At 33.3% G+C, this 282,490-nt stretch overlaps 31 protein-coding genes and 3 long non-coding RNA genes across 86 annotated transcripts; 12 read left to right on the plus strand and 22 right to left on the minus strand.

Moving 5' to 3' along the window:
* Positions 1 to 3,237: 3,237 nt before the first annotated feature.
* On the minus strand, positions 3,238 to 5,790 carry LOC107907375 (phospholipase A2-alpha). The gene is made up of 4 exons (XM_016834738.2): positions 4,518 to 5,790; positions 4,408 to 4,450; positions 4,165 to 4,290; positions 3,238 to 3,628 (listed from the first exon to the last, which is right to left on the minus strand). The coding sequence occupies exons 1-4, from the start codon at positions 4,626 to 4,628 to the stop codon at positions 3,453 to 3,455; spliced, it is 456 nt and encodes a 151-aa protein (XP_016690227.1). The 5' UTR covers positions 4,629 to 5,790; the 3' UTR covers positions 3,238 to 3,452.
* A 124-nt stretch (positions 5,791 to 5,914) lies between these two features.
* On the minus strand, positions 5,915 to 17,068 carry LOC107907374 (galacturonokinase). The gene is made up of 14 exons (XM_016834737.2): positions 16,834 to 17,068; positions 16,198 to 16,311; positions 16,027 to 16,098; positions 14,672 to 14,715; positions 13,795 to 13,948; positions 13,256 to 13,321; positions 11,280 to 11,359; positions 9,207 to 9,306; positions 8,711 to 8,886; positions 8,186 to 8,226; positions 8,059 to 8,087; positions 7,399 to 7,468; positions 7,190 to 7,279; positions 5,915 to 6,294 (listed from the first exon to the last, which is right to left on the minus strand). Exons 1-14 carry the CDS (start codon positions 16,864 to 16,866, stop codon positions 6,050 to 6,052), a joined length of 1,314 nt encoding a protein of 437 aa, XP_016690226.2. The 5' UTR covers positions 16,867 to 17,068; the 3' UTR covers positions 5,915 to 6,049.
* Positions 17,069 to 17,856: 788 nt separating this feature from the next.
* On the minus strand, positions 17,857 to 20,723 carry LOC107903307 (uncharacterized). 2 transcript variants are annotated; one of them, XR_001685756.1, is made up of 4 exons: positions 20,605 to 20,723; positions 20,096 to 20,170; positions 18,633 to 18,733; positions 17,857 to 18,176 (listed from the first exon to the last, which is right to left on the minus strand). It is a non-coding gene; the product is annotated as an uncharacterized lncRNA (long non-coding RNA). The 2 variants fall into 2 exon arrangements; XR_001685755.1 differs by having other exon boundaries at positions 17,857 to 18,236.
* A 3,351-nt stretch (positions 20,724 to 24,074) lies between these two features.
* LOC107907372 (pre-mRNA-processing factor 17) lies at positions 24,075 to 29,488 on the plus strand. 9 transcript variants are annotated; one of them, XM_016834730.2, is made up of 5 exons: positions 24,099 to 24,269; positions 24,570 to 24,716; positions 24,809 to 24,860; positions 26,088 to 27,820; positions 29,060 to 29,488. In XM_016834730.2, exons 4-5 carry the CDS (start codon positions 26,106 to 26,108, stop codon positions 29,064 to 29,066), a joined length of 1,722 nt encoding a protein of 573 aa, XP_016690219.1. In that variant the 5' UTR covers positions 24,099 to 24,269; positions 24,570 to 24,716; positions 24,809 to 24,860; positions 26,088 to 26,105; the 3' UTR covers positions 29,067 to 29,488. The 9 variants fall into 9 exon arrangements, with proteins under 9 accessions (XP_016690220.1, XP_016690218.1, XP_040948879.1 ...); XM_016834732.2 differs by having other exon boundaries at positions 24,112 to 24,269; positions 24,590 to 24,716; XM_016834733.2 differs by having other exon boundaries at positions 24,112 to 24,269; positions 24,599 to 24,716.
* Positions 29,489 to 30,089: 601 nt separating this feature from the next.
* On the plus strand, positions 30,090 to 31,474 carry LOC107907370 (transcription factor bHLH35). Of its 4 annotated transcripts, none has more exons than XM_016834723.2 (5): positions 30,090 to 30,380; positions 30,470 to 30,641; positions 30,721 to 30,912; positions 30,995 to 31,165; positions 31,246 to 31,474. In XM_016834723.2, the coding sequence occupies exons 1-5, from the start codon at positions 30,289 to 30,291 to the stop codon at positions 31,336 to 31,338; spliced, it is 720 nt and encodes a 239-aa protein (XP_016690212.1). In that variant the 5' UTR covers positions 30,090 to 30,288; the 3' UTR covers positions 31,339 to 31,474. The 4 variants fall into 4 exon arrangements, with proteins under 4 accessions (XP_016690212.1, XP_016690214.1, XP_016690215.1 ...); XM_016834725.2 differs by having other exon boundaries at positions 30,093 to 30,384; XM_016834726.2 differs by having other exon boundaries at positions 30,093 to 30,384; positions 30,473 to 30,641.
* A 322-nt stretch (positions 31,475 to 31,796) lies between these two features.
* On the plus strand, positions 31,797 to 36,865 carry LOC107907369 (RNA-binding KH domain-containing protein PEPPER). Of its 2 annotated transcripts, none has more exons than XM_016834721.2 (6): positions 31,797 to 32,375; positions 32,690 to 32,939; positions 34,905 to 35,056; positions 35,155 to 35,391; positions 36,007 to 36,201; positions 36,359 to 36,865. In XM_016834721.2, the coding sequence occupies exons 1-6, from the start codon at positions 32,106 to 32,108 to the stop codon at positions 36,527 to 36,529; spliced, it is 1,275 nt and encodes a 424-aa protein (XP_016690210.2). In that variant the 5' UTR covers positions 31,797 to 32,105; the 3' UTR covers positions 36,530 to 36,865. The 2 variants fall into 2 exon arrangements, with proteins under 2 accessions (XP_016690210.2, XP_016690211.2); XM_016834722.2 differs by having other exon boundaries at positions 31,802 to 32,375; positions 34,908 to 35,056.
* A 1,994-nt stretch (positions 36,866 to 38,859) lies between these two features.
* On the plus strand, positions 38,860 to 41,643 carry LOC107907368 (protein CHLOROPLAST IMPORT APPARATUS 2). Of its 3 annotated transcripts, none has more exons than XM_016834719.2 (4): positions 38,860 to 38,983; positions 39,673 to 40,693; positions 41,013 to 41,195; positions 41,277 to 41,643. In XM_016834719.2, exons 2-4 carry the CDS (start codon positions 39,716 to 39,718, stop codon positions 41,325 to 41,327), a joined length of 1,212 nt encoding a protein of 403 aa, XP_016690208.2. In that variant the 5' UTR covers positions 38,860 to 38,983; positions 39,673 to 39,715; the 3' UTR covers positions 41,328 to 41,643. The 3 variants fall into 3 exon arrangements, with proteins under 3 accessions (XP_016690208.2, XP_040948880.1, XP_016690206.2); XM_041092946.1 differs by having other exon boundaries at positions 38,897 to 38,943; XM_016834717.2 differs by lacking the exon at positions 38,860 to 38,983 and adding an exon at positions 39,302 to 39,608.
* A 349-nt stretch (positions 41,644 to 41,992) lies between these two features.
* Positions 41,993 to 47,529, minus strand: LOC107907366 (pathogenesis-related homeodomain protein). 2 transcript variants are annotated; one of them, XM_041092947.1, is made up of 11 exons: positions 47,159 to 47,529; positions 46,264 to 46,811; positions 45,809 to 45,974; positions 45,598 to 45,721; positions 45,406 to 45,518; positions 44,952 to 45,293; positions 44,276 to 44,509; positions 44,044 to 44,133; positions 43,546 to 43,596; positions 43,012 to 43,260; positions 41,993 to 42,727 (listed from the first exon to the last, which is right to left on the minus strand). In XM_041092947.1, exons 2-11 carry the CDS (start codon positions 46,803 to 46,805, stop codon positions 42,437 to 42,439), a joined length of 2,202 nt encoding a protein of 733 aa, XP_040948881.1. In that variant the 5' UTR covers positions 46,806 to 46,811; positions 47,159 to 47,529; the 3' UTR covers positions 41,993 to 42,436. The 2 variants fall into 2 exon arrangements, with proteins under 2 accessions (XP_040948881.1, XP_016690205.1); XM_016834716.2 differs by having other exon boundaries at positions 46,264 to 46,827; positions 47,159 to 47,435.
* Positions 47,530 to 48,471: 942 nt separating this feature from the next.
* LOC107907511 (putative clathrin assembly protein At5g57200) lies at positions 48,472 to 51,542 on the plus strand. Its single transcript, XM_016834920.2, has 15 exons — positions 48,472 to 48,684; positions 48,769 to 48,838; positions 48,920 to 49,017; positions 49,101 to 49,239; positions 49,320 to 49,453; positions 49,539 to 49,637; positions 49,705 to 49,755; positions 49,840 to 49,905; positions 49,980 to 50,045; positions 50,116 to 50,196; positions 50,270 to 50,347; positions 50,428 to 50,610; positions 50,694 to 50,769; positions 50,863 to 50,975; positions 51,047 to 51,542. Exons 1-15 carry the CDS (start codon positions 48,595 to 48,597, stop codon positions 51,395 to 51,397), a joined length of 1,695 nt encoding a protein of 564 aa, XP_016690409.2. The 5' UTR covers positions 48,472 to 48,594; the 3' UTR covers positions 51,398 to 51,542.
* Positions 51,543 to 52,512: 970 nt separating this feature from the next.
* Positions 52,513 to 54,597, minus strand: LOC107907510 (pentatricopeptide repeat-containing protein At1g11290, chloroplastic). Its single transcript, XM_016834919.2, has one exon. It carries the CDS (start codon positions 54,299 to 54,301, stop codon positions 52,532 to 52,534), a length of 1,770 nt encoding a protein of 589 aa, XP_016690408.2. The 5' UTR covers positions 54,302 to 54,597; the 3' UTR covers positions 52,513 to 52,531.
* A 1,221-nt stretch (positions 54,598 to 55,818) lies between these two features.
* On the minus strand, positions 55,819 to 56,713 carry LOC107907513 (uncharacterized). Its single transcript, XM_016834922.2, has one exon. It carries the CDS (start codon positions 56,460 to 56,462, stop codon positions 55,944 to 55,946), a length of 519 nt encoding a protein of 172 aa, XP_016690411.1. The 5' UTR covers positions 56,463 to 56,713; the 3' UTR covers positions 55,819 to 55,943.
* Positions 56,714 to 57,426: 713 nt separating this feature from the next.
* LOC107907512 (glycosyltransferase BC10) lies at positions 57,427 to 61,377 on the minus strand. The gene is made up of 10 exons (XM_016834921.2): positions 60,882 to 61,377; positions 59,420 to 59,518; positions 59,060 to 59,160; positions 58,894 to 58,965; positions 58,685 to 58,775; positions 58,411 to 58,491; positions 58,199 to 58,258; positions 57,995 to 58,117; positions 57,853 to 57,891; positions 57,427 to 57,778 (listed from the first exon to the last, which is right to left on the minus strand). The coding sequence occupies exons 1-10, from the start codon at positions 61,236 to 61,238 to the stop codon at positions 57,662 to 57,664; spliced, it is 1,140 nt and encodes a 379-aa protein (XP_016690410.1). The 5' UTR covers positions 61,239 to 61,377; the 3' UTR covers positions 57,427 to 57,661.
* Positions 61,378 to 64,490: 3,113 nt separating this feature from the next.
* LOC107907509 (putative inactive cadmium/zinc-transporting ATPase HMA3) lies at positions 64,491 to 70,958 on the minus strand. The gene is made up of 9 exons (XM_016834918.2): positions 70,512 to 70,958; positions 70,024 to 70,281; positions 67,473 to 67,570; positions 67,128 to 67,383; positions 66,912 to 67,049; positions 66,507 to 66,834; positions 66,180 to 66,379; positions 65,852 to 66,054; positions 64,491 to 65,770 (listed from the first exon to the last, which is right to left on the minus strand). Exons 1-9 carry the CDS (start codon positions 70,699 to 70,701, stop codon positions 64,640 to 64,642), a joined length of 2,802 nt encoding a protein of 933 aa, XP_016690407.2. The 5' UTR covers positions 70,702 to 70,958; the 3' UTR covers positions 64,491 to 64,639.
* A 5,736-nt stretch (positions 70,959 to 76,694) lies between these two features.
* LOC107907508 (U3 small nucleolar ribonucleoprotein protein IMP3) lies at positions 76,695 to 78,474 on the minus strand. The gene is made up of 4 exons (XM_041092948.1): positions 78,143 to 78,474; positions 77,934 to 78,041; positions 77,374 to 77,448; positions 76,695 to 77,225 (listed from the first exon to the last, which is right to left on the minus strand). The coding sequence occupies exons 1-4, from the start codon at positions 78,274 to 78,276 to the stop codon at positions 76,994 to 76,996; spliced, it is 549 nt and encodes a 182-aa protein (XP_040948882.1). The 5' UTR covers positions 78,277 to 78,474; the 3' UTR covers positions 76,695 to 76,993.
* A 2,434-nt stretch (positions 78,475 to 80,908) lies between these two features.
* On the minus strand, positions 80,909 to 90,785 carry LOC107907505 (pentatricopeptide repeat-containing protein At2g34400). 24 transcript variants are annotated; one of them, XM_041092953.1, is made up of 9 exons: positions 89,691 to 90,769; positions 88,104 to 89,134; positions 87,938 to 88,023; positions 87,778 to 87,833; positions 87,162 to 87,338; positions 86,046 to 86,074; positions 85,586 to 85,692; positions 83,857 to 83,910; positions 83,089 to 83,380 (listed from the first exon to the last, which is right to left on the minus strand). In XM_041092953.1, exons 1-2 carry the CDS (start codon positions 90,584 to 90,586, stop codon positions 88,189 to 88,191), a joined length of 1,842 nt encoding a protein of 613 aa, XP_040948887.1. In that variant the 5' UTR covers positions 90,587 to 90,769; the 3' UTR covers positions 83,089 to 83,380; positions 83,857 to 83,910; positions 85,586 to 85,692; positions 86,046 to 86,074; positions 87,162 to 87,338; positions 87,778 to 87,833; positions 87,938 to 88,023; positions 88,104 to 88,188. The 24 variants fall into 24 exon arrangements, with proteins under 24 accessions (XP_040948901.1, XP_040948887.1, XP_040948894.1 ...); XM_041092965.1 differs by lacking the exon at positions 83,089 to 83,380 and adding an exon at positions 83,397 to 83,619; XM_016834914.2 differs by lacking the exon at positions 83,089 to 83,380 and adding an exon at positions 85,869 to 85,960 and having other exon boundaries at positions 83,397 to 83,910.
* A 15-nt stretch (positions 90,786 to 90,800) lies between these two features.
* LOC107907507 (peptidyl-prolyl cis-trans isomerase CYP59) lies at positions 90,801 to 99,413 on the minus strand. Of its 2 annotated transcripts, XM_041092968.1 has the most exons (15): positions 99,150 to 99,413; positions 98,956 to 99,060; positions 98,679 to 98,796; positions 98,465 to 98,515; positions 97,827 to 97,918; positions 97,588 to 97,687; positions 95,542 to 95,664; positions 95,375 to 95,452; positions 95,010 to 95,056; positions 94,873 to 94,928; positions 94,231 to 94,271; positions 92,941 to 93,050; positions 92,251 to 92,258; positions 91,825 to 91,954; positions 90,886 to 91,736 (listed from the first exon to the last, which is right to left on the minus strand). In XM_041092968.1, the coding sequence occupies exons 1-15, from the start codon at positions 99,245 to 99,247 to the stop codon at positions 91,052 to 91,054; spliced, it is 1,842 nt and encodes a 613-aa protein (XP_040948902.1). In that variant the 5' UTR covers positions 99,248 to 99,413; the 3' UTR covers positions 90,886 to 91,051. The 2 variants fall into 2 exon arrangements, with proteins under 2 accessions (XP_016690405.2, XP_040948902.1); XM_016834916.2 differs by lacking the exon at positions 92,251 to 92,258 and having other exon boundaries at positions 90,801 to 91,736; positions 91,825 to 91,960; positions 92,946 to 93,050.
* A 1,802-nt stretch (positions 99,414 to 101,215) lies between these two features.
* Positions 101,216 to 103,477, minus strand: LOC107907504 (60S acidic ribosomal protein P3). The gene is made up of 2 exons (XM_041092969.1): positions 101,756 to 103,477; positions 101,216 to 101,548 (listed from the first exon to the last, which is right to left on the minus strand). Exons 1-2 carry the CDS (start codon positions 101,951 to 101,953, stop codon positions 101,384 to 101,386), a joined length of 363 nt encoding a protein of 120 aa, XP_040948903.1. The 5' UTR covers positions 101,954 to 103,477; the 3' UTR covers positions 101,216 to 101,383.
* Positions 103,478 to 104,286: 809 nt separating this feature from the next.
* Positions 104,287 to 114,827, minus strand: LOC107907503 (digestive organ expansion factor homolog). The gene is made up of 22 exons (XM_016834905.2): positions 114,649 to 114,827; positions 114,120 to 114,214; positions 113,470 to 113,614; positions 112,651 to 112,774; positions 111,844 to 111,944; positions 111,611 to 111,742; positions 110,445 to 110,525; positions 109,472 to 109,653; positions 109,231 to 109,303; positions 108,845 to 108,898; positions 108,675 to 108,713; positions 108,466 to 108,554; positions 108,301 to 108,365; positions 107,766 to 107,812; positions 107,084 to 107,143; positions 106,528 to 106,599; positions 105,882 to 105,911; positions 105,693 to 105,787; positions 105,467 to 105,572; positions 105,273 to 105,335; positions 105,108 to 105,179; positions 104,287 to 104,699 (listed from the first exon to the last, which is right to left on the minus strand). The coding sequence occupies exons 1-22, from the start codon at positions 114,748 to 114,750 to the stop codon at positions 104,625 to 104,627; spliced, it is 1,902 nt and encodes a 633-aa protein (XP_016690394.1). The 5' UTR covers positions 114,751 to 114,827; the 3' UTR covers positions 104,287 to 104,624.
* Positions 114,828 to 116,081: 1,254 nt separating this feature from the next.
* Positions 116,082 to 118,215, minus strand: LOC107907502 (GDSL esterase/lipase At1g29660). The gene is made up of 4 exons (XM_016834902.2): positions 117,325 to 118,215; positions 117,097 to 117,221; positions 116,773 to 117,015; positions 116,082 to 116,689 (listed from the first exon to the last, which is right to left on the minus strand). Exons 1-4 carry the CDS (start codon positions 117,584 to 117,586, stop codon positions 116,168 to 116,170), a joined length of 1,152 nt encoding a protein of 383 aa, XP_016690391.1. The 5' UTR covers positions 117,587 to 118,215; the 3' UTR covers positions 116,082 to 116,167.
* Positions 118,216 to 134,807: 16,592 nt separating this feature from the next.
* On the plus strand, positions 134,808 to 136,077 carry LOC121217404 (uncharacterized). The gene is made up of 2 exons (XR_005913511.1): positions 134,808 to 135,658; positions 135,738 to 136,077. It is a non-coding gene; the product is annotated as an uncharacterized lncRNA (long non-coding RNA).
* A 586-nt stretch (positions 136,078 to 136,663) lies between these two features.
* On the minus strand, positions 136,664 to 144,669 carry LOC121217402 (uncharacterized). 3 transcript variants are annotated; one of them, XR_005913510.1, is made up of 4 exons: positions 144,430 to 144,669; positions 143,397 to 144,320; positions 143,208 to 143,308; positions 136,664 to 137,256 (listed from the first exon to the last, which is right to left on the minus strand). It is a non-coding gene; the product is annotated as an uncharacterized lncRNA (long non-coding RNA). The 3 variants fall into 3 exon arrangements; XR_005913508.1 differs by having other exon boundaries at positions 143,197 to 143,308; XR_005913509.1 differs by having other exon boundaries at positions 136,664 to 143,308.
* A 6,295-nt stretch (positions 144,670 to 150,964) lies between these two features.
* Positions 150,965 to 152,421, minus strand: LOC107907501 (uncharacterized). 3 transcript variants are annotated; one of them, XM_016834901.2, is made up of 3 exons: positions 151,985 to 152,302; positions 151,682 to 151,884; positions 150,965 to 151,587 (listed from the first exon to the last, which is right to left on the minus strand). In XM_016834901.2, exons 2-3 carry the CDS (start codon positions 151,733 to 151,735, stop codon positions 151,126 to 151,128), a joined length of 516 nt encoding a protein of 171 aa, XP_016690390.1. In that variant the 5' UTR covers positions 151,736 to 151,884; positions 151,985 to 152,302; the 3' UTR covers positions 150,965 to 151,125. The 3 variants fall into 3 exon arrangements, with proteins under 3 accessions (XP_016690390.1, XP_016690389.1, XP_016690388.1); XM_016834900.2 differs by having other exon boundaries at positions 151,682 to 151,907; XM_016834899.2 differs by having other exon boundaries at positions 151,682 to 152,421.
* A 20,154-nt stretch (positions 152,422 to 172,575) lies between these two features.
* On the plus strand, positions 172,576 to 174,840 carry LOC107907354 (nifU-like protein 3, chloroplastic). The gene is made up of 4 exons (XM_041092970.1): positions 172,576 to 172,914; positions 173,014 to 173,131; positions 173,898 to 174,196; positions 174,527 to 174,840. Exons 1-4 carry the CDS (start codon positions 172,798 to 172,800, stop codon positions 174,716 to 174,718), a joined length of 726 nt encoding a protein of 241 aa, XP_040948904.1. The 5' UTR covers positions 172,576 to 172,797; the 3' UTR covers positions 174,719 to 174,840.
* On the minus strand, positions 174,657 to 175,808 carry LOC107907355 (uncharacterized; the record flags this gene model as incomplete). Its single annotated transcript, XM_041094802.1, has 3 exons — positions 174,657 to 175,221; positions 175,382 to 175,552; positions 175,666 to 175,808. Coding segments are annotated over 3 exons (552 nt in total), but the record flags the coding sequence as incomplete, so codon positions are not given.
* Positions 175,809 to 176,842: 1,034 nt separating this feature from the next.
* Positions 176,843 to 180,406, plus strand: LOC107907353 (DNA polymerase epsilon subunit B). Its single transcript, XM_016834700.2, has 13 exons — positions 176,843 to 177,125; positions 177,209 to 177,380; positions 177,470 to 177,623; positions 177,711 to 177,842; positions 178,003 to 178,080; positions 178,254 to 178,358; positions 178,485 to 178,565; positions 178,653 to 178,783; positions 178,884 to 178,978; positions 179,066 to 179,165; positions 179,381 to 179,495; positions 179,593 to 179,703; positions 179,928 to 180,406. Exons 1-13 carry the CDS (start codon positions 176,963 to 176,965, stop codon positions 180,066 to 180,068), a joined length of 1,578 nt encoding a protein of 525 aa, XP_016690189.2. The 5' UTR covers positions 176,843 to 176,962; the 3' UTR covers positions 180,069 to 180,406.
* Positions 180,407 to 181,015: 609 nt separating this feature from the next.
* On the minus strand, positions 181,016 to 187,555 carry LOC107907352 (plasma membrane ATPase 4). The gene is made up of 14 exons (XM_041092971.1): positions 187,208 to 187,555; positions 184,995 to 185,114; positions 184,671 to 184,907; positions 183,704 to 184,588; positions 183,511 to 183,615; positions 183,277 to 183,421; positions 182,788 to 183,191; positions 182,667 to 182,699; positions 182,503 to 182,584; positions 182,254 to 182,414; positions 181,984 to 182,157; positions 181,711 to 181,893; positions 181,451 to 181,632; positions 181,016 to 181,366 (listed from the first exon to the last, which is right to left on the minus strand). Exons 1-14 carry the CDS (start codon positions 187,253 to 187,255, stop codon positions 181,270 to 181,272), a joined length of 2,856 nt encoding a protein of 951 aa, XP_040948905.1. The 5' UTR covers positions 187,256 to 187,555; the 3' UTR covers positions 181,016 to 181,269.
* Positions 187,556 to 208,517: 20,962 nt separating this feature from the next.
* LOC107907496 (pentatricopeptide repeat-containing protein At2g18940, chloroplastic) lies at positions 208,518 to 211,395 on the plus strand. Its single transcript, XM_016834895.2, has one exon. It carries the CDS (start codon positions 208,731 to 208,733, stop codon positions 211,284 to 211,286), a length of 2,556 nt encoding a protein of 851 aa, XP_016690384.2. The 5' UTR covers positions 208,518 to 208,730; the 3' UTR covers positions 211,287 to 211,395.
* Positions 211,396 to 225,712: 14,317 nt separating this feature from the next.
* Positions 225,713 to 230,251, plus strand: LOC107907495 (adagio protein 1). The gene is made up of 2 exons (XM_016834894.2): positions 225,713 to 226,204; positions 228,122 to 230,251. The coding sequence occupies exons 1-2, from the start codon at positions 225,981 to 225,983 to the stop codon at positions 229,728 to 229,730; spliced, it is 1,833 nt and encodes a 610-aa protein (XP_016690383.2). The 5' UTR covers positions 225,713 to 225,980; the 3' UTR covers positions 229,731 to 230,251.
* A 3,748-nt stretch (positions 230,252 to 233,999) lies between these two features.
* LOC107907494 (rust resistance kinase Lr10) lies at positions 234,000 to 235,901 on the plus strand. The gene is made up of 2 exons (XM_041092972.1): positions 234,000 to 234,267; positions 234,355 to 235,901. Exons 1-2 carry the CDS (start codon positions 234,147 to 234,149, stop codon positions 235,548 to 235,550), a joined length of 1,317 nt encoding a protein of 438 aa, XP_040948906.1. The 5' UTR covers positions 234,000 to 234,146; the 3' UTR covers positions 235,551 to 235,901.
* Positions 235,902 to 237,915: 2,014 nt separating this feature from the next.
* Positions 237,916 to 239,376, minus strand: LOC121217406 (rust resistance kinase Lr10). Its single transcript, XM_041092973.1, has one exon. The coding sequence runs from the start codon at positions 239,333 to 239,335 to the stop codon at positions 238,169 to 238,171; it is 1,167 nt and encodes a 388-aa protein (XP_040948907.1). The 5' UTR covers positions 239,336 to 239,376; the 3' UTR covers positions 237,916 to 238,168.
* Positions 239,377 to 240,355: 979 nt separating this feature from the next.
* On the minus strand, positions 240,356 to 241,998 carry LOC121217407 (putative serine/threonine-protein kinase). The gene is made up of 2 exons (XM_041092974.1): positions 241,781 to 241,998; positions 240,356 to 241,688 (listed from the first exon to the last, which is right to left on the minus strand). The coding sequence occupies exons 1-2, from the start codon at positions 241,845 to 241,847 to the stop codon at positions 240,568 to 240,570; spliced, it is 1,188 nt and encodes a 395-aa protein (XP_040948908.1). The 5' UTR covers positions 241,848 to 241,998; the 3' UTR covers positions 240,356 to 240,567.
* A 1,738-nt stretch (positions 241,999 to 243,736) lies between these two features.
* LOC107907492 (WD repeat-containing protein 75) lies at positions 243,737 to 251,974 on the plus strand. The gene is made up of 16 exons (XM_016834892.2): positions 243,737 to 243,989; positions 244,078 to 244,263; positions 244,726 to 244,905; positions 245,334 to 245,742; positions 246,122 to 246,240; positions 246,328 to 246,405; positions 246,729 to 246,869; positions 247,064 to 247,108; positions 247,197 to 247,363; positions 248,236 to 248,314; positions 248,397 to 248,482; positions 248,633 to 248,762; positions 249,260 to 249,392; positions 249,938 to 250,089; positions 250,937 to 251,135; positions 251,411 to 251,974. Exons 1-16 carry the CDS (start codon positions 243,870 to 243,872, stop codon positions 251,623 to 251,625), a joined length of 2,439 nt encoding a protein of 812 aa, XP_016690381.2. The 5' UTR covers positions 243,737 to 243,869; the 3' UTR covers positions 251,626 to 251,974.
* A 1,910-nt stretch (positions 251,975 to 253,884) lies between these two features.
* On the minus strand, positions 253,885 to 258,342 carry LOC107907491 (VIN3-like protein 2). Of its 9 annotated transcripts, none has more exons than XM_041092978.1 (5): positions 258,172 to 258,342; positions 257,589 to 257,683; positions 255,945 to 256,623; positions 255,389 to 255,693; positions 253,885 to 255,277 (listed from the first exon to the last, which is right to left on the minus strand). In XM_041092978.1, the coding sequence occupies exons 2-5, from the start codon at positions 257,605 to 257,607 to the stop codon at positions 254,130 to 254,132; spliced, it is 2,151 nt and encodes a 716-aa protein (XP_040948912.1). In that variant the 5' UTR covers positions 257,608 to 257,683; positions 258,172 to 258,342; the 3' UTR covers positions 253,885 to 254,129. The 9 variants fall into 9 exon arrangements, with proteins under 9 accessions (XP_040948912.1, XP_040948913.1, XP_016690378.2 ...); XM_041092979.1 differs by having other exon boundaries at positions 258,014 to 258,342; XM_016834889.2 differs by having other exon boundaries at positions 253,885 to 255,280; positions 258,172 to 258,294.
* Positions 258,343 to 270,974: 12,632 nt separating this feature from the next.
* Positions 270,975 to 275,491, minus strand: LOC107902878 (replication protein A 32 kDa subunit B). The gene is made up of 10 exons (XM_041092980.1): positions 275,278 to 275,491; positions 274,810 to 274,914; positions 274,617 to 274,714; positions 274,465 to 274,506; positions 274,065 to 274,142; positions 272,854 to 272,932; positions 272,614 to 272,724; positions 272,450 to 272,535; positions 271,542 to 271,610; positions 270,975 to 271,448 (listed from the first exon to the last, which is right to left on the minus strand). The coding sequence occupies exons 1-10, from the start codon at positions 275,380 to 275,382 to the stop codon at positions 271,361 to 271,363; spliced, it is 861 nt and encodes a 286-aa protein (XP_040948914.1). The 5' UTR covers positions 275,383 to 275,491; the 3' UTR covers positions 270,975 to 271,360.
* Positions 275,492 to 282,490: the final 6,999 nt, after the last annotated feature.

The raw sequence follows: 282,490 nt of genomic DNA on the forward strand, positions 1-282,490 counted from the left end.
TAAAAAATTTTATAAATTTTACTTCAATAGTACGCTTCTTATTGGGCATAACAAAATATATATATTTTTTGTGATCGTTTAAGCAAACAGTTTTTAAGTTGGGAAAACATATTGTTGTTACGACCGGTTAAAGTTGTCCTCAAAATGATTGCACAAGCATTTTCGATATTTTGCATGCGTATTTTCTTACTACCATTAAAATTATGTGACGAGTTATAATGTATAATAAATACTTTTTGGTGGGGCTTAGGTAATATGATGCGATGGAAGATTCATTAGACATTATGGGAAAATCTTTGCATTTCAAAGATGTATGGGAGTATGGCTTTTTGAAGTTTGCATTTCTTCAATATGGCTACGTAGGGGAAACAAGTTTGGAACTTCATTTTTCCTTTGGAGTCTTTGGTGACTAGGGTGTTCAAAGCAAAATACTTTTCTCGGTGCGAGTTTCTAGAGTTATAGGAAGGGAATAATCCTTCATTTGGAGTAGAGGTGATTGTGGGTCGGGTTAGGCCCAGACAAAATTTTATACTCGTTTTTTAGGTTTGGATCCGGTCTGACCTGAAATATGAACCTAAAAATTTGTCTAAGCTCGGCTCGAAAGAAAGTTGTTAAGTTCGAGTCAGGTCCAACCCATATTAAATTTTACAACACCAAAAGGGCTTAGGGATTTTGAAGCTTGATTTTGGAATTGGGAAAAAATGGAGGGCACGATCTGATGATGAAAGTGAAACATAAAAGTTAAAAAGTATATTTGATTAAAAATAAAAAATATATATATTTAATATATAATTCGGGCCGGGACAAAAAAGTTTTACTCAAGGCCCAACTCGTTTTTTAAACGGGCCTCGTTTTTTTGCCCAAACCTATATTTCGAGCTTATATTTTTTACTCAAATCCTTTTATTTTTTAGACGGGCCATCGGGCCGGGCCGAATAGCCCAACCCATGATCACCTCTAATTTGGAGAACTTGTATGCTGCCAAACAATTGCTTTTAAAGGGCACTCGTTGGCGCTTTGGTAAAGGCAAAGATGTGTTTCACGACCTATGACTCATGAATATGATCGAGATTTTTATGTTGTGTCCTTTCTATTGTTGTACGTGACTAACATGAGAGTGAATGACTTGTTACAAAGGGTTCAGATGAGTTAGATAAATATTTAATTGAAGGTATTCTAATCCCGTTGGATGTAACTCAAATAATAACAATTCCCATTAGTCTTCATTTGCCAAATGATAAGTTTGCATGACATTTTATTAAACAAGAAGCTATACAGTCGAGTCTTGATACAGGGGTGGAGTTAGGGTTGCATGAAAAAAATTTTATTTAGACATTTTTTTAATTTATAAAATTTTAAATATAACAAAAAATTATATAATTTAATTCTGCTTACCCTAAAAAAATCCTTCGCCCCTGTCTTAATAAGTGCTTGCTACGAATTCATTTATGAATATTGGATAGGACTCTGTTGTTGGCAGCTGGTCGAGTATTTGGAATGCCCATCTCCCTCCTAAAGTGAAAGATTTTGTGTGGCGTTGTTTAAAGAATTTTATCCCGTGTAAAGGTCGCTTGTAGGAGAAGGGGTGTAACGTTGATCTGTGCTGCTTAAACAGCGGTGTGGAGGAAAGGTGGACCATCTCTTTCTTGAATGTAGCAAGGGTATTGAGGTATGGTAAACTGCTAATATCTCCATATAACATAATACTACTATTGAATTTATTCTTATCTACTTAGCCCATTCTATCGATGCTCTAATGGAAAGAGCACTCACGGTGATGTCAAGTATTTGGTTTTTGTCGAAATCTGCTCAGCTGGAAAACTTAGCAGTTTACTGCTGCACAAGTAGTCGCTTTTGCTGACAAATATTTCGCAGATAGGAGAAGTGCTCAGGGGACCTTGGATTGTGTAGCTTCTTGTGTGCCGCCTCGTGTTATTGCTGGGCAGCGATGGTTGAGAGCAGCAGCTGGCTAGTTAAAGTGTAACACCGACGCTGTCATTCTTCATGAGTCCTGGTCTATCGGTTTGGCGACACTTTTGCATGATGAGTATGTTGCATTTGTGTACGGGCTAAATTGTCAGGTTCAGTGTTCGGTCAAGTCCCATGTTGCAGAAGCTATGTCTATACGGAAAGCTTTGTCTTGACTTAAATCATTGCATAAATATTATATAATTCTAGAGTTTAATTGCTTGGAAGTCATTAATGCACTGAATTTGCTTGCATCTTATTCTTCCAAGTTTGGTTTCATATTATTGGATTGTCCAATGTCAATTTCATCATTTGGTGTTTCAATGGACTCGACAGGACGACAATTAAGGCGACTTATAGTTTTATTAGATCTAATTATGAGCCAAGTCAGACCAATGCAAAACTTTAGGTCCGTTTTTTAAGCTTGATCTGAAAAATAGACTTAAAAATTTGTTTAAGCCCAACCCAAATTAAAAATGCTAAACTCAATTTGCCAGTATTAATTTTTTTAGATTTTTTATATAAAAATATATTTAAAAAATATAATACATCAAATATATTAAAAATTAAAATAAATCTTTCCTAACAAATTAAAAATACATTTAAAAAATATTTAAATAACACTAAAATAGTTACAATTTTGTAAACAAATGCCTCTAAAATAGTAATAAAATTATCAATAAAACAAGATAGACAATAAAAATAATAACAAAATAATAGCAAAACAGCAACGAAACAAACAAAACAAAAAACAACTTATTCGGGTCGAGCTGTCGGTTTACCCTCACATTCAATTATAGGGGGCTGTTTTTGTTATAGTAGGGCATAACGCATTTGATGTTGCAGTAGCAATGGAGACTTAGGGTGAGTTTGAATGGGCGGTGCGTTTACTTGCGGTTAGTATAAAAACAACGGTAGCAGTGAGATTAGATACTGGCGATACTATAGCGTGAGACAAAAAGTAAACTAAACGCACTACACCGCACCTAATCGCCCATCCAAACTCACCCTTACTGGTCGTCGGCTGCCGACCAACAGTTATATCTTAAACAATGACATGACCTGGGACAGGAAAGCAAGCGAGTTGTTCCAACTAACATGCATCATGAACCATAAATATATTTGTGAACAGCTTAATTGAATGCTTTAGAATCCTTGGCTTTCATTCTCGCTTTAACATATACATATATGCATCCATTTACCAAGCATGCATGCATGCATGTTTTGTTGTCAGTCAGTAGTAATTTCCAAGAATTTATGCACAAGGTATTATTGAAACGGAATGCACTCTAGCTTAAATTTCTGTTTGTTATAGAAAAACAAATAGTTCCAACTCCAAATGCGAAATTAAGGAAAAAGAAAACAGTAGTTAAAGGATGGTTGAAGATGAATGATTTAATTGAGGGATGCCATGCCATCATCAATCTTAGGATTGCAGAAGCAGAAGAATGTCGTGTCTGACAGTGTTGGGTTGGGTAAATAGACTAAGGTTTATGAAGCACTCCTCCAGCAATCAGGGCAGCCTTCATGACAACAGAGATGACATCAATGACTTGATCCACTTGGCATTTGTTACCCTTGAAACTCCTTTCTCCTCCTTTCTGGAAATCCTTTATGCACTTTATGAAGCTTTGGCTGCACTTTTGACTCAGATAGTCATCTGCACTCCGTTTTACATTTCCATTTTATTTATTCTTACCATCAAACAACAGTTGTTCATAATTAAAATCATATCACCCTAAACTTATCTATTTTAAACATACAAACCTCACTTTCTACATCTTTACTTGTATAATTCTATGAAAAAAATTAACCATATATCCTTTACCTTAGCTTCATGGTTATTGAGCACATATAGTATATATTTTATTGGTCAGGAATTTGTCCTTATTTGAGCATGTCAAAACAAGTTTAATCTTAAAGATTTGACCTCTAAGTGAGCAAATCCGAGAGCATATTTTTGGTACGGTGGGAGCTATACGGGAGGTTAAGGCAAAGCCAAGATACCTAATAGGTTCAACCTCTATTCTATTGGTATGGAAAGAGGAAAAGGTAGCGTAAAAATAAATATTACATATAGCTATGGTTGGATAAAGATAAAAGAAAATAATAAATAATGATTGAGATTGAAGGCAATGGGTGTTAGTGCAATAGGTATACTAAGAAAGAAAGAGAAGGGGAAGGGGGGGAGCATACTGTTCATAGCTTGAACGCAGTCATCGTGCTTCATACAGCAAGCATCAAGTCCATCGCAAGGTTTCTCTCCAGGGCATCCACTGTACAATAGGCCGCAATACTTGCCATACCTCAAAAATGGAGGCACTGTGTTGTTGTTTCATTTATAATTATCTCAGCCCACCCACCTATTTCATTTCATTTCAAAATAACCAAAACCAAGAGCATATGTATGGATGGATGGATGGATGGATGGATGGATACCTGAACAGAACTCTGACTCACATGTCCTACTGCATTCTTTGCTCTGCAAATTAAGATTATTTATTTAGGAAGAAGAAGAAAGAAAGAAGAAGAAGAAGAAGTGAACTGACCACAGAGATGGCGGTATCAGCGGCCTGGATTCCAACATTAAGGGCTTCAACAGAAACAGAGATGAAGGTGAAGAAGAGAGCTAAAGTGAAAAGGTGATGAGGCGTCCTCATTCTTGGCAAATCCAAAGCGCTGAAATCTGAAGAAGCTTGGTTTGGTTTTGTAGGGAAGCAAACAAAGGAAGAGGCAGGTGGATGGATGAAATTGTTGAAATAAATAAAAAAGAAGATGAGGTGTGAGGGGGTTGTCTTGTAATGGCTCGTGATCCGGTTTTGGACGGATGCTTCTTCAACTTTTTCAGAGAAATGCAAGCAAGTATAGTATATTAAGGGAAGGTATACATTATTACTCCTTCCCTTCACCTAAATGATTGGGATTTCAAGCCATCCCTCCCAAGTCATATCCAATCTGTGTCGGTGATTCATTTCAGGCAGTGTTACTTCCAAGTTTTAAATAAATTACGCATGAAAGGTAGCATGTGCCTATTGAGAGCGACTACCTCTAGGTTTTATTTCTGTAATCACCCCCAAATTTTGGATTTACATTTTCCCATTGTTGAAAATAGTTTATATGAATACCACATCATTATTTTTAAACCGTAAAATTAACATGTGATTATATAAAAAAAATGTCTTCAAAGTTTATATGAAGACCCTAATACAGAAATTACAACCAAAGAAAAGCTTAATAGAGTTCTTTCTGTTTTTTTTTAATATTCTTAAATTTTGATGGGGTCGCACTCCAAAGGAGTGACACAAGATTTATAAAAACAAAACATTTACATCAAAAAAATGCACTCTCAAAATGAATCGATGTTCAAGTGTAAATGTTATTTTTTTTATTTTTATAATTTCAATCTTTTTTTTGTATCCTAGTTTTAAAAATAATTTTAAAAAAATCTCAGCTTTTCATAGAATATTTTAGGATTTTTATAATTTTTTAAAGATTTTATATATTTTTTAAATTTCCAATAATTTGTTGTGTTTTTTTTACTGTTTTTATAATTTTTTGGAATTTCCTATTAATATTTACAAATTTTTATATACATTTTTAGATTTTTAATTTTTTTTAAAAAAAAATCTGTACCACATCATCACTTCTTAACACCGTAAAAGAACAAAAAAAAAAACCAACCTGCTTGATAAAATTAAGCTCGAGGACTAGCATAGACAAAAAAAATTCAAAAACCAAATTTCAAAACTAAATATTATTTTATCTCTAATACACAGACAGTTTATAAGTGAATTAACTGTGTGTGTATATATATATATACATACTAGGAGAGGTTTATTTATATTAGTATAAAATTAAAATAATGATACAAAACATTTTATAGAATTTATATACTATATACTACTATTCCCAATGGAGAAAAAATATTGCAGAGAGACTGATAGTATTGTTGTTGATAATGGTGAACAATAATAATGATAATAATATGTTTCTGAAATTCAGTTTATAGATGCTGCAAACACAAAGTCAGAGTAGAAAGGAAGAAATGAATCAAATTAGAAAAGAAGGAAAGTTAAAAAAATCAGAAAATACGGGCGCAGTCACCAGCTTCACAAATCAAAACAGCAGTGCCATGGCTCAATTGGCTAGCGAACACTGGCTGAAGCTTTGGATATTCTACCCTCACAAATTTTGCTGCTTCCGTTGCACGAGCTGCATCTACCAATGCAACACAGCAGCCTCTGAATCCAGCTCCACTGAACCGAGCTCCAAAGACGCCTGGTGCCCTCAATAGGACCTCGTATAGTTGAAATAGTGGCTCACACCCTTCACATCACATTTCACTCATTTTATCAGAATCTTTAAACCAAATCAATTATTCATAATGCAGTCTAGCAGTCACTAACTCAAACTTTTTTACGTGGTAGTCCTGGAAAAGGAATCTTGTTCAAGAAAAGAGGAAGCATGGCTTTAGAAGCTTATACTGATCTAGATCTTCTAGATCGTTAGTTGACAAAAGGTCAACTTTAGGCTATTGTACATTCTGAGGTGGAAATCTAGAGACTTGGAGGGGTAAAAAGTAAAATGTAACGGCAAGGTCAAGGTCAAGGTCAAGTCCAGAGTCAGAATTCAGGTCAATGGCACTTAGAATATGTGAATTACTTCGGTTGAAAATAATTTTTGGTGATTTGATGATAAGACGGGAAGGTCCAATGCAGCTGGTGAACTGTATATAAGATGATAGTGTATATATCCGATAGGAATCTTAATTTTTTAGAATGCTAGTATATAAGATGATAGTGTAGATAAGTTTCCCTAGTTTGATAAGGTAAAAATTGTGTATAAATAGGAGACTGTAGAAGCAGTATTTACATGACATAATTAATTCCAGTAGATCAATTCTCTACACATGACGATCATCAAAGTTAGAAATTTGTTATGTCCTCTAGAACCAGTACCATACTAAGCTTAGCAAGTATTAGAACACCAAGATATTAAACTGATGGGTGCATATAATCACCATCAAGCACATTATGAATAAAATCAAAACAAAGAGAATGAGAGAATAAAAGTTATTCAAGGTATTACAATTACTACAACCCCTAAAATAAGCTCCAATTGGAAATTAGAGTATCAAAATTTATGGTTTTTGTTGCGTCTTGGTCTTTTTGGAATTAGAGGCATAGCAGTGCAACTAAGAAACAGAAAGTGTAGGACGTACCACATTCATAGTTTTTAATAGAACTTAGACCAGAAGCTGTCATTAGCTCTCCAAAGGCTCTCAAATCTCCTGAAACCCAAGCCTCTAATCCTGGAATAACCATTATACAGCTCCCCTATTAGTTGATAAGCCATTGAACAACATGGTTATCTACATAAGATCATTATGTTGGCCAGATAAATTTATGGAATTGTAATAACACAGTTTACCTTTTCTAACCCGCATATTCTCTGAAAAGTAATGCTCTGCTCTTTTGGCTAGATTTGGTTCCAGTTTGAACTGCAAAATAGAAGGCGATCTGATAAAGAAATAAACTTATGAGAAAAACTTAGAATGTTAAGTTGACAACAAGTTGCACAGGTTATATGCATCAAACAATATTATCTACTGCGTTCTTTGCTTAGCTTAGGTGGAATGGTGTTGGGTTTGGTAGAGATCTTACATCTGAGACATGGAAGATTGCTGTTTCTTTTCCTTTGTTATGTAATCCAAAGAGTTTTAAGGCATAAGGGCAAGTATGTTATATGGAGTTGTTTAAGCTAGGTTTATTATTTCATAGGTACAGAACCATTAGGTTCATTTTGCTTGCAATCAAAGTTAATAAGCTTCTACTTTATGTAATTTTCATATTCAAGGAGTTTTTGCTAGTAGCATACTCATGAATGCATGCAAGCTACACCTCTAACTTTTTAATAGTGATAATTTATAAATCTTATTTAGCAAACTGAATTATTTAACTTAAATGTTTACTCTTCTAGTAGGACAGGTAATCATATAAAATTCATACAAAACATAACGGTTTAACTGATAAGAAGAAATGCTGCAAAACTCTCAGCTTCTAAAATCAGAGTCTGTATTGATGTTTATACCTTGTGCGCTTCGTAAACTTCTGGTTTAACTGTTAAGAAAGAGGGTAGAAAAGGAATTAAATGCAATTACAAAAATAAATTGAAAAGGAAGTTCAAATTCATTGAGATAATTAGCTCAAGTACTAGCCATTGCAGAGGAAGGGCTCCACTTCTTTATTTCCAGAAGCACTACAAAACAGAAATAGAGAATTCAGTTTACTGAAAATATAACAGAAAAAGAAAAAGGTGAATCACAGATTCACAATAAACCAAGACAAACTTCTAACAAACAGTAAAAAACATGACAAAGTGTTGCAGTTTAATTGAAGTGTTATAAAGAGTTCACAGTATCTCATTGCAAGGTATATGCGAAATCAGAACAATACAACAAAAGATGTTGATTCATATAGTAAGAAAACGGAGGATAATGCCATGCATTGAACATCTGTACACACTCTATTCATGACAAGTTGGACTTTTGAAAGGCATATAGAATATATGTAAGCTTTTAACTCCCCTAATCAGCATAATCAAAAAGCGGATGTATTGCATTAACATGAATATATAATGGTCCCGCAGTATAAGAGGATCAGTGATGATATCTGCAATCAGAAAATCAAAATAACAAGTGACAATTGTCCAGTGTTCTCAATTAACAGGAACAAGATCATACTTCAGAAGAACTTTGGCAGCTTCTTGACATTCAGCAACTCGAGAATTGTATCCAGGATTGTTGGTCAAAGCTTGCCTAAGTCCTGAAAATGCCAGTAATATTTTGTAGCCTTTCTGTGGTTCAGCTTCTTGATCCTCCAGAAACATTGGAGGGCGTATAAGCTTGTGCTCAGTAGTCTACATGAAACGAGAGGCCATATAACTCAAAGAAGTTCAAATAAATTGAGATTTTGTTTTACAAAATAATTAAAAGGAAAATTTTTCATAATTGGATCAACATTACATTTAAGGAAAAGGGATTACATAAATCAATAAAAATAGAAAACAATCATAAATGCGTCAGTAGAAAACAATCATAAATCTGCCTGATAACCAAATTATAGCAATTGTATGAAGACTAAATTAAGCATAAGCAGTGCCAAGCTAACAAAAATAGAACACTTCAAAACAAAGAAGGATATGTTATTCCTGAAATTACTACAAAAAGTTTGACTTACTTTGCAGTTCATGTAAGTTAGACAACCCTGGCTTGAAAGCAGTATGGCTGATTGATCCAGTATGCCATTTCTCAGACCTAAATACTCATTTTCAATCACCCTACATGTGCCATCATGTCAGATGTAGAAAAGGCTTAACATGTAATGATAAAAAGGCAATCATATATCACTAAGAAGAATGTGCATTCTCTGAGCAATGAAGTAGGTTTGAGATAAAAGAGTAATTAACATTCCAATATAAATAAAGCAAACTTTATGGTCAACCAAAGACAACCAAGAAAGGAAGTTGCATATTTCCAAAAAAAAAACGAAAAAAAAGAAAAAAAGAATGGAAGTTGAAAGCAATAATCCATATTATCTATTCATCTATCTTATTTCATTATTATCGATGCATTTTTTGCATATTCAAAAACTGTAGCTAAAAGTATATGGATATTTAATATTAACTTTTGTTGTATTAAATACCACAACTTTTTAGGGCAAACAAGGTAAGTTACTGAGAAAGTCAAATAAACTTGCAATTCATTTTTCCCCTGCAAATCCAAACAACTTAATAAAAATGCTAATGACTCCTTATCGCCATGCATTAGAGCTATTAAAACAAGATACATTCTATATTAGAATTACATAAGAAAATTGTTTACAGTATCAATTGAAGGCTGATCCAGAAAATATCCCTTAACTAATAAAATCTTATTTGATAAGGGCAGATAAAGACAAGAAAGCTATTCATTAATGAAAGCAAAAAGTATAACTGTCCTCCATAAGTTATGTGACTGCATTTAGTATAGTTCCTTAATCTTAAAGATATTTCAAAAGACAACAATTTCGCAACAAAGGGTACAATATTTAATATAAGTGCAACAACAAGCACAGTATTTATCATTATTCTCCAAGCTCTATACATCCTCTCAAGGGCATCCACCAAGAAATTAGTAACCTTCTCCAGAACATCTTACATCTATGTTTCCCAAAACCTCCTTGATTTAAACAAACCCACATCTCATCTTCCACCCTCAAACCAGTTCCAGTTCCAATTCCAAAACCAACAGCCAACTCTAATTAGTAACGCCCCTCCCCCTACCTTTAAAACATTTCCGCTCTCTTCTTCGTTCAAAACAATTTTAGATTTGAGTCTAGGGATTATGGGTGAGCTGTGTCAACCAGTGGACAAAAGAATGAAAATTCTTTAAGATAACCTCTTTCATGTTTTCAGTAGCAGTCCATTTCCAATGTAAACCTAATATTATAGGATCATTTTCGGTGCTCTCCTATCTCATGCAAGACACAATCCACATTATCATATCCCTTGATTTTCCTTCTATACTGCAAATTAATGCTAGATTTCACGCAAAAGTAGGATAGAAAACAAAATGATGCGACAGCAAATTAGTTGTTTGCAATTAAAATTTCAATTCTTATTCTGCTAAACTTAACAGTTTAAACTTTTTTCTTTTATAGAATTAGGATTTTAGGTTATCTATGCTATTTTATTTCAATTATTAATTTGCTTATTTTCCAAGTATTAGGGCATTAGGGCTATATTTACCATTTCTTGTTTCCATTAGTTTATAGGTACCAATGTTAGTTCTGTTTCTGGTAGCTTTTGAATGATGAACCATTAATAGTTTTGAGGGTTTTTTTAGATCTCCGAGGAAAGTGATTCAAACCCAAGTCTGAGCAAGGTGCTAAGTGCACCACCTACCATCAAACCATATGCTCATGTGCATATTTAAAGATATGGGGTCCCCTTCTGTTTCTCTCTGATCTTCTACTCCTAGTACCTGTATTCCTATCCATTTTATCTGTTTCTCCCTAACTTCTCTTATCTATCCCTAGTTTTTCTCTTTCAATTCTATTCTCTATCTCTTTGCCCTATTTATTCTACATAATTATTTTTTATAAATTAGGTCCTGCAGCATACTCAATGGCACTGAACGCTTAATTTGCCTTAAAAGATAACTTACTAAGATTAAGATCTGGACAAAAACCCAGTTTTGATTAATTTTGATGGTGTTACTACTAAATAAGAATGCAGAAAGATTTAAAGTAATCCAACAGAGATGAAAATACCTGTCATATTCAATATTTTCTCTGGGAGATACAGTTAAACCATTTGCAGTTTCCAAAGCCAGCAGGTAAGCTATGCCAACCTGTCAAAAGATAACTTCATTACATCTTTAACATGGAATGCAGAAAAGAAATTTACTAATAAGATACCTCAAATTGGTCTTTAAAACAAGATAATTACTGACAAAATTGCAATTCATTTTAATCCCCAAGGTATCAAGAAAAATGCGTGCTTAACTATATCTATAAATAGTCCAGATCAATTCCAAAGAAACATTTAAGAAGACACTTCCTCAGCCTATTTAGTGTCTAGGTTTTCTTCTTAAACATCTCTAAATGAAAGTAATTTCTTTGTAAGAAAACAGAAAAAGTGAATGCCTAAATCAGATCAACTCTTTCTGCCTGAGGATAACTATTTTCTAATGAAATGTTGATTTACATCTTCCCAACATTGAGGCCATACAGCTTCACTCAATTTCCCCCTTATTAGAACATTCTATCCTTCACTGCTAATTTTGGATCTCCTCCGCTCCATCTTCACTAATGCTTCACAAGATAGAGACATCTATTGGAACACTGATTTTTCTCTATAATTAATATATCAGCAATTTTTTTAACTTTGAAATGGCAGAAAGAAATGACGACCTGTATCTATTTCTATTTTCAGAATGGTAAATGTGATCATTTCTGGGTGATTCACGTGTTCCCTCCTTTTATCTTTTTGAGTTTTCTCCATCTTGCTACCGTTACATGGTTGCCCAAGCATGACAGTCTCAAAGTAATCTCTGGAATATGTTCTACATGAATGGAAGAATTTTTTCAGAGTTAAAGTTCCTCAGTATAACTTTCTGTTCCTCAAGGAATGGTTCCTATAATATATAATATATATAATCTTTATACTAAGGCATCTCTTTATTAAATTATGCCTCATTGCTCTGCAAAAACCAAAGCCAATTTCACTTATTTATTTTGGAGGGTGAAGAGTAGGATTTTCACAGTGGGGGAAGATATTATGAGAGAAATAGGATCTTAGTGTAAGTGATCACCAAGTAAGAACTTATTAATTCTTTTGTAAAATTTGTTTGACTTTAAATTCAGAACATCTCTGAAATTTTAAACTCATATTTTCTTAAACCCCGTTTATGCAGTCTCCTAAGACCTGCTTTAACGTACTTTACAGTGCTATCTAATGCTTCATCTTTATTGGCCCAATAGACTACTTACACCTTCACTCAGCTCTACTAAGTTGCATTATCTGCATAAAATAATGTTCTACTTAAATTGCCTTAAATAAAATAAGCCAAATCAACTTACCCATCTAACTTTGACTTCATAAACATCAGTTCCATGTTCTCAATGAAGAAAGAAGAGAGAAGGCAGAAATGACGAGAAGATAGATGTGGTACTTATTCAACCTAACAGTGACTAAATCTATGGATTTAAGTACAAATGCTTCAAACTAGCGAAGTTCTACAAAACATAGGTTAGTTTTTGAGGTTTAATTCTGTCTGTGTCAATAAGGATTATTTATTTTCAGGTCAAAAAAAGGATTGATTATTCCAGCCATTGAAGGTGAGAGAATTTCTGTTTAGCTTCTAATTACTCAAACAAGCCAAGAATTGGGATTTTATTGAGTAAAGTCCATTTTCTAGTATAGAGAGGGCACTTTTAGCTTTCTGTTTCCTTATTCTAGGACGCAATGAACTTAGTTGTTGCTCTTTATTCACTAGTACTAACGGAACATAATTTTTATCGTTACCTATTGTTCCAATTTGTTCCACAAAGTGCTCCATTATTTCCTAATGATGCATAAAAAAGCATGTTATGAGAAATTTTACTCTAGGATGGATTTGGTTAGAGCACTGAGCTGATTTATCTCAAAAGTGATTGCATGAGCTTTTCTTTCCTTTCCTCTACCACTGAGTATCACCCTAACTGTATATATGTTGTAACAAACAGAACCAAAAACATAAACGTACAGCAGCTGAAGAGCTAAGGCCTGAACTGTCCAGACCCTCAGATCCGCAGATGTAGCCAATGATTCCCTGCAAATATGAGTATTTAAAAGTTAGTATTTTCAAAAAGAAAAAGAGAACGTGAAAACAAACTAATGGAAAATTTGTGCTTTCACAGTTAGTAATATGTCAATGTCATTCTCAGCAACTCGACAAACATAGCCATCAAATCAGGAATATGATACTGGAGGTTAATACTCGGTTCAAATAATAACTTTTTTTTTTATCAATCTCACAGGAGGCATAAACTTGAAAAGGGAGGTTGTTTATAAAGAAAGATATTAGACACTTGGCTGTAATTATCTTTTATTAACAGATTTTGCATATTTTTCTAGGCTGTAAAACAGGTTTCCTGTCATTATCTTCATTACAGGGTTTAGAAAGTGTCTTACAGCTTATTTTAGACCAATGATTTCAAGTTTTTTTTTCTCTGAGGATATAAACAGTTTACATCTTTTTTTTTCATTTTTTTTTCTATGGAAGTATGGGAAAATAACTCTTACCTGAGCAAGATGGTTCCCTCTACTTTGTAATGCATACAAGGCTCCTCTAGCATAAATACCCCATTCAAATTCATCTGGTGACGGAGAAGATTTATCTGCGTTAATCTCTTCACCCTTGCTAATGGTCTGTCTTGGTTTATGGTTTTCATTAACTCTATAATACCATGAGGCCAAAAAATTCAAGTTAAAAATGGCATACTAGAATGTAAAATCATGTAGAAAAAAAAAGTGATTTATGACGGCAATTAATCCTCTCTGAAGCAGACAGATAAGCAAAGTATAAGCAAATGCTCTTGGACTAAGAGGGTTGTACAAGTATATATAGCAAACTAACTGGATTACACAAAGTATAGATTCATCTTTAACAGCAGCCACAGAATTTCCAATGTACTTGGTTATCCTTTCTATAATAATTGAAGAAACCCTACCACTAATGGACATTTCAGGGTAGTTGATTGCTGTAACAATAGGTAAGTGGAGGTTGAGAGGGGGACGTAGAAAGAAAGTAAACTCAATGATTTGTGATACTTTTAAGCAACTCATATTGGAATGTATTTGGCTATGACACATGTTATATCTAATCATAAATACAGTTCATGCCCATTTTGGAAAATCTAATAAAATGGTCTATTTCATAATTAATCCTCGTTAAGAAAAGCTAGCAACACAGCTGTATAAACAAGTACAATTTCCTGCACTATCAATAATTACAATTCTATGGCTGCATAAACAAGAAAACATAAAATGCTGAACATAAATGAAAATAACCGAAAAATCCTTATCAGAATTGGAAATATAAAAGACTAACTTAAAAATTTTAAGAAAAAAAGACTAAAGGACTTTATGGAAGACCAGTCCACAAAAGGAGTTCTCGTACCTGAACCTAACTTCTCCTTTAAATTGACCTGAGCGTAATGCAACCTACATCAAGGATTCCGAAGTTCATTAGGTCAAAGATAAAACGATAGAAATGCAATAGCAGAATAAGAAAAAGATTTTTTTCACGTTCTGTTGTGATTTTTGAATTGCAATCCTTGGTTTTCTTTTATACCCTTCAAACCTTAAGAAACAAGCCGATAGGCTGGCATACATGTGTATGCATGTGTGTGTGATTGAGAGAATGAGTGAGAGTCTCTTTCTGAAAAGTAGATAGTTATGGTACTGGAGTCAGGCACTAGAAATTCAAAATTAGCCTTTCCTTGCGGAAATTCTTGAAGCTTGGATTCCCACTTTAAATTGATCAGTCAAATTCATAACCTTTTGCACTCTAGAGTGGTCTTTAACTTCATTTGTGACACAACAGAAAAATGATGCAGTTAACCCTAAGTAGTTACCCCTATCTCATAGGACGATATCATGTTTATTTATCAAGAGAGGGAAAAAAAGAAAAGAAAGAAATGGAGACATAAACAGAGAAACAACATCTTGCTCGTATGATATGAAGTAGACACCATGCAGCAGTCAGTCTGGCTACAACATGAAGGATAAAGCCAGTAGCCTAGCCACATTCCGGTTACTAGGTTATGAAGCCCTTTGCACAAGCTAAATGGTATCATAAAACTGCCGAAGAGAAAAAAAGTAGATGAAGACTCTAGTCAAAAGCAACCTATTAGTTCTTTTTCATGAAATGCCCTGACAGGTCAATATCTCCTTCAGAAGAAAAAGATACTTGGCAACAGCTCAGGAAATCTGCTTCTTTTAGAACTTGCACCTAGTTTGCAAGGTAAACTGGTTCATTCCACCCCCTACCCTTCAAAGAACTATTGGAGGGTGGAAGTACACCACATTTTAAGATGGGAAATCCTTTAAGGTTTTAAAGCTCAAGGTAGGTCCAAGCAATTGAGTTTCATATTTATAAAGATAGAAGCTTGGAAGAGTAAACCTCAAAGCATAATAAAGTTCACAGGGTAACTATGATGGAGTCAAAAATCAAGTTCACTGCCTTTTATAAACTTCTTCAATGAAGAGAAAGAAAAGGAAGAGCGATAAACTTGCATGGTGTTTCATGTACACAAAATTTTATTTATTTCACATACTTTCTTCGCAAGAATTAGTAAGAACTCTAAAAGGTGAATACCAAATAACAGCACGAACTCATATTAATTATAGCATCTTCCATGAGGAACTTTTGTTAAAAAGTTAAGATCCAAGGCACAAGGGAACGCAAAACTTCCAGAAACCAGCTCCTCATACTACAAAACCTATAAGGTGAAAATACCATCTTAAGCTCACCTCAGTGCTACCAGAAGGAACAAATCCCAATAGTATTCCCTTATTAATTGTCATAGCAGAAACAATTCCACCCTGCAAGCATTAGAAACCAAGAGTGGTTTAAAAAAAAAGAAGAAGAGAGAAATGAAAATGTAGATGAGATCAATGCAAATACAGGTGCAACATAGTAACCTGATGATCGACATGAGCTCCCAATGGACAAATCCTGTAAGGAGATACAACAACTCGAACGTCTTCTGTACCTTTTCCTGCCATTTCAGACACTATCTTTCTGATTTCATGTAACTGCAATCAGGGGCGCAGCCAGGAAATTTTGTTAAGGGGCCAAAATTAAATTGTATATTTTTATGAGAGTAAAAATGTAATTTTACCATTTTAATAGTTTATATCTTCATAATTTTTAAAGGATTACATCAATTTTTTATTATTTTTGGGGGATAAGTGCAATTTTACCTTTATTATTTTATAAATTTTGAAGGGGCGTAAATGGAAAATTTTCCATTTTAGGTGGCCGGGGCGCCTGCCACCCCCTGGCCACGCGCTGACTGCAATCCAGTCCCAATCCCAATCCACAATAAATATAAGTACGAAAAAAGGGAGGGAAAAAGAGCAGATTCACTTATAAAAGTGCAGAGGCAACCAAATCTACTACTTATCGTTTCCTTTGGAAAGCAAGAAAATTACAAGGTACTGATAAATTCTCATTAATGTGAATGAACCACAAGTTAACAATCAAACCCAGATTGCTAACCCAAAGAAAGAGAAAATACACTGAAAGTGATGTATGGATCAAAAAAGAATTGTTACCTCGTCCTGAGTAGGCCAAGACATTGCACCCATCCTCCCAATTTTTGCCTCTGAGCTTTCGTCCTCAATTTGAGGATTGTGTTTATAAACAGAAAAGAGTAGTAAGAACAAAGGAACTGCGAATGGGGGCGGCCGGTGAACCGAGAAATCTGTTAAAACGTCATTTTATTAGATATGTTACTACCATCATCTAATCGTGCTAATGGTTACTTCACAACTTTTACTTTATTGCTTAATCTTAAAGAGAAATTATCTCGTCAGTATCGATGGACTTCAATGTTTGACAATATGACGTGTTCTTAAATTTTATTAATTATTTTTCTTCAAATATAATTATTAATTAAAATATGTGGTTTAAGTTGGATTTATAAATCAGTTACTTTTATGTTAAATTATTTTGTATTAATTTTCCTATTTTTGAAAAATGTCGGTTGAGAAATAACCTATAAGAAAATAATAGTATATTCAAAATAATAATAATGGTTAAGACCTAATTATTTTACTTTTTTTACCGGTTGAATAATCAATACGAAAAAAAAATGGCCTGCAAAAGCCAAAAATACAACACAAAAGTCCAAATGCTTACAGTGGGCCAAAGTTCCACTATAACAAAGTCGAAGGAAACCTTAGCTACGAAGTTGAATTGTTTAAACTTATTTATTTATTAATGATATTTTCTTATAAAAATTTTATTAGTATGTACTAATAAAATTATCTTAAAATTAGTTTATTGTTTCATTAGTATATATTAATAAAATTACATTGGTTTGTATTTTTTTCATTTATAATATAATTATTAATATTTATATTTGACTATTTTATATCTAAACAATATATGTGTATGTATTTATTTTTTCTTTGTTTGTTTATTATTTATTAACATTGTTCGTGAACATGTTTAATTATATATTCGTGAACATGATCGTTTAATGTTTGTGAACATGTTTGATTAAGTTAAATGAATATGTTCGTGTCAAGTTTAATTCATTTACGGCCCTAATCATCGTCGATAAAGAAGATTACTTGAGAAGGCTTGAAGTTGTTACTAAATACAAATACACCAATGGCATGTAATGCCTCAAAAGGGATGTCATGCCACAATAAGCCATAAAAGGAGCTCTGTAAATCACCATGGTGCTATAAGAGCCGACGCCCAAAGAATGATTACACTATCGATAAACGACTATAGCCACCAATCGCAAGATTTGGTGCGATGAGAATCGTGCTGTAGCAAGGTCCATGGTGAAGGCGGCGCAAGAAGATAGAGAATGAGGCAACCAGAGAGGTTGGGGAACACCGGGCTTGGAGGCTCCAAGTTGGAGCCACATGTGGGAAGGGAAACTCTGCAAGACAATCGGCAAAAGGCTCTCAAATCGCCGGCAAAAGGCTCCAAGCTTGTAAACCTATATTTTATGAATGGTTTTTTTAAAAAACAGGGCTAATTAATTGGGTAAAGTGTACAATTGATCATCAAACTTCCATAACTTTTCATTTTGGACATCAAGAAATAAAAAAATTCATTTCAGGCACTGCTATTAAAAACCATTTCATTTTAAGCATAACCGCTAAAAACTATTTTCATTTTGTTCACTCGTTTTCCTTTTTAAAATTAATTTTATTTTTTTAAAGAAAAAAATTGAGTTTTTATACAAAATTGAGTTACTCAACTGCGGATGTAACACCCCCAACCCGTATCCGTCGCCGGAATTGGGTTACGGAGCATTACCGGACATATCGGATAACTTATCACTAGTTCACAAATAAATAACATACATAGCATACTTTAATTAATACATTACCTAAATACATGCCACAATATCAAAAGAAAGGCACATCACTAAAATTTATCTGAGGTCAGGATTACTCTGGATGCTGGACCGGACACTGGCTTTCTACTAACCTGCGCACGGAGACAATCGTACGCTGAGTATAGGAATACTCAGTGGTATTACCATAATTCAAATTAATAACATTAATCGATAAATTATAGACATTTAAATTTATGTCTACAATTATTCATTAATTATCTCGTACTTTAAATCAACTTGATAATTAATAACGATAAGCAATATTTCAATCTTATATTTAATTGTATTCATACCTTATTTCACTATCTAAATTTTTATTGGATTTTTCAACAACAATTATAATAACTAATTTTATAAAATTGTATTCAAATTAACTCATACACTATTTCTTAATTCAATTTATACCATTAATCTTTCAATAAACATTTAATACATTAAATCAACTTGTTTCAACAACAACAACAACAATAATAATAATCTTTTAATTCGATTCGTTCATTTATAATCAATTTACACTTATAATATTTTAACACTCAATTTATTCATTAAATCCATAAATAAATTTCAATAAATTGTATTCAATTAAATTCTCATATTATTTCACTATTTCAAATCATTTTATTTTCACTTCTCATTTCTCATCAATAGCTATTTTAATTTGCTTTTCTTCACTTAGATTTTTACATTATCTCATACTACCAAAACCACTTCATGAACTATATCATTATCTATTTCAATTTAACATCTCTTTTTGATTCATATTCAAGATCATTTAATAAAAATTATATTATCAAAATTATTCATTTACCCCTATTAACTTGACTCGGACTCAGACAGATACGCGGATTCCACCTAAACACACCGGAATATCCAACCAAAACACACCCGAAATAAATATAAATCCTCCATAACACACCAATATATCATATCCTCCCAAACACACCAATAAGGCATTAAATGCCTCTTCGGATAAACCGAAGCATATAATAACATAATCATCTTCTCGGCTGAGCTACAAATATCCTCATCACATCACAAATCCTATGGCATGCCATTTGTATCCAATCTAGTCCGATAAGTTAATAGGGTATTCGAATCACATTTCAATTCAATCACTTTCTCATACTTTCAATTCCAATTTAATCACAGTTTAATTCAATACATTTTTCACCTTCCAATCAGTATACCATCAAATGTTCATACATATTCATACTTCATTTTAATTTCATTCAATTCACATACGATTCAATATCTTTTAATTCAATATCGATATTCACCTTATTTTTATTTACTAAACATATTATTCAAAATTCAACAATTGCTATTAATAAATTCAATATCAATACGTATTTATCATTCAATTCAATCATGATACTTACTTTAATTTGCTTATCATGTATATTAATTTAAATTTTAACAATTAATAATTAAATTCGAATTATGGTAATACTAACCGTAAATTTTCTCGAGTCACTCCTTGTTCACCTTCTCATTTCCTTTATCGGACAATGACTCTTGCACGACATTAGCTACGTAATTAAACAATTAAAAATCATTAATACACAATTTTATCAAAATATTTCTATTTATACCACAACTTTACCTAAATTCTAATTTAATCCCTTATCAATACTAATTTTATTTTCCCAATCTAACTCCATATTCTCTTAATTCTTACTATAAACTCATTTTAACTTTTAATTTTCACCATAAATTCCTAATTTCGAAATTCTCTCAATTTATCCCTATTAATTCAAAGCCTATAATTTATTTTACAAATCAACCTTTTACTAACTTCTAACTTGAAATTTAATCAATTTAACCCCTAATTCTTTCATTTATTCAACATAATCAATGTCTAGAAATATAATAACTTCTCAAATTTCAACATAAATCCAATAATACTTTGTTCTAGAATACCAAAAACTCAAAAATTATAAGAAAATAACTTAATTTGACTTACCTATTCAGCTTGAAATCTTGAAATCCCAAATTTTCTTCCTTCCCTTCCCTTTTTTTTTCTTTTTCTTTCCTTTCCTTCTTTCCTTCTCTGTTTCGTTTGCCTATTCTGTTTCTATTCCCTTTTTCTATCTTTTATTTCTTTTATTTAATTAGTTTAATATAATAACAATAAAATAATAATATAATATTACTTACTTAAATAATAAGTAAATATGTAATCATTACTAATATATATGTATTTCATTTTTCCACATTTCATCATATACACCATGCATTTGTCAAAAATTTTGTTTATTTGAAATATAATAATATAATATAATTAATATAATTTACAATATAATAAAATAATAATATACTTAAAAAAAATCTAAGATTTTTATCATGCATATGTCAACTCAACTTTAGAAAAAGAATAATTACCTATTTGGCCCTTTTAACTTTTTTTAATCTATTATTCAACTTTTACCCTACTTCAATTTAGTCATTTTTTTACAATAAATCCTAATTAAGTCAAATTCACCTAATTAACTACACAACTAACTTCTTAAATATTTATAATAAATATTTACAAGTCTAATTTATCAGAACGGAGTCCCAGAAATCTATTTTTTAATTAGATCATTTCTAATCAATTAACCATCGAAACATTAAAATTTCTTAACGAAACTTTAATACTACCCTAATAACACTCCGTAAATATTTATAAAAATATTTACGACTTAGTTTATAATATCAAGGTCTCGATACCTCATTTTTTACCCAATTTACCTAATAATTTATTTTAAATCACAAAATTCACTCATTTTAGAAATATTTCTAAAATCACGCTTAACTTATAATTATTAATTAATAAATTTTCTAACTTTTTCATCGGATTTAATGATCTCAAATCACTGTTCTGACACTACTGAAAATTGGGCTATTACAGCGGAGATGAAACCCAAATAAAAATGATTTTTAACTCCGATTCCCAAAATTAAAATTTTATTTTTTCGATGTCTCAAATGAAAATTTATGAAAGTTGGGTCACCAATTATGTAGTTTACCCTAATTAATTTAATATATAATAATCAAATATCATTGTCTAAAAAAAAAAATATAAATATAAAAACTATATATTAATACTGTAAATTTTCAGTATTAGTTAAAAAATTAGGATTTGTTGTATAGTTTAAATATTTTAGTATTATTATTTTATTAATATAAGCTAGGGTAAATTATACGATTTGTCATTCGGCTATTAGTGTGTTTTTGATTTGGTCACGGAACTAAAAAATTATCATTTTTGTCACCAATGTCATCATTTGTTTTTGTTTTGGTCATTATTCGTTAAATCATTAATGAAAAATATGACATTATTATTATTTAATTAGTATAACACATTTAGTCCTCTTCACCTACACATTTTATAAATTTAATCCTAATTCTAAATAACTGAACAAATTTAACTATCTACATTTACCGTTTCTATCAAATTGGTCCTATTCTCTCCATACCAATCGCTATTAGTTAATTTCGTTTATTCTCTCTATTTTTGTGGGTTGTGTAATTATTGGAGAGAAGATTGTGTGAATGATGATAAATCCAAAGGCTTGTTCACCTAACCTGTCAAAAGGGTGGAGATTATTTACCTGACATTTTGAATTTTATTTTTTAATAATCAAAATGATAAACAATTATTACAAAAATACAATAAATAATCAGATATTATTTCAAGATTTAAAAAAGATTTTAAATATTAATAAAAACTAAATATTTAACTTCTGTTATAATGGTATGATCTTATATCAATTCCTCGATTTATATTATGTTTAGTTTAATTGTAAAACATTAGTGAGTGATATTAAACTTGTTTTTTAAGAAAAAGCATGGAGTATGCCAAAATAACTGAGCGTTTTATTTGTGCTTTAATAATTTTCAACGCGTTATGCACTTTATTTTCTTTTCTAATTTGTAAGCAGGGTAATTGCTATTTTGAGTAGCTCCTACCAATATTATAATATTTGGGTGAAAGCTCTCAAGCGGCTATTACCAATGTTTTTTGAGATTATCATCCACATTATCCTAATCTAATTCCATAAATTAGACAGGTAATAAATCAAATTAAAAATTCTTATCAACCCAAAACCTATATATAATAAATAATAAAATGTATGGTTTGAAACCAATTATGAATATATACACAGCATTAAAATATAAAAAAATTAAATTTAAACATGCAAATACATATTTAAAATATTAAATGCACTACAAATTTTTTATCACGATGTTATAATCAATCTTGAGATATTGGTGAGTTAATTTGTGACTCCAACTCAGTTAATTACATTATCAATCTAATATATACAATTGATGAAAATAATAAATTATGCATAATATAATTAAAACATAAATATATATTAAAATAATGTTTTTGTTTAGTGATAAAGTTAATATTTTTAATGTAAAAATGTGGGTATTGGGCTTTTTAAAAAATAAAAACATTGAAATACTTTTTAATAATATAATCTATTTTAATCACGGAATAGTATTTCCGTAATTTCTCTAATCGAGTTTGTGCTCGATTAGCTCGTGACACCAAATCAATCAGGAGCTTAAATAATAGTATAAATTAACTAATAGTAGAAGGTACGGAAAGAATAAGATCAAAGATAGAAATTATAAATATAAAAATTAAATTTATTAAATTATTTAAAATCAAGACTAAATTAATAAAATGTATAAATTACACCCATTCAAAAGAATTTATAATCTATAACTATATTAAAAGTAGTGTACAAACTATGCCTCTTTTTTAAACAAACAAAGCTCTCCTTTTTTGCTATTTTAAAATAATGATATAATTTCAGTTTTAGTCTTTAAAATATGCTAAAAATTTAAATTTATTTATTTATAAACCTTATGCTGACATGTGGCACATCCATTATGCTTTTTTCTTTTTCATTTTGTAACATTATTTGGTCATTTTAACATACTTAAAATTGAGATTTAATCATTTTTCACTTTAAATTTTAATACAATTTGATTTTTATATTTTTATAATGTTATTGTTTAATTTAAATAGTTAACTTTTCAATTAAAATGATATGTGATTAAATATAATTTAAAAATAAATTTTTAAATCCAAAAAATAGAGAGATAAAATTTTTAAAAACAAAAGTAAGATGTTTAAATTTTAAATGTACAAAGTGTAGAGATTTAGAGCCATGAATGTTTCAACTGAACCAAATTGACCGGGATGTCAATTTAAAGAGGGGCATCGGATTAATTAAACTGTGAATTGGTACAAATCAATTCAACTAGGCTAAAAATATATTCAACTAAGTTTTTTTTTATAATTTATTTAATGAAATAATATAAACCAACGAGACAATCAATCAAAGAATATTTTTAATTTTTAAAATTTAACTTTATAATTAATAAAAAATAATTAATTAATTCAAAGCTAAATATCGGTCAATCATATTAGTTTGGTGATCAAAATAGAAGCAGGTTTAGTAATAGTATAGTTTACCCTAAACTAATTAATGCGTAGGACTTTGGGGGGAAGCCGTAGTATTACCTTGGCGGGCGGGTTCTCGATCCTCTTTCAATTTTCCAATCGATACCATTTGCATCCTCCTGCCTTTTTGCTTCTCAAAATTGAAGCTTTGGAAAACCACGCAGGTCAGCTTCTGGTGCTACCCTTCCTTTTCTTGGTTAATACCTTACTCATATTTATATAATAAAAGATATGGCGATTTTACGGTTTCCCTTTGCTTGTTTTCCTGCTTCTGTCGCCTGGCTTTTATGTTTCCAGTAAACCGGTTTCTTTTTCGATTTAGTTATGTTTATTGTAAATTGGGTTCTTTTGAATTTATGATAGTTTTTGGGTTGTTTCATTATTCAGAATCATGCCCTTCTTAAATTTGAATTCAAAATATGTTGGAACCTGCTGTTGCAGTTTAATTATTTGCGTTGTTTCAGAAATTTGGCTCTATGTTTAGTAATTTCAGAGCTTTAATTGGGATTAGAAAGCATCCAATCTCGAATGAGGGAGAAGAAACCCGGATTCGCGGTCCACACTAATAGAGCTCCCGACTTGAAATTTGATGGTTTTTTACTTGGTTTAAGGTAAGGTTTAGAGGGATTTGATTTAGGCTGAAATAGTGCTGGAAGTGAAGAATTGGAACAAAGAATTTGTTTTCACAGTTCAATTTCCTCAGGCTTCACTTCTGGGTTCCAATGTCATGAAGGATTCGCACCTGCTTTAACCTTGTATGGTTCATTCTACCGCTTCAAATAAACGATAATTTCTCATTAACTTGTTTAAAAAATTAAGTCCTAAATAAGACTGACTTCTATTCCAAATAAAATAGATCTTTTGTTTCCCAATGCTCCTGCCAGATCGTGCTCTTATTTTGAGAGTTATTTTTATGCATAGGTGTAATGTCATTGCATTGATGTAGTTTTATTCTTCACTTTTTTCCCCTCAAATTCGTTTTTTTTGGTAATTTGACATATCGTTTTTGTTTATTGATTTTCTTTCTTTAAAATCTGGTAATGGTAACTCTTGCAGTCTTAGTCATCTCTTATTTAAAAACTTTTTTTTCTTTACTTTTTTTTTTAATGACTAATCAATATTTTCTTTGTATATTCTTTGTCTTGGTTGCTTTCAGGAGTGACGATTTCTGTGTAATTGATATTTTATTCTATTTGTTGTCTATTTGTCAGTGTAGGTTAAAAGGAAAAAAAAAATCAAAACGTGTTATTGATTCTTTTTCATTTTATCATGACCGAAAAAGACCCAAGCCACTTCATGAGATTTTCTTCTATTCCTTAGTGTTAACCTATATTACTCGGTGTTGAGTGTGAGTATCAGATATAGGTTAGATTTTCTAAATTTTTTCCTGTATTTGGAGGATCTTTGGAGTCATAAACTCATATGTATGACAGTATGTGTGTGTCAAACAGGTGTGCGTCAAGAAAAATGTAGAGTCCGAGCAATATAGCTGTTAAGAACATCTTGCTTTCCTTGTCAGCAGTGATTTTTTTTTATTCCTGCTTTTCTTTTGAATTTTGTGTGTTAATCTCATTGATCTCATATCCAAGGAATGTCCAGTTTAATTTTGTTGTTCCCTTCTTTGGATGAACTTGTTCTTTTCCAATGATCTAGAATTATATTAAAACCCCCCCTCTAAACATCTCCATTTCTTTGAAAAAGCTTTGAAAAAAACAATCTTGAAATATGTAATGGTCAAGCTAGTCATATGATTCTTCCTTTCTTTTCTTGTATTACCCTTTGGTAACTAGTATCCCTACAGTTAATGTCAGTGGTAGTGTTATTTCTGCTTCCTTTTCCCATTAATTTTTGGTATTGATCCTATCTCCAGGTCACTTTTCAAATAAAAAATGGGATAATTTCCTAGTTTTGCTTTTCTGATAATCTAGAAATACATCTTAATGACAAATACCCTAACTAATATTTCTGTTTATATGTATCAGGCTTTCAAGAAGCCATCCATGGATAGTCTCCAAATATACGCAGATAATAGTGATGAGGAAGACCTAAGTCACCAGCCATCTACTCTGTCTGCAGACTCTTCACCTCCACGGCTCATCCCCTCCAAATCTGCAGCACCAAAGGTTGATGACACAATGCTTGCCCTAACTGCAGCAGAAGCACGCCAAGCCCAATCAAGGCCCATTGATCCAACCCAGCATGTTGTTGCCTTCAATCCAACCTATGACCAACTCTGGGCTCCTACCTATGGCCCAGCTCATCCATATGCTAAGGATGGCATTGCCCAGGGCATGCGCAACCACAAGCTGGGATTTGTTGAGGATGCCTCCATCGACTCTTTTGTTTTTGATGAGCAATACAACACCTTCCACAAATATGGTTATGCGGCCGACCCTTCAGGAAGCAACTATATTGGTGATTTGGATGCTTTACAGAAGAATGATGCCATTTCAGTCTATAACATCCCACAACATGAGCAAAAGAAGCGAAAAATTGAGAGGGAGAAGGATGAGGATGAGGTTGATCCAACGGAGATCGATAATCCAGCTACTGATGTTTGGTTGATGAAGAATAAAAGGAGTCCTTGGGCAGGTAAAAAAGAGGGGGTGCAAACAGAGTTGACAGAGGAGCAAAAGAAGTATGCAGAGGAGTATGCAAAGAAGAAAGAAGAGAAAGGCCATAAAGGTGAGAAAGGCGAGCACGTGGTGGATAAGACTACCTTTCATGGCAAAGAGGAGCGAGACTACCAAGGAAGGTCTTGGATTGCACCTCCTAAGGATGCAAAAGCAACGAATGATCATTGTTATATACCAAAGAGATTAGTACACACTTGGAGTGGGCACACAAAAGGTGTTTCAGCTATTCGGTTCTTCCCCAAATATGGGCACTTAATTCTCTCTGCAGGGATGGATACTAAAGTGAAGATATGGGATGTGTTTAATTCAGGAAAGTGTATGAGGACATACATGGGTCATTCTAAGGCAGTAAGAGATATTTCATTTTGTAATGATGGCACTAAATTTTTGACTGCTGGATATGACAAGAACATCAAGTACTGGGATACTGAAACCGGGCAGGTTATTTCTACTTTCTCAACTGGGAAGGTTCCGTATGTAGTTAAGCTTAACCCTGATGAAGATAAGCAGAATATTCTTTTAGCGGGTATGAGTGATAAGAAGATTGTTCAGTGGGATATTAATACCGGACAAATTACACAAGAGTATGATCAGCATTTGGGGGCAGTGAATACCATTACATTTGTGGATAACAACCGGAGATTCGTTACATCAAGTGATGACAAATCACTTCGAGTGTGGGAATTCGGAATTCCTGTTGTTATCAAGTATATAAGTGAGCCTCACATGCATTCTATGCCATCTATTTCGCTTCACCCCAACACAAATTGGCTTGCAGCTCAAAGTTTGGATAACCAAATTCTTATTTACAGTACCAGAGAAAGATTTCAGCTTAATAAGAAAAAAAGGTTTGCTGGGCACATTGTGGCCGGCTATGCTTGCCAAGTCAACTTTTCACCAGATGGACGCTTTGTTATGTCTGGAGATGGAGAGGGTAAGTGCTGGTTCTGGGACTGGAAGAGCTGCAAAGTTTTTAGGACTCTCAAGTGCCACGAGGGAGTTTGCATTGGGTGTGAGTGGCATCCTTTGGAGCAAAGTAAAGTTGCTACTTGTGGCTGGGATGGCTTGATTAAGTACTGGTGAGCAACCTTTTGTTTGATGGCTGTTTTAGTTGGATAGTTTTGTTGTTGTTCTATATATTTATGTTTGCGGCTGCCTCCTCTTTTTTCTTCTTTTTTTTTCCTTTCCTTTTTGGGAAATAGGATCATTCTTTAAAATATCATGAACCAGTTAGAAAATTTTCTACTGAAGAAACCCTTTATCAGGATTAGTCAATACAATCTAGACACATTATGAGGAGCATATCACCTCTAATTATTGTAGTTCAAATAATCAATTACAGTCCTGAACTGTGTAGAACCCATGAAGATATTATGTTGAACCTATTCTCTTAAGTGGTGCACCCCTACGTAATTCTGTCTTTAGATTAGATCATTGCAGGGGGGAATGCTTCCAACATTATGAGCCACATAGTTCTTAGTTCCACCAACATATTTACATGATAACTTTGTACGATATTGCATACTGCAAAGCAATTCCTCTTTGATAGGAAGAAGACACTAGTCTCTTGCTAATCTCTGCCCTTCCTAGACCAATAGCTTCTGCCAAGAGAGACTTGCTGCCATTATTTATACTAGTCATGCTTTAAGAAACAACACAGCATCTCCTGCATATCTATTCTACTACTCAAACAGCCCCATCAACCGTTATCCACCTAGAAAATTCCTTGGCTTGTTGGCAAAAGGGAGCTAAGGTCTCCCCTTCCTTATTTGCTAATTCCATCACAAATGATCTTATAATAAGTCCATGTGATGAATAGGACAAAGTGGTTCTAAATTTGGTTGATCATATAACCCATCTCTCTCTACATTTTTTTTAGCAAGAAGATCATTGATCACTAAGGGTCACACAAGCATTTCTAAATCCTTAGTATGAATGGTTAAAGTAGGGGCAGGGGGGACGGGGAAGAATTTTGAAGGCAGGACCTTCATTTCAGAGGAGATGTAGATACTAGATAACCATTAAGGCAATTCCTCAGAATGGAGGAAAGAAGCGATGTAGATTGGATAGAGTGAAGGCAATGCCTCAGCCACTTTGTAATTGCCAGAGTAGAGCAGATGGAAGCAGGAGAAGTGACATGGAAAGAGACTAGGGAATGTTATCCAAATCTTATTTGTTTGCATAGCTACCTATGTTATTGTAGTTGCATTTAATTGTTCACATGGGCGTTAGTTGCATTTAATTATAGTAGTTTATTCCATTTAGAACTCGATTAATGGCAGTAAGATGCAGCCTAACTTGTGCTACTTGTTTTGCAGGGACTAACTTTGTTTAGCAGACATTCATATGGTGGAGGCAGCCAAGTCATGAAGTTTAGAAGTGGGCATCTCAAGGGTTGAAGTTTGTTTGTAGAACATTATGTACACTTACTAGCCTGCCAACTTTTTTTTTTCCTATAAAAAAAACCCTTATATGTGCAACAGTAGGTGCATTAAGTCATAAAAAGTAATGAAACCATAATACTCTAATCACTATTTTGAATGTAGGGGGGAAGGTGCATATAAAAGATGTGTTGAAGTGATGGATGCATGCATTTTTCCCAAATATGGGAAATGCATGAGCCTTGGGATGGAAAGACCACCGACCAATGTCCATGTCCCAATATATATTTATATAATATTAGAATAGTCGTATGTCGTAATACATGTATTTTGGTCTAATTTAATTTATAGTCAAAAGTGGTGCTATTTGCATTCGTTCGTTCTTACCCCTAATCCCAATTCTTGTGTTTTTTGCTAAAGTAGTTCGCACTTTGAAAATTTTATCACGGCTAATTTTTATAGTTATAAATCTGTATTTTTAAATCAATTCAAACTAAATTAAAGAAAAATCGAGCATGAAATTAATATCCAGGACTAAACTTTAATGGTTTTTTTGGACATACTAGGACTGAACGTACGAATTCGCGTAATTAGGACGACCATTACCTTAAAAGTCAAAGCAATGATTCTATCCATTTATCTTTCATTTATATATATATCTAAATGAAATGAATTCATCAAAATAACCAATATAAAATTTCTTATATATAACTTCAAATTAATTCTTTTTCTTATATATAAAAGTTTTTTTTTATTATAATATTTTACCACAAATATAAAATAACTTTCAAAAGTGAAATTTTGGCAAATAAAAAAAAAGTATTTTAGGCAGAATGATTGAATGACTAAAAATAAAAAATAAAAAACTATTGTAAGAAGTTCTGGGAAACATCAAGGTCCCAATAGGAATAGGGATGTGAGACACGAGGGGAGCGCAGAGTGAGGTGAAGTTAAAACAAGGTAGGAAGGAGCAGTGGAAATGGAAATTATGGCTGATTCTTCTTCGTACGCGTCCGAAGCTTAATGGATTGGACCCACAAAAGAAACGTTAAACACGCCATCCCCCATTCATTCCTATAAATGTTTTAAGGTCGTTTCTTCTTCTTCTTCTTCTACTCTAAACTCTTCAACTCAAGCTAAACAAATCTCTTCTGTCAAGTATATACATGCTCTGGATGGAGAATATGGAGAATGTTAGTGAGGAGTACAACCAAAATATCTGGGAGCCAAACTATGTGTTTGAAAACGAAGAATATAGGTAGGTAGGTAATGTTGATGTTCAGTTGAATTTCGTTTTGGTTTATTAATCCTTACTTAGCAATTAGTATGTGTCGAATTGAAATGAAGCAGTTGGGCAATGGATGAATTGTATGATAATGATTGTTCAAGTTCTCCGGATGGAGCAACCGCTTCTGCCTCTCTCTCCAACTCTAACAACATCCTTTCCGAGCGAAACCGAAGAAAGAAGCTTAACCAACGCCTCTTTGCTCTCAGAGCTCTTGTTCCTAATATTACCAAGGTCATCCTCCTCCTCCTCTCTGCTCTTCCTTTTTCATCATTTTTTAATTACAAATATTGGGTTGATTGAAACTGGGCAGATGGACAAGGCTTCCATCATCAAAGATGCCATTGACTACATCCAGCAACTCCAAGAACAGGAGGCAACACTCCAGGCCGATATTATGGAGTTGGAGAATAACAACAATAATAATCCAAAGAACCACGACCTACCAATGCTTCTAACATCCAAGAACACCAGCGTTTTCGATTCCCCTATCCAACTTCTTCAAGTATACCTAACCCCTGTCTCTCACTTTCTTTCATAGATTGGATCTACTACTAGTATTCATTTCTTCTTCCAAAATGTTGCAGCTCAACGTGACGCCCATGGGAGACAACACACTACTGGTCAGCATTACATGCACGAAAAGGGCAGACACCGTGCTTAAACTCTGTCAACTTTTCGAATCATTGAACCTCAAGATTATTACAGCCAACCTCACTGTTGTCTCTGCCAATCTCTTTAACACGCTGTTTATTCGGGTATCATATATATCCTTCTCCTATAATATTCTTTGTTTTCACCTAGGTTAATTAATTTAGAAAATGATAAATGCATGCAGGCTGATGAAAAGGAGAAAGAAGAGTTAAAAATGCAGATCCAAACAGCCATTGCAGCTTTTAATGGTCCACAAACTCCTCCTATCACCATCTAATCAAAACAACATCTCCTCCCTCTTGGCTATCTGCTTTGATGTATTGTTTTCAGCTTCTGCTGGCACACGCCTTCACATCGATCCACTATGTTTGAGTTTTTAATTATTTAATTTTAAGAAACTTTATTTTCTGTTCTATCATTTTGGTTGGTTGACTTTGGAATGGTTTCAATATGACAAAGCCAAAAGAATTAAGAACAAATATAGACGCAACTTCTGATCTTTTAAGGTTATTGAAAAATAATTTATATTCGGTAAATAAATTTATTAATAATACCAACTCAATTAAAAAAAACATTTAAATTTTTTTTAAACAGTAATAAATATAAATACTATTTTATTTTTAATATAAAATGTTTAAATAACTAAAAATTATACCTTAAAATGAGTTGAGTAATTTCGAATTTGAAGAAAATAAATGTTTTGCCTAAAATAAATATATCAATTTTCTTTCCCTCGCAAATAGACAGCTTATTACACCGGTTGGAATCAAATTTTTAACCTTTTTAATGAAATGGGACGGAATCCGTTGGATTACTGGTCCGGTTAAAACAGCGAGTGAGGTAATCTAGTTTTTAATAGATGCTGTTAAGCTTAAATGGAAAAAAAATCATCACAAATTAGAAGTGGAGTAAAAGCAAATGATTTATTGGAAGTTTCCATGGGCAGAGGTAAGACGATATTTATGAGCGACATTTTTAGCTTTCTAGCGAACGATCGGAAAAAGTAATCTTTTAACGGAACACCTCTTGCCTGTAAATTTTCCCATGGAAATTGCAAACGCCACGGAGAACGGTTCGGCCAAGACTCAGCCTCCCACCACCACCGCCCAAAACCCTTCAGAAGCAGCTTCCCTTAATCCTGCAATAGAGAAGTGGCCCGGATGGCCAGGCCACTGCGTGTTTCGGCTGATTGTGCCAGTTTTGAAAGTGGGGAGCATAATTGGCCGCAAAGGGGAGCTCATTAAGAAGATGTGCGAGGAAACCCGCGCTCGCATCCGCGTCCTTGATGGTGCTCTTGGCACTGCTGATCGCATTGTAACGCTCTTCTTCCCTCCTTTTTTCTTTGGAATCAAATTTGCAAAAGATTTCACCACCGTCGATTTTTGGTTCTGAGCGAAGCAAAGTTAAAATTTTTTAGTTTTTAATGGTATCAAAGCAGTTACTTTTTCGTTTTGCCATTGAAGAAGCTAAAAGCAAGTAGTAATATGTAACAACTTTATAAAACCATAATGTCTTAGGCCAACTCTCTATACCTAAGGGTGTGTGGCAAAACAATTGGAGTCTTACCTAGGGAGTAATTTTGGATTTCACCTTGTGACACTTCTTTAAAGTATTGGCTTTCCTTGTAGGTGCTAGTATCAGGGAAGGAAGAACCAGAGGCACTTCTTTCCCCTGCGATGGATGCTGCTCTAAGAGTTTTCAAACGCATCTCTGGGTTACCTGATAACGAAAGGGATGCTAAAGCAGCTGGAGCTGCATTTTGTTCAATCCGTTTGCTGGTAGCATATACACAAGCAATTAATTTAATTGGAAAACAGGGCTCTGTAATTAAGTCATTACAAGAGAGCACAGGTGCATCTGTGAGGGTGTTGCCAGCAGGTTTGTTTTGGACGCTTGAAAACATCATTTTAATTCATAAGACTTCTTTGGGTTCGCTTTCTTGCTTGGTTAAGCTTTTAGGTGATAGGACTTTGAATAGATAGAATAAAATGGAATTGATCGGTGTAATTTGAATGCTCTCATCTTATTTTGTGCAACATTATTCATGTAGGTTTAGACATGAAATGTACCTCAAATTAATAAAGTCCTGGCTAAATTCTGCATGGTTTAGTGCATTACATGGTAAATGATTGAAATTCCAAGCTTCATTGTTTGCAATTTTATGTATGCATATATGAGCATGTATGTACATTCTTCATTTATCTATGTCTAGGGGAATTCATGTGCTTTGGTTGTGTATTTGTGTCGGGTAGAGGGCTTTGTTGGAAGGGGCTATTCTGTCCCTTGTGAATTTTAATAAAGATTTAGATAACTTAAGGGGGGCTCATTTTCTGATTGCATGTCTTCTTGTACCATCTTGCCTCGGCGGAGTTAGGGTTGTCCCTTTCAATTACAAAAGAAGGTTAAGTAATTATTAATTTTGAAGTCCATTTCCTTTCTTTCAAGTCATCTTCTAAGCTTGTGCCTTATTACTGAAAGGATTTCAGTTGCCTGGACAACTTCCACCATGTGAAGAATGTAAATGAACTTTTTGATTGGTGCTTCTTGAATCCTGTTAATTTGAGATTCTTACCTTGATGGTGCACATGGTTTTGTAGATATGCTTAGCTGAAAACCCATTTTTCCAGAACTTGGATAAGATATTGCTACCTTCCTGCATGATGTTAGTAATACTCTAAATGACTGGCTTATGCTAAACATTATCAGATTGAGGAATCAGCATGTCTCCATCTTAGGCTGCAAAGTCCAAAGTTCAGACTGTTGGTGCGGCTGTTTGCTTTACCTTTTTGATTCTTCGGTACCATTCATATTTGACTACTATTTAACTCAAATCAAAATGTGATGTCTGGTTCTGGAGGAGTCTACACTCCCCATCTATTAATAAAAAATGTTCAGCATGAACAGAAAGGGGATTTTGTCAGGGCTCACTTTATGAAGTTGTTTAAGATGTTGCAAACTGTTAAGAATGAATCCAAGGTTGCATAAGGTTTCCTATGAACTTATCACATACAATTATAGCGAACTGATGCAGGCGGAAGTGAGGAACATTTTCTAGTGCTTTGAAATTTAAAAGAGCTCTTCACCTAGGAGGAGCAAATAACATTGGTTCAAAATACAAATTATCATATTTTTGTGTCTACTTGGTTCTGTCGCGCTTGCATTTTGGGGGTATGTATTTAGCACATTGACAAACATGGTATCGTGCCCATATTGGCAACTAAGGGGGTTGGTGGTTAGACTGTGACTACCTACATTGTCGATATGTCTATTGTAGAGTCATGGTCATGTAAAAGTGGTCAGAAGAAGAGTAAAAAGAAAAGGATCAAAGTGAAAAGGAAAAATGGGTGATTTAATGCAGGCATGTGTTAGACATAATAGGTTGCCCTTTTGATCGGGTTATAAATTATTAATTGACTGAGATTGGTTTGGACCTTGGTTATTTTCTTTTATTAATAATGGGGATATGTTGGTAGCCCTTTGCCTTGGTCTAAGACATGAGCTTTAGAGTAGCAATTTGGGTTATTAACAAGAAATATTGTTTTTTGAGCTGCATGCAAGCAACTTGACCATGAGCCTGTTGTTGTATTCTATGTTGGAAAGCTAACCCTTAAATTTGAACTTTTGCTCTTCATCTCTTTGATGAATTTGTGATGCTTTTGAAGTAATATTATAAAAATAAGATAGATTTATATTTCGTCCTCCAATTATTTTAGACCACCTTAGTACTGTAAATTGTACAGTGAGTCCAAGCATTTGTATCTTAATTTTGGTTCAAGAAGTGTCCATAAATAATAGGCTTTCAGGTTGTGAAAAATTTACAATGACATGGTATTGTCATGATAGCAGATGAATTGCCATCTTATGCGGCAGCATATGAGAGGATTGTGGAGTTGCAGGGAGAAGCCCTGAAGGTTCTTAAAGCTCTTGAAGAAGTGGTGGGGCACCTGAGAAAATTTTTGGTTGATCACAGTGTTCTTCCTCTTTTTGAAAAAACGGTAAGTTTGATTTCTGTCAAACTGTTGTTATGTGCACTGCAATTGTTTCTTCTAAGTGGCATTGTCTTCCTTTGCGGAACAATGCAATCATCTCTCAGGATCTTCAAGCAGAGACTCGGGCTGAAAAGTTGTCTCTGCTTACGGCTTCTCAAAGTGGAATTGGTATCGATCTTCCTGTTACAGCAAGAGGGGATTCTTTGTTCCTTGAACATGAAACACAGTTGGAGTCACGAATTCCATCTTCTGGAATTTCTTTCTATACACAGGATCCCACGCTTTCGGCAATATATTCTTCTTCTGGACTTGTTCGATCTGTTGTTCCTATTGTCACACAGGTATGTTTTTGTGTGTATAATTCCTGTTTGCAAAGGGGCAAAGGTGAAATTAGAGATTTTGAGGTCAAACAAGGAAGAGAAAGAGAGTAAGTGGAGATCAGATGGAAAATTAGAGGCCAGATGAAATTGGACAGAACAGGAATAGGGTAATTAAGAGATAGAGAAACAGAGAGAACAAGGAGAGAGAACCAAGTTCAATACTCCAAACTCTCAGTAATTCTTAGCCTAAACCTGGTTGAAAGATAATCCATCAAAGTATCTATAGGCACAAGCCAGAAAATCTGAATAACATAAACTTAAATGTCAAATAAATCTATAAGCAGTAATAAATAACCCCAAGGTGATTCTCCATTATTTTAAATGTTATGTTAATAGAAAAAGATGAGAGCAATATTACTTTGAGCATCTTTTTGGTTTCATTCATGCCCTACTTGGTCTGAAGGCAATGTGATTTGAGTTGCAGGCTTGAATGTAGAAAATTTTCTCTGTTATGCATATTCATCATTATGTACTTTCAGGGTTATCTACACCTAGAGTTTAGTGTCTTCATTCGATCTATATGTACACATATTGCCTTATGTATTATCAGTTCGCTTGATGTATACTTGGTATCAGATTGCTCAAACAATGCAAATACCATTTTCTTATGCCGAGGACATCATTGGGATAGGAGGAGCTAATATTGCACATATTCGCCGCACTAGTGGAGCTGTCATAACTGTGCAAGAGAGTAGGGGCATGTCTGATGAAATAACTGTGGAAATTAAAGGTACCTCAACACAGGTTCAATTGGCTCAACAACTGATTCAGGTACGAGGCTTTTGAGATTGACTTATTAGTTTAGACCCAACAAAATTGAATTCTTTGGCCCGCTATGAGGGCTCTTTTCTTTTGGTAGTTCTCTTTAAAGGGTGTATGCATTAGAGAGGTACATATGAGGGGTGATTAAAGTTTTTGGTTCATGCAGGAATTTATGAGCAATCACAAAGATCCGGTAACAAGCGGCGACTATAGAGACTCAAGTTATAGGTCCTCGTACTCTCAGATGGGGAGCACATCTTCACTATCAACACAACCCTATGGCGGATATGGGGGATCTTCTTCAAATGTAGGTGGCTACCCTACTTTTAGGCTTTAAGGTCTTATTCTATCTGGGTGATTTCGGGATTGAGGTTGAGATAGAGAATGGTAGGCATAGGAGTGCAGGATCAGTCAGTTTGTGAGTGTTAGAATAGAATTTTTGTTGGGGGAGTATTATAAGTAAAATTACTAGAGTTATCACATATTCGTGCTTTCTTCTTCATTCGAAGTAACGGTGATACCATATGGGAGAAAGATTGAAGAAATAGAGTTTCAATTCAAGCAGTTTGAGGCTGCGTAGAAGATGATTGGTATAAACTAGTGGACACATGTTTCTTAGTATTAAGATTTTTAGCTGAAATTATTAAATACCACTCACTCAGTTAATCATTAATTAGTTTTTTCTTAACATATTTGACGAGTTACCATAAGCAACGCATGGATGGAATTTAATATAATATTATTTTTAGGGGAGAAATTTTATCCATTTTTGAAACAAACTAAGTGCATTCATCCAAAATTATTTTTGCATGGACCAGATTTCCTAGACACCTATCATGATATTTCCAGATGCGGTTCATTGGCATTTCAACAAGTTCAAATACCACCGCCTACAAAATCTATCATCAAACTTGTCTTCTCTGTCTGCAGCCCAATTCTCAAGTTTGCAACCTTTTTCTTCTTTACATAAATATAATATTTCAGAATTTTAACATGTCGTTTTAAAACCGACTTGATTTAAGAATTAAGATACTACAAAGAAATGGTTTTTTCTAAAAAAAATTATAAGGGAATTGCTAGAGTGCTATAAAATGAAAATTTTAATATTTTTTAACATGGAAAAGTAAAAAAATAAAAAAAACTTAAAACCGGACAGTGATTATCCAGAACTAAAGGCTATTCTTTGTACAGGATGACTATAATTCACCATGCCCTGCTTTCTACTTTGCCCATCCAATAAGACAAAACTTTCAAAAATAAGATATGAATCTATCTTTTTATGCAATATAAAATTAATAATTAATTCATTATACAAATAATGAGGTTCAAAAGCAAGCTCGCATTTTTGGAATTTAAATGGATAACACGAAGACACTTGTTGTTGAAGCAATAAAGAAAGAAGTAAAATTGATGTATGTAAAATATCTTGGAATGAAGGAAACGCCTCTGACCCTCATCAACTCAAAATATCCTATACCCATTTCTTTTAAGAAAAAAAGGATGACACTTTCTAGAGTCCCACCCATTCTTTTACTTTGGTAGGATAAAAAAAAAATTACTTTTCATCCCTCATGTACTCTTTCCTTTTTATGTTTTACTCTTCTATCCTACCTTTTTATTAAATTTTGTTATTTATATATAGTATTCTCTAAAGAAGTGTGCTTATCACCTCTTTCCATTAGGATCCAATACCATCTACACTTTGAAAAAGAGGAGTGGGTGGCAGATTAGGAAATTTGAAAAAGGGAATATCATAGAAAGAAAGAAAGAAAGGGGCAGAATTGCAAAGGTGTCAAAATTACATAATAGTTTGGTTGATATAAATAATCACAACGTTTGCTTAGCATCTGCCACACAAAAGACGGCAAAAGACACCAAAAAGCCTCTATCAATGATTGATTACTTCTTACATATACTATATCTGTACATGAAAGATGTCCAAAACCCTACCTCCTTACCTCGAGACACGTGAAAACGATTAAAGGGCATGCCACCTCAGCCCTAGAAAATCTAGAGTACCCAATCAGAGGATGCCAGTGCCATCTCAGCAGATAAGACCCTTTTCAAAGAATTTTGGACAACGTATGGGGTAGCATGCCACTTCCACCGTACCCTGCCCATCTTTACCATTACATTACTCAATTGCCCTTCATTTTCCCTTTTCAATTTCATTCTTCTTCTTTAAATCTATGCAACGCATCAACAAATCCAATCCAACCCAACCCTTATGTTTTCAAATTGATTAGTTGTCCAATAAATTTTTGTAGCAAGAGTTAGTTTATATTTTGTCTTATCTATTTAGAAAATAGATATATTGATTATTATATGTTAAATCATCAAATATTTTTATTTATTTATATCGTTAAAAATGGACATGATTGATTAATTTTTAAAAATAAAAAATAAAACTTTAGTAAATAAAATGTTTACTTTTTAATCTAATTAATTTACCCCTTGAGAAAATAAGGGTAATTTTATGGTTGAATAGATTTAAGAAGAAGAGGTCAGAATGGTAAAAGAGCAATATGAAATAATTGAACAGTGAAAGTAAAAGGAGAGAGAGAGAGGAAGAGAAGGGGGGAGTGGTCCAGCAAGTGGGAGTGTGTGTCTTTTCCGTTGTTCCGATGTGATGTCATGTGAGATAGGATGATTCTCATATCTCATAATCATCTAATCAATTTAATTAATTTGTGAATTTTGAAGGGGTAAACATAGAAGAGAAGAGTGGCCTGCCTGCCGCTGCCAGCCTGCGTATATCACTCACACCATTAAATTCAACTCCCCCCAAACGGTTCTTTCTCTCTCTTTTATCTCTTCCTTTTTTCCACCTCGTGACCTACTGACTCTACCCTGCACTCCCTTCTTGTGCTACCCAAAATCCCTTCTTCTTTTTATATATATATATTTAAATATCTCTTCTGTTCAGCTCAAATTTTAGTATTTTCGCAGGCATACCTTCCCTCTGTCTATTGACACTTTTCATTCCTTTTTTTCTCCATAAAGCTAGGGTGCCTCTGCATATCTGGGTTTTTGTGAATTTCATTTTGTTTGGTTGGTCAAAACCAATAGTATTTTTAAACTAGGTAAGCTACTATATAGCCTTGTTGCTAAAAGAATTCTTTTGTTTACTTTTAGGGTTGCCGTACCTGTTGGGTTCTTTTATATATATATATAATTCTTCTTTGTAATTGCAGTCTTTGTTATCAAATTTACAACAAAAAAGCCAAAGAATTGTTTTAATTAATTATGTATATATATATTGTTAGTAGGAGAGACTCTACCATTTTATTTCTTAAAATTGGTTTTGGCATTTTCCTGGGCTTCTATAATAATACTCCAACCAACCAGCAGGGTTTAGGGTTTTAATTTGCACTTGTTTTCCAAATGAGGAAACAGTTTGGGGGTCTGAAAGAAAGGTTATAGTTTGGGCTACTTTTTCTTTTCTTTATCTGATTTGCTAATACTAGAATTATGTTGCAGGTATGAAAGTAGAGTGAAAGTTGAGAAATCTCACTGGCGAGAGATGAGTTCGTCGTGTTTAGGCAGGACGTATGCTTTAGACCTTGAAATAATAAAATCACCACCCACATCAACCTCCTCCTCTTCTTCAACTCTCTCCGATGCCATCAATTCCCCACTCGCCATCTCCACCCGCAAACCCCGTTCCCCTCGTAAACGCCCCAACCAAACCTACTCTGAAGCTGCCGCCCTCCTTTCCACTGCCTATCCTTATATCTTCCCCGCCAAAACCTTCGCTAAACCCCCAAAATTCACCCTCCCTCCTCCTCCTTCCTCTTTATTCCCTGATTCTTCTTCTCAATTATTATTGTTCCCTTTCCGCCATCTCCACCATTCTGGTTTCTTGCTCCACCATCAATCACCCATTCGGGAAAAGCCCAGTTCCCTCATTGACTCCAAAGCCGACACCACCTCCTGGGCCTCCCAAACTAGTAGTGGAGAAGTCAATTCCCATGGAGGAGGAGATTCCATGGAAACTGACTACTTTAACACTGAATTCCAAGATGATTTCGATGCGGAATCCATTATTCTGGATGAAGAAACTGAGCAAGGTATCGATAGCATTATGGGGAACCTGAGTGTCAACCAGGACACATGGGATGATGAATCAAACGGCAGATGTCGGTTTACCCATTTAGGTTCAAGGTATACCAATCCCATCCCCATGGCCATGGGATTAAGGAAAGGAATAGGAGCATTGAGACATGTTGACCAAGGGAATTGCTGGAATTTCTCAACCGTAGATGTGCTTCAAATCTCACCCAAAACCAACCCCACAATAACCACCACCAGTAGAGCCGACAAAAAGAAAAGGAAAAACAAGGCGGAAAAACCAATTGCGGCGGCGGAAACTCCAAATCCGAAGCCTAACAACACTGGGTTGAAACTGAAATTAAAATTGAATTACGAGAACGTGGTGAATGCCTGGTCTGACGGTGCCTCTCCTTTCTCTGAGAAACCTCCTGCAGATGATGATGTCTATGTATGTTCTCTTCTCTTCTCTTCTCTTCTCCCTACAGGAATCACTGAAATTTTAATCAACTAAAATGTAAATTAATTATAATTAATTAAAAATAAATAAAATTTCTATTATGATTTAAAATTTTGAATTTAATTTAAAAGTAATAATAAAAAAGAAGCCCCCACTTTTTTCAGCCTCCGCCACAGCTTTATTGTTTAAAAAGGTTTTGGATTTTAGGTTATTTTAAAAATATAAAAATACCTTCCCATCCTTGCTTTATTATTATAATGATAATGGAATGATAGGTTTGAGATTATTATATTATATATGAATGGGGCAGGCCAGGCTAGCGCAGGTGGAATTATTGAGTGAGGGGGAGGCGGAGGCGGAGGCGGAGGCGGAAGGCGGAGGGAGGAAAGCAAGCGTGCTTCGCTACAAACAGAAGCGGCATACGCGCCTCCTCTCTACCAAAATCAGGTATCAAGTCCGAAAAGTCAACGCTGATCGACGCCCCAGAATCAAGGTTCCTTTCTCACTTCCCTTTCTTATATATAAATTGGATGGAATTGATGGTTTGTTGATGATAATAGTAATAATGTTGCAGGGACGATTTGTAAGAAGACCAAGTTCTTCTACCGCGAGTGAAGAAAGGTGAGAACATTGGACAGCCAAGCAAAATAAAGAGAGAGAAAAAAAGATTACACACATTCAAAGTCGAAAGAAGAGGAATATAAAGCCAACGAGGTTTTTTTTTTTTTTTTGTTCTTTGAAATGGTTACTATTATTACCATTTTGTGTTTCTCTTCGTTTTTTAGTATTTCTATCACCTTTTTTTCATCATATTATTGTTATTTTGTTCCAACGGAAAAAAGCAAGGTTTTGTTTCAATTCAATTGTAGCAAATAAAAAATGATAACCCTCAATTTTGATTGTTAGTTTCGGAGGTGTGCAATTAAAGATAATTAATTAAATGTTAATATTTTTTATTAATTGTACTTATTTTTAATTAAATAATAATAAATTTATTTCTTAAGGTTTATATATTTTTGTCAATTTACTGTTTCATATTAAAACTCTAATACTTATATCATTGATTGTAAAAGCAGTTGATTCATCTAAATCCAAATTTATTTATCTCCACATTTTCTAAACTCCTATGGTAGCTTTAATTTGATAATTTTTTTTGAATCAATACAAATTGATAAAATGCATAAAGATTGAGATTAAATTTATTGAATTTTCTAAAATCAAAATCTTTAAGAGTTAAATATATTAATATATCAATCAAATTGATATAGAACATTAATGCGATGACGAACATAGATTGAAATCTCTATAAATGATTGAAACACCCTAAATATGAATTTTTGTACAGAAGCATCAATGATGATCACTTAATTGTGCTGATAATATGAGAGCAAATTGAACAGATTTTTTTTTCATAATTGTTTGTTTGCCCTAATTAGTTGAATTACCGCATACATCAAAGCAACATATGTGATATTGGAGGGGTTCTTTGAATGCCGTCAAACAAACTCAACAACGAAGACTAACATCATTCATCAACTGTCATTACTTTTTTCTTTCTTGTGGTCAGCAACAACTATTCATGAGCTTTAAGTAATAATACAAGGGTAATTCACTCAATCACCCACTACCGAGCTATTTGGCAAATAACAACTATATTATATCATATACCAATTGTCATTGCATCTTTAGGAAACAAAATCCTGCACCGGTACTGGAGTTAATTTTTGCATACACTCAAACCACCTTCTCCTTTAGCTCGGCAATCGGAATATAAATAACCGATTCTTCATGTACCCGCTGCCACCTTTTATTCAACTTCCTCGCTTTCCTACTTTCTAGTCCTAATAATGTTTGCTTCATGTTCTCAAGCCTAACCTTAGCCCTACAAAGTCTTTCCATCTCCAACTCAAATGCTTCTAACCCACCACCCCCTCCAATAATCTTCACCCTCTTCTCCTTCCCCCACTTCTTTTTCACATTTAAAAGCTTCTTTAATATCACATCGTCACTCAACTCCTTACTCACCTGAATGCAAAAATGTTTAAAAAATGTCAGAATGGAACATGCAACTTCAAGTACGCATGAATATGCCTATTTAGCATTTTCCATGCCTAACACTCCATTAAGCCATTACATGCTTATAATTCAAACGCACTCGAATAAGAATTCTTATTCTAATGGCCATTAAAATTATTTTTTTCTTCTTCAGCTTGCTTCTAATTCTTTAATCACCACGATAAAACATGTGAAGAGAACAAAAGAGAAGGGGAAAGGGAGTCTAGGTTACAACCAAATCTTAGCCAAATTACCTTGTCGCTGTTTGTATGTGAAACAATTGAGAGTCCATTATGCGGACTTCTATCTACAGAGGTGCATACTGACTTTGAGTTTGGACTCTTTCTCAATTTTGTTTTCAATCTCTTTGGTGTCCGTACCAAAGCTGCTTCTGACATATCTTCCAATGCCATGATTTCAGTATCCTTCCTCTTTGGAGCTTCCACTTCAGGCTCCTTGGGGACTCTAGGAGAAGAGCTCTGAAGGTGATCTGATCTCTCTACCTGATCCACACAAAAAAAGTGAGAAAAGCCTTGACCTGCAAGAAAAAAAAAACTTGGCCAAAAATTACCAACTAAAATTCTTCTAGCTTTCACCAGTTCCAAAATAAATGCTATTGCATGGTAAAGGTGGGTAACTAATACCTTCTAAGAGAAAGCAAATTATATCATCTAAGAAACCAGCCAAAGTTTGAGCGGAACCAAAGACTTGTGAATGTATTTTTCTTTTGAGAAATCTAAAGGTTTACCATAAATCAAAAACTTGCTACATTTGAAAGAACAACATACCTTTCTGCTTTTTAGTGCCAAGTAGCGGGCATTCTTGAACCATTTATTTACCTGGACCATGAAACTCATCAATAAGAACTGGAAGGTGTGAGGATCAAACACTTAACAACTTATAAAATGCAACGTCTGGGAAGGATAGAACATTATTCCTCTAATTCTCTATTGCTATTTTGAACCACTATCAAATCCACGTGCCATAATGACCATTGCTTTATCTTGGTGACAACAGTGATACTAGCTCACATAGGTTAAATGCTAGTAGATATCATAGATATAGAATATTACCCTCTATTATACTGACATCAAGGTACACTCCAGTCAGTATCTCAGAAAGAATGCTCTCAGTAGGATGAATTAAGAATCATCGTGAAGCAATTGAAATGGTTAGTCACTCTGGTTTCCCAAGAAATATTTGTAAATATGGGCACCAAAATGCATTATCAATTTGTAGCCATCTGTCTTTGAAATTTCAATATTTTTGCAAAACTCAGTTGCTACCTTTTCAGGCTCAAGGCCTAATTCCTTTGAAAGGTTCTCCCTGACGACTCTAGATGGAAGTTCATTCTCAGCAAACACCTCTCGGAGTTTCTGTAAGGACATAGAAAATAAGGAGAGCAGCAAATAAGCATGATAAAAATTTTATTTACAGAGAGTTCAGAAGACAGCTTGGTGAATGAGACAAGTAGTCTCCAATGATATACTTCTATTGGAGAATTCAAGCGATTCCAACCTCTACTGCAGTGGGAGGAATTCTGAAAAATGGTCGCCTGCTCTTCAGGTCTGAAGGTAGCTGTCTTTTCATTTCTGTGGTTTCAATGTTAAGAAATTTTGTCTCACTTTCATACAGAGTCATAAGTGTGCTGGCAGCATCCGACTCTTTTTCTCTATGCTTTCTTTTACCAGGACCCCAATCTTCATCTTCACTGACTTGCTCATATGGAGGGGCATCCTTTCCAAACATTTCCTGCCCAGAAAGGAGAAACACACATTATGGAAAAACGGTCAAGCACTCTGCAAAAACATGCAAACCTCTGCGTTATTGCTTACCCTTATAAAAATCTTAGGAGTTAAAAGTGTTGTTTCTTAAGCAATACTATGATGGCAAACCATGAGCAAGTGTTCAGCAATTGTCTAACATTTGCTGATGTAACATACAGCCATACATGGTAAATTCTAGGTACAAAGCAATGACATATCACAAAAGCTTTCTTCTCTCAAACATTAGTACCAAGTTCAACTCCTATCCTTCACCCTAACCAATTCTAGAACTCCAAAAAGTGTCTTCCTTTTTCTTCTATTTCACTGTTACTAGCCCCTACCCATTTCTTTCCTTATCACTTAAAGATCAACTTGTTTTCCTTACTTCAAAGTTAAGAATAAGCAACAAAAATTCTTCAAATACTCACATCATATAGCTTCCTGTAATCAACTGCTCTTCGCCTCCTACGGCCACTAAGAATTTCCCCATCACTGGTTTCATAAGAATCTCCGCCACTGTCAAATTGATGGTTTTCATGCCTTCCGAATCCAGAAAGATCTTCACTATCCACAGACCAACTTAAACTGGTTGAATTGTCTGTTTCATCCGATTCATCACCATCAGTGGCTGTTCCACTGATCCTGCAGCTGTTCTCCCTCCTCTCTGGATCATAATCATCATCTTCAGAATCATCTGAAGGCCATTCATCCCCTGGATTTAGTGATGCATTCGCATCATCAGGGAAAGCAGCTTCATCTTTGAAAATATCCTAATCCATGAAGAACAGATTGTTGTTAATTTGATTGATAGAGCAATTAAATCCAATTCAAGTATAAAGGGCATCGGAAGGGATGAACACTTGATAAGATTGTGCTAATAACCTGCCAATGGCTGTCAACAGAGAAATGGGTGCCGATATGTGCATTCATTGCTTCTATAATTTCCATCTTACATTCACAAAATTTGCAAAACCAGCCCTGATCTCCCGGAGGTACTGTCCATTGATAATTGAACCCATCTTAATGTGAAGCTATCTAATTCAGAACAACTTTATTTACACAACTGGAACTTACTATGTTCAGTGTCCAGTGGAGGATCCAGGCACTTTTGGTGGAAGGCCCGGTTGCATGTTCCATCACAAAGTACTATATCATTATCTGGAAAAGCCTCACGTAACTCGCACTTTGCACAAAATATCTAAAGGAAATGATAACAGAAGATAAGAAAAATTATATATAAATCATGCAAATCATGACTTAGATATAAACAACAATGGAAATTTACATGTTCATGGTAAACAGAGCCATCTGGAGCAATAACAGAGCCTTCAATGCTCCCTACTGAACTAAGTGAATCCAACTGGCGAATTGCCTCGCGTATCCCAAGTTTGCACTTCAAGATTTGTTTCTTGGCTCTTTGCAGTTCCTTTTCTGGCTTAATCTTTTCTCGACTGTGATAAAACAAAATACTAGAAGTAAATGGATAATAGACAAAAAGAAAAAAAGAGCCACATCCAACAATAAGTAAATGAATATTTGTATAACTAGTAGTACTCTAATAATTAATTTCTGTTGAATGTTTGAACATGGTTAAGCTCAACTGATAGCCTGTCTTCCCCTAATTGCTATATAGGATTACTATGAGGGAAGTGTTAAGTTATGTTTTATCTTACAGTAGTTTGATTAGGCATTTGTTGTTTAGTTAAAAGATTGAGCCTGCAAGAAAGAAAAGCTCCATACCTTTGACCCTTCCAGCCTTCCCCAGAATAAGCATCAATAAGATTCTGTTCCAGCTTCATCTTAATCAGAAGGTACCTAGTTCTCCTCTGCAAGCGAGATGCTTCATCTAGCTCCACCTTATCCTTTTGCCCCTTCTTAGTCTTCCTGGTTAGTTTTTTAATTCTAACATCTGCATTATCCTTTTTACCATTCTCCTCCAAACTAGCACATATAGCATTTTTACCTTGAAGCTTCGACAAACCCAGCTTCTTAGATGACCCTTTCTTGTTTGCTTTGTGCAGGTTTGTCTTACAACCGACTTTTCTGGCGGAAGAGACATCATTTCCCGTCCCTTCGGTAACAGAAGCAGTAACTTTCCTCTTCAACAAGGTCGAACTAACTTTCTTAACATGATGTTTGGGCTTACGCACTCTGCCATGGGAAATTTTGCATCGGTTTTTAAATTTTTTTAGCGTTGCAATTAGCTTAGACCCAGCTTCTCTCTTAGAAGAAGAGGATTTGGCAGATCCGTGATCCGTTAATTTCTTTCCAGTACCACGCATACCGATCTATACAGTACAAAAACTGAAAACATTTAGGGTAATGCTAATAAGTAAGGGTTTCCCTATATAAACACCTAGAAATTTAGAATTGGATACAATAAGCATCCCCAAGATTTGTTAACTAAAGGAAGCAACCCAAAAGTAGTCAAGATCATATCACCTTTGTACTCGAGATTTGTTTAACTAACTATCAAAGAGACCTAATCGATCTACTCCAATAAATTGTTCCATCTCATAATTAATATTTCTTATTTACGAATGACAAGAAGAAAAAGAGGAAAGGAAACTGGCGATGGGAAACAAATTAAGAAAAAGCAAGCATGATCATAAAAAACAACCCATTGACAACTGACCTGCTCAAAGATGCTGAAACTGTTTCTTGGTCGGCATATAAAAGCAAACAAAGGGCTTAAAATGGAATTGGTTGATTTGGATACCAATAAAAGGAAATAACAGAGTTTGGCATCCGGTACTAACGATGACAAGGAATTGAAGAAATTGGATTCTTCCCCAAACCGCCGCCTCTCTCTTTATAGATATGTTGGAGGAAGAGTACTCTACTCTTCTTTTCTCCTTTTTCCCAGGTTTTCTAACTTCTGATCTCTACATTCACTCGCATCTTTCTTCCCTTTTATATATAGTCTCTGTCTGTTAAGTGTTAATACTCACGTCTATTAATTCCACTCATCAACTTTTCCTTTTTAATATATACACTTGAAATCCTACTCCAAACCATAAATTTAAAACATAAATATCCAATTAAAAATCACATTCAATAAATAATAAAAAACTTAACTTATGATTATTTATTCATTTTTATTAAAATTTTTATTTTAAATGGATTTTTATTTTTTAAAGAAATCTCATTTATATAATTTTAATTACTGTAAAATTTTTAAATTATAAATATGAACTTTAAAGTAAAGAAAAAAATTCATTAGATATATAATATAAATATATATCATAATTTTCTACACTTTGTATATTTTTACAACACATAGAAAAAATTGTTCTATGATATATAATTTCATTATTTTATTTTATTTTTCTTTTAACTTTAAATTGTTTTGATAATTAAGATAAAATGAAAGTTAATAAATTAATATAATTTTAAAACTTTAAATAAATAAAATATTAAATGTTTTAAATTTATTTAAAATTATTTCAAAATCATACAGGTTTCTTACATTTTGATTAAATAATAATTTATTATTTATTTCTATTTTCTTTTCCTTTTTATTATTAAGTTATATTTTAAATATTTTGTTAGACTTAAATTAGTATTTAATAATATTCATAATATCTTTTTATTATATTAAAAAAAGATAATGTTTCATTTTTATTTAAAATAACTAATTTTTTTATATATTAAATAAATAAAATTGGTCAGCATGGGTAATATATTGAATATAACAAAATCAAATTAACATAAAAATAGAATATTATTTATTTAAGGGTAGTAATGTATTTTTTAGGCTTACTACTTATTTCTTATCATCATGTTATCAACCATACAATATGATATTCATTCTATTCAATGAATCAAACCTAACATAAATGGTAAAAAGTACAAACAAAGAATAAATGATTAAAATATCCAAATTGGTTATTTCTCCTTATTCCACTCATTTTTGTTAGAAGAAACAATAATTTTGTTTTTTACTATATAGAACCAAAACATTGCTTGATCTTTGTTTCTTTTTCCTGGGAAGGATTGTAGAATAGCTTCGAAATGTTTTTTTCTTTTTCTATTTCTTTGTAAAAGAAATAAGAAGAAGAAAATACAGAAATGGGATCGTTTAAGAGTTTCAGACAAGCTTACGGGGCTCTCAAAGATTCAACCACGGTTGGTCTTGCAAAGGTCAATAGTGATTTCAAGGTATACTGTTTTCCAATGCTTGGGTTTATTTCATTTTTATTTTTAGTTTCTTAAAAATTTTAGTTATGAAATATTGGATTGAAGGATTTAGACATTGCGATTGTAAAAGCTACTAATCACGTTGAATGTCCTCCCAAAGAACGACATGTTCGAAGTACGTTTCCATTCCATTTATTAATCAAAACATTTTCAATTTATGGTATTATTATATCATTCTCATCTGCGTATATGGCAGAAATATTGGCAGCCACAGCTGTTGCCCGACCACGAGCAGATATAGCTTATTGCATTCATGCCTTGGCAAAGAGATTATCTAAGACGCGAAATTGGATTGTAACCATTTCTTCTTCTTTTTTCAAAACAATTTCTTATCTTATTATTGGAAGAACTATAACTTAATAATTATATTGATTTAGGTTGCTATAAAGGTTTTAATAGTTATTCATAGAACATTAAGGGAAGGCGATCCTACATTTAGAGAAGAGCTTATGAACTACTCACATAGAGGACGTATTCTTCAAATATCAAACTTTAAAGATGATTCAAGCCCTCTTGGTATGCATGCTTATCTAATCTTTCATACACAAATACTTCATAATCCAATAAAAATAAAAACAAGTGTGGTTGATATGCAGCATGGGATTGCTCAGCATGGGTTAGGACATATGCACTTTTCTTAGAGGAGAGGCTTGAATGCTTTAGAGTATTGAAATTTGATATTGAAACGGAACGGTTGCCAAAAACATCATCGCCAGCTGGCGCAAGCAAGGTTTTTTTTTTTTAAACCTTATAGTGGAAGTGAAGTTAGTATGAATGACACCATAATTTGAAATCATATGGTTTAATCGTTGCAGTCACGTAGCACTAGCAGAACAATACTTTCAGCTAGTGATGAACTAATAGAGCAACTACCTGTATTACAACAACTTCTTTATCGTCTTATAGGTTGTCAGGTATGTACAATTAAATTTCAGTTTTTACAATTCTGATGTCAAAATGAATCTATTTTGAATACCGCAGCCAGAAGGAGCAGCTTATAGCAATTACCTCGTTCAATATGCCTTAGCTTTGGTACGCACTACGTAGTTATCCATTTTCTTAATTTTCTATTTAAACCTAGTATTTTAGATTACTTATTTGCAATGTTTGATTCAGATACTAAAAGAGAGTTTCAAAATATATTGTGGTATCAACGATGGAATTATCAGCCTTGTAGATATGGTATGTCGTCTCTTCTACATTTAAATCAAAAATCATTTATGATCATTGAAATTTCCTTTTTCTTTTGTTTACAGTTCTTTGATATGTCAAAACATGATGCCGTCAAAGCTCTTAATATATACAAAAGAGCTGGTCAACAGGTGGATTTAATGGTAATTTTATCATCAATGTTCAGTAAAATTGTAAATTAATTTCATTTTTTTTATACAGGCAGAAAGTCTTGCTGAGTTTTATGAATACTGCAAAGGATTAGATCTTGCTAGGAACTTCCAGTTTCCAACATTAAGACAGGTTATTTTCCTTTAAGAAATTTATAATTTCAAATCAACAACTTTCTTCATTGATACTTAATTGCTTGGGGCAGCCACCACCATCATTTCTTGCAACTATGGAAGAATATATAAAAGAAGCTCCCCAAACAAGTTCCGTCCAAAACAGGCTGGTGAGTGACAACCTTGAAATATTATTATGTATTATGATTTTTATTTTTTATGAATTATAATAAAATTTGTGTTGTTAAAGGAATATGAGCAGAGAGAGGAGTCACCTCCACCAGCAGATGGAGTTGAAGAAAAACAAGTAGAGGAGGAGAATAATAAACCATTGCAAGAACCAGCAGCAGCAGCAGCAGAAGAGACACAAGCAAAGGAGGAAGTGAAGGAACCTCAACCACTTGTGTCACTTGCTAGTACAGATGATTTGTTGGTATGTTTTATAAATAAATTTCTCAACACCACAATACCTTATTCATCAAATTTTATTATACAAACTAATCATTGGTCCTTCAGGGTCTAAATGAAATCAACCCAAGAGCTTTGGAATTAGAGGAAAGCAATGCATTGGCTCTTGCAATTGTTCCATCAGGTAGGTTACCATGTTATGTTTTATTTCAATAATTAATTACTAAACTGCCCCCCCACAAAACAAACAAGTTGATGCTAATCCCTTTTAACCAAGGTAATGAATCAACAACAAATCGTGGGTTAAATGAAATCAGTGGCACGGGATGGGAACTAGCACTTGTTACAGCACCTAGCAATCATACAGCTCCGCCGGTAGAAAGCAAATTGGTTAGTTCCCTCTACTCACAACTTGTATGTTAAATAGACTTTCACCCCTTCTAAGTTTGAAAATTGGACAGGGGGGAGGATTTGACAAGTTATTACTAGATAGTTTGTATGAAGATGATGCTGCTAGAAGGCAGTTGCAACTAAAAAATGCAGGATATGGATATGGATATGGAAGTATGGATGTTCAACAAAACCCTTTCCACCAGTATCAACACAATGACCCATTCATAATGTCCAATGACATTGCACCCCCAACAAATGTACAAATGGCCTTACTTGCTCAACAACAACAAATGATGATGATGGTGCCTTATCAATACCCTCAACAACAGAACATTCCCCCTTCTAACCCATTTGGAGATCCATTTTTTAGTCTCCCACCAACTTCTACATCCCAACCAGGAAACCATACCCTACTTTAATTTTTTTTTAATGTAATTTACTTGTATATTTGTTCTTTTTTCTTTTCTTTTTGAAAAATTGTATATTTTGTACTTGTAACTCTTTGATGTAGAAAATGTGTAAAGTATTTCTTTGTTACAATATTAAATTTATGTTATGTTTTAAACTCTCAACTATAATTTACACACTTTAAAAGTTTTATATTAACTCCATCGTTTATTATTATGGAGTAAGGTGAAAGGTAGCAAATCCAAATTTCTAATAATAGATAAATTCTAGACCTTTTATCAATATTCCATCCTTATTCATGAGCTTTGAAATTTATATTCACCCTTTTATAACATTTGTCTATTTTAGTTCTATTATCCAAACTTGAAATGCAATTTACTTTATCATTCATTCTACTTAAAATTTTTTTGCCTGATATTAACTCAGCATATTACAAAATATTTTTTAGAAAATTATTATAAAAATATTTATTGTCTTTCAATTATAATTTTACCAATGAAACAAGCATGTCTTTACATTTAATATAATATTGAAATAAAATGGATTGCTTTAACAGTTATCTAAACTTAATTATCAAAATTTTATAAATCAATAAAAGTGCTATAATGATAGAATAAATTGAAATATCACTTTAAAAATTATGATTTAATGCCTTCAAAAATAGTTTTTTCATTGAATTTTTAAACTCTAAAGCATTAATATTAAGGGAAATATTTCATGTATCTCATATTTTTTTATATATTTATTTTATTAATATTTTATTATACTAAATACTAGCCCTTAATATTAATCATTTTATTATATTTTGAGTTTTGATGGTGAAACCTATAGACTTTTGAAAAAATTTCAAATTCAAATATAAAGGTTAAATGTTTATTTGGAATTTTCAAATAATATATATTTACTTAATTTATCAGTAAAAAATATAAATATACACATATACAATAAAATATTTGTCTTAATTTGTATGGGACGATAGTTGAAATATTTGGTCAGACACTACAAGTTCAAACTATGTCACCTCTTCCCTTACTTCAATAAAGCATATTTATTTTGAATTTGTAATATACGAATGAAAAGAAAAAGGAAAAGAAGTAGCGGAAGATTAGTGAACGAGGGTTTGTAATTGGCGTAAAACCTTTCACTTATAGAAAAACAGAGCTCGTAAGATGAAAAGAAAGTCGAGCTAAAGTTGTGAGGGTGTGTAACATCTCATCAATCCTTGTCTGAGAAAAATCCCCAACCGTAAATTTTTCAAAATTACCCTTTACTTGAACCAAACTATACCCGGCTTCCTTCTTCAGACCACTACCCTTCAACTTCTTTCTGGCCTCTGCTACACTACCCCATTTCTCATCTGAAGCATACAGGTTTGACAACAGAACGTAAGGTGATGTGCTCACTGCTTCACGTTTCATTAGCTCTTTAGCTATCCTTTCCCCCATCACTACATCTCCGTGCACTCTACATGCAGACAGCAGGCTCCCTAACACCACTGTATCTTCTCCATACGGATATTTCCTCATGTATGCTTCTGCCTCGTTTAATCTCCCCGCCCGTCCCAGCATATCGATCAGACACGAAACATGTTCTATTTCAGGAGCAATCCCATACCTTTCTTGCATAGAATCAAATACAACAAGGCCTTCATCCACCCTACCAGCATGATTGCATGCCATCAGAATCCCTACAAATGTGACGGAATCTGGCTCTAGTCTGACTGCCCTTAGCTGCTCGAAAAGCTCCAGGGCTCTGCTCCCAAGCCCATGGTTTCCGAATGCAGCAATGATGGTATTCCATGACACGAGATTGTGATGGGGCATACCGTTAAATACTTTATATGCATATGCAATGGAACCGCATTTTGCATACATGTTGGTGAGGGAATTACCAACTCCCACGTCTTGGTTCAGCCTTGTTCTTATCAGATGACCATGGATCTGCTTGCCGTAAAGTATTGAAGCAAGCGCAGCAGAGGCAGAAAGGGCACCAGCAAAAGTGAAATCATCTGGTCTCATGTGGTATACATTAAGCATCTCTCCGAAAGCTCTTAAACTTTTTTCATGATCTTCACAGTGAGAACAAGCAGCTATGAAAGTGTTCCAGGAAATGACATCCTTTTCCTGGATTAATTCGAAGACCTTCTCTACCTCTTTCATCAAACTAAAATTTGAGTACATTGTCATTATCACATTACCTATACAGGCGGTGGAGTCCAGCGCAAGTTTGATTGTCTGGCAATGCAATACCATTCCGCTGTGTAAAGCATTTGAGTCGGCGCAACTCCTGAGCAATCCAATAAAAGTAAAACGATCTGGCGCAAGGCCTTGTTGACGCATATGTTTAAAAACTTCAAAACCCTTTTCAGGTTGTTGGTTTTCTATGAATCCCGTAATTATAGCATTGTAAGATACAACATTTGGTTGTAAAGCACCAGAATAGACTGACAATGCATCCTTAGAATGACCACATTTCATGTACATTGAGATAAGGGCGTTAGAAACAAATGATACTGATGCGTATCCACCCTTGATTGATTGAGCATGAATTTGCCGTCCTTCACTTAACAGCATGAGATTGGAGCAAGCACTAATGGCACTGGAAAATATGTACTCGTTGGGTGCAAGGCGCATTTGGGAAAACAAATCAAGTGCTAATAAAGGTTCCCCAACCTGTTCATAACCAGAGACCATGGCGGACCAAGAAACAAGGTTTTTTTCAGACATTTCATCAAATACCTGACGAGCAAAGTTAATACTGCCACACTTTGCATACATGTTAAGGACATGGTTGGAGACAATGACATTGGCCTGTATACCAGTCTTCAAAACAGCAGCATGAAGAGAAAGACCAGAACGAAATGATTTGGTTTTGGAGCAGTGGTGCAAGAGTGAGCCAATAGTTTCAGGAACCATTTGATGTAGGCATGTAACATGAGGTTCCAAGAAGGAAATGGGAGCTTATTATGCAATCCAAGTTTTTAAAAGGCAAGTGGATAATAGGTAAGTGTGCCAAAGCATAACAAGAATGGCTCAAGTTTTTTAGCATCTTAAACCAACAAAACCCCATGACACTCTCATTATCAAGTTTTTATCAAACTTCAAAGTGCCCCAAAATGGTGTGCTTAATTTGCAAGGTAGTTAATGAAGCAGAACCCAAAGTATTTTCCAAGTGAGCGGAAAGTAAATAAATGTTAGGTCGTGTAAAATCCTGGGTATTTTGTATTAAAATTAAGATAAATATACTAACCTATCCATGTGCCGGGCTAAGAAAATTTTTTGGCCCGCCTCCTAGGCCTGGGCTCGGCCCGGCCCGGTCCAAAATATAGGCCTAAAATTTTGCCCAGTGCCGGCCTGGAAAAAATATCATAAGCCCGAGCCTGGCCCGGCCCGGCCCGGCCTATTTTTTAATAAATATTAAAAAATTATTTTAAAAATAAAAAAATAAAAATATTTTAAAATTTAAAAAATATATTTATTATATTCGGGTCGGGCCGGGCCGGGCCCGGGCCAAAAAAGTGGTGCTCGAGGCCCGGCCCGTTTTTTAAACAAGCCTTATTTTTTTGCCCAAGCCCATATTTCGGGCCTATATTTTTACCCGAACCCTCCCATATTTCGGGCGGGCCGTCGAGCCGGGCCGCCCGGCCCATGGACAGGTCTACTAACAATTATTCAACTTTAATTAAAATAATAAAAGTCATTAAATTTTAAAAAATTATAACTCAAGTCATTAATAATTATCTAAAAATGCATAAATAAAAAATTCTTAAATAATATTTAGAAATTAAATTTAACATTTACCATTTTCATTTGTTCCACCGATATGTGATGCTTATTAAGACAGTCAATTCTCCGGCCATTTAAAACAAAATTTTTAAAATTATTTAAAAAAAGGGAGTTAAGAGAAATTTAAGAGGAACTTGAGAGCAAATTGAGATTAAATATGGATTTGAGAGAAATTTGGAAAGAATTTGAGAACAAATTGAGAGGATTAGTTTGTGAAAAAAAAATGGGTGGGAGTATTTATAGTTTTTTTTTTACCGTGGGGGGCAACGGTCAAATTTTTTACCGTTACACTGTTCACACGTGGGGCAAGTCTAGGACGTGATTTGTTGCCACGTCAGCAAAGCGCGCTGACGTGGCCGCGACTTGCTGGCGCGTTTCCTGACATCAAGCGACGTGGACGAGATTTGCCGAAAAATGGCCCATTCCGGTAAATAATTAAATATCGAGCCCATTTCGGTAATTAAAAAAAAAGTCTTTTTTTGTGTAAATTGCCCACTATCCTTTACCCTAAAATTAATTTCCTATACAAAATTGAACGCGAAACTAGAAAGAGAGATTAAAATTTCCCCTAGTTTGGCTTTCATTTGTGTCCTCCATATGAATTCGCGTGTATTGGAGTTTGGAATGGTCATTTCTTGCTCAATGCATTCAAGCTCGTAAAAAGATCATCAAATACATTATATTAAAATATTCTATCTATGACTATCTACTTCTGGCTAAACAAACACCAAGGTCAAACACTAAAATGTTTTTACAACTGCAATGATTATAACTAAACATTTTGGACTAGGTTTCCTTCCTGCAAATCCGATTCGCTTCGGCGATTAAATGATTTTTCTCTGATGGTGTCCAAGACAGGTTTCCAAGGACGCATGCGGGACAACCTTTGTGCCCCACAAGACACAAGCCCTGAATCAGGCGAGGGCCAGAGCGAGATGGAGGCAGGCTGAGTGGAGGAGTTGGGCTTGGTGGACTTGGCTTTGGCAGTGAGCTTTCTGGCAATAGATGCCAAAGACACATGAGACACATCAGACTGCAGAGTGGTGTAAGGTAGAAGAAAATAAATATGGCCAGCTTGAAGAATAGTATCAGGTTGAAGACCCAACTGGGAGCAGTCGGAAAGGAGTTGAGCTGGAGTGCAAAGGAACTGCTTTGGTGGGCGATCGGTGCCAGTGACTTCACTCACCGAAACAGGGTGGTCAAAATCTTGTACCAACCCATTCAGGTGAACCACTCGGATCATATTCTTCACTCCACACGATGATGATCTACAAGACAAACTACAACCCATTTGATATCGATCTCTCCTGCCTTTGCCTTTGCCTATTCTTGTAGAAACTAAAAAGGAACAAAGGCTAATCTACCAATTGAGTAAGACGCTGTGCAACTACTTGGGATTTTTATATACCAACTATCCTCCTAATTTCAAAGTTATTACTGTTTTGGATAGTAACAAGTGGAAATTTCGGAATCAAAATCCTTTTTCTGTTTTTCGTCTTACATACAAGGAAACTCGTTGGTATTACTCAGATTTTGATTGGTTGAACAAGTGGGAGTAGTGGGCGTGGAGTTCGGGTAATTAAATTTAAAGTTGAGATGGACTTGGTCAAGATTCCAAACACTTGATAGGAACAGACTTCGTCCAGTCCAAACCCCCTAATTCAAGTTACCCCAACCATAGCTCACGTCAACTTTCCTCAAGTCTGGTCCCTTTGTTAATGTTTAACCAAACATTACTTTCACTTTTTCTTTTATTATTTCACACACAAATTTAGATTTTTTTTCCCTCTTCTTTTTTCATGAGAAGAGTATTTCTAACTCAAGTTAAACTTTGTCAATTCATATGAATTTCGAAATTAATTCCGGTCAAATCGGAAGCATTAACAAATGCATTGCACAAACTCAAATTCATCTTCTTATCCTTATAGAAATGAAGCCACTTTCACCTTAAACAACTTAATCAAATTCTACTATTAATTTTTATGTGTAAATTGCCTCAAATTCTACTATTAATTTTTATGTGTAAATTGCCTCTCTTCTTTAATTACGTCATTATGTAAACATAGCAAGTTAACATGCATTACACACCTAACAATTTAATCTCAACTCGATTGACGTCAATATTGTTGTCAGTGTAAAAAGATGTAGTTTCGAACTTGCTAAAACGCCTTCAATATTCAAGAAGTACAAAGATAAAAAAAACGACCAAATTACAATATAAAGACTCAATCTGAAACTTACATATGGTACGAGCATTAATGGTAAAATTTGACCTTTTCATATATCTAACCAAAGTTGCCTATAAGAACTTATAAAGAAAATAACAATGTTACAATAATTATTAGAAAAAGGGTGCAAGCAGTAGCTTTGTTTTTGAACTTCAAAATTATTACATCCCCAACAATTCTCTCTAAATCGGAAAAAAATCTACATGCAATTGACGTAAACCCAGCAAGTTGTTATTGTCACATCCAAACAAAAAATTTATATTCAAAAATTGTGAAGCTTCATCAGTTTATGTAGGGTTTCTGGATAGAATTTCCTAGCAAATAGGTAGCATGGTCGTCGGACACCGTTCCATAGGCAGGCCTGTACCTGCTCTTCTCTCTATGAATCCACAGCCAGAATTAATTTCAGAATCTAGTAATCTTTACCTATTCAGAAGCGTTTAAAATGCATACCTTTTCATCACTTGTTACATGCACACTCAACTCAATTGACTGCAAAATTATGATATAAAATTTGTCAAGTTCATTCCTACTATTACACTTTATCCATACATTAGGATCAAGTGGTTGAAAATAAAGAGATAAGCAGTATTACCGTAATATTCTTCAGTAGCTCGTATGTAACATCCCGAGCCCTATAGGATTTAGGGTGCCACTTTCTCTCAGACCAGTCAACATGTGTTACTGACCAGTTGGCAATACCACCAGGATCTATAATCTGTTGGCACAGATATTAAATACCTCATTAGGATAAGCACAAGTGAAAAATAAGAAATATGATTCGGACCGTGATTCTTACATGGAAAAAAGTTGGCAAGTAATGTTCATCAGCAATGCAATTTTTGCCATCAAAACCACGCTGTAATAATCAAGAGCATGAATTACAATTTACAACTAGTGAGTGGCATGAATCATAGGCATATTCATAGAGTGTCAATTCTCTAATCCATGAATCAAAGAGACTTCTCTTTGATTCAAACCAGTGCAACTACATTTTAAGATCAAATTCACCTTGCAGTAATCGCGGAACCTTGAGTAGTAAAGACTGTCAGCCATAACTACCAGAGCATGCTGCCGCCTGATTGAGAACCACTGCACAATTCACTCATTAGATTTGTCACAACAAGACATTTTCATAACAAAAGACTTTCTTTTCTACTACAGGTAACATATACTAAGCAGATTTAACTGTGGTAAAGTTCATCTCCACATCCGAGCTACAGATTTCCATTTAGATTGATCTATAGTATCGCATATTCATCTAAATAAATCGATTCAGACATACCTGCGCACCCTTTCTGAAGTCTTTCTTTTCTACTACAGGTAACATGTGCTTTGAGTACCTACCATGTCCATGTGGTCCAGGATCGAAAAAGCTGGCAAAAAAGCCAAGGAGGAGGTGATGAACAAGTCAAACAAGGGCAAATGGTGCAAGAACTCCATCAAATGTTCATGTAGATGAAAGTGTGTGCAATACTCTGAAGATTTCCTTACCAGTCAACGAAACTCATATTAGCATGCATCAGATAGTCATAGACATAGTCAAAACTATGCAAGGGAATACAACTGCAATGTCAAAATCTATGCTTCAGATTTTGATAACAGCTTAAGTCAAAAGCAAAAAAATCCTTGGGGGGTAAGCGAGACAAAGTATATTTACCTTTCAGAAAGTAACACAAACTGTTGGTTATCTGGATCTTTTAGAGCATGTGCCAACAACCTTCTCTCTGCATCAACCATAGAAATTTTCCCCCACCCAACCTACAAATTCAGTAAATCTGAGAATTAATACTTCACCAAATTGTGAAATACAGTAAATACTAATAAATATGATTAGCAGCTCATTAAATGACACGAGATGTTTCATGTCAATAATTACAGTAGTCAAATGACACGGTAAGTGCTAAGATCACATCTTTTCATTGTACTTTATATTCCAAGAGATTTTCCAAAATGCAAATAATGTTGGACAATAAATTATGACAGACCTCGTAAAGCAGAAACATGGAGAGAGACAGACCTTATCACTGTGAATTTCTCGGTTAAGAAAGTAACGGCTCACATGAACTGGTTGTTCTTTTGATGCGTGAACATAAACAGAAAACTTCCCCTCATGTCCCTGCCAGGAAAAACAAGGGAACTATTGATAAAGATACAAAGGGAAATAATATCTTAAAAAAGTAACTCAAAACCACAAATATAAGCTGAGCAGACACAATATCTGGAGGCATATAAAACAGGAAACCTGCCTTTTTCTGTTTCCACCTTAGCATTTCTATCCAATCATAATATGCCAGATTGATATCACTAAAACTTTCACCACACGCATTAAATCATATTAACATCCACAATCAACAAAGAAAATTCTTTTCACTAAAATGAAATACCTATGACTTATTTATATTATATAATGCCTTGACATTTAATCTGATTTAAACCAGTCATCCAGCCTTCCCTTTCTATTGACATGTAGCATAAAATAGCTTCAGTCCCTCGTCGAACTCAACCATTTTAGTTTTTCTACTTCTAAATCTAGTTCATGACCTGAAATGATTCTTAATTCCCATCTTGAGGTTACAAATAACAAATATTGACACCTTCAGATGATGATCTTAAATATACAGATCACACATGCAAACGTCATTCTGATGCAGCATAAAAACACCTACGGAAAATGTTTCTGAAAATACCCTGGAAAATATTATGAAAAACCCTTATCAATTTCCACATAGGGTCCAGTCATATGATGGTTCGTATCTGTCCTACTATCTGCGGCATCAATCTTTGAGAAACCTCCAGTAGTTAATATCATTACTGGCACTAACCAAGAAATTTCCAGTCAAAAAGAAAGGAAGAAAAGATCCTAAAGAATCCAAACTATATAGTTATCGTAAGTAAGCTGCTCCAAGACAACAATCTTCTCCTCCAATTAATGGTACAGATAAATGGCAGCTCTATAACCCAGAGTTCTTGTTTCACCACCTAACATTATGGTCCGGGCACTAAATCTCTACTAGGTTTTCCTAGCTGCCACAACTGAGATGTTATGGCTACGTATGTATAATATTTCTCCTGTAAGGCCTCGCCCTTCATCCAAGGTTTCTCAACTAAAAAAAATTGCCAATTTTGTATAAATACCAAAATCTATACATTAATGAATAAACAAATACAAATCACTTCGGGAGAAAGAAGAAAAAACTGATACTAAATAGGCAGGGCACTTAAGACCTGCTCACAAAAAGTGTTATTTCTTCCTTAGCAAACATCCTTTACATGGTAGATTTTGCATGCTACCCATCCAAACCTTTTATACAAGACCAGACCTTGAATGAATTTCTTCCCAATACATCAGTTCATGAAAGGGGAGTTCAAGGATAATAACCATGACACTAAATGGGATAAGAAAATATATACGAAGTACATGAAGAGTTCAGATTTTAGAGAAGAAAAACAAACTAGCAGCCGAAAAGGAAATAACTTACACAGAAGAACCTATCCCAAAGCTTCTCGAAAGGCAGTGAACTTGGAGTTAAGAACATGAATGCAATTTTAGAATATTTAGGCTGGATGCGAGGTATATGCAAAATATCCCTAAAAACCACCTTAGATGCAAACTCCTCATCAGTTAGTTCCCTTGCAGGAGAAGGTAGAGGCCGATCAGTAACGGCCTTGCAACCTTTAGAAGAAAATACGTAGCAAGCAGCATCGCCATGTGGTGGATAGATATAAGAACAAGCTAGAAAAAGGCTGACTAACGAAACCAAGAAAATAATCCATACGGGCCTCTTCAAAGCAGGGCGGTGGCTAGACCCTGGCAACATCTGCATATCACCACCCATGCTGCCTGGTCGCCACCCAGAGCTCCCTTTATCTAGTACAAACACCAAAGCTTTATATTCATGTGATTCTCTCTCAAAAAAAGAGAGTAAGCAAACAGCAACCAACCAGGGATTCTTCAATTGATCAATGGACTGTGATCTGGGAAAGCAAACCACAGGTAAAAAGCGTCAGTATTTGTGACAAAGTATCAAGTCCATGAGATCAAAATCAAAACTTGGGTCGTAAGTGGCGACTTGAATACCCAATGAAACAAACCCCATCAAATCCTTAACCTTAAAACTTGGGAAATGGAATTATAACTTTTTTTTAATAAGAAACTCCAAAATTGATCTTCGGTTTTACTTGGGAAATGAGTAAGGAATGCAAAACAGATATATGGCGTAAATAGACCAAACATAGCATCTTTCAACAGTTTCCAACAAAAATCAGGAGAAAAGCCAATACAAACCAATGACCTCGTTGGTCCAACCTACCGCTCACAGTACTCTCACCCCAAAAAGTGATAAAATATGAAACTAAATCATTTCCTTAAAAGAAACACACAAAATGAAGCAGCAACTGAAAGAATGAGAGAAGCAAGTACCTGAAGAATGGAGCTGATTGAAGAAATTGAAAGAGATCTTAAAACTCGCTAATTCCAAAGACGTTAAGATCTAGGGTAGACAGAGCATGAAACAAGAAAAAAGAGAAAGGAAAGATTTTGTGCTGGTGTGTGAGTATATAAGATTAGGCTCTGTAAAACGGGCTTTTTTTTGTTCTTGTTGTTGTTTCTTTAGAGGATTCGATTTTGTGCTTGTGTCTGGGTTCTTCCTTTGATTTTGTACTAGCTATATTATTTTGTACTTTATGAGTTTTGTAGTGTTGTTAGTGAGAAGAGAGGAAGAACAGGGTCGAAGAAGAAGCTTCCGGGGACTAAATGACTGCCAATTCACCCAACATAAGCAAGATTGTAGCTATAATCCGAATCCAGGACGGGAGTTTTTAAGGTGAAGGTGAGTGGCGCTGGATCAAGTGTTGTGTTTTTTTTATGTGCTTATCGAAGTTTAAAGCTGCTTGCTTTTTGGCTTTTGGCTTTTGGCTTTTAGGATCAACTGTCAATGCATTGCCGCTTTACAAGCGCGTGTAGTTTCCCGCCAACTCAACCAATAATGCAATCCCTCACAAATACACACTATTTTTACCAAAAAAATATATTTTCCTATTTTATAATTAATAAACTTTTTTATTTGTTTTTGTTTTTTTTAAGGTACTTCATTAGTATGTTTTATGATTTTCATGTGCACACATACATTCTATCATAAAATACATCATCTTAGTAAAAAGTTTTTAAGGAAAAAATAGCTAATTCTTGAATCATTTTTCCTTTTCTATTTACAGCCACTTTTCAAATCTCATATTGTACTAAAATCTTTCATAATTAATTTTGAAAAGAAAATTAAAATTAAATTATTTTAGAAAAGAAAAAAAAAGGAAATCAAACATCCTTACAAAAACAATGATTTTCATGAAGAATTGAAAAATGAAATGTTGCAACATAAAGAGATTAGAATTCAATGCTTTATTCAATCTGGTAAGTAATACTTAGGCGGCCCACAAAGAAATTAGGAAATCATCAATTAACCACAATCCATAATTTTGTACCCAGAAAATGAAAATTCCCAACGCAACACAGAGCCATAAATATTGGTTGGTATACATGAAAAAGTGTCTCTCTTGTTTATCCAACTTAAAAATAATAATAATATACGACAAAAATAATTAAACTTTACAAATTAATTAAGAGAGAAATAAATGATAAGACGTTTGGCATAAAGCAAGAGAGAGCAAAGGTGAATCAAGAACAACTTGCCGAAAGATTAAATGAAAGCCGACTAATCACCTATTACCTTTGACGTAAATCCGGCAAGTCATTCTTGACTCAAACCCCCACTCTCTCTCTCTCTCCATGCAACAATGCCCTTCATTGACGCTGCATGCCTATGCCTTCCATCATTGCTAGTATCACCTATTTATAGATAGAGATGGTTGACTATATAACACGGACCTCTCATCTTACTACCTTTTCAAGCATCAATTTTGTACTCCCTTCCTTATCTGTTTACTCCAACTTTGCTCATTTCTTTCTCACATTTCCTCTTTCCCTTTTTCATGTCATCCATTTAAATATAAAAAATATAGCAAAAAGTTAAAGATTTCTCATGAGCTTTTTTATTAGTTAAATTAACTGTTAAGTTAATTATTTAATTTAGCATTTATTAAATCGGAAGTGTCGTGAAATTTAAATGTATTTATCCTTCAATTTAAAAGTTATATAAAAAATATTAATAAATCTATTTAATATATAATACAAAAGCAAATTGATACTTAATTGCCATCCACTGGGATAAAATTGAGCATTGTGGGAATCGAACCATTGGAAAGATAGGGGCTGAAAAAGTGACATGTTCAAATGGGAATTTCTTCCTTTCTTTTTCAATATCTTCCCAACAAATCTCAAAATTCTCACTTACTATAAACATTCTACTCAATATTACTTGCATCACAATGATGATTACTTTATTAAACATTTGAATTATTGGATTAATTTTTAAAATTTAATTGAGATAGAAATAATGGGATAAAAGGAGGCAAAGTGTTTTTTAGTATCATGTTAAATTAGTGCAGAAGCATTTACTACACTTCTTTTAAACTCGAAAACTATATTACATGTCGGATTCCTTTTTCTACATCGGGGTGGAGTGACTGCATTGCACCAACAAATAGAATTTGTGAATTGATAATTCAACATTTTTGTCCCACTTGTGTTAATAATTGATTGGTTCCATTATTGTTGGACCACCAATAAACGTAAAACAATCGAGCACTAGGTCAATGCCCAAATACAAGCTTAAGGAGTTGCAGCCCGTATCTTAATGGAAGCCTTTGCATTTTTGTAATGGCAGCATGTAGCGTGTGATGGTAAATAAATAGCATAACTAATAAATGATTAAGTTTTGAACTAATATTTGATATATTGTTTGACTTTACAAATAAATTTAAAATTTTACAAGTATCCTTTAAGCTATACTAAATATTTTTAAAAATATTCATAACAATTTTTTAGAGTTATTTATGGGATAATAAACAAACACAAGTGTAAGGTTTTATTAATAATTTTAAATATTAACAACATTTTAGAATTCACTAATGTTGGCCAATGACTACCAGCGCAAGCAAGAGAGATAAGGCAATCACCATCAGTGGACAGAAAATCAAGCAAATGAGTCATGATTTACTGTTCTAGTATTTGAATATAAATTTCAACCTCACATATACTAACTTGTATACTTTATATATATATCATTACAATAAATGTTACAGACAAAACAACACATTCAAAGTACCTGAGACCAAACATTTTCTATTCAGTGACGATTTCTGTTAAACCAGATCTAAAATGTCCGTGCTTACCACAACATTCTTTCATATAGCTCTTGCAACAACCACCCATTTCTCTCTTCTCCACACTCATACAAGCTTGCGCTGTCTCATGGCTTGTGTTCATTGGAATGTCTATGGCAGTGTGAGGTGACTCCCAATAATCTGTAAAACACTTGTTTGAATAAGGATGAGCCTCTGGTTTCGGGCTCTCTAAACAACTATGCTCTACAAAGGTTCCTAAAGTTTGACGGTCAGTATGGTTTCCACCACAAGTGGAATGACAATGATCAGCTTTTGTCCCTTGCTGATTAGACGAATGATGGCAGTGCTTTTCCCCCAACTTGCCATGGCTTGAACAACATTTACTGGGCAAATTGTGGGCCTCAATCTTGTGATTGACTATGTTACAGCTTCCCTGGTCACAATGCTTCATTTCACGTGTCCCTGTTGACTCTGTGCATTTGTTGCTCCCACATGAATTTGAAGATGCATCTGAATTGGAAGGGTTAGATTGACATCTAGAGGCACAGCTACGGGAGGAACATTTTTGGGGCTCACATGCCTTTTGGACCTTTTTGTCTATACTAGAATGTTCATGGTTATGAGATGAATGGCAATGACTGGTGTTACATCCTTGCTTGTCTTTATGTGATGCAGCTGAAGATTTGCTACATTTTCCAGCATGCTTGTGTGTTCCGTGTAAAAGGAGCATGCTATTGAAGATCACCAACAAGCATGTGCCAACGTCGGCAAGAACAGCTGCCCATACAAGTGGATGACCAGCAAATGCCAGTGCAAGAATAGCCACCTTAGTACTGATTGACAAAATTACGTTCTGAATCACTTTCCTATGAGCTTTTCTCGCGAGTCGGATAGCTTTTGGTATCTTTCTAATGTCATTTGACATGAGAATTACATGACCTGTCTCTGTTGCAAGTGCTGAACCCGAAATGCCCATTGAGATGCCAATATCAGCTGTAGCAAGTGCAGGTGCATCATTGATGCCGTCTCCAAGCATTGCTGTTGGGCCCTCTTTCTTAAACTCTTCAACTATTCTTGCCTTGTCTTGGGGAAGAAGGTCTGCATGGATCACATCTAGACTATTCCCCAGCTGCAAGTTTCTGCCATGTTATTCTCTACTAACAAATGAAGGCAAAAAGTACAAGACATGAGTTGTAGATTGGAAGTGCACCTGTTCTTGTACATGTATGGCTGCTGCTTGATTGTCTCCTGTAAGCATAGCAGTCTTGATCCCCATTGACTTGAGCTCATTTACTGCTTCTGCAGCCCCAGTTCGGCAAGCATCCGAAAGACTGAAGATTCCAGCAGGGGTTGCCCCACAAAATACATATCCAATGGTCTTTCCTTCCATCATATTACCTTCTACATTCGGAGCTATATACATAACAATACTCGAATTAGAATATGAACTCAGAATTATAAAATGGATTATTGATCAATAATACTATGAACAGGGGTGGGTGTCCACTGATTAAATAAGGTGAAGCAATAGCTTTCACCTGTTCCATGGGCTCTCACTGATACTTTTCTGCTCCCAATGTAAATATCTCTTCCATCAATTCTCCCGTAAATACCTTCGCCAGGGAAATTTTGATAATCCTCCACAGTTTCAGGCTTTGGTTCAATTGAATGTGATCTTCCATATTCTATAAGTGCAGCTGCCATTGGATGACTTGACTTACTCTCTATGCTTGAAACCCTTCAAAAATAATGTAACATAATGATTGAAAATCTTAACTGAGCCACTTTTATTTTATTACATGTTGCTCTCTGTCTTAATCGTAAATTCACTACATTATTCATAGAAAATGTCTCAAAGCCCGTACCAGTAAAGCAATGAATTGAAGCTTATATCTTGGCAGAGAGATCGAAAATTGGTCACAACAAATTCACCCCTGGTAAGTGTACCAGTTTTATCAAAAGCTGTGATCTTGATGTTGGAAAGAATTTCGAGATAGTCACCCCCTTTAACCAAAAGCCCCGATGTTGCAGCTTTTGTAAGTGTACAAAAGCTGGCAACAGGAGTGGAAAGTATAAGCGCACATGGACATGCACTCACCAACACGACCAGTGCCAAGTGAAACCAGTGGCGAAGGTTATGCACTCTAAATGCAGCTGGAATCACAGCGATGGCGACTGATACAACTATAATTGCTGCAAATAAGTTGAGTAGTATTATTATGTTTGCATTTTAGAAAGATGGTAATTGATACAAAAAAAAAAAACCTAACCTGGGGTGTAGAACTGAGCACATTTGTCTATGAATCTTTGGGTGGTGGATTTGCTATTCTGAGCTTCTTCCACCAGCTTTGCCATTTTAGCTACTACACAGTCTTCTGCCACAGCAGTAGTTTTAACACTAATGTAACCTACATTATCATTATATATAGAAATTAGAAGCAGCCATTGAGCACCAAAAGAAGCATCAAGTGATGGAATGTAGGTACCATTTAAATTAATGGTGCCAGCCCAGACAGTTGAGTCCTTTTGTTTGGAAACAGGAAGCGATTCACCGGTGAGGGTTTTCTCATCCACTTCACAATTCCCATCTACAACGATTCCATCAATGGGTATGACTTCACCCGCCTTAACAGCGAGGACAGTGTTCAATTTGACTTCATCCACATCCACTTCTTCTCCACTCTCGGCAATGACCGCTTTTTGAGGACTCATACTCATCAATGACGACATAACAGCAGTTGCCTGAGACATCAGGCAATGCATGGTGTGAGATATGAGGTTGGAATTTGTGTAAGATGATAGGTACATTCACAGTGGTGAGAGAGGCAAACCTTATGGCTTGCTCTTGACTCAAGCCATTCCGCAATGGTGAAGAGGAAGACTATGGTGGCAGCTTCAGTGTAGTCTTTCATTGCAATGCTCCCTATCACTGACAAAACAAAAAACAGATACTGTTTAAGACCAAGTTATTACACATAATTCTTTGTTATCATATTTTTTTAAAACGAGTTTCTACGTATGTTCCTTAAAGAATACTGTTAAAATGTTTACTGAATGTTTCATGTAGTATAATTTTGGACTCATGCCTGTAACAATGGGCCAAGTCTGACTTCAAACTTATTATTATTTAAAATGGATTAATCAAATATCAATTTAAAATATATTTTTCAATAATTAAATAAATAATTTTTCACATTTTTAATGTTTATTTATATAAAAAAAGTATATCAAACATGTAGTAATTCGAATCAAAATGACCAATCCATAACGTATTATATTTAAAATTTCACATGGTATTAGGTGATTTTCAATGATTTAATTCAAGTAATGAATGAAATAAATTGGAAATTTCCTTAATGATACTGAAACATCTATTTTGGAATGAAGGCTACTTCCCAATTAACAAACAACAAAGTAGCCTAAGGTTGAAAGGAGCATTATGCCAAAGCAAGATAAAGATTACATTAAAGGGAAAAAGGACGAAAGAGTAACAACTAATGGCAATGGACTATCTCAAGGGACTCAAATTCTACAGTTTTCTTTTTCTTTTCTTTTCTTTTTTTATAGAAAGAAACTAAAATCTCTAGTAAATCTCTTCCTTGAAGAACTGGCAATTCATTATATGTAAATGGAATATACGTAGACTATGCCTATGACGGTGGCTTTGAAAATTGTTGTCTTCTTTTCAAAGGAAAACATATCTTTATATATTTTGGGGATATAAAGTATCTTTCTTTTTTCCCTTTTTTGATAAATTAATTGTCAAATTAAAGACCGCAACTAAAAAGGATAGAAAATAAAGGGAACAATAACTTAAAATTCAACCCGACTTCAAATTTTAATTAGAAAGAAAGAACAATCAAAACTCAAACTATACGTGCATTTGATATATATATATATATTCGATTTCCACCTTACATGTCATGTAAAAGTTGTTAAAGACAAGTCATAGGACAAGTTTTCATGGGAAACAAATTAAAGAACTTTTGGGCACGTGCATATCAATTCATATAATTTGAATGGGTTACAAAAAAAAAAAAAGGCAAGTCAAAAGAGGGGGGCAACATTAGCTTTACTTGCATTTGGACTCCACCTCAAAAAGTGCCTTATCTAATGTAATGCAGTACTATTACCACAATGAAGCAAAGCCACCACTAAGTTTTATGATTTTGTTGCATGCACTACTATTATACATATTTGATTTTAATTTTTTAAAAATATATTTGATAAGATCCTTTAGGGTTCTGTATTAGACAACTTCATTTAGACGAATCTCAAATGCATAAAATTCATAATTAAATTCATCATCATCCTAAAAGGGAGAAATTACTTCCACCCTTTTTTATTCTCATCTCTTTCTCCTTCCCCTTCCTGGGTTTGTTATTATTATTTTCTCTTTCTTCGTTTATTATTCTGATCACATAACATGAATCAGTTGTGTTAATTGATAACCAGATTTCTTGAATCAGCTCTCTTTTCTTCTTATTTCCTATAAATGTTTGAGTTTTTTTCTATACAACTGGAAACAATTAAAAGAATTGGGTTAAAGAGGAAGAAGATGTTTGTTTTGATGGGTAATAAACTAGTAGGAGCTTCTTAAAAAGATGAGAATAAAAAGGGTTGCTGTGTATAATAGGAAATGGCATAATAAAATTTTGGGTCAATAAAAAGTTGCCAACTAGCCTAAGATGCCACGTCAAATCTCGTGTAATTTCATGTGTGCGAATCGTTAATTCTAAATCCAAAATTCGGATTTTTGTTCTCTATAAGATTTACTTGTATATGGAATCAATACGTAGCTACCCCTCAAAATTATAAATTCTCATTATCTCTTTTATTAAAAAAATAAATTAGTTCTCATATATTAAATAAATATTAAATTAATTTTTTAAAAATTTTATTCATTTCTATTATTAAAATCTAAATAATTAAATAGTTACACATAACGTGTTAGATATAACTCGTGTTGACGTACATAAACTAATTTTTAACCATAAAAATAAATAAATTTTTAAAAAAATAATTAATTTATTATTTAATCTAACATGTAAAGATTAATTTATTTTTTTTAATAAAAAAATGCAACCTACTTCTCTCCCTTACTTTTTACTCCATAATAAATGCACATATCCAAACAAATAAATAAAGCATACACGTATTCTATCCTGCATATGCCCAAATAATGAATGACCCATCGCAGGAAAATAGACATTATGATTTGTATGATAAAAGAAGATGGCATCAAACTATAATAAGTAAATAAGGACTGACCCTTTACGCCATCTGTGGTTTTATCTCTCGGCCGGTTTCTGGCCTGTTGTTTGTCTATTTTTCAAAGAGAAAGTAGTTGTATTTTTTTGGTTAAAGAAAAAGAAATAATACCTGCTATTAGCATGAGAATGTTGATATCCAGCCTGAAATTGGTGATAGCAGCATAACCCTTCAAAAGAATGGGGCAGATACCAATAACCACCGCTCCCACCGCCACCCATTGTAAAGGACGGTAGACATACTTGAAAAACGATATCAAAAGTAGCAACCCACAAGCCATTGCAAAAGGACTTGGCCATTTCTTTTGGTACTTTATCTCCCCAGGTGCTCTCACATTTGCTTCCAGTCTTGCTTGATTTAGAGCCTTTACTGTTAAAAAAAATAACACCTAATTTCGTAACAAATTCTAAAAAAGAAACGCTTAGTGTGGTCCTCTTAGCATTCCATACTGGGGCCTGAGGGCACTCAACTCGCTACAATATCTTTCTTGACTCAACCTAACATACTCCTTTTTCCATTAAAAAAGGTTGGCCAATTATTACTTTTCAGAAATCAACTTGGTAAATATATTGTAATAAGAATACTTGTTGAGGGTTTACCAATTTGAAGCTGAGACACAAGGAGATTGTCGTGAACAACAATGACAGTTCTTGTAGGAACAATCACAGATACTTGTTTCACTCCTTCAAGGGGTTTCAATATGTTTTCTATCAGCGGAACCTCAGAGGAACAACATAGTCCCAACACGTCGAAGTAACTCTTCTGCAGTTTTTTCTTATTTGCAGCCATTTTTTATTCCTTCAAACCAAACAGCGAAAATTAAAATTAAGAGTTTGGAAATGGGTATTAGAAACAGAAAAGCGGATGGGTAGAAATGGTTGAGAGGTAGGAAGGTTTAAGTAGAGGCGGAGGAGGGGAAACTGCTCATTGAGAAGACACAATTCAGTAAAAAAGAGAGTATGTGGAAGGGAATAAATAGAGAAAAAGAAGTGTGTTTGATTTGGGATGTTGGGGTGGGGAATATAATGGGCTCATATCTCTAGTAGGACGAAGTCAGGGAAATAATGGAGAATGAAGGCTTTGCAAATTGCAATGCAATGGAATCCACATCTGAATCCACCTTTTTTCATACGATTTATAGTTCATTTATTAATAAAGTTACTGTCTCTCCCTTACTTTGAACCTCAGTTGGTATATCAAACGACAATAAGAAATTAATATATTATTCGGCTTGCAATTTAACTTTGTCCAGCAACACATGTTGGTTGTTTGTGTTCAGAAAAATATTTTAGATTAGCTGATAATTATCTTAGATTTGCATTATTTTTATTTATTATTAGATTATTTTTTTCTAGTTTTTTAAGTGAATATATGTGGACTGTTACACGTCAATATCATTAAAATTTTATAGTTCGATCAATTTTTCTATCTAAAAGAAAATAGTTTAACAAATTTTTAAAGTCGAGAGCTAAACTAATAAAAAAACTTTAAAGTGACAAAAAAATGTAAACATTAAAAGTTAAATTTATCATTATATCTAAACTTATCAAATAATATTTCACTAAATTTAAAATGGTATAAGTATCAAAAAAAATTTATTTCACTCCATTTAAAATGGTATAAGTATTTTTTTTTTGAAAAATTTTAAATTTCATGAGGATAAGAATTATTAAAAATATAATTGGGTAAGAACTAATTACTTAAAATTGTGATTTAAATATGAATTAATATTTTTTCTTCAAAGAAGTAATACATTAATATTTTATTGCTTTTGAGATAATTTTAAATTATGAATATCAACAATCTGTATTAATATATATTAGATTTTATCACACTACTCATAATGTGTGTGAAAGAAAATATCTTAGGTTTATAGATGGGGTGGTAATGGACTAGTAATTTAATGTATTACTATTGAACACATATTCTATCCTTAAATTTGTAATTGTTTTATTTAAAAATAGTGTAAAAGTATGAAAATATAAAAGTTCCATCATTATAATATTAATTATAAATTAAAATAAAGGTATATTTCTATAAATTTTAAGTTGGTGACCTAATTAAGGGTGATATCAACTTAATAAAATACTTAAATAATAATATAGATAACTATCAATTGATTATAAGATATTTCAAAATATTTATGGTAAAAAACTATTTGCAAGTAGATATTATTATATATCAAATAATAATAAAAGTATCAAACATCGAATATATATAATTTATATAAAAACATGAGTTTGGAGAAACTTTTGAACTAAATTAACTTTAAAAAATAATTATAATTTAATTTAAAATTATTAGTTAAAATTTGTGCTAATTTTAAAGTGTAGCTATTACTCGAATAGAATCCTAAACATAAAATATATATAAAAAAATTGTGATAATTATATTAATGCAAAATAGAGTATTATTTGAATAGAATTTTAGTAATCTTAATTAATACTAGAGTTATATGCCGATTAAAATTAAAATTTAGTTTTATAAATAACATTCAATAGTTAGACATATTCAATCAGTCAACATATAAGAAAAAATACCAATAAAAATAGAGAATTAAATCAATATTAGTTATTTGAAGAGCAATGTTGAATTATATTCGAATGACACTGACATATAAAATATGTTCAATAGATGATGAGGTAATATAGTATTATGATATTATTATTATTATTTAAATCTATAAGTTTATAATGTGTGAAGTAAACACTCTTAAAATACGTTTCTTTTTTTTTTTTATCTATACGTTGTTTGGTGCATGCGAAAATTGTTTTGTAGGTTTATTTTGAAAAGAAAATCAAATTTCAATAATTATTTTTAATCACTGTTGTTTAAATGTGTTTATTAATTTAATTTAAATATCTTTCATATTTTTCGTGACCTATTATTGTAATTGTTGTATGTTTATTTTTTTTTCAAATTAACATTACAATTTACTTTCTTATATAGTCCTAAACTTGTATAATATTTAAAAATTAAGATAAATTATTAATGATACGTAATAAAATTTAAAAATTAAACATGTAAAATTACATTTAATGCATGTAGTGATAAAAACTGAAAATATCAAATGATCATATGACTTAAATGTTTTTTTTTTTCAAAAATCATTACCTTATAATATTCCGCTTTTTTGTAAATATCATTAAACAGGTTTTGGTATTTACATTTGAATGGTCTGATTTGTTGGTTTGCTTATTGCACAAAGACATATATATGTAGTACGTTGAAACCAAAATAAGTAGAATTTAGCTTCTTCCTAAAATAAAATTTTAGTTTTCGCAAACCACAGATGATTGGGCTACCAAACATTTTTGCCATCTGGGCTGTTAACAAGATTTGTTTTATTAGAAACTAGCATTTATTCACAGAACATAAGGTTCTCTTTTTCTGCTATAGTTTGTCACTTGGTTCATTGCCTACGTCAAGAGTCAAGAGTCAAGATAAGGGATAATGATTTTTGAAGGGTCGATTATCATGGGATTTGGCAATGATGTTGAAGTAGTTCCAGCCATTTTCGCTTGCTTTTGAGAGCTCAAATTTTTGTTAATCTATGGTGGAATAGAGAATCAAACTGAAATTGAGATAATTAATAAATGTTAGGGGTTAATTTTTTTTAGAATAATCATCAAATTGATATAACGTGTAAATAATGATATATTTCAATTTTAAAATTATCACATCATCTCCTATCACAAATTTAACGGAACTTAATTGAATAACAAATGATAAAAAAAATTAATCATAATTAAGTACCTAAGTATAATTTACCCCTAAAAAGTACTATGGAACGATTGGAAACGTTAAAATTCAAGGTCTTATCTTCGTATTTTAGAATTTTTTTTTATGACAAAAGTTATAAGAATATTTTTTGGGTACTAAGTAATGCATCTTTTTAAAAATGTAATAGAATCCATAGCATATTAGCCATCGTTTAATATAATAGTATTATTTTGATTGATTTTAAATTTACTTTTCAATAAAAAAATTTAAATAAAAAGCGAAAAGTTAAAGGTTATCTTTCATTGAAAAAGAAAATTATCCTTCACAAAGAATATTTTAAGATTTGTACTTTTGGGTGGCACTTATGTTTCCATTTTCAACCTGTTAGCATTTAACTTACAATTTTATTTCAGATTGTATCTTTAGTCAGATGCACAATTTGTTTAACCATTTAATCACAAGCCATATTTTCTAAGAACAAGAATAAGAATAAAGGAGCAAATATTCTCAAAGGATAATCTTACTTCTCATTTACAATATAAATATATAAATTTCTATAATGATAAGTTAGAGTGGACACAACCTTTCGAGTGACATTTAGCATTTATACTAATAGATAGGTTCTCAATTTTCAATTTGGGTGGGCGGCACAAAAGTCAACCCCTTAATTTTCATATTCCCCTCTATACCCATACCAATCGTATTATTTAATTAAGGGTAAGTTATATTAGTACTTATTTAACTTGGGTTTTCTTTTTTTTTTAATCATCTAACTATGAAAAGTTACAAAATAACAACTTAACTATTTAATTGCCTTTTTGGGTGACAAAAAAAGAAGAAGATAATATTGGATGACAATTTTGTAACTTTTCATAGTTATGTGACAAAATAAATCATATATTTTAAGTGACTATTAATGTAGCTTACCCTTATTTATCATAACCAACCATTGGATAAAGTATTATATCACCTATGTGACCCCCCTAAAATGAAAATTTTGTCATTTTGATTCTTTAAAATTTTAAAAATTTTAAATTAATAAAGGTAAAATTACATCTTGCCCCCCCTAAAATGATAAAAATTTGATTTAATCTTTTAAAAATTATAAAAATATAGACAATTTAATTTCGACCTCCCTAACCCGTTTTAAATTATATTTTATTCTTTTTATTAAAAAATAGAAAATAGTAATAAGCAAAATGGCTACATTATTGTCACTATGTGCTGATGATTGCGGGCAGGGCATGAGTTTAATTTTAAAAGGAAGAAAAACCTCTATTTGAGGGTTCTCCAAGCAAGTTGAAAATAGGATCTCCAATCTTTGTAGGAAGTAATGCGTTGTTTATATAGGAAATTGAGAAGATAAATAATGAAAAAGGAATTTTGATATAATGGTGGTAGGGTTTGGTTGGGTAAAAAAAGCAAGTAGAGAAAATGAGAAAGGATATCCAAGAGATGCTAAATGCTAATGTTTTATATAACCTCTTTTTTCATTTAATTGTGTATGATGTGCAGTCAAATCTTATTTCTAAGTTTATTTTTTATGGTGCATGAGTTATTTTTTTTCTATTAATTATAGGCCCATAAACCATTTCCTGTAATTCCTTCGTTATAAATAAATAATGTTGTGGGGCTGCTAATTGCATAAAAATCATATTAATTAATTTTGCACGATTATACATTCAAACAATAAACTATAACTTGATATAAGGATAGATAATAAGCGAATGGCAACAATTGCATATGCATCTTCTTTTAACTCTACAATTATAAAATAAACAAAAGGAGCATATTGCGCTCTGCGTCATCAACTAAATTACTTGAGGATGCCCACTCATTTTGTCATATCGTTTCTGCCCAATATTATTCCACCACCTCAAGATATAATAATTATATATAAACCCTGTTTCAAGTCTTGGGACAAGCTAACTTATATTTGTTCCCTCACCTGTTGGCTTTTATACGACATAAACTGCAATTCTCAGTACTATTGCAAATCAACATGTTTCCTTTTTTTTGTTTTTTTTAATCCTTCTTCCACACGATTGGAAAAGCTTCCATTTATATCATTTCATATTGCACTTCAAAAACCTTAATTCATTTCGTCCTTAAATAATATATACATGCCAACACAACCTAACAAGGATATTTGACTTCTTTTTCCAGATATTTGAAATTTTATGGTTGTATTTTAATTCAAATAAAAAGAGAACAAAATAATAAGTTTGCATTGAAAATAGAAGAATCTTTTGGTTCAACAACAACATCATGGTAATGCTCAATGGGAAATAAGATGATATAAAAAAAAAGAAAAAGAAAAAAGGATGGTGGCCACTGAGATATCATTAAATTCCAAAAAACCATGATATGAGAGTAGAGGAGAAATCATCAAAGTCATCCCCATTTCCTAATCATTGAGTCGTATATCAATTATCGCCATGCAATAAGCAGAAGGATTGTATATATCTGGTACAATAATCTACACCTACACCTACACCTACTAGTGGGTTGCCCACTCCTTTCTTTCTTAATGGCCTAAGCTTGCTTTAAATATCAATCATGTTGGAATAAGTTGGTCCACAAGATCAATTTTGTGAAGCTAAAATTAAGTTTGTTTTGTTTTAGTAATAAATTCTTACGTATCATCAAATAATATAAAAATGCACAGTTTCTGTCGCAAAAGAAAAGAAAAGAACAAATAATGGTGCGTTCCATATATCAAGAATCATGAGGCAATGGGATATTGCTTGGCCAATACTATCTTTAATTTAGGCAAAGATACAAATGAAAGTGGGATATGATCCCTCTCCCAAACAGCAAAATAAAGTGGGTGGACAACGTGTCATTACATTGAGAAATAACGACAACCTCATAACAGTCCGCATCAAATTCCATTTGTCTGATGCGTATTTGTTGATAATCAAGAAAATGGGCCGAGTCGAGTCGTCCAAATCTATTCCATGCTTGTTTGAGACATGATAATTTATCTCAAGGCCTCATGAGTGCTAATAATTCTACTTCAAACTTATAATCCTATTCAAATTTATTATCAACCAATATAAAAACCAAGATTCAAACACTCTATCATCTAAAATTATAAATAAAACTTGTAACATAAAACATGCCAATAGAAATAAAACCCAACAAAAAGGTGCCTAAAATAACAAAGCAAACCCTCACTCCCCTCTAGAGACAAAACTGAGAATATAATAGTAAACAGAAACAGAATGAGACACCTATATCATTGGATGATCTAATGGGTCTCTCAATTCACAGCAACACAGAAGAATTATGTATCACCGTGACCCATGACTTGGAAGAGTTTTACGTACGGTGAAGAATGCTCCTGAAAAAGGTTTCAGTTCATTGCATCATAATCATCCAACTTCTCATTGTATTCCAACACCTTCCTCCGTATTTTCGATGTGTCTACCCATGTAATGAAGTCTTCCATGTTCCTTGTTACAAGGAATGCCGGGTCTGTCACTGTCTCTGGACCGACACGAATGTGTCCCTGCTCAACATACGTGACTGCTTCTTTCAAGTGTTCTGCAAACTTTAGGTGCACCAACACAGTTGAGAGCCTACGCCTGCAAGCAAAGAATATAATAACAGAGTAAACATACCAAAGAAGCAATGCACATGAAGCACTTCCATGTTTGCTTTAATTAGGCAAACAAAACAAAAACCATTCTATGCATTCACATCAGCCATGCATTTGAACAAATATTTGCTTACCTACAAAAAGATGACACTGATAACCGATCGCATAGAGCCAAGCTTTTCCTGGTCGGGATTACGCCCATATTGTATCTGACGATGATAGGAAAATGATATATAAATCAATGTCTTTTGTTTAAGATATAAAATTCATTCATTCGAGGAAAAACTCAACCCAACAATTATGGAATCTTTGCATCTTGATCTCATAACAAGCATGTATAAGTAATAATGTATCTATTAGCACAAAAGCATAGTCAGAAAGGCAGGGCAACATAGATTTTAAACCACCTTTTGGGCATTCTTATAGGATTAATCCTTAAAATAACTACAGTCACCATAATTCAAAAGTTTCGGGATGTTTGGAGATTGAAACCTTTCTCCATATTCACTCAGCAAAGTAAAAACAATGACAAACATAATTCTGAATGTTCTATTATATAGTTCTAGATCTTAACAACATGAAACATTGATTCAGAATATTACAACATAATTAAATATAAATTACACAAGTGAAGTAGCAAAACCTAGAAGTTTAAATGAAGTTAAACTATAACAAGTTATAAAGAAAAACCCACAGTTTCTCTAACAGTAAATCAGTCATCTCGATCCGAAAAGGGTCTCGAGGATCCATCTGCTTCAATATATTCACCAATTTCTGGACCATCCGGCACAAACTGGAATATCTGTTTCCAATTTCAACCCACCATAAATAATATATAAACCCAAAATCAATGTCAATCAATATCAATATCAAGAATGCACTGACTACAGAGAAATTACAGACTTCTTATAATCGTCACGACCAGTGACATGATAACGATGCAGAATGAGATTCTCCCGGTGACCACCTTCTCTTTTCCATTCCAAAAAATTTACTTTCTTCAACAGTTTTTTCTCATGAAACTTTAGCTTCCTCATCCTATGGCTACTTAAGAAAATTAAAAAAGAGAAAAAAAAAACCACGAGAGAAATCAGCGGCAGCTTTAAACTCGGAAGAGAAAGAGGGAAGGGTTGAGGCAGGGAGAGCAATTTTGCTTTAGGGTTTAGTTTGTATTTGATTCAAAGCCCATATAACTGTTTTCCAAAAGCATATTGCTTTAGGATTTAGGTTCTATTTGTTTATTTCAAAACCCGTATCTGAAGCCCATTTAAATCCTTTCCAAAATACTTTACTAATATCGACCTTAATTACTGATTATAGCTGAATAATTTTGAATTTTACTTTTAAAATCATTAAGGAGCGGGATAGAAATAAAGAACGCCACATATCTTCATTTTATTTACATTCCTTCAATCCATCCCTTTAACCATACCATACTTGTTCATCTTATAATTTAAAATTCTTTTGTAAAAATACATATTTGCGAAAACATATTTTATTATTAATTTTTAAAAAAAATTAAACAAAGTCAAAGGCAACGTTACTAAGGTTTCAAACTCCTCGAAAGTTGAATCGAATATAGCTGAAGTGGGTGGATTACTTTTCAAGCAAAACTCTAACACACAGAAAATTAGACAATGGATTGAACCCAAAACAGGACAATGTTTTGTCCAAATCTCACTCATCCATTTTTATTATTAAACTAAATAAAATGGAATAAACTTAGGGTGCGTTTGGTTCGCTGTATTGGATTAGAAGTGTATTGGGATTAGAGGTGTATTGGATTAGAGGTGTAATAGCTAATCCACTGTTTGGTTAAATGTAATGGAATAGAGGCGTAATAGTAATCTTGTGTTTGGTTGAATGGAATAGAGGTGTCATAGCATAATGGAAAAAACTAAAATGACTAGAATACCCTTAGCATAAAATTGTTTTGGTAAATGATTATTGTTATTGTTATTTAAATTTTAATAAGATTATTATTATCAGTAATAAATATTTTAATCATATTTAAACATAATTATAATTAAATATATTTTAATTAAAATATATAATTTAATAAAATTCTTATAATTAGCAGAAAATTGTTTTGGTAAATGATTATTGTTAATGTTATTTAAATTTTAATAAGATTATTATTATCAGTAATAAATATTTTAATCATATTTAAACATAATTATTATTAAATATATTTTAATTAAAATATATAATTTAATAAAATTCTTATAATTAGCAGAAATTTGTTATTGTTATTTAAATTTTAATAAGATTATTAATATCAATAATAAATAATTTAATCATATTTAAACATAATTATTATTAAATACATTATAATTTTGGTATATAATTTAATAAAATTCTTAATAATTCATATTCTTATATGAATTTACTCAAATCATAATATATGATACTAAATGAAAATATGAAATAATTAATATTAAATATATTTTAATTAAAATATATGATTTAATACAATTTAAAATAATTATTATTAAATATAATTTCATAAAATGTTCTTATGAATTTACTAAAATAAAAATATAACTTGAGAATTATTTTCTGCATAAACATAATTAACTTATACTAAGAAAAAGTTAGATGAAAATGAAATTGTACATCATAATCCATATGTTATATAGTTTTACAACATCAAAAAGTTTGAACATTGATATTTAATGGTGAGAAAGAAATCTTCTGACCCATTCCAATCGGGCAACAGAAGGTAAACTAAAGAAAACGATCATTTGATTTGGATGATCGGGAATTTTACTCAAAGCATCATACCGCTGATCGTCGGTTATACCTTCAATTGACCATAAGGCTGAATATAAATTTGAAGCTTTTTCTTCCATATTCTCTTCTGACTTGTGCTGAACTACCACCTCGGAGGCAATACTCCTACTGATTTTATCGCCAACGGCCTGGATTTTTTCCCCCAACAAGGTGGCAGCCTCCTCAAATGAAGAATACACATCATCACGAGCATCAGATTTCTTCTTTCTCTTGTTTGAATATGAGGAACCCCCTTGGTCTCTATCTCCTCGCGGATCCGTACCAGAAACATCCATGTCGTCTAAAGAGACGTCAGCTTCGCAGTCATAGAATGTGTTTCTCTTCATTCATATCTGTAGTACGTTCATCCTCAACATGTATTTCTTCAAGAACATCAGCAGCTGTTTGAGCGTTTTTCCCAGTCGCCCGATCTCTTGCGTATATGGCAGTAAGCTGGTTGTAGTAAGGGAAAGAACGATGTCTGAACTGAGAGGCTTCTTTGTGACTCTAAAAAAAACGAGGAAATCATATTAGTCCATGTGTTTTGTAAAAAAACAAATAAATACTTGAAATACATTTTACCTTAACATAGGATTCTCAAACAGCATCTTCAGCAACAACGAGCTGCCTATGCTCGTCCCAACCAAAACCGCTGTTGTTCTGACCATTAAGCATGTCGTAGACGACTGACCATTCCCTTTTTAGGCACCTAATCCGAGATTCAATATTTGGTCGCCTTCAACATTGCTCTTGGTAAAGCCTTTTCTAGCATTTTCTCTAGCTCGTTCAAATAACCGGCTTTGAACCCGGTATCAGCATTAAATGTTCCTACATTGTGCAAATCCACCATGCAAGAAACCAAGGCTGCATCCTCTTCTGGAACCCATTTTCTTTTGCTTCCTCGAGAAGCTTGAGAAGAAGCACCCGTTGGTGGAACACCTGACATATTGTTCTTAAGAAAAAAAAACAAATACACATTATTTACTATTTTGAATATCATGAATCAAAAGGTGAACAGTTTATATATATTATATCGGTAGTTCAATACTAAATTTAAATTTATAACACATGCTGAATGAAAAGATAATTAAATTATAATTCAACAAAGTTTAGTACAATACAGAATTGTAATCAAAGACCACCAAAGTTTAATAAACTAGATACATAAAATAACATCAACAAATCAATTCAAACTCAAATTGTCCCTAAACCTAACTAATTTCTAGATGCTTGCCATTCATCGAACATTTGATTGGCTAGTTCCATCCTCCAAGTAGCCTAAGCATCCGATGGATGAATATTTGTGATATTCGGTTCATCGTCATCCACCACATTAGTAGGTAATCCTTCTCCCACCTCCGCTTCAATGGGATCAATACTCATATGGGTTCGAATAAAATTATGGAGCAAACAACATGCAATAATAATTCTATTGTGCACCCTTACAGGATAAAACGATGGACTCCTAAGTATTCCCCATCTAAGTTTTAATAAGCCAAAGCATCTTTCAATGACATTACGTGCTGAGGCATGTTTCATATTAAAAAACTCTTGCGGAGAACTTGGCTGATAACCCTGATGCCACTCGTTCAGATGATATCGCTGTCCTCTAAATGGTGCAAGAAATCCCTCACAATTTGTGTATCCAGCATCAACTAGATAATAACAACCTATAAAATAAATTGGCTAAAAAATGATTAATTCAACAAACAAAGTTTGATCTTAATGAATAATTCAAATTCCTCTAACTATACACTGTACCATGAGGAACTTTTAGTCCATGTCTTCTACTAATGGCATCTCGAAGCACCCGTCCATCGGCAACTGAACCTTCCCAACCAGGAAGAACATAAACAAATTGCATCTCAGGTGTACAAACACCTAGCATATTTGTTGCTATGTCACCTTTTCGGGTGCGATATCTAGGTTTATCAACTGTTGGCACCCTAATCTTGATGTGGGTTCCATCAAGAGCACCTAAGCAATTCTATATCACATGATATAGAACATTGAGTTAGAACACTATGATTAATCATATTAGTCAACTAAATATTGTACGAGCTATATATAAAACTCAGTCTAATACCTTAAACCATTTCCACCTTGTGTCAGAAGAATCGGCTGTAACTGGGTCCGGCTTTTTAAATAAGACATCTTGTAAGTGTATGACAGCATTTAAAACATTATGAAATGCTCTGCTTACAGTTTCCCCGGACCTCCTAAAGTGATGCTTGATAACTCGATTTTTTAGGTGATGGGAGATGATATGTAAAAACATTGCTACTTGCTCATCAACAAGCATGAACCTTGACGACTTCAATCCCCCTATCGATTCTAACATCTCACATAGTTTAAAAAAGGCAGCTCTATTCATCCGTACTTGTTCAATACAAGTCTCGTCACTAGCATATACAAGCCTCTTCACATAATCCCGTTGTGCATAAAAATCTACGGTATAGGACCTAATCCTTGGTCTATAAGTATGTAGGCTAAGGCTGGCACCCATTCTAAATAAGAACCAAATCGCGATTCTACAGATTTCCAACCAAATTGTCAATGCAACACCGATTCTTTTACGCCTCACACTTTGTACAATTAAGGGCAGACGAGCCATTACTGCACCATATTAAAATTAGAACTCAGTATCAATCCCCTCACACTTTAGAGTAGCAAATTTTTTAAAATAAATATCGTATAAAATATCTTTTTCAATTAATAAAATAGATAATTCATTAAATTTTTGTTGAGATGTTGTTAATCTTCAGTAAGATTTTATCAATTTTAATTTTTAAAACATTTTCTCCGTTGATGCAACAAAAACATGAGTAATTAACATTAAGCGCATTTGAAAAAGAAACAAACTCTTTATGAATAATTATGTCAATTGAGAGTCATTTTATAATTTGATAATTTATTTAAAATAATATTATAATCAATTTGAATTAAATAAGGAATTTGAATATTATTAATTTAATAACAATTATATAAGCATCGAAATTGGAACTTGAGAGAATAACATTTATGTTCATATCTTTACGTATGACAACTAATATCCATATTACAACAAAAATTTAAAAAATTTAAAAAATTTAAAAATTTAGAAGAGTGGAGATGATGTTAGCATAATGGATGGGTGCAGAAGAAATTAAATAAGGGGAATGAATGGGTAATGTGAAGAAGATGTGACTTGAAGAGAGGAAAATAGAAGGAATCAAATTTCAAGAATGATTGAATTTGGTTGACAAACTTTTCTTACATTTCCAACATTTTTACATCACCACAAGATTTTGTCCCCAAATTTATGCTTTGCTTATCTCTCTTATTAATCTATGTTGGATTATATGTAAACACGTCCTTTTTCAATCAAATCTGCAATTTCAATTTCTTTAGTAAAACATCTATCCAATTTTATTATAAAAATTCAAATCAAAAAAATATCCTAAATGATGCATAAACTCGAACGACTTATTTCTAAAACGACATATTATACAAAAAAGAACATAAACAAATTTGGTGTCCTCCTAACTGTGATGCTTTTGAACCGAGAGGAGGTGGAAGCGACAAAATGAGTAAGCAACAGCCTAGCCGAAGCTACAACCCAATATTCCCTGGTCGCAAAATTTAGATAAATAACAACAAAAGTTGAAAACCACCTTCATTACCATAAAGTAAGCTGCATATTTAGGAAAAGGATCCATTCATCTGAAATCTTCTTATGTTTCACGCTAGTTTTATAGGCTACTCATGAACCACATGATAAAAGAACACTATGATTCACCAAAATCATGCAAATAATCTCAGTAACAGTATAAAAAATCAAATAATTTAATTGCAAAAAAACTTACAGTGACTCAGTGAATACAAGTGGCCGGAGGCGAAGCAAGCAAGGGAGGTTGGGACTGCACCATATTAAAATAAAAATACAATTTCAATAATAAAAATAGAAGAAGAAAAAGCGTAGAAATTGTAGCATGAATTACTTCTTCAACTATGTTTAGAAAAAATTATAAATAAGGACATACATTCTTAGTAAAAATACAATTTCGATATCCAGTTCAGCTAGCAATTATAAAGCATTCTCACAGCCGAAACAATGTCCAGAAATGCAAAAACAACACCATTGTAGATTTTTCATTTTTGATCGTGACAACAGATATACACGCCACTTTTGGGCATCTACTGCTCCTTACTCTGTAAATAAAATCTGGAGTGGCATTCAAAAGCAGGTTTTGAAGGGCCTTTCAAAGGTTTGCCAAAGCTTGTTCTTAGCACCAGGATTTAATTAAGTACATTTCTAAAATAAAAAGTGGTTAAAGAGTTTCAATAGTTGATAGTACACAAATGAGTCCTATCTATACATAATCTAACTTACAATAAAATTTAGCAGTGTTAGTTGTATTGCTTTTGTCTTTGAAAAGTCAGTGATTTATTGGCAGTTTGCTGAGAAAGATCAGTGTACCTTTCTTTCATTTATATATCAAGCCTTGCTATACTTTTAGGCCCTGCATTCAAGGCGTGTTTAGTGTTAGGTGTTAATAAGATAGATCTTTGTGTTGTAGGAGTGATAAGATTCCATTCGGATAAAATATTTTAGAGCTCCACATCTTCGAAGGCTTTTTCAGTGGTTGTGATTGCCATTATAATTTCATAATGAAATAACCATAGGAATCACATCCATGAAAACTACATGGGATTCAATTCTTATTTTCTTTCTCTTGCTTTGCAATCCAGTTCAGTAACCCGTCTTGTTGATTCCACACTTGGCAAAAGGCTCTCATTTATTTCTTTAAATCTTAGATCAAGCCTTTTTCAATCCATCACCAAGCCAGCATTACCTAACAATAGTATTTTAACCACAAAAACCCAATTGCATTAAATAAGATACTTTTCACAACCCTATCGACAGTTTCCGTAAGTAATTTTTCTTGACCAGCTAAGCAACCATATTCACACCAAAACTGTCGCATACTTTAAACTCACAAAACAATATTAACCATCCCCAAAGCCTCCAACAAAACATACCCCACTGCTGTTCTACCTCAATATTATTTCCAAATTTCTCAACCAAGATCTCTGTTTCAGTATCACTTTCTTCCACTATGATTCCCCCCTTTTCAATTCTCTCATCATCTATTCATCTCAGTTAACTACATAATAGCAGCAGACTGCCAAAGTTTGGTCTACTATAGCTACCCAATAAATATTACAATCATATTTAAAATACATTAGCCACCCCCTTTTTTTTTCTTCTTTCTCTCCTATGTGATGCATGTTATATAGTTTTATGTGTGTCGCATTCTGCAGTCAATTTCTAATCCTTTACCCTCGTCTGTGATCTAGCAGCTGCTTACCGAGCCTTCCCCCCCACCCTAGGGGAACTAACCCATTATCTTAAAAGTAATGAACCCCTTTTATTTTTTTCCTTTTAATTTTAGCCAAGCATTTCGGGATATTAATTGTTCTTATGTTCTTAGACACAATTTACTTATCCAGTTCAGCTAGCAATATACACATGACTAGAAAGCAAGAGGGCAAAGAAATTAAGTAAATTAACCTCAAAAAATGTACTCTTACAGGAATCGAAGCTTTTGAAGCTTGCCCAGAGTAGATGGAATGTGCCCGGTTAAAGTATTCCAAGATCCTCTAGGATTATACCAGATATGTTATTACTATAAAGCTCCCTGTCAAAAAAAAAATGGTAATCTTCAGCAAAAGAAGTTCAATAGAAGCACATAAACCATGCATGTATCTATGAAAATGCAACCAAATCCAATGGAAAGATGACAACAGATGCAAACCATTGTGTAATGACAAAAGCATAGAACATCATTGTTTACAACTATTTCTACAGGTATACCTGAATACCTCAGACATTCTGGTCAGTTTTGGTTACTAGGATGACAAAATCGTGCTGGTGTTTTGTTTTTCCTTTATGTATGTCTCAATATTCTAACAATGAGAGGTAGCATGTAAGAAATGAGTTATCTATTTTGGGGTCAACCAAAATTAGACTAGGCCTACACTATCGACTTACAAATTCTGCAAAGCCGGAAGCTGTCCAAGCTGTGGAACCAAATGACCAGACAGATGACAACAAAATCAGTCGCTCGCAAAATAAAACCAATCAAATGCATATAAAATAACTTCAATTAACACCAACTGCTTTCTTTTACACAACAAATCAATAAGAACAACAGAAGAACACATGCAACCCCAAATCCCCCTTAAAAACGCTTATTTTCCTTTGATTAATTAATGCTTTTAACAATTTAAACCCAAAATGAAACAACTTCCAATTCCCTGTTAGAACGAACCAACAAAGCCTATATACTTCAGTAAAATGAATGATGCAATATAAAACCAAAAGAGCTAAAAAACTCAGTAAATGAATGATATTAATTAGCATACAAGGAAAATGATCATAGTTTATATGAAGAAAAAATACCTGAAACTAGGTGCAAACTTCTGGGTCTGTTACCGAAAACAAAGAAAGAAAGGAGAAGAATTTGGGGCTTCTGGGTTAAAACTTCAGTATGTTACAGAAAACAAAGAAAGGAGATAAAGGCGAAGCAAGAAATTGGGGCTACTGGCCGAAGGCGAAGCAAGCAATGAAGGAGATAAAGGAGAGACAAACCCAGGAAACAGAGGGCAAATTAGGGCGTGAAACTAAAACGGATGTAAACTGAGGAGGAGCCAGGGATTAGAAAACAGAGATTTTCGGGGATTAGGGCCGTAACGTATTAGGGGTGTATTAGCCAATACATTGAACCAAACAACTGCTTAAGAGGGGCTTAAGTGGGGCCCACGGATTAGGGGTGTATTGGCTAATCCAATACACCCAACCAAACATAGTGTTAATGTTCTTTACATATCAAGCTGAGACAGCCTTTACCATATAACCTACCTCAACCTAAACCATAAACAAGTCTTACTGACAATAATACAATATCCTAATAGGAAAAAGATTGAAAGATCATTTGTAGCTATGCTATCAATTAAACATATATATATTTATGCATCCCAGGTGAATTTCTGTCTTCAACTGATGTCATCTGAAACAAAATTTAAAATCCTCACAAGGTAAAAGACGCTTTTTCTGAGAAATTAGTATGAAAATTTAAATGAATACCAGAAAGGATTAGAGTGCAACCTGTAAGTATCCTGTTCTTCTAGATCTACAAATAGCAGTTCCGCTTCAGAGCTCAACCATAAGCTAAACATTTGGTTGTTTCTTTTAAATGTACCATGTATACAATATCTTATACAATCACCAATTGTTGCTGCTGCTCAACACATCAGGAAACACCATTAACCCATGAAAACCAACCTGTCAAAAAGCAATGTAAGAGAAAGTTCATAAAAAGACAAAATACCATCAGCAAATGTAACACTCATACAGCGCCTAATTGCATATAAAGACATACCTTGTCAACAAGTACTGTGTATGAACATAAAAACTTATGATCCACTAGAACTACAACTGTTTGTTGGACAAATAGATATGCTTGTGGTGAAGAAGAAAGGGTGAATGATAAAATCATTTCCATAACATTTTAAACATATACACATTGCTCTTTTGGGGCCACAAACAAGATAGGTTTTACCTAGGTATGTTTGCATGTATAAAAGCACGCTAGGCGCAAGTGACTTGGCAGCTCATATCCGAGTTATTAAAACTCATTCATAAAAACATGTTAATGATACTATCAAACCAAGCAGTTAATTAGTGTTAGATTAACAAAGAAAAAAAGGATCTTACGACTTACCAGTTTGAAAGTTATAGAAACTCAAAAGGCTACAATAGAAGTTACTTCAAGTAAAACTACATCAAAAGAAAAAGAAAAAAGAGAGAAGTTACTTCAAGTATGTAATTTTCAACATGTAGTGATTGTTTTCAGAACCAAGAGAAAAGTATTTGTGACATACTAAATGCTTAATGCTGAAATTAAGCTATTGACATGCTTCTTCACACGTCACGCATCTTTGCAACAAATGCTTTTGTGGTGATAGGCCTTCCGTGAAAAATTTACAATCATAATCAGCATAGAAGGTTAAAATAAAATATTTAGAATATTTGCCCAAACTAACAAACCTGCCACAGAGGAACTCTGAGCGTGTTTCTTCAGCATTGAAACAATTACGAGGAAAGAATGTTTCTGAACTCTCACTTCTATTTGTTAATCAACCTTTGGAATATATCCTTCCCTCTTCATCTCCACATTCAACAACTCAAACACTTGATGAAGCTCACTTGAATGATATAGCAAGTCATCTCCGGCAAGAAATTCATGAAGTTGACCTTCAATGTCAAGCCAGCTACAACCAGGAGTTTTACTGACACCCCTATGTCTCATCAATGCCCTCATTTGTGCTGATTCATCCCACCTTCTTGATTTCGCATATATCTTTGATGAGATAACATAGTTTCCAGAATTTGAAGGCTCCATTTGAAGAAGAAGTAGCATCACCTTCTCGCTAAGATCAAGATTTTTGGACTTTTGACAGGCACCGAGTAGTGCTCCCAATACAATTGCATCTGGTTTTTCAGGCATCTTCTCAATGAAGTCCCAAGCCTCATAAAGTTTACCAGCACGTGACAAAAGATCAACCATGCAAGAGTAATGCTCAATTTTTGGTGTTAACCCATATGACAAGTTCATCAAGTTAAAATACCGCCAGCCTTCATCAACCAATCCTGCATGCACACATGCTGAAAGTACTCCCACAAATGTCACATCATTTGGACAGGCATCCGTACCCTCAGTTGACATGCGCTCAAATAGTGATAAAGCCTCCTGAGATCGCCCATGAAAAGCAAGAGCAGAGATCATTGCATTCCATGAAACCTCATTTTTAATAGGCATGTTTTCAAATACTCTTCGTGCATCATCCAAGCTCCCACACTTAGCATACATATCAACCAATGCAGTAGAAACAAAGATATCATGTTGTAAGCCTCTTTGCGATGCATATGCATCAATCCATTTGCCCAATTCAAGGGCCCCAATTGAGGCACATGCTGAAAGAACTCCGGCCAATGTTCTTTTGTCTGGGTTAACTCCTGCATCGTTCATGCCATGAAACAACTTGATTGCTTCATCTGACATTCCATTTTGTGCATACCTATTACGTATAGATAGCACAGCATCTAATCATAAAATTCGGCAAAGATAATCATTTGATATAAAAATCATTAAGTTTTAAATATTTTAAGAATTTATTGCTAGAAAAATGCTTTTCTAGTACACATTATATCTAACATAAGAACCGAGTTAATGTATCTCAAGGCTACTATTTAACCTCCACCATCTGAACTTCTAACTTTAATTAATTGTATAAAACTGTTAGCCCATATGACCGAACCAACGTAGCCTGTTCAAAACAATTTTATTTTGAGGGAGTTCAAAACAATTTATCCAATTATTACTGCTAGCGATTCATGCATTATACAAAGTTTAAAATTTTAACTTCTTGAAGTGTCATTTACGATTAAAATTTTGCCACCATTCTAGTAAAGAGGCTTTTTTACGTCAAGACACTATTTTAAATTGTCATCCCTAAAATTATTGCCTAACTAGTCCAACTTAAAAAGAAAACTTCTTATGCTATGGCACTTAAATAAATTAGATTAAAAAAAAGGGAAAAAGAAAACAATTGCACGGAATAGAATTTTACTTACCCAGTGCTCATGGCATTCCAGGTGACCACATCCTTCCCCAGCATTCCATCAAAGACCCTCCTTGCCGATACCAAATCCCCACACTTTCCATACATATCAACCAAAGCAGACCCAATATATGAACTCAATTGAATCTTATGTTTCACAACAAACCCCTCCACCCACATCCCTAGGCTTAAATCCCCCAAGTCCCCGCAAGCCCCCAAAACACTGACTAATGTCATCTCATCAGGTACAAATCCTTCTTCTCTCATCTTCCCAAACAATCCCACCGCCTCACTCGCCTGCCTCATTTTAGAATACCCCGAAATCATCGAGTTCCATGACACCAAATCCCTGTCGGTTATTTCATCAAACACCTTACGAGCACTACCCAATTCGCTACAACGGGCATACATGGTTATCAAAGAATGAGTAGTATGAGAATCAGCGTCCAAGCCAAGTTTAAACACGGAGGAATGAGCTAACTGGCCATGGGTCAGCTGTAAAAGATTAGCACACGCAATAAACAGAAAAGGGTAAGTGAATTTATTTGGTTTTAAACCCAAAAACTTCATTTGATAATAGAAATGAAGAGTTGCAGAGTAGTTTTTCCATGCGGTGGTAAGGCCACGGATCATGACATTGAAAGCATAATCGTTGGATTGCGGCATTTGGGAAAAGAGAAGAGAAGCGTAGGCGAAGTTCTTGAGGTCAATGATTTTGGAGAGAAGGAAGTTTGGTTTTTGAATGGCATTGACGAGCATTTGGGTGTGGAATTGTTGTAAGAGCTTGGTGGACGTGCATTTTTTTAACAGGGATAACAGCTTCTCTGCAGAAGATTGGTGAAAATGGGTTTCCGAAAGAATGGTGATTTGGCGGGAAACCAGGTTCGAAGAGCCTTTCGCTTTCTGCATTGTACGGCGACGGCTGGGTAGTTACCTACCTGCTCGGTGGCAGGGAGTGCGATTTTTCTTGTTTTTTCTAGAAGGCGTAGGGAAGAAAGTGATCGAGAGCGGATGAATCCTTTGGATCTTGGCCTTTTCTTTTGTTCTTAAATACTTGGTTATTACAGATATAAGTTAATTCGAAATATCATTCTTTTACTAATGCGTTCTCTCAAGATTAGAATTCATCGCACCCATAAGTTTTGTATTTATTTGATAAAACCGAAAGACTCACTGTAGTTTTAAAAACCAAAAGTAACTCATGGAGATACAATACAATACCTTGGCAAAGGTCGTAATTGATAATCAAGCTTAAGGTTTTAGTTTATTCATCTGAATATGGTAATTGACTGGTCGTTTTATCAAAAACAGATGCTAAGCCTACTTGATTTGCTGCATTTAATAGCGAAAATAAAGCATATATCATGCATCATTCTATCTCTTCCTATCACCTCGGCTTCTTTTATCCCTATCATGATCGTCATCACTTTCAGTTCTCCGGTGCCATCTTCTATCCCTATCATGATCATCATCACTTTCAGTTCTCCGGTGCCTATCTGTCCGTTCTTCCCTCCGATCTTTATGGACATGGTCATTTGCACCACTTCTTCTGTAACTCAACTCATTCCTCGAATCTCGTCTGTTACTTTCTGCATATTTCTTCAAATAATCACTTTCACCCTTCTTGTCAGTGTAGGCATCATCATCACGGCTTCTTTTTCTGTGATCATCTTGTCTTCTATTTGGAGGACTATTGTCGTCAGCATATCTCTTTCTGTTACCTGCATCACCTCTCCGGTCATCACCGCGAACATCTGAACTACTCTTTCTGTGACTTTGCTCATCTCTTCCTCTTTGTCTGTCTACATGCCTTTCTCCATCAAATTGATCTTTAAGATGTTTCTCATCTCTCCACCCACCAGATCGACTCATATCCGCTCTGTAATCTCTACTTCTGTTTCTCTGTTTATCCTTATCATTGAAGTCTTTCCCCTCCATAGTATGAGAACTATTCCTGTTTATTTTGTATCTGCGCTCATTGCCATCAAACTCATGGGACAGATCCATTTTTCCTTGCTGAGGAGTCTCAGGAGCATCCCCATCAAATACCATCTCATATCTATTACAACCATCACATTGTCAGAAGAAAAGAAAGAAGAAAAGAGGGCCTAGAAGGAATGCAGATATAAGCATCCAATGTCACGGACCTTGAGCTATTATCTCCACCATGCTGTGCATTTTCATCCTTTAAAATATATTTAGAATTTTGCAACTGGGTTGAGGGTCCCTCAGTACAATCCTTAGCAACGTGATCAATAGCACCACATTTAAAACAACCTCCTCCTACACCCAAAACATACAAACAAGTTTGATGTGCAAAGTTCAGCCACTGTGAAATTTATATGTATAAAGGAACGTGATATTCAGAGACAAACAGACATTCAGATGAAGGAATTAGAAAACATGTTTAGAAGCGAAGAACCGAACATCTAAGATAAGTGCATGCTTACAAATGTTTTTATTATCAAATATCAATAACCATTGACCAAATATTGGAGGCAATCTTTACTCCAATCTTTAGAGGATTTCTCAAAATAAAACAGATAGGATCAGACATGAGGCAGAAGAAGAACCATCACCGCTAATCTTTTACAAGGTCCCTGTCCTTGCATATTTCATTGCTAGGTTTTCACATTCAGTTCAAAGCCAAAAGGATTTCTTCTACAAGTTCAACTTGCAAGTGTCCAATTCAGAGCCCATATGACCCAATTCAATGTAATTCAAGTCCACTTACAGTTAACTTTCTTTTTTACCGATTACATTAACAAAGACTCAATGGATTCATCTCATAAAACACTGTGGGATCAATTGAACCAAATCAGAGTATAAAGGCTTAAATGCATATTCTACACAAAATTTAAGGATTTTTCTATTTGTTTTTAAGTCTTCCTGTTCCGAGTAATTAAGCACTTTGCAGATGGCTTCTTGTGCATTCAACTTTCCCATCATCTACGGATCAATAGAACCCATCACTTTAAGAACTTGATCATCTAAGATGCAGAATTTCCTTAAACCGACTCTAAACAACTTAAGAGGTCAGGTGTGTCCAATGCACTAGTCAATCTAACAGGTTCACTAACTGATTGAACAGAGAAAGGTTTAAGCAACTTGACTATTTCTATTTTTTCATAACAAATATATATCTATGCATCAAATTGCATAATAAGCGCCAAAGCATTGACGATGGGCAGGGTAGTTCAATAGGTAGGCCTAGGATCTCAAGTATGTAAACTTGGAACACTGCAATGTGGCAGTAAATTTACTTTACCTTTACCTTCTGTTGATCCTTGCGCCTGTATTGGGACCAAAGTTTTGCAACACTTTGACTAAAATCCACATGTATCCTTCTGTCATCAATCAACGCATTATCCATCTACAATGAAAAATTCAGTCAACAACAAAATCTCCATGCCCACATGAAAGAAAAGTTAAACTAAAAATAAATATTTGATCCACAAAAAGAGCCTGCTTTTTAACGGACCAGTGGCATCAATTTTATGTCCAAAAGAAAGATGTACAGCTTATTCCCAAGGACAAGAACCATGCCAAATGGAATGTTTAATTACGTAGGAATGTGTTTTATTTACACTGTAAATTTTATGAGCTAAATTTGAGATTTTATATATTTAGAGCATTTAAGTTATATCACATTAACTTTGCATGTTAAGTATGTACTAGCTCTAGAAAGTAGGCAAACACTTGCAAAGGACTATCTCGACAAGGCTTTTTCACCATCAATCAAAACTTGAAGAGTAAAGGCTGTGCCAAACGATAATTAAAAAAAACTGAACCTGTGCTAAAATAGTCCTAGTCTGAAATATATTATTTTCAAATGCAACCATTATGTTTGATAAATTAATAAAGTATATCTGAGTATTAAGGTAAATCTAGGCTTAGTTAGAGTAAGATTTAAGGCCAATTAGATTACACTTTTGGTCTAGCAGTCATTAGGGTCTCTAAATTTAACATAAAACAAGTTTTATTAGGAAAGTCTAATGTTCTTTTTTAAAGACATTGGTAACTTTCACCAGATGTAAATATTCTTCACACACGATTCTTGCTTGGGTCATTGAAATTTAACACATGCTAAGTTACATAACGAAGTAAATCCTGATGCTAAGTGTTAAGATTGTTAACAAAATGCTGACAAGATGGCCATATCAGCATCCACGTCAGTATTATTGATGAGCTACATGAAAGTAGGTAACCCCCTCCCACCCCCATTAAAATCCATCTATCCCAAGATTTTAAATTTAGATCCTCTGAGTTTTAGTCTCAAGTCCAACCAACAAGGTTTACCCTTGAGGATGACTTAAATCCACATTGACAAATAAGGTACTTGAAGCAAAGGAAAAATAGTTTTTCCAAATTAAATTCAAGAAACCTGAGATTTTAAATAAAAAACAACAGTAGTACTATAACTCCTTGAGAACCCATGCCTCAAGTAGAAACAAAATTGAACAACAAAGAATAAAACAGCTGTGTGATCAGTTCACGTAATCTTCAAATATCAAGTAAGAAACATGCAAGAAAGAACATTTATTGTGTTATACCTTGAAATATGCTTGTTCACACGCCTCATTGGTCTCAAATTCTGAATTGATAAAATACCGTTGACAGTATTATTAATCCAAGAGAACAAAACGCAAGTAATAAAGTGTTGACCAAAACAAAAAGGAAGAAATTTTAATGAAATAGCAATAATTATCTTTCCTTGATGTCATGAATATCCATAAAGATCTGGTGGATATTTAATCATGAACATTCACTGTGACACCAAAGTGTTTGACTCAAACACATTACTTTGTCTAAGTTAACATACAAGACTCAACAACTATTAATGAATTATCATGAGCCTAAATAATCAAAATCCAAACCACCAATTTGGATCAAGCTTACGGCACTCTATTTTGCTTATCATCTTATTCTATCTAGGTTCATCTTCAGTCTTCAAAATAGCATTTTCAATCAAAAAACAATAACCACCTTCCACTCAAATTTAGGACTAGAGCTAGAAAATAAGCTTCCAAAATCAGTCATAAGCATTTTCAACAATATTTCAAGTTTGAAGTTGCCCAGAATTGAAAAATACTGTAGAGAGAATATTTTATTGAAAACAAGACAAAGTCAAGCTTCTCATATAATAGGTTATAGATGCATTTGGATTAAGATGACAAAACAATCAAGATACTCACCAATGAAAGCATAGCATAAGCTGTCTCCAGTCTTATAATCACGGATTACCTCAGCCCTGACATTTAGTTGCAGTGAGAAACACATTGAAAAACACAAGAATCCCAATATTGCCAACTATTAAGAATATTATACTCACGATACAACGGTTCCAAAACGAGAAAATATAGTATGCAAGTCCTCATCCTGCAGTTAAATGAAAAAAAGGCAATGAAAATGTGCCTTGCATTAATCTGGTTTTAACTCTATCTGAAGGAAGGAAAAGTGTCAGGGTTGGATTAGATAAGAGGTATTTTCCTCTGATTAAGACAAAGGAACAAGTGAGACAGGAAGCAAATAGTAAAAATGCTGTAAAAATGAAAGCACCCGCATGTTCTCAGCCAACTTATCCTTGTCAGTCCTCTCTGATAAACTTCTCCAATCAAAGTCAAAATAAGTGAAACAAATCAATGAATACACGTACACACACTTATTGCCAACACTGAATACAAAATAAGCACTCACTTCAGTAACTGGATTCAATTTACAAACAAATAGAACATTCTCAGGAGGCTTAATTTCAGCATCAGGAATATCCCCAATCTGCAATGGAGAAAAAGACGGTAAAAAACTTTAACAGTGATCACATTCAAACAAAAAATGAAACAATCATCATGGACACGGTAACTTACACTTTCAAGTACAACTGCTCTCGAATGGGCATCCTTTGCACGGAGAACCTCCTCAAGCTCCGAAGCACCTAGTTGTTCATCCATGGGAACCCAATCATCTTCAAGCCGAACATCATCATCAACCTAGAGACAAGTATAAAGAAACTAGTAATTACTATTAATATTTAATAGAACATACTATCCAAAAGGGCACTTGACATAAAAAAAAAAATACAAGTATGATATGATATTTGACCCCTGATTATTCATTCTTAAGACACAACATCAGTTAGAGATCAGCATTAAACTAATGAGATCAGATGTCCCCATCCCTCAACAGTCAAAATCAGAACCCTCTTAAAGGTGCATGATAATGCAGCAGACAAAAAGGACCAATATCAACGTTCCATCTAAGTTTCTACTACTCTATAGGTTACATAAAAAAATCAAAATAGTAGTGGGAAAACAAGAGTTTGCTTGATAAAATAGAAGAAAAATAAAGTCTAATAACCAACTTCTTGCAAATCTTACTCGAGCAAGCATGCCAATTTAAAATATTTAATCATGTGTGAGTAAGCACAAGGATTTATTATTCAGACAAACACAGATTGAACCTAGACCAAGTCCCAGTCATTTTTAAGAAGAAAGGCATCACCAGCTTCAACACACAGCCAAATATAAACTACTTTCCTGACTTTTACGTTGCTCATTTACATTCTCAACCACTCACATTCCAAAACCATCATTTATCAAGCGGCATTATCCCACATCTATCTCATGTATTGGGTTTCCTACGGCCTAATATTCAAATGAGACCCTTCTACATATTACCAATTGGTTAGGTTGGACAATCAGCATTGTCTTAGAGCCAAAGTTGTGCTCTGTTCTTCCTGCCTGACCACAGACAAGGTTGATGACTCTTTGTAAGATTATCAAAGTGTAGATCCTTGTTGAGTCACATGTGAGGGACAGTGCTAAGAGGTGCTATTCCATGTTCATTAAGTTCTGAATTTCTTGTGGGATTATATTCAAGTTGAGTCCCACATAGCAAATTAGTTTTAGATTGGATGCATCACACCTTTCTTTCTATTCCTTTTTTTCCCTTCTTCCTTCTTAAATATATAGAAGGGTTGCTCAGAAGGTTGAAAGTGACCCATGAAGAGCTAGCCAGATATCATTTAAGTATCAGATAACTTATTCAACCAGTCATCTATTTTTAGATACAGACTTGAAGATACAAATTCTATGTTATAAAAGTAAAGAACTTTAATCCCACAACCATTTGAAGAAATAAAATATAAAGGTATGCAATAAAATCAATAAAGGACTACAAAGGCTAAATGCTCTAGAGATAAGCAAAACTATCAAAAATAATTGAAAATGCAAATTCTCTGCTATGAAAGCTTAATCCCACAACCATTCAAATATATATATAAAGGTATGTACTAAAATCAAGAAAGGACTATGAACAGGCTAAGTGCTCCAGGGACAAGCAAAACTCTTAAAATCCAATCTCCTATATAGTGCTTTTAGTTCTTCTCACACCCAGGTGTTCTTTTAATGATCCTTAAATGAGCTTTGAACTCTGAAAAAATTTGATGCCCCTAAAGCAACTTCCTGCTTAAATATTCACTATAAGGCTAGAAAATTCCTACAGTAAATGTATTCAGATGGAAATTATTAATAGCCAAAATGCATGTTAAAAAAATGTAAGAAAATAAACATCAGCAAGTTAAAAAAATAAAAATAAAAAATATATATAGAATTTCTTAGCCTTCAAAAGCACAGTCTAGGCAGTGTGAGACAGTTCCCTTTCAGATAATGACGCATCCCATATGCTTCTCATATTTTTCCATAACACATAAAATTAGACATTTTCTCTTTCCAAACGATTAAAGTTAAGGAAATGTCAAGTGACTCTGCATGTAACACAATTACAATAGAAAATTGGAAAGCATCTCGGTAAAAGAACTGGCAATTTCCAAAAGTGATATGCAGGTCACTTGTCACTTATTCAACTATGAGCATTTTAAAATACAAATAACTAACATCCGAAAGAGTCCTTACCTCATCCTTTGGTTTTCCTTCAGGAGAAGCACCAGGAATCAACTCAGACAACTGGGGAGGATCATCAAAAGGATCATCTAATATGTGTGTGTGTTTGATTCTGTTCGATTTTCAATAGACACAACTAATATATTATGTTACAGAATAAATTGAAATGAACTAACAACATAGAATAGGAAATATTGTCTGCAGCCCAGACTTCGCTAAAACAGCATATAAAGAATGGAACAAGGTTCTACCGGATATTTTTATATGGCCTGCTCTTCTCATCTACATAAGCTTCATTAATCCTGGTCAAAGTTTCCAATCCTTCAGCAACTTCTCCAAAGACCTGCAACAGTAGCTCTCATTTAGGAATAGAGGATATTATCATCAATAATAATAGCAAAAACAGCAACAAAAATACAATGTCTGATTAAGAAGCTCTACAAAATAAATGTCCAAATTGAGGTACTGGATATGTGTTTTAACATAAAAAGTAAACACCCCAAAATGAACCACCAGCAATTCAAAAAAAATAAAAAAGCAGCTCTCAAATGCCAAAAATATTTCAGCATAGCTCTTAGAATCACAAACACAGAGCATATGAAGGAATATCCCAGCTATAAACCATAGAATATTCTAGTTGCAAACTGCACAAGAACATAAATGTCATATTATTCTGGTTAACTCATAAGAAATGCCAGTAACAACACATTAATAATTCATACTAGGCAGTTGACAAAATTTGTTAAAAGCTTTGATCTAGACATTGAAGGAAACACTGTAAGCAGCAATTTCAAGAGTATTTTTTTAAAATTAGCATCGATTCACAATAAGTAACGTGGTTAAGAATGTGATAGGAAAAAAATAACAGTAGATGCATCAAGAAACTTACTGTGTGCTTCCCGTCAAGATAGTCTAAATCATCCCGAAGTGTGAAATAGAACTGGAAAGAGAGGAAAAAAATTAAAACAGAAGTGGTTTCCATAATGAGAAGAGCAAAAAAACAAAAAACTAGAATTAATGAAGACTTATTCTTCGTAGAAGACGAACAAAGCCGTTATCATAATAAACTGAGTTATCGTGAATCAAGCAAAAGAATCACATACCTGGGAAGCATTAAGATTCTCCCCAGCGCTAGCCATTGCAACAGTGCCGGTCTTGGAATGCTTTATATCATGATGAATCTCATCGCCGAAAAATCGAGCCTGATCACCATAAAGGAATCTGAAAAAAAAGGGAAAAAGGACTCAGTAATCTCAATGGTAAGCACTCAACCAACGAGCTAATTCAATATTATCACGAAACTGAACAGGAAATTGTGGCATATAGAAGCTAAAACTGGAAAAAGATGCCGAAGAGCACAATATTTTAGCAGATTCTTACTTATACACGGAGTCTCCACCTGAGCCAGTCCCAGTAGGGTCCCCTGTTTGGGCAGTAAAATCCTTCTGAACAGTGTGAAACAGACACCCATGATAATACTTAATCCTGCGCCCAAAAGAATTAAAGTTAAAAGGAAGAAGCCAGAAATAATTATGGTTGTATTGGAGAAATGAAATTTGGGGAAATGAAGTAACTTGCAAAGCTTCAAAAAGTTTTTGCAGGTTAAAGGACATTTGTCTGTGAACAAATCCACCACAATATCGCCTAAGCTCGTCACTATTAAAACAGACATAGATTCTTAACACAATGTTTACAAGGGATGAAGGGAAGAACAGAATAAACGGGAAGGAGAAAGAGATCTCTAGAGGGGCAGAGGGGCGAGGGAAAGAGACGGACCGACCTACTTTGAAGTGGAGATGTGGAGACCCAGGCCTACAGGCTCGGCCCGTCTTCGTTCGGGTCCGGTTTAATCTTTTAACCCAAGCAAACATATACTATGATCTGGCTAATTCTTTTATACAGTATCTATTTTCACGCATAATTCTTGAAAAACACCAATAGAAATTGGGTAAATTTTTATAAAGATGTGGTATATTTAGATTATATTTATTTTTTAATTTTAAATTAAAAATTATAATTATTGGGTATACTAGTAGTGAAACTTTTAACTTCACGAGGGACACCAAAAAGTTACTCATACTAATAATTGGTGAGTATTTAATATGTTGCTAGTGAAATTCCACTAGTAAAATTACAAATTTACCATACGTCTCATTCTTATATAATTTTTTGTTCTTATTTTTATTTTTTGCTATAACTTATGTATACTTATAATCATCCTAAATTTACTTGTGTAATTTTTAAATTTCAATTGCAGTGTATCGAATATTTCTCTTAAAAATATCATTAATCGATGAGATTTAAATCATAGCTTCAATAAACCTTGCAAATATAATTTCATTAATTAAAAATTATTTTCATTCAATGAAATTTGATTAAATGATTTTCATCTAAAATTTAAAAATTTTATTAAAATAATATATAAACTAAAATTTTTTTTTATTTCACTTATAAATAAAATTAATATAACTAAAATTTGAGACTACAAGTTATTATATAGAACTAATTTAGGAATTTAATAAAATGTGTACTGCATCCAATAGACATGTTCATGGAACAGGCTACTCATCCAAACTTGAAGTCTCGATTAAAATTTGAAAGGATTTAAATAAAAATACTATGCCCAAAAATTGATTGGACAAAAAAATTTAAACCCATTTAAAAATATATGTTGGGCTCAAGCTTAAACATTTAAGATACGAGCTTAGCAACAACAAACTACAATTACATCAAACAACACTTAAGCCCATGAAGGATTGTTACAATCAGGCATTAGCTAACAACTCCTGAATAGATAATGGTGGTTCATCAAATACACATAAACTTATAAAATCAAAATTATATAATCTGCAACTTTAAAATATGAATAACATGTACCTACCAATTCTTGCTTAAGAGACAATATAATATCTTAATTCCATATGTTTGCACCTTTAAATTTAAAATATTTGTAGTTTTTTGAAGAAAATACAATTACGAAATAGAATCCTCAAAACATGCCATAATTTTGCTTTAATCGTAGATGATACAATGATAGACTGTTTAATAGTTTAGAGTATTTAACCTTGCTACAATAATAATCATCTCGACAAACGAGTGATTTATTCTCAGAATGGAAACATTGTTTCACAAATATAAAAGCAGGAAGGCATTTATTATCAATGATTTTTTCAATTTTGAAAATTTCTTGCGTCTCAAATAAAGAGGATGAAAACCATCATTTGTAAGTTGCCTCTTCAAAAAAAGCGGTTTAAATTCTAGTCATTACTGGATTCACATTATCATCCCTGACTATCACAAAAATGTTGATGTGAACTCCATAGCCCTACATTAATGGAAAAACTCAACTATCAAGCAAGGTAACCTCAAAACATACCAACATCAAAGAAGCTTATGATTCTACATTTCTTAAAGGTTTTCTCTATCTAATCAATCCACTCAAAGTTCTAGCCAAGAACCTAAATTAGATCTTAGTTTAGTTCCATGATTTATGAGCAAATTGCGTAATCATGAACTAAAATCAAAAGCATATTTGGATCTTTTCCTCTCAATGGCTTTCCTTGTGCCCAAACAGAAGGTAAGTAACCACGAAATCAACGACACATCACAGAGAGTAAATCACTTGAAACAAAACCAACGATGCCAAAAAACATACTCATAATATTGTCAAATTTATCCTGAAAAATGGCTTCTCCTAACTAGGAAAAGTGCCCAATGTCACCCAAAATAGTCTAATTCACGCATAAATGAAAAATGAAAATGTAACAACTTGCTAAGATCTAAACAGGCAGTAAGGCAGTAAAGGAGCTTAATCAAAGAGAGAGAATCCCATATCGTCATCACTCTCCTCTTTCTCTTCCTTTTTCTCCTCAGCTGCAGGAGCTTCAGCGGCAGCGGCAGCGCCTCCAGCCGGAGCAGCAGCAGCACCTCCACCCCCGATGAAGGCTCCGCCTACAGCACCTCCAATAACCACCTGTTGGCATAAAATATCAGAAATATGAAACCGAACCAGAAATAAATGATATTCACCATCGGATCATCGCAAAAACAAGTATCCAATCAAATTAAACTTGTTCTTTTGATTACGGTTTCAGTATTTCGTTTTTTCCCAATAGATCTAATGACGAAATAATAAGATGATGTAAATAACGACAAAGGCAAGCACAAAAAAGGAGAAAACCTGGAAAACGGCAGAATTAGGGGTAACGACAGAGAAAGAGGAGGTGACACCACCAGAGGAGTCGCAGGCGGTGGCAGCCTGGACGAGTTTCCGCTGGAGCTCGTAAGTGGAAGCAGCAGAGCTTTCAATCTCTCCCTCCAACTGCTTGGCAGACCACTCACCGCCTTTGCTCCTGCACACAAATGTGAAAACACCCATCGTTTTTTTCCTTTTATTACCTCTTTCACACACGAACTAACAAACCGCAAATTCGCTCAGCCCAGAGATGAAGAGAGACGGCCATGCTACGTATAGAATCACTTATTTATAGTATCATCATACCCTGAAAAACCCTAAACTTCTAATTTTGCTAAATGTCTACTTTCTCCCTTCCTTATTTTCTTAATACCTGTTGCATCCTCCTCTCACCCAATGAATTTACCAAACAATTAATTTAATAAATGTAAGGGTAAAAAATTTAGTCAGTAAACCCGTTTTATTTTGATCACTCGAACAGAAAAAATTTTCATTTTAGTTTCCAGTGTTTGACTTACACATCACATCATTATTTTTTATCATTTTATTTTACCCTTTTCACTATTCATCATTTTTTACTCGGAAAATTTTTTTATTTAAATCTTTTAAAAATTTTAAATTAATAAAAATAAAATTATATTTTTTTTACTTTACCCTTTTCACTATTCATCATATAAAAAAGTTTTCTATTTAAATCTTTTAAAAATTTTAAATTGATAAAAATAAAATTATATTTTAATTTCACTAAAAATAATAAAAATTTAATTTAATACTTTAAAAATTATAAATACATAAACTAAAATTTACTCCTAAAAAAGTTTTCATGGTTGGCTAGTCTTCTTATTCTTTTTCCCTCCACACCAGATTATAGCTTTCAAATCCATTCTGCTAGTCCCTGCTCATCAAACCCATTAAAATCTTCGATTGTTTCTTCTTTTCTCACTTTATTTTTCTCAAATTATTTAGCATTTTCAAACTAAATTTACAGCAAAGAAAGATAAGTCTTCTTACTTACAGACTCTATTAGAAATATGGGAGTCCAAAATCAAGGCACAACCGAACCGACGACTAGAAGAAAAAAGCGATCGGCGAGGAAGTCTGCTGCGAAAACTTCATTGGGATGAACAGATGCTGCGGTGGAATTCACAGCTCTGAAAACGATGGGAACAAAGCAGCCCCATGAACGTGGCTTCTTAATAAATAAGAAACCATATAATATAGATATATATATACAACATACACCGACTTTTGCAATTATTTACTGCGAGAATTCTGCAACCCGAAAACAATCAAACAACACGTGAAAAACAAAGAATCAGAAAATGAACAAAGTTAACATTTCATACCCCAAACGAAACAAAACGAAATCGATTTCCATTTTGCTTGCATTCAATTTCAAACAGACACAACTAGCATCCATAGATAATCAAAACCTTAAATCAGCAGCACAAAATAGATTGAGCAAATATAATACTTAAGCCTTCTATTTTTCGAAAACCGAGTTTAGCAGCTTGAGAGATGAGATAAATAGCACAGTAGGAAGCACAAATCTAAAGAAAAAGCTAGAGATAGGAAAATGAAAATGAAAGATGAGAAAAGAAGTAAACATGGCAAGCAAAGTGTCGGTAGAGAGCTTTCGGCTGCAGGGGAATTTAGGTGGAGTTGGCAATGGTGTAGCCATGGAGTGTGGCCTTGGTAAGGAAGCTGATGGTGGTGGAAGGGTGGCGTGGAGGGGTAGAGAATAAGAAGAAGAATGAATGAATTTGATTGGTCGGAAAGTTTGACCTTGATCAAGAAAGAATTTTATAATAGGATTTAACTAACAGACGTTGTTAAGGATACAAGTATTTGATTTTAGATGATTGAAATGAAAATTTTCCAGTTTACAAAGAAATTATTACAACAATCATTGTTGTAGTTGAAATGCAATTACCTTCCAGTGTTATAAATAATATAAAACACCAATATTTAGTAAATAAGTAATTTTGAGTATTGAATATTAAATATAGGAAACATGAGTTGAAGATGTAAGAATATATTTATATAAAAATTAAATGAAAGTTCAAGTGAAAATATTCGAGATTCAAGTTTCATTACACAATAATTTATAGTGATTTTATATTTATATTTTAATTTGTTTAATTTTTTAGGTAATCAATGGTTTGTTTTGTTAACCAAATCAATTAGGTCGTATATTTAATAAAACTGACTCCAAACCAATGCCCAAACTTACATTAATTAATCCTTAAAAAAATTTTGATGTTAATAATTTGTTTCTTATTGATAAACAATTACTACAAAATAGGACACAAATATAACAAATCCCATTAATACATTCAATCCTTTTTTAATGAATTGAAAATAAACTCGGTCTACTATAACTATTGTTCACAAATAACAATCAAGTCTATTCCCCATCCAAATTTAAAGGTTTTAAAGATATCTTAATTGTACAATTCTATGACTAATAATACATAAATTATGTTGAATGCTGGCAAATTTGTAGTTGAAATGCATTAAGAACGTAGTATTTTACCATTATAATTATACAAGAGTGCGAAAATGAATATCTGTGATGCAGAAATGGTCAAGTTGTATGACATAACGTATATTTTATGAACATGAGCCACCCCCCCCCCCCCAAAACAAAAAAAAATCTATGATTATGAAGGATTTTCCTGCCAAAAATAGTAACCGAGGCAAGGGATTCTAATAAGCTTAAAAAGAGGTAATTTCTATTCTTTTTAGCAAGCCTCAATCATAAAAGCCTCATGACATCGGTCATTGCCTCCCACTAGGAAGTTTGCTTCCGATCAGTCTTCAATGGCCCGCTATGAATGAGCTCCTAAACATTTCAGCAAAATACGAAGACTCCCTTCTCAGATTTTATCATTCGTTTTGCCGTAGCAGTTCCAACAATTCTCTCGAGCTATCATGACAGAAGCCAGAAAGTAAATTTTAGAGTCAGCAAAAGGGATCACTAAGGAAAAAGAAACTTGGAATACTGTGGTTCAGAGAAGTTCATAGATTAGAATAAAGAAAATGGAAGAACAAAACTAAATAAATATGCATCTATTCATCCTTTAGCCTAATCCTTATTACTGCTTCAACATTTAACTTTTTTTAAGGATCTTGAGAGGTTTGCTGTTTCTACCACCACTAAGCAAACACACACACACACACGCACACACACACAAAAAAAAAAAAACTATTACAGCAAATACGTCTATTTTTCGAGTGAATGCCAAAAACCCCCTACGCAATTAAACTGTCACCCTCTGTTATCATCATTCACAATACTACAAAAACTGACCTATGTAAGATCACAGAACATTACCTGTAGCTTGTCATACTGAGAAAACAAGACTGTGCATGCCAAGTCATCCGACCCTTCAAGCATGTTGACAATCTGGAACAAAAGAAGCATGAAGTAATTTTGGTTCAGAATGAAAGCTGGGCCAAAAATGACAGGGTTATCAAATTTTATGGTAACCACACTCACCTCATAGTAGAACTCCTTCCTCTCTGGGAGAGAATAGATGATCAAATTTCGAATACCACGAATCTAGGCACCAGGAAATTGAGAGGCATTAAAAGCATGTATTGAAATTACAATTTAGAAAACATTAACAAAGGAAAAGGCAATCAAAATGTCTGAAATAAGTAAATGAATTCCAATAGAGAAGTTTAAAGAACCTTATATCTGCGATAAAAATGAATTCTTTCAGTATAGAGCATGATCTTTCTCTTCCCTTCAAAAAACCAAACTCGTGCACGGGATATATCTTTCTGATTGGTGTAACTATAGGTTAAAGAAAATATTATGACTAATCAGTCGTGGAACCAAGACAGAAGGTTACCAGCGTAAAGCAAAAAATGAACTGAACAAAAAAAAACACCCAATGAAAGAAGGGTATCTTACTCGCCAAGTAAACAGAAAGATGCATTCTGAGACTTCAAGAAATTTCGAAGTCGAACAAATTCAAAGTAAGAGCTGGCAAATAGCATAATCCCACCCTGAAAAGGAGATCAATTGAAGAAAAATTTAGTAAGACTTTAAAGGTAATATTACTCCTAAAACAATTTTCAAAGACTGCTTAAGCATACTTACCTGGTCAGAATCTTTTATCTTAGGAAACACCTGGATCAGGAAAATCATCAATACATGAGTTGATATAAGAAAAGATCAGATAAAAGCAAGTTGTATTAGTTGACATCAAGCCCGACCATTTTGTTGCCTTCTTATTGGGGTACATTGTTGTAAGTATTTAGGCACCTCCAAACAGAAAGAGAAAACCATAACAAGCTCGCAGGGTCTTATCCTATAGGGGGTATACAATATAATTGATACATCCATGCAAATTTCAGAACATAATGGATGCCACAACCCAGTATTAAGCTTATCCATAGGATAGAACCAAAAGCATATTATAGAACCATATTAGTATAAACTGCCATAACCTGCCAACATAGTTAAGATTTTTACTCCGAATTTTGGATGTCTTTTACTTGGGATGTTGGCATCAATGTGTTGCGAAGAAGAAACGAGAAAAATAAGATTTAATTGTTTAATTTTGATCATCAAAACAACCTTTACAGAACTCTAATTTGACCTCTATGTTGTAAAGTGCTACTTCACCTAAAGGAACTGCAAGAACCCCGTATGACTAGGCACCATTAGTGAGTGCAATCTAAAATTAGCAAGATTCGAAAAAGAAAACAAATTGAAGCAAAAAATGGGTTTTAAAAAAATAAACCTTCTTTTCAAAATATTCAAGACGAGCATCATCAACATCAGCTATTGAACTTGCATCAAATCTTTCATAGATCTGTCAAAATTGAAAAGCACAAACTGAATCAGTACAATGCAAAAATATCATGCCCAACTCTTAGAGAGATTAAAAGGAACATGGATGAGACGAATCCAAAATCAGGAGATTTAGAGATAGCAATTACAAACAACATATGCTCATCGGAGGTAAAATCAGACACAAATATATACCAAATGAATATAAATATACTAGAAAAAAATACAATTTCTTCTATTTTCAACCAATATAACATATACAGAAAATTCTGTTATCGATCTGGCATCCAGAATATGGTATTAAGCTGCTGCCAGCACCATATCAAACTCCATGCATCAGATGGGGAAAATAAATGTCTAGCATACTAAATTCTCAATTTACTTTTCACTTAGAAGCTCACCACTCATCCAGGAAATCCCTCAAGAAGGGTGTTAAGGGCATCTTAAGAAAGCAGAGAATCTAGCATTGTGCAATCTAGTAAAGAAGCAAATCTAGAGGGGATTACCTGCCGCACTTGGGATAAAACTTTAGGGAGAACACCTCTATGCTCACGCACTGACTTCACCTGTAGAGAGAACTAGTTAACTTATACTTCAAGGCATTTTTCTCTTTTTCTCTTTTATTTCCAGAATGTTTGTACTTCTCAATGTAGACAGGAAAACAGAAACCCAACTGCTGCCCCCACACCTTAATCTTCCACCCGCCAAAAGAAAACAAATAAAGAAGCAAAGGAACGAGAATTCTATTTCTAACAGAGTTTAAAATCTGCAATTCCTTCCAAGTTCTTTATCATTTTTCCCCCTTTTAAAGATTCTAGCAAACGGGGGGGGGGGGTGAAGAAGCTCATACAACACAGGCACACCTCAGGCACTGCACTCACGATCTAATCAGTTGGTCAACTAAAGGGTAAATGAACATATTGAAAGGAGGGTGTGCAGAATAGCTAGCTAAACCAACAAATGAACTTCTACACTCTAATTATCCCATAGATTTTCATTCTCCCTATCAAATGTAACAAATGTCTGCTTTGTCTTCCTCTTTGCTGCATAAACCTTTCAAATACAATCAATTATTCTTATTTCTTAAGGTTTGAACCAAGTATTAAATACGTGAAAAGAACAGAAAGCATTTCGCTATGTAATTTGAAAAATATAGAAAGGGAAAAAAATGTTAGATGATGAACATACCTTTCCTTGATAGTTAACACAATGGTGATTGAAAAGAGCATTCATGTCTGCAGTACAAATGGGTAAAAAGAGATTAGAAATATTTGTTCACAGGAAGTTATAGTCATAAAGACACACTTGTAGGGCTTCTATTTCATTTTACATTTGTGCACACAACACTGATGTTTGAGCCATACTAGAACCACGTATAAAAGCACAGGTATAGACATGGAGGTGTAAGATTTGAAGTTAACTAAAATCCTGTATTATACATGATGCACCAATTCTTTGTGAAAGATCAGTATTATAAAAAATGTCTTCTGAAATCCCAATAACCCCAATAAAAAGAGAGAAAAAACTATTATACTTGCACAGATGACAATAAATTTCTTTGGATCAAGCTAACTATTTGGTTACTGCTTTAATAACTCAGGCAGATATTGTGAAAAGAAGACGGAAGGAGGTAAATGCAGTGGAACTGAAAAGTTCAAGCTTTGCACTGTACAAAGTGATTGCAAACATAGGCATAGTTCATCAAAATCAGAAACTCCATTACCTGGGTTTAGATAATAACCTAAAATAATTGTTTGCCGATAAAATCGAGCAAATCCATCCAAGTACCTATAGAAGAAAGCCACTCTTTGGAATCAAATTATCTCCATAAAAAAGAGGAAAAAGCAGAAGTCATAGAGTATCATCTGAGAACTTTATTGGAACATACCACGGTCTGATGCGCATAACATTAGTTCCATGCTGCTTTGATGGTATATGGTTCAGACGCTCAACAACAGAAGTCAGGAAACTCCAATTCTATATCCAGTCATCAAAAAAGAAAAAGATGGAGAGGCGCTGGGGGAGTTAGGCATTTCACTCAACATAATAAAGAGGAGAAATAAAGACCAAAAATATAAATTTGATCACACAAAATACCTGCAATGATATTACATCTGCATGGTCAATAATGACAACCTGATCATACAATAAAACATGCTCATTCTCTCTCTATTACGTAAGAACCAAATGACTTAAGTTCATTAAATATAGGGGATGCAAAGAAGAAATGCATACTCCAAAAAGTAGGCTGCTGAGAATGAGAATACCTCTATAGAAGATAGATAGTCAGTGTCCTTATTCTTTTCTGCCTTCCCAAATTTCTAGCAAAAATTAAATGTTATCAACTGGCAGCTTAAAAAGTTACACATACAAGCATGCAATGCATGAACATGCTTCAGATTTTAAAAGACAAACAATGTTGTAAAAGCATACGAAAGCATTTATCTCTATAAATATAAGATTACGATATCTGCAAAGAGATGGTCCAATAAATATAAGTTAACATGAAAAACTGCAATTTTCTCTAAATTCCACACTTTTTTATTTCCTTTGTACAATAACCCTAGGAGTGAAGAGAATTGTTGTCCATATTTTACACCAGTCCAATCAGAAACAAAGACAACCAAATTAAGAAATAAAGCATAATGCTTACTGTCATTAATTCAAGAGGAGAAGCAACAATGATGTCTGAAGAATAGAAATCACCATATAGCTTGATGGTCTTCCTGAAGAGAGGGAAAAAGTGAGAGTAGAAGTTACATAAAATCTTAAACTGCTTAGATTGGGACAACGGAAAAGCAAGTTAACTTGATAAAAAATTTATCAGAAATAAAAACATAAAGAAAACAACTTGTTAGATTCTAGTGAACAACTGGTCATTCATAGTACTTTACCTAGTAAATTTAATGCCTATCATGAAGTCATCCCTCGTATCACCCTTAAAAAGTGATTGATGATCAGAAGGTTTCGAAGGCTTCTTAGTTTTAGCATTCTTTGATTGCTCCTCTTCCTCATCACTTGAAACCTCTTCAGATCCAAAGTCTTTATAGAAACGGTCAATGTGTTCCACATTAACCTGGAAACAATAAACATTATAAACATGGACAATAAAACCAGCAAAAACATTCTATTCAATGAACAGCATATTAACAGATGCTTTTATATCAAACTCAGAGATATTTACAAACAATAAGCTTGTAAGACCAAGGATAATTAATTAGTGCCTGCTTCGGTGCTGAAGCAAAATAATCTAGTTCGAAAGATAGTCTAGTGATCTGTGATTTTCATTTGATGGAAATAAGTTTAGTTCTTGCTTTAATAAAATGTAAATGTATTCAAGGCTATGTGAAGCATATCTAAATAAAAAAAATCATACATAAAGTGTCTCTAGAGCAAACTATTCAAAAACTCAAAAGATTGAAGCTCCCTATAAAACAAACATTTTCATTGCATGACAAGTTACAATAATAGAGAACACAAGAAAGTGATGAGCTTAATTATGCACTTTGGATTTTCCTTTTTCAGACAATTGCATTTTGGAATGATTATATCTAAAATAATTGTTTCAAAGTTGATGTTCAAAGGCAATTCACTTCACTCCATACCAGATACACGTCTAGACATACCAAGACAAAGCACTAAGTATTTATTGACTATAAAACTTATCAAAGGAGTAAGATCTTGATATCTAGGGGACATACTCAAGAGATAAATCAGCCATACCAATGCAAGTAAATAAGTTATGTGTTGAAACAAAGCATAGTCCACCTAGTTATGGTACGAACAATTCATATTACATTGAGATTGAGAAGAATTCTGAACTGTCAATAAAAATAACTTGCAAAGAGCCAATCAAAGAACAAATACCTTTGAATTTGCAGGAGTTAGTTGTATTAACCTCTCGATGACACGAAGTGCAATGCTCCTCAGAGGTAATAAGATCAAAATCTGCACAATTCAAATAAACAAATGTGATTGGCTAAAGCACAATTCAGTGTTTTCAGGGCATAAATGGGTTTGATGATATTGAACATGAAAATAGTTCCACAATTCCCCATACTAATCAAGTAAAGCAGAAATAGTTGCAGAAACCAGTGCGCAAAGATAAAAAGGAACATGGGAACTATTTGGCAGAAGAATAAATTACATTTTTATATTAGGAAATATGCTGGTTAGCCATAGTTTAAGATCAATTATTGAGGAAAATGGTACAAATCAATAGAAGGGTCACTGGAATTTTGGAGGTTACTTTTTATGCCAAAATTTGGGAATAACTGCATATGCAATTGGTGTAAATTAATTAATAAACAGTTGACTAGGTTATAAAAGAAGGGTAGTCAGCCACACGTGGAACTAAATATTCATGTTAGCAATTGACTAAGATTAATGATTTAGAAATATGGTCCAAATGAACAGAATTAGGTTCGGCCACTTCATTTTTAGGCCTTTTTTTTCTGTCAAAATAATTAATAATCAGTTATCAAGGTTAGCATATAAACACTACAGCTTCACATGGGAAAAATTTGAAATGACTTAACTTTTTCCACAGTATCTCTTCTGGTATAATAATTAAAACAAAATTGCGAAAGTTTAAGATGAATGGTAGTCAGCCTCACAGGGGATAACTTCGGAATGAGTTTGACTTTTTCCAGAACTTCTGTTCTATTATACATATAGACCAGTTTAAAAATAGATAAGCATGTTCCCAAACCTTAACAATCAAATGCTGACAAATTAACCAATGTTCTCTTCAAAAAAAGGGTTAATTACACATTTGGTACAACCTATAGTCAAGTCTCAATTTGGTTCAAATTTTCAGAATTAACAAAACAAATCAAGTGTTTAAAAAATGGCACATTCTAATGCCATGATTTACAATTGTATTGTATGTTTTCGACATTTCACCTAATTGAGATTTTTTTTTTTTTAAATTTAGGTATCAAATAGAGAGTTTAACTATAGACAGGGCGCCAAATGTGCAATTAGCCCTTAAATAAATTATACTTCCATCAATTAGATGCTAGCAAATATACCTTGGGGCGAGTGAACCCTTGATCAAGAAAATTATCACCTGGAAGTATCTCCTCCTTCCCATTCATCTGGTGCTTGTCAATTTTTGCATTATTCTTTCTCACAAGATCTCTTGTTCTAAATATGTGATTGAGCTGCATGATATATTGTTTAATCACCAAAAAGAACAACTTACTCAAAAATCAAATTTGCAAGCAATAATAATAAAGCACAAAAGGGCAAGAAAAGTACGCACAGAATGCATAAGATATGCATCCATAATATTTGAGTCTTCTTCAAGGCCTTTGTGATAGAAAGGCTTCTTCTCACCGTGCAATATATCCCGATAACTATTGCCTGGCAAAAACAAGTAATGGTTTAACTCAACCAAAACAAAAACCTTTTTCAGATTTAAAATTTAATGAGCGAATGTGAAAGTATGAGTGCATGAGATTAACCCTAAAATGGAACAAGACAGTAAGGATATTTTAGAATAAAATCAAGCAATTATCTCCAAACATGTAATTCTTAATCTTTTAACTTTGAGAATGGTACATGGATCAGTTACATCTTGTAAGAAAATGTGAGCTTTTCTGGAGATTTTCTTTCTCTAAACATCTTTAATAATGTGATAACCACTGCTGTTAGGTGATAGTTTACAGTTTAGTGTTTGAATCAACTTAGATGGGCCTAACATCTAATATTTAAAGCTTCACAACTCAAAAAATGTAGCATTAACAATGGCAAAGAAATTTAAAATAATGAATGCAAGAAAGCGGCAGAAGCTATATGATTTAAATGTCTAGATGCTACAGTGATATGTGTCAAGGATTACAGAAAACTCAAACTCCAAAGCAGAGTCATTATTGCAACACCAATTTTCAAATAAGACATTTGCAGTCAAGAACAGATCTCATTCATCGCAAATACATGTTCAAGAATGAAGGCTATCAAAAAGAGCTGATGAAAAAAAATCCAAAGAATAGCATTAACAAGAAAACTACAAATTCTCTCAGCTATGAAATCAATTGGCAATTGACTGACAAATGAAGCACACACTCACAAAGAGAGAAGAACCATCTCTGCTTAGATGAATGGAAGTCATTGCCTCCAGATGTCTTGTAGACATCCAACCAGTGTTTATACAACTTTTGCTTGAGACCATAATTGGAACTCAAGTCGTCATCCTGCAAAAATTAGAATTGAAATAATTAAAAAATAGGGAAATCAAATTCTTTATTGATACAGCATGCTTTAAGATGCACTTGAAAAAAGGAAAAATATATATAGTCTACTGTTAGGGGTCAACTTTGACCCAGAACATTGCTTCAGGTAGATAAAACATCCTAACTATAAGCAGACAAATAGAACAACATTTTGCTTCTCCCCCCATGAGCTACTGGATTAAACCTTCAGCACAAGCCAGCCTAGCAGAAGGCTTCTTTAATCAGTTCAAAGAATGACATTCTGTATATTAGATTCAGGGATCACTGCAATGCCTTATCACTCACATGCACCCAAAGTATCCCCAAAACAGACAAACCTAATTATCATCATACAAATTCTAAATATCTATAGGATTCAAATTTATAGCAGTCAATTAGAAGTAATATTAAATTCCTTTCAAACATAGGACGACACAATTAATGCTTGCAATGCCTTATCACTCACATGCACCCAAAGTATCCCCAAAACAGACAAACCTAATTATCATCATACAAATTCTAAATATCTATAGGATTCAAATTTATATCAGTCAATTAGAAGTAATATTAAATTCCTTTCAAACATAGGACGACACAATTAATGCTATATTTGAACTGAAATAAGAGCAAAGCCAATTCAAAACCCGTATAAAAGGTGGATCAAAATGCAGATATACCTTTAGAAAACACTCTCCTGTGCCAACCCACTTGCAATTTGATATGTCAGCAGCAGGCACCTCCCACGTATACTTCCATTTCTTCTTTGACAAATCATCAGCCTCTACTTTTGACAACTTATACTCAACACGTTTAGTAAATGAACTGCACAAAAATAATTATATGCAATACTTAAACTGACAACTCGTAAAGGATCCCAAAAGACAGCATGACAGTAACATTATAAAGTTCATATAAAAGTTCAAAACTATCTAAGCATTAGTTACCATAAAAGTAGAGTAATGGTCTTAAAATAAATAAAATCTTTGTACAATCTAGAACACAAGCTTTTCGTATTTTAAAAAGTCACACTAAGTATGTGCTTCATGTATTTAAACTATCCCAGTACAATATGCAAGAGTGCAGGATGAATGACTTCAGACATCCAAGTTAAAATTTTTTTTAATAGACTTGAAGAGTTTACTTGATAGCAAGTCACTAGGCAACTTGTAAAAGCAGCGATAAAACCAAAGCAAAAAGTCTACACGTTCAACAACTTCTTTTAAGTCCTCTAGAAATTAAATTAAACGGTGAATCTTACTCAAACAACCAAAATTTTAATATTGAAACTAGTTAAACTTACAAAAAATGACACAGAATTTAATTAGACCTGGTGGCAACAGTAGATGGACCACAGACAGTCAAATCATCATCTTCATCTGTGCCAGAGGTCTCCAAGTCATCTTCAGTTTCAGCATCTTCAGTCTGTTTTTCAGTACCAACATTAACATATACAGAATGATCAGATAGGTCAGAATTTTAGCTGGACTTGCCATGCTGTTGCTTCTTATAAGTATGACTTGTAAGTTTACATATAGTTCTTGCTCCATAGAGGCCGGTATTACATGCCGAAGACATAAATTAAGTTGTATTAAAAGGAATCATGGGGACTAAAAGAACTCAATCTCTGTTATCCTAATCTATTATCTTCTCCCCTGTTGCAGAAAAAAAAACACCAATGACTGCTGCTGATGGTTCTGTTCTTTCTTAGTTGTGCTGTTAAAACTATTAATAAGAAAATAACCAAATAAATGCCGGGTTTGGCCCAGCCATCATGCTCTGGTCTTTTTATGGTTCACTTTGATATTGAAATTTCAGAAGATGAACGGCAGACCGAAGAAGAAGAAGAAGAAAAGAACCTGGAGGCCGGTGGCGTTGCTGATGGTAGAGACACGGAGTTTCTTGGCGTCGTTAGAGAAGGCAGGAGGTGAAGACACTAAGCTTCGACCACCTCTCTTCATGGTTTTCGTGAGGGACACTTTCTTGTTTCACAAACTATTTGTTGTTAGTCTTAGGTCTGCTCTTCTCTGCTTGCTGCTCCACAAAGCCCTAACTAAACCCCTTTCTAATTATTTTAGGGTAAACTACTTGGGTAGTCACCTAACTTTTGGGTAGATTCTATTTTGATCATTCAACTTAAAAAATTTTCAAGTTAATCCCAACGGTTTCAAAATTTAAATACTTAAAAGGGGAAGTTGAGTAAGGATTTTTTATTGATCTAATAACAAATTTAGTCATCCAATATTTACATATTTTATTATTTTAATCCTAAATCTAAAATTTTAATAAATTTAACACTCAATAGTTACAAAACTTGTCAATTTAATTTTAAATCCAAAAGTTAAAAAAAACTATTTAAAAAAATCATTTTGAATAAAATGATAAAAATTATTTTAAAATTTTAAAAAATAAATAAACTATAAATCAAAAATCAAAACACGTGTTTTAAAAATAATTATATTAATATTAATCAGAATAAATCAAAATGAAGTGGATGGCATATGGGAGGGTAAGGGCCCTTGGTTTTGTATTTTAAGAATGCTTCCAATATGTTCATTAATTTGCTTGGCAGGACACCCATTCTAGTCCTCTATTATTGATTTATTTCTCCAACTCATATTGGGTGTACCACACCTTAGTTTTCTATAATTAAAAAGAAAAAAAGGATACCACCACGTTTTTCACGAATTTGGGATAATTTATAAAAAGTTACAAAATAATTATTTAAATTATTTTTTTTTGTCATTAATTAGTTAATATAAATATAAAAATACTTAGAAGTTTAAAATAATTAAATAACTAAAAAAGATAAAATTAAATAATTAAGTGATCATTTTATAGTTTTACTAATAGTTGAATAACTATTTTCTAACTTTTTATAATTATATGATCAAAAAAATTTATTGTTAGGTGACTACTAATGTAATTTATTCAAAACTAAATATATATATAATAATATATAATACTATAATATAATCATTAAAAATATTAAGATGCCTATATATATTTTTTTTTAATAAATGAAAATTATAAAACTATTAAATATTAAATTTACAATATTATATATTTTTTAAAAATTCAAAAAAATAATATGAATGGAATTAAAATGAGTTTGAATTAATCTTTTACAAATATGGATGAGCTGAAGTAAAACTTTAAATCAGGTTAAACTTGAGTAAGCACATGTTAATGTCATACTTAAACTAGAGCATGAAAACGAACTTGTTACCTAGCTTAACTTAAGACGCAAGCAAAAGAAAAGTGGAAACTCAGTCAGATTCTCTACCATGCCTGAACTAAACAGTTCCTTTATTAATTTTAAAACGAGGGAGTAAACATATTACAACGATTCAAACTGACTGCTTCGAGTGAATCGGATTACACAGTGACACCAGAATTTTCACCCATTTCACAAATATCACCATCGGCATCGTTGTTGTTTGGCAGTTGTGCCATTTTCTTAACATTAAAGGGATAAGCTATGGCATTGGATTCAGAATCGTAAGCCTCAACTGCAATGACCTCATTCCATGCATCCGAAGTATGAACCGCATCCCAAAACACGTACTGACTACGGTCACCGCATGGCTCCGAACCTGGGATACAAAGATCTCCACCACTCCCTATGTCACAGCAGCTAGCATTTGCCACTGTAAAACCAAGGGAGTTTGCTGCGCTTGCTCCCGTAGGATTTAGATACGTAAATTTAGCGTCGGTGGAGTTGCTATTCAGTTCATCAACAAGCGGTATAAGCCTCTCATTGAAAAGTTGAGCTGCAGTGTTCATTTTTTCTACGCAGGCAGATCCATTTGTTCCATGCACCGCCATTGCATTTGGAGTGCACCCTATGGCACCAATTCCGAACAGTGCAAACATCCTTGCGCCGTTATTGTACAAAGTCTGGTGATAATAAAGAAAACAAACCCCTTCTAAGATTAATGAAGTTTTAGTTTAACAATCTAAGCCCCATTATATTTTCCGACCTTTATTTTCCGTGAATATTGTTCGATGAGATAAGTAGCATATTGCTCTGGAGTGAATAGGTGGCTGCTGTTGTACATCTCTGGCTTGAAATAGTTGTTAATGTAGTCATTGCTGCCTATTTGAACCGCATACATGCATTTGCCTAAAAGCTTTGATGCTGCACATTTTCCCAACATCTCAACTATTGTTGAGATAACACTTTGGTGGTTGCTTAACTGCATGTCCATGCTTATTCGAACACCCTGCACAGTTTAACTATTGATTTAGCGCTAACTCATATACTAAAACATGGTGAATATACGTACCAAACCTAACATAATTACCAGATGTTGGCCACTTTCATTGAGAATTCCAGCCGAACCAGATGCATAATTAACACCTTTGAGAATCTCTTGGCCTCTTGAAGTGGCAAAAGGAGGAATAAATTCTTGGAAACCCAGTAGTTGAACTGTAATTGTACATATTAATATTTAGACGCAGTGCATCTTAATTAGCAGCAAACAATATGTTATACATTTTTTGTATAGAGAGAGAGGGAGGAAAAGGCAAACCAATGATATCCTGCATGGTTCGACCATTAGTAAACCTTCCAGTGGGTCCTTTAGGGAAATCGATACCGTAAGGCCAATAATTTACTTTGGCCTCCGTCGCAAGGTTGTTATTGTTTCCATTATCCGACAATGAGTCCCCGAAGATGAAGTAGCAAGGCACTTGTGGTTCTGCATTGACACAATGATAAGTGTTGGAGACAAACAAGAAGGGAATTACAAGCAACAGCCACCATGGCTGAAGCTTAGACGCAAGGTTAGCCATTGAGGAGAATGACAGTATGAGAAGAAGCCTGAATGTTGGAATCGACAATGAAATGAAGCACAAATTTAAGGAAATATAAAGAGGGGTGAGAGAGAGAGAAAACAGGTAAAAGTTATCATTTTTAAATTTAAACAAATGAAATTTATCATGATTAACAATATTATTTTATTTTAACGGTTATTAAGTGATATAATAAATAATAATCAGTAAAACAAAATAAATAAGTAATAATCGGTGTTGGGGCATGGTCTCCATGATTGCTCAGAAATTACTCCTGCAGAGAAAAACCGAATTAAAGAGGATCCACCTTTCTCTTTAGCATTAAAAGCAGAGTTAACGTTGGTTGGAAAGGAGAGTCTAAAGCTAAATGCTTTATCGAAAAAATTACAACCACAATGCTCGTATGTTGGAGGTACTACAAAGGAGCAGGAAGAATATTTGTACAGGGCGCAAAGTAGTGGTATGATGAGAGGACTCCAAGATGGTGCATGGTTGGCATCAATTGCTGCAGATTTAGAAATACGAAAGGAAGAAGGAATCAATGAAGGAGATACTGTAAATAGTAACGCCAATAATCTGAATTCAGCCAGGAAAGTTAGTTGGAGAAGAATGAAATTAATGGGAATGATGAAAAATCATGAGGCAGATAGTATATTGCAAAAAAAGAAATTGGTAGAGTTAATACAAGATGAATACGGGACAAAAGAGACTCAGGAAGAGAATCCAAAAAGGGAGAGACATGGTGGACAGGATCTAATCACGGAGAATGAAACCAATTTGCAAATGGAATTTTTCAACCAGACAGGATCGGCGGCTGCCAATGGGCAAGCTGACCGGGCACAATGAAAATCATATGCTGGAATGTCCGTGGATTGGGGAGTCCACGGGCAGTACGAAAGCTTCGGTTTTTACTGAAGCAAAATAATCCTCAACTAGTCTTCCTAATGGAGACTAAAGTAAGTGAAAAGCATATGGAAGCAATTAGAAGAAGGTGTGGATTCACGAATGGGCTTGAAGTAGGAGCTGTTGGTACGCGGGGTGGGATTTGCTTAGCATGGCGAGAGGAGGCTCAGATTAATCTTAAATCCATGTCAACAAGTCATATCGATGTGCTGGTCAAAGAAGAAGGTGTTCATGAAGATTGGAGATTCACAGGGTTTTATGGCTCACCCTATTCACAAAACAAAAATGCCTCATGGGGTTCATTAAAAATCTTGGGACGGGAGCGAGAGTATCTTGGGTTAGTGAGTGGGGATTTTAATGAAATAGCTTATTCATTTGAAAAAATGGGAGGTCAACCGAGGGAGGAAAGGAAGATGGCAGCGTTTAGGGAAGTTCTGCAAGAATGTCACCTCTTAGATTTGGGATATTCAGGAATATGGTATACATGGGAAAAAGGGAATCTACCAGAGACGAACATCCGATAAAGATTGGACAGGGGTGTTGCGAATGAAAAATGGATGGATTTATTTCCAACGGGCAATATTCATCATTTAACGTCCAATCTTTCGGATCATTGTCCTCTTCTAATAAGCACATCTAATCAAAGCAGATTCAAGACAATTCCAAGTTTTAAGTTCGAAGCTTTGTGGACCACAGAGGAATCAATAGAAGAAGAAATTCGGAAATCCTGGAAGTCATCAAATGGATCGGTTCTGGAGAAGCTTGAGAACTTACAGATTAGCTTAATGAAATGGGCAAAATTCATAAAGAAGAAACGGAAGGGACTGACGGATAAAATTACAAAAGAGCTTGAAGATTTAATGAAGAAGGAACATGATGAAGATGTTATGAGCCAGATTATGGAAAAAAGAATCCACTTGAGTATGGAGACCGATAAGGAGGAGATGTATTGGGAACAGAGAACAAGAGCTAATTAGCTGAAGTTAGGAGATAAGAACACGGCATTTTTTCATAAATATGCATCAATGCGGAGAAGAACTAATACAATCAGTAGGCTTGATAGTGATGATGGAAAAGGAATCAATGAGGAATCAGAAATTAATGAGATGGCTACGCAGTATTTTCAGAAGCTTTTTTCGACTAATGGTGTTGGAGATTCTTCCCACCTTTTAACAGGTATTCAAAACAGTATCTCTTCGAATATCAATACAGCCCTCTTGGAAAAGTTCACGACAGAAGATATTTATATAGCAGTAAAGGGAATGGGTCCTACAAAAGCCCCAGGTAATGATGGATTTCCGGCTTTATTTTTTCAAAAATACTGGGGTATTGTGGGTGAAGATATTGGGAATTTCTGTTTGGAAGTTTTGAACAATGGAAAATATGTAGAAGGGTTAAACCTAACTAAGATTACTCTTATTCCGAAGAATTCCAATCCTACGAATCTTGCTGATTTTAGACCGATTAGTTTGTGCACAGTTCTATATAAAATCATAGCCAAAGCTATAGCCAATCGTCTCCAAGAAGTCATTGGAAGATGTATTGATAGTGCTCAAAGTGCATTTGTCCCGGGGAGGCTTATTTCGGATAATGTTTTGATAGCCTATGAGATTCTACATACACTTCGGCAAAAACGCAAAGGGAAAAAAGGATTCATGGCGATTAAGCTAGACATGAGTAAACCTTACGATAGAGTTGAATGGGTTTTCTTGAAGGAAGTTATGATGAGGATGGGATTTGCAAAGGAATGGGTGATATTAATAATGAGATGTATTTCTACAGTCCCTTATGTTGTGACTACAAATGGGAGGAGTGGTAGAGTTTTTAAACCAACCAGAGGACTCCGACAAGGCGACCCACTTAGCCCTTTTCTTTTTCTTTTTTTGCAGTGAAGGTTGTTAGGATCGTCCCGAATAAGCAACGAACAAGTAAAAATAGTAGAAGAAATTGAGAAGATGAACACACAAATTTAACGTGGAAAAACCCCTCAAAAGAGGATAAAAACCACGGGCAAAGATAATTTTACTATAATGGCAAAAGAATGAAGAGTACAAAAGATGGAGATAAAAACTAAACCCCGAAAACCCGAAAAACAAAGAACCCTCAAACGTAAACACAAAATTCTCTGAATGTGTTATGAGTTCTAATATAATGGGTGTCTCTTTAATTCTAAGATTGTAAAGGAGCCTATTTATAGGCTAAATTAGTAAGTCAAATAAACTATACTAATAAATGCTAAATATATTATACTAATAAATACTAAATCTTCTAGAAAGAAAATATATTTTTGTTTAACTTGACTTGCAAGCAATCTCTTAGAATTTGGGTCACACAATTCTAACAATCTCCACCTTGACACAAATTCTTTCAATGCCATCTTTGCCAAAACCCGCCACGGGCCTATCTTGAACTATGCAGGGAATTAACTGAGTCGAATCTATGCTTAGAAGCTGTAAGACTTCTAGCCTTCGACTTGTGCACTGCCAAATCAAAACTAACCCGGGTCTGATTTTCACGAATACAGTGCCCTAACTTTTCAAAACCTGCATCCAAAAGAGAACCTCTCTTCAACGAAACGGTCATACCTTTTTCCCTCCTATGACCAAGTTGCCTCCGCTTCAAATGAGTTGACTTTGACTCCGTAACGGACGAGGGACGTCCGATTTCACCAGTCACTGTAACACCTTCCAGAATATAAAGACTGCCGGTTCTTTTACCTTTTAACAAAACGAGAGCTCCACGAGATACTTTAATGTCGCTCGACTCGATGTTGATTCTGCATCCTTTCAAGTCTAAAATACTCAAGGAGATGAGATTCTTTCGTAAATCAGGTACATACCTGACATCTGAGAGTGTCCTAATCGTCCCATCGTGTATCCTAATTTTAACAGTACCAATACCGATTATTTTACTAGATGAATCGTTTCCCATGTGCACAACTCTACATTCAACTGAACTGTATGTGGAGAACCATTCTCTATTGGGACACATGTGGAAAGAACATCCTGAATCTAGGATCCACTCAGACGTAAGCTTGGAGTTATCGCTCGTTGACACTAACAAGAAATCATCACCGCCTTCATCGACCAAATTAGCACCAGGTACATCTTCCTCGTTACTCTCAGCAGCTCTTTTATTTCGCAGTTTATAACAATCTGCTTTGACGTGGCCTAACTTTTTGCAATAGCGACACCTTTTGTCTCGTTTCTTTGATGCTACCAAAACGGAAGCTTGTCTATCTGCTTTGCTATTCAAATCAAACTCATTGTCGAGTTTGTCTCTACTCAACAAATGACCCTTCACATCTTCGAACGAGAGTTTGTCTCTGCCATAAATCAGGGTCTCCCTGAAAAACTTGTATGAAGAGGGTAAAGAGCACAATAATAGCATAGCTTGATCTTCATCGTCAATATAAACCTCAACATTCTTTAAATCATTTAAAAGAGTAATGAATTGACTGATGTGATCTTTAAGAAGCTCACCTTCGTTCATGCGAAACGTAAATAGACGTTGTTTCAACACTAAACGGTTAGCCAGAGACTTAGTCGCATAAAGAGTTTCTAACCTTTTCCACAAGGCGAATGAGGTCTTCTCCATCAATACCTCCTGCAATACTGTATTCGCGAGGCACAACTGGATTGCAGACAAGGCCTTTTCATCAAGCTCTTCCCATTCTGTTTGATTTAGATTCTCAGGCTTTTTCCCTGTAACAACTTTTTCAAGCCATTTTGAACTAGAATTGCCATCATCCGAACTTGCCACAGATTGAAATTTGTCTTACCATCAAACTTCTCAATTTCAAACCTTGTTGCTGCCATCTCTGACTGGGCTGATCTATGAAAGTTAAACTAGCTCTGATACCACTTGTTAGGATCGTCCCGAATAAGCAACGAACAAGTAAAAATAGTAGAAGAAATTGAGAAGATGAACACACAAATTTAACGTGGAAAAACCCCTCAAAAGAGGATAAAAAACCACGGGCAAAGATAATTTTACTATAATGGCAAAAGAATGAAGAGTACAAAAGATGGAGATAAAAACTAAACCCCGAAAACCCAAAAAACAAAGAACCCTCAAACGTAAACACAAAATTCTCTGAATGTGTTATGAGTTCTAATCTAATGGGTGTCTCTTTAATTCTAAGATTGTAAAGGAGCCTATTTATAGGCTAAATTAGTAAGTCAAATAAACTATACTAATAAATGCTAAATATATTATACTAATAAATACTAAATCTTCTAGAAAGAAAATATATTTTTGTTTAACTTGACTTGCAAGCAATCTCTTAGAATTTGGGTCACACAATTCTAACAAAGGTTTATCGTCTTTAATTAGGAACGCAACAAGAGAAGGGTTGATTAAAGGGGTGAGAGCTGGCAGAAGAGGCCCGACAATCTCATACTTATTATTTGCAGACGATAGCATTTTGTTTGGTGAAGCCACTGAAAGTAGTGCAAGGAACCTTAAAGCTATTTTGCAAGAGTATGAGACTTATTCTGGTCAATGCGTTAACTTTAATAACTCCATGATCTTTTTTAGTTCGAATTTAGAAGAGGGTGATAAAGGACGTATATCGGCTAAAATGGGAATAAGATGCTCGACAAACATGGAGAAATATTTAGGACTGCCAAACATTGTAGGTCGGAAGAAAAAGGAATCTTTTCAGAATCTCAAGGACAGAGTAAAGCAAAGGATTGAAAATTAGAGCACTCGTTTCTTATCTCAAGGGGGTAGAGAGGTTTTCATTAAATCAGTACTTCAAGCAATTCCTACTTACGCAATGACATGTTTCCTACTACCAAAGTCGCTTTGTGGTGAGTTGAATAATTTATTTGCTAGATTTTGGTGGCAAAAAGAAAAAGGAAAAAAAGGAATTCATTGGTGTCAGTGGGAATATATGTGTAGGCCTAAAGCGGAGGGTGGTGTGGGTTTTCGAAATATGGCACATTTTAATATAGCACTACTGGCTAAGCAAGGGTGGAGGGTTATGAATAATCAGAATGCTCTCGTAACGCAAGTTTTCAAAGCTAAGTATTTCCCGGATAATCATTTCTTAAATTCCCGATTAGGAAATTCATGTTTTTATGTATGGAAAAGCATTTGGGCAGCAATGGACTTATTGACAAAGGGGCACTACTGGAGGGTAGGAACGGGTACTAATATCTCTATCAATGATGCTTGGATTCCAGATTCAGTTAATTTTAGATTATTATCAGAAATTAATTCTATGCGTGATGCTAAAGTTGATGAGTTGATTGACAGTCATAACAGAAGTTGGAAAAAAGAGTTAATTACCAGTACCTTTTCGGAAGATGATGCCGCCAGAATTCTCAATATTCCTCTGGCACAAACACCGCATGAAGACTTTCTTGTCTGGGGTGGCGAACGGTCGGGTGAATTCACGGTCAGAAGCGCCTATCAACTATTACAAAATTTGTCTGAAAGTCCTAGAGCTTATGCTTTACAGACCATCTATAGGAATTTTTACAAAAAACTTTGGAGCCTACATTTACCGACTAAAATAAAGGTCACAATATGGAAGATATCTTGGAATTATCTGTCTACAAGGGTGAATCTACAGCACTGGAAGTTAGTAGTCAATCCAAGCTGTCCCAGATGTGGAGAAGGAGCTGAAATAATGAACCATTTATTTCGTGAATGCCATGTTACATAGGAGGTATGGAGAGCATTGTCGTTTCAAGACATTTTGATGAATCAATGTGAGGATTTTCAACAGTGGATCACCTGGGTAGTAGAGAAGTTCAGCCTTTATCAAGGTCAAATATTATGTTGTGCACTTTGGGCCATATGGGGAGATAGAAACAAAAAAAAAATACATGAAGGCAAAGTTAATAATGGGACGGAAGTTGCAAACTTTATAAACTGTTACATTCATGAGATTAATAGTCTTGAAAAAAGAGATCTGAATTGTACCGGAGAGAAACAGAGATGGTCGTACCCACAGGAAAATTTCATCAAGATCAACTTTGATGGTGCCTACGATAAAAGCCAGAATCGGTCGGCTTCGGGTATTGTGGCCAGAGATTCAGAAGGAAATATCCTCTTCTCATGTTCAGAGATGCATTCTAATATCTCATCGGCCTTTGCTGCTGAAGCAATAGCCTGCTGGAGAACAGTCCAAATAGGAACCGGGAAGGGATGGTAGATTCTGATTCTTGAAGGAGACTCCCTCGCAATTATAAAGAAATGCAACTCAAAGGGTCAAGACAGATCGATGGTAGGGGCATACATTTATGACATTCAACAAGAAATATATGGACTTGATAATATCAAGTTTCATCATACACCTAGATCTGCAAATAATCTTGCACATATCTTGGCAACAGAAACGTTAAAAAGAGGAGAAGAAATTTACCTGGATAGGGGAGTTCCTGAGTATACTATGGATCAAGCTCGGTATGATGGGAGAAGAGGACCTGATTAGAAGTTTTAGGAGAGGAAGAGTGGAGAAAGAAAGCCTCAGAACAGTAAAGGAAGTGGATCGGTTTTCTTGGCATATTTTGAAAATGGAATCGTCAAAAATGAATTGAAATGACAGAAAGACTGGAAGACGGTTTCCAAACAACTTCTGATTGGGCAACGGATCGGTGCATTAATGCCGGTTCTAGAATTTTCGTTTTTAATATCAAGATATTTTCGTATAAGGCCATCTGAATTGGGCCATGTTTTGGTTTAGGATTATTTTGTTTTGTTTTGGTTTTATTTTGAGTTTTGTTTTCAGATTAGAACAGTATGTATTTTATTTCCATAATAAAGCCCAATCCGGAAAGTTCAAAAAAAAAGTAATAATCGGTATGAATATTTTCTATATTTAAAATTATGACTGTGTAGAAATTTTTAATTCCTTAAAGGTTTAAAAATTGTGTTATTTATGCTTAAAAAATAGTGAAGAGAAGTCAAAATCGTTATTGGAGAAGTTTTTAAAATGTTGTTCGAGGAGTCAACAGATCCTTCAACAGTGGAGGGATGTCTATGCTCGATTTTATCCCTGCATTTATCTTTGAACTTTGTGTAGAGCTTTCGACGAGTTCATGAAATGATAGTGTCTCGTCTACCAAGGAAAAGTAAACATTTGACTTTAATGGGTTCGAGCCCATACTCTTACATTGCATTAATATATAAACATGTTATCACTTGAGTTAACTCAAAAACTCTCCCCAAAGACAACACTTACCCAAAGATATAAAATCAGTATTAATAGTTTTTTTTTTACTTCACTTAATGCATGGTTTTCTCCCTAATGCTTTAAATATTTATTAGTTATATTGAGTTTTGATTTAAATAGGAAATTTTATTTTAGAAATTATTTTTTTATTTACAAAGCTGAAAATAAAGACATAACTGAAAAATATTGAGCTACTGATCCAACAAGTATTAATATTTTAATACATGAAGACATTTGTTTTTCTTGGTTCTAACTAGTTTGGTCTTTTACTACATGATGACGATTCAATACTTTAAATATGATAAACGAGTGGTTTTCAATATTTTCTGGATATATCTAACATTAAAAAAAGAAAATTACAAAAATAAATTAAATTAAATTACACAATGTGTAAATATTAATAATTAATTATTTTAGAATCAATACTAAATTAAAATTATAATGTGTAAATATTGAGGATTAAAGTTATTATTATGCCAAATTTAAAAGTTGTTATGTCTTCTTTCCATTAGCTATTTAAAAGTTGATGACCGAAAAGACAAAATTTAATAATTAGAGAGATTTTATAACTTGTCATAATTGAGTAACCAAAAATAAAATAAAAATTCAATAGTTGGATGACTACTATCGGGTAAATTACATATAAAAGCCTATTTTTTAAAAAAATTACCGAAATAGGCCCGATAAATAATTATTTACCAGAATGACCCTATTTTCCCGAAAGCGCGTCCACGTCAACGCAATGCCAGGGGACGTGGTAGGAAAACGCGTCCTTGAGGAAGCGTTTTGCCTACGTGGACAAAAATCGCTCCCTCAAGAGCGTGCTTTATGTCCAAGTAGGCAAAACGCTTCCTCAAGGACACGCTTTGCCCGTGTCTTCTACGGTAGGGTTTTGGGTTATTGGTTTAGGGTTAGGGTTAGGGTTAGGGTGTTTTTAAGTTTAGGGTTTTAGAGAAAAAATTAAATAAATAAGGGATTAGGGTTTAGGGTTTGTCAATTAAATTAATTAAAAAAATTTCAAAATTGAATTAGTTTTCGTGTTTATTATTTTTTTAAGAAAAAATCAATTAAATTAGAGATTAGGGTTACTTGAGTAATTTAATTAAAAAAATTTAAAATTAGATTAGGATTTTGAGTTAAGGGTTTTTAAGGAAAAATCAAATAAATTAAGGTTCAGGGTTACTTGAGTAAATTAATTATAAATTTATAATAAATTAGTAAATTACAATTACTTTATTCAACGTATTGCCTTATTTAAAAGAATTTCACTTATATTAAAAATTGTCTTATTTAAAACGTTATTGTAAAAAAATTCAATTATAAAAAAATTTGTCTTATTTAAAACGTTATTGTAAAGAATTTCGATTATATTAAAAATATTAAAGTAAATTACAATTACTTTATTTAACATATTGCCTTATTTAAAAGAATTTCTATTATATTAAAAATGTAAAAATAAATTTCTATTTTAGTACATGAAATAATATAGAAGAATTTCTATTTTATTACATAAAATAATATCAAATTATTCAAAATGTTTGTACAAATATATTAAAATAAAAATCAATCTCTGTGCCTGCCGGATTCAGTGCCACATGGCAACCGTCGACGGTTACGCACTGGATTCCTCCTTTGTCCAGCTTTCGGCGAGGGTTGTGGTTGCTCCGATGGGGATTCTAGTTCTTCCGGTAAGGTATCTGGTTGTCGGTGTTGGGACGATGAGCCACATTGATAGAATAATGACTGTGGAGGTGTTTGCATCATCAACAGCGAAGCTGTTTGAAACTCATACGGTGACGGTGATTGGTAAAAAAAAGAGCTCCCCGACGACCCCTCTTGTGATCCCTCGTGTGACGCTGGCCTATACATCGGCGGTCCACTCGACGTAATGAAAAATGGAGATGAACCGGGCCATGGACTCCAACCTGCCATAGGACTCGAAAAAGGAAACATATAAGGGTTAGGATACATAAAAGGGCTAGGATACGCACCTGGCATCATCTGAAAAGGCTGTGCTGTGGGTATCGTCGGTTGAACTACTGGGTTGGGTGACTGTGCCAGTGCTCTCGCTGAGCCTGGTGATTGAATGGCCACTGATGATGGGCCGGGTGAATGTCTGGGCCTCGTTGATGGGCCTGCGTCGTCGTCTCTTCGTCTTGGATTTAAAAGGCCACGTCGTTCTCTTTGGACACGTAATTGTCGCTGCCTTTCCTCTACCGATAGTAAATATGGCTTTCCATGGATCCTAAACCATGACATGTATTCCGGCACGCACGCTAACTCAAGAATGATGATCGGTTCCCGAGTAGGTATATAATCATATAGGTCTTCCCACATTTGGATGTAGTGTGACCAGAATCTCAGCCAATCCGTATGCAATTATCGTAGATCGATTTTGTGATGATCATCCAACACCTCAGGTGCCACGGGGATCGGTTGTCGGAATCCAAATTCTCATAATACTCTGTTTGACTCGCATAGTTGACCAACGCGACTTTCACGTGCCAAGCGTTTGGATTTTGGAAGTACTCATCCGGAATTACTGCCCGAATTGCCGGATCCTCGTATGGTGTCCATTCAAACTATATGAACATGATGGAAATATTAGTTATATACATAATACTAAATACTAAATACCAATCGACTAGCTCATGATGGAAATATCAATTTTATTTAATACTTACTTGTGCTTCTGACTTTTGGTCTAATAGAAGCCGTATATCTTCAAGACAGCTAGGTAATTCAGCATAACTTGCCGGATGGTTCCACCTAATTAAATAAAATTTTTGCATACTATTATATTTTAAATCTGCGTAATAATTGTAAAATTTAATATAAAATTTACATCGTTATGAGTGGGAATGTATATGGGCGGTCCACTCGAGGACGTGTAGTCCACTCGAGGACGTAAAAATGGAAAGCGAAACCATGCCCATGACTGCAGTAGTGACAGGCAACCTCCGATTTTCGCTTTATTTGGTCGCGTCTCCCTACACATCTCCCGGTACAGTGTTGCCAACACGGCCGACCCCCAACTCTATTCACCGGCTGCTCTAAAATCAACGAGTTTCAGCAGCCATCTTAGATGTACGAGGTTCCATGACAAGTCTGGCATCAGATAAGCTCCAATTATATGAATAATGTATGCCTGAGCATATCAGATTCTTTCTAGTTCGGTTGAATCATCATCCAGATCTGGGAATGTGTCTCGTAACTAGCCCATCTCGATCCGACCTCCGTTAATATTCTCCGGAATAACGCCCAAAAGCTTGTAGCATACCGCTCCCCAATCGTTAGATTGAACATACCCGGTGACTGAGTACCCGTCCACCGACAATCCCAATTGCAGATTCACATATTCCAAAGTGATAGTGCACTCTCCACATGGAAGATGGAATGTGTGCGTCTTAGGTTTCCACCTTTCAATCAACGCACTGATAAGTTTCGGGTACAACTTGCATCCCTGGCCTACCGTCACCACGTGCCAAAAACCCGCTTCCCGCAGGTAATTCTCTACCAACTGTGATGGAGGACCATGCATATTACGGATATAGCATTGCAATATCCGATCTACAGACTTTTACAACAAATAATAAATTAATAATTATTTAAAATTGCATAAATAAAAAAATCTTAAATAATATTTAAAAATTAAATTTAACACTTACCATTTTCATTTGTTCGACGGATATGTGCTTGTCATCAAGACGAATCAATTCTTCGGCCGTTGCTAAATTCGTACAAATTTTTACGATTTAAAAAAAATTCAAAAAAATAAAATTTAATTTTTTTAAAATAATTAAAAAAATTAAAGCTCTTTTAAATAGGGATTTGAGAGAAACTTGAGAGGAAATTGAGAGGAAATTAGAGAAATGATTTATTTGTGAAAAAAATGAAAGGGTGGAGGGTTTTATAGTGTTTTTTTTTACCGTTGGGGGGTCACCAACGGTAAAAAAAGTAGTCATTGCTACTGTTCATGCGCGGCCAAAACGCGTCCTCAGGAGAGCGCTTACGTGGCAGGAAAACGCGTCCTTGCGGGCGCGCTTTGTTGCCACGTAGGCAAAGTGCTTCCTTGAGGAAGCGTTTTCCTGTCACGTCCCCTGACATTGCGCTGACGTAGACGCGCTGACGTGGATGCGCTTTCAAGGAATTGGGCCAATCCGGTAATTAATTTATTTTTTTAAACCTTCAAACTAATTCGGTAATTAATTTATTTTTTTGAACCTTCAAACTAACGCTTTTTATCAAAACAACTTAAAATGGACAGAAAAACTAACTTTGCTAACGTGACCTACATGTATATTGCCACGTAGATGCCATGTTAGTAACGTTAATGTTCGGGAACTTTTCTATCCATTTTGTATCAAAAATAAACTTTGCAATCCATCTCGGGTTGTTTTGACAAAAAGTGCTAGTTCAAGAGCTAAAAAATGCGAAAAATATCCACGTCTAAACCATATCAACATTTAATTAAAAATTTCAAAATTTATAGAATATTTTTAAATTTTTGTAAAATTTCAAATTTTCATTAAAAATATTCAAAAATATATAAAAATATAAAAGTTATTTAAAGTATTTCAAAAAGTATAAAAACATTTAATTTATTTAAAAAATTCAAAAATAATTAATAGTTATTTTAAAATTTTAGAAAATATTAAAAATTATAAACTTATTCTATGATAATTTTAAAAAATTCTATAACTTTATAATTTTTTTAAAAATTTTAATTAAATTATTAACGTGGCATATATGTGGATTGTCACATAGATGGATATCAGCGAAGTTAAGTTCAGTAACTTTTCTATCCATTTTGTATCAAAAATAAACTTTTCCATCCATATTAAATTATTTTGACAAAAAAATTAGTTCAAGAACTAAAAAACTCGAAATATCAAATAAAAAGTTACAATAACCTTTTTTTTCCAAAGTTAAAAAAGTAAAATAAGTCATTATGATTTTAAAAGGGTAAATTACCAAAATAGTCATTTTTGTTTGCCTTAGGTTACATTTTAGACACTTATGTTTGAAATGTTACGTTTTAGTCACTTACGTTATTGTGTTGTAACATTTTAGTCACTGAGTCGTTAATTATCGACAATGGTGTAACGGTAAGTTGATGTGGCACATTAAATCATCATTTCAAACGAAAATTTTAGGTTAAATTCTACAATTGGTCCCTATATTTTTTCATTTTCAACAATTTAAAAATTTTCTTTTATGTTCTTCTAACTTTTTTTTTCCATTCTCTTATGTTTCTCCCTCTATTTTCCTCCCTTCTTCATTTCTTTTAACATAGTTTTTCTATGCTTTCCATTTGTAACTAGTCCACAAGCTCGTCTCACTCGAAAAAAATTAAATTGTTCAAAAAAATAAAACATAGAAAAACTACGTTGAAAGAAATGGAGAAGGAAGGAAAACAAAGGAAGAAGCATAAGAGGATGGAAAAGAAAGAAAGTTAAAAAAACATAAAAGAAAAAAATTAAATTGCTCCAAACGAAAAAATATGGGGACCAATTGTATAAATTAACCTAGAATTTTTGTTTGAAATGATGATTTAACGTGCCACATCAGTTTACTGTTACACCGTTAACAGAAACTAACGGCTCAGAGACTAAAATGTTACAACGTGATAACATAAGTGACTAAAACGTAACATTTCAAACATAAATGACTAAAATATAACTTGAGCCAAACAAAAGTGACTATTTTAATAATTTACCCTTTTTAAAAATGCTTCCAATTTGTTAATTAATTTGCTTTGTAGGACGCCCAAACTAGCTCTCTATTTTCTTTTTTAGTCGAAATTAGAGTTTCCACAATTAATATTATAGCGAGTGGTATCTAAAACAAGATAAAATACTGATGATGAAACATAAAAGATATAACTGTAGGTGACTGACAAAACATACAACGCAAAAATAATTGAGTTCCTGCCTCTCGTGATCATGTACGACCGGAAGGTAGTCTCAGATCAGTTTTTGTTTGAAGCGGGTACCACAATTTAGAACATCAACTATTATTTGTCGGTGAGTTCATTTTTTTGAGCATTACTTTTGCGTGCTTCATAGAAATAAATTTAAGGTAATGGTCTGTTTGATTGCCTGTAAAATATTTTTCGTAAAATGATTTTTGAAAAATATTTTACTTTTCTGTAAAATAATTTACTAGAAAATATTTTCTGCTGTTTGGCACATTTCCTGAAAATATTTTCTGGAAAAGTTGTTTTTACATATATTAATATATATTAATAAATTTTTATATTTTAAATTGTTTTTACATATATTGCAATGATTTATTTATAATAATACTCAATTATTAAGCTACAATATTAATTGTTATAAATTGAAAAAAAATTAATATCAAATAAATTATTTGTAATTGTGTTAAAAAACAAGTATTGAATAATTAAAAAAATTACTAGAAAATCGATAAACAGAAGCAGTTTTCTACCGAAAATGAAGGAAGGAATGAAGGAGGCGATAGAGAGGAGAGCAGGGAAAATGTCTTACGGAAATTGAAAGGGTAAGACATTTTCCCTAAAATGTAACCCATTTTCCCTTATTTTGGAGTTCATTTTTCAAATGGAAAATGTTTTCCGCCAATCAAACGCTGGAAAAGTTGGAAATGATTTTCCAGAAAATCAATTCCGTCAATCAAACAGACCCTAAATTATCTTTGTAATTACTTCATTATTAATATTTTTTACCATTTAATTTAATAAATTATAAAATAATTATTAAAAAAATTTTGGTCATTGGCCATTAAATGAATTAAAAAGATTATGTTAGTGTTTTATAAAATTAACATAATAATAATTTTAACCTTTAACATTTGTATATTGTGATTGTATTAATTTAATCTTGATTTTAAAAAGATTAACACTGTCTGCTTTTTTTTTAATTTCAATTTTCTTTTGACATTTTCTCCTAAAAAATTAAAAAAAAGAAGTAAATCTATCAATTAATTTTTATGACAATATATCAAAACGGAAACACCTAAAAAATCTAAGATAATATTTTTTTATCTTTTCTCTTTCTTACAAAAGAGACTAAATTAACATGGTATATAAAAAAGAGACTAAATTTAAAAAAGACCAAATAAAAGTAAAATTACAAAAAGAGACTAAATTACATAATGTGTAAATGTTGAGAGTTATTTTTTTTAGAATAAAGACTAAATTGACATGGTATATAAATATTGATTATTAAAGTTGCTATTATACCAATTTTAGAAGCTGTCCATTAATTATTTAATGACCAAAAAAGAAAAAGTCGAAGAATTGAGTGACTTTTTTATAACTTTTAAATTTTAGATTATGAAAAAATACTAATAGTTAAGTCGCTACTAATACAATTTTCCCGTAAAATTAAAGTTGAAATAAAAAAATTAACCATTAAATTATAGTTTTTTTTCCATTTAAATAATTTTTTGGAAAAAATTATTATTAACCAATCAATTTATAATACATGACAAAAATAATAATTGTTTTCTTCTTCTCTCTCTCTCTCTCTCTCTCTTTTCTTTCTTTCTTCTTCCTCTCATCTCTCTCCATTAAACTCTTCTTGTTTTCATGAACATAACCCACTCAAGCTTTTATGAAACTAACTGAAGTAGTTCTAGTTGTTGTCAATGAGCTTAAATTTTGAAACAACGACAATTACCCAATAAAGGGTAGGTATGGTTGGTAATTTGTCTGAATTATATGAATTTGTTAGTGTAAGTAGCAGATGAGTTTCTCGTGTTGTATGCTTCTAAAGAAAGCTGCATTGGCCATTCATACAAACTGATGTTACTCGTTGCAGTATCCGAAGCTTTTCGGCTTCAAGCGTCTACAAAGATGCTCAAGCTCCTTTACAAACTTTACGGCACCATCAACTATGGATGCTTGTTCAACACATGCAACCATCATTTGTGTTAAAACTTTAATTTTAAGCTCTTGCTTTGGAAAAAACGTGGGGTGATAAGAGAAATGGAGGAAAATAAATTATATTTAGGTGTTATAATTTGATTTGATTGGTTAAAGTTTTTTTTTTAGAATGAATAAAATGGTTGAACCTTGTTTCTGAAAACTTCCTTTCTCATTGGACATTACCCACTGCCCTGTCAAGTCTTTCGAATATGTTACCCCAAATCCAAGTAAAGCATAGCCCTTAGGTGTTAATCACCGTCCGCCTCTGGTTCTGCCAAGTCTCCAAGAAGAGAGTCGATAATGAAATCGGTTACAGAAATCCCATCACCGTTTGTTGGTTATGTCTAAAAGTGCCTCAACATCAGCAATTTGTTCTCCCGGTTTCTCAACTCAAAAGGAGAAAAAGAAATGCAGAACATAATAATACCACGTTGATGCAACCTCTCTACTGCACTGAAAATGGAGTTGAATTTAGCAGAACCAGTAATAGAAAGATCATCTATTTCATTTGAGACAAGGTTTAACAAAATTACCCCATTTAAAATATAGTCAGTAAATAGAGAAATCAAGTTCACAATCAAATTACTTGCTTTCCTTTTATTTGAACCCGCTATGTATATACAAATTTATTAAAGATATCTTTTTGGTGGTTGTATTCGAAATTCGCTCAAATGAAAAGCAATTTGGTACAATATTTTAAAAATAATAATAATAAGAGCTTACAAATACAATAAGAAATAATAAATAAATAAAACTTCATTCATTTCCCGTTCATTCTGTTCTAATCCAAATACATAAACAGAAAGAAAAAAAGAGTTAAAATATGCTATCAGTCCCTATATTCTTCATAAATTGAAATTTAATATCTTTTACTTTCAAATTTCAAAAAAATTAAGTGCAACTTTAACATAGTTAAAATTATTTTGTTAAATTCAGGTTCATTACAATATTATTATTTTTAGCTATATGGCTACCAAGTAAAATTTTTTCAAAATATCACACTAATAAATTTAATAATATTAACATTTGGATCTGAATTTTGAAATTTAAATAGTTAAGGGACTAAATTTTTTAAAATAAAAGTATAAACATGGCATACTTTAACCAAAAGTTGAAGGTGGTTTGGAAACTGGGCCCATTCTATTATAATGGCCATCTTATTGCTAGGTCCGTATTGGGCTTTCGAGGATAACGTTTAGAAGTCCAAGGTGGCGTAGTAGATTCAACGCTTCGTCTTTATACGGTAAAATTCAGTATTCATTAAGATAAACCAAAAAAGGAAAAAAAAAAGAAAAAGAGTGAAAGAGTAGGGGGAAAGGGAACAGAAAGAGATTGAAACAGTTGAAAAATTGCTTACACAGATTAATTAATTCAAATAGTATACAAAGGCACAAATCAAGAGATTTTAATTTGATTTTTGATATGTTATGAGTTTGGGTGAAATTGGGGAAATTCAGAACAGGAAACGAAAACGAAAACCTAAATTGAAAAATTGGGGAAATAGAACGGATCAAAGAAGAAGCAGGCCAGAAGGATTAAGGGAGCGGGCTATCAAACATTAAAGAGATCCAGGGAAAAAGAAATGTAGGCCCAACAAGCAGCCGACTTGCAGACAACAAGCTTGAATCAGCTGAAGATCACTACAGCAGTAACGAATGGACCGTTATGATGATTTCAACAGCTAGCTAACAGTGGCTGACACCATACTGTCTAAAAATAACTGCATTAGTACTAAGCTGCTACTAGTTTGTTACAACAATTTCATGTATAAATTGCATTGGAATGGACAAATTTCCTTTATGAATCAGTATTTTTCTCTTCTTCTACCTCTCTTTTTCTCTTCTTAAATTCCTAATTTCTTCAATCCAACCTCAGTTCATAATATGATATTGAAAAAAGAATTTGTAATCAGAAACTTCCTTATTTTGCTCTTATATTGTGAAATAATAAAAAATCTCAAAGCATTGTTGAGTTTAATTCGATGTCGAGCGAGAAACTCCCCGTTGAGTTGTCCAAGGGCGTTAATGGTCTTGAGGAAATCATCCTCCGCGAGGCACGTGGAAGCTCAGCCGAGGTAATTTTTCCTTATTTCTTTCTTTTTTTAAATTCTAACTCCTTTTTGTTTCAGGATCTGTTCATTTTGATCTTTTCAGGTGTATTTATATGGAGGACATGTGACATCTTGGAAGAATGAGCATGGCGAGGAGTTGCTTTTCGTCAGTAGTAAGGTGCTATGCGGTGGCAGTATTTTTTCTGGATTATATGTTTGAATTAGGAGTATAATGGTAGGAGTAACTGTCCCTTAATTTTTTTTTCACAAATTTGGAGGATTATAACTCAAATACTCATGTAAAATGAAGAGTCTGATAATATTCATTATATGTAGTTCAAATCTTTTGTACTAACCGTTCATTTAGATCCATCTAATTTTATTTTAATTTTTAAATTATTTAACGTCTCATTGTTGATATTGCAAAAGCAAATTTCTGGTAATGAATTGTCTTGTATTAATTCATAGATGTTAGAACTATGGAAGAGCTTGTGAATGCAAGATTCTCCATGAACATGGTTCTAAGGCTTGGGTTAATTTATGTAATTGTAATGTAAACCTTTTCATCATTTCTAATGGAGAAGCTGGTTTGCTTTCCACTTTGCGCTTTTCAGCCCCAGATCCTTCTGTTGAGTCTGAAAGCAATTTCAAAAGTTAGACAGATTATCTGTTTTCTAGGTTGTAAAGCACTCTGAACCATAATTCGGAACATGAAGGAGCATATTTTAACTGCTTACAATAATCGATTCACTGTTCATAAAATCAAATTCGAAATAACGCGTATTTGAAGAAATTGAATGAAATTTTTGAATTTGGTTGAAACTATGCATGCTATTTTGGACTGAAATTGTTTACATGTGCTTAGGCAAAGGAGTTATTCAGTTAGTTTTCTTCAGGCAATGAATTCTTGTGTTAAACATAGCTTGTATTCCATTTTCTCTCCATTCATCGGTCATGCAAGGTACGGGAGTAGAAGAAAGTTTTTGGTTTATGAAAGATAAAAGTATGAATGTCTCAAATTTTACTGAATGCGCCAAACAAGAAATCATTAATTTATAGTTTCCTAAAAAGAGTGAACACCAAATATTGAAATGCAAGATTTTAAGAAGATATTGTTTAGAGGATATCTGCTTTCTTGTTTCTAATGTAGTAGACATGTGTTTTCTGCAGGCATTGTTTAAGCCCTCAAAAGCAATTTGAGGAGGAATTCCAATATGCTTCCCTCAAGTATGGGCATCTCTTCTATTATTTTTGCTTGTTTAAACCACGATCATCCTGGTAACCTGCTTGTTTCCACAGTTTTCAAATCATGGTCCTCTTCAGTCCCATGGACTTGCTAGGAATAGATTTTGGAGCATTGGCCCTGATCCACCTGCTTTTCCAAAAAAATTCATCCAGTAACTCTCACATTGATTTGATCCTTAAGCTTTCTGAAGAAGATATGAAGATTTGGCCTCACAGGCAATTCTTTTTAAAAATCTCTCAGAGTTATTTTACATGAAGAGAGATTCCAAGTAGAACCTTGTGACCCATACTGTTGACTAGCTGACTTGCTCCATGGCTTTGTCTTTTATTCCAGTTATGAATTCCGCCTGAGGGTAGCTTTGGGACTTGGAGGAGACCTAATGTTAACTTCTCGCATCAGGAACATGAATACTGATGGGAAGCCATTTACATTCGCATTTGCATATCACACTTATTTTTCTGTTTCTGACATCAGGTATCTTTGAGGATTTGTGATATTTCTAATCTTGTATGTGTCATGATGTTTAGTGATATTACTACCCGCAGGTTCATATTTGCACGTCTTTATTTCTAAATTTTGAAGATGCGTCGGTTGCTTTTCACATTTGTTATCCTAGGGATTAGCATTAATTTTATTAACTAAATGGCTAAATCTATTTTTTATGCTACCAGCCTCTAGCTGATACCTGAGTAATATCCTCACCATGATTACAAACTTGTCTTTTCTTAGCATCAATAATTATAGCATTTTATACTTTCCATTCTAAAACAGTTTTGAAATAATGAAAGTAAAACAAGGGAATGGGTGGGAACTATGGTGACTATTCAAAATGTTAGAGTGTGGCAAGTGTGTAGGTTCTTTTTTATTGGTTTAAATAATAAACAAGTATTCAATTCTCCAGTACTTTCCAAAATAAATTCATATCTTATTTGTAATGGGAGGTATGTTGGTCTTTCAATAGTAGAATCAAATTGCTGTGAAAGGTAATTAATTTAGGAACCCTTCTTCATTTTGATTGAGAATTAACCCATGAAGGATAGAGGTGCTCTTGATTTATTTAGTTTTTGGTTGGCAAAAATATTTTGAAGCAAGGCTGAAGTCTTGTTTGTTGTCATATCCATTTACTTTTATCAATTTTCCTTTGGCTTAAATGAAGAACTATAATAAGTTGTCTATAAATTTGGATTCAGAAAACCTTGCATCTGAGTGGCTGATATTAGCTATTGATATTTTGTATGGCTCTTAAATTGATATAGTTCACTCCCCATGAGCACATGCATTTCCAACTTTCTTCCTCATTCTCATTTTATTTTGCAACCTGTGCTAGTGTCTATTGTTATAGGACAGAAATACAGGAAGCAGCAAATTAAGAAATCTGGTTTTATGGTAGGCAAGAACCTTTAAAGTTGGGATCTAGTTTGATGAGAGAATAGTTGAGGATTATTTTTTCATTGGGAAAGGACTCAGTTGTCTGGTGAAAAGGCTAACTGATCCAGATTTGAATAGTTAGTGAAAAGTGAGTTGAGAATTTAGAGAACTATTTTAGTTTCTTCTGTAGGGTTGTACGAATCGAGCCTAAACCTATGTATGAAGCCTAGAGGCCCTAGACCTTCTTCTTCTTATTAATTCCCCACATTACTTTATACTTAAATGCTAGAATAGACAACTATTCAAATCCTAACCAAATTATCTGAAAGTAACCTCCACATAGAAACCCTAGCCTTGAATCACATTCCAGTTCATGAGTAGCATTTCCAAATCACTGATCTTTCAATAAAAGTTTCTGTAAACCTCTTCCTTGCATTGCTACACTTTCAATAGTTTATTTATTCCTAGCTGAGATTTCCTGGGCTTACACTTGTTTCATTTTTTGTTAGTCACCTGAGATGAATTTCACACTTTCTAAAGTTCTAAGACATGTCCTATTGAGTGGGCTGTAGTTAAAATCACAATATAAAAATTGGTTTTGCTATTATTTTTCTGGCAGATTTCAAAATCTTATTTTTTTGTTGTTGTTTTTCTCCCCTTCCATTAAAACTTATTTTATGGAGTTTGTAAAGTTGATAATTTATTTTTAAACATTCATCCAAAAAGTGTTTAGCAACTAGGTAAGAGTACTCTCGAGCTAAAGTTGTAAAACCTGTATTGCACAAGCATGCCTTTCATTTTAATTGATGCTTTTATTTGTCTGGTACCTTTAGAAACAAAAACATACAAAATTGGTTTAGGGATTGATAGTTTTCTGTTTTTTATTTGTTCGTACATTAATAAATGGAGTCGCCCAATTACCTATACACTTGATCCCAGTCTTGGTAAACAGCAGAAAGTCGAAAATTGTTGCTCTTTGTGTGTTTAAAATTTTTGGAGGAAATTTGGGTTGTTTGAATATATTTCAGTTTATAACCGGTTAAATAAACCCTAAAGTCTGCCGCTTGGCACGGTGTTCTTAGTCTGCCGCCTGGCACGTTTTTTTTTCTTGTTTTTCTTTTGTGTTGTCGGGGTATAGCGCTTTATTTTGCGTTGACAGGGTATAGTGTGGGGTCTTGATTCCTTTTGCTGATCAGTTTGTCGGGTGCCGTGTTTTATAATGGAAGATGTGTTGGCCAATCTGAGGCTAGTTGATGATGAGGAAGAAGCAATCCATGAGGATGGTACGGCTGTGGAAAACTTTTCGTATTTGTGTCTTGTGGGGCGTTGTTTAACAGACAGTGTGGTTCATTTCCCTTCGTTAAGGAATACTATGGCAGATCTTTGGCACCCTATTTGAGGGATCTGTATTACTGATATTGGGGAAAAAAGGTATTTATTCCAATTTTTTCATGAAGTTGACATTGTACGGGTGCTTGTAGGAACTCCTTGGTTTTTTAATAACCATCTGCTTTTATTGAAGAGAATATCGTATGGAGATAACCCGGCAGTAATGGAGTTAAACTCCACTGAATTTTGGGTTCAGGTCCATGATTTACCTCCAGGACTGATATCTGAATCGATGGCTGTGCAGTTAGGTAACTTCTGTAGAAAGTTTATTGAGTATGATTCTAATAACCCACTTTTGGGGCAAAAGTCATATATGCGCATTAGGGTCTGTCTGGATGTAAATGCACCATTGAAACGGAAGAAGAAGATCCAATTTGGGAAGGCTATGACTACTTATGCTCGTTTTAAATATGAGAAATTAAGCTTATTTTGCTTTATTTGTGGAAAATTAGGGCATGGGGAGAGCTACTGTCCTTTTAGATTAAGAATTGAGCCGATGAAAATTGTCTTTGGTTAGGATCTGTCAATAAGAGCGGTGGTGAGGCGTAGGGCTACAGAATCGAGTAAATGGTTACGAACGGCAGATGGTTCTCAATGTTCTACTGATTTATTACAGAATGTTGCGGGTGGGAATAAGAATTGGCGCAGTTGGGAGGAAGATGGCATAATATCTGCTGGAGTAAGAAAGGGACCCATGTATTTTGCATTAGAGGAGGAAAATGATCCCATAGCTATAATGGAGGGTAAAAAAAGACAGAGAGTGGTGGAGGGGTCGTTTGATTATTTGGGCCCGAAAGGTGGACCAGGATCTATGGATATTTCGGCTAGCTCTTGGGAACAGAGCAGCCGGGCTCAATGAAAATACTTAGTTGGAATGTTCGTGGTTTGGGGAGATCACGAACAGTGAGTAGGCTCAAAAATAAATTGAGGGCCATTAATCCCCGTATTTTGTTTCTCATGGAAACAAAATTAAGTTCGAAGAAGATGGAATGGGTCAGGATGAAGTGTGGTTTTGCGAATGGAATTGACATTGAGGCAATGGGCACTAGAGGGGGTTTATCTTTGGGTTGGAATGGGAATTCTCTGATCACGCTAAAGAGTTTCTCTTCTTTTCATATTGATGTTGTGGTTCACGATAATGAAGGTGGTGGATGTTGGCGGTTAACAGGGTTTTATGGGAATCTGGATGAAAAGTGTAGATATGAGTCATAGAATATACTCAGGCATTTAAACTATGATCCATCCATTCCGTAGGTAGTCCTGGAAGATTTCAATGAAATTACCAAGTCTTTTGAGAAAAAGAGAGGTCGACTCCGATCAGAAAGACAGATGAAAGAATTTTGTATGGCTTTAGAGGATAGCGGTCTCAATGATTTGGGTTACATTGGTCGATGGTTCACATGGGAAAGAGGTCGGTTTCTTGCTACTAACATTCGAGAAAGACTAGATCGGGGAGTTGCTACGCTGAATTGGATGAATCTTTTTCCAGGATATCAACTCGAACACTTGAGTCATTCTTTTTCTGACCATTGTCCTATTCTTCTTGATACCACGGGGCCAGGTACGTATGATCGGAATAAACAGATTAAGATCTTTTGGTTTGAGGCTAAGTGGTGTTTGGAGAATTCTTTTGAGGAGATGGTTAGAAAATGGTGGAAAGACATCCCTGGTGGTTTTTTGAGTAAGCTTGATAGATTGGGATTTCAAATGCAACAATGGAATCCAGACAAGTTTAAAGAGGAGAAACGGACTCGGGTGGACCTTGAAAATAGGTTAAATTATCTTTATTCTCAGGATCCTTCTGATGAAATATTAGCAGATATTGTGGAAGCCCAGTTAGGAATTAATATGGAAGCTGATAAAGAAGAAGTGTTTTGGGAGCAAAGAATACGTGTGAATTGGTTGAAAATGGAGATCGAAATACTAGCTATTTCCATAAGATTGCGGTGCAACGTCATTTACGGAATAGGATTGTTGAGTTAGAAGATGAGACTGGAAGGCGTACTACCTCGACTTCTGAGTGTTTAAAAGTAGCATCAGATTATTTTGAAAAGCTTTTCACAGTATCAGATGTAGGATCGGATGAACATCTGTTCGGGCTAGTTGAAAGACAAATTACGGATAGCATGAACGAAAAACTTTTACACCATTTTACTGAGGAGGATATCTTTAATGGAGTTCAGTCGATGGCCCCTTTAAAAGCTCCAGGGGTTGATGGGTTTCCAGCACTTTTCTTCCAGAAATACTGGCATATTATTGGGTCAGATGTTTCCAGTTATTGTTTATCAATTTTGAATGGCCAAGCTGAAGTGGGGTACATTAATAAAACGTAAATCATTTTGATTCCTAAAGTGGACAAACCAAGGAATATGGGCCATTTTAGACCTATAAGTCTATGCAACATCATTTACAAAATTATGGCAAAAGTCTTGGTCAACCGTATGAGTGATACACTGGGTGTTTGCATCAATGAAGCCCAAGGAGCTTTTATTCCTGGAAGACTTATTTCTGACAATGTTTTGATTGCTTACGAGTTACTCCATTCTCTCAAAATGAAAATAAAAGGTAAAAAGGGTAATTTTGCTTTGAAGCTTGATATGAGCAAGGCTTATGATCGAGTTGAGTGGGACTTCTTGGCAGGAATGATGGCGCATCTTGGGTTTCATATTGACTGGATTGTGCGTTCTGTCTCCTATTCCGTCAGTCTTAATGGAGCTGTTGGTGATTGGTTTTCTCCATCAAGAGGGTTGCGACAAGGAGACCCCCTCAGCCCTTATTTGTTTTTAATTTGTGCAGAGGGTTTTTCTACACTTATTCAGGAAACAAAGCAAAACGGGCAGATGGTGGGAGCAGCTATTGGTAGGGAGAGGTTGACCATTAATCATTTGTTCTTTGCAGATGACTGTATCCTTTTTGGAGATGCGACGAGTAATGGAGCAAGAGTAGTTCGGGATGTCATTCGGGAATATGAGACTATATCAGGCCAACGGGTGAATTTTGATAAGTCTCTGATTTATTTTGAGGTGAATGTTGACTCAGATCTTAAGGTTGATATTGTTAATTTGTTAGGTGTTCGGGAGGCTTTGAACCCAGAGAAGTATTTAGGGCTGCCTATGATAATAGGTCGGAGGAAAACATGGGCGTTTGCTAACATTGTGGATCGTTTTAAGAAACGTATCGAAGGTTGGAGTTTGCGATACCTATCTATGGGGGGAAAGAGGTTTTTATCAAATCAGTTTTACAAGCGACACCGATTTATGCAATGCAATGTTTTCTTATGCCGAAATCATTATGCCGGAAGCTTGAGAGTATTATGAAAAGATTTTGGTGGGCTAATAATAAGTCACTGAAGGGCATTCACTGGAGTAAGTGGGAACCGTTATGCAAGCCTAAGTGTCTTGGAGGGTTGGGTTTTAAAGCTATGTTCCTTTTTAATAAAGCCTTGCTTGCGAAACAGGTTTGGCGTATTTTAGACCAACCCCATTGTTTGCTTGCCAGAGTTTTTAAAGCCCGATATTTTCCTAAGTCTGATGTCTTATCAGCAAAGATTGGAGCTTACCCATCTTTTACCTGGAGAAGTATTTGTATTGCGCGTGAAGTGATTGGAGATGGGGTCCTGTGGCGGGTTGGCAAGGGGGATCGCATTAACATCTGGAACGATCCTTGGCTTCCTGGTAGAGAGAACAACCATATTCAAGCACAGGAAATTCAGCAATCATGGTCTACGGTTAATCAGCTAATCGATGCAGATTCGTGTACCTGGGATAGAACGCTGCTTCTAAAGATCGTTGATGAGAATACAGCGGACCGAATTCTTGCTATTCCCATTTCTGTGAGTAGACCAGAGGATAGGGTGGTCTGGAAACATGAAGGCTGTGGGGAGTATACAGTCAAGAGTGGGTATCGGGTACTATTTGCAGCTCATCTACAGAGTACTGCTTACATGCCTATTATTGAGGAGGTTTACATAGATTTTTACAAAGATTTGTGGTCATTAAGTATTCCCGATAAAATCAAAATTCACATTTGGAGGCTTGTTAATAATCTGGTGCCGCATTTCGGTAATCTGGCGAGGAGAATGTTGTGTGTGGACACATATTGCCCGCTGTGTAAGTACAAACTGGAAGACACTAATCATCTGGTGTGGTCTTGCGATATTCTGCAACAGGTATGGGCGTCGCTTTCCATTAAAGTTCCATCGTTTGATGAGTCGTTGAGCCATAAGCTCCGATTTGTTAATATGTTTTCTGCAGCAGATGACCAACAGAAACGAATCATTGTAATTGCCATGTGGAGCCTTTGGTTCCATAGAAATAAGTCTGTTCATGATGGCATTAATTTTTCGATGCAGGCGGTGTTAGGGTTTATTCGGGGTTACGAACAAGAAATTCATTGCAGTCGGTTGCTACTCTGTCATACTCTTAGAACTAAGGTTAAAGGGATCTGGAGACCCCCAGATATGGGAGTTCTTAAATTTAATTTTGATGCAGCTTTTGTAAAAAAGGAGAGGACTGCTACAACAGCTGTGCTTGCCAGAAATGATACAGGTGAAATTGTAGGAGCAGAAACTTATCTGTTTGCTGACATCGTTGATGCGTTCGTGGCTGAAGCAAGGGCTTGTGAAAGGGCATTAATTTTTGCAAGAAGTATGTGTAGTCGACGATTGATTGTGGAAGGCGATTCCTTGACAGTAATTAAAAATATTCAGAAGAAAGGGAATGATAACTCAGTGATCAGCTCGATTACTCATCACATTTACAATCTGGGTCTGAGCTTTGAAACAATTTCTTACCTTGCTGTTCCCCGTGAAGCTAATGAGGCGGCCCATACACTGGCACTAGAGGGCAAGAAGCAAAAGGTTTGTGGGAGTTGGGTCCAGGGAGTGCCGGCGTCGGTGCGTCTGGCGGCTTTGAAGGACTGTTCGGCTTGGTTTCAGAGGAGCTGAGCTTCTTTTACTTTGGATATGAATTTGGTTCATCCAAAGGTTCTTCTCTCATTATACTTGGCTCGGATTCGAAAGGCAAGGAGAGTGTGGCTGATATTGGGGCTGGAATTCTGCTGGTTGGCTCAAAGTTTCTTGCTTTTTTGTTTTAATTTGTTATGTCTTTTCGTTTGCTGGTTTACAGCTGTTTGGCTTGTCGTTTCTTCTTTCTGGTTGCTGACGTTTCTGTTACTGTTCACCTTGAGCTGTTATCTAATATCAGTTTTATTTCAAAAAAAAAAATTTATCTTTGTGTGTGAGGCAATATATGGTCCTAATTCCTAAATCTAAGGCTTCTAGCGGGACCATCAATTGAAAGGATAGATTTTAGGCCTTTTAGAGTGCTGCAAACAAAGGGTTAGCTACATGCTGATGTGGCATACAGCTTAGATACAACCAAAAGACAAATAAATCAATCTCAATGAGAAAAACTAAGCAATTAATTGTAACATCAAAATACAAAAAGATAATTACACCGCATGTCTACTAAGCCATCAAATCTAGGGATGTAAATTCCGCTGAAGTAAAAGCTATAAAGCTCCTTCAATGAAACCTTTTTAACTGTCCATCTTGAATTTTTTTTTTTAATGGGAAGGGGGTATGATTAGCCATCTTGCTCCTCAACGAGTGGAACTAGTTCGTGGAAGAACATGTTACCCATGTTCAACTAATTTCATGATTATGCAATGGATTGGCTCATATGATCGGGATTTGTCATGTGAACAAATATGATGAATCTGAAATGCATTTCTATTCTTCTATTTGCAGTTAAGATTTGAAACTGAAGACAAAACAAAGGAGAATTCTAAGTAATGTGTCATTTTTTTTCAAACCTGGGGTTTTTTTTTTGGTATTACTCCTGAAAAAGTGATTGTCAAAAACTGTTGTTTCTGGATTTGTGTATTTTTCTTCTTTTTTTCTTGTGGTTACTGCTGCATAGAGGTGCTCATGGGCCGGGTGGCTCGGCCCGGCCCGACGGCCCGCCCGAAATATGGGAGGATTTGGGTAAAAATATAGGCCCAAAATATGAGCTTGGGCAAAAAAAGAGGCCCGTTTAGAAAACGGGCCGGGCCTCGAGCACCACTTTTTCGGCCCGGGCCGGCCCGATATAATAAATATATTTATTTTTTTTAATTTTAAAATATTTTTTACATACTTTTTTAATTTTTTTTAAATTTTTAAATATTTTTAAAATACTTTTTTTAATTTTTTTTAATTTTAAAATATTTTTAAAATACTTTTAAAATACTTTTTTAATTTTTTAAAATAAAAATTGGCCGGGCCCGGGCTTATGATTTTTTCCCGGGCTGGGCCTGGGCAAAATCTTAGGCCCATATTTCGGGCCGGGCCCGGGCCTAGGATCCGGGCCGAAATTTTTTATGGGCCCGGCCCGAACCCGGCCCGGCCCGACCCATGAGCACCTCTACTGCTGCACCTATTTGTGGGAGATGATTGTGTAAACATTTTAGTGTGCTTTAGTTATTGTAAGAATATTTTTAACATTGTTAATTTTAATATTATTGTAAGAATATTTTGAATTATATAATTCAGTTATCAATTTATATCATATATCTTTCATTGAATTTGAAGTATCATTTAAATTTGCCGTTTTTGGTTGGATTTTATGTGACAAGAAGGATTGTATATAGATGAAAAATCGGATGATACAAATTTGCCAAAATTAGTGGCATTTTTCCATAAATGCTGCTAAAGAATCGTACTTTTAGCGGCATTTGTGATAAAAGCGCCGCTAAAGATCATGTTCTTTAGCGGCGTTTGTGATAAAAGGGCCGCTAAAGATCATGTTCTTTAGTGGCGTTTGTGATAAAAGCGTTGCTAAAGATCATGTTCTTTAGCGGCGTTTACATGTTCTTTAGCGGCGTTTTGTTTTTAAGCGCCACTAAAGAACATGACCTTTAGCGGCGTTTATTTCTGTAAACACTGCAAACGTTAGCGAAGTTGTCGTTAGCGGCATTTTTTGCGGCGCTTCCACAAGCGCCGCAAATGCCTTTAGTGGCGCTAAAAAGCGCCGCTAAATGCCTTACAAAACGCCACTAAAAACCTGTTTTGTTGTAGTGTGAGTACATGATGACTTTATTTTTCAATTTTTTGTCACTTACATTTAGTTTGCTATTTAACTAATATTAATTGTGGTCATACAGGTGGACTGGATATACCTCAGTGCTCCTACAAAAATTGCAATTCTGGATCATGAGAAGAAGTGAACCTTTGCAATAAGCAAAGATGGACTCCCTGATGATGGTGAGGTTTCTTTTGACCACCTTTTTTTTATCCTCGTTTTGATGTACACGGGGCCTGATAATCATGTTTAAGCCAACATCTCTATTTACACAGAATTTTTTAAAATAAATCCTTGTCATGTTGTTCATTGCTATTTTATTGTAAAGGAACTACTTTGTCTATTTACTTCTGTATAAGTCTACTTAAGTTATGTGTGGTTTGAATTATCTTAGGAATGACATTTGAAACGTAAAATGTTTGAAATGAATTCTAAAATCCGGCTTGGATTTTTACCAGTCCCTGTAGATATACCAAATTCTGGTAATATTTGCATATATAAAAATGCAGAAAAACATTCCAGAAAGTAGCCTGAAATGCCTTTCACATTTTAATAGTCGAAGTTGTTCCTTGCACTAAAGTTTTTATTTCTTCAGCATGTAGTGGTATGGAATCCCTGGGATAAAAAGGCAAAGGCTTTGGCTGATTTTGGAGATGATGAATACAAGCAAATGCTGTGTATTGAGGCTGCTACTATTGAGAAACCTATCACATTGACACCTGGTGAGGAATGGAAAGGGAGCCAAGAACTTTGTGCTGTTCCTCCTAGTTACTGTGGAGGGCTGCTTGATGCTCGGAAAGTCCTCCAGTGTGCTGAAAAGATGCATTACTGAGATCACTATTGTGTATGGGTATTTTTTATATTCTAATAATGTTCTTTTAAACATCAGCTGATAAACTTCATATGATGAATATCTAATGGTTGTTATTACCATTATCTTTCTGTCATTTTTGGTGATGGCTTAACATGTTTCATTCTGACCATAACATCTCTCCTCTTAAGCAATCATAGTGTAATGCCTAAATTTTGCCCGGCCCTTAATAAATAAAAGTCCAGTTTTTTTTACCAGTCCAAAACCAAATAAAGTGGCCCAAAATACATGGCCCAAACTGAAATAAAATAGGCCCAAATGAAACTGCCCAATTACAACAAAATATGCCCAGACCCGATTAAACTAAAAGGCCCAAATTACAATCGGCCTATATGGCCCAAGTCCAAACAAAACAGAGGCCCAAATCGGACCCTAGCCCAAATCGAAGCTCGGGGAGCAGATGGAACCCTAGGGCAGCGCCGCAAGACAAGCCTCGCCCCCGAATCTCCGTGATCTTCACCTGCAAGGAAACAAACAACATATGGAAAGAAAATCATGGATTTGCGAATCAAAGATATAACCAGATTTTTTTTCTTTCTTTGATTTATTATCATGGCTATAAAAGGCCATCGAGCACACTGTAATCAAGATCGGATTTTCAAAATCAATAAAAGAAGTAGAAAATATTTTTCACAGCAAACACAAAAACTACATCAAGGGATTAATCAGGAAATACAAAGGTTGATACTTTTATTTTCGCTTTTATTTTTTTACTAAATGCAAAATAAAGGGTAAAAGACTTATCTTTGCCCGCATCTGAAACGTTGTTAGGGCAGTTGAGGTTCGTCTCCGAGGATAGACGATTGGGAAATCGAAGGGTTTCCTAGGCTTTTGAGGTCTTTTTGTTTATATTTTGACAGATTCGGACCTAGATTTGGGCCTAGGGGAGTCTAGAGGACCGAAAAGAGGATTTTCTTTTTTTTCGGCCACCGCAGACGGCGGTGCCGATGCCGGATACCGGTGGCCGGCACGGTGGCCAACGACCGGCCGATGACCAGACCCCTGGCTGGACGAGTTGGGAAGGGAGAGCTTTTGAAAGTTTTTTTTAGAAAAGGGTTTCAAATGATTTTTTTGAAGATTGGGGGGCTTATATAGGGTACCAAAACGGTGTCGTTTTGGACAGCCCCCCGGACACCCAAAATGGCGTTGTTTCGAGTACCCGACCCGGATCCGACTCGATCCACCTTAGGATCCGTGTGTTTTTATGCAGAGGGGTAAATTACGCTTTTAGCCCCTCCGCCTTTTAATATATTTTCAATTAGGTTTTTTTATTTTTTTTAAATTTGGCCTTTAATTTATTTTGAATTTCAATTTAATCCATTTGAACGGCGCCATTTTAGAGGAGAAGGGAAAATTGCCCTTCCAGCCCCTCTATGTAATTCGCGCGTTCAATTTAATCCTCCAGACTTTATTTATTTGCAGATTTACCCCATATTTTTACTTGCAATCCAATTTAGTCCCTTTTTCATATTTCTTTAAAAATCAATATTTTTTGATAATGCAATGGTTTTTATCTTATCTTGTAATTCTCATATGTAATTATTATTATTTTGTATATATATGTTTTTTAAAGTATGTGTTTATATCTTTGAAAAAAACCAATATTTTTCGTATATTTTTATATACACATGTTTAATTTATTTAATTAATTTTGATATTATTTCAATTTTTTTAAACCTATGTATTTTTTATGTGTACATGTATTTTTTTGTTGTTTATCATTTGCTTATTAATTTGTGTTTGCATATTTTTATTATTATCTTACCTATTTATTTGATATTGTGCACGTCATTATCTTATTTATTTGTTTGTTTATTCATATCATTTCTATGAAATTGTTGTATTTATTATTGGTATTTGTTTAAGGGGCATTTATTCACATATTCAACATAATATTATACTATCTTTCATTTAATTTTAAAATAAAATATTTCAAAATAGAGATAATACTCGTATTGAGGATTTTTCAAGGAAATTGAGCCCTAACGTATTGGGTTCCGATTTTTTTTGCAAAATCTAACAATCGAGGATTGCTCTTTAAATCAAATAGAATAAAACTTATCATTGGGAATTCAACGTGTTGTGTCCTAACGTATTGGATGTGACACGTTGATTTCTCGATATGAAGATTTTTTTTAAAATAATAAAGGAAATATTCCGAGTTTGAGATTTTGGAGGAATTGTGCCTAACGTATTGGGCCGCGATTTCTTAAATCTTGAATAAATGGATATTCTTTTAAATTTTTATTGCACTAGTATTCTGGCCTAATTCATTTTTGGGGAAAATTAGAATGTTGTGCCCTAACGCATTGGGTGTGGTATCTTCTTTCTCTAAAATGATAAGGGTCTTAATACGTAACTTTTTTTAAGTTTTTGCTAAGGATTACGTTTTTTCCAAATTTTCGACATTAAGACATTAATTAATTAACTAGGTACCAATTTTGGGCGTTACGAGGGTGCTAATCCTTCCTCGTACGTAACCGACTCCCGGATCCATTTTTCTAAAACTCGTAGACCAAAGCTATTTTTTAGGTGATCCAATCACACCTCAATAAAAGATTGGTGGCGACTTCCAATTTTTGTTTTCTTAAAGTTGACAACTATTTTTTTTGTTTTTTTTTTTAAATAAATAAAAATGGTTTCCACACATAGTTTTTGGTTTTGCGATTGCTTGCAGTTTGTTTCTTTTAGTTCTTTTTGCATATAGTCGTGATGGGTCACTTCTTACGACAATTAAGTTGGATTTTTGGTCAATGTCTTGCAACAATGCAGCAAGTAATTACTAATAGATTGTACATGCAGGATTGTCATGAAAACGTGTGGATGGATCCTGGATTTTGATGGTTGGAGGATGGATTGGTGAATAACTAAGCTAGGACATTGTTGAATAATGTTTGCTTCCAATGGTGACTGTTTCTCAACCAAATTAGAAATGGATGGTAATATCTGGGGAGAGTTTCAAAGTGAACCCAAAAAAAGCTTATAATAGAATTTGCCGATATATGTTGTGAAATTGCGTATTTTCATTGGAGTCTCCACCTGCCCCCATGTTGTTCCTTAGCAGCTATTGTATAATTTGTATTTACTTCATAAACTACTTTGATTCTTATTGAAATCTTGCTGATGTTGAAGACTTTTATTCCAGCTTTCTGGATGAGCTTTGGGCTGTCTTACTCTTGTGAACGATTTTGATGACTTGGACAGGATATTATTATATGAATATGATGCGGGAAAAATAAATAATAACATATGATGCAAAAAAGTGAATTGTTAGTTTTGCTCTCAGGTTTCTGAACAATATTCTATTACTCTGTATTTGGTTGGAGGAAACTGGAATATCTGGAGTAAAAATAGGGATAAAAGGAATTAATTAAGATTACTGAATATACAATATATAATGAGAAAATGAGAAATGTTATTTACAATAATGTACAGTCGAGAATAATAATAAGAATAAGAAGAAGAAGAAGAAGAAGAAGATTATCTATTTATTAGGTCATGAACCAAGTCTATGGGGAGTTGAAAGGATACACGCTAAGAACTTAAATTTGATTATTCAATGGTTGTTCAAGTTCTGCCTATGCTTAAACCCTTGGAATTGCCAATATGGTCGTTTCTTATCTGAATCCGATTTAAACGAAGATGGTGAACCAAGCTTTCTGATTTGACTATTTGACTTGGAGTTGTTTTCCATCTTCTTCCTTGAGCTGGTTCCAATACTTAGTGTTAGCTCAACTTCACAATCATCATCAGAGCCTTGGGTTACATCAACAGTACTAGTGAGGCTTGCAATTTTCATGGTGTCACCAGAGCAACAGCCAATCCTCTCCCTTGAGCTCCTATCATCTTGAAAATTGAAATTATCCTCGCAACGAGTAGCTTGTGTTGTTAAATGGTGCTGGTTGATAATATCACAACTACTGAAAGGACTAGCCCAGAATCTCTTTTGCTGAATTTCCCATTTCAGCTCATCCATCAATCTCTTTTGAACACTATACAGCCGGTGAAGTTCTCGTACCTGCAATTCCCATTTTTTAAAAATTATTTTCCATTACCAATTTACCATGTCCTAGTCATTACTTGCTTGATAGTTAATGTACTTTTAAGCCTACCTGGTGTTTGAAGGTATCTTCATGAATGTGCATTGTCTCTCTGATAGATTCCATGTTTTGGCTTTCAGGCGTTTCAAAATCCTTTTTCAGCTCTCTTGTTCGGAAATAGTTATCCACGAAATGCAGAGTAGAGGCACAGCAGCTGTTGGCGTTTCGGGAACTTGGTAATGTGTTTATGGCACATTCAAGTTTGGTTCCCGTGCCTGAAATGGGGTTAAATTCAAACCTATGGACATAAGCAGTACTGTAAGAAATAGCAAAAATCATATAAGACAGTAATATTCCTAGGAACTTTATACAGACATTCTGTAGTTGAAGAACAATGAAGAACAACACAAGCTTCTACAGTGTTTCAACTGCAAATTATTATAAACAAGTGAGATAATCGCTATGCATAGGAAAAAAAAACAGCAGTTATAGAATGCTCAAACACTGCAAGAAAGAACCAAAATATAGAACAACATATATATATTCTTTACAGGAAAAGGAAGATGATGATGATGCAATTTGCATGAATATATACAAAAGCAAAAGCTGGTGTTTCTAATTTCTTCATTTTTTTTTATAAATGGTGGTGAACAAGAACAACAGTATACATATGCTTGATTTGTCACTTTCAAGGCAGATGATAAAGAGTTTCATAGTATATAAGGAAATGAGTGAAGCAATTTTAGAAACAGACGTCTGTCCCCTTTACATTGATTGGTTCTCATTTAATTTTTTTCCACACACCAATAATCATGTCAAATAAAAAAATCTCAGAAGTGCCATTAATCCAACGCTAGAGCTCAGTAGCCATGTGGCCTCCTCACATGTTCGGTCAACCTCTTAGTATCCTTATTTCTTATAATATGAAGTTTGATTTTCTTACTCTTTATTAATTAAGTTGACAACCAATGAATGGATTATGAAAATCTTAGTTTTCCCAGGTGACAGCAGCTTAATAATTTTTGTCAATCAATAATTGATGATGATTTAACTCTCTAAAATCTAAGTGTAAATGTGAATCGAATTAACATATAATACGTGGAATCTTGGTTCCAAATGCTAGGTAGACTGTGTTGAAACTCAAAGCATGCGTCTATGGAAAAGAAAAACACACCATTCATTGATTGAGCTTAAAAGTGAGGGGTGAATGGCGTTGGTGCGTTGGCATTTGTATGATGGGAGCACGCGTTGTAGCCATTCAGAGGCGCAAGCCGCAATATTGTGGACCTCACCATTGCCTTCCCTTTGTTTTTCTTTAAATTGTCCAACCAAACACAGCCACAAACCTTGGTCATCATCAGTCTTATTTCCACAAACACACAAACCATCTCCTTTCTCCTATCCCATCCTTTTTCAACCATTACGCACTCTGTCTCTTTCTTTGTTAAGCCCCTCACAATTCTGTAAGCCTATTTGAAGTATAATTTTAACCTTTTTTTTATTCTCTCCTTTTTAACAAAAATCTTCACACTAAAATAGGTTTGAATTCTGTAATCAATATTCAAAATATATCATCAACTATTCAGTATAATGATAAGACATACTGCATTCTAAGAATAAAATATAAGTTTAAACATTAAAGACATATTAAAAGAGACAACCATAAATCTTAAATATGGATCATAAAATCAACAACACAATTTTACTTATAACTCCATTGCATATGTATGCTCAAATTAGACTTGTTCATGGACCGAGCTACCTGTCTAGGCCGGAAAGCCTACCCAAAGTTTGGAAGGTTTGAGTAAAATATTAAACCCAAAAAATGAGTTTTGGCAAAAATTTTAATTTTTTTAAATTTATAATACTTTATATGGTGTTGTTTTTATATATTATGAAATTTATAACACATTAAAAAAACAAACCTATACTAAATATATAATACCACTATAATGTAAACATTAAATTAATGTTAAAGGTGATTATATAAAAATTGTCAATAAATAAAAATATATATAAAAATATTAAATATTAAATTAATATAATAAAATTTTTTAATTTTTTAATTTATGAAAAACTTAAGATGAATTTGAATTAATTTTTTGCAAATTTAAACAAACATAAAATATTAATACCATCCTTTAAACATGATCTAAACCCAATCTAACTTAAGAGTACTTTTAAATTCAAGTCACTTTAAAAAATAAATAAATAAATGAAGCGTGATCCAAATGCTAAGTCTAGTTTTTAAATAAAAGCTAGTTTATATTTCGATAATGGGCCAAATCTTTAATTTCATTTATTGGACTTCAATTTGCAAGATGAGAGACTAGAGTTGTTATTTTTTATATCTGAAATAGATTTTGCCATTTGGGCTTAGTAGGTTTGATTGAGTCTTGGGTTAACCTGAGTTTGGCTTACATTAGTTATTATATTTTTAATTTTTTTTAAATTCAATTCAATTATTTGTTCTATTTGGGTAAAATATAAAAAAAAGTCACTTTTTTTTAAATTTACCGAAATAGACCATTTTCCCCTAAATCGTGTCCATGTCACCGCGAAGTCAGGGGACGTGTCAGCAAATCGCGGCCACGTCAGCGCGTTTTGCTGACGTGGCAACAAAGCACGTCCATGAAAGCGCGATTTGTGTGCACGTCAGCGCGCTTTGCTGATGTGGCCGCGCTATGTTGCCACGTAGAGCGCCCCTGGGGATGTGGTTTCCCCTTTTTTCTCACTTTAGGTTTTTAGATTTTAAGGTTTAGAGTTTTTAGTATTTTTAGGGGTTTAGAGAAAAAGTAAATAAATAAGGGATTAGGGTTTAGGGTTTCCTAATTAAATTAATTATAATTTATTTAAAATTGGATTACGTTTCGTGTTTATGGGTTTTTAAGATAAAATCAAAGCAGGATGCTTTATCAGAAGGATTTCTGAAGTCGCGCCCACGTGTACGCTGTAATGGCCCAAATTTGAGGTTATCGGAACAGTGGTTTCGGAACCACAAATTCGATGAGAAAAAATTTATTTTTCTTATATTTTTATGGTCTACAATTTCACAAAATGATTTTTTGAAAATTTCGTTCGAAAATTTCGACGTTTGGGCACTCAATTTAGTCAAAAGGACTAAATTGTAAAAAGTGCAAAAGTTGAGTTCTACATGTTAGAGGTGTCCAATTGTTATGAAACTTTAAATTGGAGGTCCTTATATGGTAATTATACCATTGGTAACTTGGTAGATAAAAATGGACATGAGATAAGTGAAATAGAAAATTTTTAAGTTAGGGGCAATTTGGTAATCTAGTAATTAAAATGAATTAAAAGGGAAAAATATGGCAAAAATCATCATCTTCTTCATATGAACGAAATCAGCAAGGGGGGAAGCCATAGTTAGGGTTTTCAAGCTTCCAAGCTCCATAGTAAGTGATCCCAAGCCCCGTTTTTAATGTTCTTTACGTTTTTTAGATCCCGGTAGCTTAATTTAGCTTATTCTAGCAATAATTTAACCTAGGGTTTATATTTGGAAAAATACCCATAGGTGAAAAGTGTTTATTTTGATGTTTTATGATAGAATATGAAGCTAGAAATTATGTTAAATAACTTTTGCTAAGCGATTTTAAGTGAAAACGAGTAAAACGACATAATCGGTAAAAATACCTAATGTTCATAAGTACATGTTAGAGTGGGAATTTGATGTTGCCATAGAAGGGAAAAATGTTCAGAATGTTATAAAACATAAGAATAAGAGATGAAGTTTAATTTCCGAGCCTTGGGGCAAAAATGTAATTATGTAAAAGTTTAGGGGCAAAATTGTAATTTTGAAAAAGTTAGAGTCGAGGGCTGTTTTGATGAATGTGATTATTAAATAAGTTAAATTTACTATTTTAGATCAAGAAGTACGAAACTCGAGGTTAGACAAAGGGAAGAATAAAGTTGAAGACTAAGTTGGTGAATTTGGCTATAATTGGTACCGAGGTAAGTTTACGGTAAATAAATGCAATATTTCAATATTTATTATTAATGCTGTTAATTTCCAGCAATTATGAATTTATTTTATGAATTTATTTGATGATGATCCAAGCATGAAATGATAGAGAATTAAAATTTAAAAGTCCCGTTGATACATAAGGATGGTACTGGATACGAATGTCATGACATTTGGGTAAAGAGATCCCATGTAAGACCATGTCTGGGACATGGCATTGGCATCCTTAAGATCATGAGAGGTCCCATGTAAGACCATGTCTGGGACATGGCGTTGGCACCGAGATGAGAGGTCCCCTATAAGACCATGTCTGGGACATGGCATGGGCACCATCACGAGAACATCCCATGTAAGACCATGTCTGGGACATGGATTTGGCATGTTATTATCAGAAGAGACCCGAGTATCCTTATTTGTAACACCCCTTACTCGTATTCCGGCTCGGAACAGAGTATGAGGTATTACTAAGTTTTTTAAAAAAAAATTCGACAGCATTTCTGCTTAATTTTGCTTAAACCTCCTGCAAATTTAAATCACAATCCAATATATATATCAACCAAACTCATTTATAATAATACTCACAATTTAACTATTAATGAACACCACATTTTAAATCAAACCATAACATATATTTACATGATGATTCCATATTTCATAGGTCGTCTATACATGCCATAATTTTCCGGAACGATAGTAGCAAAATACCCCAAGTGTGAAGGATAGTGTGGATGATTGTCTGACTTCGTTCCAAATTTCCGAGTTGTCGGAAGTCACTATAATCAAGGGAAAAATAAAATCGAGTAAGCGTATAGCTTAGTAAGTAAACACATGATAAATAAGTAATTACTCACATAACTACACCAAAATATAAACTTATTCATGAATAACTTCATTGTTTAGGCAATTTCCAGCAAACTGTTTTTCTGCGTCATAGTCGCTAATTTATTTTTATCCGGAGCTACAGGGCTCCAAATTGAGTTTCGTAAATTTTCCCTGAAACTAGACTCATATACCATTTCACCATAAAAATTTCAGAATTTTTTTACCCAGCCAATTAGTACAGTTTATTCATTAAAACTTCCCCTGTTTCACTGCCCAACGGTTCTGACCCTTCCTCAAAAAAATTCACTTAACTCTCTGTACAAAATTTTAAAAATGGTTTCGCTTGTTTCTATTAAAATAGAGTCAAAAAGGAATCCAGGAATATAAATTTCACACCATAATTATTTTTGTACAATTTTTGGTGATTTTCCAAATTTAGAACAGGGGATCCCGAAATCAATCCAGCCCTGTTTCAGTAAAATTCAGATATCTCCAAAAATACAACTCTTTTGCTTATTCTATTTATTTCATATGAAAATAGACACATTCAGCTTCAATTTCATATATTATTCAGCTTCCCATTCATTTTCCACCATTTATGGTGATTTTTCAAAGTTACCCATCTGCTGTTGTTCAACACAGTTTATAACTAAATCGTTCCTTTTTTCGTTTTTGATATTTTCTCCCATCTCATACATGGATCGATTTAGTATCCAACTCAATATTTGCCCCATAAAAATTTCCACCATATGGCAATATTCACCTTCCACACTTTTTCGTTGAGCACTCGGAATGTTAACCGTTATTGGTGGATCTCGCACTGAGCACCACCACTTAATCGGGGAATCAGCACTTAGCAACCCCTTGGGGGAATCAGCACATAGCAACCCCCTTTTTATTTCAGAGATACGGTGGATATCGCACTTAGCACCACCAATGAACCGGGGAATCAGCACTTAGCAACCCCTCGGGGGAATCAGCACATAGCAACCCCCTTTCACATTTCAAAGATACGGTGGATATCGCACATAGCACCACCAATGAATCGGGGAATCAGCACACAGCAACCCCTTTATGTACAACATACTTCGGCTTATTCCGAGTGTTCAACCCATAAATCATATATTGCAACCCTTTACCACCTTTCCCGATTTAACAACATTTTTAGGATATGGCCAAACATTTATTTTAATTCCAAATAAATCTCAACATATATCAATTAATGTCAAAATAATACATCAAGTCACGTGTTTACTTACCTCGGTGCAAATATCGTAATTTTGCACTTCACTCCACTATCTTTTCTTTTCCTCGTTTGAGATAATCTTCACGTCTTTCTTGATCTATAATAGCAAATTTAACTCATTTAATGTTCACATTCATTAAAATAATCCACCACCCAACTTTTTGAAAAATTACAATTTTGCCCCCAAACTTTTGCATAATTACACTTTTGTCCCCAAGCTCGGAAATTAAACTTCATCACTTATTCTTAGGTTTTATGACATGCTGAACATTTTTCCCTTCTATGGCAACATCAAATTCTCACTCTAACATACACTTATGAACAATAATTATTTTTACCGATTATGCCTATTTACCCGTTTTCGCTTAAAATCGCTTAGCAAAAGTTGTTTAACATAATTTATAGCTTCATATTCCACCATAAAACAGCAAAATAAACACATTTCACCTATGGGTATTTTTCCAAATATGAGCCCTAACACGAATTATTGCTAGAATAAGCTAAACCGAGTTACGAGGATTCCAAAAATGCGAAGAACATTAAAAACGGGGCTAGGATGCACTTACTATGAGCTTGAGAAAGCAAAGAAACCTTAGCTATGGCTTCCTTCAAATTTCGGCAGCAACTAATGAGGAAGATGATGATTTTTGTCATCTTTTTCCCATTTTATTTTTTTTTATTACCAAATGACTAATATGCCCCCACTTAAAAAAAATCTATTTCTCTCATTTCTTATGTCTATTTTTGTCCATCAACTAACTAATGGTCTAATTACCACATAAAGACCTCCAATTTAAAATTTCATATCAATTAGATACTTCTACATATAGAACTCAACTTTTGCACTATTTACAATTTAGTCCTTTTGACTAAATTGAGCGCCCAAACGTCAAAATTTTCGAACGAAATTTTTACGAAAATTTTCCGTGAAATTGTAGACCATAAAAATATAATAATAACCATATTTTCCCTCGTCGGATTTGTGGTCCCGAAACCACTATTCCGACTAGGCCCAAAATCGGGCTGTTACATTATTATTCCAATGTAGCTCAACGGGCTTGTAAACGAATCATGTTCATGAAAGTTCAGTTTAAAGCATAAATGGCAAGCTCAGGTAAGTTGTAAGACTTAAGAACTTATTATACTATCAATTGATGTTCAACGATGCAGCAAGGATTGAGTAAGTTATGCACACAAGTATTCTAAGTAAACAAGCAAGAGAACTAGTATGAGATTAACTAAAGAGTAAACTAGAGATATAGACATTGAGTTTAATTATTTAAGTTAAATATTGTTATTTATTTGCTAGTAAACTTACTAAGCTTTATGCTTACTTCTTTTATTTCTCTTTCTCTTATAGTATTGCAAAGCTACTTCAAGGATCCTAAAGAAGTCGGAGATCGTCCACACTATCAACTACAACTTCTCGGTATTTTATATCGAAACACGTTTGAGTTATGGCATGTATAGGGATTTAGTTATTTTGTATGTTTGTAATGATGATTTTGCTAATGAGTGATGTGTAAGTATTTGATGATGTATGGTTATTAAAATGGTTAAGGATGAAGGTGTTTGTTGTTATGAAAGATTAGGTGATAAATTATGCATGGAAATCATGAAAGGATAAAATTTTGCAAAGAAACAGAATTCAGGCAGCACAGTGACGTGAATTTGAAAAATCACCCAAGATAGTATAAAATGAATTAGAGGGTGAATGATATATGGAATTAAAGCTTGTTGAGTCTATTTTCATGGAAAAATAACGGTGTAGAAAAAGGAAATTTATATTTTAAGATATGTGAACTTTAGTAAGATAGGGTCAGAACTGTTTTTGGAGTCCCCTGTTCTGAGTTTAGAAAATAATTACAAATTGTACAAAAATGGTTATGAGTTGAAATTTACATGCTTAGATTCCTTAATGAGTCTATTTTCTGTAGAAACAAGTAAGAACTTCATATGAAAATCCTACAGTGAGAAAACTTATTTTTAGTGACTAGAGGTCAGGGCAGTCAGGTGGTGAAACAGGGGAGACTTTAACTAATAAACTGTACTAATTTGCTGAACCAAAAATTCTAAAAATTTTATGGTGAGTAGATATATGAGTCTAGTTTCAGGGAAAATTTACAGAATTAAATTTTGAGTTCTGTAGCTCAAGTTATAATTAATTTAGTAACTGCTGCGCGATTGGACAGATTTGCTGCGAATAATGAAATAAATTTTCAAACCTAGTTTTTATGCTCCGAATTGGTAAGATAAGCTAAGTAATGCCTCGTGCTCGACTCCGGAAACGGTCTCGGGTAAGGGGTGTTACATTTTATTGGTATCAGAGCAGGTTTAGTCGGTTCTCGGAAATACTCAGTAATAATAAGAGTCTACCTATACATGCCATACTTATATATTTTGATAGTGTGACGACTCCTGACGATTTTAAAATGTTTTCTTTTATAGTTATGGATCCTGAACGAGCTAGTACAGATGAAGTAGAGAGTAATGCGCTTATTCCCGCAGAAGGGACGGTGCCATCAGATGTTAATGTTAGTGAAAGACCTGCATCAGATAGACAGGGAGGAGGAGCTAGAGAAGCCTTCTTCCAAGCCATGACTGATTGGTTTGCCGAGTTCGTTCGTACGAATCCGGCTGTAAGACCTCCACCCCCTCAAGATTCACAGGTTCCCCATGTAGCTTCCCCAGCTGCAGGTATATTTATCAGGGAGAGACCACCTGTTGATAAGATTAGGAAGCAAGGAGCTGAAGAATTTCAGGCTACCAAAGATGACGATGCAGAAAAAGCAGAATTCTGGCTTGAGAATACCATCAGGGTTTTTGAAGAATTATCTTGTACACCGGAAGAATGTATGAAGTGTGTGGTCTCACTTCTCAGAGATTCCGCTTATCATTGGTGGAAGACTCTCGTGTCTATCGTACCGAGTGAGAGGGTTACTTGGGATTTCTTTCAGGAGGAGTTTCGAAAGAAGTACATCAGCCAGAGATTTACAGAGCAGAAAAGGAAGGAGTTTCTTGAGCTAAAACAAGGTAAGATGTCCGTGACTGAATATGAACGCGAATTTGTCAGACTTAGTAAGTATGCTCGGGAATTTGTATCCACCGAAGCCAACATGTGCAAGAGATTTGAAGATGGGCTTAATGATGACATCCGACTATCAGTGGGTGTATTGGAAATCAAAGAGTTTGTTGTTCTGGTAGAAAGAGCTTGTAAAGTAGAAGACTTGTTAAAAGAAAAAGAGAAGAGCAAAGCTGAAGCTGGAGCGCAGGATACAAAGAAGAGGCAAATGAGTAAATCATTTCAGTCTACATCTAAGAGGCCTAGGGAGCTCTCTAGCGGATCACATTTTCCACATATATATTCTGGCCGAAGCAAAAGTAGAAGATTCGAAGGTTTTAGAGCTCAAACCACTACAGTTGCAAGTACTAGCAGTACTCGACCTCCTAGACCGGAATGTCCTCAATGTGGGAGACGCCACCCCGGAGAGTGTAGAGCAGGTGAAAATGTTTGTTTCAGATGTGGAGCATCCGATCACTTTATTCGGGATTGTCCTGAAACAACTAAAAGAGAAGAAATAACGAGTGCGAGATCAGGTAATGCTCCTACCAGAGGTAGACCGCAGAGAAACCCAGGAGTGGGGGCAAGTAATAGGGGTGCATTCAAAGATTTAGCGGTTAGATCAGATGTTAGAGCACCTGCAAGATCATATGCTATTCGAGCTCGTGAAGAGGCGTCCTCTCCTGATGTAATTGCGGGTACATTTTCTCTCTATGATACTACTTTTATTGCATTAATTGATCCTGGCTCTACACATTCATATATATGCACAAAATTAGCATTTGTTAAAAATTTGTCTATTGAACCTACTGAATTTATGGTTAAAGTCTCGAACCCCCTGGGCCAGTTTGTGATAGTGGATAAAGTTTGTAAAAATTGTCCACTGATGGTAAAAGGTATTTGTTTCCCGGTTGACTTGATGTTATTGCCTTTTGATGAGTTTGATGTGATATTGGGCATGGATTGGTTAACTCAGCATGATGCAGTAGTAAACTGTAGACAAAAATATGTTGTGTTGAAATGCCAGAATGGAGAATTACTTTGGGTTAAATCTAATCAGACAGAGGGATTATCCGATATGATTTCAGTTATGACAGCTCAGAGGTGTGTTAGAAAAGGGTATGATGTCTATTTGGTGTATGTGTTAGATACTAAGGTATCTGAGTCAAAGATACAGGCAGTGCCAGTTGTATGTGAATTTTCTGATGTATTTCCAGAGGAGTTACCAGGGTTGCCACCAGAAAGAGAAGTGGAATTTTCTATAGATCTGATTCCGGGAACTGCCCCAATTTCCATAGCTCCGTATCGTATGGCTCCTACAGAATTAAAAGAGTTAAAGGCACAGTTACAGGAACTTGTTGACAGAGGTTTTGTTCGTCCGAGTCATTCACCTTGGGGTGCTCCAGTTCTGTTTGTGAAAAAGAAAGACGGGTCTTTGAGATTGTGTATTGACTATCGGCAGCTTAATAAGGTAACTATAAAGAATAAGTACCCATTGCCTCGAATTGATGACTTATTTGATCAACTGAAAGGTGCCACAGTATTTTCAAAGATTGATCTCCGATCGGGTTATTATCAGTTACGGGTAAAAGAGCCAGATGTGCCAAAGACAGCTTTCAGAACCAGGTATGGGCATTATGAGTTTCTGGTTATGCCGTTTGGGTTGACTAATGCACCTGCAGTATTCATGAATTTGATGAACCGGATATTCAGACCGTATCTAGATAGGTTTGTAGTAGTTTTTATTGATGACATTTTAGTTTATTCTCGGGATGAAACTGAGCATGCAGAACATTTGAAAATAGTGTTGCAAATTCTGCGTGAAAAGAAACTTTATGCTAAATTCAGTAAATGTGAATTTTGGCTTCGAGAGGTAGGTTTTCTCGGACATATTGTATCCGCAGAAGGCATCAGGGTAGATCCGAGTAAAATTTCAGCTATTGTCAATTGGAGTCCACCGAAGAATGTATCTGAAGTTAAAAGTTTCTTGGGTTTAGCTGGTTATTATCGGAGATTTGTACAAGGGTTTTCTATGATAGCTTCTCCAATGACCCGTTTATTACAGAAAGATGTTAAATTTGAATGGACAAAAAAATGCCAGCAAAGTTTCGACCGATTGAATGAGTTGTTAACGAAAGCACCTGTGTTGGTACAGCCTGAATCGGGTAAGGAATTTATTATTTATAGTGATGCATCATTAAATGGTTTGGGCTGTGTCTTGATGCAAGAAGATAAAGTAATAGCCTATGCTTCAAGACAACTTAAGCCACATGAAAGAAACTACCTGGTACATGATCTCGAGTTAGCTGCTATTGTATTTGCATTGAAAATATGGCGGCATTATTTGTATGGTGAAAAGTGTCATATTTATACTGATCACAAAAGCTTGAAATATTTGATGACACAGAAAGATTTGAATTTGAGACAACGCAGGTGGCTTGAATTGATAAAGGATTATGATTTAGTTATTGATTACCATCCGGGTAAGGCTAACATGGTAGCTGATGCTTTGAGCCGAAAATCTCTATTTGCTTTACGAGCTATGAATACCCGGTTGTCACTGTCTAATGATGGTTCAATCATAGCTGAATTGAGAGCTAAATCGACATTTCGTCAACAAATATGTGAAGCTCAGAGGAATGATGAGAAATTACAGGCTAAACGGGTGCATTGTGAGTCAGGTAATGATTCAGAATTTCAGATTGGAACTGATGGTTGTTTATTATTCAGAGGCAGAGTATGTGTACCGAAGAATTCAGAACTTGTACAGAAGATTTTACACGAAGCACACAGTGGTATTATGTCCGTACATCCGGGAGGTAATAAAATGTATAATGACTTGAAAAAGATGTATTGGTGGCCGGGTATGAAACGTGATATCTTTGAGTTTGTATCAAGATGTTTAGTATGTCAGCAGGTTAAGGCTGAACATCAGGTACCTTCGGGGTTGCTTCAGCCAATCACTATACCGGAATGGAAATGGGAAAGAATCACTATGGATTTTGTATCTGGGTTACCGTTATCTCCGAGGAAGAAAGATGCCATTTGGGTAATTGTCGACCGATTGACAAAGTCCGCGCACTTTATCCAGTATGTATGGATTATTCTTTAGATAAATTGGCTGGATTGTATATATCTGAGATTGTTAGACTACATGGAGTGCCTGTCTCCATTATATTAGATAGAGATCCCCGATTTACGTCTCATTTCTGGAACAAATTGCAAGAAGCTTTGGGTACTCAGTTGTATTTCAGTACTGCATTTCATCCTCAGACAGATGGCCAATCTGAGCGTGTAATTCAGGTATTGGAAGATATGCTCCGATGTTGTGCATTAGAGTTTCAAGGTAATTGGGAAAGGTATCTACCTTTGATTGAATTTGCTTATAATAACAGTTATCAGTCCAGTATTAAAATGGCTCCGTATGAAGCTTTGTATGGTAGAAAATGTAGAACACCATTATATTGGACAAAGCTCAGTGAAAAGAAGATACACGGGGTTGATTTGATTCGGGAAACAGAAGAAAAAGTAAGACTAATTCGGGATAGTTTAAAAGCAACTTCCGATCGTCAAAAGTCATACGCCGATCTTAAACGAAGGGAGATTGAATTTCAGGTGGGTGATAAAGTATTCTTAAAAGTGTCTCCTTGGAAGAAAGTTCTCCGGTTCGGTCGAAAGGGTAAATTGAGTCCAAGATTTATCGGACCATATGAGATTATAGAAAGAATTGGACCAGTTGCTTACCGATTGGCTTTACCACCGGAACTCGACAAAATTCATAATGTATTTCATGTATCTATGCTACGACGGTATCGATCAGATCCTTCACATGTTATTACTCCAACAGAAGTAGAAATTCAGCCGGATATGACTTATAATGAAGAACCGGTTAAAGTACTAGCACGAGAAACAAATGAGCTTAGAAACAAAAAGGTAAATCTGGTGAAAGTGCTATGGCAAAAGCACGGGATTGAGGAAGCAACATGGGAACCGGAAGAGACAATGAGGAACCAATATCCGAATCTCTTTACTGGTAAGATTTTCGAGGACGAAAATCCTAAAAAGGGGGGGAGAGTTGTAATGGCCCAAATTTCAGGTTATCGGAACAGTGGTTTCGGAACCACAAATCCGATGAGAAAAATTTTATTTTTCTTATATTTTTATGGTCTACAATTTCACAAAATGATTTTTTGAAAATTTCGTTCGAAAATTTCGACGTTTGGGCACTCAATTTAGTCAAAAGGACTAAATTGTAAAAAAGTGCAAAAGTTGAGTTCTACATGTTAGAGGTGTCCAATTGTTATGAAACTTTAAATTGGAGGTCCTTATATGGTAATTATACCATTGGTAACTTGGTAGACAAAAATGGACATGAGATAAGTGAAATAGAAAATTTTTAAGTTAGGGGCAATTTGGTAATCTAGTAATTAAAATGAATTAAAAGGGAAAAAGATGGCAAAAATCATCATCTTCTTCATATGAACGAAATCAGCAAGGGGGGAAGCCATAGTTAGGGTTTTCAAGCTTCCAAGCTCCATAGTAAGTGATCCCAAGCCCCGTTTTTAATGTTCTTTACGTTTTTGAGATCCCGGTAGCTTAATTTAGCTTATTCTAGCAATAATTTAACCTAGGGTTTATATTTGGAAAAATACCCATAGGTGAAAAGTGTTTATTTTGATGTTTTATGATAGAATATGAAGCTATAAATTATGTTAAATAACTTTTGCTAAGCGATTTTAAGTGAAAACGAGTAAAATGACATAATCGGTAAAAATACCTAATGTTCATAAGTACATGTTAGAGTGGGAATTTGATGTTGCCATAGAAGGGAAAAATATTCAGAATGTTATAAAACATAAGAATAAGAGATGAAGTTTAATTTCCGAGCCTTGGGGCAAAAATGTAATTATGTAAAAGTTTAGGGGCAAAATTGTAATTTTGAAAAAGTTAGAGTCGAGGGCTGTTTTGATGAATGTGATTATTAAATAAGTTAAATTTACTATTTTAGATCAAGAAGTACGAAACTCGAGGTTAGACAAAGGGAAGAATAAAGTTGAAGACTAAGTTGGTGAATTTGGCTATAATTGGTACCGAGGTAAGTTTACGGTAAATAAATGCAATATTTCAATATTTATTATTAATGCTGTTAATTTCCAGCAATTATGAATTTATTTTATGAATTTATTTGATGATGATCCAAGCATGAAATGATAGAGAATTAAAATTTAAAAGTCCCGTTGATACATAAGGATGGTACTGGATACGAATGTCATGACATTTGGGTAAAGAGATCCCATGTAAGACCATGTCTGGGACATGGCATTGGCATCCTTAAGATCATGAGAGGTCCCATGTAAGACCATGTCTGGGACATGGCATTGGCACCGAGATGAGAGGTCCCCTATAAGACCATGTCTGGGACATGGCATGGGCACCATCACGAGAACATCCCATGTAAGACCATGTCTGGGACATGGCTTTGGCATGTTATTATCAGAAGAGACCCGAGTATCCTTATTATTACAATGTAGCTCAACGGGCTTGTAAACGAATCATGTTCATGAAAGTTCAGTTTAAAGCATAAATGGCAAGCTCAGGTAAGTTGTAAGACTTAAGAACTTATTATACTATCAATTGATGTTCAACGATGCAGCAAGGATTGAGTAAGTTATGCACACAAGTATTCTAAGTAAACAAGTAAGAGAACTAGTATGAGATTAACTAAAGAGTAAACTAGAGATATAGACATTGAGTTTAATTATTTAAGTTAAATATTGTTATTTATTTGCTAGTAAACTTACTAAGCTTTATGCTTACTTCTTTTATTTCTCTTTCTCTTATAGTATTGCAAAGCTACTTCAAGGATCCTAAAGAAGTCGGAGATCGTCCACACTATCAACTACAACTGCTCGGTATTTTATATCGAAACACGTTTGAGTTATGGCATGTATAGGGATTTAGTTATTTTGTATGTTTGTAATGATGATTTTGCTAATGAGTGATGTGTAAGTATTTGATGATGTATGGTTATTAAAATGGTTAAGGATGAAGGTGTTTGTTGTTATGAAAGATTAGGTGATAAATTATGCATGGAAATCATGAAAGGATAAAATTTTGCAAAGAAACAGAATTCAGGCAGCACAGTAACGTGAATTTGAAAAATCACCCAAGATAGTATAAAATGAATTAGAGGGTGAATGATATATGGAATTAAAGCTTGTTGAGTCTATTTTCATGGAAAAATAACGGTGTAGAAAAAGGAAATTTATATTTTAAGATATGTGAATTTTAGTAAGATAGGGTCAGAACTGTTTTTGGAGTCCCCTGTTCTGAGTTTAGAAAATAATTACAAATTGTACAAAAATGGTTATGAGTTGAAATTTACATGATTAGATTCCTTAATGAGTCTATTTTCTGTAGAAACAAGTAAGAACTTCATATGAAAATCCTACAGTGAGAAAACTTATTTTTAGTGACTAGAGGTCAGGGCAGTCAGGTGGTGAAACAGGGGAGACTTTAACTAATAAACTGTACTAATTTGCTGAACCAAAAATTCTAAAAATTTTATGGTGAGTAGATATATGAGTCTAGTTTCAGGGAAAATTTACGAAATTAAATTTTGAGTTCTGTAGCTCAAGTTATAATTAATTTAGTAACTGCTGCGCGATTGGACAGATTTGCTGCGAAGAATGAAATAAATTTTCAAACCTAGTTTTTATGCTCCGAATTGGTAAGATAAGCTAAGTAATGCCTCGTGCTCGACTCCGGAAACGGTCTCGGGTAAGGGGTGTTACATACGCGCTTTTACTACAGTAGGTCCTAGAAAAATAATTTCGAGTTGACGTTTTTGAGCAAATAGTATAAAAAACGCTTCAAGCAGTATGCTTTATGAGAATAATTTGTGAAATCGCGCCCTCCGGGAATGTGTCTTGTAACTAGCCCATCTTGATCTTACCTCCATCCATTTTCTCCGGAATAGCGCCCAAAAGCTCGTAGCACACCGCTCCCCAACCGCTAGATTGGGTAGACTCGGTGACTGGTACCCGTCCACCGGCAATCCCAATTACAGACTGACATCTTCCAACGTGATAGTGCACTCCCCACATGGAAGATGAAATGTGTGCGTCTCGGGTCTCCACCTCTCGATCAACGCATTGATAAGTTTCGGGTCCTGTAATAGACCGATTTTAGGCCTAGTCGAAACAGTGGTTTCGGGACCACAAATCCGACGAGAAAAAAATGTAATAGCCTGAATTTTCAGAGGTGTCGGAACGGTGATTTGAGATCACTAAATTCGACAAATGGGTAGAAAATATTATTAATTTAGTAAGTATAAGTTAAATGTGAAGTTAGGAAAATTTTTGAAATAGTGAATAGATCACTAGAAATAAATATTAAAATAATTAGAATCAAAATGAGGTATCAAGACCTCGGGGATTTTAAACCGAGCCATAAATATTTTTATAAATATTTATGGAGTATTAAAAAGTTAGTATTAAAGTTTCGTTAAGAAATTTTAAAGTTCCGATAATTAATTGAACAAAAAGGACTAAATTGTAACAAATGCAAAATTTTGGGAAATGATTAAATAGCTTAAATGATAAAAGGAAGAGGGCTTAAAAGGCAAATAGACCCAAGGTATATTTGGACTGGACAGCAAAGGCATGAAATCAGCAAGAAAGTAAAAAGAATCAAGGGAAAATTGGAATATTGTAAAATTTGCTTAATAAAGTTAGGACCAAAGTGGAATTATCTAGATTTCTCTTCATTTTTCTGCATTCTCATCAGCTAAAACACCATAGAAAGGCTTCTTCAAGCTGGTTCTTCATATTTTTACTACAAGTAAGTTCAATTCTTGACTATTTCTTGATTTTTTTGTATTTTTATGACTTTTATAATTAGGCCCACTTGTTAAATTCATTAGTTTTTGATTTTATGAAAGAAGTTGAAAGTTGATGTGAATATGTGCTGGAAGTATATAATGATTTAGCATGTAATTAGAGCTTTAAATTGTTCATATGCTGATTTTATTGAAAGAATTGAATAGAAAGTGAATGTTTGGGACCTAATAGTAAAAGAGTTTGAAGATAGAGTTAAATGTGAAAATTCTGAATTTCAATAGTTGTGTAACAACTTATAATGTCTAGGTAAAGTATTAATTGAGAAAAATAGATTAATTGATGGGTTAATTGAGAAAGGACCGGATTGTATAAACTATGAAATTTGGGGCAAAATGGAAATCAACATTTTGCACTAAAGCAGTTTTGGACAGCAGAAGTAGTGTAACTTTGAAAAATCACCAAAATTTGTAGAGATTGAATTAGAGGATGAATAAAATATGAAACTAAAGCTTATTGAGTCTAGTTTCTTATAAAAGAAACGGTGTGAGCAATAAAATTGTAAATCATGAGATATAATAGATTTTGTGAGACAAGGTCAGAATGAATTCGGGTTCCCCTGTTCTGACTTTGGAAAATCATTAAAAATTGTAAAAAAATGATTATGAGTTATAATTTATATGGTTAGAATCCTTAATGAGTCTATTTTTATAAGAAACAAACAAAAACATCATCCGAATTCTGTACAATGAGATAATTAATTTTTAGTGAAGTGTGGTCGGAACTTTCAGACAGCGAAATAGGGTAAATTTTAAAGAATAAACTGTACTATTTGGATGTACCAAAAATTCTTAAAATTTTATGGTATGAATATATGTGAGTCTAGTTTCATGGAAAATTAACGGATCTTAATTTGGATCTCTGTAGCTCTGGATAAAAATAATTTAGTGACTCTGACTCGGATAAACAGTTTTGAATATACATGTGAATGAATAGTGAAATTATAGCTAATGTTGTTTAAGTGTGTTATACACATTAAGGATGCGGAATGAAGAGGAGGAGGAGGAAAATTGGGAAATATATGGATGATTTGTGTATAATTGGTCATATGCTTGATTTTAATTGTTAAACGATGAAATAGAAATGATGCTTATATTTGTGCATTATTGGTCATGGTTTAAGCTCATGTGTGAAAATAAAAGTTTCATAGTATGTGTGTATGGTATATTCGGTATATGATTTGGCATGAAATAATGTCATGAATGGTTTATGAATTAACACATGTTGGTAAGCCTGATACATGAATAAATGTTGTGCTCATCCATGCTTATAATGCTTATGCTATACGTGTATTTGGCTAACATATTTGGTGTATATGCTTAGACTTTGGCCAAGTAGTGGCTAGATTATGCCACGTTAAATTTATAAGTTATGCATTGAAATGGTTTATCATGTGGTTAGTTCCAAAAAGAGTATGTTTAAATACACTAGTTTGCAACTATGGTTGAATGATATGCTTATATCTTATGTGATGTGCATAGAAACAAGTGTGGAAAGATAATGAAATAATAAGTTCATATGGTTGAAATTTAATGATTAAATGTTAATTTCATGAATTATACAATGTATGATGAAATGTATTCATTTTTGAAATGAGAATAAAATAAAAATGTGAAAAAAATCGAATAAATGATCAAATTAAGCGGAACGCCGGATTTGAGTACTTCTGATCAAGAGATAAAGTGATAAGTGGTAGCTTTAGCTACACTTATCTGATCAAGTGAAAAAGTGATAAGTGCTACACTTATCTGATCAAGAGACAAAGTGATAAGTGGTAGCTTTAGCTATACTTATCTGATCAAGTGAAAAAGTGATAAGCGCTAAACTTATCTGATCAAGTGAAAAAGTGATAAGTGCTATACTTATCTGATCAAGTGAGAAAGTGATAAGTGTTAGCCTTAGCTACACTTATCTGATCAAGTGAGAAAGTGATAAGTGGTAGCCTTAGCTACACTTATCTGATCAAGTGACAAAGTGATAAGTGGTAGCCTAGCTATACTTATCTGATCAGGGACAAGTGATAAGTGATCATACGTAAGACCATAGTTATACTATGGCAAAGTGAAAGTGAAGTACTCAATTTTCCGTAACCGTTCCCTAATTTGATTAAGGATGGTAAGTGACAAATGGACCCAAAAAAATTAAAGTAAATGGATAAGTGGTAGTGTATTTATATCAGGACGATGTTGTTATTCAAGCTAAAGTGATATTTTCATTGCAAAATTGAGAATTTCATAAATGTGTTATTGAATGGTACAATCAATAAACATTGAGTTAAATGGTAAATACGTATTAGTGTTGAACTTGATGTCATTGAATTGTACGTGAATTAAATGGAAATTGCTAGTGATATGATCTAAATCGTGAGTATGAGAAATTGCGAATTGAAGGAAATGTAAATGAAGCATTGAATTGCATGAGTATGTATCGGGTCTCGTAAGCCCTAATTATTATGATTATAACATTTTGAGGATATATTGTGAAAAGTTATAGGAGCATGTTAATTATTTTGAAAGTTTTAATTTAGATGAAATTTTATAACTCGGTTAAATACGTTTACAAGTGCATGTGTTTTGGTAATGCCTCGTACCCTATTCCGGTATTGAATACGGGTAAGGGGTGTTACAGGTCCACCTTGCATTCCCGCCATACCGTCGCCACGTGCCAAAAACCCGCTTCCCGTAGGTAGTTCTCTACCAACGGTGATGGAGGAGCATGCATATTCCGGATATTGCATTCCAATATCCGATCTACAGACTTTTATATCAAATAATAAATTAATAATTATCTAAAAATGCATAAATAAAAAAATCTTAAATAATATTTAAAAATTAAATTTAACACTTACCATTTTCATTTGTTCGACGGATATGTGCTGCTTATCAAGACGAGTCAATTCTCCGGCCATTGCTGAAATCGTACAAATTTTTACGATTTAAAAAAATATTAAAAAAATAAATTTTTTTATAATTATTTAAAAATAGGGATTTAAGAGAAATTTAAGAGGAAATTGAGAGCAAATTGAGATTAAATATGGATTTCAGAGAAATTTGGAAGGAATTTGAGAGTTAATTGAGAGGAAATTTAGAGGAAATTGAGAGGAAATTTGAGAGAAGATTAGTTTGTGAAAAAAAAAAGGGTGGGGGTATTTATAGATTTTTTTTGACCGTTGGGGGGGCAACGGTAAAAAAAATGACCGTTGCACTGTTCACGCACGGAGCAAATCGCGTCCCTAGGGGCGCGTTACGTGGCAACAAAGCGCGGCCACGTCAGCGCGCTTTGCTGACTTGCACACAAATCGCGCTTTCGTGGACACGCTTTGTTGCCACGTCAGCAAAGCGCGCTGATGTGGCCGCGATTTGCTGACACGTCCCCTGACTTCGCAGTGATGTGGACATGATTTAGGGGAAAAGGGCCCATTCCGGTAAATAATAAAATACCAGGCCTATTTCGGTAAATTTAAAAAAAATTGATTTTTTTTGGTATTTTGCCCGTTTTATTTTATTTATTCTAAAATTCATTTAAAATTATTCACATAATGCTATAATTATATATAAATTATTTTATAATTTAAATTTAATTTATAAAGAGTTAAACCATTTGAAGTAAAAGTATGATAGAAATATTTATATTAGGAGTTAGATTGTATTTTATCATTTTAATTTAAAAAATGAGAAATTAGTTCATGTATGTTACATCAAATAACAATTTGATTAATTTTGGTAAAAAATTTATTCATTTTTATTATTAAAAATTAACGTGACATTTTACATATGTACATAATGTTAACAAATTTATTATTTTTAAGGTAGAAATTAAATAAATTTCTTAAAAAAATCAATTTAGATTAAATCATGTATTTTTTAGGTAAAAGAAATAAGATATAGTCTGAGTATCTATTTTCTTCGCTAAACATAGAATTGATAAGATGTAATTCATTAAATAATTAGCGGTGAGTGGAATGGCCACGAATCAGTTGGGTTGTGTAACTATGAACTACAACGGTACTTCTCTCCTACCCACAAAACAAACACACTGGCCAGATTTTGTTTTATCAACTTCCTTACATTACCCATTCATATTATCTATCGTAAAGCCACGCCCAACCGTCAACCATTAGTATGGTTTAATTCACTCCCTTCGCCTCTCATTTCTACTAGTTATATAACAAAAAGGCCAGAAATGAGTACAATCGCTACACACACACCGCCAGTAATCAAAGCAACACAACTTGCAGCATTCAACCCATTTCTCTCTTCATCTAAACCACCCCTTCCTCCATGTTTATCTCTCTTTGAGGTCCCAATTTCACTCCTTTATTTCATTCACCTCATTTTTGTAAATGGTCATGGCTGACCCTGTTGCTACTCTCTCTCTCTCTCTCTCTCTTTTCTTTAGAACCCTATTTCAGGTTCACGCGGTTTATCCTCAAAGGACAACGCTTTCCTCAGGGGCCAATTTAACAACAGCCGGTTTATGAATTTTTATGCTAGCCGTGCTCCCAGAAAGCAAAGAGGTATTTATAATGCAATTACTCTCCTTTTCTTGTTAACGTTTGAGCCTTTCTTTCTGGCTATTTTAGATATAATGAAAAGTAGCTCAGAATTGAAAATGGAGAAATTTTTAGTGCAATTATTGTGATAAGTTTCATATGTGAAATAAATTGGTTGAATAAAAACAGCTTGGTTGCTTTGTTGGGTTAATTAGATCATTATTCATCTTCATCTATAAGGGAAGTGCATGGCCATGTATTACCATAAGTTATTATTTATCTGTTTGTTTGTGCTGAAATATCATGGAGGCGATTGTTCATATAGTAAATAGTAAATTGATTTTTTTATTTAAAATTTACTATTAAAAACTAGTACATGTAAGTTAATATAAGTTATAAGTGGCATAACCTGTGCTAAGTTAATTTTTAATAGTAATGAAATTTTTAACAGAATTGATCAATTTGCTCTTTGATCTATTGATCTAAAGTAGAGAGATAAATTTGTTTTTTTAGTAGAGTGGGCAAAATGCAAGCTTACTCCTAGTATAGGAACCTCCATGCTTTTACCATCACTTGTTTCTAAACTGGCGCATGTAAGTGAAAAATCTATATTCTTTAGATCTTTCAACAATCTTAACTTCACTAGTGTCTAACCATTTAGCCATAGAGTTGAATCTTATGTGAGATTTCGATCCTTTGTGTTCTTCCTTTTCTGAGTATGCTCAGCCACCGAACTTGATGAAATGAATTAGAAAATATGATCAAACTTATCTTTTTTACAATGCCAAAGGTCTCGTTGTTTCACCAAGTTGTGTCCTTCCACTGACGGAGGAGAATGTTGAGAAGGTTTTGGATGAGGTACGTCCTGGCTTGATGGCCGATGGAGGGAATGTGGCTTTGCATGAAATAGATGGTCTTGTCGTGGTCTTGAAGTTGCAAGGAGCATGTGGTTCATGTCCAAGCTCAACAATGACCCTAAAGATGGGAATTGAAACTCGGCTCCGAGATAAAATTCCTGAAATCATGGAAGTAGAGCAGATCATGGACACAGAGACAGGGCTTGAGTTAAACAAAGAGAACATTGAAAAGGTTAGATAACCAAAGCTCTAATGATAGAGTATTTTAGGACCTTTTTTTTCCCCCTAATTTCTTCGTAGCTTAATCATCTGATATTTATACTTCATGCATTTACTTAAATAGCAAAATGCTTTTATCATCTGCATGTATCAGTATAAGTGGAAAGCTTTACATGCAAAACAAGAAGTTAAATACGGATTTTTGGCTGAAAACCGAGTATTCTCTCTTTGAAACCCTTCCAATTGACTTCTAAATTATGCTGCCACAATCGCTATGAGTTTCAGATGCTCGTTATGAAGTTAAAAGTGTAAAGAAGAACTCAAGCCAGGTTTTTTATTGCAGGTTCTAGATGAGATTAGACCATACTTGGTAGGTACAGGAGGTGGAGAACTTGAGCTTGTTGAGATAGATGACTATGTTGTAAAAGTTCGGCTTAGCGGACCTGCAGCTGGAGTTATGACTGTCCGTGTTGCTTTAACTCAAAAATTGAGGGAAAAAATACCTGCTATTGCAGCTGTTCAACTGCTTGATTGACAGAAAACAACAAAGAACGCCATTTTTGTAAAGCTGAAATACCATTCACTGCCAATATAAATCCTCATGGTAACTGTAATTGAACTTTTAAATCCTTACATGAAAACAGCTAGTTTTTTTTATTTGCATTATAATGTTCATAAAAGTATGCATTAAACTCTCGTTGTTAAGTACAACAGTAGCTACCAATAGAACGTATCCCCTCAATTTATCACTTTATCCAAGTGATTCTCTCTCAAAATGTTACTTATTGCCTGTCTAATTATTAATAATCATAATCTTCGTCTTCTCTGGGTCCAAGGAATCTCCTTGCTATAGCTGCAACAGCACCAAGAAACAGAAAGATGACGAGAGTGTCGAATCCACTTCCAACACCAATTGAAACACTAGGACCAGGAACAAAGAAGGAAAATGATGACCAACTCCAGCCCCAGCCACCGAAATCAAATCCATAACCTCCAACTAAAGGTGGGGCGCCTGGTGGATTTATATATATATTGGTCCTGGATAAACATTAGCTCAAGCATTAGCAAACTCGGATCCTAGTTTGATGACGAAGCTAAAGCTAAAATGAAATTACCACTTTCACATTTCATTTAGAACATTTGGGTTCATGAACATTGATATAAAGCTAAAATGAAATCCTACTGGTGAATGAATTACCTGGAATTGCTGTTGGTTCTTGGGGCTGAGCGCGGAGCTGATGACTTGAACGATTGACCACTGACTCTGCCACCTGTTTTGGCAGTTGAAGCATCGGCAACTGAGCCTAGGGTCAACACCCCAGACGCCACTGTCACTATTGCTATCTTTGCTAACTGCTTCTCATTTCGCCTACACAAAAATCCAGCACCCAAACACAATCTTCAGCCATATAACACAACTCAGTAAGATTCAAAGAACCAATGAATTAACAAAAAAAAAAAAAAGAAAGTGAAATCCAGTACCAGGCTGAATCTTTGAGGTCGTCTGTTTGGTATCTGCATGAGATGGAAGTAACAAAAGTGAGAGGCTTAGTTTTGGGTTTTCGGGTAAATGTAAAAGCGCTGGTCAATGGACATGTTTGGTTTCTTACAGCAAAATCCGTGTTTCGTGATTAGTTTGTCAAGTGACGGAAAATGATTTCGTTCAATTGTTGTTGGGATTTTATTCATGTTTTTCATCATACGGCATTTGCCAAGTGGTTAAATTGTAATGACAATCTCGAAGTTACGAAAATAATAACATGTACATTTCTGCTACTAGTTATGCTTCCGCTATCTAAATGGATTACCCGTAAAAATACTTTTCCCTTTTTTTTTAATATGTAAATTAATATATGAAATTTTATTTAGTGTAATTATACACAATTAACTTGTATTGTTATACATTAAACTTTAATTTTAATTTAATTGTAAACATCTAAATATATGAGTATATAAATTTAGTTTCATATTAGATTAATATAATTATTTGTGTATATAATATCCAAAATAAAATTGTGATAATTTAATAATATTATTAGTAATTTTTAAAAATCACTTTTATGTATAAAGCCAAAATTCATTTATAACATTTTATATTAGATCAAATTTCATTTATAGTATTAATATTTATTTTTTTTCGAGAATAAACTCTCGTATTTTTTTTATGAAGCACTAGTTTTAAATTTTATATTAAGATAAATGGAAAAAAATTAAAACAGAAGCTTAATATCTAATTGGTAAAATATTATCCTAAAATTGGTTTAATTAAATGAACATTAGTTTCAATATTTTAAATCGATTTTTTATGAATTATTTTTTTAACTTGGACTTTAAGGAAGAAAAGAATATTTGGTTCTAAATTTTTGTTTAGACACCAAATAAAAAAATTTGAAATTGGATTTAAACTTCAATATTAAAAATATCAAATCTATAATTTGAAATTCTATCTAAGTTTTATCAATTTTTCTTGTAATCTTTTTAGTTCTAATTTTAAAATTTATTAAATATTAAATTTAAAATAACAAAATTTTAAAAATAAAAAATTAATATAAACAACATAAAACAAGTTTTGATTAAAATACATGACTAAGCTTCCGTCGCTGAGCCTGAGAACAAGATGAGGTTGTGCCGATGATAATTATAAATTGTATTAATTATTGGTTTCCCGCCATTTCGCAAAAAGTAAGAACAAATTTCCCGCCCAAGGACAGCGGTAAATGTGCGAAACTATACTCCCTTTGCCATTCGCTAGTGATTTGTTAAAACAGCAAAGGGAAAAATGAGGGGGCAAACTCGTAAGAAGATTCAAAAGAAATTGAAGATAAGAGGATACAGCTTGAAGACGGATGGTCTTGATGAGATTCTCTCCTTCGTCAATCGCTTCCAAGATGCTGAAGATGAGGCTATCGATCTCCTCCTCGACCAGCTCGATCACCAATCCTGTAATTTTCTTTATTTATGCTTTTTTAGGGTTTTCCTTCTTTTTTTTATATTCTATTAGTATTTTTTTTTAAATTGTAAGCAGTGAAATCTTCCATAATCGACAAGGAGTCGGTGCACCAAGTAGTCAGTCTTCTATTGGATGCTGAAGCAGCTGAGGAGGAATCCCCTTCTTCTTCTCATTCCTCGATCCGCGTTGTTGATGCCTTTCTTATCCCCAAATTTAGATACGATCCCATCAAGAAGCATTTCTTTCAGTATGTAACATGCTTTCTCTCTGCTTTATTTTTCCATCGGATACTATTATTACTGGATTCCAATCTCAATCTTTGTTTGATATTTGTAGACATGCGGGTAGTCTACCCATTCATGGGGAAGCTTCTGCAAAAGCAGCTCTTTATAGAGATAGATTGTTGTTGTTGTTCCAAAGGGTTTCTCGTGATCAGCATTTTATTAAACCTGCATTTGATACTGATGTTGATACCTCTCCAAGCTGTCAGGTCTGTTTTCCTTCACTTTTTCTATATGTATATACGTTTGAAACGAGATCCTGTTCGATTTCAACAATACAATTTATGGTTGGACAGCTATCAACAATACAGTCTCTGGTTGGGCAAAGAGGGAGGAGATGGGTGATGGGTGTCATCTCCCAGTTGGAGGATGGTCATTTTTACTTGGAAGACCTTACTGCTGCTGTTGAAATAGACTTCTCCAAAGCAATATCCTTTGATTTAATTGCTTATTGTATATGGCCATAAGTTAATGCTGTTTCATTAATTTTACTCGTGCTTCATAAAAGCTAATTACGGAGAATGTCTTTGTTTACTTCAAATCAAATTGAAGAAAAATGAGATTATTGCTTTCTTTGACAGCCAATACAAGATAACTACAGGATTTTTCACCGAGAACACTATAATTGTAGCAGAAGGTGAAATGCTTTCTGAGGGAATTTTTCAGGTTGGTGTTCTCTTTTATTTTGGTTGCTATCTTCAAACCTTTGTTTGTGATGACCAAGAATTCTTTAATTGGTGTTTATAGGCTTGCATTAACTGTACCCGATGTAGTTTGAAGATTTCTATTGAAATTGCTTGTTTCTTTTTTGGCTGCGCTAACTTTGTTTTGTTCTGAAGGTAATTACATGTGGCTTTCCTCCCTTAGAGAACAGAGATAAATCACTCAAAGTACTTGCTGGACATGACTTCTTTGGTTGTGGTACACTAACAAAAGAGGAGACAGTATCCTAATTATTCCCTTTTTGTTGTTCCCTACTTAGAAAATGCCACAATTCATTCTTTGAAGTTACTTGTACTGGTCTGAAAGTCCTACAAACTGATCATAGATTCCTATACCCTCTTTAATAGCTCAGACTTGCAGATTTGGAAAAGAGAGCAGTAAATGACATGTTTGTCATACTATCTGACATTTGGCTGGACAATGAACAGGTAATTGACGGGCTCAAATTCTTTAGATATGACCCTTTTTCTGAAGAACTTGACGTAATATATAATAATGTCTTGTTCGTAGAGAAGGTTATGGAAAAGCTGGAGACTGTCCTTAATGGATTTGAGAATGTGGAAATCGTTCCTTCCTTATTTGTTTTCATGGGAGATTTTTGTTCTCACCCATGTAATCTCTCCTTTCATTCTTTCTCAAGTCTCAGGTGAGGGATAATTAAATTAAGCTATTCTTGTTATTCTATATGTTTGTCACTTCTGGAGAAAACAATTGGTTGGAGATTAACTTGCTACTTCAATCTTCAGATCGCAATTTGGAAAATTAGGCCAAATGATTGAAGCCCATCCCCGACTGAAAGAACAGAGCAAGTTTCTGTTTATTCCAGGTCCCAATGATACAGGTATAGTAAGGTATTACTGCAGAATAACTGCTTGTTCCCTAAGTGAGACGTGCCACTTTTGAATATATTTGCTTTTGATAATTTCAGGTCCATCAACTGTTTTACCTCGGTGTGCTTTACCAAAATATCTAACTGAAGAGCTCCAGAAGCATGTTCCAAATGCCATATTTTCTAGTAATCCCTGCAGGTTAGTCATCTGATCTCAGACCAATTATACATGATAAGATAGCTTAATGTTCTGTGACTTCTTTCTGAGCCCAGACTTAGTTTTCTTATTCATGTTACGTGATTTAAAAAGCTAGTTAATAGCAGAAGCTAAGGTGTTGATATTTAAGAGCTTACTTTTGCACCTTGAAATATGGAATGTTTTAACTTGCAAATCCTGTTGCTTGTTTGATGCAGGGTAAAGTTCTACACGCAGGAAATGGTCTTCTTTCGTCAAGATCTACTGTATAGAATGCGACGTTCTTGTTTGATTCCCCCTTCCACTGAAGAAACAGATGATCCTTTTGAACATGTAACCTTGCACCCCCAAAGCTTCTTTTAATTATTTGGGACTATATATACTCCCTCTTCTATTGTCATGAGATTGACAGGTTGGGTTTCTTTTGCAGCTTGTTGCAACCATTACCCATCAAAGTCATCTCTGCCCACTGCCTCTCTTTGTACAACCCATCATTTGGAATTATGACCATTGTCTCCATCTATATCCGACTCCACATACGGTAAAGTTCTTGTCCTCACATTTTTGTTAGGCATGTGTTATATTGGAGAAGGGTGAAATAGGGAAACAATTGAATCCAACTGAATAACATTTTAATAGTTGAGGATGTTGTTTGCAAGCGTTTCATGTTTAGAGCAATTGGAAGGTCAGATCCATCTTGGCTTTCATGATTCATGTTTATAGCAAAGATCTAATATTTGTTTATTCCATTGCCTTTCTGTGCAGATCGTTTTAGGTGATAGAAGTGAGCAGAAGGCATTCAAGTATACTGGAATTACTTGCTTCAATCCAGGTTCCTTCTCAGATGATAGCACATTTGTTGCATATAGACCTTGCACTCAGGAAGTTGAGTTTTCAGCCTTGTGAGAATCTAAAATTTATGGCTTCCGTATCTTTTAGCACCCGGTACCTGAACACAAAATATGAAATGCCATCATTTTTCGTTGTCAATTGACAAAATTGTTGTGATTAAGTTATTAGTGCCATAGCATTTGCAAATTAATCCTGCAAACTTCTCTGTTGTAAAGTATCTCTACAGTTTTGCTGGAACCATTTTTTTCTCTTGCCAAAATAGGACAAAATTGAATTTTTTTTAACTAGTCAAACCTTTGCTAGAAAAAGTTGCTCATGTTAGCTGACATTTACTGCAGTATTTGTACGTTGCTTGGTACTCATAGTAGAAACCATAATAATTTTTAGACTTATTTTTTATAAGTCCAGATCATAGTTGAAAGATTGCAATATTTTTTTAACAACGTCCACATTAACCTTCAATATCATCAGAAGATGGCATATTATTGTTTCTCGCTTTCTGGGATGCATTGTTTATTTAATTTGAGAATTGGAACTCTTCTAATTTTTTGAATAAAAGACCTTTGTAACTACTGAATACATGCGATTTGGGAGAATTATCATCATATTATGTACCTTTTCTTATTTTGACAACCTTTCTGATTCCAAATGAGCAATCAGTTATTCAGTTATTGTTAATGCATATTGCATGCAGTTATGACTAACAGCTGATGTTACATTTTAGATGCGAGTTAAATACCATTTTAAGTTGAGAAGAGATGTGGGTTTCTATATATTGATGTACTATCAGATTTTTTACTTGTTTATGTTTTTTTTATGATGAGACTTTTATTGTATAAAACAACAAATGTCACTTGGAATCAGTTATTATTTAATATCACAGATTACTGCTTCATTACCAGAACTTGATATGGTTATGGTGTACTTAAAATTACAAGTCGTTGACATAGTGGCTGAATGGCAGGCTGCTGTTTCTCATAATATACCTTAAAGAAAGCGTAGGAAAAAACGTAGATTTGCAGCTAAGAATAAAGATTGAAGTGGAAGATTACATGGCCTAGCTCCTTATTGGAGCAAGAAGTGACTAAAACACCTTTTTCGGCCTTGAATTACATAAGACAGGCAAAGTAAAAAACTAAATGGGAAGGGCAGGAAAATTATAGCACACATGTTGTGACTAATGTAGAAAATTTTAAACTTGAACATTACTTCTTGCTCTAGCTTGGACCTGCATTTCTCATTCAGCAGCAACTTTCTAGACTGTATAATGTTGTTGGATTGTATCAATGTCCAGTCCCTTCAGCTTCACCACCGACTCCACATGCCCTTTCAGAGTGTGAAGCTCTCGAAGCCTAAGCACAAAACCCAAAATTACTTTTCTTTTCGAACGAATACATGCGTATTTTCATGGTTAGATAGAGTAAGTGAATGTATACCTTGCCACCTCAGCTCGCCTCTTGGCCTGCTCGGCAATCTCAGACAACTCTCTGTAGCTACTCTTGTCATTGAAAAGGTTAGAAGCTTCTGGTGGTTGAAGTCCATGTAATGTCCTCTGAGCAAGTGCCCATTGAGCTTCCCTCTCTTCTTTTCCATAGTCTTTCTTGGTGGTGAATGCAGTCTGTCATTGAGTTCAGATTTAGTAACCGAGCAACCGGTTTGAAGCTTTTAAAAGTGGTTTAAAGTTAATGTGTGATACCTTGTTTTCTAGCAAGTTGAGCCAAGCTTTTCCACTTAAGATGTAACGAATGGCAAACTTCATTAGATCAAGTGGGATGTAGAAAACAACACTGTAAAGCCATATGACACCGGCCCATCCCCATCCTATTCCTTGAATCCTTGCAAATCCCCAGTTAGCATATACAGCAATCACAGTAGCAGCCTAAGCAACACCAGAAATGAAGATCAACAATTTGCTTAGTGAAAATTTCGTAGCTCTTGGACTCGGATATGACGAAAAGTAACTTCTTACCAGCTGTGCAATAATGAAGGCAGTGACCAATAGCAGTCCAGGACGCTCGAAATATGACCAGCTGCGTGATCTAGTGACGAAAATTAAAGCCTGGCTGACAATGCTCACTTGTAAATATAAAGCACCCATCATTTGGTCATCCTTCTTCCTTAGAGACCTTACACCAAATTTTTCCTGCATTCATGGATAGAAGCTGTTAGAGACCAAAAATAAACTTTGATTTCGAATCCTTCACTAAAATATAAACGGCCTAGTTTCGGCACCACGTACCGAAAAGAAGTCTGTATCATGCATAATCCAGAAGAAAACAACGGTCATCAATGCCAAGTAGCCACCAAGCACAATACCAGTGGCAAAAATTTCTTTCAGTTTCCAGCTATCAGGCAAGGGAGATGGCTTTACTCTATCCTTTGAGATGGTCATAATAGTTCCTGATTAACAATCAAAGCAATTGGTTTTAAACTGTTAATACCAAAAAGATGAATTATGTGTATAATCATCCACTTCATAAAATCTCACCATCATTTAGAATGGCAATGATCAAAACCATGAACGGTGAAAAGTCGAACTTCCAAATGAGAGCGATAAGCATAAATCCAAACTGCAAAACCAGAAACAGAAGGGTCAGACATAGCTTAAAGTTCTCAATAATTGAATCATATAAAACCCTTTGATCTACTTACCACTATACGGATTGTGATGGAAACTGCATAAATCTGTGGAAGTAAACAAAGCCATGTCAAGCTATGCAAGATAACACACCAATTTAAACCTTCTAGAATCCGTTTAAAAGGAGTGACTTACAGTATAGTTCTTCATCCTCTGGAAAATAGCTCTACTAGTTAACACTGCACTGATAATAACACTCAATCCAGGTTCTGTAAGAACAATGTCTGAAGCGCTTCGTGCGGCGTCTGTAGCATCAGCAACAGCAATACCTATATCAGCTTTCTTTAAAGCAGGAGCGTCATTAACACCATCTCCAGTCATTCCACATATATGTTTCCTCTCCTGCAATTTCCTCACAATTTCGTATTTGTGTTCTGGAAAGACGCCGGCAAACCCATCTGCCTTCTCAATCAACTCTTCAACAGGAAGGGCAGCTATGCTTGCATCCTTGTCTTGACCTAACAAAGAAGCAGATGGATACATGTTTGTTCCCATTCCTAGTCGGCGACCAGTTTCCTTTGCAATGGCAAGTTGATCACCTGAACATAATGCAAAAGTATAACTTTTAGTACTTGCTTCAAAAAATGAAGTACTAGTGATGAGATTATAAAAGAATTAAGTTACCTGTTATCATCTTGACATTAACACCAAGGTTAAGAGCTCTGCGAATGGTTTCGGCACTGTCATGCCTTGGAGGATCAAACAGAGGCAATAAACCAACAAATTGCCATGGAGTACCAGCACCATCTTTTGATTTTTCTGGTACTTGCTGAAAGCATAGCAGCAAATGATAAAGGGTAAGGGAACTTTTCAACATCAAAACAACAGGATAGTAATTAGAATATCTTCTACAAATACCTGTCTTGCAACACCTAATGACCGCAGACCACGATCCGCGAACTTGTCGATGATAGCGTGAACCTTCTTCTTAACATCTTCTTTTGCATTGCAAAGAGTCAAGATCTGTAAACATATATCAAACAATTAAATCATAGAATGCCCCACAAACTATCCTGCACCACAAGAGGCAAAATCCGGATGACGGAATTACCTGTTCGGGAGCACCTTTGCTTGCTCGGTGCCAGTTACCGTTTGAATCGATGTAAGTCAATGCAGTTCTCTTGTCCACAGGATTGAAGGGTAAGAAGTGCACCTCTCTAATACCAGCTCTTGCCTCCTTAGGATCAGCGAGCATTCCAACAATGGCAGCATCAATAGCATCTTGATTTTCAGTTCTAGAGGCCCTTGCGGCAAGCAGTACAACATGTTCCTTATCAACATCCTTTACAAACACCTCAATCAAGTTTCTATCAACACTCAGCTTGTTAAGTGTCAATGTTCCTGTCTTATCACTACAAAGGACATCCATGCCAGCCATTTCTTCAATGGCAGTCATACGCTTGGTAATAGCACCTTGCTGAGACAGCCTGTGAGATCCAATTGCCATGGTCACAGACAAAACAGTAGGCATAGCAATTGGAATACCACCAATCAAAAGAACCAAGAGATTGTCGATTCCATCCCGGTATTTTCGGTGTTGGATGGGGTACATGACTATGATCTCAACCAACATACCAATAGCAATGGAACAAATACAGAAGTTTCCAATAGCAGTGAGCACCTTTTGGAAATGTCCTACGTTGTTGGTGCTATCCACAAGATGTGCAGCCTTACCAAAGAAGGTATGAACACCGGTAGCAATAACAACAGCCTCGATTTCACCTTGTTTGCAAGTCGAACCAGAGAAGACTTCATCCCCGGGGTTCTTGGTCACAGGGAGTGATTCACCAGTAAGAGCAGATTGATCAATCTTCAAGGGATCACCTTCAAGAAGACGAGCATCGGCAGGGATAATATCTCCCAATTTAATACTTATGATGTCTCCAGGAACCAGAATCGCTGCTTCTTGTTCACTCCATTTGCCATCCCTAAGCACCTATATTTTACCACCATATAAACAGTTAGACAATGAACAGTCAAATTACTACAATAACAATTAAGACATTTCTAGAACTTACCTTGGTTTTGGGGGCAAGACCAGCCATAAGAGCGGCGGCAGCATTGCCAGCATTGTTTTCTTCAATGAAACTGATGGTAGAGTTAATTACCAACAAACAAACAATACCAACAAAGTCTTGCCAATCTGGGGGCTTTCCATCACCATTAGCCAAAGCAATGGCCATGATTGCAGCAGCTTCCATCACCCATGACAATGGATTCCACATAAACCCCAAAAATTTTAGAATCTTACTTTCCTGATCATTTCAAAACACAATGTATGACTTAGCAGCAATTTAAGTGTTATTACAAAAATTGCTGGCCACTGGCTAATTTATAACTACCTTCTTCTCCTCTAACTTGTTTGGTCCAAAAATCTGAAGCCTGTTGGCTCCCTCCTCCGAACTCAATCCTTCTCTGCTACATTTCAGCTGCTCAAACACTTCCTCTATTGGGATTTTTTCCTGTACATTATTAATATTCCCGTTAAATTTCAGATTTCTATCCTCATTATTACATCAATTTTCCAAATTTTAGACCAAACATGATTTTTGAATACATGATAGTAACTTACCGAGCTCCATGTTTACCTTTCAATAGTACCGTTAGAAGTTACTATCGATAACATATATTTTATATTTGTGTTTAAAACTTTAAAATCTGCACTACTTTATATTAATTTTTAATTTAGGTGAGAGAAAAAATTGTCAAAAATAGTCTAATTTTGAACTTTTAGATATAATATTGGTCCCGAATTTCTGCTGATATTTAAAATATATAGGATGGCAGGCGGAGCGAGTGAACTCGTGAGCCGTGGATAGAACTCGGGGCCTAGGGATGCTACCCAAAAGAGAAAGAAAAGAAGAAAGCGTTGACTAAAGCCGTGACAACATCAAAAGGTGCCTTGTCAGGGGGTGGGGTGGGGACAGCTTCCCCACTTTTTCCTCATGTGATTGGTACGTGTAATTCACGCTTCTCTCTAAATGCAGTGTACCAAAATTAGAATATCCATGATTTAATTATAAATATTTTCTTTCTATAATCAGTTAAAAAATTTCAATCTAGTGCAAATTTTAAATATATTTTTCATGAAAAATATTAACAACATATATTTAAAAAATTCATTTTATAATATTTTATTTCCTTTTAATATTATATGATCTTTTAAGGGTTTTGCTTTTAATCTACATCTAGTCCATATATAAATTTTTTAATATTCTTTGTTGTTTAGTATAACCATATGTGCCTTTACCTGTTTTACTTATCAAATAATTTAATTATTTTCTATGCTTACTTTAAATTAAAATTTACATTTTAAATTAATTATTTAATTTTTAAATACATAATATTTTATACTTATTATACAACACTGAAACTAACTCTGAAAGAATCTTCAATGAAGAAAAATTTAAATTTTTTTATTCTTATAAAGAAAAAAAGGAAGTGTAAGAGGCGTTGGAATTAAGTATTTTTCTAATATTACGTTAAAGAAAAAGAAAGAAAGAAAAACTTAATTCTAAAGAAAGAGAGAGAAGTAAGTACCACGGAAAAAATGCCTAGAATTCCTACACACCAACGAAACAAACAGACAACTTTCAATGAAAAACAAACAACTCTTTAGTATTTAATTATAAAATAACAAAAAGATTCTTTGTTTTTAACACTTTATTTATTATCGAAAAAGATTTATCTATTTTTATTTAAAATCAAAATAGATTTTGAATATTAATTAAATAAGATTAGGCGGAACACTTAACTAAATGTAGCCAGCTTTGTCATGTCCCACTTTCACATGTTTAGATTCATTTCAGGAGATTACACGACAGCCTGTTCGGCTTGACAGAACACCCAAAACTTGAAATGCCAACACTGTTTTCCTCAATTTGGGTTTTTTATATTACCCAAATGCCCAAATCTCATACCCCGTACATTTCGTTCAATAATTAATTAAAAATAAATAGTTTATCACATGACTAAACCGGGATTTCTCTCCATTGTAGTGGTGCATGCTACTTGCTATATTTGACTTTTTTTTAACCAGATTATTTAACTAGTATCCCTAAGCATGAACTGCTTAATTAGCATACCTAAATCAAAGGGTGAAAGTTACCTGAAAATTGGTAATAATTTGATATAAAATTATTTTTGATTTAATTTGGAAATGAAAATAAAATTATCAATTGACTGTATGTAATACAATATTATACCATAAATAAAAATAAAAATAATTTCCCTTTGTGAAAATCCTGCTTTTATTATGAGAATCAAGGATCAACAACTTTTATTGGTAAAATGACGTGAGAAGTGAATTAACATTCCAACATGTAACTCAGCTAAGCTATATATAGTAAAAGGATAGGTGGGGAGGAAATACAAAGACCCGAAAGAGGGAAAAACATTGACATTAAACATGGAATAAAGCTAATAACAGAGTTCCTTGTGGATCTCATTTAAGGATAATGAAGTAAACAGCTTGGCTAAACACAGAAGACAAAACCCAGAACTTTTTTTGTAATAAAAGAACACCAATGAAAAGGAAATGGATATATATAGTTACCAGATCAACAGTCTCGTTCTTGATCTCTTCAAGACTGATAGCACCCATGTTTTGTTTCTGACAGCAATCACCAGCAGTAACAGCTTAAAAACAACAACAACAAAAAAAACAGAAGCTAAAACAATTTTATGAAAGAAGGTCAAATGAAATGGAAGAACATTGATTGGGATTTCCAGAATCCCCAAAAGGGCAAAAGAAAAAGAGATTGGGTTTGGTGGTAAGAGTGGGGGGAATGGGAATAGGCAAAAAAGAGTGTTTTTTTCTTTCTTTCTTTTTTGCTCTTATGTTTTGTATTCCTATGAAGAAGAGATTGTAGGCTGGGCTTTTATATTAATGTATGGGCAGCAATTCTCAAAGGGGGTATATGTTTGTAAATGTTTAACCCTGTCTGTAAATGTTTGATTACAATTTTCTATTTTTTTTTTGAAAAAGTTATGAATTTATTCTCTTTATTTTAATTTGATTATTTTTAGTCCTATATTTTTTAATTTTTTAATTTTTAATCATTACTAAACTGTAACGGTTAAGTTCATTAAGTTTAAGTTATGTTATTTTTAAATTTTAATTCAGTAAACAAAAATTATCATATTATTTTGTTATTTTCATGTATTACTTATTAAAAATTTAGTTAATAATTTAATAATTTCCATTTAAATCAAGATTAAAATTTTAAAATTCAAAAATTATTTTGATGTAAAATAATTTAATTGAAAATTATAAATTAAATCTACAATTATATGTATATGTATAGTACATGGTGAAATCAAAGTATAGGAATTAATTTACATAGAAAATTTTAATATATTTTTCCAAGTCTATAGACTAAACAACGTTGAGGCTTTTAGGTGGTGGGACCCACACTGCTTTTGCCTGACTTGGCTTTCACTCCTTCTCTTTCATCACCTTGGCTTTCTCTCTTTTCTAACCGGTGAATTGTCGGTTCGAATGTATGTATGGTTCATCATCACGCCATCAGCGTTCATTCATGGAATCATGCCTCTACCATACGACTAAATACGATATCCGTTGTATGGTAATTTCCAAAAACAAAATGTTAAAATGGTCAGGTGGCCCTAATTATGATTTTAATTTTTAAAAGGAAACAAAATCAGTTGCCTTGGTTAAGGTCGTAATTATCCCTTTTGATTTAAAACACTTTAAAATTTACAAGTTGTCCAATTTGTATCCGGGGCAACATTTCAAAATTTTAAGTCATATAGTTGGATGACGGAAATTTTATATTAAACTCATTATGTGAAATTTGAACTCGAATTATATAGAAGGTTTTATAATTAAAAGCAATGCCTCGTTAGAATTGTTGATGTTACAAATAAATGACCATATATAAATTAAAATTTTTGAATAATTAAGTATTTTTTTTATAATTTTTTAAATTAAATGATCAAAACATAGCATTATTAATAATTTAAATGTAATATAATTTGATTTCCATTAGTAACTATAACACCTCCTAACCCTTATCCATCACTAGAACAGGGTTACAGAGCATTGCCGAACTTTTCAGATCAAATATGAACATTATATAATCATCTAGCATTCACATCATAATTTAATCATATTGTCCCATTTTATGAGCCCTCGAGGCCCAAAATATGTATTAGAAACAAATCGGGACTAAATCGGGTACTCTAGGAATTTTTCGTAAAATTTTAAAAATTTTTCCTAGGTGCAGGGGAAACACACCCTGTGTTAGCCGTGTGTCTCACACGGTCCAGGCTGTGTAGACTCAAAATGAACCTTAAACATCAAGTTTACCCTTCCCTGCTGTAACACCCCTAACCGTGTTCGTCACCGAAACAGGGTTATGGAGCATTAGTAGACCTATCGGACAATTTAACAATTAATACACAAATAATTATCAAATACAATATAAAATAATCTTAAAGTCCCTTAGATAAACTCTCGAGGTCCATAATACGAGTTAGGAGTGATTCAGGACTAATTCAGAAACTCGAGGATTTTTTTTGTGCGAACTCAATATAACCCCTTTTATAAATATCTAACTTTCCCTGCAATTTCAACCGCAACCAATTTACAATCAAAATGGAAACCAACACATTTTCACATTCAAACATATTTAAATCATGCCTAAAACATTTACTTATCAAATTGATCAACAACATTCATAATACTATATAAAAGTTAACTAATAAACTTCCTTAATTTCATTTCAATTTTAGTACCAAACTAACTCAAAAGTATATCAATTTAACTTACTATAACCATCAATTCATCTTAAGTTCAAACACGCATTTTCTCAACATTTAAACAACCAATTCATATGGCCAAATACACACCAACCTTTAAAAGCCAAAACTCGTTGCTAATATCATAACTCAAAACATACCAAGATGACACTAGCCTATACATGCCATATACCATATATATACAATTCAAAAGTACCAACTTAGATGTCTGATAGCGCGATGATATTTCCGACGAATTTTGGATCCGAGCTAGCCTTGATTCTCTATAAAACATAAGAAAATAACACGAAATAAGCTTCATAGCTTAGTAAGCTCGTAAGTGAATAATTCAATACATCAAATACAAACAATTCAACCAATTGTACATAACATCACCGTATATACAATTACAACAAACCTTTCTCATGTCTTAAAACATGATCAAATATCATTTCATTATCTTTCTCTATTAAATACTCGAATAGGTTCTGTAAGTACCTGTATCGTCTCGTACTAACCTCTTTCTCAATCATCTGAATGATATTTATAATTCAATTCAACTAGGTCGAATTCAAATAAATCTCAAACACATAAACATTTAACTAACTCATATAATTGCATATTATTACATTAAGTACTAAACTTACCTTAATATTGCATGAACATATAACTTCACACATACCTGAACCATTCAACTCAAATTCACATTTGGAATTGTTAAGATCATATGGAAATCATATAAACCTCGTACAATGCCATATCTCAAATATGGTCTTACATGTTAACGCATATCAATGCCATTTTCCCAGACAGGGTCTTATACGAATCATATACGATGTCAATGTCCCAAACATAGTCTTACACGAAATCACACCTCGGAAGTCCTAATATTATGACAACAATATCCAATACATTTACTAAGGTTCATTCGGAGCTTTCGACTTCGTAATTGAATCAATTCATGCACGAAACCAATCATCAAATGCTCAAATCAATTCGGTAATATATATCCATATACGAATCAAATTCGGCAGTGTATATCTATATACACATCAAATTCTACAATGTATAAACCATATACATTTAAATTTAAAAAAAACATTTATTTACTTATGAACTTACCTCGTACTCGGAATTGACGAATTGGATCGATTACTCGATAATTTTGCCTTTCCCCCGATCTAATTTCGGATTACTCTTTTCTTGATCTATATGTATTCAAAATTAGCTCATTTAATCATATAATCATTCAATTCAGTCCAAAAACACATATTTAAGCCAATTTGCACATTGGCCCTAAACTTTCACATTTCTTACAATTTAGTCCATATTTCACAAATACACAAAATTGATAAAATTCAACAAGACCCATGCTTGGCCGAATTACCATAGTGCCCCTAGCAGCCCATATTTCACATTTATTCACACTTTTAACCCCACATTTTCATCTTTTCATAATTTAATCCCTAATTTGCATTTTCATCAAAAATCACTATAAAATATGAAAATCTAACATCAAATATTCATTTTCCATCATCAACATTCAAAAACATCAAGCTATCATCAATGGAAACTTAAAAATTCATCAACCAATTCAAAAATTAGGGCATGAGCTAGCTAGAACACAAAGCAACGATATAAAAAACGTAAAAATTATTAAAAATGAGACAAAAAAATCCTACCATACAAGCTTTGGAAGGTTGGCCGAATGTTAAAGCTTCTTTAATTGCTTTTTCTTCTTAAATTTTCGGCAAGAAGATGAATGAAGGAAAAAAAATGGCTTTGTTTTACTTAATTTATCATTAATTTACTTAGTTACTATTTTACCATTAAAAAATTAGTAATTACACCAAATGTCACTCCACTATAATCCACTAACTCATAAATGACCTATTTACCACTTAAGGACCTGTACTTTAATGTTTTATAGCTATTAGACACCTTTAACTTATAGAACACAACTTTACGCTTTACGCAATTTAGTCCTTTTTTACCGAATTAAGCATTCAAACAGTAAAATTTCTTTATGAAACTTTCACACATATATAATCACATGCTGTAAATACCAAAAATAATATTAAAATAATTTTCCAATATCGGATTTGTGGTTTTGAAACCACTATTCTGATTTAACTAAAACCGGGTTGTTACACCTGCAACCTTGAATACCAAGCAACTCAAAAACCAATCGTTCAATCACTTTAAAACACAATTTAATACCTTTAAAACATGTCAAAACAATCATCCTAGTTTCCTAACCAATGTACCATCATAGGTACTTCACATATATTATCAAAATAATCAAATAAAACACCATTTAAGCCAATTCTAAATTCATACCAATTTCAACCCAACTTTGCCTATATCACTCTCAGTTATGCATCAACTTAAACATTCCATATTAAACCTCAACTTAACACGTATAATCATGTATATAAATAACCAATATCATATTATAACATCATTTACATTCACTTCCCAGAATGACAAGCATAAGACATCCTAGGTACATGTCGATACAAAAAGAAATATACATCACCACGTTTTGAGTTCGGGATCGTTGATGGATGCTGAATCGGCAATCTGACTTTCACCTAACCTGTGCACGGAAAACAAACCGTATGCTGAGTTTAAACTCAGTGGTATTTCTATAATCCGAATGCTTAAAAGTAAAATAATATAACATACAATAACTATAGTCATACAATTATTCAATTCATAAATAAGGTATTTATAACACATTCAATTTTTATCATTTGCTATCCCAGATAGCTTTTCACAATATGAACATAAATCATTTGAACAACAATTTTGTTCATTCATATTCAATTCATAAATACACAAATCATGTGTCTATAACCACATTTCAAATCACTACTCAATAACAGTCATAACACTATTTTATTCAATAACCTCTATTAACATGACACAGACTCGGACGGATACACAGATCCAACCAAAACACACCAGTTTGGCACCCAGTGCCTCATTAGATAATTTGAAGCAATAAGCTGACACTCAGTGTCTCATCGGCCATGCCGAAGTAAATTGATACCCAGTACCTCATCGAATTTATCCGAAGTAATAATTCGACACCCAGTGTCTCATCGACTCGAAGTCGAAGAAATCCCTGAACTCTTCCAATCCTATGGCATGCCATCTATATCCGACTTAGTCCGATACAGTTAATAGGGTTTAATTTCACTTTTCAAATACAACTAATATTCAATTCAATTCAAATAATCAAATATATATACCAAGTCAATCAATATAAATTTAATAAATTCATCACATACTAAATCAATCCATTTCAATTGCAAAACACAATAATTCTCACATCAACACTTACCATATACATTAAATTGAATTATAACGATTAACAACTAAATTCGTATTATAGAAATACAAACTAGAATTTCCTAGCTACTTATCGTCGACTTTGTCTTTTCCTTTCTTAGTTGAAGTTTCCGGTACAGTGTTAAATATGGAAATTAAAACAATTAAAATTCATCAATACAATACAATTTCACATTGAATATTTCAATTTTCATTCAACTTTTGTCTTAATTCCAATTTAGTCCCTAAACCGAGACTAACTTTATTTCTTGAAAACTAATTTCATATTTTCATTCAATTTCCACTTTAGACTAAATTCAACTCTCTAATTTCACTCAAATCCCTAATTTTTGAAATTTTTATGATTTAGCCCCTAATACTCAAATTTTATAATTTATTTTACAATTCAATCCCTTTTTCATTTCTAACTTAAAATTCTATCAATTTAATCCCAAATACTTAAATTATTCAACATGAACAACATCTAAAAATTCAATATATTTTAAAATTTCAACATAGTTTAAGTAGTATTTAATACTAGAATTCTAAAAACATAAAACTTACAAGAAAAGGGACTAAATTTACTTACCAATTAAGTTTTGAACTTTGAAACCCAAATTTCTCCTTTCTTTCTTTCCTTCCTTTTTCTTTTCTTTCTTTTTCTCCCTGTTTTGTTTCTATTTTGTTTCGTTTCTATTTCTTTTTGTTTCTTTTATTTCTTATATTTACTTATTATAATATATAATATAATATATACTTAATAACTAAGATATAATATTATAATATATAATATATATTTTCAGTTTTCAGTTTTCAGTTTTATAAATATCTATTTTATGCGGCCTCATTTATAAGCAATGACATAATTGCTTATTTAGTCTCTTTAATTTTTTTAAATCTATAATTCAACTTTCACCCTTTATGCAATTTAGTCTTTATACCTAATTTCTCTTAATTCATGCAAATTCACCTAACAAAAGCCTAATTAACCATACAACTAGCTTCGTAAATATTTTTAATAAAAATATCTACGAGTCTGATTTACGGTTACGGAGTCTCGAATCTGATTTACGGTTACGGAGTCTCGAAAATGCACTTTTTGACACCTGTGACTATCGTGTAATTACAATAACATTATATTAAGTTAATTTTTTTATTATAGTAAAAATATATATTTAGGATTTAAAAAAATCTTCATTGGATTGAGTTTAAGTTTGGTAACTAATCCGGATGGATTTTATAATGATGGGCATGTATGCACACATGTGATGGCATAATGAAGTTAAAAAAAAGATACATGGGCAACTGGAAAGAAGAGAATGGTTTTTTGGGTATTAAGGTATTTTACTTTTATTTTTTTTTATTTTGAGATTTATGAAGATTTATTATTTTTAGATTCAAAACTCCTGAACTTTTCTGAAAATTTTAAATTAAGTTTTTATATTTTAATTTTTAATTCAATTAAGTCTTTGAATATTAGAATTACAATCAATTAAGTTATTTCACAATTAAAATTAACCGTTACTCTTGTAATAGTTATATTTTCTGAATGTTTCTACCACATAATATATTAGGATTTTGCCACGTGGCTAAAAATGATATTTTATATTTAAAAAATTTCGTAACAATATAAAAAAAAATAAAACTATATATAAATTATTAAATTATTTTAAAAATTATTAAATTAATAATATATAAAATAAATAGAAAATTGTGAAATTGTTATAAATGACTATAAATTATGTAAATTATAAAAATTTTCAGAAAAATACTAAAATTTACTAACATAATAAAATTTTTAAAAAATATATAAATTATTAAAGCAATGAAAAATTGTAAATTTTATGAAAAAATGTTTAAAGATATTAATCTATATAGAAGGTGCAAAAAAATACAAGAAAATATAAAACTATACTTATAATTTTATATACAACCTCAAGTATCAATTTACCTTCTCAACACATTTTCCGACCTTCAAAACACTCTCATGTCATCCATGATGGATAAAGGGAGTCAAGTTTTGGGGAAACCTGCGGTGAATGAGCACAACAGATAGCTTTAAGGATCAAATAAGTATTTTATATTTTTTAATAATGTTGTAGTGTTAATGATGATTAGTATGCAAATGAAAAAAAGCTATTTTTTATATTTTTAATTTATTTATCATTTTTATGTTTCTTATACTATTTTTTTAAAATTCATAACGCTTATATAATTTTTTATATTTTTCGTAATTCATAGTTTTTATTTATTTTTATTTTTATTTTTTGCAGATTTATTTTTTAAAGTTATATAATTGTTTTTTCCATTTTGAATAATTTTTATAATTTTCAATATTTTTAGAAATTTTTCGTACTTTAATTTTTTTAATTATAATTTGTATATATTGTTTATGTTTTTCTAAATATAAGATATCAGTTTTGTCTTGTTGCACAATCTTAACGTACAACGTGGTAAAAACATCTAGAAAAAAGCCATCGTTATTCTGTAATGATTAAAAGACTCGATTGATTACAATTTTAATGTTCAATGGCTCAATTGAGTTCAAACAAAATATAAAAATTTAACTTATGATAATAATAATGGATGATCAGAAAAATAAAATAAATATAAATGTCACATATATGTGTATATATACACATACATCTGATACCTCGTAATCAACGGTGCATATAGTAAATTATTTACATGATGACGTCGACGACATAAAGTAACATATAGCTTGTTAAAATGAAACTCATAAATTAAGCTTATATTGTTCTATATATTTTATACTTTAATGAATGTATATTTAATATTTCTGAGCTTTTAAATATATATATAATAATTTAATAAGGCAGAGTAATATTCGGACAAAACAGAGAAGCATGGATAGAAGACATGGTAATGGAAAGGGAATCAAGGAGCATGAAAATTGCATCTCAAAAACTATGGGTAAAAAGGTTGCTGTACATATGCTCCTTTTATATATATATCTAGAATATTTAGGTCAACTAATTGACACATATAGTGTCAAATTAAAATCCCATGTTTTTATGATTTTTTTATTATATATATTTTAGTGTCCATTGATATTGAGAAATAAAAAAAGTGTGATAGACAAGGAGATTGACTCAACTTGTAACATGATTACTTTCACACTAAATGGAGGCACAATAAATGAAAGACATTAGGCCGTTCGCTTTTGTCAGCATTCGAAGGGTTACTTTCACGCCCATCAACTAATTGAATTAGTGATAAAAAAATTTGGTAAAAGCGTTACACAGATTTTTTACCAAACAGTAAATTAATATCTTGTTAAAATCAATTTACTTATATCAATATGATGTATGATGTAGACGTCGCATATCACTGTTCGATTATTTCATCAACTAGATCAGTTTTTAATAATACAAATGTATTAAAATTTTATCAGAAAAAAATCAATTTGCTCTTTGAACTAATTTACTTACTTATTGAGTATAGGATGCAAAATGCAATTTAATTTGTAGTATAGAAGCCTTCATTTTACTTTTACATTCTCGCAAAGATAATTATATATATTAATTTGTTTTTAATTTTTTTAATTTTAATTACAAAGTAATAAAAATTTAAGCATATTTTTCTTTCAATTTAAATTTTCAACTTTGTATTTAATTCATCTTTATATTAATTTTTAAAAAGTTTTATGTAAAAATCAATTAATTACCCTTATTTAAAAGATTACAAACAACAAAAATAAATAGAATAATAAGCAATTAAAATTAATAAATAAACCTTAAAATGTTACTGCATTTCTTTTATCAAACTTTAGGAGTAAGTGGGTATTTTTCAAAGTTGAAGAGAGAATGTATTTTTTTTTACCAAACTTGGAGGGATTTAAATACTTTTTCCTAGTTAATTATGTCGCTTGTTCAATGATAAATTTATGTATGTTTGAAGTTGATTGGCATAAAATTAACAAATCAATTCTTATATTTATAACAAATATTTACTTATATAAAAAAAATTTCTTAAAATTCGAATAGAACTGTGATTGGCTGATAAGTAAAAGGAAAAAAAAGATAGATTGAGATTCATATGCATAAAATTTTGAGCAAATATACCTCATCTTAAGGTGAAAAAGTTTGAACCTATATATTTTTAATTAAATAAAAACAACAGAAAGAACAAAACCGTATTCCTCATTGGTAACAAACCGTATTCCTTATCTATTAACACAATTTGATAATTGAGGACAGCATCTAAAAAATTATTGAAAATGTACTTTAATTTTTAATAATATTATGATAAGCAAGTACCGAATGGTACTTACTGTGAAGTCCAAGGACAAAGAGTAAACGACGACCCGCAGCAAACAGCGGTTACGCACATGCCTTGTCCTTAGTTCAATGTTAGTTAATTGCTCTGTTCCTTTCCTTTTATTTGCTTTTTAGTTTTTCTCACTTTCAATTCATTACGCCCAATCTTCAAAAAATATGAATAACAAATCATTTAATTATGCCCAAGGACGACTGCAGCTCACATTTCAAGAAATTCGTAATTATATTATATATGTGTTCTTACTTGAAAAAGAATTCTTAATTATTGGTGTAAAATAATTAAGTGTGGTTATAAATAGTTTTAAGTATTATTTGTAATGCTAAAGGAAGTAAATAAAAAACAATATAATAGTAGACATTCTTATGTTTATAATACGTTTAATATAAATGAATTTACTTAACGGGTGTCTATAAATACAGTTTAGAATTATTTTTTCCAATCAACATGTTACTTTTATTGATCAGCATCGAAGATTTTTGACATTTATCATTCCAATATATTGAGACGCATGACTTTTTTAGTGTCAAAGTGACATTTGTTATTATTTATTCCTCGTCTTCAACAAATTAAATAAAGGTCATACTGCACATATATGTTCATCTTAAAGAGACGATGACATTTAAAGTAAACTTTTAATTGTTTTTAGAGTTGATAAGTACAAAGCATAATCACAAACACATACTCGAATAATTAAAAAAAGTAAAACTAATTAAATACAAAGCCCAAAATAAGTGATTTAAAATTTTAAAAAAGTATTATAATAAAAAAGTGAAATATTTGTTCACTGACTGTTTTTATTTTCAAAAAGCAGGAGATGCTTTTACCTTTTGTTTACACCGTTTATAGCTAAAAAAACTTTTTTAATAATAAAAAATAAGTAGTTGCTTTAAATAACACTTTGGATACGGGAATCCCAAATTTCAGTGATAAACTGTTTTTTAATACATTGGTTAATAAAATAAAATCCGTAATGAAAAAAGAAAAAGGTTAATGTAATTGGGGAATGTGCCGATGAGCAGTTAAAACACTGTTGACAGTTAACTCTGCCTACCAACTAGCAAGAGGTACACCTAACCTAACTCTAGTATTAGTATAGTCGAAGAACCCTTTTTACGGCCACGTTCGGTGCCGTCAGCTCTGTGTCTGATAGTTATTGGCTATAGAACTGCCCAATCATTCTTTGACGGGTCATTACTAACTTTTTATTACAGAAGTTAAATAATATGGAAAAAAATAATAAACAAAAAAATACAGGTATTAAGCGATATCATTTATAAAAATATTATTTTAATAAAAATAAATAAAAAATACGCCCTTTCACATGCATTTTTATTTTTTATACTTTTTAAATATATTTTTTATTTTTATTTAATAAAAACAAAATGATTTAAGATCAAATTATAAATGAAGCCATAAAAGTCCCCTTCTTTCAGCCATTTTTATGTGTTCTTTTTTTGGATCTAAATCTATCTGGTTTAATTACCACAAATGAAAGCAAAATTAAAAGCAGACACGCCACTTCAACTTTCTATTTAGCTATAAACTGCAATCGATACTTTTCTATCACAATGTTCTTTTCTAAGTTCTAACATAATGCCATTATTATAAATAATATGTTAATTAAAAGCAAGGTCGGGTGTGAATTTGAAAAATATATATTCATTCGACAATGAGTATTTATATTCAATTTTAGAAAATATTCAAGGTGCAATTTTGAAAAGTTACTCGCAGGTTAACAGTAACAAAAAGAAGCCACCAATTGAAAGTTTAAACAGTTTATGAATTATGTGACCGATTGACTTAAAGTTGTAAGTTTGAACTTATAAATTAGTATTTTTATTGTTGAAATCAATGTATTCGTAATCATAAGAGTGATTATTTATCTCGTCGTTAGGGGCGTAGTTATGGAGCTGGCAAGGCCCCGACCTTCCTAAAATGAAATTTTTTATTTAAGTCCTTTAAATTTTTATATTAATAAAAGTAAAATTGCACTTTAGCCCACTTAAAATGATAAAAATTTAATTTAATCTTTTAAAAATTATAAAGATATAAATTATTAAAATGATAAAATAGTATTTTTTACTATCGTAAAATTACAATTTAATTTCGGCCTCACTAAAAAAATTTCATGAAAGACCCCTGCTCGTTACAAGTGTTCTTAAAAAAAATAAACGACTAACCATAAAATATACTTCATTCCCATAAATGGAGATTTAACCCAACCACATTAACGAAAATTTTTAATTTCATCTAGTTTAAATGTTATAGTGGGTATCTTCTATCAATTACTTAAAAAAATTTCTCTGATTGATAAGCTTGACCTTAGAAATTGGATAAGGAAAATTCAAAATTTGATAGGTGGATGTTATAGAAAAACAAATAAATAATAATTTTATAGAAAACATTTCTTCCACTAACGATTTGAAATCCAGAAAGAAGTTTGCCGTAGATAGACCGATAAATTGATTTTATTTGTGGTAAGAGAAGGTTTTTTAATGAAACATGATTAAGGATTGAAATGGGTAATTAACATAAGCAAAAAGTTGTCGTGGTTTGAAGAACTTGAGGTGAAGCTTTTTAATTAATTATTAGTAATAATTGAATGTCTGATGAATTGTCATATTGACTAAAGAAAATTTATGCAAAAAGAAAAAACGAAGGGGAAAATAATGGAGTTTGAAATTAGAAAGGGCGTGCCGTTAATGGTGCTAATTAAATCAGCATCCTTTCTTGTCTTTTTCAATGAGAAATCCAATTGCTCTTTTGTTTTCTACTATGCGATTTTTTAAAATAAAATAGTAAAACCTGGCATTTATTCAAAATTCAGCATACCAATACCAACGGGATGAAGAAATCCCATACAATGAATTACGTGGTAGCCATTGATTCTAAGATGTACAACTGCTTTCGTCAGCCTTCAGAAATTAAATTTATGCTTTATTTGTGTGTTTATATTAATTTTTCGTACCGTACTTTTCTAAAATTAAATTATCTTCCCTACATAGCTAACTTGATAATGAAGTTCAATATTGTTATTATTATTATTTTGGTATTTTTTTTCTCACGTATCCAACAAGTTATTCAAAGTAGGATGATATGGATATACGTATGGAGGGATCAATTAAACACGCTTCTCTTGCAACCTCTCTTACGCATTATGATGCGCCCATTTATCATTATTAATAAGAAAAAGCTGATAATATATACAAAGAAAGTAGAGTAGGTAAACTGACGGGTAGAATTTTTATTTTTATTTATGTAAATTTCAAAAATTTCAAGGTTTTTTAGCCTGTGTACATTTAGCATTATTAATGTAGATTCTCATATTTTCGAGTTATTTTGGGCTTTAAATATTTTTGAATTTAATTTGATCCTATTTTCATCCGTTAATTAAAATTTTAAAAATTAACTCATTAATTATATTTCTTATTATTTCACAATGATCTCTACCCTACAGTTTTACATTGTATTTGTATCCAGATTTACATAAATAACAAAGGCAATTTCAAAAGCCAACACTGTTCACTATTCAAATTTAGGTGATTTTGCAAATTTTTTCAAATTGCTATTTTGTTTATTATATAAAATTAGAAGATTAAAACTTCAAAGGATGACGTCAAGGCAGCAGGCAGGGCCATAACCCCTCAAAGTGATAAATTCTTATTTTAGTCCCTTAAAGTTTTTTCTAAATCATAAGTTAGTTTAATGGTAAAATTAGGTAAAAAGACCTCCCCAATCTATCTCACTCTCAAAATTGAAAAATCAAAACAATTCAATCCCTGTCAATTTCAAAGTGAGCAACTGAGGATAATTAATCACGTCATTAATGTTTTTCATCAATTGTACATGATTTTAATTGGTATAATAATAAATTTGACCCTCAAAATTTACATATTTTGCCAATTTGGTCCTAATTTAACAAATTTATCTCGCAACATTTGTGTAAATGTTGAGGTTAAATTTGTTAATTTTTTTTAGAACATCAAAGGCTAAATTTGTAACTATACCAATCAAAATCATGTACAATTGATGGAAGACACTAATGTCGTGATTAATTGTCCTAAGTTGTTCACTTTCGAAAATGATAGGGATTAATTTGCACCAACTTTATTTAGGTATTTTTACCGTAAAAATACACTTTGTTGCCCCTAAAGATGAATTTTTTTTTCAATTTAATCCCTTTAAATGTCTAAAGCAACAAATATATACAAATATAGAATTATACTTTAATCCTTTTAAAATTTAATAATTTAATTTAAACTCTTTAGCTTTGTCTGTAAAAAAATGTAGTGTACTGAAAAAAAAGTCTAATTTTTTTCATTCACATACACATACGCCAAACTCACGGATTAAGAGCCTTTGAGAACAATATCAAAGGTTTACGACAAACTAGTAATATTGGGAATGACCGCATTACAAAATATAAATTGTACGCAACAGCCCACAAAAAGCAAGGTTTACAAAAACATTAAGATATAAATGTATAATTAAATTGCAGCCTAGAATCAGCATCATTAATTGGATGCCTGAGCGCTCTATCGGTACTTCGATTATTCACATGCTATGTTTTTTCGTTTAATTAATTATATAACTCAAATTTCCCTGAGTTCACACCCCCTTGATTTTGTGTTGTTCATATATTAAGTCAACCTAAAATTTAAAATGTTTCTTTTTCACAAGTTGGCTTGGATGAATTATTGAATTTTGGGTTTTGTTTTTTGGAACTCTACAATTAAAGTCTTCATGTGACAATGATTAATGCTCGGTATATATACGTACCACCTAATCATTCACCTCTCTCGTGAGAATATACCCTTCATTTCAAGCAACAATCACCGTCGCCCTTATTCTTGTATTGTTTTCACATTGTTATTGATTATTTGTCCATTCAATTTTAGTCAATTTAAATGTTTTAATATTCGGAGATTCAAAGCAGCAATTTGCTTTAAATTACGGTGGGAGGGCAGGCATGTTAACCAATACGACTACGTATCATGACAAAGTGATAAGGACTTAGCTGCCAACGAATTATTTGCACTAATCAAATGAATTTGATTTCTTGGTCCTTTTGTTCACCGATCGTATCTACTGCCATTTGACTGGGATCGATAAGTAGCAGACAAGTTTAATTTTAATTTTCTTTTCTTTTTTTAAATTAGAAGCTAAATTTGGTAATTATTTTTTTATAAACCAATTTGATAATTATTAAACGATAGAGTTAAGAAACTGGGTTAAAATTAAATTATAAAATTTAAATAATGTTAAAGTATAACTTTTTCTTTGTATATACTTGTTATTTTTTAAAAAAATTAAAAAGATTAAATTGAAAATATTTTTATCATTAAAACTTTCTTCTTTCTGTCTGGATCAAGCCAAAAATGTAAAATTGTAAATATATAAATTTTGGTCAGAGTTCGAAAATTAAAATAATAAATGAATTTTTTTATTAAAATTAATATAAATCCCATTTAGTTGTGAAGATGAAATTATTGGGGTCCATGATTTGTCAACTGTGAGGAAGAAAAAAAAAAGGTGGGTCTACAATTCTGCAGCATTTGAGCCTCGACATGAACCTAAAACCCCCAATTAGCTAGGACTAGTCTATTATTAGCTCATATGATGATAATATTATTATTCTATATGCCATATAATTAGTGCTTTAGGGTACTTTCCCAGATCAATTCTTCTGGCAGTGTTTGAGACCCCTTTTACTCACTTTCTAATTGAAAATGCGGTAAAAATTATAAGATGACTCCACTGTTAATGCTATGTGTTATTCGATTTTATGTTTTTATGCTTCCATTCCACGCTGGTAAGTTCATTTTCAACTCTGGCGCATATTTCTATAATCAAACTTGCTATTATATAGTTTTTTTAGAGTTTAAAAATTATAAGTAAATAAAATTGAGCGAGTAAATTTAAATTAGTACAAAATTTAAATCGATGCATTATGAGATTGGAAACCCATGCATGATAATCGCACTTGGTGGGCTGGAATTTAGTTACTTAAGAACATGAACAAATTTAAATTATTAAATTATAAATTTATATATATATATATGATAAAACTACATTTAACTCCTCATAAAATGGAAAAAAAATATGTTAAGTCTTTTTCAGAAATGATAAAATCATAACTAAGGCATAATGAAAATATATTTTGACATCGTAAAAAATTTATGATTCAATTTCGACTCATCCTAAATCATTTTCTAGATTGCCCTTTGCTTAGAAACTTGACTTCAATTTTTACCAATAATGTTTCATTGCTAGGCTTTTGTTATTTATTAACTATTATATATAGAGTGATAAATAGTTTTTTAATCACCACAGAAGGATTGAAAATGTGACAAATGTATTATAGTGAAACATTGATTGTAGTGTGGATTCTAAAAAGTTTGATGTGAAATAAATTTCCTTCCCTTAAAGCTGTGTTGTTAAATCACAATATTCTCTGGGGAGGTCAAATATCAAAGGGTAAACGAAGCAACAGATATAATAAACAGCAGTTATGTACTATAATATCTTAATTTCTAGAAATTTATCATTAGCATGCAAGTGGGTTTTAGAACAACATGGATGAGCATGCCTTTTTATCTCAATCGGCAGTAACCCTTCCCCACCCCTAAAATCTTGTTAGTACACCATATATTTTTTGTCATTTAAACTCCCTCCATTTGTTCCATTATTTATAAGGCTATGTATTAAAAGCAAGAAGTGGTGGGGAATCCTGCTTATATTACAAACATATGTGTGAAGACTGAAACATGACAAGATCCTAGGTCCTATATCATGTTGGAACATCATATTTATAAATTTCCAATATGTCAACCGTAGCTTTTAAGGACAAGAACTGCAAATTTAGTTTCAGCCATCCATAAAAATTTGTACCCAAGGTCCCACCTAAACGCGATGACTCAAAAAGAAGGTGAAGTGGTGAACCCTAAACCAATAAAAATAATAATTTAAAAGAAAAAAGAAAGAAAGGATGAAATGAAATGATCTCAAGGTTGGACTTAAAAAAAAATGAAGAAATTATTGGCAGAGGCACTAAAGAAGGTAGCATCTCCCCTAGATGAAGAAAAAGGTAATATGTATCCATTCTCTTGCTTCCTCATTATGAAGATTCTTGAAAAAATAGGCATGGGTTTTTGTTTTTAGAAGGGAATATTGAAAACCTGCTACAATAATATTCTCGAAACATCATGTGTGTTGTTTAGTTTGGGAATAGGGTGTAAAGTCTAATATTATTGTTGAGGGCAAATTGTTTTTGAGAAAAAAGTTTTTGACGTGTGGTTTGTTGAGTAGTCGATTGTACATTTAAATAGTGAAGGTATTATACTCCGGGTGTTTATATTTGATTTTAACTTTAAATTTTTATCTCCCAACTACGAGACTAGTCAATTGGTAGTATTTTTATCGATAAATGTCATTTAATGGCATATATTCGAACCCTACCAAGGCCAAATGTTAAAATATTTCTTTGGTGGACTAGAAGTTCCCACCAAATTCCGTGAATTCTTTTAGACTTGTATTAAAATTAAAAGATGAACATTCGAAATTAAAACCAAACATAAACATCCCAAACACAATACTTCTACTATTTGAGTGTTGAATTGGCTACTTCACTGAACCTAACAATTATTATTATTAGCACTGACTTGATTCAGCCATGGCCTTAGATCTCTCCTTGGGTTTGGTTTGGATACTTTGAATCATCCAAAGTTTAAAAAAAAAGAAAAGAAAATGGAAAGCACACAAGTTCCACTTACTCAAGTGCCCATTCTTGGCATTTTGTTGCTACTATTTTCCCTTGCCTCCAACCAGTAAAGGAGATCGTTGCTAGGGCTCCACTAGATTCTATGTATTGCTCTTTCTTACCCACCTTTAATCTTCTTGTTTTTGGATTGGTTTAAATATTTTGAGATTTAATACCAAGGATAAGGGTAAGGCTGCCCACCATACAGACAAAATACAATCATCTATCCAAAATACAAATCTTCTTCTTTAATTCACCCTTTCGTGGCCTCAAAAATATATACACCATACCTAATATTGCTTACTTCATTCACATTATCATATACACCACATAGACGCATAGAAGATATTGTTTTTAATTAATATTGATTATCATTTATAATGGTAATATAGTTTATATTTATTTAAGTTCGATTCGATTCGATATATATAAGTTTTAATTTTTTTAAAATTTATTTTTCATTTGTAAATAATTAATTTAAACTACCCATATTATATATTTTTTAAAAATATATCAATTTTAATTTCATATTTAGTATTTACTAAAAAATTTAAATTTAGATAAGTTAATAAATTTTCTTACATTTACATAATATTGTATTCCTATATATTTAATTTTAAATGTTAAAAAATAAAAATGAGTAATGGTTAAAGTCTATTTGACACTGGTCCAAGTGGTATGATTCTCATCTCTCACTCCTAATATTATATAAAAAAATTAAATTAAAATACATTACAAGCTGAGCTTAAACTTTAAATGTTGAAACCTAAACTTGACTCATACTTTAAACGGATCTTTTTTTGTCTAAATTTATTTTTCGAAATGATAATTTTATTCAAATCCCTTCATATTCATATCAAATTTTCGAATTCAACAAATAAAGTGAATCATGATATCCCATGTTGATTTTTATGAACTCATTTCTTCGTCCAACAACAACCACGATCACTACTGTCAGCTAAAAAGAAAAAAAAATAGACAGCGTGGGAAGAAAATAATCAAAATTATTTACCATTGAAAGAATTTTAGTTATGATTTAAAGCGGGCGAAAACAGTGAGAGCATGTCCCTAACAACTCCAGTAGGTGTAAGAATCATGCATTTTGGGAGCTGGTTAAATTGTATACTAAAAATTAATTAAACTAGGGCGTCCTTTCAAGCACGACTCATCCCCCTTTTGAGAGGGACAAGGCCAACGTTAATAAAAGATAATTTGGCTCGTGACCAAGAAAAGGATTGCATAATTAATTATTTGCTTCTCATCGTACGGATACCTGTTTCTATATTTAAAAAGAGAAAGAGACTAATTTTGTTCAAATTGTGGAAGATATTGCACGGCAAGACATTAACCGAATCTAACACCTAATTAAACCCCCAAAACAATATTATTATAATGATGTTTCAGGTTTTAATTTTGCTTATCAATTAAGCAACGAAACCTGGATTTTATTAATCAAATCCACGTAGTTACAAATGGAGATGGCGATTTTACAAAAGGAACAGCGATGACATGATTTTAGGTAGGAAGAAGAGATATGCAGGTTGTGAAAGTGACAACAACGTATGTTGGCCTAATCATACTTTGGTTCTCATTCGGACAATGCTTTATGGTAAAAAAGAAGAAGATATTCTAAAACATGTCATATCATCAACCTTTTTAGTTTTTATTTTATGATCTTGTCTGAAATTATTCATCAGAGCTGGAAAAGTGCAGGCAAACTAGGAATCTAATTCCATTTCTATTAACACAATAACATCCGAATTTAAAACTTTACACAATTTATTATAATATAAAATGATATAGATTACAGGTTTGAGGTATGAATCTATAGACTTGCAGTCCAATCCTTCAGCAGGTGGAGTTTTAAAAAATAACCAAATTAAAGTTTACATAAGAGGGCTTGACTTAGTGCATGTTTAATATTGTTTTAAAGAAGTACTTTTGAGATAACAATATTCTTAAACAAACTACTTTTTGAGAGAAAAAAGTGTTTCTCCTAAATAAAAAATTAACCCAATAATATATTTTTGGCAACTTTCCTCAAAAGTGTTTTTTTTTTTTTTCCGAAGAACACTTTTGAAAAGACTTGTTAAACAAAGTCTTAGTTATATCCAATTGAAATAACAGAATAAGGTATGCATACTGGGGAACCCTAGACTGGGCCACTTTGGGTTGCTTGGATAGTTTTAGTAATATTTGAATAGCAACTTCATATTAAGGATTAGTTTTGGTTAGGTGTAAATAAGTTTGTGTGGGGTTGGGTCAAGCCCAAAATATGGGAAACAATATGTGACAAGGCCCAAACACTGAATTAATAGTATCAAATAGATCAACAAAAGTTTGAAGTTTTTGAACTAAAATTTTAAACCCTAATTTAGAAATCCATGAATTAAACTCACTTGGTTCAATTTGATGGATTGTTTGATTATGAATATTATTCGTTTTCCATTTTATACCGTAATTTATTAAGACTAAGGTCTTACATTTTTAGTTTATTCTAATTATTAATTTATTACTATTTTATAATTATTAACTCTACATAATATCTATTGTGTTTATAATTATTATTGTGCATTCAATAAAATAAAATAAAATATGCTATTAAAAAAATTTAAGAATTTAGGGTCTGTTTGATTGCCAGTAAAATATTTTCCGTAAAATGATTTCGGGAAAATATTTTACTTTTTTGTAAAATGATTTACTGGAAAATATTTTCTGGTGTTTGATTGAATCTGTGTAAAATATTTTCGGCTGTTTGGCAGATTTCCTGGAAATATTTTTTGAAAAAATTGTTTTTACATATATTGATATATATTAATAAATTTTTATATTTTAAATTATTTTTACATATATTGCAATTATTTATTTATAATAATACTCAATTATTAAGTTACAATATTAATCGTTATAAATTAAAAAAAATTAATATCAAATAAATTATTTGTAATTGTGTTAAAAAAACAAATATTGAATAATTAAAAAAACAAGTTACTGGAAAATCGATAAACAGAAGCAATTTTATACCGAAAATGAAGGAAGGAATGAAGGAGGCGATAGAGAGGAGAGCACGGAAAATGTCTTACGGAAATTGAAAGGGTAAGACATTTTCCCTAAAATGTAACCCATTTTCCCTTGTTTTGGAGTTCATTTTCCAAATGGAAAATATTTTCCGCCAATCAAACGTTGGAAAAGTTGGAAATGATTTTCCGGAAAATCAATTTCTTCAATCAAACAGACCCTTAATTTTTTTATTTTTCATATTTTAAAATTTAGATTTAATTATTAATATTGTTAAATTTTTTATACAATACTTAAAATTATGCATAACTGCTTATTAGCCTTTAAATAAGAGGATAAACATGTTTCAACTCGTTCGAACTCATATTCTCTTGTACTTGTAACAATGTCGATATCAATCGAATTAAGGCTCAATCAATAACACTGTTAAATGTTTTATTAAATTTAATAGTGTGACATTTAAAAATTAAAAAAAAATACTCACTTGCTAAAAATATACTGTACTGAAATTGAATTTGATAAAATAATTTAAATCATTAACCTGACTTTTAAACTTTTAAAAATAAAGAGATTAATTTCTAAAATTTAAAAGTAAATTTCAATAATGAAAAACTCTCAAAGACCATCACGGGTGGACTTGATAAAACGCAGCGTATGCGGGAAAGGAAATTGAGTGGCTTGAGCCATCGAGGGACACAAATACAGACGAAGATAAACTGATAACATGTATGAGCCTACAAATCAAACTCAATGCCCAGTCCAACAAATTCCATCTTCAATGAAGAAAAACCAACCATTCCTTTTACTAATCTTCAATTTCAACCCCTCTCTCTCTCATCTCCTCCTTTACCGCAAAACCCTTCAAACACACCCACTCTCTTCTTTGCTTCCTAGCTGATCAATGGAGGGCAGCACTTTCCTTCCCAATAAACCAGTTTATCCTACCCCTACTAAGAGACCACCCCAATCAAACAAGCCTGTCAAGTTCAGCTCTGTAACACTTCCTCATCCTCCTCAACCCCAGTCTCCATCTCATTCGCCCCCTTCACTCCCTTTAGACTCTCTTCTCCAACACCTTCTTCACCTTTCTTCACCACCCAATACCACCCACAACCCCAAAAGTATTAATCCTCATAAACCCTACAATTCCCATTCCCCTTCTCTTCACATTTCATCGGAATCTAGTCTGAAACTTCATCACCAAGTTCATCATCCCAAGAAGTCTGCTCCTGTTTCGGTTCTTCAGTTGGATAACAGTAAAGAGGAAGGTCAATCTGGAGATGGGCCGCTTGAATTTTTGACAAGAAAGGGTATGCTTATGCTTAACTCCATAAAGGAACAACCTTTGAATGGGTTACCTGATTTCTTTGATTCTGTCAAGTTTGAGTTGCTTCAAATTGATATGTTTAGTTTATTGAAAGCTTTAGACCTTTCAGGGGATTGGGAAAGAGCTCTCGTGTTGTTTCAATGGGTAGTTTCGGACTTAGGGTCCGATAACGCTAAGCTAGACAATCAGGTTGTTGAATTAATGGTCAAAATTCTGGGGAGAGAGTCGCAGTATGCAATTGCATTGAAACTGTTTGCTTTAATTCACATTGAGGAATACTCACTTGATGTTCGAGCTTATACGACTATTCTTCATGCATATTCACGGTCAGGTAAATACCAGAAGGCAATATCTATGTTTGAGAAAATGAAGGAAATTGGCCTTTCTCCTACTTTAGTCACTTATAATGTCATGCTTGATGTCTATGGTAAGATGGGTCGGTCTTGGAATAAGATTTTAGGACTTTTAGATGAGATGAGAAGCAAAGGACTTGAATTCGATGAGTTTACTTGCAGTACTGTGATATCAGCTTGTGGTAGGGAAGGATTGTTGAATGAAGCCAAAGAGTTCTTTTCTGGATTGAAGTCGCAGGGCTATGTTCCTGGGACGGTCACGTATAATGCTTTATTACAAGTGTTTGGAAAGGCAGGGGTCTACTCGGAGGCTTTAAGCATTTTGAAAGAAATGGAGGATAACAACTGCCCGGCCGATTCGGTGACATACAATGAACTCGTAGCTGCTTATGTGAGGGCGGGGTTTTATGATGAAGGGGCTGCAGTTATTGAAACAATGACTAAGAAAGGTGTAAGGCCAAATGCTATTACGTACACAACTGTCATCAATGCCTACGGTAAAGCTGGAAAGGAAGACAAGGCTTTGAGATTGTTCCATAGGATGAAACAGTCAGGTTGTGTCCCTAATGTTTGTACTTATAACGCTGTGCTTGGGATGTTAGGGAAGAAGTCACGATCTGAGGAGATGATAATGATACTGTGTGACATGAAAGAAAGTGGCTGTTCCCCTAACCGTATTACATGGAACACAATGCTTGCCATGTGTGGTAATAAGGGCATGCACAAGTATATCAATCTAGTCTTTCGGGAAATGAAGAACTGTGGTTTCGAGCCTGATAGAGACACGTTCAACACTTTGATAAGTGCCTATGGTCGGTGTGGGGCAGATATTGATGCTATGAAAATGTACAAGGAGATGATTAGAGTAGGGTTCACACCATGTGTTACAACTTACAATGCTCTTCTCAATGCTCTAGCTAGAAGAGGCGACTGGAAAGCAGCAGAATCTGTCATTCAAGACATGAAGAACAAGGGTTTCAGGCCTAGTGAAACCTCGTATTCTTTGATGCTTCAGTGTTATGCCAAGGGAGGGAATGTGAAAGGGATAGAGACGATCGAGAAAGAAATTAGCGTTGGTCATATCTATCCTAGCTGGATGCTGTTAAGAACACTTGTTCTGGCAAACTGCAGATGTAGAGCAGTAGAGGGTATGGAGAGAGCATTTCAGGAATTACAAAAGAACGGATACAAACTTGATTTGGTTTTATTCAATTCGATGCTCTCGATTTTCTCAAAGAACAACATGTATGAGAGGGCTCATGAGATGCTACACTTGATCCGCGAGAGTGGGTTGACACCTGATCTTGTGACCTACAACAGCTTGATGGATATGTATGCCAGAGCAGGAGAGTGTTGGAAAGCTGAAGAAATCCTCAAAGGACTACAAGAGTCGGGTGGAAAACCAGACATCGTGTCTTACAACACGGTGATTAAAGGGTTCTGCAGGAAAGGGTTAATGCAGGAGGCCATAAGGATTCTGTCTGAGATGACAACTAAAGGGATTCGACCATGTATTTTCACTTACAATACGTTTGTGGCAGGCTATGCTGCACAGGGAATGTTCACCGAAATAGATGATGTTATTAGCCATATGATTCAGCACAACTGCAAACCCAATGAGCTGACCTACAAGATTGTGGTGGATGGTTACTGTAAAGCAAGGACATACAAAGATGCCATAGACTTTGTGTCCAAAATCAAGGAGATTGATGATTCTTTTGATGACCAGTCTATAGAGCGGCTAGCTTTTCGTGTTCGAGAGAATCTGGATTCATAACTTGACCAACTATATTTCCCTTTAGCTACGAAAGGGGAAGACCAAACTATAGTTTCCTGTAATCTTAATAATTATCCTTTTTTTTAAATAAAGTTAAAGACTTATGCAATTCTTTAATTATAATTTTAATGTAGCTAATAATTATTTTTTTATTAATATTAGAAATTCTATGAAACTATGAATGCAAAACACAAATGTATTTAAAATAACATACAATAAATCTATGGCTTGAAACTAATTGATAACAATATGTGAAATATGTACTTATTTTAAAATAAAAATATTTTTAATTTGTGAGTATGGAGGATCAATGTTAGAATCAATGTTAGAATCACATACCCTACATAGTATGGAGGATCAATGTTAGAATCAAGGGCGGACCCATGTGTTGGCCTGCCGCCTCAGTTTCCCTTTAAATATAAAATTAAAATAACACTTTCCATTTTTTTCCTTTTTGTAAAATAGTTATTGTTTCATCAAACTTGATATTTTAATCAAAATGTTTATAATCTTTTAGATTCCGGCAACAATTTCCAGATTTTAAATCTCCATTTTTTAAATATATTTCCTTTTAAATAACGAATAAAAAATCCAAACTTTAAAATCATCTTTCAAATTTATCTAAAAATTAATTTAAGTGTAACTCAATTTTTTTTTAACTCCAAACCTGACATGCAAACCATTCTACTAAAGAAATAACTTTGTAAATATTCTTTTAGGGTTTTTTTCTTTCTTTTGCATTTAATGCTCTTCCCGGTTGATTTTTTGGGTAAATTGTTGAAATAGTCATTTTTGTTTACTTCAGGTTACATTTTAATCGCTTATGTTTGAAATGTTACATTTTAGCCACTTACGTTAACGTGTTGTAACATTTTAGTCACTCAGCCATTATTTGTTTATTAACGGTGTATTGGTAAGATGATGTGGCACGTTAAATCATCGTTTCAAACAAAAATTTCAGGTTGAATTATATAATTGGTCCCTATATTTTTTCGTTTTGAGCAATGTATTTTTTTCCTTTTATGTTATTTTAGCTTTTTTTCTTTTTTTTATTCTCTTCTTCTGTTTTCCTCCCTTCTTTATCTCTTTTTAATGTAGTTTTTCTATATATTCCATTTGTTAAAACTAAAGGGGAAGAAAATAAAGAAAATAAAGAAATAAAAAAAATTAAATTGTTCAAAAAACAGTATAGGGACTAATTTTAACAAATAGAAAATATAAAAAAACTACGTTAAGAGAGATGGAGAATGGATGAAAACAAATGGAGAAGCAGAAGAGAATGAAAACTAAAGAACGAGAAAGTTTAAAGAACATGAAAGAAATAAAAAATTAAATTGCTCAAAACGAAAAAAATATGGGGACCAATTGTATAATTTAAACTAACATTTTTGTTTGAAATGATGATTTAACGTGCCACGTCAACTTACCGTTACACCGCTAATGGCAATTAACAGCTCAGTGACTAAAATGTTATAACACGTTGACGTAAGTAATTGAAACGTAACATTTCAAATATAAGTGACTAAAATGTAATATGAGATAAGCAGAAGTGACTATTTTGATAGTTTACCTTTTTTTATTATAAATATTTGATTTCTTGCTTGAAAATTTGTTAGGTTTAAAGAAATTAATATGGAGATAACATTCCAAAAGTTACTTTTAAATTTTTTTACTTTCTATTTGTACAAGCCCAATAATGCCCGGGCCCAAGCAAATAAATAAGCTCAAATACTAGACCCAACCTATTAAAACCAGCCCATATACAAATAAAAAAAATGTAAACTAAAACCCAATAATTGAAACCCAATGGCCAAAGTTACTAAACCAAGCTTGCTAGCCCAAAACACCAGCAGGAACCCTAGGCGCAGCAGCTCCCACACGCACGCCGCAACAGCGGCCACACACCGCACTTGTCGCTCCACGCTCGTCGCGCGCACTCCACGGTCACCAAACCTGCGAAAAAGTGGGACACAAGCGCAGCAAATAACGGAAGAAGTGGGGTTTTTGATTTTTTTCGGATTTTTGGTGTTAATCGGCTATATAAAGCCGATGAAAATCTGTATCAGGGGGGGACGATCGATTCAAAAAAAGATACAGAAATAAGAGATAAAAAAAGATTTTTTTTAAAAGGTGATTGATTTTATTTTCTTTCTCTCTGTTCTTGTATTGTTTTTTTTTTATATTTTGTTCTTCCTTGATTTTTTAAAACACAAAATAAACGAGAAGGAAGGGAAAAGGGGGGAACTTACCCTTGGAGCGTTGTCGGAGGATCCCTTCGTTTCGCTGCCGCAGAGTCTGAAGCGGCAGATAAGGAGGAGCTGCGGCGGCTTGGAGGGGCTAGGTTAAGGAAACCCTAGCAGAGCACTCCACTTTCTCCCTCTGTTTGTTTTAAGAAAAAAGAAAAATGAAATAAGATTGTTTTTTTTGAAAAAATTTTAGTTTTAATATTAAAGACAAAACGGCGCCGTTTGGAAGGCCAGACCCGCACGTCGACCCGACCCGCAAGCAAGGTCCGCGCGTTCTGGCCTTCAATGGGGAATTTTCGCGTTTGGCCCCTCCTCCTTTATTTTGATTTTAATGCGGTATTTCATGCATTTTCAAATTCGCCACAAAATTTCGCTCATGTTTCAATGCGATCCATAGACCAGGCACATGGAGCTCGTTAAAACGACGCCGTTAGGCCAGTATGGGGATTATGCTTTTTAAGTCCTCTCATGGCGTGCGTATCGATTTGGCCCTTTCTGGTGTTTTCCATTATTTTAAATTTGGCCCTTAAACTCTGTTTCTTTTTTAGTTTGATCCTTAATCAATTTTTTTTAGTTCTTTTATATTATTTGGCATTGTCTATTATTATTATATTATTCACTATCGTTATTATTATATATTTTCTATACATTTACATTCGCATATTTTATATATTTGCATATTTAATATATATAATTTTTAAGTTTTTTTTTACATACATATTGTTTTATAGTTTATATATACTTACATTGTATACTTCATTTTATATATACCTTTATATACATACAGATTTTCACACACATATATATATTTTTCATAGTTTATTTATATATTATATTTATATATATATTGTTCTTTTTTTTTTGTAAATATATACGCATATACATACATTTTCATTTTTTTTATTTTTATTTTTTTTACTTTATTATACTTTATATTATATATATATTAATACATTTTTCTTACTTTTTGAAAATGTATACACATCTACATGTTTTATATTTTATTTTTACAATTTTCATTACATATATACATGCATATTTTTTAGAAATTATTATAAGTTTGTTGTATATATTTCTTCACTTACCTTTTTATATGTACACTTATATTTATGTGTTAAGTATGCGCCCACTCATATTTTCGAATTTGCTTGTATATTGTACTTGTATGTATCGTAAATACATATTCATATATGTTTTACATTAAAGTTTTGTATCATATTGTACATTAATTTTTTAACATACCCTTTTTGAAAATATAGTTTGGTTTTAACCATACATCGAAGTTATTTTCTTGATTCAAAAGTTTTTTTTTGAATAAAAGTAATATTCGAAGTTTGGGATTTTCGAGGGAAATTGAGCCCTAATGTATTGAGTTCTGATTTTCTTTGTTAATCTTAAATAACCGAGAATATTCTTTATTCAAAATGCATGAGTATAAAAATAATTTTTGGGAACTTAACTTGTCGCGCCATAACGTATTGGGTGTGACATGTTACTTTCTCAAAATGAAGATTTTCACATAAAATAAAAGTGATATTCAAAGTTCGGGGATTATGAGGAATTGTACCCTAACGTATTGGGACTCGATTTCTTTACATGACTTGAACAATTGATTATCCTTTTTCAAATTGAGCTGATTTTAAAATCTTTTTAAACCTTCGACACTAAGACATCAAATAATCAATTTGGTACCGATTTTGGGCGTTACGAAGGTGCTAACCCTTCCTCGTACGTAACTAACTCCCGAGCTCATTTTCTCAAAATGCGTAGACCAAAATAATTTTTGAGGTGAGCCGATCACACCTTAATAAAGGATCGGTGGCAACTCTAGTTTTATTTTTAAAGTCGACAACTAAATTTTTGTTTTCAAAAAGGTGGTTTCGACAGCTTGGCAACTCCACTGGGGACACTAGAGAGTCGAGCCATAAATTGGTTATTTGTTTGTCTTGTGATCGAAAAATCAAATTTTGTTCTAAAATCATGATTTCCCCTCGCATTCATTATGATATGTTTGCATGATTGGTCCGAGTCGACTAATTTATATTTGCATTTTGCATTTCATAAGTTGGTCAGTTTTACCCCTTTAAGTGGGAGCGAGAAGCTAGTCCTTCGTGAGGTTTTCACCTCCATGCAGGGTAGTGGACCGCTTCCGGTATACATCCGTACCTATATCTTCGTGAGATTTTCATCTCTGTGCAGCCATAGGGAAATGTATCCCCCTGAACCGAACTCAATCTATATAAGCCTATAATGGGTGAAGATCGAGGAATCTGCTGGTTTGGGTACCCTTACCTTAGAAGCCAAACCACATATAGTGAACTTTAGGAACTCGCCCTAGGTAGAGCTATACCAAACCCTAGAGGAGTCCCGAATAGGTGTTTTATTATTTCCAATCATATTGGATTCTTTTATTATACATGATACTAACTTGTTATGTTTTGTTTTAGTTGCATGACATTTTGACTGCATTGCATTTCATCATAGAAAAGAGGTGTTGATTCACGTTCGATTGCTAAATAGAGAGCTTGTCATGGAAAACAGATTTCTTGATAAAGTGGAAGATAATACGGTTCCCCGAATATAGTCTAAGAAAGCAAGCGAGAAGTGTAACAAGAGGAGTATACGACTTTGCTGCGTTGATTCAAGATTAGCAAAGATTATTCAAGATTCGTCAAACATCCCACCCTTTTTGAAGAAGCTCACAAGCATAGGTGATTAAGGAGTTGCAACCTGGATGAAGTAAAAAGGAGCTAGTAGATGTTTATTAGAAGATTCGCGAGATGCATCTTAATGGTCGTTGTCTTCGCTTGGAGTTCGAGGACGAAGCCGTGTATATATATCCGCTTTGTGTAAAGAGATTTGTTTTCTAGTGAAGTTTTCTTGTGAAGAATTGAACCAGAATCAACGTCTCTTTTTGTATTCATTTCATGCATTTGCATTACATTACATCATATGCATAAAAACGGTTAAAGGATCCTAATTAACTAAAATCATTGCTCAGTTAACCTAGAAACCAACCAACCAACCAAACACCGTTACGATACTCGAGCAAGGATTAAGGACATGGATCAGAGATTCGAAAAACTCGAACAGTGTCAGAAGGAGATGCAAGACCGACTTCAGCTACAAGTGCAGGAGCGGTTAGATAAGATACAACAGGATATATCTGAGAAGATGCGAGAATCCCAAGATGATATGATGACAAAGCTAACCAAACTGTTGACTGGAGGAGGTGATAAGGGAAAGGGTCCCATGACTGATGTCGAAGAGGGTAATGAACCACTCTATCCTCCAGGCTTTACTCCTCCACATGTTCGAACTCAAGCTGAATATCCACACAAACCCACTATCACAATCAAGCCTCAGCAGTCCTAGGCCAGTGCTTCGAACTTTCAAGCTAGATTGGGCTCTAACCCCGAAAACTACCATGTTAACTCTACCGATCCTAACTTCGATGAAGTGGCTGAAAAGGAAAGAATAAAGGAGGAGTTACCAAAGCAGCTAGAGGAAAGGTGCAAATGGCTCGAGGAGAAATTCAGGGCGATAGAAGTCACCGAAAGCTGTCGTGGGATTGACGCTAAAGAGCTGAGCTTAGTTCCTGATCTGGTAATCCCTCATAAGTTTAAGATGCCGGAATTCGAGAAGTACAATGGGACGATTTGCCCAGAGGCTCATATCACCATGTTCTGCAGGCGAATGGCTGGATACATTAACAATGACCAGCTATTAATACACTGTTTCCAAGATAGCCTAGCAGGGGCAACATCTAAGTGGTATAATCAGCTGAGCCGTACCACAATTGGTTCATGGAGGGACTTGGCACAAGCATTCAGGAAACAGTATAGTCATGTGACAGACATGGCTCCTGATAGAATTACCCTTCAAAATATGGATAAGAAGCCGAACGAAAGTTTCAGGCAGTATGCACAAAGGTGGAGGGAGGTCGCAGTCCAAGTTCAGCCACCGCTCTTGGAGAAAAAGATGACCATGCTATTCATTAACACGGTGAAAGCACCGTTCATTACACATATGTTAGGGAGTGCCACTAAAAGCTTCCCTAACATAGTCATGAATGGCGAAATGATCGAAAATGCTATAAGAAGCGGGAAAATTGATACAGAAGAGAGTGACAAGAGGTTAGTCCCAAGGAGAAGAGAAAATGAGGTGAACAACACAAGTTACTCTAAATCAGTTACTGTAAGTCATCCAGGAAAAGGGGTTGCTAGTCAACAAAGTTCATTGAGACAGGAATCTGGAGTGAAACCAGGTACTGAGAAGCTCTAGTTCACGCCAATTTCGATGTCGTATAAGGAGCTGTACCAAAGCTTATTCGATGCACACGTTGTTTCTCCTTCCTACTTAAAACCCCCACAACCTCCGTATCCCATGTGGTATGATGCAACGCACAATGTGACTACCATGCGGGAATTACAGGGCACTTAATCGAGAATTGCATTACCTTCAAAAAGCTAGTCGAAAAACTCATCACCATGAGTGTTGTCAAGCTTGATGACTCATCTAGTGCAAAAAAATCCACTTCCTAATCAGGATTGACAATAGGGTGGATGCAATATATGAGGAGGTGTTCACATCAGTGACCTATACAAGAAACAACTGAAGAAGGGACCTTGTCAGATATTCGCCCTTGTAAACCTGAGAGTGTTCTAAATAATTGGACTGCAGAAGAAACCCTATAGTATTTAGAGTTTGTTAGAGTAATGTTCAGAATACACTTGTTGCTTTCAGTCTAGAAGCAATAAGAGTTTCTTTGTGAAATAGGCTCACGTCTGAATATTATTATTTTAATGAATACATTATTGCAATCATCTTTGAGCAAATATTCTTTCAGTCTTTACGTTTTTGTCGTTCTTTTAGATTTTTTCTGCCAAACCATTCATTCGTTCATTCATATTATTCATACATTCTTTTGTATATTCTTTGGTACCCACTATGGGTCCCCAAATATCAATGATATGAGTGACACTGTTACAGACCCAGAATCTCCTTTTGAGTGAGACATGTGTTTAGAGGGATCTCATAACTTTGAAGATGACATAGATTGTAGCTTATTTCTGGACTTATTAAGGATGGTAGAGCAGGAAGGAAATTTTACCTCATGAGGAGACAATAGAGATTGTGACCTTGAGGGAACATGCATGACCGGAAAAAACAAAGCAAGACGTTGTTGAGTTACTTCAAGCATTCAAAGGTGTCTTCGTATGGTCATACTAGGATGTTCCCGGTTTAAGTGCTGTCATTACAATCTGAACGACAGCACGATGTCAGAAATTTATAGTATGTTCAAGGTGAATATCATGAATGGTGCAGTGAAAACTCTACCGGGGCAATTCCAGTCTTTTCAGTTTATCACGATTTTTTCATTGAAGTTGAAATTCTTTCTCTCCGGGTATTGGCTGAGCAAGTTGGATGAAGCAGAATAGATCCGATCACAATGTGATCAATTGAACTTGATAGAAGCAAGAAGATTAAAAGCTATTCATCACGGTCAGATGTACCAGAAATGAATGATGCAAGCCTATAACAAAAGGTTCATCCTAGAGAATTCCACGAAGGTGACCAAATGTTGAAGATCCTCCATCTACAAAAAATATTATGGAGGGAAACGGATGCCAAATTGGGAGGAACCTTATGATTATAGAGAAGGTTTTTTTTCCAAAGGAGCTTTGATTTTGAGCGAGATGGATGATAAACCTGTAAAGTCCTATAAACTCAGATTCAGTCTGAAAATTCTCCGCTTAAAGAATGAGAGGACCAAGGTAAAAACCCGCAAAGGGCAATTTGAGTCCGAACACAAAAAAAAGGAAAAAGTGATATGGAAAATGAAAAGATGAAAATAAAAAATGAAAAGGTAAAACTAGAGAGGCTAAGGTGAGAACCCGCAAAGGGCGCCTTAGACCAAAGGGGATTTGAGTTGAAAACCTGAAAAAGGCGGCTCAAATATTGATCTGAATGGGGCATGAAGTAATCAGAGCATCTCAAATACTGATCAAAATGGGATATGTAGTGGTCTTACTATACTTAAATCAACAGGAAATGGTAGGCGACATCTTGGGGCATCGACAAGAAACTATAGATCTCCTAAACACATGTTAAACTCAAAGTGGTCTTCAGAAAGTCTTTACAGAGAAGTTCAAGCTGCGATATCTGGGGCACCTGATCCTTATACCATTTTTGTTATTTTTGGAACATTTCATTCATTTTCAAGATACGCATTCCTAAATCAATTTCTTTATTATCCATCTTTATTATCTTTGATAATCTATTCATTTCAGAGCCATGCTTTAAATCAGTTCAAATCCTACCCATTGTTATAATCTCTTGCAAGCATGTTGCATTAGAATAATGATGAATAGACTAATAAAACTTTCACAAGGGAAGTTATGCATATTACTCTAGAAGTTTCTAAATAATATAGGAACCTCAAGCAGGACTATTGTTTAGAACGCACCAGGTTCAAAGGTTGGAAATCTAATTAGAAAGAGTCTAAACTAAGACTATCCCTTTGAATTTTCTTGTCTAAAGTATTGATTGAACAAGATGGCAAGATGTCGTGTTGGTGACAAAGCTTCAATGAACAAGCAAGCAATGATCACCGAATAATAAGAAAAATTTGTTCTTGGAGAAGAATTCTTCATTTGTCCATGAGCATTTGGTGTAACACCCTGGGAATGGTGTAAGAGACCAAAGAGTTTCACATTCTGTATCCTTGAATTGTGATAGTAGAGGATTGAGAAAATGCCAAATCTTTTTACTTTCGGGTTACAACGGGAGAAAAAAGGTGCTATAGCACATCTGGTCAAGTGTTTCTTTGGAGACGCCAGCCGAGCAAGAAGGTGTTGCACATTAGCGATGAAACTTTAATAAACTTTGAGAAATGACAACCTAAGCTGGATCATTCTCGAAAAAAATAAAATTCTGCATTCATTCAAATGTCATTCACACATGTCTAGTTAGGAGCATTTGATTCATTTTGATCATGCCATCCTAATCATTAGGCATAATTAGGTTCATCACACAGGTCATGTTCCACAGAGAACAGGTCGGTGGAATCATAAAGCCTTATCTCCCTGAGCAGCAGTGGAGCAGGTTGAAATATAACAGATATTGTCTTCATGTACTGGCGTGAAGTAGATCAGAGATACCAGATCTTGCCTTCCCATACTGGTGGCGAAACAGATCAAAGAAAGTAGATATTGTCTTCACGTACTGGCGTGAAGTAGATCAGAGATAACAGATCTTGCCTTCCCATACTGGTGGCGAAGCAGATCGAAGAAAACAGATCTTGTCTTCATGTACTGGCGTGAAGTAGATCAAAGAAAGCAGATCTTGTCTTCCCATACTGGTGGCGAAGTAGATCGAAGAAAACAGATCTTGTCTTCATGTATTGGCGTGAAGTAGATCAAAGATAGTAGATCTTGTCTTCCCATACTGGTGGCGAAGTAGATCGAAGAAAACAGATCTTGTCTTCATATACTGGCGTGAAGTAGATCAAAGAAACAAATCTTGTCTCCCCATACTGGTGGTGGAGTAGATCGAAGAAAATAGATCTTGTCTTCATGTACTGGCGTGAAGTAGATCAAAGATACCAGATCTTGTCTTCCCATACTGGTGGCGAAGTAGATCGAAGAAAACGGATCTTGTCTTCATGTACTGGCATGAAGTAGATCAAAGAAAACAAATCTTGTCTTCCCATACTGGTGGCGAAGCAGATCGAAGAAAACATATCTTGTCTTCATGTACTGGCGTGAAGTAGATCAAAGAAAACAGATCTTGTCTTCCCATACTGGTGGCGAAGTAGATCGAAGAAAGCAGATCTTGTCTTCATGTATTGGTGTGAAGTAGATCGAAGAAACCAGATCTATCTCCCTGGGCAGCAGTGGAATAGATTGAAGATTACAGATCTTATCTCCTTAAGCAGTAGTGGAGCAGATCGAAGATGGTGGATTTTACCTCCCTGAGGTTACAGTGGAGTACATTGAAGCCAGCAGTCTTATCTCCCTGAAGTTGCAGTGGAGCAGACAGAACAAACTAATCCTATCTCCTTGAAATTGCAACGGAGTGGATTAGAACCACAGATATCATCTATCTGAAGTTGCAGTAGAGCAGATCGCACCAGATCTTATCTTCAAGTGGTACCAGAACAAGTTGAAGCTATAAGTCTTATCTCCTTGAAGTTGCAGTGGAGCAGACTAAAGATAGCAAATTTTTGTTCTTTTGAGAAGCCACAAGGTACGAATCCTATCTCCCTGACGTTGCAGTGGAGTGGATCGAAGCACTGGTTCCTATACCCCTGAAGATGCAGTAGGAATGAACGAGGCTACCTGAGGAAGAAAAGCACTGATAAAGTTGAAGCTCAGTAAGACCGGGCACAATTGGGCTTTTAGTCTTTGCTCTATTCCCGTTACACGACAATGAGCAAAGAGGGGTAAGCCCAATAATGCCGGGGCCCAAGCAAATAAATAAGCTCAAATACTAGATCCAACCTACTAAAACCAGCCCATATACAAATAAAAAAAATGTAAACTAAAACCCAATAATTGAAACCCAATGGCCCAAGTTACTAAACCAAGCTTGCTAGCCCAAAACACCAGCAGGAACCCTAGGCGCAGCAGCTCCCACACGCACGCTGCAACAGCGCCCACACGCTGCACTTGTCGCTCCGCGCTCGTCGCGCGCACTCCACGGTCACCAAACTTGCGAAAAAGGGGGACACAATCGCAGCAAATAACGGAAAGAAGTGGGGTTTTTGATTTTTTTTCAGATTTTTGGTGTTAATCGGCTATATAAAGCCGATGAAAATCTGTATCAGGGGGGATGATCGATTCAAAAAAAGATACAGAAATAAGAGATAAAAAAAGATTTTTTTTAAAGGTGATTGATTTTATTTTCTTTCTCTCTGTTCTTGTACTGTTTTTTTTTTATATTTTGTTCTTCCTTGATTTTTTAAAACAAAAATAAATGAGAAGGAAGGGAAAATGAGGGAACTTACCTTTGGAGCGTTGTCGGAGGATCCCTTCGTTTCGCCGCCGCGGGGTCTGAAGCGGCAGATAAGGAGGAGCTGTGGCGGCTTGGAGGGGCTAGGTTAAGGAAACCCTAGCAGAGCACTCCACTTTCTCCCTCTGTTTGTTTTAAGAAAAAAGAAAAATGAAATAAGATTGTTTTTTTTTGAAAAAAATTAGTTTTAATATTAAAGACAAAACGACGCCGTTTGGAAGGCCAGACCCGTGCGTCGACCCGACCCGCAAGCAGGGTCCGCGCGTTCTGGCCTTCAATGGGGAATTTTCGCGTTTGGCCCCTCCTCCTTTATTTTGATTTTAATGCGGTATTTCATGCATTTTCAATTTCGCCACAAAATTTCGCTCATGTTTCAATGCGATCCATAGACCAGGCACATGGAGCTCGTTAAAACGACGCCGTTAGGCCAGTATGGGGATTATGCTTTTTAAGTCCTCCTCTCATGGCGTGCGTATCGATTTGGCCCTTTCTGGTGTTTTCCATTATTTTAAATTTGGCCCTTAAACTCTGTTTCTTTTTTAGTTTGATCCTTAATCAATTTTTTTTAGTTCTTTTATATTATTTGGCATTGTTTATTATTATTATATTATTCACTATCGTTATTATTATATATTTTCTATACATTTACATTCGCATATTTTATATATTTGCATATTTAATATATATAATTTTTAAGTTTTTTTTTACATACATATTGTTTTATAGTTTATATATACTTACATTTTATACTTCATTTTATATATACCTTTATATACATACAGATTTTCACACACATATATATATATTTTTCATAGTGTATTTATATATTATATATATTGTTCTTTTTTTTTGTAAATATATACGCATATACATACATTTTCATTTTTTTTATTTTTATTTTTTTTACTTTATTATACTTTATATTATATATATATATTAATACATTTTTCTTACTTTTTGAAAATGTATACACATCTACATGTTTTTTTATTTTATTTTTACAATTTTCATTACATATATACATGCATATTTTTTAGAAATTATTATAAGTTTGTTGTATATATTTCTTCACTTACCTTTTTATATGTACACTTATATTTATGTGTTAAGTATGCGCCCACTCATATTTTCGAATTTGCTTGTATATTGTACTTGTATATGTATTGTAAATACATATTCATATATGTTTTACATTAAAGTTTTGTATCATATTGTACATTAATTTTTTAACATACCCTTTTTGAAAATATAGTTTGGTTTTAACCATACATCGAAGTTATTTTCTTGATTCAAAGGTTTTTTTTTGAATAAAAGTAATATTTGAAGTTTGGGATTTTCGAGGGAAATTGAGCCCTAACGTATTGGGTTCTGATTTTCTTTGTTAATCTTAAATAACCGAGAATATTCTTTATTCAAAATGCATGAGTATAAAAATAATTTTTGGGAACTTAACTTGTTGCGCCCTAACGTATTGGGTGTGGCATGTTACTTTCTCAAAATGAAGATTTTCACATAAAATAAAAGTGATATTCAAAGTTCGGGGATTATGAGGAATTGTACCCTAACGTATTGGGACTCGATTTCTTTACATGACTTGAACAATTGATTATCCTTTTTCAAATTGAGCTGATTTTAAAATCTTTTTAAACCTTCGACACTAAGACATCAAATAATCAAATTGGTACCGATTTTGGGCGTTACGAGGGTGCTAACCCTTCCTCGTACGTAACTGACTCCCGAGCTCATTTTCTCAAAATGCGTAGACCAAAATAATTTTTGAAGTGAGCCGATCACACCTTAATAAAGGATCGGTGGCAACTCTAGTTTTATTTTTAAAGTCGACAACTAAATTTTTGTTTCAAAAAGGTGGTTTCGACACTATTAATCTTATTTGAAAATTTTAAACTTTATTTTTTTTAAATAAGAATTTTAATGAATATTGATTTCATAATTCTTTAATAAATTTATGTTGTTCCATATTTACACGTATTTGATTTTTAAGCTGAGAAATGGTAAATATGTAATTGTGACCCGTCATATTAGTTTCCTAAAATGCTTCTGACATGTTAGACATACCTTGAATTTATTTTCCAAGTTAATCCAACACAACCCACATAAATTATTTTTTAACCTCCGTAAAAATAATTGCACTGAGAATAATTTAGGTATAATGACTTACTTGATCCTCTAATTTCATAAAAAAAATTCAACTTTTCATTTAATTTTTGCCAATTTTAACTTGTAAACTTGTGCTATTTGTCAAATCAACTCAAAATTGATCAAAAAGATAAAGTTTATTAACTTTATTAACGTGGATTGCCATGTCAACAATTAATTAAAATTTTAAAAATAAAAAAATATAATTTTTAAATATTATTAATTTTTTAATGTCACGTTAATAAAATTAATAATCTATCAAATTTTGAATGATTTGACAAACACGATAAATTAAAAGACTAATAAAGTAAAAATTAAATAAAAAGTTAAAAATAACTTTTTTTTTAGTTAAAGATTGAAATAAGTTATCATGAAATAATTTCTACCTCACCTTAGACAGCTAAAGCTATCCTTGCCTAATCACATGTTAGAATTGCTATCCTTGCCTGATCGCATGTTAGAATTGTTATCTTAAAGTATTAAAAAATTACAAAATAGTCATTGAATTATTTTATAGTTTTCATTCAAGTTACTAAACTATTAAAAAAAATTTATTCAAGTCATTGAGTTATTCTGTTTTTTCTTAAAAATTCGGCTAGCGAGCTCTAAGTAAGGATTCAATGATTAGTATGGTGGATCAGTACCCATCGACGAGTAGAATAACATACATTAGATACAAGTCAATTTGGCAGTCAATGTCGAAAATTAGAGAAGAAAACTGTTTAGATTTTAGTTCATAGATTTATGGATAAAAAAATTGTAGAAAAGAAAGGAAATGAGAGCTTTCGGTTGGTGCAGGCGGTGTAAATAGAGAAGGCCATACAACAACGATTTTAACAATCTAGTGACTTAAAATGAAAACTTTAGAATAGTTTAATTATCATTTTATAATTTTTTAAAGTTGAATGACCGAAACGTAAATTTACTAATAGTTGAGTGACTTTGACTGCAGTGGACCCAAAATTTAATGAGATATATCATCAGAAAACAAAAGCCCAAAAGCGAAGATAGTTGGACCGAACAAGGAGAAAGGCACAATTGAAATGTAATGTGTACAACTGTCTATCTCTCCCTTTCCTTCACCATAGGCCTTAGCTTAATTTGCCGAAACATTGCACACCACTCATCATTATCTCTCCCCCTTCCCTTCTCTCGCACTGAATCCCAGCTCCATCCCCTTCTTCTTCTGCTATCTCCCTCTTCTTCTCCATGGGTTGAAGAACAACACCCCGCCGCCTCGATTGCCTCTTTTTCCCCCTTTTTTTTCTAGAAATATATGGAGTGGGATAGTAATTCTGATCTGAGTGGAGATGAAGATGAGGGCTTCTTGCTCAATGATGGCGCCCCTGTTCCTTTCCCTATTCCCACCTCGCTGCAAACGGCTCCTTGTGGCTTTGTCGTCACCGATGCTCTCGAGTCCGACCATCCCATCATTTATGTCAATACCGTCTTTGAGATGGTTACCGGTTATCGCGCCGAGGAAGTTCTTGGCCGCAATTGGTTAGTCCCTTTTACGTTTTCTGCTTCCTTTATTTTGTTTGAGAATTGTTATTAATTTATCTCTTATATCTTTTGTTTCCTCATTTGTTTTCCGTATATCACTTCGGTAGAGCTCTTTTTTTAGATTCTTAGGTTGCTTTTCAGTAGTGTATGAAATGGGTGCAGATATAATATAAAATATACTATTGTCTTAGTTCTCTGCGGTAGAATTTATTGATTAATTAAAACCCTTATTGGGTTTTTTTTTATCCACCTTTTTTTCCCTAATGGTTATTTGGCATTTGGTGGGGGGTATTGTGTTTATGGCTGAAGATTGTTGAAAATATTCCTAGATAGGTAATATTACTTAACTTTTGACATGTTATCTGTTCTACTGAGAAACCCAAAATTCGTTTGCAGTTTAATGAATATAGATCTGGGAAGTGCCCTTTTGAAGTTTCTATGTAAGGGTTTTTTTAAAGATGCTACCCTCATTAATGTTTCAGGCTGTGTAACATGCACATCATATCAGGTGTGTGGCAGTGCCTCATATTTTCTGTCTGGAACCAACTTAAAATTAGCACTGATGGTATTGATTTCCTTAAATAAAATGTTTGGTCAGAATGTATTACAAAGTATACATTAACTAGGAAGTAACTAATCTGGGGGAGTTCTGGTGTGAACTTTGAGATTGAATGTTCTGAGATGTTCTGTGGTTCCAGTAGAACAGGATTTACGCTAGAAGGAGAACCTTCAACAGTTCAACCTGTGTAGCATTTTTGGTATTTAACTAGTTTATACCTTTAGAAGTGTGATATATTTTTTTGATGGCTTATCACTGTGATATTGATATTGAGATTAGGGATTGGAAGCTTATATCAAGTGGGCATGCTGCTTGTTGATTTGTATATGTGCTGTTTTTTTACTTCATCTTGGTTGCTTTAGACTTTCAATGCTTCAAATCATCCTACAGTTGATAAAAGGTTCCTGTCCTAGGGGGCACCTTCTGTTTTTATATTATATTTTCTGTTGTTTCTAAAGAATGCAGTTGGATAGAATGAACTATTAATATCTTTCTATATTATGGCTGTAAAAATATCTCTTTCTCTGTTTGTCTACGTTTTAAGTTGAAGCTGATGACTGTTACCATCTTATTCATTATCTTTGATTTCTATTATTCTTTGATATTTGTAAGCTACACCAATTTCTGACTTATAGTATAATTTGCGTAATTGAACCACTGATTGTTCTTTTGAGTAGTTTTGCATCTTTGTTTTACATATCAATAAAAGGTTTTTGCCACTACCTGAGGAAGTTTTTCTTTTTTTAGCTAATGTTTTGTGTTATATTAATGTTTCTTATTTTTTCATAGAATTGTTGTTTATGGTTCTTTTGAATGGTTTTGGATCATTTATGCATCGATGAATTATTTGTTGCTCATGTTTTCAATGCACTATGAAACTACTTTGATAGTTAGCCATGTGTTCTAGAGATGGTAATTTGTACTTTCCTTGGCATTATGAGGCCTCTAAAGTTGCATATCTGTTTGTGTTGGTGATTTATACTTGTTTGTTACAACTGCATGAGGGAGGAGCTAATGGTGATGCCTTGATGATGGCTCTATGTTGCGTTGCCACTTTTTTTTCTAAAATGTATCCTTTTGTGTTCTTTTTGTTCCAATTAATGGTGCTTCATTTTAAATTTGAAGTCTCATACCCCCTACTCCACATATTGTATTATTGATATTGTACACTACTTACTAAAGTTGTCTTGCAAATTTTTGTTTATTGTTTCTATTTACTTAAGTCATGCACCTTGCCACCCATAAATTTTCTCGTGGAAAGTGAAAAAAGTATAATTATCATTCATCTTGCGATGAGTTACTGATTGTTGTAAGTTTTTCTGCTTTTCTCTGATATTTAGTGTGTTTTATTTCAGCCGTTTCTTGCAATGTAGAGGACCATTTGCAAAAAGACGACACCCATTGGTGGATTCCACCGTTGTTTCAGAAATACGAAGATGCCTTGACGAGGGAATTGAATTCCAAGGCGAGTTGTTGAATTTTAGAAAGGATGGATCTCCATTGATGAACAGATTGCGTCTTACACCTATATACGGAGATGATGAGACAATCACTCATGTTATTGGGATCCAGTTCTTCACAGAGGCAAACATTGATCTACATCCAGTGTCAGTATCTTCTATAAAGGAGTCTTTGAAGTCATCTGATCATTCTCGAACTGGATTTTCTGCTTTTTGTCCTGTTGTAGTTGGAGACCGAAATGTCTCTCGTGGGCTTTGTGGGATATTGCAATTGAGTGATGAGGTGCTGTCTCTCAAGATACTTTCACGATTGACACCAAGAGATATTGCATCAGTTGCTTCTGTCTGTAGGCGACTTTATGAGCTGACAAAAAATGAGGATCTTTGGCGGATGGTCTGTCAAAATGCATGGGGTTGTGAGACTACTCGTGTTTTAGAGACAGTTCCTGGTGCTAAGAGACTTGGGTGGGTAAGGCTGGCAAGGGAATTGACCACTCTTGAAGCAGCTGCATGGAGGAAACTTACTGTTGGAGGTGCTGTTGAACCTTCACGGTGCAACTTTAGTGCTTGTGCTGTTGGCAATCGTGTTGTGCTTTTTGGTGGTGAAGGGGTAAACATGCAACCAATGAATGACACCTTTGTGTTGGATCTAAATTCAAGCAACCCTGAGTGGCAACATGTCCAGGTGAGCTCTCCTCCACCGGGTCGTTGGGGACATACACTATCTTGTGTAAATGGGTCTCATCTGGTGGTATTCGGAGGTTGTGGAAGGCAGGGCCTGCTTAATGATGTTTTTGTGCTAGATTTGGATGCAAAGCCTCCAACCTGGCGAGAGATCTCAGGATTGGCTCCACCACTTCCTAGATCATGGCACAGCTCCTGCACTCTCGATGGGACTAAGCTGATTGTTTCTGGTGGTTGTGCAGATTCAGGAGTACTGCTTAGTGATACTTTCCTGCTTGATCTTTCAATGGAAAAACCTGTGTGGAGAGAGATACCTGTAGCATGGACCCCACCTTCACGCTTGGGTCACACACTGTCAGTATATGGTGGTAGGAAAATATTGATGTTTGGGGGTCTTGCTAAGAGTGGTCCACTCCGGTTCCGTTCCAGTGATGTATTCACAATGGATTTAAGTGAAGAGGAACCATGTTGGAGATGTGTAACTGGGAGTGGAATGCCTGGTGCTGGAAATCCAGGTGGCATAGCTCCCCCTCCAAGACTTGATCATGTTGCCGTGAGCCTTCCTGGTGGAAGAATCCTCATCTTTGGTGGGTCTGTTGCTGGTCTTCACTCAGCTTCCCAACTTTATATCCTGGACCCAACCGATGAAAAACCTACGTGGCGGATACTGAATGTGCCAGGGCGACCGCCGAGGTTTGCTTGGGGTCACAGTACTTGTGTTGTTGGTGGGACAAGGGCGATTGTACTCGGCGGGCAAACAGGTGAGGAGTGGATGTTAACTGAGCTCCACGAACTATCGCTGACAAGTTCAGTTATCTGATCATCATCACTGTCATGGCTAAAAGAGGAAAATAAAATAGTAATTCGTTATCCATTCAAAATGAGTTTCACCAATCCCAAGATTGAGATACAATTCTCACAACTGGATTGGTGAAGACCCTTCGGTTAATAGGAAAGAAAAAAAGGGAAAAGAAAAGAAAAGAAAAAGAAAGAAAAGAGACGAGACGAAAAAGATGATGTGGTGATGGCAGTGACTTTTGTAATAGGTGAAGCCATGTGGTGTACCAGGTTGGTCTGGCTCGGGATAAAAATTTGAAATGAGAAACTTGGAAAAATTGTTCTTTTGTTTTGGTTTATTTTTGTAAGGTTTGTGTGAACTGCCTGACAATGCTCACCATGGATTGTTCTTGCTTCTTAGGATATAGCAGTATTTGATAGACAGACAGACAGACAGGTAGATAATATATATATATAGGGTAGTAGTTGTTGTGCCCCATCCGTTTAATTGATGTATTCTGTAATTAAAAAAAATTGCAAAAGAGGGATCTTGCATTTTCTTTATTATTACTATTATTATTGACTGCCTACGGTTTTTTATTCCAAGACTTTAAGATCTTCACAAACAACTTTTTTCCCTTACGTTTCTTTTAAACTTAACCATCTGGATTTATTAAGTGAGTTGACAGATCCAAAGAAACAAACACAATTACACAATAATCAAAAAAGAAAATAGAAGGTCGCCTAAAATAAAACCATATGCTTTGAAAACCGCTAAAGCTGATGGTATTTTTGGGGCTTCCAAACTAATCCTAATTACCCAGCTGATTTGATCTCAAGTAGCCTCCTCTCTTCATCTTTATCATTTTTATTTCAGTTTCCGGAAGAATTGACCGTCGTTTTTCTCAAAGTATTTTTTAAATCGTATTTTTACCCCTTACATCTTTAATATTTCATGCCATTTATATCTAATTAAGGATCTAAAGTTTAGGGTTTAATTAACTCAACCATACCTTCACCTGTGAGTTTTCATGGTGAATAATACAAGGCTTTTGATGTTGAATGTTAATCAAAATATTTATTGAAAATTATGACTGAAGGAAACGGAATAGATAATTCAACTCCAAATGTTGAGAAGTCAAACCAGAAATCCAAATTTAATTGCATATAACCATAAAATATTTATTGAATAATAAATGTCTTTTCAACTTACTAGTATTTTAATTGGTAAATTACACTAATTACTCATTAAATTATGGAAAAGTTTTCATTTTGGTCACTTAATAAAAAAGTTATATTTTGATTATTGAACTATTTGAAAATTTTCATTTAAATTATTAAATTATTCAAAAGTTTTTATTTAAGTCATTGGGCTAATAATTTTTTTAAAAAAATTCTGCTGACGAGTTCTAAACGACGATTCGATTATCGGTATGGTGAATCAATATTCATGTAACACCCCTTAACCCTAAATCGTCGCCGAAACAGGGTTACGAAACATTACCGAACATATCGGATAACTTATAACTAATTCACGAATAAATAGAGACAGCATAATTTAATCAATACATCACCTAGATACATGTCACATTATCAAAGAATGTACATCACTAAAATTTCTCTGAAGTCGGGATTGCTCTGGATGCTGGACCGGACCCTGGCTTTCTATTGTCCTGCGCACGGAAACAACCGTGCGCTGAGTATGGGTATACTCAGTGGTATTACTATAATTCAAATTTATAACATTATGCAAATAAATATACATATTCAATTTATACTAATAATCTTTCAATAAACATTTAATACATTAAATCAACTTGTTTCAACAACAACAATAATAATAATAACTATCTTTCAATTCGATGCGTTCATTTATAATCAATTTACACTTATAATAACTTTAACACTCAATTTATACATTAAATCCATAAATAAATTTCAATAACTTGTATTCAATTAAATTCACATATTATTTCACTATTTCATAAGGTATTCAAATCATTTTTCTATTTCAAATTCACTTTCGATTCAATCACAATTCGATTCAATTTCACTTTCCACTTTTTAATCAAAACATAGTTCAGATAATTTCACTTCGATTTTTACATCATCTCATACTACCAAAACATTTCATGAACTATATCATTATCTATTTCTTGAACCCATGGTTCATACATTTCATTTCTGTATCTCAATTTAATATCTCATTGCAATTCATTTTCAAGATCATTCAATAATTTTTATATTATCAAAATTATTCATTTACCCCTATTAACTTGACTCGGACTTTGGCGGATACACGGATCCAACCAAACACACCAGTACGACACATTGTGCCTAAAACGGTACATAGTACCTTATCAGTAATCAGTAACGGTAGTAGTAATAGTAACAGTATTCAACACACAAAGTTCTGGATCTGTAACAGTAATGGTAACAGTGTTCGACACACAAAGTATCGAATCAGTAACAGTAACAGTAGTCGGCACATAAGTGCTTGATCAGTAAGCCGGCAAAAACCCGTACTCTTCCATATCCTATGGCATGCCAACTATATCCGACTAGCCCGACTAGTTAATAGGGTATTTAATTCACTTTTTATTACAATTTCCATCTTAATTCAATAATCATATCTCAATTCACAATTTCTCATGTTCACAATTTAAATAAAATTTTCAATCCAATATGTATTTCAATACCACATTAATTCTTTTAATTCATATCATATCACTTGTAATTTCCATTCAATTCACATACAATTCAATATCATTTAATTCAATATCGATATTCACCTTATTTTTATTTACTAAACATATTATTCAAAATTCAACAATCGTTATTAATAAATTCAATACCAATATGTATTTATCATTTAATTCAATCATGATACTTACCTCAATTTGCTTATCATGTATATTAATTTAAATTTTAACAATTAATAATTAAATTCGAATTATAGTAATACTAACCGAAATTTCTCCGAATCACTCCTTGTCCACCTTCTCCTTTCCTTTCTCGGACAATGACTCTTGTACAACATTAGCTACATAATTAAACAATTAAAAAATCATTAATACACAATTTCATCTAAATATTTCCATTTATACCTAAGCTTTACTTCAATTCTAATTTAATCCCTTATCAATACTAATTTTATTTTCCCAATCTAACTCCATATTCTCTCTTAATTCTTACTATAAACTCATTTTAATTCTTCAATTTCACTACAAATCCCAAATTTCGGGATTCTTTCAATTTAGTCCCTACTATTCAAAACTTACACTTTATTTTACAATTAAATCCTTTACTAACTTCTAACTTGAAATTAAATTAATCTAACCCCTAATTCATCATCTTTCCCAACATGAACCATGTCTAAAAAAATCTAGTATCTTACAAAATTTCAACATAAATCCAATAATACTTAGTTCTAGGATACCAAAAACTCAAAAATTATAAGAAAAAGACTTAATTTGATTTACCAATTGAGATTGGAACATCAAAAGCTAAATTTTCCCTTTTCTTTCTTTCCTTCTTTTCTTCTCTGTTTTCGTTTTGCTATTCAGTTTCTATTCTCTTTTTCTATCTTTTCTATCTTTTATTTCCTTACTTTATATTATAATAATATAATATATAAATATCTTTTACTTAATTAATAAGTATATACATATATTTATTACACATGTATTCATAATTACCACACACTTGTCACTTTTTATGGTTTAATTATTAGTTTAGTCCTTTCATCTTTTTCTATTTTATAATTAACTTTCACACTTAATTCAATTTAGTCTTAATACTCAATTAACTTTAATTCAACTAAATTCACTTAACTAAAATCTAATTGGTCTTATAATTAATTCTATAAATATTTTTAATAATTATTTTACAAGTCCGTTTTACCGAAATGGAGACCCGATAATTCACTTTCCAATACCTACATTTTTTTTAGGTCGTTACAATTCATCAACGAGCAGAAAAATATACCTTAGATCCAAATCAATTTGACAGTCAGTGTTAGAGATTGAGAAAAACTATTTGAATTTTGGTTCGTCGCGACATCTAAAGTTGTTTCATGAAAAAAATTGAATTTTAGAAAAGAAAGGGAAAGAGAGCTTTTGATTAGGGTAGACGGTGCGAACAAAGAAAGCCATATAACATCGATTTTAATAGTCTAATGACTTAAATGAAAGCTTTTTAATGGTTTAATGATCAAATTGTAACTATTTTAATTAAGTGACCAAAACAAAAATATACCCATAATTTAGCACTAATGGTGTAGTTTACCTATTTTAATTATCAACCAAGACACGGAGTTGAACGAGTAAAGTCCAGTTTCGAAAATTCTTAGAAATTGTGCAACCTTATCATACCATTCTTTCCTTAAATTGTGCGTGCACGTTGGCGATTTACAATCAGTTAATCAACATACATAATCTACTATTTTTGCTGCACTTTTATGTCTTCTTTCAGGTCCATTCCAGGGACAGGTGATCGTGGCGATGATCAATTCCCGGATATAAAAGAAATCACTATCCCGTTCAACCAGGCTCTTACTATAATTATCGTCGCCACTATAGGTATAATTTCAATTGCTTTGCTTTGCTTTGCTTTGCTTTTTGTTTGGATTCCTGTAAATTCTAACTAATATTTCTTACATATTGCAGTGGCCTTACTTATAAAGGTATTTGTTATTGTATACGTATGCCGTCTATGCCGTGAAAGACTTGGAAGAGAAAGCAGCGATAGTGTTTGCCCCGAAACTCAATCTCTAACACTAAACATGGATAAATTCCTCAACGAAATGGAAAAGGAGAAGCCTATTCGGTTTACCTCCCAACAGCTACGGATTGCGACCGATAATTTCACCAATTTACTTGGTTCAGGTGGCTTTGGAACTGTTTATAAAGGAATTTTTAGTAACGGAACCATGGTAGCTGTCAAAGTCCTGCATGGAGATTCCGATAAAAGGATAGAAGAACAGTTCATGGCGGAAGTGAGTACAATCGGAAGAGTTCACCATGTTAATCTGGTTCGACTTTACGGTTTCTGTTTTGACCTGAATCTTAGAGCTCTCGTATACGAGTACATGGTAAATGGTTCGCTTGACAAGTTTTTATTTGGTGAAGACAAGAAACTGGGATTCCAACAGCTTCAAGCAATAGCAATAGGCACTGCTAAAGGGATTGCTTACTTGCACGAAGAATGCCAACAACGGATTATCCACTACGACATAAAACCAGGAAATATTCTATTGGATGCCAACTTCTTGCCTAAAGTGGCGGATTTCGGATTAGCCAAGCTTTGTAACAGGGAAAAGACACATGTAACAATGACAAGAGGAAGGGGTACTCCTGGATATGCAGCACCAGAGCTTTGGATGCCATATCCTATTACACATAAATGTGATGTTTACAGCTTTGGGATGTTATTGTTTGAGATCATTGGTAAGAGAAGGAACCTTGATACAAATCTACCTGAAAGCCAAGAATGGTTTCCAAGATGGGTATGGAAAAATACTGAGACTGAAAATCATGTGGAGTTAATGATGGTCTGCGGAATTGAGGATATGGATAGAGATACGGCGGAGAGAATGATGAAAACAGCTTTGTGGTGCATTCAATATCGGCCTGAATCGAGGCCTTTGATGAGCATCGTGGTGAAAATGTTGGAAGGAGGAGTGGAGATTCCTGCACCTTCAAATCCTTTTGAAGCTTCTTCAATGGAGCCTAATAGTAATACCTCTACTAGCACCGATACCTCTAGTTGTTCAGAGTCGTCTTCATTACTAGCAAGCTCTGCTTCAATACATGCAACTCCTGTCATGAAAAAATATGAAATTGAAATGGTCACAATTTATTAGATAATGTGCTTCCAGAATACAAAATGTTAATGGCCATCTATAAATTATTCTGACGCTATAGATCATTATCCAAGAAGCTTTCTTTGTCAAGCTATTTCTTTTTTCTTTTTCCTAATTTTTTGTTGTAGGTAGCACTGTATATTCACCATTGGTTATGCTTGTAATTTGTAAAAAGGTACTCATTTGCAAAATTAGTAAGGTAAGATGTGGAGGGTAAGAGTTGAGTTTAGGGTTTAGGTTTGATGGCTATTATGATCACCAAATATAAATTTTTGTACACTTTGACTGAATTAAACAGTAGTATAGAGAAGCAGGATTAATTCCACAGGTATTAGGATTCCTAATATCGTCTTTAGCATGATCAGATTTCAAAATTGTGGCAATTGTCTTGCCCACGACTTGTAACGTGTTGACCTGAAAATAAATCAAATAGGGATTTTAGTTGATTAAGGTTAAAAATATAAAAATGAACAAAACGAAATAATAATCGAATTATAATTGCAAAAGAAAATTAAATAATTGATATTGATTTAGGAAATCAGATATGCAAATTCTTAACATTAGACTCGGAATATTCTAGACTCGAGTCAATCCTTGAAAATAAATTTTTCTTTCCAAACGATAAGCTAATTATCGTGGCCAATGACGCCTCAACCGTTAAGTCTTTCTTGTGTAGTTGATTCCAATACAACCTACAAACCAACCTTTACCGACTATCTAACCACGTAACACGTGTCTGCAATTTAAGATCTCGACAGTCTTGCTATTTAGAATAGCCCAACTTGAATTAACAATTTCAACCGTGTGAGTCGTTTAAATTCAATCACCATCTCCCTTGACAGAATCCAACTAGCCTTTTTCCCACATGGACACATCAATTTGTTCACAGAAACTCGAACGTGGCAGACGATCGTCTTGTTTCCCCAACTGTACACCAAACTACTCCAACTCAACGTGTTTTTTGAGTTGAAATTGAATTAACTTTAAAGGACGATTGTGACTATCTTATATTCCGAAGAGATAATAAATACTGTGTTGTAAGGTTTTAGCGCGAATTTATATCTCACGATTCTCGATCGAAATGATGACCGACCTAAAGCTAAATAGATTAGTTAAGAATGAAATTAATCATATTTGATTGGATTACAAGAATGGATTTTAATGAATGAATAAGTAAAGAACAGAGAGAATTAAAAGATCAATTGGACTAAAATATAAAAAAGAAAAGAAATGGCAGATTGCTTCAAATACATAGACGAAAAAAGGTGCTAAATTGCCTTTTAAATTCAAGTATTTCCCGTGTGTATTCATGCCACAATTACAAGCCTTTATATAGGCCTATCAAAAAACCAGATTCACATGATTTTCTTCTAAAATCATGCTTAACAACCAACCATAAAATCAGATTTTGTTCTAAATATAGGATTTTGTCAAAGTTAAAAATATGATATTTTTTATCAGCCTAAAAATAATTCTACAATTTTCAATTCAACTCTTCATCTTGTCTTTTGTTCCAATTTAGCTCGATTTTGCTTGTTTTTGAACTTCGACACTCCAATTGCGCCCCTGATAAAATTGAAGTAATAAATCACAAGTTTAGTAGTATTCTATTGAAAAATTGACCAAAAATAAGTACATTAAACACATAAAATTAAATTTCTATCTAGAATGCATTCTTATTGCTTTTCAATCCTTAAATCAATTAGGAGATCAATTTTTCTTTAGAGAAATGTTTATGAATATAGAAAGCTATATGTCTGTCTCATTTGTGCTTACCTTGCTCCTACCTTCTACGTGATATTTTTCTTAATTTTAGAGTTCAAGGTGCTTTGGGATTAACTCATTTCTTGTAGGTTGTCAACTTTTTTATACGAAGGATTGAAATCCACAATCAACCTTTTATGTGATATTTGTCCTTTGTTTTTATCCTCGTTAGCTGTCCTATGCCCCTTGCCATTATCATTGGCAGTTGTCCTATCAAATATCTACTGATCGTAATGGAGACCAATATCTAAGGGACCCAAAATTTTTGAAATTTTTTATTTTTTCTTAAAATTTGTTGAAAATTTTAATTTAACCTCATCCCAATTTTTGGGAATTTTTATTATGCCCTATTTTCTTTTTCTTTTTTTTTTTTAAAAAAATTTGATTAAGCTCTTTTAATTTTTTTTTGAAATTCTCATTAGTTTCACAAATTTTTTTAAAATTTTTAATTAAACCCCTAATCTTTTTTCAAAAAAAAATCTCATTAAGTTCACTAAAATTTTTAAAATTTTAATTAGGTCCTCAAAACTTAATCCCAATCCCAAGATCAACCAATGATAATCTTATTAGACTTATGGGTATGATATAACAACTATTAACACAAAAATGATAAATCTTTTTTCTACAACCCTTGTGTGTGCCTGTGTTTTCCTTTCCTCGCCTTTTTCCACAGAAATAGTAGCAACAATTAAAAGTTGATACTAAAACTGCGCTCCATCATGAAGTCCATCGAAACTGCTCTAAGCTTAAAGAGTTTCTAGCTAATTAAAGAGTGATAGAAATAGCAAACCAATATGCCTTTCATTATGATTGTGGTAGCATATAATTTACAACCGATAAAGGATCCAGTTGAACTAGGTGGAGGCCATTTCAATTCCATATTTTCCCATGACAGGAGTTGCACATGCTAAAGTAGACCTTGCTACCATTGAAGAGGATTCCAAATCACAAGAGGTATCAGTCCAAGTGGTGTGAGTTGAACCATTATTATTAATAGGGACAACATTAGAACCGATCAAATATGTTGCAAAAGGATTTGGAGGGGTAGGGATCTCCAATGCTCCTTCCAACATTTTCACCACAATGCTCATCGAAGGCCTCGAATCCGGCTGATATTGAACGCACCACAAAGCTGTTTTCATCATTCTCTCGGCCGTATCTTTGTCCATCTCCTCAAATCCGCACACTATCAGTAACTCAACAACATTTCCAGCTTCAGCTTCAACCTTCTTCCATACCCATCTCGGAAACCATTCTTGGCTTTCAGGAAGATTACTATCAAAGTTCCTTCTCTTACCAATGATCTCAAACAATAACATCCCAAAGCTGTAAACATCACATTTATGTGTAACAGCATATGGTGCCCAAAGCTCTGGTGCTGCATATCCAGGAGTACCCCTTCCTCCTGTCATCGTTACATGTGTGTTTTCTCTGTTGCAAAGCTTGGCCAATCCGAAGTCAGCCACTTTAGGCAAGAATTTGGCATCTAACAGAACATTTCCAGGTTTTATATCGTAGTGGATGATACGATGTTGGCATTCTTCGTGCAAGTAAGCAATCCCTTTAGCCGTGCCTACTGCGATGGACCGAAGCTGCTGGAATCCTAGTTTCTTGTCTTCACCAAACAAAAACTTGTCAAGTGAACCATTTTCCATGTACTCGTAAACAAGAGCTCTAAGGTTCTGCTCGAAGCAGAAACCGTAAAGTCGAACCAGATTAAAATGGTGAACTCTTCCGATTGTACTTACTTCCGCCATGAACTGTTCTTTTATCCTTTTATCAGAAGATCCATACAGGACTTTGACTGCAACCATGGTTCCATTACTAAACATTCCTTTATAAACAGCTCCGAAGCCACCTGAACCAAGTAAGTTGGTGAAATTATCGGTCGCAATACGTAGCTGTTGGCAGGTAAACCTGATAGGCTTCTCCCTTTCCATGTCGTTGAGGAATTTATCCATGGTTAGTGTCAGAAATTGAGAATCTGGACAAACATTGTTGCTGCTTTGTCTTTGAGACATTTTACGACATACGTATACTAAGATGACTACCTTTATAATAATGACCGCTGCATATCAATCACAATCCATAATTACATTTCTAAAACCAATAACAAAAGCAAAGCAAATCAACTAAAATTTTTACCTATTATCACAATGGCATACGTAGCAGTTGAACCATCGAATGTATTACCTGTCCCTGGACTTGACATTAATGAAGAGAAACAAACAGAGCAAAATTAGTAGGTAAATCGCTAATGTGCAAGGAACAAAAGACAGATTATATATTCATAGCCTCTTAAGAAATTTCGGAGCAATGGGATTTCTTCAGGAAATCCGATTATTCCAATTTCTAGTCTAAAATACCTTACGTTAGAAACTTCACCTAGTATATACTTTGTTCAATCAACTCCGTGTGGGGTACATCGCCGTCTGGCTAAAAGACAAGGCCGGCAACGATATATATATATATGACCCAGTTTACCCAGGCATCTTCTTTGATATTGAAATACTAGAAAATGAAAAGATTTTTAATTTCATATGATAACGATGTTATCTTTTGCCTATTTGAGTTTACTGCATGAAAGATATCTTCAAAATATCAAATTATTCATTATCCAGAAGATAGATGCAATGTTTTTCTTCTACTGCAAGTAGTCGCTTTTCAATGACAAAATATAGGCTAATATTCATTTTATATTTTATTTACGCATTCCCTTTTCCAATAATCCATAAATTATAGGCTAATAATTTAGATATTTATCTTAATAAATCAGTAATTCATGAAAAGAGTTAGGTAAAAGTAGTATGGAGGTGTCTATATAGAGAGTTGGATTGCATTTCGCTCACTTAATTAAAAAAATAGACAAATTAATCTCTATACGTTAGATCAAAGAGCAAATTAATCATTCTGTTAAAAATTTGATCTATTTTTATCAGTCATGCCGGCTTTCAACATACAAATGGATAAAATTTTTAATAGAAAAAATCAATTTACTCGTTGATTTAATGTATAGAACTAATTTATCCATTTTTTAAATAAAAAATAAAAAAATACAATCTTTCTCTTAAGATAGGAAACTCCACTATACTTTTATACTTTTATCCAAACTTCTAGTGTATCTATTTGTGGTAGCAGATATTTTACAGCCGATAAAGGATCCAGTCCAACTAGGTGGAGGTCATTTCAATTACATATTTCTCATGATAGGAGTTGCTAATGTTAAAGTAGATCTTGCTACTATTGAAGAGGGCTACAATAATGAGGTATCGTTCCAAGTGGTGCTACTTGAAATATTATTATTATTAGGGACAACATTAGACTCCATCAAATATGCTGGAAATGGATTTGGAGGTGTAGGAATCTCCAATGCTCCTTCCAACATTTTCACCACAATGCTCATCGAAGGCCTCGACTCCGGCCGATGTTGAACGCACCACAAAGCTGTTTTCATCATTCTCTCGATCTTATCCTTATCCTTGTCCTCAAATCCACAGACCATCATTAGCTCCACAGAATTGCCTGTCTCAACCATTTTCCAGACCCATGTTGGAAACCATTCTTGGCTTTCAGGAACATTCCTAGCAAGGTTCCTTCTTTTACCAATGATCTCAAACAATAGCATCCCAAAGCTATAAACATCACATTTATGTGTAACAGCAAATGGTGCCCAAAGCTCTGGTGCTGCATATCCAGGAGTACCCCTTCCTCCTGTCATCGTTACATGTGTGTTTTCTCTGTTGCAAAGCTTGGCCAATCCGAAGTCAGCCACTTTAGGCAAGAATTTGGCATCTAACAGAACATTTCCAGGTTTTATATCGTAGTGGATGATACGATGTTGGCATTCTTCGTGCAAGTAAGCAATCCCTTTAGCCGTGCCTACTGCGATGGACCGAAGCTGCTGGAATCCTAGTTTCTTGTCTTCACCAAACAAAAACTTGTCAAGTGAACCATTTTCCATGTACTCGTAAACAAGAGCTCTAAGGTTCTGCTCAAAGCAGAAACCGTAAAGTCGAACCAGATTAAAATGGTGAACTCTTCCGATTGTACTCACTTCTGCCATGAACTGTTCTTCTATCCTTTTATCAGAAGATCCATACAGGACTTTGACAGCCACCATGGTTCCATTACTAAACATTCCTTTATAAACAGCTCCAAAGCCACCTGAACCAAGTAAATTGGCGAAATTATCAGTCGCAATCCATAGCTGCTGGGAGGTAAACCTGATGGGTTTCTCCCTTTCCATGTCGTCGAGGAACTTGTCCATGGTTAGTGTTGAAAACTGAGAGTCTGGGCAAACATCTTTGCTGCTTTGTATTTGAGACCTTACACGCCATACGTATACAAAGATAGATACATATATACCAATGAAAACTGTCAAGTGCAAGAAATCAGTTACAAATTACACTCCATAAATTATCATTTCTAGCCAATAACAAAGGCAAGAAGATCAACTAAAACTTTACCTGCCGCGGTAATGAAATGTTCAGTAGTTGAATAATCGTCCGTGGCGCCTGTAGATGGACTTGACATTAATGAAGAGATCAAAGTACAGCAAAATTAATGGATTCGATGAACACGATTTAATTTATTAGATGCCATGTAGACTATAGATGTTGATCAACAGTTCGGAAGAAACAGATTATGTCCGATTATTCCAATATCTAAGCTTAACTTTACGTTATTCGACTCCATGTGGCTATAAAAAACGGGGCCGGCGAGATTATTTGTATATATATAGGATCAAATTACTGTAATATCGGATATTACGGAAGCATATTCTTTGATATTGAAATACTAAAAATTTGAAAGAGTTTTATTTTCATAATGAAAATTTGTTAACTTTTTGCCTATTTCGAGTTTGCTATAAGGGAGAACTTCAAAACATCATGTTCAAGATGAATTAACAATATTGTTTTATAGACTACCTTGGGGTGGCCTAGATTGACAGAGAAAGGTGATGGCCCATTTGCTTGAGAAGATCATGGTTGGGCTTCTAAGCATCTCACTTATGCTACAAGGCTTCAACATCAGTGTCCAAAATAAGCACAATGAAGATCAATCTCCTTTGTTTCTTTTGGAAAAGTGTAAGACCTCTTTTTTAAGTATCACCCTTTGAGCAGTATTATATTCGAGATATCATGCTCGATTCCAGTCTTGAATTTGTTTCCGCCCAACGAATTCAAGAATTTATGAGAATACCTCACCACCAAAAAAATGTTTGAGGGCCATCAAAATATAATCCATACTATACTATGATAAGATAACAAAGCTACATAATTTAAAATTTTAACACATATAGATGAAAGTATTATTATATGAGTAAAAAATAAACATGATTTTATATTGCGATAAAAGTTAAATTTATTTGTACAGTTTGTTTAAAGTTTTTAAAATCGAATTGGTGGTTTCATTCATTTTTAGTTTATCTAGTTTAATTTTATAAATTATTTAAAAAATTATAAATATTAAATTTTTTTAAGAAAATTAATTAACTGTTGATTCAATAGTTTTTTTTAACATTCAACCGGTTTACAAGCCAATTGACCTAACTTCTTATTTTAAATCGGTTCCACAACTAGTTCCCGATAATCCGGTTATGAAAACAGTGCATTTTGTTTCTTTTGTTGTTTTGTTTTTAATTTTTTTATTACTTTTACTCACAATTTTGAATTTTTTTGTCAAATTGTATTTCTTTCTATTAAAGTTTTAACAATAGTGACGTGATAGTCCGCCTTATAATTTGTGTTTAGTTTATATATAAAAAAAATAATTCAATCAAATTTTATATAAAAGAAAAGTAATTTGACTAAATTTTAAAAATTGAGATAAAAACAATTAAAAAGATAATTAGGACCAAAATGACAAAAAAAAGAGAGTAGAGCCTAAATTTATCATTAAATGGTAAACTTTCCGTAAATATTGAATATATATTAAAAAATTATTTGGTATATTAATAAAATTAATGGAACTTAATTATGTTATTTGATAAAATTAATATTGTTTTTAAAAATATTTATTTATTAAATTTAATCTTGTTAATATAATATATTTTTTATTTTATATTAAATATAATAATTCGAGTGACTCATTTAAAAGAAATTAATTTATTTTTTAAAATAAAATCAACATTAGGTGGAAAGTAGTTATCTACCTCCTTATTTTATTCAATATTTATTATATCAATTAAAAATTGATAAAATTATTAAACAGATTTAAAAATTAAATATTAAAATGAAAAATTAAAGTGTTTTAGTTGAGGTATATATTTAGTTTGAAAAAAAAATTTAATCAATATCATTAATTTACGAAAAATTATAAATTCATACTCTACAAATATTTTCTGTGTTTTATTTTTTTTAAAGACATGGAAAGAATCCCATCCTAATAAAAGGGAGAAAAATGGAAGAAAAAAAATACATAAAATATTTAGAACCCGGGGGGGGGGTGGGGAGGAGGTTTAGTTAGGGCTTTGAGGAGCAGCAAGCAGAGCAGACCTAAAAGACTAACAACAAATAGTTTCTGAAACAAGAAAAAGTGACCCTCACAGAAACCATGATGAGAGGTGGTCGAAGCTTAGTGTCTTCACCTCCTGCCTTCTCTAATGACGCCAAGAAACTCCTCGTCTGCACCTCCAACACCGTCTCCGTCTTCAGCACCGTCACCGGCCTCCTGGTTCTTTTTCTTCTTCTGTCTTCCCTTCATTTTTGTTTCTTCCAACTTCTGAAATTTCAATATTATTCTTTTCGGTGATTGGTCTTAGATAACCTCACTCGAGGGTCACACGGCGCTCGTCACCTCCGTCATCGTAGTTCCGCCTTCGAATCCAGCCGCAAAGGTTTTGTGTTATTGTTGGACCGCTTCGCTTGATGGCACCATTCGTTATTGGGATTTTTCTTTGCCTGAGCTAATGAAAACTATCGATATTCGAATGCCAATCTTCTCCATGGTAAGCATTTTTTAAAATTAAACTTTTCTGAATAAAAAAATTATATTAATGTTTAGCTATTTCCTTGCCCTTACCGTCCAATATTTATGAATAGCAGTTTCGCTATGCTTTTGTAAGGTTTTTTTCCATTATTTTGGGTAACGATAAATTCATAAGGTGTAATATTCCTTCAAATTTAAAAATTAGTATTGATGATTATTCTTCGTCATACATGCCAAATTGAATTGATTATAGCTATGTATTCTTAAGAAAAGTCAGGTTGCTCAAATCAGGTCTAATTTGCTTAAAATTTAATCCCTTTTTCTGTGTGTTTGAGATAAGTGCATACTAGCTGTTCTTATTGCTTATTATTTTTACATTGATAACGATTGCATTCTAGTTTCTATTTATTATCGGTATACAAAATTTTCATATTCTTTAAAACTCTTACTAAGTGCTTGATAATTTTATAATGAATATTAGGTGATTCCATCTTTCCTTGACGTTCCAGCTGAGGAAAATGGAAAGCATCAAGACCTTTTTGCATATGTGTCTATTGAAGATACAAAGGAAACACAAGAGAGGACCAAAGCCTCGAGAAGACAAATCCGGAAGTGTAACTTAAGCAAGTCTCGTTTAGTTGGTAGATTAATTTTGGGGGAGGTATAATCCAAAAGATTTCTATTTAGCTTTTTCATATCTGTATGGATAAGTTTAAATGCAAAGCATGTTTTGCCTTACTCAGGAACCAGAAATAAACCTGCCAACTTTGACTTATAAAATTAATGCTATTAGAATGTTGTATATACCTCTAGCTTTATTAAGTCGATTTCACTGTTGACATGTTGTCTGAACATTCAAAATTCTTTTCATGATGGAATGTTTAAACATGGTTGAGTAATGAGGAGATGGGAGATGTTTTGGAATGTTTGCTTTCTTATCACAATAATTTTGGCTTACTAACATTTTGGGGATTAGCATTTTCTTATTTAAGCAATTGAGTTTATTTATTTTTATAATTAAGAATTACCTGCAGAACTGACCATATATGTAAATCATATTTGATACCATGTTTTTATCTTGCTTTGCAGACAAGAAAGCCAGAGGTTTTAACTGTTAGTCCATCAGGAAAATTCTTTGGCATCCGAAATAAGTGCAAGCTTCATATATGGAAGGTTCTTGATCAGGGGTCTGAGCGTGCAGCAGTTAGGAAGATAACACTACACCATACAAAGAAGATTACTGTCATTGCATTCCATCCAACTCAGAGAATTATAGCTGCAGGGGATGTAACTGGGAGAATTTTGACTTGGAGGGGATTTGGTAATAGAGCCTTTGCTGCAAGCAATGGAGTAGCGGACCAAAAGTTGATAAATGTTCAAGAGGACAAACCTGGGGTGAGAGATAATGATGATGCTGATTCCTGCTCTACATGGCATTGGCACTCAGCTGAAGTCAACGTCCTCTCTTTCTCTTCGGACGGCTCATACTTGTATTCAGGTAACTGAAAATAGATAAACATGTACAACATGTGAACTTTTGCATACTTCTTGACTAATTTTTGAATTTTCCGCAATATTGGTCATGTTTTCAAACCAACTGATTATGTTCTTCATTTTATAAGGATCCTAAGTTAGTGGCATTGTGCATTTTTGTTGAGTGCTTGCATATGATAATAAATCTCAAATCTTCTTAGAGTAGAGAACGTGGATAAATGTGTTAAGTTTGTTTTTAACCCTTTTGGTGGTTTGATTTGATAGTTGATTGCATTCTGCTTCAGAATAATTGCTTCCACTCTTTTATTTCCTATAGATCTTTTGTTCATGCACTCAAAAGAAGTCAGTTGTCTATTATAACACTGACTTCTGCTAGTATTCAGGTGGAAAGGAAGGAGTGCTTGTGGTTTGGCAACTAGACACTGGGAAGAAGAAATTTCTACCACGAATTGGATCTCCTCTGCTGTATTTCATAGATTCTCCGGACCCTACCCTTTCTTCTGTAAGTATATTTTCTTTAACAGTTGTATTATTGTTTCTCTTTTCTTTAAGAGAGTTACTATTCAAACTTCTGACTTTGTCTCTTCAGATATCTTGTGCAGATAATCAAATTCATCTGCTGAAAATGCCTTCAATGGGAATTCTGAAGACTATTTCGGGGATAAAGGTTGTTCTGATCAGCCCAACCTGAAGTTTAGGAACCTTTTCCATTTTATTCAAATGTTACAGTTTCCTATGTAAATAATTTACTGCTTGGGATGATTGAGACCATGGATATGCAGTCCCATGGTACTGCATAAATGTGAAATTTTGCTGACACCTTGTTGTGAACATAAAAGTAACCCACAAAAGCCATTCTTACTTAATGTATATGATATGTGAGTATTGGTTATCAGTGGCTGGTTCTCAGGCCTTTAATGTGGTCAACCTTGGTATGTGTTTCTGTTTTCTGCCAATACAAGTGAGTTACTCTTGTATTGTTTGTTTCAGGCTCCATGTTTTTATCCTGATATCCACAAAGGCTTGGGTAATGGGATTGCTTTTGACCAAACTGCTGGGATAGTTGCTGTACGCACAGAGAATTATTGTATCCAATTTTACAGCCTCTTTGACGATCGTGGAGTTTCTGAGGTTAGGATATTTTTACATTTGCTGCTTATTCTTATTGGACGTGTAAATTGAAATTGTATATGTATTCCTTTTGCATGTATGCAATACCGTCTTGGAATACAATATTTTTATACCGTAACTTCCCCCGCCCTGTCTTTTTATCATTTTGCGAAATAAGTTGTGAGTTGAAGCTTTTTAAATATGCTGTCTTTCAGGTTCAAGTTTGTGAGCGAAATCATCAACCAGGCGATGATGTCACAGTAAATTGAATCATGTTTTGTATTATGTCTTCTCATGGATTTTATGCGTTATTGACTGTTACTTATATCTTCTTGACTAATTTTACAGGTAATAGTGACTTCAGTGGCTCTCTCCATTGATGGCTCTCTGATGAGCACTTCTGAAGTAAAGCTTGCTGAAGAGGGCATAGGTGGTCTAGTTTGCCTCAAGTTTTGGGACGCAGGTTCTCAAAACAAAGAGTTTAGCTTGTCAACAATTGTTTATGAACCACACAGGTGAACTAGTTTATTTAATCCCTCCCTTCAAAATAGAAAAATAATGCCGGGTGATAGGCCAGGGTTTAGCTTATCTGCACAATTGGCTAGAGTTTAGCTCTACTTTCATGCTGCCGTGATGTATGAAAAATATGGCATTTTAATATTCTTTAGTTCAAATTTTCTGGTGACATTGAACTTGCCCTCTTCTATCTTAAAAACATATATCTTTTTATTGGTTTTGTCTCTGAGGGTGCATCTGGATGAGGAATTTTGAAAGATGAAGGCACTTTAAAGGCATAATTTAAAATAATTGCATTGTTTGGACAAGTATTTTTAGAATAAAATTTTGATTATCGTAATTTGATGAGAGAAAAAAAAATTGTAATAGCACAACAATGCTATCATGGGTAGAATAAGAAGACCATGAAGAAAAATGTGCAGTGTGGATGTTGGTAGATTTTGTAATATGTAGGGATATCGTTAATAGTACAAAAAGTCCTAGAAATGTATAACAAATAATTTTTTTAGTTAGAGTTGAAAAGAATAAAAGTTGAGGTATGCTTGATATCTCACTAAAAAAGCAGCTACCTCTCAAATTTCATCTTTTCAGGTGGAATGTGGGATTTGAAATAAGATATTTGAGCCTTTGGAATTGCTCATATGGATTCCAAAAATTTTGACAATTTCAAATTTTATTGTCTGTCGAGCTAATTTGCTTTTAGATTTTGATGCAAATGAATCTCTCCTTGAAATCCTTCATCCTGACACATGCTTAGTTTGTTCTTATTAGTGAACCAAAGGTCGCAATTGAATTGCACAGATTAGAATATACTACATTTTAATTTATCAATTTGAAATGAACATTAGAATGATACTTGGCATTTTTTTAGGGATGCCGGCATTTCTGCTGTTAAATTCCATCCTTCCGGTAATATGGTGGTTAGTTCATCTTTTGGTGGTGACTTCAAGGTAATTTTGGATCAGCATGATTTGGTTTTCTTGCTCTTTTTAATGAAATTAACCTTCTCTTTTGGTCTTTCTGTTATTTCAGGTTTGGAAATGCAACCATGATGTTATACAGAATGATCAGATGCGTCAGAATTTTAGCTGGACTTGCCATTCCGTTGGTTCTTATAAGTATGACAACTAAATTTACATACAATTCTTGCTCCATAGAGGCTGGTATTACATGCCCTAGACATAGATTAAGACTTGTTAAAAGAAATCATGGGGATTAAAAGAAGTCATAATCTCTGTTGTTCTTATCTATTCTCTTCTGTGGTGCAGAAAAAAGCCAATGACTGCTGCTGCCTTTTCTGCTGATGGTTCTGTTCTTGCTGTTGCGGCAGAAACCCTTATTACATTATGGAACCCCTACAAGAATGTCCTCTTGGCAGTACTTGGAGAAACTCTCACGGTAAATCTATTGTTGCCATGTCTTTCTTATTTGTGCTGTTAAAACTATTTATAAGAAAATAACCAAATAAATGCTAAGTTTGGCCTAGCCACCATCTTTTGGTCCTTTTATGGTTCACTTTGACACCTCTTTGCAGTAATGACCATCTGCTGCTCACTGTGTTCAGCCTTTGCAAACAACAACAGATTTGACTTATTTCAAAGGTCCTTTGTCTCGGTAAATAGGAGTATTTACTAAATTGGGGGGGGGGGAGGTAATAGATAAGTAAAGGAACAAATTTGGGAATTTAAATTCCTTCTTTGTTGGAAATTCTCTAGATTAGATTTTGTTATGGTGCTATTTTCTTTTGTTGGAACATGAACCATCTTCCTTTTTCTTGGTTTTTGCATAGAACAAAGTTTCTCTATTTGACTGTACACGGTCTTTGCTAATGGTATTCATGTATATTGTATGTTAAATAAGTGGTCTGTGCTTAATTGTTTCTACATTTCCCACAGCCAATTGTGAACCTGTCATTCGTTGGGAAGTCAGATAATCTTGTAGCTGCATCATGTGGTTCAAATCCACAACTTTCTGTCTGGAACATGTCAAAGTTATCTGTATCATGGTCATATAAGCTTCATATAGAAGGTGAAACTCCTTTTCTTTTTGGCTAACGGTATAATTGGTAATATCATTGATTTCCAAAGTAAGCCCCTATCTTAATTATCAAAAATGTAAAATTTGAGATCATCTTGCCTTAAGTTGTATACCTTTGTTTCTTGAAAGCTCAAGGTAGGTCATTGCATTCCTAAGTCATTTTGATATAGAAAAACATGATAAGCTTTTGCTGATTGCAGAACTTTGTGCTAATTGAAATTTTGTGAATTTGCATGTTGATCTGTAGTTCTATACAGTCCAAATTTCCGATTTATCTTAGGAAGCCTGAATAATGCATGTCAAATTCATTTCTAGAGTACAAATGTCGAACTGCCAATTTTATGGATTCAATAAACCCTCAAATAGTAGCCTTAAATTTAAAGTAGCAAGAACATTAACTTACTATTTGTGGAAAGGCAAGTTATGTAAGGTATGTGCTGTTGTACTGCACTCATACATGTCAAGTAAAACTGAAACTTCAGCTTTATTTTTCCTGGCAAAGTTAGATTTTATGTTGTTGCATTTATTTTGTGCAGCTGTAGCTTCTGCTGTTGATTTATCTTCCTTTGCTGCTCTGGTCCTTCTTCCTGAGTCATCTAAGAAAACAACTTTTAAAGGAATGGATGGTGTAATCTTATTATTCAATGCAACTGATCCTGTTCCTACTGTTATTTGGTCTGTGAGGAAGGTATGATCTCATTCTATGTCTAACCGTCAATGTTATGAAGTGAAAAACTGAGCTGACAATGAAGATGAATAAATGTATACACCCAAAGGTCAACTTTTTTAAGAATTGCAACTCTGGTTTAGACTAACTACTTGCAGTCTGGCAGATCTAGTAGCTTAGTAACATTATATATTAGCATTTATAAAATTTATTTTAAATGTTGTTTTGTTTATCTATAGAGAAGATTATTTTGCTAGAACATTATTTTCTGAAGATAAAAATTACAGTTGGTTATTGGTTTCTATGTATTTTTCTTGTAATGGTAGTATTTCTAAGTAAAATCTGAATGACATATCAAATCAAAGCAGTTATGGCATCCATGTTTTGGAGCGCCAGTGGTCAACTTTTGTTGTTTTGAAATTTTTGCTCGAGTGAGCAAACTTGGCAACAGTTTTTTCCATGTTTTATGCATGTAACAAGCATTTAGTGCTCTGGTTCCCTATGGTAATGGAAAATTCCTCTTCCAGTACAAGGTTTTCCATTCTTAATTTCATCATATTTATTTATAATGGGGTGATTAGCATAAACGTTGGAGTAAGAGTAGGCTGGAGATTATTCAACAAGTAGCAATAGGGAAAAACACACTTTGTTGCTAAGTTGAAGAACTATATATATACATACACAGAGTACTCTAAAGTTGTATGTTCCACCTGGTTTCTCTATTGACTGTCAAGTAGTTGTAAGGGAATGCGCCGGAACTGCTTTAATGATGATGATAACGCATGTGTATATTTTCTTCTCCAATTTTAGCATACTTGGAAATCATAATATGGCATAGTGCAGGATGTTAAGAATTTGCTTATTGCAGGCCAAGGGTGGGGCTCTTTGTTTTGTTCAAGTAAATCCATCTTCCGTTGAAGAGATCAGTATAGATGGCAAAGCACCTGAGGTGCTTCTTGCATATATGAATGGTGATCATGAATATGTTCTGTTTGATCCATACTGCAAAGATGCCCGTGAGGTTAGCGTCAGCCAAAAGGAAGGTCTTGCTGCCCATGACCACAAAGGTGAGACTTCCTTGCAATAATCACATCCTCATTTTTATATCCAAATCAAAATCACGACATTCACTAGTGCACTAGTCCATGTTCATAAAAACTTGAAGCACATCACAGGTATGTAGTTACGATTCTCACGTAGGAAGACTCTTTTCTTATTCCCGAAATACATGATCACAAACACTAGAAATTCAGTCTGACGATTAGTTTCTGCAGAAACAATGTTTTCAGGGGATTTGATTCGATTGTCTTTTTTTCTCCTTTATTTTTATCTTGTATGACAGGACAAGCAGGGCAATATGGTTATGCATCCATCTATGGAGAGTTACCAGAGTTTGACAGGAAGAGACCTGAGGCTCCTTGGGTTCCATCATTTCCATCTGACAGACCTTGGGAAACCATATTCAGTGGATCATCTCATAATCTTCCGCCTCTCACCAAACTGTGTTCAGCTTTCCTTGAATCCTTATTGGAAAAGAGAACAGCTGCTGCTGAATGAACATAGAGGGCATTTTGTTTAATATTCATATACGACCCTTTTGGAATGCTCTGCTAAAATGCAAGCAGTGTACCATTTTTGGATTCTAGAGAACAGCTTAAGCATCACCAATGGAGGAAGCTGTACTGTGGTCGATAAAAGTATGATACGGCAAATAGCTAAAACCAGGGGGAGGGGGTGGAGGGTTGAGGTCAGTACCAGCAGCATGCTGTAATGACAGTTGCTAACCTCTTTTTGAGCCTCGAAATTTTTGTATGTCGAACAAGGATTCATGTGTTGTTCATTCATTATAAACATATTTGTAGGAGGAAGCTAACCTTAAATCAAGTGAATAGATATTTTTTGGAAATGTTTTTCCTTTAATGTTAGAAGACACCTCAGTCAGAAAAAATTTTACCCCACCAGTTTCGAGTATGACAGTTCCAACCTTGAAACGGTCAATGTATTTTTTTAAAAAAATAAGGGAGAAATTGGTAATCTCTAGTTACGTGTAATATTAGGTTTAGGGTAGCATTGTTGGAAAAGTGGAAAAAGTTTTGGTTGAAAAAAATATATATTATGTAGAGTGTGATTTAAGAATTCAAAGTTGTGAAAATAAGAGTGTGATGAATTGAAAGGTTAGAATGATATACCTAATTGAAAAACATAATTATATCGAAAGGATCTAATGTCAAATTTTAAATGAAAAATAAAAAACTAAATTGCATAATTGTTCTAAATACAAATTCTAAAGGCTTAATATTAAATATTTTCTGCACTAATAAAATATAAAATGGAATATAGGAAAGAAAATAATAATGAAGACGAATTATTATTATCTTTTTGGTAACATAAATAAACAGAATACACCACTATCCATTGTTGCTCTCCAGCATTACAGGCCTAAATCCTTTTTCCCATGCAAATTATAGTTAATATCATGTCGTTTAACCTTCCAAGCCTGAAGCATGGATCATTATGGTATTAGATATATGATAGAACGAATGAATAACTAAAACCAAGTTTACCAACGAAATGATGATTGGAAATACAACTATTATGGTTCAAGTTATTCATCTAGGTAGAAGCCTCATTCAAAATTTTAAAGAGTTTTGATAAAAATATTAATTTCGAAAAATAGGTTTTAACAAAAAAATTAGAACAATTTAGAATATGAACTGGAGTCAGTCTTGAACATTTAAGGCCCAAGTTCGGCCCTGCTTGACATGTTAAGCATATAATATTTTATATTATGTTATTTTTATATATTATATAATTTATAACACAAATTAACTCTATGGTAATATATAATACTACTATAATGTAAACATTAAAAAATATTAAGATAATTATCTTAACATATTATTAAAATAATATAAATATATTTTTAATTTTAAAAAGTAATATGGGTGGGTCTAAATGGGCTTGGGTTAACCATTTAAAAATATAGGTAAGTTTGGACAAAATTTTAGACTCATATTACAGGTCGGGTTTAAACAAACATAAAGTGTATTAATATCATAATTACGCCTAGCTTAAACCCAACTTGAACCGATCCATGAACACATTTAATTGGAATAAAACCAACCTCAACAAATATTATCTATTTATTTTGGGATAATATAAGTTTTGGCTCTTGAACTTGCTACCTAAGTTCACTGTAGTATCAACTGAATTGGAAATTACTTGAGATTGGTAAAAATTGAAATCTCGGATAAAAATTGACAATTGAACAGTTTTTTTTCCATTTTGCTTTTAAATTTTTACAAATTTGTACTTATTTATTTAATTATTGTTAGTCTGGTAGTCGAACTGATCAAATTAGTTGAATCTAGAACTATTGATTTGACCTATTCAACGACCAGCCCAACTATTAAAACACTAAATGTGACACTCTAATATTCACCTGTAAATTTTCAAGTGATAACTTATCCTAATTTTATAGTGTAAAATCAATCTTTTATACTTTAATTGTCGAATCCAAATGCCAAAGTGAAAAACAAAATTTATACTCAACTTTTATAGTCAACTTTTATGGGAAAATGGCTGCTACTGCATTCAACGTGTTATAAAGAAATTATAATAACACAATGAAACTGAAACCTCCATTTTTCTTTTCGTTTTTTCGGTATGAAAGAGAGAATAGCAGTTACCCCTTCCCACAAACATCCTCTCGGAGTAGGGGTTGAAGACTCAACAAACATCCACTCGGAATAGGGAATTGAGGAGTGTCATCCCCACATGTACATTATGTGTCAAGCTAAATGACCTGCGAATTTGTTTCCTTCAATTGGATCAGCCCAATAACTGTTCTATTAAAGGATAAGAATTCTGTCATCCTTTACATAATCATAAGAATGACATAAGCTAATGTTAAATATATATAATATGGTGACTGTCTGTCTATAAGAAAATGATGAATATAAGTTATGGGTCTAAAGAATTATGCTAATACAAACCTTAACAAGGTTTGCACTCAAAAACTACTTCCATCTTATAGCTCTACCATATACCACCCACTTACATCAATGCCAAAGCTTCATACAAAGACCAGCAGGCACCACAGACGATTTTTTGCTCGAGATACAATCCGAGAAAGTGTCAACCAGTTGCTCCGCAAGCGATGCCGGGTCTGCATTCAAGATATCAATGAATACCTTCACAACCCTCACTTCTTGTGTAGTGGCTCTCAAACTATACCAGGTTAGGAATTTTTGCCTGAAGTTCTTCTCGATATGTCCTTCACATTCCAACCATCTGATCACCTTCACACAATGCTCGAAATCCATTTCTGAGAGTCCATTTTCCACGCATTCTTCATCCCGTCTTTCCCCACTTCTCTTCTTGGAGGAGCTTCCGTCTTGGTGATCTTCTGCATTCCCGGTCTGATTCTCTAGGTCCTTGTTGCTGGTTTTACTTCTCCCACTCCTTCCTTGCCCATCTTTAACTATTTCCATCCTACAGGGAGTAACAGGAAGGGCAGCTTCTGAACAACCCACAAATGGCACGCACTCAGTACCAATCTGAACCAGGGCATCAGAACCGTTATCGGTGCTTGTATCCTCCGTAATTGGGTCATCCAATGTGTGTTTTTTCTCAACATTTACGACATCTGAATCGGGCAAGGGACCAACTATAGCACGGTCCATGCCCAATAGAGAAACTTCACCCGTGTTAGGGCCACCTTCACATAGATTTGTGGAAACAATTTTATCAGTGTCCTTGCAATATGTCAGATAATTGTCTGCCCGGTCATCATTCTGAGCACTATACGGAGTAACATTATTAGTTTCATCCTCCACAGAAGATGGATTAGAAAGGCTACTACAGTTGGTTGTTGGGCTTTGACTTATTCCCATCACAGGGCAGCTTGGGACTTCATCTCCGATACAGGCTGTTGAAATCGGAATTTCCCATCTCGTCCCATTAAAGGAGACAATTTTGAAACGATACTCTGTAGCTGGAGTCAACCCTGTGGCAACATACCTCATATTTGGCACTAACATGGTACTAATCGGTTTTTCAGGATATTCCATATCATGAACCTTGCGATAACACAAAGTGTAACCAACATTAACGCCTGGTAAAGTTTCTTCAGAACCCACAATCACAGTAACGGAAGTTGGTTGAACATCTTCAAAGCGTATAATTGATGGAAGTTTTGGGATTGAACCTGCTGAAAACGAAGGAATTTGATCAACAAAATATATACCACTAAAGAAAGTAAACTTCTGTTGCAAGTAAAAGCCGTATATATTATTAGAGCAACAAGTAAAGGATTTACCTGGTAAAGAATTTGAGATCATATCAAAAATCATTTTATCAAGCAACTCCACCGCGGAAGAACATAGTTTCTGAACCTCAGGTCCTGAAGAAAGCCTGTTGACGATACCCCTGCCCATCTTCACAGGCACACCAGTTAATGGACCTACTTCAGCTTCAAGCTTCTTAACTGCTTCATTGATGATCTCAGAAAGTTTTTGGTACTTTTGAGTACCATTAAGAAGTTTTTGGCCTAAAGAGACACGATAACAGAGTATGTCCACCCTCCTCGTATCTTTTGCAGCCATCAATTGTTTTCTCCAGCACCTAAAAGGATATGGGAAGCGTACAAACTGATTAGAGTTAAAATATTGAACTTTTAGGGTTGGAGAGTCCCAACATGAGGTATCAAGCAATAAATTTAGATCTTTAAACAAATTAATAGTAAATATGAAGTGCTAGCAATTATGATGATTGATAAGTATACATATTTTCTAAGGACCAAAACAGAAACGGAACAAAACAGATAAATATATACGGAGAGAGAGAGAGAATAAATAGTATGTTGGAGTATTTACCCAAGCAAATCATTTACTTTCCCACATGGTACACAATAAAAGATCCCATCAAGTCCAGCATGCCGTTTATCTTTTAGAAAACCAGACTTCTCATGTTTTAAAGCACACTCAAGATGACATGACATGCCACAAGAATTGCCTTGGAAAGGAGGCTCTGAGCTGCATATTAACCACAGGCTGGGATCCTTGTTGTCATCAAACTTATAACAAATGCAGCAGGAACACCTCTTGCAAAATGTATCTTCTTGTCTCAAGCTAGCCTTGCAAGCCGAATTTTTACAATAAATAGCATTGGTCATGTCATCGCCACCATTGTTGGTTGCAAAATCATTGACCGGAACAGGCAGTCGACAAGGATGATCAGCTTTCCTCTGCCTTTTGGCTGTTCTCTGACCATTTGTTAGGGAGGATTGCATTTCAGGATCCATTACACTCTCATGATCCCCTAAATTCTTTTCGGCTACAATTTTCAAAAGGTTTTCTATAATTTTCAGCTTAGTCAAGCCAGTATATTTCCTTTCTTTCCCCATCTCAGCACATAGGATTTGTAAAATCTCTTGACGGCTCCATGATTGTAGCATTTCGGGGGCCCTACTTGTCCTCTTTGATAATTCATAGACTAGTTCTCTCTTTTCATCCATACTCAATTTACTACATTTTGATGGATCAAGTGCAACTCCTATAGCCAAGTAGCAAAACATCCCAAGTATTAGAAGGTACCAAAACAAACTTTTAATCCTATTACTTGTATCAACTAGAAAAAATGTCGAAAATAATAAATATAAAGAAGGCAGCAAAATAACAATGAGTTACTCCTTGTCCATCTCGGAAACAATAATATCAGGTAATTACATTACAGGCCATTTACGATAGTCATTCAAGAAGCTCAAGTAGAATGCGACATATACTATGTCTTAATAAACTTCATTAATCTAAGTACATACAAATCCACTCGGATCCAAAACAGAAAAAGTAATAGTTGACTTCTACTCAAAAGGATGTTCTAATCACACATAAAATACCCCGGATATAAGGGGTTATAGGAAGACATTATAGCTGGTCTCAAGTACAGGATTGAACATAGTGCCATTTGGACCTTCTAAAACCTCAGGCTCTTCACCGTCATCAGGATTGCAAATGTGAAAACATGACACAACATAAGGTTAGTTCATCCGTATATAAACCAATATACAGTATTCATATAAGATCATGCAGAAAAAAGACACTACATGTATTTTCCATTATGGAAGCAAATGCAGGAAATTAACATAAAATTCATTCACCATAAGAAATTTTTAAGAAACCAATATATCATAATGCTGAAGAAAATTAAAAGACCAGATGCTCTCTATTTTCCAAATATTTCCAGGAAAAAAAAATAGTCATCTGATTGAATGAGGGAATAAATTCTTTACCAATATCCAGAGAAACCCAAAGTTACTAATCAACACCCAGAATCAGAAAAAACAAGTAAGAAATAAACAACAAAAAGGAAAACTGGACAAATTCGGAATCCTGTTAAAGATCTAACCTTTAAAGACTTTCAATGAACAAAATCAAAACAAAATATTCAATACCCTGATCACATATCATCCAGAAAATGCAAAAAAAAAAACCGAGAAAGAGGAAAAAAATTAAAAATACCCTCAAAAGAGAAATCCATGGGAACGAAAGCTGAATAATAGGATAGCCGTCAACACAACACCCACATTACCATCAAAATCCCAACTTTCTGAAGCCTGTAACGAAAAATAATTTTTTTTTAAAAACACACTAATCAAAAACCAAAGAAAAAAAACAGTATTAAACAAAAATAATAAACAACATATTCCCTTCAAAAAGAAAGGAGAGACAAAGAAAGGGTGAAATATGATGATGATGATGATGATGATGATGGGAATAACAAATACCAAGAAAGGAAGCTTGAAATTCCCCCCCACAACAAAAGGATCCACGACTTACTTGGGGTTGAGAATTGAAAGCCCTTTTTTATTCCGATTCCTTCTCAATAATAAATAAATAAATAATAAAATAAACAAATAATAATAATATTGTAGACAGATACTAACTTCTCTGTTTCTTTTCTTTCTTTTTTTTTTTTTTGGTTGGGGGGGGTATTCAATAAGAGTCCTCTTTTTTTGTTGCCCTTTTTATAATGCTATTGCTACTCTTGTTCTAAACTTCTAATCCTTAACACAGAGACGATGTGAGGAGAAAAAAACTATACAACGAAATGGGATTAGGGGTGGGCCGGCGACGCAGAGGAAGATAGAGGGCAAATGCGGCATTTGCATGTCATCTTGTGCAATCTTCATCACGTTTACTTTTTTTGTTTTTTTAATCCAATCACCTTTTTTTTCCTCTATATAAGATATTTGTTACTTTTTGTTCTTTGTGTGACTAAATCTAAATGTATTTGCTGTTATTTGTATTAGTGTTTCACACCATCTCATTTTCTCTAACTTACTTTTTTTTTCTTAATTTAATGTTTTTATATTTTTAAAACTTTATTACATAATTTTGACACTTTCATTTTTAAAATGGGGCGGGTTTCACCATAGTTATATTCTAATACTTAAATGTAATAATGTTAAATTCTACGATTAAATTTAAATTTTAAAATTGATTTAATAAAAAATCATAATCAGTTAATAATATTAACAGTTAATTTTTATTAAATTTATTCTAAAATCCGAATTAAATCACATTCACCAGACTATATTTAACAAATTAAACACAAAGTTAAATAAATTCACAATTGACACTAAATTTATTATATTGACAATATCATAAAAATTTCAAATTTTATAATATTAACAATTAAATTTCATCGAAATATATAATATTTTTTAAAATACAATATTAAAATAGTGTCACAGATTAATATAAATTAACTGATTCGAAAACTCATTTAAAATTTTAAAAATATTAACATAATATAAAATTATTTTATATCTAGAAATACTAGAAACTAATCAAAGGTTTTCTTTGACTCAATCTTTTACCCGTGAATCAAGTGCATCATGTTTCTATTGATCAAACAAATTAAAATAAAATAAAACATTTATTGCTTCAAAAAAATAAAATGAAATATTTTTATATCATTTTAAAAAAATTTATCTTCTTACAAATAGGAATCTATTCACTTCCTAAAAAGCACCCATTTGAAAAATACTATTTTCAGGATTATTTTGTTTTTTAGTTTGTTTACGGTATTATCTTTTTTTTTTTTATTGTTCGTATATGTTTCTGTTTGTATTGTCTCTTTTTGGTGTAAACCCTCTCTAGAATTTTTTTTTTCCTTTTTTATATTTATTTTTAAAATTAAAAGTATAATTTTCAGTTGAATTGGTGTAATGTGTAAAGTGACATTTTCTATTGAATTAAAAATACGTGGGACATGTTTTTCGTAACGTGGAATTTTCACCCTTTCAACGAGAATCGCAATTTCGTTGTAACTATAAGTTGTTTTGGAAAAGAAAAATCTTAAATTCAATTTCATTTAAATAAACTTGTAAAAGTACTTTAATAAACATCATCTTATTATATGAATTATGGTTTATATATGTAAATGTAAATGAAATTTTAATTTTAATTTAATTATATACATTTAAAAAATTATAAATACATTTATTTTCATATTGAATTAATATAATTGTTTGTTTATACTATATATCAACATAAAATAATGTTAATTTGATAATGTTATTAGTGATTTTAAAAATTAAATAAAATTAAAATTTCATATATAAAGTCGCATAAAATTAAAATTTATATATGATATTTGATGCCAATTCAAAAATTATATATAATTTTAATATTTTACCTAAAAAAATTAATAAAAAAAAACACATTGGTTTATTGGAACTGCTAAGAAAACAAAAACAAGTAACATGAATTAATAAAATAAAATTCACGTGTAAGAAAGTATATAGATGTCGTTATTATTATTATTATTTTAATTGCAGAGTTAAAAAAAATCTATGAAAAGTGTATTAAAAACAAAGTTTTAAATATAAATTTACATCGAAATAAATAACGCGTAATTAAGAAAAAGAAAAAGAGAAATATTGGACCATCCTATCACTTTCCCCTTAGTTCTATATCACATTAAGCATAATCCTTGATTTATAAGAATTGGTTGTGAGTTTGTAGTTTGTACCGAAAAAAGTATAATTAAATTAATTAGTTGTTTCATGTTATAGTTCATTTATAAGTTTAACTACTGATTCACATCATATATGTTAAATTATTTCTTTCGTAAATTGCATAAATAATTTTAATATCATTCTCTCCCTCCCAAATTATTATTTTACGGTTACAATTAAAATTTATTGTATCTAATATTAGTTTTTTTTAATGAAATTGGTTTTGCATATAAATTTTAATCGATAAATTAAAAATAATAATATTGAAATATAAACGTTAAATTGAATGAAGATAAAAGTAATATAAGTAAAGATTTTAAATGTTAATTCAAGAGATTGGTACATAGTTATAGGTGACATTTCACGTGTATCTCATTTTAAATGTTAGATCAATAAATAAATAAATTTAGTTCATATATGTCAAAATAAGATACACGTGGCATACCACTTATAATTATTTAGTTGTTCTATCAATCACACCAATTTTTATGAGTAAGAAAAAATAAAATTTTAAAATAAATAAATAATATATAATTACTTTATCGCAAATTGGAAGAGTTACATCAAGTAACAGAGCAGATGAAAATAGAAGACATGAAGCGCGCGTGACATTTTTACGCATGTGCTTTGAGCTTAGGATACTTTTGATAACATCATTGTTTTACGCTTAGGAATTGAGAACTTACAAAATTTGGAGTAGATTTTGTTAATTTGTGGTCTCGGGATTTGGGACTACCAAAGAATCGCCTACGTGGCCCAAATGTATGACTGCCTTCACTCACTCTTTTCATGTAACCTTACCTAACCTTTTTTGTTTTTGTTTAATATACAGCTGCATCCGCATAAGTCATAACCTAACTAATCTTTTCATTAGTTAATTTATTTGTCACATTCACATTCGCATGACCATTCAATTCTTCATATTTCTAAATTTCTTTAATCCATTAATAATCTGTTTTTCATTGCAAAGATACTTAATATTTCGAATAAATTTTTTAAAAAAATCAGTTCCACTATCAGTTGTGGCATTTCTTTCATAATCATAAATAGTATGGCTACAAAAATATTTACATAAATGGCAACATTAACTAAAACGTTGGTTGAAATCCTAAAAGTAATGTTTTCAAGTGTTTAGGTTTAAAATTTTTAAAAATATATATAATTAACATAACATAGTGTCCAATTAATCCATAATTCAAAACAAAACAAAAAAAAAACATTACTATATTTATCTGTAATTATATTTAAGCCACAACTCAACTAGAAAATTATTAAAATATTTTTTTTATTTTATGTTTTTATATAAATTTAATAAAACTTAATATGATCATATTTAAACTCATATGACAATAATTTTTAAATATTAAGTTTATTATTTTAATTAAAGATAATTTTTATATTAATTTTTAATAAATATGCATGTATGAATAGGAGTGATTATTTGAGTCATTGATTTGCATTGTGGAGAAAGAAAGGATGATTAAGGAAGGCCGACATGATTGTAGCATTGCCACCTGGATTCTTAACATCGACTAATCTTCCCTCTCAACATTAATCTGATGGTTAATCACTTGCTGTCGGCTCATCATTTTCTTGTAATAATCCAACTCAAATGACTTTTTTTTTTTTAATTTTGTCGGTTGATTCTCTTATCCTCGATTTCATTCTATTTTTTTAAAATGACACCTATATATTCTGATTTATCAAATTTTATACGATAATTAACTAATCTATTAATTTAATTATCTGCGTTATAAAATTAACTTTTTTGTGGCACCAGGGATATTGTGATCAATATTACAAAAAATAAATAAGTCACTTTTTTATTACTTTATTTTTTAATCAAAATTTAAAATCTTCATTATTTAATCACCAACATTTATTATTTTTCCTATTGTTTACTATTTGGCTATTCATTGTTAGTTTTTATTTTTATAAACATGGTATTGAAAACGACTTGATCACCTTTTGTTTTTCTTTATAAAATTTAATTATACTCTTTAAAAAAATTAAAACAAATTCATCCAAAAATGAATTTAAGTTTGGTAATCACTTAAATTGTCTTTGCTATCCAACAAAATTAGGCTATTAATTAGGATTAGTAATTTCTATCTTGCACGTTTTGGGTTTTATACTTCATATTGATTTTGACAAAGTATAATCTCAGAGATAAGGATTCTTATTTTATACTGAGAGTACTTAGTTTCATAAATAAAAGTGACTTACCGTTTAATAATTACTTAATATATATTTTTTTGTGTATTAAAATGAAAACTAATAAAAAAAATATGATTATCAAATAAATAATCTTATGTACAGTTGATAATTGTTATTGACAATAGAATTGGCTCTAAATCTTATTGGATTTACTTACATCAGTGTAAACTTAAATAATTTTTTACATTTTTATAATTTTTTTAAATATTAATATGCTAAATTTTCAACCGTTAAATTTTATATTCCATTTATATATATCATGCATGTTAAATTTTGAGTAAATTAAGAATATCTAATTATATATTTTATGTAAAGAATTTTAAACTATTACATATATATTAGATTAATATGATAGAAGTATTAGATCAATTTGAATATTTATGCACATAAAAATTTTAACTATATTAATAAATTTAATGGTTGAATTGTTAAAATATTAATTATAAAAGAAAATTATGATAATATACGAACCACAAGTAATTAATAGAGTGGGAGTCTGTAGGAGTGATGGTTGGTAAAAGTAGATCAAATTGATTCATTGATTGGTAAATCCAAAATTATTATTTTATTTGTTTAATTGGTTATAAATTTTAGAATAAAATTGGTAAAAGGAAAAATTGGATTCAAAACCAAGTTCATTTTGTTTAATTTTGTTCGGACGTTTTAAGTCTATATTAAAAGGTACTAAAATTATTTAGTAGGATGACACGTATCTTTATTTAGGATATAATAAAAATATTTAAGAATTAAAAAAGATTATAAAATTAAAATATTCTATCGGTAATTGTAATCTTAAAAGAGAATATTATCAAAATAAATGCGTATTTTTATTTATAAATAATATTATTTTAATTAATTTCAAAAATAATAAAATCTTACTATTGAAACCACCTTAGGTTAATTGATGCGTATAAAGGATTGGGCAACAAAATAGACAGTGAGATTAAGTTTAAGCCAATAGAAGAGCTGCAAAAAAAAGAGGCATCAAATAAGATGTCCCTATACTTTTTGAAGGAATATATTTAGCATTTTACAAATTGAAAATGACGGTGAAGTATAGTGGGAGAATGATAAACTTTGGGTGATTCTATGTACAAAATGGTCAATATTCCTAAATTCGATATGCCCATTGGGCGAAAGAACAAAATCAATTGGTGATTCTAGGATTGAGTTTATGTGGTATTTATGGTTTAAAGAATTAAATTAGCATTATGTCATTTTATAATGTGTTTTTTATTGACGTTTTGAAAATTATATTTAATTTTGTACGCAGAACATCATAATTTGAAATTTCAACATATATTATTGACACTAAAATTGTGATGGTTTGACAAGTTAAAAGAGAATTAATCAATGTTATCTTGTTTGTGGTCCTCATGGAATAGTTGCTAATCCATAATCATGACATTTAAAATCATTGTTTTGCTCAGAGCAATTATGAACCCTCACTATTATTTGTGAATCTGACCACATGTGCTTTCTTTATTACAATAAAAAGAAAAGGTTTTGGATGCAATCTATGTCACTCAAATTTGCTTCCAATAAACAAAAATTAAATATGAAGATAAATATATATATTTAAAAATAATAAATATAGAGTATAAATACAATTTTAAGAAGAAAAACTAACATAACATAACATGCAATGTGGACCCATTGGATGGAATGAAAATGTTACGTTGTTTTGATGAAAATGGAAGTGTGTAAAGAATAAAAGTTGAGTGATTTATTATTTGGTTTCCATTAGAAATAAAGTGCATGAAGAAGACGAAGAATATGATGATGAAGGCGAAGGGATCCAAAATCCTAATCTTTGAGTGTAAAACACGTTAACTTTTTTTTTTCTTTTTTACCTTTTTTTTTCCTCCTGAAAAAGGTGCATTCACAAGCTACAATAAAAATAAATATTTAATATATTTCGTCACAATTAATATTTTCCCCATTTCTTAAAAAAATTGGTTAAGTTTTACTTTTAGACCCTATGTAAGTTGTGGATTTTATATTACTCATAGAAAATTAGTTAATAGATTTAACAATTGTTGTTTGCATTAAAACTAAAATTTTGAAATTCGAAAAATATAACCACTAAGAATGATCCAATTGGTGAACATGGAATAAATTTATAACTTTACGCATATTACAAGACTAATAACATAATTTAATCAAACAAATTTAACTATTATCACTGGGTTAGGATGAAAATTTTAAAATTCGAACAGCACAGAGACTAAAATTGATCAAATTAAAGTAAAAGTATTAAATCTACAATTTACACAAAGTACAGGGTCTAATAGCATAATTAGTCAAAAAAATTAATATAAAATCACTTTTTTGTTAATTTTGTTGGTGTAACATACTAAAATAAAAAAAATACTCACTTGGTAACAATGTAACTAAAAAATTGATATTGTAATGAACCTAAATTTAACAAAATAATCTTAACAGTGTTAGCAATTGAACCTAAATTTTGAAATCTAAAAAATAAAGAAACTAAATTCCTAAAAATAAAAATTCAAAGATTAAATTTTAAATTTACAAAAAAATATAGAAAATTATGACATATTTTAACCTATTTCATGAGTCAATAATTTTAATGAAAGTGTTGGTAACCTAACAACATGCTCACTATTATTTCCTATGCAAATGCAAACTTGATTGATTATAACTTAAACCTATGATTAAGTTTCCTATTATCCTTTTACTTTTAGGCCTCAATTAACGGTTCCATTTCATTATTTTTTTATACCTTTTTTCAAAGAATAATTAGAATTATGATTATTATATATATACATTTAGGTCCAGATGATCCCCTTTTCCACTCCATTCCATGATCAATATCTGATATAAATTTGTAATATGTTTTACTTTATATTTTAAAAAAATTAAGATTTGTATTGTATAACTTAATAGGTTATACATATTTAATTAAAGTAATATATAAAAATAAATACAAAATTCGCAGCAGTGGAAAGATTATGAGAGTGAGGTCTTCGGGAACTCCCTTTGGGGTTGCTTTTCTCAGTTTGATGTAACTTTACATACCACATGAATGTTATTTTTATTTAATCAAAGTAATTACCATATTTTGAAATTCATAATTATTCTTTTCAATTATGTCAATTTTAATTCTTTATTTATAATTGTAATTTGTGTTACTATTATAATCGACATTCGTTGATTATTTGAAGTACAACACGAGCTGTTTAAATCCTTATTTATTTGATCTTGTCTAATTATTGTTATAATCTCTTTAAACCTATTTTAGAAAAGTTTCATATCATGACAGGATTGTCAATTTGAATTTCCTAATAACATTAAAAAAAAATCAAATACCTATAGAGGGTTAATGACCTTAGTTCTTACTTGAAGGTTACATTATTCCATGAAAGGGTAACTAAAAGTATCCTAAATTTTGTGGTGGATAAGGTACGCAGTAAACCCTTTAGTTGGGATGTTAGAAAGTTGTCTCTTGCAAGGAAAGTCACTTTAGCTCAGTCGATACTACTCACAATACTAAATTATTTCATGCAATCGATGAGAATACTTAAGGGGGTTTGTGATGAAATTGAGAGATTAGCCAGACAATTTATTTGGGGGTCTTCTAATGGGTAGATAAAGATGGCTTTAGTTAGTTGGGACTCAATTTGCCAACCTCGTTCTTGTGGGTGCCTTGGGTTGAGAAGACTTGGAGACCAAAATACTTCTTATCTTATGAAGTTAGGCTTTAATTTGGTCTCAAACAATGATACTCTTTGGGTGAAAGTCCTTCGATCTAAGTATGGTGTGCGAGATATTCTTCCGGAAAGTATCTTGCATGGTAACAACTATTTTCTTTGGAAGGGATTATCAAAAGCGTGGTATTTGCTTAGAGATAATTTAGTTTGGTCAGTGGGGGATGGGAAATTAGTTCGTGTATGGCATGATTCGTGGATCCCACAAATTGGTCTCTTGATTAAAACGTTACCTTCGACTTGGTCTTTGGAACTAGATTGTTATCTCAAAGATATGGTTACTCCTAATATTGCTTGGAATCTTAATTTCTTTTGCATTTGGGTCCCTGAAAATATTATTCGGCATATATTGAGTATTCCCTCTTCTCATCCTGATGATGGGTTAGATAGGATCTTGGAAAAGTGTTTTCTCGATTAAGAGTGCTTACAACTCCTTGAAAGAGAATAGTTGGAATTCTAAAGATCCAACATGAAAAACGCCTTGGGAATTTAAGGGACCTCAGAGAGTACGTTTCTTCCTTTGGCTTACTCTCAAGCAACGTCTCCTTACCAACTTGGAACGTGTAAGGAGATTTATTGGACAAGATACGCCATGCCCGTATATGGTCATGTAGCAGAGGATATCCTTCTTGTTTTGCAAGATCGTTTAGCGACAAAGGAGGTATGAGAGCAAGTGGTGCTAATGAGTCAAGCTACTGGTTTCTTCAATTCCAACCTTTTGGATTGGCTAGTTTCTAATTTAGAGTCTCACAAGTTTGTGGCTTCGACTAAAGTTCATTGGGCTAGCTTGTTAAATCTTATTGGGTGATGTATTTGGAAGAATAGGAATCTTTATGTGTTTCAAGGATTATCGTGGAAAGCTGCGGAGATTGTGAAAGTTTCTATGTCTTGGGCGAAACAAGTTTGGGTTACACACTAGGAAGACTAGAGTCAAAGATGCACCAATACCTAGAAGAATCATCTATGAGGTAATTGGTTTCATTTACACACTGGTGGCGCAGTTAATTTGTTTACAGGCTCTGCCTTAGCAAGGGGTGTGGTGCGAAACCATTTGGGGAATGGATTGCAGGTTTTAATCATTCGCTGGGGACTTGCTTGATTTTTTACGTTGAACTATGGGATATTCTGGACGGGTTATGCTCCTACGAGAGTGAGGCTTGGACAAGCTTTTGATTCATATTGATAGCCTAGAGGTGGTTCATAGTTTGCAAACAAGGAATGCAGATTTTTAGACGTCAGCACTAGTCAAACACATTCATCAATTGCTAAAGGATAACGAGCATTGGGTGGTATCACATGTTACTAGGGAAGCTAATCAAGTTGCAAATCAAATCTCAAGATGGTGCATAGTGGTTCAAAAAGTATCAATGTGATAGCAGAGGCCCCCAACTTGATCGAAGAACTTGCTAATGATAAGTCTAAGGATTTGTTCAAATTAGTCAGTGTAATTTAATTTCCTAAATTTTGTTTTTCTCTAATTCTAGATATTTCCATCATTGATCGGTTGTTTAAATTAATACGAAGTACATTCAATTACCAAAGACGACAGCTCATGAAATAAATTATATATAAATGGTAAATTAAGAACTATGAGCTGTTGTCTGCAAAGCTTAGATAAGATCAATAATTGTGCCCATCCAAGCATGCATATGAGTTAATTTAGAAAAGAAGGAACAAATTAAAAGCTGGAGTATCAAAGTCAAAAGCAACATCAATGATTTGATTTTGTCCCACAAATCAACCCTCTGCATTACATGCAGACAAAGCCATAACCATATCCATGAAATTTGCAAGTAAATTTGACACAATAATAATAGCTTTTGATGTGAACCATATGGAATCATCATTTTTGAAAGCGAAAATTCATATTCATTATTATGGACGAAATTATAATTTTTTTTCTTTACCTTCGAATAAATAAATACTGAGTTTTTAATTTCAGTAACCTTATATATAATTCAATAGAACACACAAATGAAAAAGTAGCTTTTGCCTGTGCTGCATAGCTAGCAATGTTGGTATGCTATTGTCAGTGTCAGTTCTTGTTTAGAGGAAAAGTTGTTTCAGTAACACTGAGTTAGTATAGGGAGTCCATGAAAATAGTATTCGACTAGCAAAGGAAAACAAAATGTGCCCTTTTATAACCTAAATTCATTTATGGCCGACAACATTCAAAGTTGAAATTTAAGGTAATAGAGAACTTAAATTAGGAGTAGAATATATTTGTTTTTTATTTTAAAAAAAGTAAATTAATTTTTTTGTTAAAATTTTTATTCATTTCTACGGTTAAAAACTGATCAATATATATAAAATGAAGTACACGTGACACACCATATGATTCTTCTATCAATCACAAATTTTTAACAATAAAAATAAATGAATTTTTTAGTAAAAAAATCAATTGGTACTTTAGTTTAATATAAGGTAAAAGAATTAATTTATTTTTTTAAATAATGAGAACAAAATACAATATTACCATAGCAAAAAAACTTACACATACCATAGCAAAAAAACTTACACATACTTTTACCTAAAAATTATTTATTAATGTTATTATTTTCTCTCCCGTTTAAAAGAGAGAAAAAAAGGGTGATTTTCAATTCAATGCTATTCTTCCAAGTGTTAAAAGACTGGCTTTTAAGAAAAGCAGTCAAAAGAAGGCACAACTTCTGCCAATCGAAATTGTGGGAATTTAGGAAAACCAGTGATTTTGAACCATCCACCCATCTCTACCCTACCATATTAGAAATAGATCTCACTGTACTTTTGTTTACGAGAATTAAGACCCAGTCCTTAGCAAACAAGCTGAATAATGTGTTTCTTAGAAGCAGCAGTGCACAGCACATGGTCTGACATCACGTTTATATTCGTATGTTTATAATCCTATAATTTTGTGTTTTAATAGAATTTAAGATGTAATGTAATTCATCAATCATGGTTTGGATTCACGTGGGATACAGGGTTAAGGCAGAGAGTGCCTGCCTTGTTGATAGTTCAACCAACCCAAAGCCCCAGACTGTAAGGGTTGGACCACTTACAAATTTGGTTAAAGACGGGAAACTGAGGAAATATGAAGGTAATGTTTGGTGACACATTAACATATAGTGTTTGATGGAAACAAACATAATATATATTATTATATTTAGAGGGACACACGTGGGTCAAATTACGACGGTTAGTTTTCTAAGTACAACGGATGTAGTCTCTTGATCAAGAAATCATTTAGAAAATGGATGTCAAAAAATGTGCACAAATGTCAATCATAGCAAACCTATCCTGCACCTATGGCTTTGAAATATTGTTCAACTTCTTTTGATGGTAAGCCTTTTTACTGATATGCTCTCTCTATATAAAGCAAAACGTTTCTTGCAAAAATTCACAAATTAAATTAACTATAATGTCTTCTAATTCATAAAAAACTTTTAACTAATTAATTAAAACTAAACAAAAGCATCCTTGATTTATTTATTTTTTACCATCCAAAAATCTATCAACTTTAGCAAAGAAAAACATCTATGCAGGGCAAAAAATAGGCTGAAATCCAATTTCAAAAGAATTCCAAACTCAACCAACGGTAACCAAGTAAACCCCACCAGCCTAAGCAGGGAACCTGGCCATGCACTGATCTAAACGTCGAGTCAAGACATGAATTTCCGTTTTTTTAATTGTCATGATTAAGGGCTTAAAAATCTTTCAATTTTTTTTAAAAAAATAATTAAATCTTTTTTTTACTCAATTGAGTATTTAAACTTTTAAAATACATAAAAAAGAGACTCAAACTTTTTCAAGAAAAGCAATTAAACCTCTGCTTTTCTTTTTACACTCAATTAGGTAGTTGAACTGCAAAAATGCATCAAAAAAACATCAAACCTATTCAAAAAGAAAAAATTAAGCCCCTATTTATTTTTTACACTCAATTGTCAAAATGCATCAAAAATACCCTTTGGTCGTAAACTTTAACTTTAATAGTTGACCGTTGAAGTTAACTATCACTAATTTTTTTCAATTAAAGCCACAATATGTCACAACCACAACATGACATGTGGCAAAAAAATGATAAAAAGATAGAAAAAAATTATAGAAAAATTATAAATAATTCTTTAGGTACGATAATTTTTATAATTCTTTTACAAATTTTATAATTCTTTACATTTTTTATCATTTTCTTACGACTATAAAATTTTATATTTCTTCTAATATATTTTATATTCTTTTATGATTTTTAGAATTTCTTTTTAATTTTTAATAAAATTAAATATTTCTTATATTTTTATTAAAATTTAATTTTTTTATTTTTTATCATTTTATTATCACAAGTCGCACCATGGTTGTGACATGTGGTAACTTTAACTAAAAAAAATTAAGGACAGTAAACTTTAACAGTTAACCGTTAAAGTTAACTATCAAAGTACATTTTTAATTTAGCAATTAAGTGCAAAAGGAAAAAAAGAATGGACTTAATTATTTTTTTATATTTGAGAGCTTTTTTTGATGCATTTTGACATTTAAAGTATCCAATTGAGTGCAAAAAAAAAAAATACAAGAGCTTAATTGTTTTTTTCTTGAAAAAGTTCGAAAAACTTTTTAATGCATTTTAAAAATTAAAATATTCAATTGAGTGCAAAAAGAAAAGATAGGCACTTAATTGCTTTTACTTAAACACTTTTTTTCTACCTATCATGCTTTGACTAACGTTATTTGTTTCAATCTCACAGATTTCACCATTGTTCTTTGCCAACAACTTAACCTTCATTTAAAGGAAAATTATGAGATTAAGAACATTGAATTTCCATTCCTTTCATCTATGTAAATTTAATAAATATATATAACATCATTTATGTTAATTTCTCTAACCAGTTTTTCATGATCTTAAACATAATACTAGGGAAAAGCCTAAATCTAATATATTATACAATGATGAAAATAACCAGAGATTGTAAAACTGATCTCTTACTGATTATTCAGTGTGTAAAATTGTAAAACCATTAGTTTATCTATAAACCCACTAAACCAAAATCATCTATTTGTTTATCTATAAACTCGACAGACAGTATAATACATTGAGACATTGACCAAAATAGCAAAAGTATTAGTTCTTCCAATATGCATAAAAGGACCAGCATACATAGATAGACAGGGCGTTAAGACTATGAACTATCATCAGTTTTGCTCTAAAGCTGAACCAAAGTAGAGCATTAAGACTACGAACTAACATCAGTTTTGCTCTAAAGCTGAAGCAGAAGTAGAGCAAGACGACAATGAACTAACATCAGTTTAGCTCCAAAGACTGACAGATTACTTTTTAAGTTTGTACATCAGATCAACATACCTCAGGCATCTGTAAATTTGTAGTGATCATCAGTGGTTGTGTAAACAACGCCCTCGATGCAAGAAAGTCCAAAGTTTTCCTGTCGAACCCCAAAATGCAGAGTTTGCTTATTGCTAATGGTTACAGTCAAATTAGTGTTTGCATAAATGACCAATCGGTGAAAGAGACACACCTGACTTTATCCACTGAAACATTTAGTTCTCGAGCCACGATATCAGAGCTTACCCCCATCTCGGATGCACTAAAACAAAAATGGAACTTAACAATGCTTGTCTAACATGTGAAGAATATATATAGATCAAATATTTTAAGACTTAATTTTTTTTTTTAAAGGTGATGAAATCTACTTGGAACTACTTTACCCTAAAATAAAATAAAACAAAACAAAGAAAAACTTGTTCAGAAGTTTCCAGGCTTAACGGTTTCACCACTATTGGTAAAGATACTTGTACACTCATACTTGGAACATTTACTTACATCCATCATCTAACTTGTCACCACAATTCTAGATGATTACGTATTGTTCATAACATTACCATAATGAAGGGAGCAAACCAAGATCACAGGTCTCAATAAAATTTATCAAAGCCGGTAACATTAGAATGGAAAATTAACAGATCAATTATTAAACAAGTTGATAATTTTAATCTAAACACAGTGAATCATCTATAAAGAGATATTTCTTTTCAATCAGTAACTGAACTACATTAGTCTTCACTGCCAATTTTATTAGCTTGTCAATTCATCAACTATGATGCATGCTTACTTAAATGCTGGAAAAAAACTCTCTTTGACTTCATCAAGTACCCTTATTTAATAGGAGCCATTTGTCGTTCTATTAGGATATGCAAGCAAGATAAGTTACACTAACTCACAAGATGATTGATTATCATTTTTTAACGAACAAAATGCAATAGGAGTCTATACAAATCTGCATAATCTAGGTCATTAGAAGTTCAATTTAATGCAACTCATAATTCAGGAATGAGCTAGAAAAGGGAAAGCAATCATAGAAAATTCATCCCAATCAAACAGGCTCATCAAAACACTTCATCTAAGAGAATGTCATATGCAACTCACAGGCATGCTGGCCGACGCAAGTATTGTAGGACCATTGAACTAATACCACGGATCTGTTCTTCATCAGTGTTATACTGGTTAGAAAACTGCAAAAACACAAAAGGAGATCAAGATCGTGTAAATCAAAGAACTTAGCAAGGAACTCTACTACTCAGATTCTTCACCTGGCTTGTCGAGTTAGTTTGGTAGCTGTAACCCATTATATGGTTGCCAGAATATGAATTTGCCACCTGGGGCTGAGCAGTCATACCGTCAGTTGCATTTGTCATCCGAAGCTGAGTGCCCATGCCACAATACAGGCAAAATTGAGGGGGAAAAAACATATAATTTCTAAATAAAAAAATAAACATTTACATTCAAATAAGTTGGAATGAAATTTTGTAAACTACAGCATAAACCCTTACCCTCAACTTGGTGTTGTACAAATGAACATATATACACTCAAGGAAGTGGTGTGCAATCTCATTAAAATCAGTAATTGGCCTGAAAGCAACACCAAAGTTCAAAGTTAGAAGTACAACAGCCAAAATTTTGTCAAGGACATAAAATGGCAAAACGAGAATCAAATAACACAAATAGGAAATTTCATTCTTTTCGACCTATGGGACTATAACTAAATTTCAACATCTGTCATTCCATGACCCTGATTTATTTTGGCATAACTAGCACTATATAAACTAATTGGAAGCATTGCCCCATCTTTTATAAGTGTTTAATACCAAAATAAACCTAATTTGTGTAGATTTTCCAAAAAGAATGTCATAAAATTATTGTAAAAGACCATGAAATAACATGAAATCCAATAATCAATTCTACTCTAGAAGTGACAAAAGCATGGTCTGAGAACAGCACGCTTAGACAAAGAACTACATTCAGACAAGAGCATTGAGTGATTTCATTAAACTGTTAAATCTATTTAATTTTATCATTCCAATCAAACAATGTCAAAATGCTTCATTGAATCCCGAAAACGTCTTGGCATAATTGACACTCAAGTTAAGACCACCTTATTTGTGAAACAATAAGTGAACTAAATAGGCTTTGATCCAACATCCTGTCGAGTATACCTAAAATGAAAGAGGAATCAAAATAAAACTAAACAAATTACAAGAGATTAAAAGAGAATATACAAATAGATTTTGTAGTTGAGATTATCTACAGGGCCTGGATCTCAGACCTCGACAGAAATCAAATACCCAATTGACCAGAAAACCTCCAACATTTGTAATACCTCAGCAATCTACTCATCCAACCCATTTATCCCTTCCCTTAAAAGTTAAGAGATCAACTTTAAACACAACAGTGGTTATTTATATCTTCATTCATCAAAGCACTGTCACAAGAGAAATTATAGATCTAACAAAAGTGTCCAATTAATGGATTGCAAGGAAATGTGTTTCACCTTTCAATAAACATACCAAACAAGATTATTTTTCAGCAAATATCACATATTAAATTCATATATCTGAAAGAACAGCAATGTAAAAGCTGCAAGAGACAAAGCACCTAGATATGTTGTCTCACACGTAATTTTTTTATTCAAAATAAAAAACGTGGAAAGAAGAAACATTATGCAAGAATACATACATATATATGTCAAAATTTGAATTCATACCGAATTGAAAAGGTGTGTATGGACCTTCTACTTTGAATGCTTTTGAACTGGCCATAGACACGAACATACATTCCAACCCTATGATGGAAAGAATAGAAACACTTGAGTTTCAGGACATGTAAAAGCCCCCTAATTGCTTCACAAATTATGGCATTTTGGGGAGTGGGGACTCAAAATGCTAGCAGAGGGATAGCGACTTGTAATCTGAACATAATATTTAACTTCCAAGATTCACTAGCTTTGCCCAAAATTAAACACCACAAAATTCCAATAGTCCACACACATTGGCTTACAACACACAACTTTGTTGTATTCCCTGTATTCTTGAATAATGAAAATAATTAAACTAATGTCTCAAATTAAGTTACATAAACTTAGAAGTGCAATGAGGATAACTTACGAAAGCACATCTACTTCAACTGAGTCTACATGTTCATGAATCCTACACAATATTGAGAAAAAAAATAGCATAGAAACAAGTTATTAAACAAACAACACATTCTAAGGCTAAAATTAAACAGAATAACTAAAACAAAGAGACAGAAAATTGACCATTTGGTGCATTCAACCCATCCTGTGCCATCATCAACTCTAAAAGTACAATCTGAAACAGCATTGTCTATCTTGGATATGATTCCCACCAATACAATCTAAAAACAAAAAGCCAAAACCTCAAATTTCAAACCCATTTTGGAAAAGATTGATTGCTAAAGCAAAAGAAGATTCCAATGAGATCAAAGCCTACATTATTGACATCAACACCGTCAATGGAAATACCAGACTCTCCAACTTTAGAGAGATCCTTCAACTGCTTTACTGTAACTGGAGTCAAACAACGCGCATCACTGTTCTGAAATTTTCAGAGAAAAAAACAAAAACCTTTAAGTTCATGAGAACAACAACGAAAAATATCTAAATTACTCGTTACTACTTCAAGCAAGAAGGAAAAAATTCCTAGACTCAGTTTGGTTTGTGGTAAAAGCAGTTCAATGTAACTCAAAAGTAGACATTAATAGAAAACGTCAAACCAGAAAATTCTAGACTCTACTTGTGTTCAATGTTCTGGATTCACTCTTAATTTATTAACGCAATAAACATTATAAGAAAAACAAAATTAAGTAACAAAAAAATAGAAAAGCAAGAAAACCTCGAAAAAAGATAATCATGTACAAAACAAAATAGCAAAAATATATGCTAAAAAGATGGGTTATACTTTGGAGGAAGAGGATGGACGGTCGGGAGCGGTCTGAGTAGCCTGAAAAGGCATGAATCCGCCTCCGGCAAAGGCCGCGTTTCCATCGAACTCGTTCGCCTGCATCGTGCCTTTGTTCCCAAATTTGAATAGAATTTTGGGGATTTCTCTTTTCCTTTTAAATTCACACACTCTCGGGTTCGCGGGTCTTTTTTGGTTCCAAAATTAAGCCTCCTTTTTCATAGGATAAAATAGTTTTATACTATTAGTTTTTAGAAATTTAATTAATAATTAATTGATTAAGAGTTAGCTCAATTGGTACGAGTATTATTATGAATATGAGTTTGAGTATGATAAAATTTAATATCTTTTTATTTATGATTGGACTTTATTTTTGCATATATGTCAAAGCTAAATTCTAATTGTTAACATGGTTAAAACTATTTTATTAAATTAAAATTTATTACAACATTGTTTTATTGGTTTTATGGTTACCAAGCAATTTTTTTTTTCAAGATGTAGTGTCAATAAATTTAACAAAAAATAATAACAATATTAATAATTAAATCTAAATTTTGAAACTTAAAAAACTCAAGGGTTAAATTATTATTTGGGGTTTGAATTAATAATTGTTGTAATATGTCTCATTTGACCCGATCATTAGGTCTAAACTACAGAAGGTTACATTCGTTGCCAAAGCAATTACCGTCAAATTCACAGTAAAAAAATCATTTAACACCCAATTTAAAACATTATCCATACAAACATTAGCAATACAAGCGATAGATATGTTATACAACATTCTTGGGTCTTATATAAACCTACACAACATTATTGGGTCTTATATAAACCTACAAATGTTTTAAAGTTAACTCAAGGTTGACTAAATTAAACTCCAACAACCTAAAAATAAAAAAATTTAAAATAAAAAAACTTAATTGCACTAAGGAGGTAGAAAGTTGAAAGCTTCAAAAGGGTTTGTTTCTGTCTTGCTCACTGCTTGGAGAAGAAAAATGAAAGAAAATGACTTTTTTTTCTTTTAATCTTAACTTTTTTTTAAGTTAGTCATTGAACTTTGCAATTGTTCTCCCATTAGGATCTAAACTTTAGGGTTCTCAAGGAAAAAAAATTCAAGTCCCAATATAAGAATAATTACCAAGTTCAAATTCTAACTTAAACAAAAAAAAAATCAGACCTTAATATTGAAAAAGTTGCCAAATTCAAACCTTAAAAAGTAATTTAATCCAACTCTAAATTATTGGAAATAAAAGTACATTAATTAAATTTTAAATATGTGAAAAGTAAGGAAATTTTAGTCTTTATACTTTTTGTAAATTCGAAATTTAATCTTTGTATTTTTATTTTAAATATTTTTTAACCTTAAACATGTAAAAAGTCCCTAAACTTTTTAGGAAAAAAAGAAATTAAGCTTTTTTTTAAAAACTTAATTGAAACACTAAAATTCATTGAAAAGACTCTTTAAAATTAATAACCTCCAGTTTTATTGAGTTATCTTCATCACGTGTCATGTTGTAGTTGTGACAAATAGATAAAAAGTTATAAAAATATTAAAATCATAATATATATTATAAAATATAGAAAAGTAATAAACGAATATTGTTGTGGAAAACAAATGCTGGAACTTGCCTCTCCTCATGTGACAAAGAAGAGGTAAAGTTCCTATGGATGACTTGCTCATCCCATTCCTCATGAAGATAAAGAATGAGAGAAGCAAGGGATTTGATAATGTTGTATTGGTGTTGCCATTGCAAAATAGAGCTGCCAGGTATATTGTTATGGTGAAAAAAGGAGGTGACTCAACAGTCCTCTGGCAGAGATTAAATTTTATAATTTTTATGATTTTAAAAAAATTCTATATTCTTAATAAAATTTCTATTTCTTTATAATTTTTTAATTCTCAATACATTTTCATACTTTTCTATATTCTTGCAATTTTTTTACTGAATTTAATATTTTTATCTTTTTTCTGCCACGTAATGTGACATGTGGTGAAAATAACTGAAAAAGATGAGGACTAGAGGTGTTCATGGGTCAGGTCGGGTTTGGGCCGGGCCCATAAAAAGTTGGCCCGAGTCATAGGCCCAGGCCCCGGCCCAAAATATGGCCTGCAAATTTGTCCATGCCCGGCCCGGGGAAAAATTCCTAAGCCCGGGCCCGGCCCGGCCTATTTTTTTAATAAACACCAAAAAAATTTAAAAATAAAAAAGTATTTTAAAATATTTTTAAAAATAAAAAAATAAAAAAAATATTTATTATATTCGGGCCGGGTAGGGCCGGGCCTGGGCCAAAAAAGTGATGACCGAGGCTCTGCCCGTTTTTTAAACGGGCCTCATTTTTTTGCCAAAGCCCATATTTTGGGCCTATATTTTTACCCAAATCCTCCCATATTTCGGGCGGGCCATTGGACCGGGCCGGGCTGCCCGGCCCATGAACACCTCTAATGAGGACCATTAACCATTAAAGTTAACAGTTAAAGGATTTTTTTGATAAATTTTAACAGCTTAAATATCTAATTTAATAAAAATAATACAATGACTTAATTGGTTTTTTTTTGCAAAAATTCAAGGACTTTCTACATGTTTAAGTATTTTTATTTTTCATATTTTAAAATTATAATTAAATTGTTAAAATTATTTTATTAAAATCAAGTTCATTACAATTTATTTCTTTAGTTACATGGTTATGTAGTAAAATTTTTTATTTTAAAATGTTAAATTAATAAAATTAATAACATTAACAATTAGACCTAAAATTTAAAATATAATAATTTAAAAAATTAAAAGTATAACGATTAAATTTTAAATTTTTAAAGAGTAAGAAACTAATTACACGTTTTACCTTTTCATATAAGGCCCTCTCTTCTGTCCTTGCTCTGTCTGTTCGCCAGACTGACACCTGTCCATACCAAAACAAAAGAAAACAAAACCCAAAACCCACTGACCACCATTTGCACCGTATCTCGTCTGTTCTTTTAACTCTATATACACATGTCAATAGAATATCTTTGTGTGTCTAGTATAGCTGTCTCAAGGTACTATTCTTCAGCTCAGTACTCGCTTGTGACTTCACTCTTCCTGCAAAGCTACTATTTTTCCCACTTTGCAGTTTTGCAGGCTGGCTTCCATTTTTAAGTACTCCTACTGCCTGCTACTACCATAACATTATAAACTTCGATTATTTACATTAGGCTAGAATTTAGATAGGAATTTAGATAGGTAGTGCGTTTATTTATAATTAGTATAAAAATAATAGTAACAGTGAAATTAAATATTGTAGTGTGAGATAAAAAATAAGCTAAACGCACCGCATTCAATCGCCCATACAGACCTACCCTAAGTAATTAATCTTTGCAGGTTACTACAGTAACCTACCTCAACCTATGCTTTTTCCTAGATACAAAATCTCTTCATTAGTACTTAATTTGGATAAAATTACTACGAAAATATCTTCTACATCTTACTCCTTTTATTTAAAAATAAATAAATAATTTATTGTATCAAAAAATAATTTATTACTTCTGTTAATTTTTTTATCTATTTCCAAGGATTGTATTGAGGGAGGTTGGCAATGTTGGGTGCTATTGCTCTCTTAAAATGAGAATATAATATTTTTCCATTTACATTTAATAAAATTATAAGTTAATAAATAATTAAATTATACATTGACCCTCTAAAAGATAAAATTTAAATTTAATATTTTTAAAAATATAATATACAAATTAAAACAATTATAAAATTATATTTTAATTTTCATAAAACATTTCAAACTTAATTTTGACTCCCTAAAAAATAATTTCCAACTGAAATAGCCACAACCACGTATACCTTATCCAAAAATATAAAAATCAATATTTAACAGTTAAATAAGTGAAATTTTTAATAGAATCACTAATTTATTCTTTAATTTAAGTATAGAAACTAACAAACTAACTATTTTTTAATAAAATAAATAAAATAGAATCTAACTTTTATCACAAAAACTTCATCAAAAGTGAAGTAACAAGTGTACTGAGTGGGAGTGGATTGAAATAACAGATGTAGAAAGGTCTTTGGGTTTTTATTTATTTATTCCAAGTTAGCCGAAGGAGGGAGCTTTGAAAAGGGCTATTGAGACGAGCAGAGTGGAGGGTATCTTAATGGGGATGATGGATATGATGCAACTTATTAATTAAACAACACAACAAGGGGAAATCCACTGCAGGATTTGTGAGGGCACACACGCAAGGTGAAACTGAAAAGCACGTAGGGCTGTTTTAATTAGCAGTTGCTTCTGCTTTGATTATCTGTATGGACACTGCACTGGATAATGTCATGATATTACCAATCTTAATTAATTCAGAATACTAAAAATGAAAAGGGTAATTTACCTCGGTAGTCATTCAATTATTACTATTTTTATCATTTAACTATGAAAAATTATAAAATAATTATTTAATTATTAATAATTTTTTTAATAATTTAATTATGAAAAAGTTACAAAATGATCACTTAACTATTTAATTTTATTTTTTAAAATAGTTTTTAAGTTTTAGATAATAACAACTTTAACTTTCAATATTTATAAATTATTTCAATTTAATATTGATTCTAATTAATTTAACCCTTGACGTATACAAATTGTGCAATTTAATCTTTGTTTTTTATATTTTTGCTTTTTATTGTGACATTAAAGAGTAATTTTTTAAGAATACGAGAAAAATATAAATATTATTATCTTAAATTTTTAAGTGCTTCCAAATTATATATTATATAAATGTTGATAATTATTATTTTTAGAATAAAATTAAGTTGGCATAATTTATAAATAATAAAAATTAATTTTTTATTATGTTAATTTTAAAAGTGAGACAAACCTAAAATTGAAGAATTAATATTGTTTTCCATAATTAAATAACAAATATTACTAGATGAACCATTATTAGCTTAGTTTATCAAATAAAAATTAAGTAAAATATTAATAAAAAAAGGTAGGTAGGTGACAGACCCTCGGACGACGTTATTGACAGGCTAAGAAGGCAGAGGCCTTTTCCTGCGCTGCACATTGTCCATCATAACAAACCCTACATTATACGTGTACATGCAATTTGAAAGCCATTACCACTAAGACACCTGCTGGAGAAAGGGTATTAAGTTAGGATAATAAATTAAAACCCATGTTTTAAAGCCCCTAGCCTTCTGAGGTTGTATTTCCGAAAAGGAAAACATTTATAAGGCTGTAAAATCCCAAGAAACATTATTATATACTGTACAAGGCTGTGAATTGTTAGCGGCTTTCTCAAATCCAAATAACTCAAAAATATACTTGTTGGAAATGTTTGCTTGATTTAAAGTAGGAGTATTATTTTAATGTTAGATTTGGTTACTAATGTAATTGTAGGAGTAAAATAATTATTTAATATACATTTTAAAATAATTAATATAAATTTAAACATTCAATTAGACATATAAATAAACTTTTTTTTGCAAAAACCAACATCTTTTTAAAATAAGCAAAAATTTAAATTTTCTTTCTCTTTATTACAGATAAATTGAGTGAGCCGTTAAAATCTACTCATTGTTATTAGCTTATAGCTAACTAGTGATTAAAATACGTGGAAAAAAATAAAAGTCCAATTAATCGTAGCATAAATTTTAAATTAATAGATGAATGATAAATATTACCACATTAAATTATTTGGGTTGTTTGATTTTAATATTCAAGATTACATTTTTTTAAAGGAGCAATCATGAACATAAACGATAAATATGTACCACATACGGAAAATATAAAAAAATAAATAGTTATTTAAATTTGTCATATATATTTTTTAGTATCCAATTTTGTCATATATGTTACTCTTCTTATCATGTGTTTATTATGAAATAAAATATAAATGTTATTTATTAAGAGAAAATATTTGATATACTATTAGTAGAGTTTTTAGATTCCACGAGAACAGTGAGGAGGTTAATTGTTAGTAAAATTTTAGATAAATATTTAAAAAAGACACGCATAGTAATTTTTTAAGATTGTTAGTGAAATTAAAAAAATATTAACTCATTTATTAATAGAATTATTATTTGATACATTAGTTTTAAACTTTTTTAACTCCACAAGCGGGTTTAAGATACCGTTACTTGTCTTATTTAATTAGTTTCTATTGTTTAGAATATCAATTAAGGACAAATGATATTTTTTTAAGTCCTCTCATGAAATTAAAATAACTCCTCCACTAATGTATAAAATAATATCCCTTATTCATATACCATCTTACACCTTAATAACTTTTTTCTTTTTTTTTACAATTTTCAGTTTTAGAGTAGTCTTTTTTTTCCCAACTAGCCGATTAACTTTGATTATTTCTTTTTGCAATTTCTCTTTGATTTTCTTTTCTTCGTATTATTTTTAGAATTCGACAACTTTTGACAAATTAGTTTTTATACTTGCTTCTTCTTTCCAATCGGTAGCATCCATGGACGCATGGGAACCTATATACACATCTATGTAAAGATTGCTTCGAAAAGAAAATATAATTAGTGTATGATATTTGATGACAGAAAATTGTAAATGTAAGTATATTTATAGTTCTAAATAGTATAAAGTATTTATCTTATATGTTGATTGAGTCTTAACTTAGTTAGCATCAGTATTGTTGTCGATGCAGGAGAATGTAAGTTCGAGTGTCTTAAATCACATTATCTTCTCATTCAATGGCTAGAGAGAGGTTATACCTAATTCTAGGTATTGTAATTACAAGTTGTGAATTGACCCAACTTATAAAGACTAAGAGTCTATGAACTTTGGAAAACACATTGAAACTAAAACAATCGAGTGTCTTAAATCGCATTGTCTTCTCATTCAATGGCTAGAGAGGGGTTATACCTAATTTTAAGTATTGTAATTATAAATTGTGAATTGACCCAACTTATAAAGACTAAGAGTCTATGAACTTTGGAAAACACATTGAAACTAAAACAACTAGTCGGAATAAAAGGAAACAATAAGCCACAATAATGGAGAAATTTATTCTCGTTGAAATTCGTCGATTCTTAATGCGTGAAAGCTTAAGCAATTCTTCCTCTCTTTTTTTCTCTTCTATCCCCTTTCTTGTTTGCTTATTTGCTCTTTTATAACCCTAAAAATTGTGACTTTTTAAAAATTATTAGGCATCTGCATTGCTCCAAAGGAAAATTTTTTCATTGGAGCGCGAAAAGTTGTCTGTTTATGTTTACTG

This window comes from Gossypium hirsutum, chromosome D05 (genome assembly GCF_007990345.1).
Source record: "Gossypium hirsutum isolate 1008001.06 chromosome D05, Gossypium_hirsutum_v2.1, whole genome shotgun sequence".
Lineage (NCBI taxonomy): Eukaryota > Viridiplantae > Streptophyta > Magnoliopsida > Malvales > Malvaceae > Gossypium > Gossypium hirsutum.

Coding starts and splice junctions, on each gene's coding strand:
- LOC107907496 (XM_016834895.2), top strand. CDS start 208,731: ATGGAGGGCAGCACTTTCCTTCCCAATAAACCAGTTTATCCTACCCCT.
- LOC107907505 (XM_041092967.1), bottom strand. CDS start 90,586: ATGCAGAAAGCGAAAGGCTCTTCGAACCTGGTTTCCCGCCAAATCACC. Junction 89,135..89,690: donor TGGAATGCCATGAGCACTGG/GTAAGTAAAATT, acceptor TATACGTAATAG/GTATGCACAAAATGGAATGT.
- LOC107907354 (XM_041092970.1), top strand. CDS start 172,798: ATGAGTACAATCGCTACACACACACCGCCAGTAATCAAAGCAACACAA. Junction 172,915..173,013: donor CATGTTTATCTCTCTTTGAG/GTCCCAATTTCA, acceptor TCTTTTCTTTAG/AACCCTATTTCAGGTTCACG. Junction 174,197..174,526: donor ACAAAGAGAACATTGAAAAG/GTTAGATAACCA, acceptor TTTTTATTGCAG/GTTCTAGATGAGATTAGACC.
- LOC107907352 (XM_041092971.1), bottom strand. CDS start 187,255: ATGGGTGCTATCAGTCTTGAAGAGATCAAGAACGAGACTGTTGATCTG. Junction 185,115..187,207: donor AGAACGAGACTGTTGATCTG/GTAACTATATAT, acceptor AATAATGTACAG/GAAAAAATCCCAATAGAGGA. Junction 183,422..183,510: donor CATTAGGTGTTGCAAGACAG/GTATTTGTAGAA, acceptor CTATGCTTTCAG/CAAGTACCAGAAAAATCAAA.
- LOC107907501 (XM_016834899.2), bottom strand. CDS start 151,948: ATGATTTTTGCTATTTCTTACAGTACTGCTTATGTCCATAGGTTTGAA. Junction 151,588..151,681: donor AAGATACCTTCAAACACCAG/GTAGGCTTAAAA, acceptor TGGGAATTGCAG/GTACGAGAACTTCACCGGCT.
- LOC107907502 (XM_016834902.2), bottom strand. CDS start 117,586: ATGGCTAACCTTGCGTCTAAGCTTCAGCCATGGTGGCTGTTGCTTGTA. Junction 117,222..117,324: donor AACCATGCAGGATATCATTG/GTTTGCCTTTTC, acceptor GTACAATTACAG/TTCAACTACTGGGTTTCCAA. Junction 117,016..117,096: donor ATGAAAGTGGCCAACATCTG/GTAATTATGTTA, acceptor TAAACTGTGCAG/GGTGTTCGAATAAGCATGGA.
- LOC107907511 (XM_016834920.2), top strand. CDS start 48,595: ATGGGATCGTTTAAGAGTTTCAGACAAGCTTACGGGGCTCTCAAAGAT. Junction 48,685..48,768: donor AGGTCAATAGTGATTTCAAG/GTATACTGTTTT, acceptor ATTGGATTGAAG/GATTTAGACATTGCGATTGT. Junction 50,348..50,427: donor GTTCCGTCCAAAACAGGCTG/GTGAGTGACAAC, acceptor GTGTTGTTAAAG/GAATATGAGCAGAGAGAGGA.
- LOC107907372 (XM_016834731.2), top strand. CDS start 26,106: ATGGATAGTCTCCAAATATACGCAGATAATAGTGATGAGGAAGACCTA.
- LOC121217406 (XM_041092973.1), bottom strand. CDS start 239,335: ATGTCTCAAAGACAAAGCAGCAACAATGTTTGTCCAGATTCTCAATTT.
- LOC107907492 (XM_016834892.2), top strand. CDS start 243,870: ATGATGAGAGGTGGTCGAAGCTTAGTGTCTTCACCTCCTGCCTTCTCT. Junction 248,763..249,259: donor TACTTGGAGAAACTCTCACG/GTAAATCTATTG, acceptor CATTTCCCACAG/CCAATTGTGAACCTGTCATT. Junction 249,393..249,937: donor ATATAAGCTTCATATAGAAG/GTGAAACTCCTT, acceptor TATTTTGTGCAG/CTGTAGCTTCTGCTGTTGAT.
- LOC107907494 (XM_041092972.1), top strand. CDS start 234,147: ATGTCTTCTTTCAGGTCCATTCCAGGGACAGGTGATCGTGGCGATGAT. Junction 234,268..234,354: donor AATTATCGTCGCCACTATAG/GTATAATTTCAA, acceptor TACATATTGCAG/TGGCCTTACTTATAAAGGTA.
- LOC121217407 (XM_041092974.1), bottom strand. CDS start 241,847: ATGTCAAGTCCATCTACAGGCGCCACGGACGATTATTCAACTACTGAA. Junction 241,689..241,780: donor ACATTTCATTACCGCGGCAG/GTAAAGTTTTAG, acceptor TGCACTTGACAG/TTTTCATTGGTATATATGTA.
- LOC107907512 (XM_016834921.2), bottom strand. CDS start 61,238: ATGGGTGGTGATATGCAGATGTTGCCAGGGTCTAGCCACCGCCCTGCT. Junction 58,776..58,893: donor AATATGAGTTTCGTTGACTG/GTAAGGAAATCT, acceptor CTTTTTTGCCAG/CTTTTTCGATCCTGGACCAC. Junction 57,892..57,994: donor AGCTACTGAAGAATATTACG/GTAATACTGCTT, acceptor ATAATTTTGCAG/TCAATTGAGTTGAGTGTGCA.
- LOC107907370 (XM_016834723.2), top strand. CDS start 30,289: ATGCTCTGGATGGAGAATATGGAGAATGTTAGTGAGGAGTACAACCAA. Junction 30,381..30,469: donor TTTGAAAACGAAGAATATAG/GTAGGTAGGTAA, acceptor ATTGAAATGAAG/CAGTTGGGCAATGGATGAAT. Junction 30,913..30,994: donor CCCCTATCCAACTTCTTCAA/GTATACCTAACC, acceptor AAAATGTTGCAG/CTCAACGTGACGCCCATGGG.
- LOC107907509 (XM_016834918.2), bottom strand. CDS start 70,701: ATGGCTGCAAATAAGAAAAAACTGCAGAAGAGTTACTTCGACGTGTTG. Junction 67,384..67,472: donor AGTCAAGAGCAAGCCATAAG/GTTTGCCTCTCT, acceptor CTGATGTCTCAG/GCAACTGCTGTTATGTCGTC. Junction 66,835..66,911: donor TGCTCAGTTCTACACCCCAG/GTTAGGTTTTTT, acceptor ACTTATTTGCAG/CAATTATAGTTGTATCAGTC.
- LOC107907369 (XM_016834721.2), top strand. CDS start 32,106: ATGGAAATTGCAAACGCCACGGAGAACGGTTCGGCCAAGACTCAGCCT. Junction 32,940..34,904: donor TGTGAGGGTGTTGCCAGCAG/GTTTGTTTTGGA, acceptor TTGTCATGATAG/CAGATGAATTGCCATCTTAT. Junction 36,202..36,358: donor TGGCTCAACAACTGATTCAG/GTACGAGGCTTT, acceptor TGGTTCATGCAG/GAATTTATGAGCAATCACAA.
- LOC107907507 (XM_041092968.1), bottom strand. CDS start 99,247: ATGTCTGTTTTAATAGTGACGAGCTTAGGCGATATTGTGGTGGATTTG. Junction 97,919..98,464: donor ATCTTGACGGGAAGCACACA/GTAAGTTTCTTG, acceptor CTACTGTTGCAG/GTCTTTGGAGAAGTTGCTGA. Junction 95,057..95,374: donor AATTGAATCCAGTTACTGAA/GTGAGTGCTTAT, acceptor ATTTAACTGCAG/GATGAGGACTTGCATACTAT.
- LOC107907510 (XM_016834919.2), bottom strand. CDS start 54,301: ATGGTTCCTGAAACTATTGGCTCACTCTTGCACCACTGCTCCAAAACC.
- LOC107907375 (XM_016834738.2), bottom strand. CDS start 4,628: ATGAGGACGCCTCATCACCTTTTCACTTTAGCTCTCTTCTTCACCTTC. Junction 4,451..4,517: donor CTGATACCGCCATCTCTGTG/GTCAGTTCACTT, acceptor CTTAATTTGCAG/AGCAAAGAATGCAGTAGGAC. Junction 3,629..4,164: donor CTGCGTTCAAGCTATGAACA/GTATGCTCCCCC, acceptor AACGGAGTGCAG/ATGACTATCTGAGTCAAAAG.
- LOC107907508 (XM_041092948.1), bottom strand. CDS start 78,276: ATGAGGAAGCTAAAGTTTCATGAGAAAAAACTGTTGAAGAAAGTAAAT. Junction 78,042..78,142: donor GGTCGTGACGATTATAAGAA/GTCTGTAATTTC, acceptor AATTGGAAACAG/ATATTCCAGTTTGTGCCGGA. Junction 77,226..77,373: donor TCAGTGTCATCTTTTTGTAG/GTAAGCAAATAT, acceptor CTTTGCTTGCAG/GCGTAGGCTCTCAACTGTGT.
- LOC107907504 (XM_041092969.1), bottom strand. CDS start 101,953: ATGGGTGTTTTCACATTTGTGTGCAGGAGCAAAGGCGGTGAGTGGTCT. Junction 101,549..101,755: donor CTAATTCTGCCGTTTTCCAG/GTTTTCTCCTTT, acceptor TTATGCCAACAG/GTGGTTATTGGAGGTGCTGT.
- LOC107907368 (XM_016834717.2), top strand. CDS start 39,577: ATGAGGAAACAGTTTGGGGGTCTGAAAGAAAG. Junction 39,609..39,672: donor TTTGGGGGTCTGAAAGAAAG/GTTATAGTTTGG, acceptor ATTATGTTGCAG/GTATGAAAGTAGAGTGAAAG. Junction 40,694..41,012: donor CTGCAGATGATGATGTCTAT/GTATGTTCTCTT, acceptor TGAATGGGGCAG/GCCAGGCTAGCGCAGGTGGA.
- LOC107907353 (XM_016834700.2), top strand. CDS start 176,963: ATGAGGGGGCAAACTCGTAAGAAGATTCAAAAGAAATTGAAGATAAGA. Junction 177,126..177,208: donor CCAGCTCGATCACCAATCCT/GTAATTTTCTTT, acceptor AATTGTAAGCAG/TGAAATCTTCCATAATCGAC. Junction 178,979..179,065: donor TCCAGGTCCCAATGATACAG/GTATAGTAAGGT, acceptor TGATAATTTCAG/GTCCATCAACTGTTTTACCT.
- LOC107907366 (XM_041092947.1), bottom strand. CDS start 46,805: ATGCGTGGTACTGGAAAGAAATTAACGGATCACGGATCTGCCAAATCC. Junction 45,975..46,263: donor GAAGGCTGGAAGGGTCAAAG/GTATGGAGCTTT, acceptor GTTTTATCACAG/TCGAGAAAAGATTAAGCCAG. Junction 45,294..45,405: donor CTGTTGACAGCCATTGGCAG/GTTATTAGCACA, acceptor TTCATGGATTAG/GATATTTTCAAAGATGAAGC.
- LOC107907503 (XM_016834905.2), bottom strand. CDS start 114,750: ATGAAGAGAGGTGGTCGAAGCTTAGTGTCTTCACCTCCTGCCTTCTCT. Junction 105,573..105,692: donor TCTTTCTGTTTACTTGGCGA/GTAAGATACCCT, acceptor TTTAACCTATAG/TTACACCAATCAGAAAGATA. Junction 104,700..105,107: donor CTCAGTATGACAAGCTACAG/GTAATGTTCTGT, acceptor CTGTCATGATAG/CTCGAGAGAATTGTTGGAAC.
- LOC107907513 (XM_016834922.2), bottom strand. CDS start 56,462: ATGGGTTGTAGTTTGTCTTGTAGATCATCATCGTGTGGAGTGAAGAAT.
- LOC107902878 (XM_041092980.1), bottom strand. CDS start 275,382: ATGCAGGCGAACGAGTTCGATGGAAACGCGGCCTTTGCCGGAGGCGGA. Junction 274,143..274,464: donor GTTGAAGTAGATGTGCTTTC/GTAAGTTATCCT, acceptor TTTCCATCATAG/GGTTGGAATGTATGTTCGTG. Junction 272,933..274,064: donor ATACACACCTTTTCAATTCG/GTATGAATTCAA, acceptor TGTTGCTTTCAG/GCCAATTACTGATTTTAATG.
- LOC107907374 (XM_016834737.2), bottom strand. CDS start 16,866: ATGGGTGCAATGTCTTGGCCTACTCAGGACGAG. Junction 7,469..8,058: donor AAGTTTACGAAGCGCACAAG/GTATAAACATCA, acceptor TCTATTTTGCAG/TTCAAACTGGAACCAAATCT. Junction 7,280..7,398: donor GAATATGCGGGTTAGAAAAG/GTAAACTGTGTT, acceptor TGGTTATTCCAG/GATTAGAGGCTTGGGTTTCA.
- LOC107907491 (XM_016834889.2), bottom strand. Junction 255,694..255,944: donor AAAGTAAATGATTTGCTTGG/GTAAATACTCCA, acceptor ATATCCTTTTAG/GTGCTGGAGAAAACAATTGA. Junction 255,281..255,388: donor GATCTCAAATTCTTTACCAG/GTAAATCCTTTA, acceptor CTTCGTTTTCAG/CAGGTTCAATCCCAAAACTT.
- LOC107907495 (XM_016834894.2), top strand. CDS start 225,981: ATGGAGTGGGATAGTAATTCTGATCTGAGTGGAGATGAAGATGAGGGC. Junction 226,205..228,121: donor GAAGTTCTTGGCCGCAATTG/GTTAGTCCCTTT, acceptor GTTTTATTTCAG/CCGTTTCTTGCAATGTAGAG.